Source organism: Carassius gibelio, chromosome A2 (assembly GCF_023724105.1).
Source record: "Carassius gibelio isolate Cgi1373 ecotype wild population from Czech Republic chromosome A2, carGib1.2-hapl.c, whole genome shotgun sequence".
Lineage (NCBI taxonomy): Eukaryota > Metazoa > Chordata > Actinopteri > Cypriniformes > Cyprinidae > Carassius > Carassius gibelio.
The window spans coordinates 5,066,396-5,310,188 of record NC_068372.1 but is presented as its reverse complement, the minus strand read 5'-3'; the positions used below and the strand labels follow the sequence as shown (position 1 = coordinate 5,310,188).

Sequence of the window (243,793 nt, the reverse complement as noted above, 5' to 3'; positions counted from 1 at the left end):
TACGACCTTACGTGAATTATTGAGACAAAAATGCATTATGAAGAAGAAAAGCACCTGCTATTAGTAGCATTGGTGCTAACGTTAGCATCAAGCTACATCTGACAATTTATGAAATTATTAGTACACTTTTACTCAAAACTCACTTTAAACCCCGATCGAGTGTTTATAATAACTTCCTTTAGCGATCAGGGGTGGAATTTGGTCGTTTACTGTTGTAAAAATATGTTATTTGTAGCCTTTTTCATCACTGCACAAGTTAGCATTTCCGATGTACATTTTCGATTTTTTTTATAAAAACGCCCCAGATCTCAAGAAATTCTAATACCAAGCTTTACTATCGTAATCGCGGGTTTATTATTCGGATATTTTGTGTGTACAGAGGTGTTTCAGTGTTGTTTTGGCCAGATAACTACCAGGAAGTGTGCAGGAAGCATGTGACACGATGGGGCGGTGTCCAGATATGAAACTCTAAGATTGATGTTTGAAAGACCCAATCAGAGTCTGAGTCACACACCGCACGAGCTGTGACTACTGCACGCACACAGAGATCGCTGGGAGAGGCTGTTTATCATCTGATCGCGTAAATCCGTGGAAAATGAATAGAAATGACGATTCTGTCTGAAGAAATATGAAGTAAACATCAGTAAATATATCCATATATCTCCGCAGATATGCATCTTTGGTCCGTAAATCCTTATTGACGCTGTTCAGTGAGTCTATGTGAACACAAATAAACCGCTCTTGACGTGACTGAATATGACTGAGAGGTGAATTTCTATTCAAAATGTGGCATAATACGGATTTATTATTTTGCACTCCTGACATAAATCACTAAATATCTGTCACTGCAACAATGTTTTATCAAAATATTGGTCAAATATCGAAGCTTGAGTCTTTAAACTTTCCATTGATGCACAGTTTGTCCAGATGAAGTAAGACAGTGATGTTTAATGTGCTGTGAAAGTGAAACAATAATAAACTGGGGCCGTCAGCGATGTTTGCACGCAAAGGGGATAAGTAACTTTGCAATTAATTCTAATTAGAGTATTAGTAGACTGTTAGTTAAAGGTTAATACAATAAGTTGAGATATACTTGTAAAGTTATAGTCTGTAAGATGTGTGTTGGGGGAGCAAGAAAAAATGGTGTTAACATTAAGCAGACAGTCTAATCATAGATTAGTATTGACCAAGTTCAGAGGCTGTCATATCTGGATCAAATTACCATGTTGTGCATTTTCATCAGTTTTAATATGAAAAATAACTTTCATATTTATTCAATGGATTTATTTCATTTTGACGACACATAGCCCGCGAAAAAACAATGGCAGCCCCTACGGATAATATCTTGTACTAATGTGGTGTTTATGCAAGTGGTACATGGTGAGAAATAAACTTTAGGACAATATAATGTTGCAATAAAATTAATAATCTATAGCTACAATTCCTTGCGCTCAGGTAGTTTGGCGTGACTTGCCTGGAACGCTACAAAGTCGTGATTTACGGGCTCCAAAACCTGCCTGGAACGCAGCGTTAGTTACTTTGTAGCTAGATTTAGCGACTTACCCACCCCTTCTAAATTTAGGGACAAATAGCAACTTCTTGGACGAACCTTTTCTAAGTTCTCATCTTTCCCACTGATTTATATAGATCAGTGAACTTGCCATTATGCTGTCATATAGTGACATTTAGCTTCCCATTTTAGCTGTTTTCATTTGAAAGCAGATGGCAACACTGATTTTGTGACAAAATGATTTTTGATTCAGCTTTTCACTTTGACCACATAATGTCACTATTGTGCACTGTTGAAAAGCTTTGAATAATCAATTGTACTACACAGTTAAGGGGAAAGCCTAGCTTCATTTCATTTTTATATATAACCATACAAGTAGTGTAGTTTCACTTCAGCTTGACTTCAGTGGACATTCATCACAAAAAAACATGACTGAAGACAGAAAAGTAAGGGCTTTAAATTATACACATTAACTAACTAGTTCACCAAGTAACACCTGAAGGAAATTACTACAGGAAACAGGAACATGAGCGGCAGGAAACCGTGAACAAGAGCGAGGCTATAAAGAAAAAAGAACTTAAAAATAAGAGGCATTACATAATTAAGGAGATGAATTGAAAAAAACAATTCTAGCAAACGGGGCAGCCCTTGGATTCAGGGCACAAAAGTGAGAGAAGAACATGCTTTTACACACTGCTACAGGACTCTAAAAATTCCCTCTGATCACTTGTAGATTTGCAAGTGTTTGATCCCCTAAATCATGCGACACTGATGTAACGTTCAATTTCTGCAGCTCATGAAACTACAGGCTGACTTCTGATGTGTAAAAATACCAGGAGGAAATTGATTGCATGCCCTGGAGCAAATGTAGTGGAATGAAAGCATCTCTGATCATCAACCCATTCTCCAAATCTGACAATCATGTGATTCAAAGAAAGGATTTTCTGTTCAGCAATGCATTTTAACTAACACTCCAAGACATCGCACACCCTTTTTAGTGAGAAGAGATTTCAATTACATAACTAGAACCTGCTCGAGTTCATTAGGCTATACTAAAGTAAATGTTATGCCATAAGGGCTTATAAAACACTCTAAAATAGTCTAGTTACACTAACTCCAGCCACCATTGTCTGGTGGGGCCAAAGGTTTGTTTATATATATATATATATATATCTAAACCTGGGGCCCCCAGGGGACAATGTAATGGTGTTACAAGACTAAATTAGTGTTAAAAACTGATCATTATTAATGATTTTAACTTTTTAAGCTTGAACATAGAAACAATTAGGAGAAAGGAGGGACCTCTGTAGCTAAGTGGTTAAACTTGAAAGTGATTTGTCAGTCTTTGAAAGAGCTAAATTATTTTTCTTTTTAGTTGCTTATAAGGTAAACTGCACTACATATAGGTCTGCTTAACAAAACCAGCCCAACCGGTGCTTAAAACTAGCATTTTGTGGAGACACTGCTATCAAAATCATGTTCCAGAGGGTTCCAGTGTGAAGGTAGCCCAATTCAAAAACGCAGATGTGTAATATATGAATTTCCCCTTACAATGTAAAACACGTTATCTGTAGCACAGCCACTATAATGTAACTATGATAATATATAACGTCATTGATAGATACAATTGTCTAGAATAGGCTAGTGTTGTGGCGAATACAGATTATTAATCCTTCTCCAACTACTTTTGATAACACGGGGTTCAATGTACTGTATACATGCTGATTTATCTTAACATTTCAAACATTTGAATCCAATTAATAACAAAATATCTTACTACGTTAACGGACAGCATAGAAAACGAGTCTTCAGAAGGTCATTTTTTAGAGCGTCCGCTTTGATCCTCGACATTTCATTATGACATCACCATCATCCCGTGAATGAACGCGCGCACAAAACCATCCCCAGGATTCCTTGAATCGCGCGGTCGGTCACACGCGCTCCGGGATCATTTGTCATCAGTGAAGACGAGACGAAACTGTCTCAAGTTGACAGGGAGGCAGACTCATCGCTTCTTCTACCCACTGAAGCCTTTACTTGCTTTTGATCATGGATGCATCGCTCTTTCAGTTCTTCCTAGAGGAATTCGGGGACACCAACTGTACTCTTATGGATGCTTTTCAGGACACTTTATACGAGAATTCGTCTTTCGCGTCGATGAGTGTCGACGGTGAGGATTACAGTTTTTGTTAGCAGCGCATGTCTTAGCGCTTATAATGCACATTAATCAACACCGGTTGTATTTTCCTCCAAGGTCTGTATTGTAACGCCACTACGGATGAAATCGGAACTTGCTGGCCAAGAAGCAACTCTGGACGAATAATTGAGCGACCGTGTCCGGAGTTCATTAACGGCATCAAATACAACACCAGTAGTAAGTGCCTCCTATTCGCTTTTTTATTAATTAAAAACGTCCGAGGATAAGATTTCTGTATTCATTGTGCATAGTTGTTAGCCTATTTTTCTGAGGGTCAGTCCTACATAAATACATAAAAAAGGGGCCCCACAAAGTGAGTCAGTGTATTTATAGATATATTTAATATCTGTTTTTAGAACATTTAAGACTTGTACGATTTCATGGACTTGTATAGCTGTTGTTTTTTCCTCTCAAAAGCTATTTATACAATTGTTGTTAATATAAATGACATGCTATTAATAATTTACACAATTGTTTCCTTACAAATTGTGCTTCTGCAGACAATATTATCTGCCCAGCCACATTTTTTTTCCCCATTCATTTTTAATGTGCTAAATTAAGCAGAATAGTGAAGTTCTCCTAGCACACATGGATCTGGTTTATCCTTGTGCATGGGGACTCTCCGCATAATGGATTTTATACTGTACAAATTGTATTTTCTATCTCCCTATAACTAAACCTGCCCCTCACAGAACATTTTCAGCTTTTTTACATTCTCAATTATTTCTGTGTGATTAAAAGCTTGTTTCAGTTTTCAGCTTTAAGTTTGAACACACACACACACACACACACACACACAAACACACACACACACACACACACACACTCACAGGATGTTCTATCTTGGTGCATGAAATTTTGTGAGAATCTCCATAAATGTGAGAAATATATTGTTATTACATATTTGTAATATGTAAGGGGTGATATTTGCCCCTAAAATGTGAGGGGTGAAAGCTTTCAAAAATTAAAAACTAAACACAAGGACACACTTAACTTTTTTGGGCCGATTCTGTCACACTCTTTTGGAAAGAAGGCGCATGAAGATGAAGGTAATCTAAATAACATTTAATAATAATCCAAGATGATGAAGATCCATACAAAACAAAGGGAAACAGAAGCAGCATACACAAGTAATAACCAGCAACTGAGAGAACTAAACAAGGAGTATTTATACAAACATAAGAGAGAAACTAATTACTTAATTAACAGGACACAGGTGAACAGAATTAACTAATCAAGGGAGCTAAGGAAAACTAGGTCAAGGAACAAAACTAGACAGGAGAACAGGAAATTAAAGAAACACAACAGAAGTCCATAATCGTGACACTGACATACAATCATGGCCAAAATTGTTGGCACCTCAGAAATTTTTCCAGAAAATTAAGTATTTCTCACAGAAAAGAATTGCAATTAAACGTTTTGCTATACACATTTTTATTCCCTTTGTGTGAATTGAAAAAAAAAAAAAGGCAAATTTGACACAACTTCACACAAAACTTCAAAAATAGGCTGGACAAAATTATTGGCACCCTTAACTTAATATTTGGTTGCACACCCTTTGGAAAGAATAACTGAAACCAATCACTTCCTATAACCATCAATAAGCTTTTTACACCTCTCACCCGGAATTTGGGACGACTCTTCCTTTGCAAACTGCTCCAGGTCTCTCATATTGGAAGGGCGCCTTTTCCCAACAGCATCTGCACAGGTGTTCAACTGAGATTTAGATCTGGACTCATTTCTGGCCACTTCAGAGCTCTCCAGCACTTTGTTGCCATCCATTTCTGGGTGCTTTTTGAAGTATGTTTGGGGTCATTGTCCTGCTGGAAGACCCACGATCTCGTACGCAAACCAAGCTTTCTGACACTGGGCCCTACATTGCGACCAAAAATCCTTTGGTAATCCTCAGATTTCATGATGCCTTGCATACAGTCAAGGCACCCAGTGCCAGATGCAGCAAAACGACCCCAAAACATCTTTAAACCTCTTCCATATTTGACTGTAGGTACTGTGTTCTTTTCTTTGTAGGCCTCATTCCATTTTTGGTAGACAGTAGAATGATGTGCTTTACCAAAAGCTCTGTCTTGGTCTCATCTGTCCACAAGACGTTTTCCCAGAAGGATTTTGACTTACTCAAGTACATTTTACTTGCTTTTTGTCTTGTACCTTTTGTCTTGCTTTTTTATGTCTCTGTGTTAGCAGTGGGGTCCTCCTGGGTCTCCTGCCATAGCGTTTCATTTCATTCAAATGTCAACGGATAGTTCGCGCTGACACTGATGCACCCTGAGCCTGCAGGACAGCTTGAATTTCTTTGGAACTTGTTTGGGGAGGTTTATCCACCATCCGGACTATCATGTGTTGCAACCTTTAATCAGTTTTTCTCTTCCGTCCACGTCCAGGGAGATTAGCTAAAGTGCCATGGGTTGCAAACTTCTAGATAATGTTGCGCACTGTGGACAAAGGAACATCTAGATCACTGGAGATGGACTTTCCTATTTTTCCACAATTTTGGTTCTCTAGTCCTCAGACAGTTCTCTTCTCCTCTTTCTGCTGTCCATGCTACGTGTGGCACACACAGATACACAATGCAAAGACTAAGTCAACTTCTCTCCTTTTTAGCTGCTTTCAGGTGTGATTTGTATATTGCCCACAACTGTTACTTGCCCCAGGTGAGTTTAAAGGAGCATCACATGCTTGAAACAAACTTATTCATCCACTATTTTGAAAGGGTGCCAATAATTATGTCCAGCCCATTTATGGAGTTTTGTGTGAAATTATGTGAAATTTGCTTTTTTTCCTCGGTTTTTTATCATTGCATATTATTATGACTTAAAATAAAATCACAGCATATATATAATGTGGATTTTCGAAATGTCTCTTATCTTCTGCAGTAACTGGCACTTATGATCACAAATCAATATTAAGTGGTTCCCTCCTGTGAGCTCGCACAGCATGTAACTTTGTTCAGTGTATTGATGTGACTTTCACACTGGAGGATATTACAGGGCTCCTGGGCAAATTTAAGCCTTTCACTTCTGAGCTTTGAATTTATATTTTAAATAGTAAAATGTCTCTCTGTTTGCTCGTATATGATTATATTGCAATCTTTAAGTCTTTCTTATCTTGGCTCTTTAAGTCTTTTTATTCACAAAACTGGTTATCTTATGCACTGGCATCACTAACCCAGTTTACCACCTTGACATAGCGCTGTGCCATTAGTACTCTTTTCTGCACAAACAGGCCTTCTTTCTGTGGTTTATAATTAAGTTTATTATGTGTTTTATTCACAAAGGTCTGCATGCCACAGTTAATGTTTCAGATGTTTATTTAAAAGGATCCTCATGCTAATTTTCTAGCAAACATGGCAACAGTATTTCATTAATTGATCAAATGATGGAGAAAAGCAACATAACTAGCAGATAATGTGTTTGTAGCATTACTTGATTTAAATTATTGCTTTAGTTTAGTGGGTGCTCAAAAAAAAAAACAAAAAAAAAAAAACATGAGAGCAAATGTAAACAATGCTATCACAGTGAGTACAAAGCATTACTAGAAAATTACCAGCAAAATGCTTTACCTAATTATGCTCAAATTATTTAGTTTGGTGAATGTAGAACTTTATCAATTAAATCATATTTGCTTTCACAGATGTAGCTCAAATAGATGAGTCAAACCTAACGTTAGTTTTATTTATAGTTTGCATCAAAGTAATTCTTAAAAGCATGGTGTCACTGAACCCTTCTGCTGTGCAGAGCCACTGCCTGAAGCACTTGGCGTAGCACTTGTGTCTAACCCTCCTGCTTGCAAGATCCATCCAGCTGTCTAGTGCTGTCTCTCAAAGTAATCCATTTGATCCTGACCACTGTACCTTAAGGCACAGATACTCAGTGCTGGATTTATCCCTCTGCATCACTTTCAGAACACCTTATAATTAAGTTCACTTAAAAATCATTAAAAATTGTTTTGTTATTGATGAACTAAACATTTACTAAACATTAATATAAATTTGTAGATAATCTTATTTTCATAAGTGATATGTTACCATGTCACAAATGTGTTGTAAGTAATCTAAAAATGTTTTTGTAAATTGTCACAATCATAAATCATTAGTAAATGTAAATGCAAAAAAAACATGCCATTTTTCAACGAATAGTAAATTATTTGTTTATTCCTGTAGCTTAACCATGTAGAGCAGGGGTTCCCAAACTTTCAGACCGCGACCCCCAATATTAGATTGCTGACGACCCACGACCCCCCCCCCTCTCTGTGTTTCCCTCTTGTGAGGATTTGCAATTTGGTTACATACTGACAGAGCTAAAACAAAAAGGAACACAATCTCTAAGCCAGGCTATTTTATTAACAAATTATGGACAAAAACAAATACATCCATAACTGTGAAATGCTTACAGACAGAATACGAACAAGCTGCCTATAACACGCATACAACAATAACTTACTTTGTATTCAGAAAAAACGCCTTACATACATGTATGGATTTCCCAATCAGGACCCAGATTTGGTCAATGGGTGGAGCAGATAATTTTATAATTTTAATTTCATTTTTAAGATTACAAGTAAACAGCATTCAAGACTGCAAGAGTTCCAATCTATATGGGCCTTAGTAGCCTACTCTTTTTGATGATTTTTTTTTGTGATTGCATTGTTTGTGTAATATGTGCTAAATTGTGAAAAAAAAATAAAAAAAATAACGCCTAATATGATGGATGGGCGCTGTGCGCGGAGCAAAGCAGGTCCACTCTAGGTTTAACTTTGGAGATCGCCACCCGCAGATCATCTTCCACCTTAAGCCGTAACCTGTGTTTATTCTTAATGTAAGTCAGCGCGCAGAATGTCTTTTCACATAAATACGTTGAGCCAAATTGCATGAGGACATCCAACGCGGCTTTCGACAACTGTGGATATTCCAGCACGACAGAAACCCAGAACTCATCCAGCATATTGCCGTCAAATGCCGTCCTCAGGGTTCGATCGGTTGAAAGTTCATCAAGCGCATCTAAAACCCTAACCGCATATCTGACGCCAGATGATTTGCCGTGGTTACATTAAATGGTGACCTTATCCAGTCATATTGGTCGGGAGCGTCTCCTTCAGGAAAATGCTTATGAAAGTGATCTGGATAAATCCAGATTAAAAATTATTTTTTCATTGTGCTCACATATTAGATGGGGAAAAATTACAGAGGGATTTATGGATATCTACTTTTGTTATCCTGTAAATCAGAATATACTATCAATAGCCTTAAAAAAAAAGATTTTCGCCATGTTTTTTGTAATAAAATTTTATATAAATCAGGCTAGGAATAATATATTTACAAATCCCTCTGTAAATGTCTTCATTATAACTAGGTACAAGACTGGACAGTTTGTTGTATATAGGTGCTACTAAAGTGGAGATTTCGTACTTGGGAGTATGAGAGAAAGGTAATTTTGAGAAAACGGGCTTTAAAGATTTATCATCAGCCAATGAGATTGCGCATTCAGCCCTTTTACTTTCGCGATTGGTTGCTGATAAAAAGGAAATGACCATATTTGGATCTGACAGCATTGTACAGTGAAGAGAGAGCTTTCCAGCCGTGCAGTCAGAGATCGCGGATCGGCAGGATGATTTACAACGCTAACTTTTGTTGAATTTACGCGAAATCTACAGACGCAAACAGACCAAGTGTAATAGAATAAAGACCTAAATGTGTATTTCAGACTTTTTTTTCACCATCTCGCATTAACATAAAAAAAAAATTAAAAAAATCTGTAAATCATCTCGCGACCCCCCGAGTGGGGAGCGGGGGGTCGCGAGATGATTTACAGATTTTTTTTTTTTTTTTATGTTAATGCAAGATGGTGAAAAAAAAGCCATCTCGCACCATGTTAATGCGAGATGGTGAATATCCACTTTGGGAACTACTGATGTAGAGTATGGCACCAGCAATGCCAAGATCATGAATACATTTTATTAATGTATGCAGGCAAATGTCAAATCTAAAATAAAAGCTTTTTTTTTCATCAAAATGTTCAGTTTAAAAATACAGAACAAAATATTTATTCTGAAGATTCTGAAAACTTTTAATGTTTGAATTACAGTAACATTTTATTTAATGATAAGATTTATATAATTTTTTTTATTATAATTTTTTTTATTATGTATAATGGTTTTCTTGAGTATAAATATGATTATCAGGTGCACACCAAACATAAAGGATATTAAGATATTATACACATATAAAAAATTAATCATGTCATGTAAACTGTCACACTGCGCTGTAGTAAGGAGCACGAGGGAAATGAGGAAACATTAACAGTCTTTAATTCAGGAACCACAGAAGAATAATGCACACAAGGAGCTTGGAAGAAACACGTAGACCCGACAAACATGAACTTTTTAACTCAGGATAATGAGGGAACTAAGGAGACACACCTGGGATCAGATCATCAATCAATGGGAGACAGAAACTGGGTCACAGGAGCAGAAACACAGATAGATAAATCCATAGTCCTAACATAACACCCCCTCCTGAAAGGTGGGTCCTCACACTAGTCGAGTCAAGTCAAGTCACCTTTATTTATATAGCGCTTCAAACAAAAAACATTGCATCAAAGCAACTGAACAACATTCATAAGAAAACAGTGTGTCAGTAATGAAAAATGATAGTTAAAGGCAGTTCATCATTGATTTCAGTGATGTCATCTCTGTTCAGTTAAATAGTGTCTGTGCATTTATTTGCAATCAAGTAAGAACAGAGGGAGGCATTGGTGGGAACTTGGGAGGAGGTTCCGTAGGAGGACGGATATCCGGGAGGAGGCCGGCAGACAGAGACCAGGAGGGTGATGAAGGAGGGAGGAGCCAGGGAGGAGATGATGGAGGGGCTTGGAGCAGGAGGAGTCCAGCTGGACCCAGGCCACAGCCATGATGTCGACCCGCAGTGGAGCTGACGTAGAGCGCAGCCATGGAGGAGGAATGGCCACCAATTCCAATGGCGGCGGAGCCGGTGGTGGAGGATACCGAGGCAGAGACGAAGAGCTAAAGAGCCAGGGTGACTGGGAAGATCCGGAGGTCCTAGGTAGAGGAGATGACCAACGCGGATATGTGGAGCCAGAGTGACAGAGGAAGAGGAAGAGCCGAGGGGATGAAGGAGGATCGGAGTTTCCTCTTGGAGTTTCCAGAAGGGCCTACCTGCTGATTGTAGTCATCAATAAGGGAGTGATCCAATATATATAATGCCGAATAAGTCTGTTCCCAATCTACGAGACGCGGCGGCGGGGGAACCGGAGTAGGCGGATTAATACGTGCATAAAACACGGGTTTAATTTTGAACACATGAAAGGCGGGGTGTATCCTCCTGTACGCTGGAGGTAGTTTGAGGCGGACTGTCACCAGACTAATGATCTTGGTGATAGTAAACGGGCCAATAAATTTGAGAGCTAATTTATTAGATATGGAACACAGAGGAATGTTACTGGTAGAAAGCCACTTTTTTTGACCCACGGCATAAATTGGAGGCTTTGACCGGTGGCAATCGGCCTTAGAGTCTCACGGGCTCTGGTCCAGGTGCGGTGGCACCTCTGGACAAACGTGTGAGCGGAGTGGACCGCGACTTCAGATTCCAGACTGGGAAAGACTGGTGGCTGGTAACCTAAACAGCACTGAAACGGAGAAAGACCCGTAGCTGACACTGGTAATGAATTGTGAGCGTACTTCACCATAGGGAGTTGTTGACTCCAGGAACAAGGATTCTTGGGGACCAAACATTGCGATGTCCTTTCTAAATCTTGGTTGGCTCACTCAGATTATCCGTTACTTTGGGGATGATAACCCGAAGACAAGCTAACTGACGCTCCTAGCAATTTACAAAACCTAGCAAACCTAACAAAATCTAGTGCGATATGGGACCAGGGTCTCGAAGGGACAGACAGCGGTTGAAGGAGCCCATCAGGAGGTCGGTTAGATGACTTACCACTGGCGCAAACTGAGCAAGCCAAAACAAAATCGCGGATGTCACGAGCCATACGTGGCCACCAGAATCGTTGTTTAACCAACCCAGTAGTTCGACTTATCCCTGGGTGACAAGCCACGTTAGAACAATGACCCCACTGGACGACTTCGGACCTTAACTCCTCCGGCATAAATAAACGGTTCGGTGGACAACTTTTTGGCATTTCTAATGTAATCTAAATTCTTATGATCGGTCCAAACAATGAAAGGTACCCCTGAGCCTTCCAGCCAGTGACGCCACTCCTCTAAAGCTAATTTGACAGCCTACAACTCTCTGTTACCAATGTCATAATTGCATTCAGCAGGAGATAATCTATGGGAAAAAAAATGCGCAAGGATGTACCTTATCATCCGAAACAGCAAATGATAAGCATTACGTAAATCCAATTTTGTGTATACGGATGCTCCCTGTAACCTCTCGAAAGCTGAAGACATGAGTGGTAATGGATAAGTGTTCTTTATCATAATGTTGTTCAGCTCTCGGTAATCAATACAAGGTCACAGCGAACCATCCTTCTTACCCACAAAAAAGAATCCCGCCGCCACTGGAGAAGAGGAAGGAAGGATGAACCCAGATGCTAAGGAATCAGAAATGTATTTCTCCGTGGCCTCCCTCTCAGGAATAGAAAGAGAGTATAACTTGCCTTTAGACGGAGACTTACCTGGCACTAAATCTATGGCAAAGTCGTAGGGAAGATGCGGAGGAAGAGAAGCAGCATGGGACCTACTGAACACCTCCTTCAGGTCCAGATACTCTGTGGGCACGTTTGGCAATACCATGTTCTTCTTCTGAAAGACAGAAACAGGGACAACAGGACAAGCAGACAAGACTCATGACAACTTTCACTCCACAATGTGACTGTGTTGGAACCCCACTCCACTCGTGGATTATGTTTAGTTAACCAGGGGTGACCTAACACAATGGGAGCTACAGGGGAGTCCATGAGGAAAAAGGATATGGTTTCATGATGATTGCCAGAGGTGAGCAGTGTGATGGGTTCAGTGTAGTGTGTGACGTAAGGCAGTTCCTGGCCGTTGAGTGCGGTGAGTGAGTGAGCAAGAAGTGAGTCGATGAAATTATCTTCGGCTCCGGAGTCCAGAAGGGCATGACAGTCGTGAGTGTGATTCTCCCACCGCAGTTTCACTGGAAGGAGAGTCGATGATGTTGTTAGGACTTCCCAGCGGAGATCCCACCCAATAGTAGCCTCAAGTTTACTACCGGGATGGCTCTTTTACCGGGCAGGAGAAGATGGTATGTCCTGAGCCTCCAAAGTATAGACATAGTCCCTGGGACCTCCGCCGTTTTCTCTCCCTCTGGGACAGCCGAGCTCTACCCACCTGCATGGGTTCGTGGTCATCGACAGGACCGACCGAGTTCTCTCGACTCGAGCGCCCCCTGACCAGAGAGATGGTATGGTGCGTTGGACTGGTCTGATGACCCAGGTGATTAATCCATGCATCAACTCGTAAGGCCAAGTCGATAAGACCATTAAGTGTGGGGGGCAGCTCAGGAGGTAGATCTCCTTTTGAACACGGTTGGACAGCCCATGCAGGAATCGATCCCACTGCGCTGACTCGTTCCACTGGCACGCGGCCGCCAGGGTACGGAACTGAATGGAGTAATCCGTGACTGAAGATGTTCCCTGATGAAGGTCTTAGAGCTGGTGAGCGGCCTCCCTGCCGGCCGCGGCTCAATTGAATACCCTCCTCATTTCCTCCGAGAGGGTGTGGAACGAGGCGCAACATGGATGTTGATTCTCCCACACCGCCGTCCCCCATAGGGCGGCCTTGCCCGACAGTAGAGTGAGCGTGAATGCCACCTTAGATTCCTTGGTGGCGAAGGTGCAGGGCTGCAAGGCTACGTGCATAGAACATTTATTTAGAAAAGTTCTGCAGAAAGCTGGCTCACCGGAGTAGTTTTCTGGTGCTGGAAGTCGCTGCTCTGGCCGGAAGTGATCCTGTGGGGTCTCCTGGGGGACGGGCGGCGCAGGCGGTGCGATGGATCTGCTGATCTATATGCACGCATTAGCATGACAGTGGTCTGAGGCACAGAGGTGGGGGAGGGGATGGGCTTTGTAAGCTACTTTCTGGGTGGTGTAAACAAAATCCATGTTTTTACCTCGTGTTGGAAATTTATTGTGTTGGTGTATTTTTTGGGAACACACTCTTTAAGTCTGCATGGTTGAAATCCCCAGCTATGATGATAAAAGCATTAGGATGGGCTGTCTGCTGCTCACTGATGTGCTGGTACAGTTCATTTAGTGCATCGTTCCTGTTGTTGGAGTTGGGAGGAATGTAAACAGCAAAAAGCAATATGGCTGAATATTTCCTCGGCAGATAGAAAGGCCGGTACTTAATAATCACGAACTCCAACAGGGATGAGGAGTGTTTGGAGACCACAACAGCATCGTGGCACCACACATCATTGATGTAAACACAAAGCCTGCAGTGACGTGATTTACCTCCTGCGACGAGGACACCGGCCACTCATATCAGGATCAGTAATTATTTCATTTACCACTAGTTATTTTGATAAAAGTGATATAGAAGCTCAAACTTTACTAAACGTTCATCTTCAGTTTCGTTTTCATTATTTACACTGAACATTTACATTTAATCATTTAGCAGACGCTTTTATCCAAAGCGACTTACAAATAAGAACAATAGAAGCAATCAGACCAACAAGAGAACAACAGCAGTATACAAGTGCCATGACAAGTCTCAGTTAGTCTATCACAGAACCCGTAGCTGTTTTTGTTTTGTTTTGTTTTTTAACAATAGGATAGACAAGAAAGGTAAGTGCTAGTATTAGTTGGTCACGTGCTGGTGAAAAAGATGAGTTTTTAGATGTTTTTTGAAAATGAGTGAAGACTCGGCTGTTCAAATTGAAATTGGGAGGTCATTCCACCAGCTGGGCACAGTCCAGTAAAAGGTCCTTGAGAGTGATTTTGAACCTCTTTGGGATGGCACCACAAGGCGTTGTTCACTTGCAGAACACAAGCTTCTGGAGGGAGAATAAGCTTGAACTAGTGAGATTAGGTATATTGGTGCCTCAACCTGAATTTGGCAGTAGATCCAACTGGCCTAACAACCGCAGACAACGTGTAACCACGACAACGTGTACCTCCAAAACCAGTATCATCACTCTCAAAGATCGAATGAGACCAGCTGCCCAGAACGCTGCTGCAACAATTGGTTGCATAACCAAAGAATTTCTGCACAAACTGTTAGAAACCGTCTCAGGGAAGCTCATCTGCATGCTCGCCATCCTCATCAGGTCACCGTTGTTACCGACTTGAGTGGGCAAGTGTTCACATTTGATAATGTCTTGCACTTTGGAGAGGTGTTCTCTTCATGGATGTATCCCGGTTTTCACTGTACAGCGCAGATGGCAGACTGCCTGTATTGCGTTGTGTGGGTGAGCGGTTTGCTGATGTCAATGTTGTGGATCGAGTGGCCCATGTAGGCGGTGGGGTTATGGTATGGGCAGGCGTATGTTATGGACAACGAACACAGGTGCATTTTATTGAGGGAATTTTGAATGCACAGAAATACCGTGATGAGATCCTGAGGCCCATTGTAGTGCCATTCCAGCATTTTCACTGGACATGCCACCCATTGATCATGTTCAGATGCTCTGGATCTGCATATACGACAGCGTGTTCCAGTTCCTGCCAATATCCAGCAACTTCGCACAGCCATGGAAGAGGAGTGGACCTACATTCCACAGGCCACATTCAACAACCCGATCAACTCTATCCGAAGGAGATGTGTTGCACTGCATGAGGAAAATGGTGATCACACCAGATACTGACTGGTTTTCGAGTTCAGCTCATGACAAATGGGGGCAAAAACAAAAGTGTTGCATTTATAATTTTAATTTTAATTTCGTTCAGTGTAAGTTGACAATTCAAGTCTATGAAATATTTCTCTCTTTCAGAAGCTTCCTTTAGACCCTTCTGCTTTGGTATGTTCTCTAGACAAAGTCCCTGGTTTCATCTCAACATAATTACACCCCTGCTGTGCTCACATCACCTCCATGGATGTCTAATTTCATTAGCACCTTCTTAGAAGTATAATGTTCTCCTTAGCAGCCCCAACAAATAAATTCAAGTAAGATTTTTTAATTAATTAAAAATTAATTAATTCTCACTCTCATGTTCCAAAACTGCATGTTGCAATTTTTATCCTAGGGACTACAAAATAAGAAATTTAAACAATCTGTTTACAGCTCTTTCCATATTATAGAGTTGCTTTACTTCAAATATTCTCTGTCACTGCAGCTGTCAGTTCCCATTATTTATCCACATGTTCAAACTTGCATAACAGGGAACAGCACAATATTATTATTTTTATTATTTTTTTCAGAAGCAGATAAGCCCAATATAATAAGGGATACTGTCTAGAAAGTATGTGGTGCAGCGTCACTAACACTGTGTCTACACCGGACAGAACTGCGCCGCAACAGGTATAGGCCATCCACACTGGATGCTAAAAAACAAATATCTTATTAGAGATTGCTAAACTCAGATTTAGATTAAAAAGATTTGCCTTTTTCCATAATGTAGACAGAGTGCATGCATCTGTTTAAAAGAAAAAGCTCTGGTTTTAAACTCTTGAATTCTTGTATCCGCAACCTTGTGGCAAATTTTTGGATGTTTGTAACTAATGTAAGACAGTGGAAATGCCAAATTAAAATAATGCATTTTCTGTATTAATAACCAGTTGGCAAATATTGCACATGATTCTGCTTAATTAATCGAGGGAAACAGAACCGATCCGATACATATCCAATACTAGCACAGTTTTTTTTAAGATCAATGTAGAATTTCTGTACCTCTGTGTGTTGACCTGATCATAACTATTTTTACAGTTAAACACAATATGACAAAAATACAGTTATAAACTAGGTCAGTGGTTCCCAACCTTTTTCAGCTCGCGGCCCAAACAATCACACACTTATGTTTGCGAGGCCCACTTCAAAAAAATTAACTGACCCCGCTATTGTTGGGTTAATAACTAAGTTATCAGAAGCTAGATTGTTAACTGTATTTACTGAATGAACCACAGGTTGAAAACCACTGAACTAGGTGAACAAATAAAAGTGAATAACTGTAGGACTATATCTGGTAAAATGTTACACATTGCTCTTTGTATTGTTGTAAAATGCATTCATTAAAAACTAAATTTTTGATAAGTTAAATGCATATCTAAGAACTTCACTTGGACAACTATAAAGGCGATTTTCTCAATATTGAGATTTTTTGCACCCTCAGATTCCAGATTTCAAATAGTTGTATCGCGGCCAAATATTGTCAGATCCTAATAAACCATACATCAATGTAAATATTATTAATTCAGCTTTCAGATGATGTATAAATCTCAAATTTGAAAAATAAATATTTTAAATGTATAGCACACTGATGATGCAGAAACATAATATATAGGACAGAAAAAAGGCTACTAACAGTCTTTCTTTGCAGAAATACTATCTACTATTAACTATTAAGCAGAGTGGCCAAATTGCTTCATGCACATCCCATGCACAGAATGACACACTTAAAGCAACATGTATTCATAGCACACAGAAAAGTTTAAAGCACAATGTGAAGAGGATATTGATGCAAAGTGAGAAAAGAGTTTACATCAACCTGAACTGAATAACTTTAATATTAATTTGTACCACACGACACAGATACCGATACTGAGTATTGGATCAGTACATCCCTAATTGTTATACAACTTATCTTGCAACACTGTTTGAACTGAAACATCACTGACTTGAGCTAATGTGACTCTGTTGTCTTTTAGATCTTCTTTACAGCATAATCTCCATAGATGAGTTTCATAACAGATGTTGCTGTTTTGCTGTGTGTCACTGTGGAGCTGCTTTGACACAGTCGGTATTGTATGAAGTGCTATACAAATAATGGTGACTTGATTTGAATTGACATGCTTAGTGTAGACAGCTCAAGCTGTTTCAGCATGATTTGGCATGGCAAGGGACGTCCACGTACACATTAGGGTGTAAGTGATTTATCTTTGACTCTTCCCCATTACCTAATGAGTGCTACAGCATATAATGGCACGTTTATGTTTGACTTTGACATGTCAGTTACTGAACTGTAAAACTGCATTTAAATCGCTGCACTAATCTGAGATTCTAAATCTGTTTAATGACTAACTCTGCATCAGACAAGGTGTATTTTCAGGTCTACAACACCATAATGCTCAGATGTGACAGAAGCTTGTACTACTAACCCACTAGTAAAAATAGATTTATAATCGTTCTTACTGTATGTTTTTTTTTCCTTCTTTTTTTTTAATACAAAATGTACACCTCATCCTTTTAACGGGTATACTTTTTTGTTTGAATGTGGATCAGGCACATTTTGAGGTTTCTTAGGCTCTCGGGCTTTGACAGAATTGCTATAGTCCCATGACAGAGCCGGTGGTGAGAAGAAAATGTAAAAATAGATTGAGCTGATAACGACGGCTATATTTAAACAGCCTTTTTCATCTCCTGGTTAGATTTTTCCTGCCATTAAGGTTCATTTCCAGCCCAGCAAAGCAGACAGCCTTCTAACCTTCTCAATTATTAGTCTTCGAAACCATCCTGCTGAAAGAATATAGACACCTAAGCCACTAAATAAAAACTTTGATTGTTAAATGTATGAAACATCTTCATGTGACCTGTGGTTATTTACTGGTCAGATGGATCAGATGCCAATTAGTGTAATAGTTTATTAAATATTATGATATTATACATTTGGGTCAAAGTCAAAAAATAAGTTAAACAATGAAAGTGTGATATAGCGTACATTAAATGGATCCTTTTAATTAATTAGCAAAAAATAATGACTCTCATACACTTTTACCAAGATTTACAGAAGATTAAAATGTCATTTGGTGTACCAGTAGTTTATACAGCAAAAGGTCTTGTCAAGCTTATTTAGAACAAGAATCATTAGATGACATTAAAAGACTCTGTTTAAAGATCACAGTTCAGCCCCAAAACTAATTCATTGTCATTTTAAATCTTTTCCAGTCTTTGCCACTGTTCTTTAAACCACTTGGTTTGATCTATTTGCCAAGAATTTAGTTTTAATTGCTTAAAAATAAAACAAAATTTAGTATGTAAACATTTTATATTTTATATTTTAATAAGTATAGTTCAGAATAAGTATGTGTTAATATTTATATAAATACATCTGACATTTACTTTGCAATTTTTTTTTTGAAACATTAAATATGCTTTTTATGTACATAAAATTACTTTTGTAAATTTTATTTGAAGCTGACACCAAAATCGGATGTCTTGTCTTTGACCCATTCACAAACGTATTAATTATTTTTCATTTTTGGTTAAATTATTTCTTTATTGTATCCCACAGTATGTAATATCCCATTACAGAGTTATTTGTATCTATATATTTTATTAAGTTTTTATTAAAATTTGTTTTGCAATTTCATTTTAGGTCCTTTTAAGTGTAACACATTACGAAACATTCTGATAATATGTTTCACACAAACATCTGAGTATGTTAAATGATTGACTTAAAAAATACCCTCTGTGGATCTTCCTCAACTTTGTGATTTTTTTTTCTTGCAATGGCCGATGTTGGATTAACTTTTACTGACACCTACGCAATAATCAATTTATTCTTTGAGAATTTTCCGAATGGGTTGTTAGAGTGAAAATTGGCCAGAGAAATAAAGTCCTGAAAAGTAATTTCTTTAAAATGATCCATAGTTAATCCATAGTAAGTTAAAGGTAAGTTTGTAGTTTCCTTGTCAGCTTTAAGTATATTTATACAGTTCAGACTTCCACCTTCAGCACACAAAGTTGATGCATTTAAATAAAGTAAGCTGTAGAGTCATTTGTCTTCTATTTTTTGATGCAGGTTTTGTTGAAAGAATGCCAGATTTTAAGTTGTAAGTACATTGGTAATGGGATTTATGGAAAGGAACATTCAATCAATGTGTCCATCACAAGTGTCCATAGGTTTAAATTCTCGCTGTGTGTGTGTGTGTGTGTGTGTGTGTGTGGTGTTACTGCAAGCTATCTGTGTTGAACCACTATTTCCCGGATGCTGGCAGCACTCAAAGTAATGAATAGATTGTCCTTAACTCCAGACTCAGGTAAACTGTTATGAACTGCCAATTTCCAGTTTGCTTAATAAATATTAATGGCATCTGAAGATGTTGTTAAAGAGGTTTATGCATCTTTTAAAAATGCCCTCCGCATTTGTGCTGGTTAATGGCACATTCGTTATTCCAAAATGTTCATTTATGGCTGTGGTCTTCAGTGAAGCGTGAGGTCCTTGATTTCCTGCAGGATACAACACCTGGTGTGTCATTATGAAACTGAGAAGCCTTCAAGATACTCAGCCCTTCCATTACAAACAAATAAATAACTCTCAAATCTAACATTGCTATTTTGGTTTTCATATTTGTCATGTTCCTGGGTGCTGCACTCCTTTTATCTTTCCCCTCGTTGCTAAAGAGGATCATTTTGTTTTGGGTGTCCTTGAGGATGGTTCTGAATTGGCCTGGGGTCTGGTACCCAAAAATGTTGCGATTCACTGCCCTAAAGGGGTGGGTTTGGTGGGGGTTATCAAGAATGAACGAGGGAGAGACAGGTGAGAGGCAATGCCTCCATTGTGCTTTCAGTACAAAGCAGGGATGAGGAAGGTATTTGAAATACAAGTGAAGACAATCCAAACAGATATGGCATGTGAAAATAATCCAAACGTGTAACATAAATCTAAATAGGGAAGATAATAATCCAACAATAATCCAAAAACGCAACAGAACAGACCTTTACCAAAACTAGTAAAGACAACGACCGACATCCAAAGACTCTAACACATGGCAATATACACAGGTAAAAAATATATGACAATAATGCACAGGTGAAACTGATTAAACACTAACGTAGGCCTTGTTTAGACTTCCAGCAAAAATCTTTCAAATTTTTAAATATTCAGATGTGATCCAGATGGGTTTTCGAAAAGTCTTGAAAAACCACATTTAGAGACAGTTTAAAATCCATGCTTGTAGCACAGCACATAAAGACTCATAACCAATGCAACACATGCATCTTTTTTATTTATTTATGTGTAGACACACAAATCTGTTTTGTTTTCTGTCATTATTGGCTCATGTGATCCTGCCTGTTGTTCACAAATCTATATGAATGAACAAAATGATGATGCTAATGGAAAGACTAATTAAAAAGTAAATGACTTAAAAAGGATGTTGGAATTTTTTACACACAAATGTTTTATAGTTACATGGTTTGTGTCATGTTTTATTTTTGATCCATTTGAACAAAAACCTGTATGCAATAAAACAAATTCACATGTAGTACAAGTATATACAGAATGTATTGAACCTGCAACATTCACATAAAAAGTCAAAATTCTAAACAATCAAAATATAGCAACAGTATCTTAAACATCTTAAGTCATTTTAATCAGCATACAAGTATTGGCGAGGGGCGGTTAGATGAAGTCTCGTTTATCACGTCAACAAATGCTTGCGTGCATATGTATAAAATGCCCATTGACTATCTACAAATGATGGAAAAAGTTTTTTGAAAGTTTCTAAAGCCAAATAAAAAAAATTATAAAAAATGAATTGCACATATGGAAAATATCCACAGATGATAAAAATGTGATGCATAGAATAATGGCTGATGAAGTGTTTTTTTACTTTTTGATAGTGATAACTGGGACATGAATTTACATATAATTTATAAAAAATAAACCAATAAAATCTGTTTCAGCACACCCTGTCACTACCCTGAAGATGTGCCTAGAGTCACATGGGTTAGATTCATGTGAGTCGACATGTTTGGATAAAAATGGTAATGAAAGTGGTTGCAACAGACTGTAACATGCGCTTCAGCTCTTCAAGAAAAGTCTGGCATAATATTTGCCATAAGCTTTTTTAACGCTATTGGAGTATAATAAAACAACATTTATGAGGCAGCTGTTGTCAGATCTCAAATATGAAATTTAATCATAAGCTTATGAACAGTTTGAGAGAATTTGATGTTTCCCCATTCAAAACTATAGGAGCTGGAGCATGCCCCGAGAGGCGTTTCACAGATGGCTGCTGAGTAAAATTACTTATCTTAAAATGACTTTGACCTAACAGGTTTAAAAACACATAAATTAACAGTTAAAATAATAAGCATTTGAACACTATAGAAAATAATCAACCTACTTTAAAATAATTACATTTTGTTGCTTAAACTTAATTCCTTAAATTAAGACTTGCTGTCTGATTGGTCTTAAAAGTTGATAATGCTAATTGCTTCAGATGGAAAAAATGGAGAATCAAGACCCCCCCCCCCCCCTTCTTTTATAAACCCTCTGATGTTCTTCTTGGGATTTTTATTTGACCACCAGTTTATATTAGTATTGTTCAGGCTCAAGTTAACTTTGAAGATATATTTTCACTTTGATTTGAATTAACAAAGTAATTATTTAACAAAGTAATTATTTTCCTTTATGTTGATAAAGGAATGATAGCGCTAAAAAAAAAATAAGGGGGTTTTGTTGATTCATTGATGAAAACATTAGATCTGTGGAACTGTTGTGACTGAGAAAATGATGATAATATTCTCCTGTCATTTCACCTCTTTTTCAGCATGCTATTTATACAGTAAAGCCACATTTTGCATGAGGGCATCGTACAGGGCAGGCCACTGTGCCAAAATCATTCCTTGAAAATCATCTTAAATATAAAATTTTAAGTAACCAAAAGCTTTTTCATTAAATGAGTAGCATTTTAAATTAGTTGAAAAATAAATATTTAATCACATGACTACATATCAATCAATCACATTAGCCACTCTAAAGTCTGTCACAGTCACATGACATGCATTAAAATTGACCTGTGTATGATAAAGAGAGTTGCTTAACCAATCATTTGGAACATTTAAGAATTTTTTTTTCAGCTTCTGTTTCTATTGAAATTAATTGTGCTGATAAAATCAATGTAGTGTTTAAAATGGTTGTATTGAAAAACGTCTTAAGACTTGATCTAGCATATCTTTTAGTTTTTAATAGTTTAATTGTTTTAAGCATGTATATAAATATATTTTTGGGGAGTTTATAACCACTGTTTCATAGTATACAGTATATTACACTATATTACACAGTATGAAACAATTTTAACACTGTAATAGTCAATTTACTAGGATAATGAAGTGATGATAGAAAATGACAAATCAGGTAAAGAGAACAGGTAGGAATGGGTCACAGATGACATTAGAGATTGCAGGTTAGAGTTTTGCAGATTGAATACATAGATTTTGTAATTATTGTATTTTGTTGTTTGTGAGTTCCTGTGGCTTCAGTGGTAGAGCATTGCATTAAAGGGGGGGTGAAATGCTCGTTTTCACTCAATATCCTGTTAATCTTGAGTACATATAGAGTAGTACTGCATCCTTCATAAATCCAAAAAGTCTTTAGTTTTATTATATTCATAAGAGAAAGATAGTCTGTACCGATTTTTGCCGGAAAAACACGACCGGCTGGAGGCGTGACGTGTGGGCGGAGCTAAAGAATCACGAGCGCCAGTAGGTTTTTGCGTTGAGAGCGTTTGGAAGCTGTGACATTACCGTGAGGAAAAACCCATCATCCAAAACAAACCATGGCTTAAAGTCAGATTCAGCATATATTTATGATCCAGAATCAGATCCCGAGGCTGAAACTGAACGAGAGCAGCAGCAGCAAGGACTCGCTCCGAGCGGGGCTCGAACCCGGGTCTCTGGCATGGGAGAGGACGCACTAACAAGGAGGCAGAGATATTTTAAGCAGTTTTACTCACCGCCTGCGGTTCCAACACACGATCGTGACCCTTTTTCGTTGGGACTGCATTATCCTTAAGAAATAAACGATGTGCAAATCCGGCGTCAAACTGGGCTTTGTTTGTAAAACAAGCATCTTCGAAATGCAGGGAACAAACACAAACACTTGCACAACTCCGTTGATGCTCTGTAAAAATAAACTCCATCCACTGGTCACTTAATGCTGTTTCTCTTTTGGTAATCTGTGCAGGGTTTTCTTGCCATGGCAACCAAAAACACACTTCTTTTGTGACATTTGGCGACGCTCTCGCTCTGATCAGTGAAGTCTGTTGTGCTCTCAGTGCTCTGCTATACGGGAGCGCGCGCTCTCCCGGCAGAAGTGCCTCAGGACCCATATAAGGAAATTCCGCTCCATCTAACGTCACACAGAACCATACTCGAAAAAAACTTTCCCAAACTTGTGACAAACCGGAAGGAGTATTTTGGGAACAAAAATACTCCTTCAAATGTACAACTTAATTTTTGAAACTTTGTCCATGTTTAGCATGGGAATCCAACTCTTTAACAGTGTAAAAAACTCAGTATGCATGAAATAGCATTTCACCCCCCCTTTAACAGCACAAAAGGTCATGGATACAATTCTCAGAAAACATACAAAAGCGTCTGCTAAATGCATAAATGTAAATGTATGGGCTTTCTCAGCTATTTTGATCCAGTGGATCAAATAAGCTTACACAAAGTTCATGCTCGCAAAATGAGGCAGCAGATAAAGACAAGGCAAGCAGCCACTATAATTTCTGCAATGATAAACTCAAAACTTCTGCAAAATGCTTTGGGTTTATGCTAGAAGTCAGGACAGGTGGAATAATATTGTGCCTGGTGTTTACTAATGACCAATGGCTGAAACGATTTTTTTTTTTCCCACAATGATTACATGTCCAGTCAGGTGGTCTTCAGTGGTGTCTGTTCTAATGCATTTGACCACATGAGCATCCACACTATGTGAGCAATCCATTCAAATGCATTTTCCACTACTCTGGAAGTGGTCAAAGTAGAAAAGCTCAAAACATTTTAGACACCGTTCACACCTGTATTTAGTGTCATCCACCTGTGATTGTAACACATCTTAATACCTTTTAATAGGCTTACATCAGATATCAGTGATGGAAGCAACCGCTTATATTTTTTCTGGAAATCCTTTCAATGCCAACTTGCTGTTCATTTTCTGGAGCTCAGCCATCCATCTGCATACACATTCTCAACAGGTACTTGAAATCCTTATTCAATTTTTTTTTAAATGTAAACTTTTTTATGTAAAGAAAATGTGTAATCAAGTGAGAGAAACACTGAATTTATGAAAAATATTGTTAGAGTTTTCAATAATTACTTGGATTTATACCCAGTTACGAAATCACTTTTTATCTCTTTTGCTTTTAAACTCTGTGAAGGGCTCAGATATTGCCTATTGTTGACTTTATAACCTTTATAGGGGCATGACTTTGTTATTGTTTGAGTAAGTTCTTTGAGGTTTACTAATAATGTTAAGAAACACATATATGTAGATTCTTTCTCATCCTTTGTCTGAAATATTTTCGCCCGTCAGGCTTGTCAGTAAATGTCCACTCTTTTTATTGGCTAACGTCATTGTATGGGACAGAAGTACTTTCAGGAGCAGCAACCAATAGGAGTGAAGACAGTGTCAGTGGTGCTCACAGCATGTTGCCTGTCTTGAGTGCAAACTAGACAAGACAGATAATTTATGCTGTAATTTCACTTTTCTGTATGATTTGTCTGTAAACAGACTTCAATATAATAAAATGATGCATGGAAATTAAACTGTCAGCAACCTCAGTGAGTTTGATTCATTCATTGATAGTTCTTGTTGAATTTATAATGCAATGAGCACTTTAGCACTGATTCATATTAGAAGTTTCCTCTGCATATTATTATTGTATGAATGAGCCATCTGTAATTGTATATTGACAGATTGTTTATCTGGTGAATGATTTAATTGACCAGCACAGCTGTAGTTTATAAAAGCACTCTCCAGCAGCAGAATGTTATCTCTTTAGCAACAAGCACTCATTCCTAGTCATATCAGAATGATACCTTAGCGATACCTTCCATATCATCTGTGATCTTATTTTCTAAAGATATGTCTAGACGTGCAGTCTACCAATAACATTACAGCGACAGCACTAGGAACAGCACATACAGTACAGCAAAAAATGTGCTGGCGGTGGGAATGAGGCTTCAGCCATTAAGCAACTAAATGCTGGTGAATGTTGGATAACATAACATCTAAACCAGCCATTTTTGGAGCTTGGTTGAGTAAATGCTTTTTTATTTTAATTTTTTATTACACAGCTCCCTGGAATATTTTTTTTAAATGTAAACTTTTTTATGTAAAGAAAATGTGTAATCAAGTGAGAGAAACACTGAATTTATGAAAAATATTGTTAGAGTTTTCAATAATTACTTGGATTTATACCCAGTTACGAAATCACTTTTTATCTCTTTTGCTTTTAAACTCTGTGAAGGGCTCAGATATTGCCTATTGTTGACTTTATAACCTTTATAGGGGCATGACTTTGTTATTGTTTGAGTAAGTTCTTTGAGGTTTACTAATAATGTTAAGAAACACATATATGTAGATTCTTTCTCATCCTTTGTCTGAAATATTTTCGCCCGTCAGGCTTGTCAGTAAATGTCCACTCTTTTTATTGGCTAACGTCATTGTATGGGACAGAAGTACTTTCAGGAGCAGCAACCAATAGGAGTGAAGACAGTGTCAGTGGTGCTCACAGCATGTTGCCTGTCTTGAGTGCAAACTAGACAAGACAGATAATTTATGCTGTAATTTCACTTTTCTGTATGATTTGTCTGTAAACAGACTTCAATATAATAAAATGATGCATGGAAATTAAACTGTCAGCAACCTCAGTGAGTTTGATTCATTCATTGATAGTTCTTGTTGAATTTATAATGCAATGAGCACTTTAGCACTGATTCATATTAGAAGTTTCCTCTGCATATTATTATTGTATGAATGAGCCATCTGTAATTGTATATTGACAGATTGTTTATCTGGTGAATGATTTAATTGACCAGCACAGCTGTAGTTTATAAAAGCACTCTCCAGCAGCAGAATGTTATCTCTTTAGCAACAAGCACTCATTCCTAGTCATATCAGAATGATACCTTAGCGATACCTTCCATATCATCTGTGATCTTATTTTCTAAAGATATGTCTAGACGTGCAGTCTACCAATAACATTACAGCGACAGCACTAGGAACAGCACATACAGTACAGCAAAAAATGTGCTGGCGGTGGGAATGAGGCTTCAGCCATTAAGCAACTAAATGCTGGTGAATGTTGGATAACATAACATCTAAACCAGCCATTTTTGGAGCTTGGTTGAGTAAATGCTTTTTTATTTTAATTTTTTATTACACAGCTCCCTGGAATATTTTATTCTTATTGGTCAATCACAACGTTCCGAGGTGTGGTTATTCCCTGATAGCAAACATTGCTCATTTCGGGGTCCTGATCACCCTGTCGGGGTTTATTCTGCAGTAACAGCCAGCTGGATGTACAGTACAGACCAAAAGTTTGGACACCCCTTGTCATTCAAAGAGTTTTCTTTATTTTCATGACTATGAAAATTGTAGAGTCACACTGAAGGCATCAAAACTATGAATTATCACATGTGGAATTATATATGGAATTATATACATAACAAAAAAGTGTGAAACAACTGAAAATATGTCATATTCTAGTTTCTTCAAAGTAGCCACCTTTTGCTTTGATTACTGCTTTGCACACTCTTGGCATTCTCTTGATGAGCTTCAAGAGGTAGTCACCTGAAATGGTCTTCCAACAGTCTTGAAGGAGTTCCCCGAGAGATGCTTAGCACTTGTTGGCCCTTTTGCCTTCTGTCTGCGGTCCAGCTCACCCCTAAACCATCTCGATTGGGTTCAGGTAAATAAATCAAAGTACCAAACTGACAAAACTTGCATTCATTGTTTTATTTTGTTTATTTTTTATTTTTTAAAGGAGACATCGGATGCAATTTACTTTTAACTTAACTTTGAACTTAAATATATGTTGGCAGTGTGTGTACTGTACACAACCACCCTACAATGATAAAAATCCACCCAGTGCTTTTATTTTTTTTATCCCTACAAATCATAAGCACTTTCTCAGATCAAGCCATTCACAGATTCGGGGCAAAGTGACTTCTGGGTGTTTGTTGCAGCTTAGGGGAAATTCCTCTGACACATGGTTTAGCTGATTGGTGACAGTTATTGTGGATTATTTATTAAATACAAGAAATGAATGTCTGTCTGATCTGTCTTTGGCACTATATCACCCAATGATTTTGCTAAAAATGTATTGCCTCGCCATGATGAAATCATTCGAGATGCTGACCAAGTTTGCTGACAATCTTATGAATCCTCCTAAGTTTTTAAAAGATTTTGCACGAGCCTAATGCCTGATGATTCTGGTGTGTACACACATTTAGAAGTTTTTGAGAAAGTTAAGGGTCGTAAAAGCCCCCAAAACTTAAAAATAAATTAATAAAATAACATTTATATTTCTTAGCAAAATAAAAGGGTCCTGTGTACTTTTAAGTGTTTGAGTATTAAAAAGTAACTGCATTCAGTATGGATAAAAACAGCTGAGTCCTTGTAAAAAAAAGCCCCTAATAACATTAACAGAACATATTAATAGGATTTTGAAAAATCTAATTTGTTACGTTCACAAGTGCAGCTTGGAAGAGAGATAAGAATTTGCCATGAAATTGGAAAAAAGAGTGAAAAGACCAGTGCAAGGCAAGACAATTTAAGCTGGCTGGATTTTCTGATATGCAAATGAACACCTTGGAATAAGAAAAAAGTAAATTCTTCTGTGCATTTGAATATTACATGTTCAAATACCCAAATGGAAAACAAAATATCAAATAGGTGAACTCTTAACTGGAAGGTTTACTCTAGATAGAGCCGGCAGCCCTTGAAATAGAGTAGAAATTTAAATGAGTCCGTGCAGAAAGCTGTTTTATATTATGCGTGTGCATTCAGCAAGTTCCTGAGTTAGGACATTTTTTTCAAGGAAGTTCTTGACTAACAATATATTTTAACCTTATTATGACCACTGAACAATGATATATTTCAGAAGTGCAACGACTAAAAGGAGCCTTGTGGGGCTTTAAGAACTACACGGACTTATGAACTTCTGCTTTCATTTTCTTCTCTGCAGGAATTGCTTACAGAGAGTGTTTGGATAATGGCACATGGGCACTGAAAAGTAACTACTCCAACTGTGAGCCCATTTTAGAGGAAAAGGTGGGTAAATGTGCTCTAAGCCTGAACTTTATATTCTTTCTTTCTTTCTTTCTTTGCTGGAGATAATTATTATTAAATACATATCAAGTCTAAATGAACATAGACGTCCTGTTTTGTTGCCTTGGGAGTGAGAAATGGTTTCTTATCAGTATGGACCTTTTCACTGCTTGAGATGTATTTCGATTTAAATTTTAGGCTTTAGTGATTTCCAAAGGATTATTGATAATATTTCATTAGTAAAAAAACTAAAACAACCAAGTATAGCTGCAAACAGAAGATATGAGACACTTTATATTTTCCTTTTTGCCATAAATGTATTGCCTTGCCACAACAAAAAACTTGAGATATCAAATATCTGTTCACAATTTAGCATACACAGTGTCTTGGCATGAAGCTGAGCCATTTAGCTAACAATCAAATTAATTTCTTATGGATTCAAAAGCAAACACTTCTCAAAATCCAAAATGGCTGACTTCCTGTCAGGCGAAGCAAATGCCTGTTTGCTTCCTATTGCGTCTCCAGCATCCTGACTCATGTGGTTGCCAGAGTGTCAAGGGATGACCTTCCTCTTTTTCTCGAAAAGAAAGTCTGTCTCAAGCGAAATACTTCAATTTACAATTATCACAGTTTGAAACACGTATAACACTTACAGTGAGAAGATAAACTCCACTTGAAGTGAGTTTCTGAAATAAGCTACAATAAGCTCTGTAGACGCCATGGACAGATAAACCGTCTTCCTGAAGAAGAGAAGTGCAAGGAATGATGGGACATGTCCTTTTAAGGCAGAGGTGATTCTAGTGCCATCAGGAAATAGATTGGCATGATGCTTTACGGGTTACAGACAATCATCACACTTCACTTCAACGGTTCCTACAACATCACCTACTGATGTAGCGTCCAATGAATCTATGAAAGGGAACTAAATCTTTTATCACTGATTTCTGTTCATTTTTGAGAGTTTGGTTATTTGTTTGTTTTTATTTGTTGGCTAGGTAGATTGCTGAATGAAAGACTCACTAGTCTCGTTTTAATGTCGTGTGAGAAATTGGCATTCACAATAAATGGTTGACAATAATTGCTTACATACCTTTTGGCAATACAAAATAGCTTTGAATAAAGCTTCAAATATTAATTTGCATTAAGTTTCAAATACTGCTGCCAAGTGAGTTACAGTAAATTCGACACCCTTTATTTGATCTGTTTTCCCACAGGGAATGCTGTAATTGCTCTGTTCTCCCTGTGTTTACTCTGCTGTTGTTTCATGTTTGAATATGGTCTGGAATATGAATATTTGAAACTTGAATATGGCTTTTCATAAGCCAATAATATATATATATATATATATATATATATATATATATATATATATATATATATATATATATATATATATATATATATATATATATATATAATAAGCTTGTGCATTATATAGAGATATAATGCTATAATGAAAGCAATCCAAAATGTTTGGTTGGTTTAAATCCGATACTGTAATGCTAATAATGTCTGTGATTTTACTTTGTGTTGTTTACAGAGTCCACAATGCCTCTGGCTTGTTCTGAATGACATGCAGCATATAATCAGTTTGGCCAATTATTTTGCTTTTGTCACATTGTATAAAGTAGCTAATATTTGACATAAGAATTTATTAAGCATATACATAGTACTGGATGCTGTGTAATGACATTAAATTCTGTTCGATCTATCTTACTTGCTCATGCATTAGTTAACGTCTTACTTCACATGACTTCTGCATGCAAACATTCTGCAAAAGGACAATTGGATTCCTTTAGTGTTGTGTCACAGTTTTGTGACCTCATTCAAGGACTCCTGAGAAATATATAAATTATACTGTTTCCATTCTCTTGGAAGCTTCCATAAAATACACATTGATTTGTGTCATAATTGCAATCATTTATTACCATATCATATGCTTGGACAATGAATTCCTTCTTTAATCATGACGGAAGGAATTAATAATGAACCAGGTGTAATTATTATTATTTTTTTTTTTAACAGAGGAAGTACCCCATGCACTACAAGATAGCCCTCATCATAAACTACTTTGGTCACTGTATATCTGTTGGAGCTCTCGTTATTGCCTTCATTCTCTTTCTGTGCTTGAGGTAAGTGTGTCTGTGTATTTTCAGCACTTTAGCGTGTGAGTAATACCTTGTGTTGATGCCTTGTTTAAAGTTAATAAATGTTCATTCATTGCAATATATATGCTACAGGATAGTTTCTGTCATTATTCACTCTGTTTGCATCAACTAAGGTTGCTGGTTGAGATGCTCAAACAAACAGCAATATTTTGATACATTGTTTCCACTTTTAAGGAAAAATAAAAATTTGAATCATTAAAAAAAAGAAGAAATAAAATAAACTGTTTTTAAATAGGCAAACTATATAGCAAGTGTTACTGAACATTTCTTTAAATACACGTTGAGAATGATTAATCTTTCAGAAATGACTGTGGTCTAAGTCTTGTTTCCATGCATATGTAATTCTTTAATCAGCTCATGCAATGATAAAACTGTGTCACAGTGTAATTGCTGAAATGATTGTTACATTGACTTATTATTTTAAATTCAAGGAGCATCCGATGCCTTCGCAACATAATCCACTGGAACTTAATTACGACTTTCATTCTGAGGAATGTAATGTGGTTTTTGCTTCAGCTGATTGACCAACACATTTATGAGACGAATGAGGTATGAAACACTTTTAAACTTACTTATCAGCCTATTAGTATGTAAACCCATCAGCAGGTTTCTATCATTTACATGTATAGTGTTGGCCAACGATTCCTCACCAATGCTGTTTTCTGTATTACAGTAATATTGAAGGAATTGCATGGGGTAGTATTTTTTTCTCTCTGAATGTGATATATTTGTCTGCTGCTATCTAGTGCCTCATTAGAGACTTCCAGCATTTGTATTTCAAACTTGACAAAGTAATTGATAGCGAAGAGAAGAGATCAAAAGTCAAAAATACTTCATTTTGCAATGTTTCAAACATACAATGCTAATTTAGACTCTCTGTAAAACTGACTTTGGTTAAAAACTTAAACTGAAGAACTAAGGAACAATGAGTTTATTGAGAGTGACATGAGAGAAGTGTTTTCCCATGCAAAAAAAACAGATGAATAGCCTTGACGAATACCATTTCAAATACCATTTTGTACACTTTAGGTACTAATCAAAAATCAAATCAAATCAAATAACTTTTATTGTCACATCATGACTGCACATGTGCCTTGGTGAGAGAAATTCTTGGGAGGCGTGCTCCATACAGTGCAGAAATAATTATAGACATACAGATATAGACAGATATACACATACAGACTTATACGGATGACAATGTTCAATATACACATACATATACTCCTAGTACACACATTATACACAGTTTGTACACATTCTGCATTATGTAGACACAGATTCACATATGTATGGAAAGGTGCAACAGATTATACATGAACTGGATGCACAAAATGTCATGGATGTGCATATAGTCCAGTATAGAACTGTGTTGAAGTTAAAGTGCAGTGTGTGGCATATCATATTGTAGGACTATGCTGTAGGGTTCTGTAGGGTGTACGTAATACGTACCACTTAGAGGTAAATAAGGTACAAAGATATACCTCTTAGTTACCTCTGCATCAGTGACAGTTTGTACCTTTTTCAGAGAGTGTACAGTCCAAAAAAAAAAAAAAAAACTAATTTAGTATATCTTCTTTTTTTTCAAGTTGCACCTTATAAATCACATTATAAAATGCTGTAGTTACCTGGCACATGAGGTTGTTTTAAGACCTATAATAGATTTCATTTTAGTATCAAATCTTTAAAAGGTTTGCAGTGTTTTAAACATCTAAATGTTCACCTCAATTAACACCCTGTCCCTTTCTCTCCATACAGCCCTGGTGTCGTCTTATAACAACAATCTATAATTACTTTGTGGTGACCAATTTTTTTTGGATGTTTGTGGAGGGCTGCTATCTTCACACAGCTATTGTGATGACATATTCCACAGACAAGCTTAGAAAATGGGTCTTCCTCTTCATTGGATGGTGTGAGTAGATTTTTTCTACACAAGTCTGCTTATGCGGGGAAGTCGTGGCCTAATGGTTAGAGGGTTGGACTCCCAATCGAAGGGTTGTGGGTTCTAGTCTCGGGCTGGACGGAATTGTGGGTGGGGGGAGTGCATGTACAGTTCTCTCTCCACCTTCAATACCACGACTTAGGTGCCCTTGAGCAAGGCATCGAACCCCCAACTGCTCCCCGGGCGCCGCAGCATAAATGGCTGCCCACTGCTCCGGGTGTGTGCTCACAGTGTGTGTGTGTGTGTTCACTGCTCTGTGTGTGTGCATTTCGGATGGGTTAAATGCAGAGCACAAATTCTGAGTATGGGTCACCATACTTGGCTGAATGTCACTTCACTTTCACTTTCACATTTTGAAAGGCCTAATCATCAGCAATTTGCATTGGCTGTGAATAAGAAAGCTGAAATGTAGTCTGCTACTCATTTTGGATTATTTGGAACATTACTGTCTTTCATGTGATTCCCATGAATTTCGTGTGTCAAAAACATTCCTAGGATATAGTCATCATGCCTATATATATACAAAAGCAACAAAAAGTAATATAACATTAAGTGACATACAGAGCTGAAATATAAATGGTTCAATCAGCAAGGCTGCAATTTCCAGAAAGAAGATGAAGATGGTAAGAAATAAACAACAAGTGTCATTTCAACCGCTGGCATCTTGATAGTTCAGCCAGAAATGAAATTTCCAATGAGTTGTCCCAAAACGGCATGAATTTCTTTCTTCTGATGAGCACAATCTTTTTAAGAAAATCTGCAACCAAACATTTGATGAAGTCATTGTCTTCTATAGTGTATAAATATTTTACATATCATAAAAATAACTGGAAAACAACATTTTTCAACAAAGCTTAATTGTGATGACATTTGCTGAACTGAGGTATTGATTGCATTGATCTGAAATGTCCATTTAGTGCTGTTATACAGGTCATGGTAATTATAAAATGTTTCCATTTTTGCTTACATACTGTATAATTTAATTATATGCAGTATGACATTTTAAACATCTAAGCTCTTTAAGCACAACATAACCCAATACAAATGCAAGGTGGAAACGTTACCATTTAAAAAAATATAGAATTTAATTGTCTTAAATAACAGATGGCATGAAATTGCAGTATCCTTATGATTTTTGTTTTATTCAAGTGTGCTATTAGTATACTTAGGAAAGCATGGAAAGCTATGCTTTTAGTTAACTTTTTATGTACTTCTCAGAAATGGGCTTTATGTACTCCTCAGAAATATACTTAAAATGACATTTAAGCATATTTATACTTACAAAAAGTCTAAATATATTTGTGCTATAATCCTAGAATCTGTGTTTTCATTATTATATGGTAGAGGGCGCTAGTACACATTTCTGTACAGAATTTCCAAAAAAAAAAAAAAAAAAAACACAAGTGAAGAAAAAAGAAACTAACACATATTATCTAACACGATCATCTGATATGAAACAGCATCAAAACTGTAACGTTATAAGATATTGACTGATGAAGAGGTAATAATTACAGTCAGGCTTTGGGGTGTTGATCACCTCCATCCATGTTTTGATTATCATTCTGAATCCAATTTATAGTCTTTTTTCAGCTTTTTGTTCAAAATTGTATTTCTTTATTTTCTATGAAACACATTAAAGTGTTTCAAAAATGAATACATGAAGCTGGAACAAAATGTTTTTGTTTACAAGCAGATACCCTGTTCTTTCTTTGGAAGTTTTGTATGTTCAGATATTCATACAACAAAATATATACACATTAAAACCTAAATAGGGACATAGTTCTATACTTAAAGTATGATGTAACGTTCACTTAAAGAAAACTTATGAGTATACTTGCAGTAGAAAACTACTAAACTAGTAGTTTACTGAGGCTATACTTCAAAGTGTAAAAAGTATTTAATTAGTAAACTATCAGTATACCTATAAGTTCACTATTAGTATAATTGCAGTATAGACTACAAACAGAGGTAAACTAGTTGTGTAATAAAGTTTGCTACTGTTATACTTAAAGTATACATAAAAGTATACTTTTAAATACTACAAAATGGGCCAATTTAGTCCCAAGGAGTACTGAAACAGTACTCAAGTATACTACTAAAACACTGATATTTGTGTACTTGCTTCTAAAAATATACTTGAACTTTACTTAAGTATACTTATACTAAAAAATAAACTTGAAGTATTCTACTTTTTGGTAATGGCATTCTTAGAGTAATTTAAAGATTCTGGCACTAATATAATTAAATGTTTATAATGTGTTTAAAGTACAGTACAGATCATTGTGAAGTGTACCACATGTAATACTGAGAAGGCTAAATGCATTTGAAGGCCTTAAGTAAACAGTTTGATATTTGTCATTCACAGTATTCTCAATCTTTGTGTGTAACTAGAGGATTCTGGGAGCTGTCTGTAGGCAGCAGTCCACCAATGCAGTTAAGCACATTCAGGCCATGTACACACTGTACATTTTCAGGACTGACAACAATATTTAAAATACAGTATAGTGTGAACAGAACTCACTCTCCAAACTGTGAAGATTGACCCTGTTGTAACTATAGCAGGTAGAGACATTGTGTTTTGATTATGTTTAGAGGATTGCTTCACATAGTATGCTCTTGAATGGTTGCCATGTCCATTGATTATAAATTACACTTATTAAGTGTCTTTGAACTTTTTTGTTTGGGCTCGGCTTGTATAGCGATCCTTTTAATGTGAAAAAGTTGGCAGGTGCAGGACACAATGTTTTGGTATGTGGCTCATTCCTAAGAAAACGTTTGGATTTTTACTGGAGTTTATTATAGGCTTGTTCTCATTTGCCTTTTTAATGTTAAGTTCTGTACCTCCTTCCCTGTGATTTCTTGCATCATAATTCTCATACATGATGTTTAAATACATCATTAACAGCAAGTTGTTCAGTTTTGTTCTGTACACATTACATATAATTTTTCAGGAGTCCATTTGAAAAAAGCAAAACAACAACAGACAACACAATAACAGTATTGCAGTAAAGCTCTTGTAGCATGGTTAGAATGTGAGGAAAGAGCTGATACATAAAGGCAAAAAGTCATGAGAGGAGGCAGTGTTTCCATTACGCTGTGATCGGCTCATTAACCTGTATGTGTCACAATGCTTGTCTATCATGTTTGTAAATTGCCATGAATCAGTCAACCAAATTAGTGGAAATGAAGGGACCAATTACAAAGCAAACAACTCACCCACTCAGATTATCATTTTTGGTCACAACCAAATTAAATTAAATATGAAATAACTTAAAACATGTGATTGTCTTTGAGTGAGCTGTTTTTTAAAAGCTCTCAGCTCAGGTCAATCAAAGCTGTGTTGATCATCATGTGTTTACTGAATACTTTATGACTAATGTTTAGAAGAGAAGGTGACAGTTAATAACAATACCCTGTTTAATATTAACAAACAACAGTTTGTAACGAGCAGCAACCTCCCGCTCTCTCGTGAAGCGAATAAGGATAGGGGTAAATCCCATAGACTCCTAATGTTAAAATGCCCAACTTTACAGCAGAAAAAAAAAACATGTTTACAGCCTGGTGAAAAAAATGTTTTGGTCTAAATAGCTTCTTTTTTTTTTTCTAGATTTTGACCTTCTTTGAATTTTTTTTATAACTCATCCATTTAAAATATATTAAGACTTAAAGTTCTGCATAATTAAGGGCGTGGCCACTTGACTGACAGGTGCTAAGTGGGCGTGGCCTCAGCAACTAGCTCCTGCCTTTTTGCCCATTTTCGATTATCCGGGAGAGTCGCGCGGTGACGCGCTGCCAAGATGGCAAAGGCCCGCTCTGCACATTTTAGGCTTCAAAAACACACTTCAGGTGTCTACGGGTGACGTCATGGACACTACGTCCATGTTTTTATACAGTCTATGGTTTGTCATAACAAAAAATATTTGTGGCTATTGTATTATTATGAAAATGTTTAAAAATGCATAAGCAATAATACTTTTCACACACCGATCGGTCTGAAGATGATGACCCGCATCAAGTCGAACAAGCCTAATGATTCAATGAACCATTCATAAAGAACCATTTACTTCACTCCTGAATGAATCAGCCATTTGAACGAATCAAACGAATGAATAAATTACTCGATGACTTAATCATTAAGACATTTACCACCACCTACTGCCAGTTTTTAGTTTATTATTTAGAGTATTATTTCATTAAAGAAATAATTTAATATTTTCATAGTAATAATAATAAAATTATGAAAATAAATTAAAGTTATAGTTCACCCAACCAAAAATGACAATTATGTCATCATTTACTCACTTTGTCCAAAAGAGTATAGCTATGTCATAAGTTTTATCAAACAAAATACTTCTTGTTGAACCTACTTTTTGTAATCTCAGTTTGATGCTTCGAAAAGATCATTTAAAGTGATTGTTGTGCAGAGTAATTTCTTCAAATCTGATGTGTGATTAATTAGATTAATTCATCACAACATTATGTAATTAATTAGATTAACATTTTTGGATGCACAAACTGTTTCCAAAGCTGATAATAAATTAGCATATTCTAATGATTTCTGAAGGATTATGTGAAACTGAAGACAGGAGTAATGATGCTGATGGAAATTTAGCTTTGCATCACAGGGATAAATTATATTGAAAAGAATATTAAAATAGAAAATATTAAATTGCAATAACATTTCACAGCATTACTTTTTTACTGTATTTTTTACCAAATAAACCTAGCCTTGATGGGCAAAAGACACTTCATTAAAAAACATAAAACATCTTACTGATCCCAAACTTTTGAGCAGTGATAATTACTGAATTACTGTGGTAAAAATGGACCAGCTGTGTGATACAAGTCAGAGCAATGAAAAAAATCAGTCCAGTTATTGAGATCTGAGTTATTGGCATCAGCTGCATAATACAGTATGAATATATTTGGTTAAGTACACTCAAGTAATTTGTGACAATATTTCTGCCTCAATATCTGATGTGTTCTTTCATTGTTGAACAAATTTAGCCATGTAGTTTGAAAATTCAGCTTTTCTTGCTGTCTTTCAGCAATCCCGGTAGACATGTTTAATGGCTTTTCCATGTGACTCCCTAAAAGATTCATGATTTCTTGCTCTCTGCTCATTTAGGTGGAGAAATCATTGGCCTCTAAAGCATTACACACAATACAACCCATTGTTTAGCATGGCTTTGTTAAAATAAGACTGACCTACAGAATGTGTGATCAGACACTTCAGAGAATGCTTTTGCTTAGTATGGTTGTGTCCTCTTTCCATATTGTTCATTAAAATACAGGAGGAATTGTGCACACTGATAGCATTGTTTATTTGCATGTGCTGTGCAAGTTTACTATATATTGGATATTGACCTAAATAAGCCCAAATATTAGTATTACATGAAATCAGCAGTGTGCAATTCTCAGTTTCCGAATGCAAAAATGTGCCCGATCTGAACACTCACTCTTCTGTCGTTTGATAATCTTTTGACGAATGCCATGATCAAAAGAAAATGCACATACATATCCTTTTCATTTCTGTTCCCCCATCTACCTGTGGGCAGTAATAGCTCAGTGTTATTTGTGGCAGGCAAATGGTGCTGACATTTGGGAATGAGGTGCATATTTGTAAAATCACACAAAATTCTGTTCAGGTTCAGGTTCAGTGCATTTAGTGCCTGATTGAGTTGTGGGAGGTTGATGTATAAAAAGCTTTTTGCACTGAAATATTGTACACAAAAATGGCACAGCTGTTTAGTACATTTCAATAGGGAAAACAATGTTTAATTCCCATGTTTTTGCAGTTGCTCTCTGTAAAGTGTGATTTGCCAACGCATGCAATCTTCCCTTTTTCAGGTATACCATGTCCGATAATTATAGCATGGGCCATTGGAAAACTTTACTATGAAAACGAACAGTAAGTAGCTGATTTGCAGAAAGAAATGCTTATGATTGGAGTAAAAGAGTGCTGAACATGATAATTGTAGAGTAAATCAGGCAAGAGATGTCAATTAATGAGCCTTTGATTGGAATTCTTGGAAATGTGTGTAATTTTCTCCAAATTAAATGTTTATAACACTGAAAGAGTAGTATGCAAGAAATAAGTGTACATTTTTATGTTTTAGCTAAGAATATGGGGGGGGGGGGGGGGTGTTAGAATAAAAACCTGTTCATAAAAATGTAGGATTTTTACTGGATTTTTACATTGTTAGTTAATTGCTAACAATATAGGAACATCTCCTGCAATATAGGACCTTTACAAAATAAATAAATAAACGTATACTTCTAATTATTTTTATTATTTAAATTTAGAGTATATTTTTTTAATTATCCAAAATAACTTTATGCTATAAGTATACGAATAGTTCTACAAGTATATACTTAAATGTGTAGTATATTTCAGACTAAATCAGCCCAATTTTAGTAATACATTTTGAGTAAATAAATAATTGGCAAAAGCAATGAACTGCATTTTGCAAGGTAAGTTAATGAACTATTGCTGAATTTACAACATGGCATTGAAAATGATACTGAATAAAAATGTTATGTAAAATATAAAATATATAAACATTAAACTATTAGTACTTCACTTGTATTATAGTTGCAACACTAAAGAAAAAGTTAGATGTATCTAGATGTAACACATAGATTTAAGGGATCCAACTTAGTCCCAAGTAGTATTGAAATACAATTCAACCCATTGTTATTCACAAAATAAAGTATATATTTAATTGTGGAAGTGTATATATGCTGTGAGAAGTGAGGACACACTGAAGAAAATCTCTGTGTTCCAGATGCTGGTTTGGGAAGGAACCTGGAAAGCACATAGACTACATTTATCAGGGGCCCGTGATTTTAGTTCTTCTTGTAAGTATTATTGTATTATTGCCTATCTCTGATTTGTGATTTGTGGTCCAACAAGTGGAGGAATAATATAAAGATATTGAAAGGATATGAACAAAAATGAACTCTTAAACCATTACAAAGACTGAGATGTCCAAAATGTAAATGTAATAACCATTGTGATTAAAAAAATTATTAACATCAGCAAATAGAAGCCAGACCTTGCCAGAATATCAGCTTTTAATATCAGAGCAATGTCTGCTGTTTTCAGATAGGGAACTGAAGTACTGAAGGGAATTACCGAACTGATGCTAGTTAAGTTGAATCTATTTCTTCATGTAAAAGCATTAAAACATTATTTAATGTACATAAGCTATTCTGCAGGGGCAAAACCCTAAATTGTCTTTATGAGCTCTCCACAGCTTGAAATATCTGCATATTATGTGCAGAAACATCAAACTGTTTCAAGAACATGCACAACCACTTACCTCTTATCTCTTTTCTTTCTCTCTGATATAGATCAATTTTGTGTTCCTTTTCAACATTGTGCGCATTTTAATGACAAAACTGAGGGCTTCAACCACATCTGAAACAATACAATACAGGTAAAGATCTTTAACTAACTACTGCTCACTATGACTGTACTGAGCAAGAGTAGTGAGATATGTTTGCTTAGGCTGAATGACAAAACGACAAAAATAAATGCTCTTTAATTATTTACTTAACCTCATGTAATTTTGAAACTCTCTCTTTCTTGTGACCATGAAGCTATACATAATGGCAAGCAAAAAAATGATGTGTATATATATATATATATATATATATATATATATATATATATATTAATTGTATGCTGTCAGATGTGGGTCTAAGAAGATCCCAAAATGTTGACAACCTGACACAATTTGCATTTTCTAATCATTATCTAAAATATCAGATTGAATACTTTTTAACTGTAAAAAAAACATGCATGCATGGATTTTTTGCACCCACATTTGAACCTGACTGTGTTAAACACACTGCATACTCAAGAACATCAAAGCAAATGCTCCGTTTACATTATTGTGTAATATCAGAACAGCTAATCAGCTGTCTTTAGGTCAGCGTACAAAGAAGGAAAAATAATATTCAGCTCATTTGAGTGACAGTATTAAGCCCCTTCCTCTCACACTGACATACACGCAAAGGCAGGATAATTTTTCCGTATTTTTTTTCTGTATATTTTCTGAAACGATGACGTCATCAGCCCACGTCTCGCCCCTAGTCAGACACCGCTACGTAACAGCAATAACAACATGAAAAAACATGTTGTCTTTTTATTAACTAACATTAACACAGATTAATAAATGTTCCATGTTCATTTGTGTACCATGCGCAAGGTTTCTGAGCATAGTCCATGTCTTCTCTGTTTTAAGTGTATCTCTGTGGCAGAATTACAGCGCCACATGCTGGTCTGGCATGTATACTACATCGTTTTGTGGTTTCGTGCAGACGCGGATATTTCTTAAGATGAGGAAAAAAAAAGATTGAATTGGGGTGAGCTCTTTCTCCGTGTGGACGGGGCCGATGAAGTAATGGGTACTTACGGTTATGGATAGAAATGTAGCGGAGTAAAGAGTACAATATTTGCCTCTCAAATGTACTTGAGTAAAGTCATGAGTACTCCCCAAAAATTATACTTGAGTAAAGTACAGATCCCTTGAAATTGTACTTAAGTACTGTACTCAAGTAAATGTACTCCGTTACTGTTCGGCTCTGATTTTATTGCATTAACTGTGAAATTAAAATATGATAACTAAGACATTAGTTTGTTGTGGTTTAGTGTGTCAGAAGCATTACATATATCAAGGAAAACAGAACCTACTTAAGTTAACTTTGTTCTATGATCAAGATTCCTCTGTATGCCACTATATAGACACTAAACCTGTTAGCTGTTCTAAACACAATCAAAAAAGCTCATCTTTATCCTTATGCAAATCTGTATTGTCATGTTATTTGAAGTTACTTGGTTTTGGAGATTGAGGATTTGAAGGTGCAGTTTTTTTTAAAGGCTTTTAGATTGCTTGAAACTCAGAAATATTTGACATAAAAGCATGACTTTCTAATGTGTGAATGTATCTCAGGGCAATACTTAGTTCAGTCAGAGCAGGGAATAAAAGGAGTCTTTTCATATGAGTTTGCTGAGAATGCATTTGCAAACTTAGTTGTGGCGCTTCACTTGATTTCCTAAGTATTAACAGAGTGAGTCTGAGTCTTGAGGACAAGCTTATGTATAATTAATCCTCTTTTCTCCAAAAGGTTAGGATTTCGATGTTGCTTGAATTTCAGAATTGACCAAAACTAGTGCTGTCAATCAATTGAAATAAAATAACTACTTAATCGCACCTTATATTAAAGCTTTTAAATATACTTTTATATTGCACTTATTTCACTTTCAGTCTTGAAGTGAAAGTAGAAACAAAACAGTATATTTTATTATTTGTTTAATGGCATCTTTTTTTATGACTGAAGGAGAGTATCATTGATATCAATGCTACTGATATCTCAATGATTTATTATTCTAATATTTAACCATTGACTTTAGCTATTTAACATTACATTATAACCGAATGTCATTAATTGTAACATTTATTAGACTTAAGAAACAACATTGGACAGTATTTCCTCACATCTCTTTACCTCTTAATGTCTCTACTGATGTGCTGACAAATTGAATCGTGTGTGTTAGATTAGGGGGACAGTGCTGGGCTGCACCAGGACAGTTTGGAAAACCACAGCATTTCAGAGACATGTTCTTAAATGTGGCTCATATATACTTACATACATGTATAGTTTAAAGGCAGATTTAATCATCTTTTTGGTATCTTTATGACTTTGGAATCCCTATCACTCTCTGTTGTTAAAACTTCTAAAATATAACTTAATTATCTAAAAAACTAAAAACTGAAATAATCTCTGTTCCTCTCCATGTTACCATTGTGATGAGATGCACAGCAGACTGTTGTCACTCAATGGCTGGATATCTTAACTAGTGCATGCAGAATACCATATGTTTTATAGACAACTGGACAAATTTTGGGGGCAGATGTGACCTGTTGAAAATAGGTGGTCTTCATTCCTGCAGGGGTGGTGCCGCTCTTCTCTTTAGAAATATAACACATAGTTTTAGAGTTTGTACTCTTAGAGTTTGTAGTCTTTGTACGCCTGCTAGCCGCCTCACATCACAGAATTCATTAAATTCTCAGCACATAGAGACTCCAACACCTAGATATCACACTATGGAGCAGGGATCCTCAAATCTGGCCCACAAGATCCACTTTCTTGGAGAGTTTAGCTCTAACCCTAATCAAACACACCTGACCATGCAAATCAATGTCTTCAGGATCATTAGAAAATCACAGGTAGATGAGTTTTAGCATAGTTGAAGCTAAACTACAGCACATTGGCCCTCCAGGGCAAGATTTGAGGAACCCTGCTATAGAGTCTGTGTTTGTTCCCTGAACTAGCAAATACAAAAAAAAAAAAATACAAAACACTTTTTGTAAATGACATGATCACAGATCAAAACCTAGATGTGCTCTGTTTGATAGAAACTTGGCTAAAGCCAGATTATAACACTACTTTAAATAAGGCTACCCCCCAAGATTACTTTTATAAACATGAGGTGCGTCCAAAAGGTAAATGGGGAGGTGTTGCTACAATTTCTCAGAGGTCTTATTTCAGGTATACTTCATTTGAATGAATGGTACCTGATATAACATTATTTAGTTTAATAAGTGTTAATGATAAATGCCTATTTACATTTGTACTGGCTACTGTATACAGGCCACCAAGGCACCATACAGATTTTATCAAATAATTTGCTGATTTTCTATCTGAGTTAATGCTGGCTGCAGATAAAATCTAAATTGATGGAGATCTTGATATCCATGTTGATGATGCAAAAGATGCATTGGGATCAGCATTTAAACGCATTCTAAACTATTGGGCACAGACAGCATGTTTCAGGACCAACTTAATGTCTTAATCATACTCCATATTTAATACTGTCACATGGAATTGATATAAATGGCATTGTAATACTGCAGCAGAGTGATGATATCTCAGATCATTATCTAGTCTCGTGTATAATCTATATAGCTAAAGCTGCAAATTCAACTCCTTGTTACAAATATGGTAGAACCATCACTTCGATCTTCATGACTTGTCTCAATTCCTCGGGAAATTCAATAACTCAGAAAAACTTGTTGTAACAGAAAGTATGGACTCTCTCTTTTCTAGCACTTTAGATTGGGTTGCTCCTTTACACTTAAAGGCAATTAAGGAAAGTCATAGATGGTCTTCTGAATACTATTCATTTGTCAAAGTCATAAGGATTATGTCCCAAAAAACTTTAGACTGATTGTTATTAAGAATCTCATAAAAAAAAAAAAACACAACACAAAATTATCCCAGAGAATTAATTACAGACCCAGATCAAATCTCCCTTTTCTGTCAAATATACTAGAAAAGACAGTATCCGATATGTTCCTTCTTAGAGTTCCTTGTAAATTTCCAGTCAGTATTTAGACCGTATTATAGTACTGAGACTGCTCTCATCAGAGTTGCAAATGACCTGCTCTTATTACTGATTGTGGATGAATCTTTCTATTAGTGCTACTGGATCTTAGCATTGCGTTCAACACTATCAACCAAAATTATTTTGACTAGACTAGAAAATAATGTTGGAATTAGTGAAATTGCATTGGTGTGGTTCAAATCATATTTATCTGACCATCATCAATTTATAGCAGTAAACAATGGGGAGTATGGAGTACCATAAGGCTTAGTACTAGGACTGTTGCTTTTCACACTTTACATGCCACCTTTGTGAGATATCGTCAAGAAACATGGTATTAGCTTTTACTGTTATGCTAATGATTAACTGTTAAGCTGCATTAATTAGTTCAACCAGAACCAGGAACACTTCCCATAACACCCAATGTACTTGTGACATCATAAGAAGATCTACACTACTAGACGGTTTCATTCTTATTCCAAGGTCACCTTAGCTACCTGATACAGTCTGTACCCAGATCAGATGGTCACTGCAGTTTTCCAGATCCAGTCTGTATCCAATCCTAATGGTCAATCTAGAGATGACCTCTAGAGCCCTGAATGTCAGTGGAGACCATGACAATTAAATGAGTCCTTGAAACAGATTCCTTGCAAAGACCACGTCACCTAGACAGCCATCGGCACAAGACCTCAGGATCCAGATGAGTCCTCTGCACGGTGTGTCTTGTGTTGCAGCCTGGAATTAAACCACACCATGCTGGTTTCATCTGGCCAGATGAGAACTGGTCCCCCGACTGAGTCTGGTTTCTCCCAATGTTTTGTCACCATTTTTGTCACAGATGGAGTTTTGGTTCCTTTCCACTGTCGCCTTTGGCTTTCTTAGTTGGGGATACTTAATTTCTTGCAAAATTGTCATACTTGATAACACAGATACTATTTGAACTAAACTGAGCTGAACGATGACATCACTGAATCATTTACTGTATGAACTGACTTCAACAAAAAAAAGTGTTTTCTATTGTCCTCTTACATTATCGACATGCTGGTTTCATTTTTAACACTGTAAAACTGCTTTGACACAATCTGTATTGTATAAAGTGCTGTATAAATAAAAGTGAGTTCACTTGATATAAGCTACAGAGCATGCCACTGCATTTGTTTGTGCAATTGAAGAGCATATGCTACAAGCACAGAAGAATGGCTCACAAGACAGGATTTCATTTTTTTACTGATATAGGGCCTTACAACATCTAATTTAACCACAGTTACTATCTTACCTGTACATTTTCCGTGCTCATTTGACTAGCACATGGCACTGCGGTGAGGTTGATATGCGCATCTGAAGGTCTCCTGTATAATGTGTTTGTAAAGACTTTCTGCATCTAAATAAATGCAAATCTTGTCAAGAAAAAAAGACAAAGCAGCAGTAGTTGTCAGTAGGGTGGCAACCCTAGCTCCGCCCCTGCGTTAATTGCATGAAATTTTTCATGAACCCATACTCATTAACTTTATATTTTAACATTTTCTTTAGAAAACGAGTTGTTTATGAGGTGGTTTATGAGATGGTTATGAGGTGTTTAACCCATGCCAAACCTGTGTTTTAAATTCTAAAGTATATTTAGTAGTATATTGAAATTTATGGACTGGAATCTACTAAGTAACCTTAACTAGATTTTCTGAATATTTTCTGAATATTTTTTGGAATATAATTAAAAAAAAAATTATATTCTACTTATATGATTTTCTCACACAACATATGTGGGTCTTTATACATATATTTATACATGTAAAAATATATTTGAGATTTTTGCAGGTGAAAAATTAGTTTTATACAAATACTGAATGCATTAAATACATACAAGAGCGCACTCCCTAAAAAGCTATTACTCATTCAATCGTCATCTCGCAAAGTTACGTTTTAATGAATCTCTCTATACCGCACAATCAATCTTTAATTTATATTGTTATAATAAGATGGTTTTGGGGGTTATATAACTGAGCACTGGACAAAAACTTTGGCGTTAAAGAAATCAACAGACTGGCTGCTTTGTTCGGTGCTGTACAAAAAAAAAAGAAAAAGAAAAAAAAAAACTCCATAATAAAAATTATTCACCTGAGGTTTTTCAGGCTTTTATAGCGCTTTTTACGATACAAATCATTGCAAAGCAACTTAACAGAAAATTAAGTTTCTACAATATTTAGTAGTAGCTTATAAGTGGTGATCAGTTTATGTGCAAATGACAGGCGTTTTCAGATTTTTTTTTATTTATAAAAGACACTATTAACAGCAATTATTATGTGATTGCATATATTATGTAATTGCACAAATATTTTAGTTCTGCATGTTGTTTCAGGGTTAGCATCATCTGAGGTCCTCATCATCTCTTCTCAGGTGTTCTGGATCCAGACTGGTGCTTGTGTAAATCCTAGTTACCCACAGGATGTAAATCCCATGGCAAAACAGAGAAACAAATAGGGACATCATTAGCGTAGCTGCTGTTTCAACAAAGTAAAATTAATTAGTTTAACCCAAGCTAAAGAATAAGAATGCGCATTTGATCAGATACAACTGCAGTCACAAATTATGAGATGCATTATTTGAATGCTTGGCGAAAGAGATGTGTTTTTAATCTAGATTTAAACAGAGAGAGTGTGTCTGAACCCCGAACATTATCAGGAAGGCTATTCCAGAGTTTGGGAGCCAAATGTGAGAAAGCTCTACCTCCTTTAGTGGACTTTGCTATCCTAGGAACTACCAAAAGTCCAGCGTTTTGTGACCTTAGGGAGCGTGATGGGTTGTAGCATGGTATAAGGCTAGTTAGGTACGCTGGAGCTAAACCATTTAGGGCCTTATAGGTAAGTAATGATCATTTGTAACTGATACGGAACTTAATAGATAGCCAGTGCCGAGACTGTAAAATTGGGGTAATATGATCATATTTTCTTGACCTGGTAAGGACTCTAGCTGCTGCATTTTGGACTATTTGAACCTGTAGCTTGTTTATTGAAGATGCTGGAAACAATGTGCATTACAATAGTCCAGTCTAGAGGTCATGAATGCATGAACTATCTTTTCTGCATCAGAAACAGATAACATGTTTAGTAGCTTGGCAATGTTTCTAAGATGGAAGAATGCTGTTTTTATAATATAGGAAATATGGTTTTCAAAAGACAAGTTGCTGTCTAATATGACACCCAGATTTCTGACTGTAGAGGAAGTAGCAGTGCATCTATCTAGTTGCAAACTGTAGTCTACTAGATTCTGTGTACTGTTTTTTGGTCCAATAAGTAATATCTCTGTCTTATCCGAATTTAATAGGAGTAAAATATTGGTCATCCAATCTTTTACATTTTTAACACACCCTGTTAGCTTAGATTATTTAGAAGTTTCATCTGGTCTTGTTGATATATATAGTTGAGTATCATCAGCATAGCAGTGGAAACTAATCCCGTATTTTCTAATGATATTACCAAGGGGCAACATGTATATTGAAAATAGAAGATGGACCTAGGACGGATCCTTGTGGCACTCCACATTTTAATGGTGATATATGAGATGCCTCCCCATTTAAATAAGCAAAATGGTAGCAATCGGACAGGTAGGATCTAAACCATCTTAGAGCCTGTCCTTGAATACCTGTATAGTTTTGTAATCGATCTATGAGTATGCCATGGTGTCGAACACAGCACAGAGATCAAGTAAACAAGCAATGAGACGTAGCCTTCTCTGTACCCCTGTAAAACCGGGCCTGAAGGGATTTTATTTGGGGATGCTTGACATCAAACTGTTGGACAGTGGGTTCTAGCTTTCTATCTCTTACGGACGCACAGACATTTAACGTTTATCCATAACATAGTTTCCGGAATGTCATAACCAAATAATTCACATTCACACGTCCTTCTGTTTGTGGTTCCACTGGAACCTTTCCATTGCACAGAAAGTTCCTAGTAGTGGACAAAGGTTCTTTAGATAATAAAAATGATCCTTACACTAAGAAAAAAAAAATTATTTTAGGAAATGACCACTGAAAGGTTCTTTGGGGAACCAAAAATGACTGTTCTTTTGCATCACAACAAAAAAAGGTTTGTAAAGCCACATTCACACCAAGAACGATAACTATAAAGATAACGATATTAGCGTCCACACCAGCGAACGATATCGTCTGTTTATTGAGCGCACGTGTGTCTGCCGCTTTAAACCCTTGAGCTCGTTATAGCAGGATGGATTCTGATTGGATGTCAATGTTTGTATTGTTCATCAGCTGTAAAAAAAATTGTTCTGAAAATGATTCCAAGGATACAGTCCTTTATGCTTTTATCGTTACAGTTGTGTGGACTCTGCTATTCTTTAATATTGAGAACGATTTTTAGAAATATATCTTTATCGTTATCTTTATAGTTATCGTGCTTGGTGTGAACGGGCCTTATCAGCTGCTATATTTAATATGAGGTCTGCAACCATGGGACCTTTTAAAAGTTTAAATACAGTGAACATAGCTAATAGATGTCACACAATTTCTCTATATTTTATAAAGTAATGAGAAGTTGAAATTAGGGAGTTTCAAATCAGTTATGTAGCAAAAAACAAATGATTTATTTTGTTGCTCTCTCTCCATTTTCTCTCTTTCTGTGATTGCAGGAAAGCGGTAAAGGCCACTCTAGTGCTACTGCCTTTACTCGGCATCACATACATGCTGTTTTTTGTGAACCCAGGCGAGGATGACATATCTCAGATTGTATTCATCTATTTCAACTCATTTCTCCAGTCCTTTCAGGTCAGTCATACATTACGTCTTTACAGAGATTTTCATGCCCATATTGATCACATTTATAAAACTACTGTTAGTTCAGAGAAAATTATGGTGAAAAATAAAGATAGTTATTGTAATATTTGCTTTGAATTTAAGTAAATCATAGTTGACCAAAATTAAAGCCACTTTGAAATAACCTGTAATTCAGGGCTGCAATAATAATTACTACTACTACAACAGTTAATTACAAAAATGTATAGTTGAGTCAATACTAATAATGAACAGCACTGTGAGGTTCCTTGTCCCTTTTTCTGCCACTCCTATTACCCAACCAACCTGTCTTCTTTGATCCATGTTTCCATTGAAAATAATTTATGAGACATCCCTGAAAGACACTGAAATATTGCAGCAAGGCTAAAAGAGGACACATGTGTAGGCTTTCATCTGTAATTGCAATTTTCTGTGTTTGGAAAGATTATTATTTGGCTTTATTGTAAATGTTCTGCTAAGATATATAGGCTAACATAATTACTGATTGCACATAATAATAATAATAATAATAATAATAATAATAATAATAATAAAACAATAGCAAATATACATTACCATTTAAATGTCTGGGAGATGGTAAGGTTTATGCATTGTGTTTTTTTTTAAAGTCTTTAAAAAAAGGAATATTGTGAAATGTTATTACTATTAAAAGTAATGTTTTTTCTAATTTATTTCAATATATATATTGTTTCTGTGATGGAAATTTTCAAGTTTTTTTTTTTTTACATCATTACAACAGTCTTCGGTGTCACATGGTATTTCAGAAATCATACTCATATGCTGATTTAGCGCTCAAAAAATAAAAAAAAATAAATGCTACACTTTTCCACAATTGTTTAAACAATAAAACTGAAACTTGAAATGCAATTACTAAAATCCAAAATTGAACAAAAAGTGTACTGTAGTTTAGTATACACAGTTATCACAATAGGTATTCCACTTATATTTTCCAACCAAAATGACAACAACAACAAATAACACTTCAAGGAAAAATATGTTAAAATGTTTTCACAACAACACCGTGGTTGCATTTTGAAACAAAATAAATTCACAGTAAACACTTTGTTAACATTAAAACTGTCTTCAACATTTGGCCATAGATTTTCAGCAACATCACATTCATGCATTGGGCCCTTCCACCTCCATGTAGATAAATATTACTCTATTTGATTGAGGACAGGGGATTAAGGTGTAAAATAGAGACTCATGAACTGAGGGTGAGCCTGAAACTATTTTGAAAAAAGATCTGCAGGGTGAAAACTGACACTGTCCCGTACTGTAATTATATAACTGATATATTCATCCTGACGGGCCTGCTCAAGTAACAACTGGTCCACAGCCTGCCACAGCATATTCACATATAGCCACAAACAAGGAGTTGTTTCCCTCACATTGTCCAGGCACTTGGATGGCTGCCTGTTGGCCAATTAGGTCATGCACACAGCATGGTTTTTGGCAGAGTGAAACTCTCTGCATACAATAGTTGACATTGGTAGTGTCTAGTACAGTACTGTAAAAATCATTCCTCACAAATGTAAAAAATGAAAGTATGATACACCAAAGCACTGTACCTTTGAAGGGATTGTTCACACACAAAAATATGTTAATTTACTCACTCTCATGCCATCCAAGATGTGGATGACTTCTTTTCCTCTTTAGTAGAACAGTAAAGAAGAGTTTTAGCTGAAACTGTGGTCCTCTGTGATTCATAAAATGCAAGTAAGCACCTCCATGTTTTTGAGAATAAAAATAAAACACATATCAAGGAGCTCAAAATTAATGCATGACCACACCCATATTTTTTTCCAAAGTGTATAATTCAATTACTGAAATAATTGCCTAATAGGAATTTTACTTTGGTGCTGTAAAAATATTGTGATATACAAGTGAGCAAACTTATAAAATCAGCAGGGGATCAAATAATTATTTTCCCCACTGTATATGGTATCTAACTGTGATCATCCGTAAACTATATTTATTCAGATTTATTGTAATTAGTCTCTCATGAGCACTAACAGCAATTGCTCTAGTTCAGTGGTTCCCAAACCTGGTCCTGGAGTAAACTATTCTGACCCAAGCATTTCAGGTCCTAGAGCCCATCCACACGGAGACGTGATTACATTTATATGTAAAAAATTTGTATCGTATCGGCATTTCGTCCAGATGGATCCAGCATTGGGGATCCAGAAACCTCTATTTTTTTAAACAAGGTCCCAGAGTGGATAAATCTGAAAATGACACTCTTGCGTCTTTGTATGGACAGCCAATCTGTTTATTTTGTGAAATGATGATGTTATCACCCCACATCTCGACCTTAGCCAGACACTGCTACATCACGTAAAAGCAATAACAACAACAACAATGGCGGACTACATACTTGTGTTCATGCTGCAGAAGTGTCTGAGCCTAGGGGCTCTGTACCATGACGACAACTCCTCACTCTCAATATATTGATATCACGGTATCTCGCGGGAACCTCACCCTCTCCGCCATGTTGGCAGGATTCCAGCGGCAAAACATGATTGTTTATGTGTGTTGTTAAGGTAGTAGAGGAGGTTCTCACAATTCCACACTGTTTTACCATGCCTGGAAGTCACTGCTTGGAATGGACTTGGAATACAATGGAATACAGTTTTTTAGGTTACTGAAATGGACAAAGCATCAGGGAGAGTAAGTCTCTGGCCTGGCGAGGAGACGCCGGATTGCTTTGTTGGCTGCAATAAGAAGAAAGGACCTTACTTTCGATCTCAACCATGAGGCAATGAGAGTGTGTTCTCTGCATTGTCACTTGGGTACGTTCTCTAAAAAAATGTCTTTATGTTGTTGTCTCTTAAAGCTACGAAGTGTAGGTTACTTAATGTTGTTGCAAACCCTGAAGTGAATCTGAAGTTGCTGCCTAGCTAACTATCTAATAAACTGTTGCCTGTTCGAAAATGCTCAATGGCCAACCATTAATTTTAACTAAAAAGTAGTTGAGATTCTGCTTATGACATTATGCTACACACTAAAATGCATGTGAAGAAACTTACCTTGACCAGTACAACACTGTTTTCACCACCTGGAGGCTTGTAGATGACCAAGTCCTGCACACAGCCACAGCAGAAAGCCTCGTAACTTTCCAAAGACTTCTGGCTTTTAAACTCCTGCATTGTGTAGTGACTTACACCAAAAACAAGATAATTCACAATGTCCATATATGAGCATGGAGGTAAATGGTCAAGGTCTCAGTGCCATTCCGCTGCAGGGAGCTCGTATGGGTCGATATTTTGGATGTCTGGGAGCTTCTCAAAATACCACAGTTTTGCACTTGGCGTGAGCTTGTTCCTGTAAGGTTCCTTTTCTTTTGGACGTGAGTGCTGCTTTCACCTGGGAGAAGGCTTCTTCCGCCGACGGGGTCCAGCATACTTTCTCCGGCTGCCCCTTCCTGGTCAGGTCTGTCAGGGGGGCAGCTAAAGAGGAGAAGTTGGGGATAAAACAATGGTAATAACCCACCGACCCCAAGAAGGCTCGTACCTGGGTCTTTGTCTCGGGTCTTGGGGTGGCGTGGATGGCCTCAATTTTCTTGTCTTGCGGCCGGATGAGTCCTCGGCCGACTTGGTAGCCCAGGTACTTGGCCTCAGAGAGGGCTGGGTGTCATTTTCGGGGGTTGGCGGCTTGGAGAGCGGTACCTGCCAATAGCCCTTGGTGAGGTCTAGGGTGCTGATATACCGGGCCCTTCCTAGCCGGTCCAGCAGTTTGTCCACCCGAGGCATGGGGTACCCATCGAATTCGGAGACTTCGTTCAGGCGGCGGAAGTCATTACAAAAGCGGAGGGTGCCATCCGGCTTTGGGACCATCACAATGGGGCTGGAACACGGACTCCGGGATGGTTCTATTACCCCCAACTTTAGCATCTGTTGGACCTCTTCCTCAATAGCCTGCCGACGAGCCTCCAGGACTCGGTAGGGCCGTTGCCTAAAGACGACTCCTGGGGGCATCCGGATATGGTGTTGAAGCACGTTGGTCTGCCCGGGCTGAGAGGAGAACACATCCTGGAACTGACTGACCAGGTGCTGCAGCTCCGTCTTCTGGGCATCCGAAAGGTGGGGGTTGACATCCACAACCACGGACTCAGTGAGGCTCAGGGCAGCTACTTGGTCCCGGGTCCCCACCCATTTCTTTAGGAGGTTGATGTGGTAGAGTTGCTCCGCCTGCCGTCATCCCGGCTGTCTCAGGTGGTAAGTGACCGGTCCAATCCATTCCACAACTGAGTAGGGTCCCTTCCAGGAGGCCAGAAATTTGCAGGCGGAGCTGGGGAGCAGGACCATGACGCGGTCTCAGGACCATGACGCGGTTCCCAAGCCTCCACCTACTCAGCAACGAGCCAAAGTAGCTCTTCTGATTGGCTGCAATTCTCTAATCTCTAAACAGTCCCGCCCACTACCTCTACAGATGCACAAATCACTTTTGAACCAAATATCTCGGTGCAAAAGGGAGAGTGCGAAACTTGTCACTTGAAGCGAAAGACGGTGTTTGAGATTCATCGCAGCTGATTCAAGCAGCTGTAGTTATGTACTTTGTGTTTGTGTTAGAAAAATATACAAGACATTTCTGAGAAAATATTCTACTAGTGTGCAACTCTCATTTGATGAATTCACGGATGAATTTGCGGATGTTCAACATTTCTCCACGACTTCACATTTCTTGATGCGGGTGTGTAAATGCGTTTTGCACCACATTCACTGCAGCAATTGCTTCAAAAATGTGATCGTACGGGTTTCTAAATATGTGATTTGTAGAATAGGATTTGTGCACCTGCAATGAAGAATTTGAGAAGGTGTAACTGTTGTGTTGTGCTTGTAGGAGAGAAAAAAAAGTCTACAGGTTTGCAACTCTTAAAACATTTCTCTCTGTGACTTCAAATTTACTGATACACATCTGTGGCTTTTCTCTACAACTACAAATCGCACTGCCACAGGTGTTCAGTTGTTTTGAATCAAAAATAACTTCATACAATAGCGCGTGTCATCTCTGAACCAGTGTCTGCGGTGCCGATACAGTCAGCTGAGTACAGCGCTAGTGACGTCACTCGCAGCGGAATGCTGAGAACCCCACAGCTGGAAATAGCGTTATTGAGCAAAGTAACTATAATGGTGAAGAATCTGATGAAATTAATCCGAGCGGGTAATTAACGTGTACAGGCAATGATAGCATTGATGCCATGTCTGATGATACAGATTCAGTTGACATTGAGGGCTCACAGGGAGATCTTCAAAAGGAAATCTCCTTATATCCCCTTGAGGAAATAAATCACTTTTTGGATGATACTTTTGGCAAACAGGTGAATGTTAAAGATTTTTTCCCAGATATTGACAAGTTTGTTAGATCTGTCACAGTCTTTCAAAAAACAGTTGGTTTTGATATTTTGAGTGAAAAGAAGCGTTTTCGACTAAAGAAGCATCTTACAGTGATAAGAAAATGTAGGAAAGGAAAAAAAAGTTCTTAAACTGATCAGGAATGCATCACATGGGTTTCTTTTCCTTTTCCTTTTCTGTTATGTCTGTCTTTTCTCCTTTCAAATACATGTATGGCTAGTTTGAGGGTAGGCTCCATTAATGTTAATGGTGGGAGGGATAGACATAAACGTGATTTGCTATTAGAAAGCATACAGCTAAAAAGGCTAAATGTTGTATTGCTTCAGGAAACTCATAGTGATGTAGATAATGAAGCTGATTGGAAAATGTGCTGGAAGGGGCAACAAATACTTAGTCATAGGACAAATCTTAGTGCAGGTGTGGCGATTCTTTTTTCTCCAGAAACTAGAGTTAATATTTTAAAAACACAAATACGAATGTTTTGTCAGCAATATACTGTTAATTCCACAAATATAATAAAGAAAGTTATTCAAACTCTTGAACGATCTATAGATTCAATAGAGAAAGACTTGTTGGATAGACATGATCCTGGTTTATCATACTGTTTACAACAGAAAAAGAGTGAGTTGGGGTCCTTTTTAAATGAAAGGGTGAAAGGAGCCTTGGTGAGGTCTCGGTTTATTGCAGTAAATGAGATGTATGCCCCAAGTGCGTATTTTTTTAACTTGAAACGTTCAGTAGCACAGCAGAAACAAATGGTCTGCCTCCGTCTGCCTGATGGAAGGGTCACCACTGACATTGCAGAAATGCGCCATCATGCAGTGGATTTTTACTCCTGTCTATATACTATGGACTCTGATTTTAAGACTGCCTTGGACTCTTTTTTAATGTTTGATGAACTTTTTTAATGTTTGATCTGCTGCTACACAGCTCAGCTCGGGACGTTCCCCTGGTGTTGATGGGTTGACATCAGAGTTTTATAAACATTTTTGGGACCTTCTTGGTGTTGATCTCTATGAGGTTTTCTGTGAATGTTTTAAAGATGGGTTTTTGCCTGTCACATGTCGCCGTGCTGTTCTTTCTTTGCTTCCTAAAAAGGGAGATCTGTCTTTGTTATAGAACTGGAGGCCTGTTGCCTTAATGACCACAGAATATAAGATTTTGTCAAAATGTCTTGCCAATAGGTTAAAGAAATACGTACACACAATAGTGCATAAAGATCAGACATATTGCATACCAAATAGGTCAATAATGGATAATTTGTTTTTAGTAAGAGACATTTTAGATATTTGTAAAACATTTAATTTAGGAGTTGGATTAGTTGCCCTAGATCAGGAAAAAGCTTTTAATAGGGTAGATCATGCTTATTTATTCAATTTACTTAAAGTTTTTGGTTTTGGGGAAAGCTTTTTAAATTGGATACAACTCCTTTATGCTGGTGCTTCATGTATGGTAAAAGTTGGGGGTGGTTTGAGTAAACCAATTTCTGTTCAAAGAGGAATACGACAAGGTTGCCCGCTGTCTGGTTTGTTGTACAGTATTGCTATTGAACCTCTACTTTTTAATCTAAGAAAGATTTTATGTGGGTTCTCAATACCAAATGTGATTCAGAACACAAATGTTTCTATTACTGCTTATGCTGATGATGTGACTGTGTTGGTTAGTGGTGGGCAAGATATTACTGCTCTGTCTGAAGTCCTTCATCTATATGAGAAGGCTTCATCAGCAAAGGTAAATTGGGCAAAAAGTAAGGCTTTTTGGGCAGGTCAAGATCCTCTACATTGTTTGCCATCACTGCCAGGAAAGCTTGATTGGGGTAAATCAGGGTTAAAAATCTTGGGAGTTCATTTTGATTCAAATGACTTTCAGAAGTTAAACTGGGAGGGTGTTATGGAGAAAGTATGCACCCGATTGTCTCGCTGGAATTGGCTGCTACCCAAACTATCCTACAGGGGGAGAGTCTTGATTGTAAATAATCTGGTTGCTTCCACATTGTGGCACAGATTTAATGTGTTACAACCACCGGCTGGACTAGTGCAAGAAGTACAAAGGAACTTAGTGAACTTTTTCTGGTCCGGACAACATTGGGTGCGTTCCTCTGTACTGTTTCTTCCAATACAAGAAGGAGGCCACAGTTTGGTGGATATCAGATCCAGGCTAATGACTTTTCGTTTACAAGCTGCCCAGAGACTATTATACAACAATGATAGTGCTTGGTCTGACACCGCAGTGGTACTTTTGAGAAGAGCTGGTGGAATGGGACTTGATAAGCATTTATTTCTGATGAAGCTAGAAGAGAATGAGCTTACAGATCTGACTCCTTTCTATAAATCTGTTCTGGAAGCCTGGAAAGTTTTTGCATTTTCAAGATCACCTGAAACACCTGCAGGGATGTGGCTGCTGGAGGAGCCATTGTTTCTTAACTCTTTCCTGCCTTCGAGACTTCTATCTTCAGCCTTTCTGCGTGCATGTCTACTGTCTGCCGGGTGCACAAAGCTTGGGCATTTACTACACACCAGTTTGGAAACCTTGGGTAGGAAAGCTGGAGGTAAGTCAACCAGAGGTTGACTCATCACAGAGGTGATTGGTGAACTGGATTTTAATTATCGTTCTTTCCTGGACAATCCGGCTATATTAGATGAATGGAGAAGTGGATGTGAGTACTGTCTCCCCTCTCTGACTGTAAGAGCTGCGGTGGGGGACTGGCAGGAACAGAGGAAAGGTCTACTGTCTTTCAAAACTCCACAAATGGATGGATTTGAGTCAGTGGGAAAGAAAGCCCTTTATGTTACCTGTGTAAAGGTGTCTAATTTACACTCTTTGACTGGGGTTCTTTCGACAAAATGGACAGAGGTCTTTGGTATTGACTCTTCCCCTAAAGGTAGTTGGCGTATCCTGTACAAACGTCCGATTGACCAGCGGACTGGTGACCTCCAGTGGAGGATTGTATATGGATGTATAGCTACTAACAGACATGTGGTGCATCTTGATCCTAGTGTTAGTGTGGGTTGTCCTTTTTGTGTAGAGACTGAATCTGTCTTTCATTTGTTCATGCAATGTACAAGGTTGATGGATTTGTTTTCTTTGTTAACAGAGTGGGTTACATCTTTGGGTGAAACCTTTTCTTTTCAGTTGTTTATTTTTGGTCCTAAGTACACCGTTGAGCAAAAGAATGTTCTGGTATTACTTAATTTCCTTTTTGCAAATGCAAAATTAGCCATCTGGAAAACTAGAAAAAATAAGATATTAGGACAAGGTGCAGTAAATCGAATCTTCATGTTTTTGGGCCTAGTGGGTTCTCGTCTCAGAGTGGAATATGCATAATACAAATTGGTTGGGCGTTTAGAGCATTTTATGGAAATTTGGGGGATAAACCATGTCTTATGTACAGTTTATGAAGATGAATTGGTGTTGAAATTTTAATGTTTATTTATTTATTTGTTGTGATGATGAATGATTGTCGTCATCATCATCATCATATTGTGTTGAACAAACATGTCTGTTTATAATTCTTGATAAAATAAAAGTGTCTTAATCCTCTCTCTCTCTCTCTCTCTCCCTCTCCCTCTCTCTCTCACTCTCTTGCTCTCTCTCTCTCTCTCTCTCTCTCTCTCTCTCTCTCTCGTGCTCTCACTCTCACGCTCTCTCTCTCTATGCCCTGTTAAACTGACAGGACTTAAAAACACATGCAAATTATAAACTTTCACTCTATGATGGTTAAGCTGTGCAATTAATCTGTGAATCACATTCGTCAAGGGCCGGGGAGCAGCTGGCCTGTACAGTTAATGAATAACGGATCAACTACGACAGCCTACATCGCACATCCTGCGATGTGACTATCGTGGATTCGTCATTTGTGGATTAAACCTTATTGGAGACGCAAACCGTTTCAAACGATTCAGTTCGATTCGGTGAATAAATTATTCAATGCTGAATAAAGTCATAGTTTTTGTTATTTTTGGACCAAAATGTATTTTCGATGCTTCAACAAATTCTAACTGACCCTCTGATGTCACATGGACTACTTTGAAGTTGTTTTTATCACCTTTCTAGACATGGACAGTATACCGTACATACGTTTTCAATGGAGGGACAGAAAGCTCTCGGACTAAATCTAAAATATCTTAAACTGTGTTCTGAAGATGAGGTCTCACGGGTTTGGAACGACATGAGGGTGAGTCATTAATGACAACATTTTTATATTTGGGTAAACTATCCCTTTAAGAATGCTGCGAGCTCAACATAGACAGTGCTTCCTCTTTATGTCCTCAATAGCGGGAAGTGGTGTCACTGTGATGCGTTGGGCAGTTTTCACCACCCTCTGCAGTGCTTTGCGGTCAGCAGCTGAGCAGTTCCCATACCAGACTGTGATGCAACTGGTCAGGATGGTCAGGATCACACACCGTTAAAAGTTCACCACTATGGCTGAAGACAACTGGTTCTTCTTCAGTGTCCTGAGGAAGAAGAGGCGCTGGTGAGCCTTCTTGACAAGGCTGGAGGTGTTTGTGGTCCAGGACAGTTCCTCCGAGATGGTGGTTCCCTGGAACTTGAAGCTGGAGACACGTTCAACAACCATCATACATCATGGGGTCAAGCGTGCTTCCTTTCTTCTTCCTGAAGTAAACAATGAGCTCCTTTGTCTTACTGGTGTTAAGGAGCAGGTTATTGTCCACGCGCCATGTGGCCAGGAGCTGTATCTCTTGTATCCCTGTAGGCAGTCTCATCGTTGTCACTGATGAGGCCAATCACCATGGTGTCGTCTGCAAACTTAATGATGGATTTGGATCCATGCACAGGCTTGCAATCGTGGGTGTAGAGCAGGGGTAAGCAAGTTCGGTCCTAGAGAGCCGCAGTCCTGCACAGTTCAGCTCCAACCCTGAAAAAATCTCACCTGCCTGTACCTTAGTAAACCTAAATGGATTGATGAGCTTCTTCGGGTGTGTTTGATTAGGGTTGAAGCTGAGATCTGCAGGTCTGTGGCTCTTTAGGACCTAACTTGCCTACCCCTGGTGTAGAGGGAGTAAAGGAATGGGCTCAGCACACAACCCTGTGGTACGCTGGTGTTAAGTGTGATGGTGGTGGAGTGGGTGTGGCCTGACCTAACATGCTGAGGTCTGTTGGTCAGAAACCACAATCTAGTTGCAGAGGGAGGTGTTAATGTCCAGGTTTCCAAGTTTTGTGGTCAGCTTGGAGGGAATGACGGTGTTAAATGCTGAACTGAAGTCAACAAACAACATCCTAACATACATGTTGTTATTGTCCAAGTGTGTGAGTGCAGAGTGCAGCACTGTGCATACTGCATCATCTGTGCTCCCATTTCTACGATAGGCAAATTGGTGTGGGTCCAGTGTGGGTGAGAGGCAGTCTTTGAGGTGTGCTAGAACCAGTCACACGAAGCACTTCATAATGATGGGTGTGAGTGCTACGGGGCGATAGTCATTCAGGCAGATTGGGGAGGAGTGTTTCGGTACTGGCACAATGGATGTGGACTTAACCATGTTGGCACAGTTGCTTGGGTGAGGGACAGGTTAAAAATGTTTGTGAAGACCCCTGCAAGCTACTCTGCACATGCACTGCACAAGCACACAACGCCTTGCGTGCGTTGGCTCAATGCAGTGTAAACATCTGTGGAGGTGAGTTTGAGGGGTTGGTGGTCTGCTGAGGCTGTGATACACCTAAAGTCTTGTCTGAAGCATATTGCTCTGTCAAACCCCTTTATTAAATCTGAGGAAGATTTGGGCCTGTTGTGGCCTGTGCAGGCTCTGCACATGTATGTGGAGCAGACGTGGGCTACGCGTTTTTCTGATCAGCTGTTTGTACGTTTTTTTTTTTTTCCGGGGAAAGCCACTGTCTAAGCAGCGCCTTGCTCACTGGATTGTGGAGGCAATCTCTACTGCATACAAAAGCAGAGGGTTGGCCCTGCCTGCAGGGGTGCATGTGCACTGAACAAGGGACATGGCGACATCATGGGCATTATCTAGGAGAACATTTGTGTGGCAGCTAGTTGGGCGAAACTGCACACATTTGTTCTGATTTATAGACTAGATGTCACTCTGGCAACGGTAGCTATGTCCGTGCTTACCGCAGAAGTTACAAGCCAGGGGCCGTCACTCCCTTGAAATGCATGGGGTATGTGGCAGTGCTGGTCCCTTATATTTACCTTGGCGACTTTGCAGGCCGTGAATATATGTCCCATGTGTTGTACCTAATGAACTGTCTGAATGGGAACGTTGAGTTATGCATATAGCTACTGTTCCCAGAAGGAGGTAAATGAGCTACAACACCTCCAGGTCTTGCACAGTCAGAGGCACAGGGAAGAGCTGGACTGAACAAAGGGGATAACGCATGCAACTTCATTTATATTCTGTGTGCTGGTAGCACCGCCCACATCGCATTGGGTCATTGAATATAGGTGTCTTCAGCAGATGGCGCAAGAGCTCAATATCCCATAGTTATGTGTTGTACATCATTTTCCTCCTTCTGGGAACTGTAGTTATATGTTTAACTCAGCGGTACCATTGTTGTAGGTGTTTGGTCCAGAGAAGAATACTGCTTAACAGCAAATCAAACAAACCAGCACCAGTTTCACTCTGGCTCAGCGATGTAATGCCGTTTTTGAAACTGGAGAAATTTTTTATTATTCTATTAAAATAGTTAAAAAAAAAAAAAAAAAAAAAAAAAAAAAAAAAAATATATATATATATATATATATATATATATATATATATATATATATATATATATATATATATAAAAAAAATATTCTATTCAGATGTAAATCATTGGGCCCTCTTGAAACGCAAACATAAAATGGAGGAAGTAGATGCAAAATCACAAAGCAGTTTTTAATTAGAGTCCTGATTCTGTCACAACCTATTCAGTTTAAACCACTGTTAGTAGCTTATTATTAATTAACTACATTTCTAAAGCAAATTATATCATAGCATACAGTATTTATATGATTTGCCAGTGTGGCCAGTGCTCTGCTATGTTGCATTTTGCTGTCAATAGTTAGAGTGGGCAAGAGTTTGCTATTTTAAAATGCAGCAAAAGTGTAGGCACACAGAGCATCTCAACATCAGCTGCCCATCACTGAATTAATGGCTATGTGGGAGTCAAGGCCCTTGTTATTAGAAATTTATTTATTTCCTTTACTGTGTGTGGTAAAATGATGCAGCAAGCCTCTATTTTGTATTTAAAAATAGACAGTGAAAGTAGGAAAAAAAAACCTTGTAATTTTAACTGGATTATAAGGGGACTCATAATTACAAAAAGCAAATAATAATTTACCATTGTTGAGTCAAGTCACCTTTATTAATGTAGGGCTTTATACAGTACAGATAGTTTCAAAGGAGCTTTACAGTAATAAACAGAAAAATAACAGATTCCATAATGCAATATTCCTCAAATATGAGACAAATTCATGATCTGTTGTAAAGCGGCTCTAATAGTAAAATTGGGCCCTATTTTAGCGAACTAAATGCAAAGTCTAAAACACACGGCGCAGGTGCTCTCAGGGCGTGTCCAAATCCACTTTTGCTATTTGAATATAATGAGTAATGGGTGTTTTTTTGGGCGTAACGTGTAATAAACCAATCAGAGTCTCAACTTCCATTCCCTTTACGAGCCAGTTGCGCTTGTGCTATGACGGATTTGCTATTTACTCGACGGAATTTGGAAAGCGCAAAGACAGAATGCATTTCAGAGATGAAACGGAGCTGCTCGTGTGTAAATAGCCTAATTCTGATACATGCGATGACTATACATTATGACATGTAGGCATTTATTTATATAACAAAAAATATTATGCACTGCAATCCTTTATTTTTTCATATTTGGCATGTTTGTGTGCTGCTGTGCGTCCCTTTGTTTAATAAGCAGCGTGTCCGCTCTTTAAATAACAAAGAAAAAACATTGCACCAGACTTTAGACCAGGTTTGAGTTGGTCTATATCGCAGTCTATTTTCAGCTCCTTAAAATAGCAATGCGTCTGAACACACCTTTTTTTAGACCAGCATGCCCATGTGAGCAAAAATGAGCGCAAATGCATTTGCTAATTAAACGAGGTGGCGCTGGACAGGATAATGGGAATGGCGCTGGACTGAAACTAGCAAACACTCTTGCGCTGACCCTTGCGTTGCATTGCACCAGGTGTATTATATATAGGCCCATTGTGTCATTAATCAGTTCCAGTCAGTTCACTGTTGGTTTAGTTCAGTAACTGTGTAAAGTTCATGATTTATGAAACAAGTTTAATTCAGCTAAGCAGCTCGACATGAACTTCAATGACATGTTGCAAAAATTCGTTATAAATTCAGCTATAAAGCACCTCAACAAAAGGCAAGAGCTATATCATCAAGCTCAGTTCTGCAATCCATCCAGTCCATCAATAATATTAGTTTAGTGTCTTTTAAAACCCAGCTGTAGCAAATAATGTTCTTGTAAAATATAATTCTCACTGTATATTGTCATTCATATATTTTACATTTACTGTAAACTGATTGTGAGGAAGTGCACCAAAATAAGCAATTCAAGCTCCACTGTGGGACCACAACACTTGCAGTTGCCATCTTAATCCTTTGTATTTTATTTTTTTCCTATTCACTCGTAAGCCATGCTCTTGGTTCATGACTGACTCAGCATACCAACTCCAATTCCAGCCCATTTCCCATTGCTCCTTTTTCTGACAAAATCCCGTTGCCCATTTAGATTTTTTCGAAAACTTTCAAACTTTTTAGTCTTCAATTCACTTACCTTAAAGGCGGGGGGGGGGGGGGGGGGGTGAAATGCTATTTCATGCATACTGAGTTTTTTACACTGTTAAAGAGTTGGATTCCCATGCTAAACATGGACAAAGTTTCAAAAATTAAGTTTTACGTTTGAAGGAGTTTGAAGGACTATCTTTCTCTTATAAATATAATAAAACAAAAGTTTTTTTCGAGTATGGGTCTGTGTGACGTTAGATGGAGCGTAATTTCCTTAAATGGTTCCTAAGGGCACTTATGCCGGAAGAGCGTATAGCAGAGCACTGAGAGCACAACAGACATTCACTGATCAGAGCGAGAGCGTCGCCTAATGTCACAGAAGGAGTGTATTTTTGGTTGCCAGGGCAAGACAACCCTGCACAGATTACCAAAAGAGAAACAGCATTAAGGGACCAGTGGATGGAGCTTATTTTTACAGAGCATCAACGGAGTTGTGCAAGTGTTTGTGTTTGTTCCCTGCATTTCGAAGATGCTTGTTTTACAAACAAGGCCCAGTTTGACGCCGGATTTGCACATCGTTTATTTCTTAAGGATAATGCAGTCCCAACGAAAAAGGGTCACGATCGTGTGTTGGAACCACAGGCAGTGAGTAAAACTGCTTCAAATATCTCTGTGTTGTTAACTTAGCTATCGGCGCGTAAGCACATCAAGTAAACAACATGTGATGTTGTCATCAAACTGCACTTTCCACATGTACAGCTTAAAAAAAAAAAAAAAGAAAAAAGAAAAGACGACATAAAGTGGAACTTAGTCATTTTCCAAAACCGCTAAGCAAATATATACAGTTTCAGTACATACCACATAGAGACGTCGTTGCTGCTGCTGCTCTTCTGGATAATAAATATACACTGAATCTGACTGTAAGCCATGGTTTGTTTTGGACGATGTTTTTTTCCTCACGGTAATGTCACAACTTCCAAACGCTCTCAACGCAAAAGCTTACTTGCGCTCGTGATTCTTTAGCTCCGCCCACGTCACGCCTCCAGCCACTCGTGTTTTTCCGGGAAAAAACATTACAGACTATCTTTCTCTTATAAATATAATAAAACTAAAGACTTTTTGGAGATATGAAGGATGAAGTACTACTCTATATGTACTCAAGATTAACAGGATATTGAGTGAAAACGAGCATTTCACACCCCCTTTAAGTATTTGATACAATGGTTACTCTGTGGATAAATGTTTTGCTTGTGCTCAAATGTGTGTGTGAGGTGTTAGAACAGACCTCACTGACTCTTGCACATCACACATGCACATTTGTGCATCTACTTGTTCTTTTAATGGCAGTTGGCAAACTCACTTAAAGGCACATACCCCCTCTTACTCCATGACACCGGCATGACAGCTGATGTAAAATAAGAATCGGGCTTAGGAGAGCCGATACCGACCAAAAAAACCAACAACCTTTAATGCCAAATCCCGATCCTTGAGATCTGCTCTAGAACTACAAAGTGATTTGTGTATATGGCAAGCTGCTTTAACATTTAATCAATAAACCATATTAGTATCTATTTTCATGCTACTAGGACTTAGGCTTCAGAGTGCCGTGAAAGTTGATGGGGCAAATGCTCTAGTTCAGTCAACTTACAAACTAGTTGAGGCAGTGAAAATGTAAAATGTTAAGTTGAATGAACAAATTGTATTTATTTACAATGTGGTATCTAATGAATAGGTGCTAGTAACTTTACAAAAGACACTAGAACCTAAATAATAAGCACTACAATCGAATGAATAAATACTAGTACTTAATGGAAAAGATATAAGTATCTAAAACATAACTTCTAGTACCATGAAAATACCAAATATGGTTTATAAATTAAATGTCACATTGTATTATTTTGATCAAATAACATCTGAAGAGAGAGAGAGAGAGAGAGAGAGAGAGAGAGAGAGAGAGTGTCACATGACCTCTCCCGTCTTTTACCTCAGGTACCAGTTAATGAATTTAACCTTAACAGTACAACAGCAATTCAAGAGAACTGCTTCATTAAAAAAGTGTAATTATGGAAATTGGTGGGGACTCGTCAGCTAGACTGACAGATTTGTGAGATCTGAAAGATATGTGAGATATTGGAAAATGTGTCTCTTATGAGTCTCTTACTGTTTTACAACACAAGAAAGACACAAATGTAGTAAGATATTGGACAGCTGTAAAAGACCGACAAGAGTAACTAAGACACCAAAAATAACTGAATGCAATGAATGGAAAGTGCATGAGGTAGATGTTATTGCAGAGTTACATCATCTTATGGGAAGTTAAAACTGTTTTTCTCTTCACATACTAAGAATGTAAAGAACAATTAAATAAAAGATGCCATTAAACATTTAAACTCGAACATGAAGCACTGCTCTCCTGGAGCACCCACAGGGTCATAGCGATCTGGGACATGCAGATGAGGCCCTGCGGTGGGTGCAGAAGGTCCTTAACAATCTGGAACATGCTGATGAAAGTACCCTGAAGTGAAGGTTTGCTAACTGGAGCTTGACTTTGTTGCAGATGTGTCTGTATTGTCTTCTTCTCTCAGGGCCAGAGGCTTGAGAACCTGAATAGTTTGCTTTCTTGATAGACAGAGAAAACGTCCTGTGCCTGTCTATAAACTGAAATCACAGAACTTTTTGTTAATGTCTCTCCTCAATGGACAGAGACTCGGAGATGAAGAGATTTTGGTTAAAACAGTGAATTTAAAGTTTTACCTATGCATCACACACTTCTCAAAATAACTCAAAATATTTTTTTTCAGTGTTCTGAATATCTATGTATGAAATGGATTTGTTGTAGTCATGTGTCCGCGCACACCAGCATCATAAGGCACATACAATGTCCCACATTTCATTAAGAAGCACTACTATTTACAACTCATAATAATAATAATAATAATAATCAGAAATGTTTCTTGAGCAGCAAATCAGCATATCAGAATGATTTCTAAATGATCATGTGAAACAATAAATAAGCTTTGCCATCACAATTCTTTTTTTGTTTACTTAATTTTTTTGTTGTATATTTAATAATATTTCACAATATCACAATATTATTTTTTACTGCAGTTTGATTAAATAAATGCAGCCATGGAGAGGAGAAGAGACTTCATTTTAAAATCTTACTGACTCAAAAATGTTAAAAGATGTTACTATATACAGTAATAATTAGGCTACTACTACTACTACTACTAGAATATATACTGTATATATATATATATATATATATATATACACACACACACACATGTTTGTTTTTGTGAAAAGTGGGGACATCTCATAGGTGTAATGGTTTTTATAATGTAGAAACTGTATTTTCTATCGCCCTTCACCAACCCTACCCCTAAACCTAACCCTCACAGGAAACTTTGTGCATTTTTACTTTCTCAAAAAAAACTAATTCTGTATGATTTATAAGCGTTTTGAAAAATGGGGACATGGGTTATGTCCTCATAAGTCACCCTCTCCTTGTAATACCTGTGTCATACCCATGTCATTATTGTGTCCTGATATGTCAAAAAACATGCCCCCCCCCATACACACATACATACATACATACATACGAGCAAGTACAAGAATAACAGCATTCTTGTTACAACAGAATGCTAGAAACTATAATGTGTTTTCATGGGAAGTGAAACGGTAAGCGTAGTGGCACTTGCTGCTTACACTCTGTCCATAACGGACAAGACTGACACAACACATTACATCAAAAGCACATAGAGTTTATTATAATCAGTCAATCTGTCTACACTGGACATGCCAAGTTGGCAACAGCAAACAGATGACTATTTCTATTTCTGACAACAAGAGAAATAAGGATAACTGCCATCTACTTTACAGCAATGTCTCTTAAGTCCTTGTACGTATTTCTACTCAAATTGATCTATGTAACATGCCAAACTTGTGGGAGGTCTCATCTACTGGGTAAAGCTCCAATTATTGGCTATAAAGGAAAGCCTAAAAACAGAAAGCTTGCTGTTTTGAGTCCTTCATGGGATGATGCATGAACCATTGCTTTTATGCAATCATTGTGATGTGCATGGTATTACGATTTCTGAGTGCAATTCTGTTTACTCTTCTTGTCTCTGTCATGTGCACCTGAAAGAATTGTTAAGATATCAAAATTGCACAAAATATTGTTCAAGAGATTTGAGGACCATTGTTGGTCTTAGGTTGTGTTTTAAGTCGGATCGCTTGCTCTCACTCTGTTTGAAGAGGTCTGGAGTCTTATCTCCTCTTCTGCTCTCATGAATATTTTAAGGGCTTCAGTGTGGAAAATAGGTTTGTTTCCCCGGAGAACATTATTTCCCAGTAACCTTTGATTGCTCTCTGCAGTCGGTCTTCAGAACTGGAGCTGACACCTTAGTAACAACATGTGCCAATTATTCTTGAATGGAGCTTTGTTCCAGGGAGTTCTTTTGTTGGTGGTTTTGTTTGTCTGTTTTTTTTTTTGTTTTTTTTGTTTTTTTTTGTGTATGAGAATATGCCTTTGGTATAAGACCCACTGTCAAACCACCATAATCACTTTACATCCAAAAAAGGTCAAACATATTAGATTTTGTGCTATGGACTATTCTAGTGTCCATCACAATGGCATATTTAATTGTAATATTCAAATTTGTAATGCATTTTTAATTATATTATTTACACTTAACAATGTTAATTAAGGTGACTTTATAACTAATTACTTTTCTTTTTTTTCTAACAGGGATTCTTTGTGTCAGTATTTTACTGCTTTCTTAATGGGGAGGTGAGTCAATCATCTGTTTAATTTCATGGTAGGACAGAATTGGAAGATGACTATCAATATACAAGCCCTTTCCACAGCCACATCACCCCGTCCCCTTATCTGTTCTCTGCCACCCAAGTCTATTATTACAGTATGTGGGAGTCTATTTACACTGACTCGCTTCACACCAACACCAAAAGGAGCAGAGCAATTTATCAGCACCCTGAAAACTGCTCAGGGCTGTTTTTATTACTTTCATTAAGTCACCTGTAACGGTATCTTAATATCATTATCACTCGACACATCTGTCATTTTCTACAAAGATTTTGTTCTTCCATGCCAAAACAGAATGGTAAAACTGATATTATTTGTGTGGGTAGAGCTATCATTTCTGCATTGTGGGAGAACATCTGTGGAATTAAAAAAATATTTTAAATTAAGTCATTATTGGTAGTTGACAGCATTATCAAATTAGCAAAAATATTTAGTAATTGAATACGCAGAGGGTTACATATGCATAAGTAGCTGTTGCTATGGAAACATGACTGTCTGAAGCCTGTAAAGAATAGTTGATTGGCTGATGATGATTAAGGAATGTGTCATCAGTGCCTCAAAATGACATGCTAATTATCGTTATTATATATATATATATATATATATATACACACACACACACACACACATACACACACAGTACCGCCTCTCTTTAATACGCAGAGTTTGCAGTTTGCGTAGGGCACCAGCTCCCAGGGCGGCGCCATCCCAGTTGCTCAAGAAAAAATAAAATAAAATAAAAACACGCCATCCATGCTCGCGACCGCTCGCTCCTCATGTTTGCATTGAATGCTCAAAACTGATGGATGGACATCTATGCCCGTGAAAAAGACATCAGCAGTCTGGCGCAGAGAGGAGAAAACATAATAAAGTAAAAAACTGGCATAAAGTTGGCTTAACGTTGGACGTTCGATATTCGCAAATAGGGGCCATCTCTAAAGTTACATGTGATATTTGTATACACTTTTTTTCTAACCTCAATAGCATTTGAGGAGAATGACTTAGTCATAAAAACAACTGTAAACAGTTCATCCACTGTAGGTGTCAAATATAATGCACACCTTTTTAATTTTTTGATATTTATTAAAATAAGCTGTAACTCATATGTAAAATCGCATGTTTTGGAATGTTAAAGCTAAGTATCCTTTGAGGAGGAAGGCAAACCTTATACATTTTTTATATCTATTAAAATAAATTGTAAATAATTAGTTAAAGGTAAAAACGAAGCAAGTGCAACACTTCCAGGCACATTCCTGTTAAACTTTTTTGGCTGTTGACGTTGATAACGTGTTTTAATGTTGGAAATAATTTCACCACCACCAACGCTAATCTAATATTCTGTCTGACTTTCCATGTTCCCTTACAAAAAGTAGCCATGGTTTTGTCAAGAATAACACAAAAATTAATAGTTCTTGCAGCCATGGTTTTGTTACTTCAAATAATAATTTACAAAGTAATAAGATAATAATTTCTTTTGGTTATAAAAACAAATCTAAGCCATCAATAGCCTTTAAAATTACTTAAAATGCATTATATAAAACCACTGAAGCAATAATGATTGGTAATTAAAAGAACAGAATACCATTAAGAATTGCTAAAACACTTGAACGAGCTGTGTTCAACCAAGTCTCTGCATTTGTCACACACAACAACCTCCTTGACAGCAACCAATCTGGTTTCAGAAGTGGACATTCAGCTGAGACTGTCTTGCTCTCAGTTGTTGAAGCTCTAAGACTGGCAAGAGCAGAATCCAAATCTTCAGTACTTATCTTGCTTGATCTGTCCACTGTTTTTGACACAGTTAACCCCCAGATCCTCCTATCAACCCTACTGGCAAAGGGCATCTCAAGAACCACACTTCAATGGTTTGAGTCTTACCTATCAGATAGGTCCTTCAAAGTATCTTAGAGAGGTGAGGTGTCCAAACCACAACATCTAACTACTGGGGTGCCTCAGGGCTCAGTTCTTGGACCACTTCTCTTCTCTGTCTACATGGCATCACTAGTTTCTGTCATTCAGAAACATGGCATTTCATATCACTGCTATGCTGATGACACTCAACTCTACCTCTCATTCCATCCTGATGATCCGACGGTAGCTATTCACATCTCAGCTTGTCTAACAGACATTTCTTCCTGGATGACGGACCATCACCTTCAACTCAACCTTGCCAAGACAGAACTGCTTGTGGTTCCAGTAAACCCATCGTTTCATCACAATTTCACCTTCAAGTTAGGCACATCAACCATAACTCCTTCAAAAACAGCCAGAAACCTTCGAGTTATGATTGATGATCAGCTGACTTTCTCAGATCACATTGCTAAAACTGACTTGTCCTGCAGATTTGCTTTATTCAACATCAAGAAGATCAAGCCTTTCTTTGGGAACATGCTGCACAACTCCTTGTTCAAGCTCTTGTTCTGTTCAGGCTGGACTATTGCAATGCTCTCTTGGCAGGTCTTCCAGCCAGTTCTATCAAACCTTTACCATTAATCCAGAACGCAGCAGCAAGATTAATTTTTAATGAATCAAAAAGAATACACGTCACACCTCTGTTTATCAGTTTGCACTGGCTACCAATAGCTGCTCGCATGAAATTCAAGGCATTGATGTTTGCCTACAAAACTACCACTGGCTCTGCACCCATTTACCTAAATTCTTTACTTCAGACTTATGTGCCTCTAGAAGCTTGCGTTCTGCAAGTGAACGTCTCTTGATTGTGCTATCCCAAAGAAGCACAAAGTCACTTTTACGGAATTTTAAATAAAAAGTTCCCTCCTGGTGGAATGACCTCCCCAACTCAATCCGACCAGTCCTTAGCCATCTTCAAGAATCGGCTTAAAACCCATCTCTTCCATCTTTATTTGACCCTCTAACTTTAGCACTCTGTATTCTAATTCTATTCTTAAAACAAAAACAACAACAACAACAACAAAAAATCTACAAAAAAAAAACTGCATTTCTAATCTTTTTGTATTCTATTTTCTTTTAATTTATTATGCAAATGCGTGCGTGTGTGTGTGTGTGTGTGTGTGTGTGTGTGTGTGTGTGTATATATATATATATATATATATATATATATATATATATATATATATGTATATATATACATCTAACACTAGCTTGCTCTATTATTTTTCTATTCTGTCTGTTTTCTTTTTATTTATTATATTATTTAAAAGCCCTTGCTACGTGTACTGTGTTAAGCTAACTGAGACTTGTTATAGCACTTATATATCATTGCTCTTTTTGTTGTTTTTGATTGCTTCCACTAACTTCATTTGTAAGTGGCTTTGGATAAAAGCGTCTGCTAAATGAATAAATGTAAATGTAAATATGTACATTTTAATTACACTGTTAAAATACATAATGTAGGCTAATAAAAAATAAACAATTTATGTACATAACATTTTATTATAGATGACACTGCCCCTATAATTCCTTCACCAAAAAACGTGGACATCACAACCCCTTACAGAAAAAAAAAAACATTGTTAGTAAAACTGCTTAATTTTGTTTAGTTTTTTTGCAATTTCTGAATGCTTGAGACTACAAAATAAATTAGACAACTGTATTAGTAAAGTCATAGCTATAGGTAACTGTCTAATTTATATGTATATGATTTTTAATATGGTTTCATAAGTTGCATAATTAAACTAATTAAAGCTACAGTATGCCATTTAGAGCTGAATCATTATCTGGGTTTACTGCCAGATAAACATTTATTTATTCTTTAATTTGTGTATTTTTAGACTGTTATTCTGCAGTCTAATGGCCTCTCTTCATATCTGATTATTATTTAGGGGAATAATTGGATTTTTGCTATGACCCCAGGCAAGATGGAGAATACTCTTCTTCAAGATTACTCTGTCAATTAAGCTTATTTTAACAAATATCTAGAACATCAAATCAAACCATGTCAAAACCAACTGTCTTTATGTCAGCTGTGTTTAGATGAAGGCAAAAGCATCCTCTCGAATTGACTGATTGATTAAATGAAGACAGGTTTCAAACGAAAAGCCTATACTATGATCATCCAGCTCTTTTTTTTCTGAGAGCTGCTTCTTTTTATTAAGCGTTCCCAGGGTCGGCAACCTATTGCACGTGGCCAGCATTGGGACACAGAGAGACAATCAATGGTACATGAGCAATAGGGAAAACTACATATCGGTGAACATTTTGATATAATCATACCTCATAGTCACACTACCTGTTAGGAGCTATAAATACTATTAATGTGTGAGAATTAAACTGCACAAGTCTACAGATGCACGTGGTTTCAGCAGACTATTCTTGTGACAGCTGAGCATACGAGGCACTGCAGATCAATGCTGCCGTGCTTATGCATAGGTTAGGTCTGTTTAGCTTCAGTCAAGCTATGCAAATGAGTGCATTACAGTTTATTCTGCATTTGTTGCTCGTAGCAATAAATAAAATACCTCTTTGCATGCTGGTTATTTTTAAGTTGGTACCAAACACAATGACACAGCAACATTCCCACACACATACAATGGGGTTCAGTAGGGACACACTGTAAATCTGTTACTCAAAGTCTAATTTAAACATTAAAATAAACAAAACTTTAGGGATTTAAAAGTTTACCAACACTTGAATGTGGGCAAGTTTCAAGTTTCAAGCCACATTTTAAACAAAAAGCTGACTAAAATGAAGTTTTGTCAAAGACTACATTTCGATCAGATTCAGAATGATGATCAATACATAGATCACTTCCATCAACATGGCCCTAAACCACTTCCTGGGTTGATATTTCCCTTATTAAAATTAGACAGATTTGACCAGGTTTGGGGTGACCAAAGGCCTCCTGTAGCGAATCAATGCGCCTTTGTAAGAAAAATATCCATATTCAAATGCAATAATCACTTTAATCTACTTGTTATAGCACTCATTTTTGGGTGAACTAACCCTTTAACTGATTCCCACCCATGTGCCTCAAGGAAGAGAAATCGCTTTCTTACTGTGACATTCTTCTTCACCCCTGTTGTGGCCATCAAAACGAGCAAACAACTTAACAGATTTATGCCACTGGCTCATGTGGTTAACATAAATCAATAACATTCTCACAAACCAAAGCCTGTGCAGTATCTCAGCCTTCACTGACGCAAAGGTCAAAGAAAATAATTCAACACCACAAGCACACAGTGAAATGGATTGGAGGCAACCTTAGATTGTTAAGATTTGGTTGAAACAAAACCTTCATCTGATCGGGAGAAAAATGTATACAGGATGGGCTCAGTGATAAGGGCTGTAAATCACCAATCCTCTTAAGGGATGTGTAGTCCAAAAACAAGATCCTCTGAAGATTCAGATTTCTCAAGTGACTTGAATGAAGGCCATGGTAGCTCTTCCAGCACAGCTGTTCCTAACACCGGGGTCGCAACCCCCACTAGGGACCACTAAAAATTTACAAGGAGTCGGAAATAGGATGGTTACAAGTAGGGATGAATCGGTAACAGTTTGACGACAAACATAAAAAAATCGCGATGGTCATTATTTCTGTTTAATATTTTATTTATCATTAAAACCTTTTTGTCATGATTTGAAAAACTCATGTATACTCAATATATTCAATAATAAAAGATAGTAACAGTCTGACACAGGTACAGCATGCAGCGTAGATTTCCCCAAAGGCTTGTCACTTTTCTCAAGTATAATCTGGCAGCAAATTAAAAAACTATATATATATAAATCAACATAAAAATGCAAAAAAATTAATCTGAATGTTAACTAAACTAATATATTTACTAAAGGTCTGGTATGGTATGGCATGTGTATACACTGATAAGTTACTGCCAGGTAAAATAAATAACACTGATTGTATCATTACAATGACATCTGATATATTAGGCAGCAAGTGGACAGTCAGTGCTTGAATTTAATGTGTTTGAAGAAAAAACTAAAGAAATAACATTTATAGTGCATGTCCTCTGTCATAATAAAGTCCACTGAGACATTTTCAAGAGGGTATTGCGTTCCACCATGAGGAAGGATAAAATGACTCAACTTGGGTTGCTAAAGCATGATAAACCATCTTCCTGAACAAGGGAAATCTGAGGAGTGATGTTGCAAGTGCGTGTTTTTGAGGCACTGGAGACGCAGGTGGGCGGAGCTTTCAAATTGTCATGATTCCAAATGAGTTTCAGACATTCATCACACCTGAAGGGTGTATTCATAGTTACTCATGTATGTTACTAATGTGTGGTACTAAGTTAAAGTATGAAAGGAACCCATCTAACTTTCTTTTTAATAATTATAAAATTATCTAGGTTGTCTTTAAAGCTCTGCTCTCTTTGGGTTATGCCACGACATCTGAATTGGCTTAAGGTCAGGACTCAGGAAAACATTTCTTTTTCTTTTTCTTTTTCAACCTTTAGTTGATTTTGCTTGTGTGCTTTGGATCACCTAACCTTTCTGTCCTGACATTCCTTTGTAAAATCCCTTGATAAATCATTTTTTCCCCCTGCTTGCACAGCAAAGCCCTTGACCAGCAAAGAAGCCCTAAACCATATTGCTCCTTCCAGCATACTTCATAACTTGGAAGAGGTTTTGGTGTTGTTGTCCAGTGCCCCTTTTTCTTAAAAAAAAAAAAAAAAAAATTAAAATGTGTGCATTCTCAATAATGTTCAGAAACGGCCTTTGCTTTTGGGTCCTTTGTTTATTTGCATGACACATGAACCAGTATTTCTTGAGAGCAGCCTTTATGTACCTTTATTTAAATGTCAGGACACCTGTGCATTTCACACATCCCAAGTCTTTAATTGAATACAATTAGCTTCTGAGAAGTTGTTAAAAGTTCAAGTACATTTTCCAGTCAGCCCTGCCAATGAAATATACAACTGTTTGTGTATAATTAATCATATTGTGTTTCTCTATGATTTGAAGATCAGAAGCTCCAGCATGGTTAGAAAGCTTTTTTAGTTATTAGCATTTCACAAACTTGACTTCTTGCTCTTTATATATATATGTATGAAATTCTATTCTAAACAATAGAATGAGCAAGAACATGGTGGAATTTAGTGTAACTGAATGCGTAGATTTTTTTATTTGTTTGAAATGAGTTTAAGCGCTCATGGAAGAAATGTTTTATGCAAAATTATTGTTTTTAACTGAAAATAAAAATAAAAAGGTAGCATGACTAAAATTAATTGTAAGATGCAATCGTAAGATGTAATATACTTCAGCTTAGGATGCTTTTTGGAAACAAGGTTCAGAATGTTCTTGCAACCATAAAGCAATGAGCTATGCATTTTAAAATGCATAAAAAAAGAGTGTAGGTAGTACTGTATGTTTTAAATTTTGTGGAATTCTGCAGATTGTCCTTCACAATCAGTGAAGAAAAGCAGCTGCAAGTAAAATACCATAGATTGAATGTTTTTTTTTTCTTTATAGGTACGTTCCGCAGCCAGAAAGCGATGGCACCGCTGGCAAGACAAACACTCGCTGCGAGTCAGAGTGGCGAGAGCCATGTCCATCCCCACCTCCCCGACCCGCATCAGCTTTCACAGCATCAAGCAGACCACAGCCGTCTGACCTTTACGCTATAGCATTTCCTCTTTTATAATTCAGCCACATAGTTGGACTGCAAGTGGCACGACAGACCAAGTGATTGTTTTTGGCTTTTTATGGTCAGGAGTGTGACATCTGACAAGCAGTGAATTTAATTTATATCTCTTGTTTAATTTTGATAATGGACCCTGAATGGAAGGGTTTAAACTGAACTGATTAAATGTTTCTTTTTACTCAATAGTTGCAACAATTCAGGACACCCCTATCTATCTATCTATCTATCTATCTATCTATCTATCTATCTATCTATCTATCTATCTATCTATCTATCTATCTATCTATCTATCTATCTATCTATCTATCTATCTATCTATCTATCTATCTATCTATCTATCTATCTATCTATCTATCTATCTATCTATCTATCTATCTATCTATCTATCTCCCAGTCAGCATTTTTTTTTAAAAGTTGCCAGCATTTTGATAATTTAACAGAAATGTCATGGTCCCTGGAATATTTTGTTATATGGATATCTGAACATGCAATATGTCAAAAGATATAACAGAGCCTTTTATTTCATGTTGAGCTTCATGCATTCTTGTTTTATCTACACCTGTACTGTATGTGGGCAAGTTTTATTTAAAAAAAAAAGAAAAAAAAAAAAAAAGCAACATTTGGACCAAAACGTTTTTGTTGTTGTTGTTGTTGTTAATTCCACGTCTGGATTGGATTCAGAACGATGATCAAGATGCTGTAGTCCATCAACAGCCATGAATCTTCACAGTCTTTAACCACTTCCTCATCATCATTTCATTTGCTAATGTTAGACAGTTTTGATTTATATGCTGCATTATTTCACCTGTGCAATCAATCGCTTGCTCTTTCTGGTACTTCTTCACTGTTTCGATCCAGACATTCAGTATTACTTTGGAAGATATTTAATAGCGTCCAGTAAAAACACAGAAGGCCAGAAAATTAAAGTTTTTCTCAGTCACTTTGGTGCATTTCTCAAATCAAAAATTAAATTCTCAAAACTACTTGTACAACCTCCACATCATCTAGTCATTTACACACATCACAAAACCAGTTTCTCATTCATCTGAACAAGTTGCGTTTGCTTTTGTACATTCATGCAATTGATTACACACATTTATCTGCGGTTTCCTACATTATCAGTTGTTAATGTCATGTTGCTCAAAATGTTTTATATAGTTTTCTGTGCAATAGTCTTACCCCTCAAAACATCTAGTCTTTAGTTCATCGTATAAGCCATTAAATGTAAAATGGTTCATCTAGTTGTCATAAACTGCCAAGCACACTTTTTTTTCACATTATTATTAGACTTTTTATCAATTTGGCATGAATTGTGCAAGTGAATCTGTACTAATGAAGAGAACGTAGATGATAAACCAGTGATGAACCATTTCTCTGAAATAGCTCAATGATTCATCTCATGAATCTTCAGTTGGAAAGGTTATACTGTATAGACAGAGGACAACACAAGAGTTACACATTCTTGCCCATATTTATTTTTCCATTTCTATATCACAGTATCTATATCCAGTCCAAATGTCATCCAGCAACTATAAACTACATCAGCATTCAGTCTGATATCTGCAGTAAGCTGCTGTATGGCTTACAGTTTTTCTCAGTCACTTTGGTGCATTTTTCAAAACAGAAATGAAATTCTCAAAACTACTTGTACAACCTCCACATCATCTAGCCATTTATACACATCATAAAACCAGTTTCTCATTCTTTTGAACAAGTGTGATTGCATTTGTACATTCATGCAATTGATTATGCATGTTTATCGGCAGTTTCCTACATTATCAGTTGCTCATGTCATGTTGCTCAAAATGTATTGCATAGTTTTCTGTGCAACAGTCTTACCCTTCAAAACATCTAGTCTTTAGTTCATCATATAAGTCATTAAATGCAAAATGGTTAATCTAGTTGTCAAAAACTGCCTAGCACACTTTTTATATTTATTTTTACACATTATTATTAGACTTTTTGTACATTTGGTATGAATTGTCCAAGTGAATCTTGACTTATGAAGAGAATGTATATGATAAACCAATGATAAACCCTTTCTCTGAAATAGCTCAAAGGTTCATCTCATGAATCTTCAGTTGAAAAGCTTATACTGTATAGACAGAGGACAACACAAGAGTTACACATTCTGAAAATGGACTTATTTTCATATTTGTGTCCATATTTGTTTTTCCTTTTCTATATCACAATGACATTGTAAAGGTTTTTTTTTTTTTGGTCAGACTTTGTAAAAGTGTAACTGGGAATTCTATCCAGTCTCTTTCAGTCAATATCCCACATACAGTAATGTGTAAATGTGTACGTTTGAAATGGATATGGCATACATAAGCATATGGCATATTGTTCAATACAGAGGTTTACATCAGAACATCCCTCCACTGTTAAATTGACAACATGACTAAGCAATTTGACTGTCTTATCCGTAAACTATGACACAAGGACTTGTCATTCTGATGGCACTGACATGTTCATTGACACAGATATTTATTTTTGAGAGATGAACTAAGGATTTTGAGCAAGATACTGGCTTTTGCAGTTCATCCATTGTGTTTTGATATTTGTACGAGTTGTTTTGAGAAATGCACTTACTGTTTTGCAAATCTCAAGAATGATTAGAGAAATGTACCAAAGCGACTGAGAAAAACTGTAATAACAGGTCATCAACCTGCCTCACATGCTGTTATTTCAGCAGTGCTCTGTTGCTCTCTCACTGCTCACAGTCAAACAACAAATGGAGCCTTCATACAGCATTCATCATCTAAAGTCAGTGCAAATAGCAGCTCACATCGTTCTTTCAACACTTGCAAGGGCCAGTGCTTTATAGTATGACTTCCATAAGTCCTCTCAGTTTGAAGCTAGACAAACCATTTGAGACCGACACTCTTGTATTAGAGTCAGACGTTGGTCAAGATTATTACAAATCTATTACAAAACTGATTGATTTGTTTTTCACTTTGCATTTAGAACACTTTAAATATATGTGGCACGAGTCAAATGGAAACATCCTGTGATACTTCTGCACCTTTAAAACTTAAATGTGGTGCTGTTCACTGCCATCATCTGGACAAGTGCAAGCAGGACATTTTTCTTGTCCAGCCTTGGACTTCTCTACAAAATCAAAACTAGCATACTGGGCCATCCAACATCGTCCTTTCCCAAGTTTGGCTATTTGCAAATAGGCCACCAGATTGTTATCCATAACCACATTAAACCCTGATCCAGTATGGCAAACTTTATGTATGTATGTATGTACAGTATGTATATATGTATGTATGTATCTATTTTTGTTTGTTTGTAACACTTCCCAAACTGATGTATATAATTCAAATTCTTTCTCAACATTTCTGTTGAGTTTCTTCCACCGTTTGCCTTAGTTTGTTACTGGGCGAGACCTTTAACCAGCTTCATGCTGTTGAAAAAGTTCATTAAACAGTAAGGCTCCATTAGTTAATGTTAGTTCATGTATTATCTAACTTGAACAAACAATGAACATTATATTTATTACAGGATTTATTCATATTTGTTAATGTTAATGAAATACAGTTTTTCACTTTTAGTTCTTGGTAATTCACAGTGCATTAACTATTGAATTTAATAATCCATTAGTGCGCAAAGGTGACCTCATATACATCATTCCCCCGAAACTGCTTTCAGTGTACAACAGTGAGTACAAGCTAAATTACAGTGATTATTATGTTTTGAATATGGATATTTTTCTTAAAAACTTTTTTTTTTTTTTAAACCCTGGAGCCGTGTGAGACACTTTTTTTTTTTTTTTTTAATGGATGTGCTTTTTACTTAACTTCTCTTGGACCAATGCAGTGCAACAGCTGCTGTGTGGCATCAAACAGCTTGAAAGATCAAAGACCATTTTTAATATAACTCTAATAATAATAATAAAGAAGAAAGTCATATACACCTATGACTACAGGTTGAGTAATTCATGGGCTAATTTAAACTTCTGGGTGAGCTAACCCTTTAACCATGGTAACCACAAATTAACCATTGTTTTGCTACACAAACCATAGTTTAACCATGGTATTTATAATAAAACTGTAGTTATACAAATAGCAATCAATCAGAAAAAAATGTTTACTACACTTTTATTGTAATAATTTCATTATTAATTAATTATAATAATACCATAACTAATTTTAGTTAGGGTTTTTATGCATTTTGGCATTTAATTTACACTACAACAAATTTTGGGGGCCCGAAAATGCTAACATTTGAAAACAGGTTTTAAAGTGCATGTTTTTGAAAATGATGCCATTATTTTCTGTGTATAAAAACTATAAAAATGTGAATGTGTGAAAACTGTGGTGTTGTGCGCATATGCATTATGTGTTCAGTCTATAGGAATGTGCATAGGAACATAGTGTTTCTTTAATAAACTAATAACTTTAAAAACTTAAAAAAATATATTCAATTCAATTAAAGATTATTTGTATAGCACTTTTTACGATGCAAATAATTGCAAAACAACTTTACAGAAAATAAAGATTCTACAATATTTAGTAGTAGCTTATCAGTGGTGACTGTCAGTTTATGTGCATACAGTATGGCAAAAAATATTTGGGCAAAAATTAAAGACTTAGACAAACAGACGATGAACACTATTAACAGCAATTATGATATGATGCAATCCCACTTACCGTATTTTCCGGACTATAAGTCGCACTTTTTTTCATAGTTTGACTGATCCTGCGACTTATAGTCAGGTGCGACTTATTTATCAAAATTAATTTGACATGAACCAAGAGAAATGAACCAAGAGAAAACATTACCGTCTCCAGCCACGAGAGGGCGCTCTATGCTGCTCAGTGCCCTCTCGCGGCTGGAGACGGTAATGTTTTCTCTTGGTTCTTGGTTCTAAATAAATGCGACTTATAGTCCAGTGCGACTTATATATGTTTTTTTCCTCATCATGACGTATTTTTGGACTGATGCGACTTATACTCAGGTGCGACTTATAGTCTGAAAAATACGGTTTAGCAAAATTTGGTAGTTCTGTATGTTGTTTCAGGGTTAGATCATCTGAGGTCCTCTGAGATGTTAAAAAAAAGCATCGCCATCTACTGACCTATCATGAATAATACAGTGTTTTTAGTCAATTTTGCCGATCCCTGAGAAAGATGATAATTTTGTAATCTGTCTGTCTGTCCGTCATCTCCAAATAAATTTAATTTGATTTAATTTTTTTTTACTTTAATTTGCATGAAACGTGGTACCTATCACCTGTGGACCCTCATGACAAACATCATCAATCAAATGGTCAGGCATCGCCAGTTTTTGTATATTGAATTATAACTGCAATTGACTTAACACAATGTTCAAACTTAAAAATACTGAATACAATGCTGACCCGTTATTCAGAAGACATACAGCAAATTGTGTCAAATTCCAGCCTTAGGGAGCTATAACTGAAAATGCTTGTAACAAATGGGAATGTTAGATAAAGGCCAGAATACTTATGTTCTCTCCCAGAGGGAGCCACAAGATAACAAATCCCTTTAGGCCTCTATGTTTAAAATCTGTTTAAATGGTTTAATACATTGACTTGCAGTAAATAAATGAATCTAGTTTTAGTTTATAAAGTGTAATCGTTTAAATAAATAAATAAATAAAAATAAAGAAATTAATCTGTTATCTATGAATTATGTAGATTATAGAAGGGTTTCTCTTATAGAAGAAACTTTCTCCTGTATATTTGCCAAAGACAATACATTTTGTATATAATTTCATTTTAAATTAATTTTGTATTTCAGAATGTTTTATTACCATATTTTATATTTGTTTGCTTATGTTTGCTTTTCAACATACTTTGTATATAATGCATTTTCTGTAATTTAATGAAAAAACCCAGATGCCTTAAATTGTGAAAGTATGAGGATGTAAACAATGTACATAACTGGGTTATTGTTTTAATATAAAACATTGCAGAAAAAAGTCTCTCGTCTCTTGACACTTAATTCATGTAGTGATTAGCCAACATGAGTTGCTGATTACATCAGACTGATGTCTGATTTTAAATATAAAAAAAGTAATTTTTTTAAGAAACATTTCTGAAAAGCGTATGTCTACAGTGTATATCTGACCTCAAGGAGGGTTAAATCCTGATTTAAATACTTGGTTTTGATTAAGTCAGGTTTATTATTATTGTCTTTACACGTTGTGGTCTTTGGGAATCTACACATAAAGAAAATCACACGTAATACTGCAAACTCAATTCGTCATAGCAGAAAATGATCTTAACTCATCCATCAAATCCCATTTTCCCAATGTCACATTTCATTTTTACACTTTTTTACTACAGAGTTTACCAATGCATATTACACCCCTTAATATAAAGTACTAGCAAAGGGGTGAGTATCAACAGGGATATTGATGTAGGTTTGTAAAAATATGTTAAATAAAGTGAATGAGAACATCACATCCAGATACTGATGTATCTTGGGAGGACGAGTGTCAAGTTAAATAATTTATACGCTGACTGAGTTTTTTTTTTTGGCAAGAAAGGAAATGGAGCATCAATTCATTGTTCAACCACCTTTTCTGTTCTGTAACAATATGTGCTTTAAGACGTATTTGGAAAGTCAAGAACCTAAGATTATTAGATATTTCTGGTTGGCAAAATTTTGAACTTAAGGGGAACTGACTTCATACTCTACAGCTACTATTGTCATTGCAAAAATTTTCAGATAATGTAAGTGCAGAGAAAAAAATATATAGGGACCACTTGGTTTGATATTTTGTTATCTAATGCAGTAGCAGGAGATCCATCCATGACTATAGACAGCATTTACTGACGGTGTGTAAGCAGTATAAGCTGGAGTTTGAAGCTATTTTAGTAGCAGAGGGACTGGAGAATGACTCATCCCCAGTGACCCAAACATACTGCAAAAGCCTAACCGGCATGGATTAAAAACTCTATAGGATTAAATGAGACAGTTCAGCCGAGACCAGACAGAAGAGCAGAGCATTAGCTCAATGACATTAATGACATCTGGGTACAGTTTTATCGATATGACAGACTTAGACTCATATATAATTAAAATGTGTTGGTCAAATCCCTAATGTCCGTCTAAGAACATGATAGCAATAAGATTGCATTAAAAAGGTCAAATTTACAGTAAAATACCGGCAGCTGCGGTTGCCAGAACCTCATCATAAAAAATAAAAAAACATGGCACAAAATTTTAGGTTTTACATACTTAACTTATTTCATTAAATTATGCAATGTTAATATACCAAACTACAAAATAACTAATATCTGTTTTGAACCATTGTTCAAAATAGGTGGTGATGAGAAAGTTGCATGAAGCAACAAAGCTCATAACAAACAGCTTTTCCACAAGCTGAGGATGAAAATAATTATAGCCTATATACAGTAAAAAGCGCACACAGTGTCTTTCACACTAATACTTAACACCATCGTGGCAGCACAAATGATACTGGAATAAAGCAATAAACATTCATTTAATATAATTAGATATAAGATAAAACTCGATTGAAAACAACTCAGAAGAAAAACTAAGAAAAAACATTAAAAAAATGTCATGCAGGGAATTCTGGGAATGTTAATTTACAATTTCTCACTGTAAGTTATATAATGACTTTTTCTTTTTCACTTCTAAAAAACTTTTTTTTTTTTACAAAACGTATTTCACGATGAAATGGCATTAAATTAATTACAGTTATTCACTGTATATAGTATGGAAACTTATCATTAAACTATTAACAGGTTTTTGCTGTAACATTTTTAAAGTCCTGTACCGTTAGAATCTCGATTATTTGTTTACAGTGAACCTCTGGATATGTCTTTTGGTATTTTTTACTCATTTATATGTCATTCTTTACACCAGCAAACAGACAGATAATGTCTCTAATCGAATCACCTGTGGCCCTTCAACTTATTCACATCCCGACAATTGGTTAGATTTAGTGTCAAAACTGTCATGATGCATCTTGGCGAATTACAGCAATGTGAACATGAAATACAGAAATATGACATTTTATGTGAAATAATCATTTAATTTTGAATAATTTTGTTCTAATTGCAGAATAGACAATGCAGTGTCAGGTCATTCTATAATTGAGTGTACATTTCATATCCATTTGTGATAATTATATTTTTTCTAACTTTTTTTCAGAATATATGCTATAACCATTGTTTGAAATTGTCTTTATGTCCATAAATATATATATATTTTTAATCAATGGCAGGATAGAGGACGGGAAGCAAAATGCAAGTAACGATTTATTATGAATGACAATCAATGAGAAAAGCTTCAGTTGACAGCAGGTGGAGCAGGGACCTCGCTGGCAGCACAGGATGGGTGAGATGGTGTATTGAGTGCGTTGGTGAGGGATGATGAAAGGTTTAGGTTATGACGACGTAATCCACAGAACACAGAACCGGAACGAACCCACGAGAAAGAAGTGGGGGGCAAGTGGATTAATCAGAGAATGAAACACGGTCTTTGATACATGAAAGGCGGGATGAATTCTCCTGTACGCTGGAGGAAGTTTAAGGCGGACTGCCACCAGACTAATGATCTTGGTGACAGTGAACGGGCCAATGAACTTGGGAGCAAGCTTATTGGAAACGGAAAGGAGAGGAATGTTCTTCGTAGAAAGCCACACTTTTTGACCAATGACATATACGGGAGGCTTAGACCGGTGGCGATCGGCTTTAGCCTTGGTGCGCGCCCCCACTTGGAGTAGAGTATCGCGGGCTCTAGTCCATGTGTGGTGACACCTCTGGACAAAAGGCATGAACGGAGTGGACTTCGGATTCCAGACTGAGAAAAATTGGTGGCTGGTATCCTAAACAACACTCGAATGGAGATAGGCCTGTCGCTGATACTGGTAACATATTGTGGGCGTACTACACTATTGATAGTTGTTGGCTCCATGAGGAATATGATAGTTGATAGTTGTTGGCTCCTGATGTTGCAACACCCATTTCAAATCTTGGTTGGCTCTCTCGGTTTGACCATTGCTCTGGGGATGAAACCCTGAGGACAGACTCACAGTCGCTCCCAGCTATCTACAAAATTCTCACAAAAAAGTTGACACAAACTGGGGTCACTTGTTTTTTTTTTATATAAATATAAAAGTTTGAGGTTAACCCGATCAAGAAAATAACATCTGCTTGGCCAGACAAGGGCTGCCATTGAAATTATGAGTCAAAACGGTAAATTGTCAACTGTGTTACCTGAAATGCCATTCAGTTTGCCCACAACAGTTGAAAAACTCACCGTCAGCAAAAACATATTTTTCTTTGTAGTGTCAAAATGATATTTAATGGTTAAGCTTGGGAACTAACAGATAAAATATATCAACTGAAACAAATAGTTGTTTTACTGAGAAAGCATTTTGTTTTTACACATTTTTCCTATTGTGAAAAATGTTCCATAAATTATAGAATGCTGCCATCTCTCATACATGTCAAATATGAAATGTCACTGATAAACACAATGTGGTTTGATATTCTCCACATCACTGACTTCTGTTTTTTACGTGTTGTTGTTTTTTTCTCATTCACCTCTTTCTCTGACAAAAGAGCATTTATTCTCTGCAATCCTGATATCCTTAAAATATCAAAAGCAGATAATTTAAAACTGTGGCATAAATCTGTGCTGCTAATAATCCCCATTTGCTATCCACACTGCAGGCCTCAAATACAAAGTCCACAAGCATCACCACATTGCATTATCTGCACGACAAGTTACAAATCCAGGCCTTTGTTCATTTAAAAGCATGTTTATATTCCATATTAAACTGGCTATCACACTAATGACCGAACCGTGTAGGACACTTTCATGCGCTTTGAACCTGACGTGATGACTTTAAGTGAAAATGCCAGGGCCCTTGATCACAGGAGACCCGCCTGAGGTCTGAGATAATGGAAACTAAGCTGTGAAATTGCAGGAATGAACCATAAGGACGGCACACTTTTGTTTGATGCAGCATGGCTTTCATTCAATTATCAAATGCATATTAAGTACATATACATTTTAATGTTTGTCACTGTTTGTGAAAACACATTAGTAGTCCTTTCCAGAGCATCTTGGCAGTGGATTATGTAAAATCTCAGGTGTTGAGAACGTCAGGCACTCATTACTTGAACCCAGACCCATTTCTGATGTAAACATGAATGCATGATAAGATATGAACATGGGGACATTTATTTGAAGGCCATTTAACATGATTGCTTTAATACTGGGAAAATATCATCATTTTGTAATATCTTGACCATACGTTTTACATTTGAAACAATTTGAAGTTCTGAATACTACAGAACCATACAATGATGTCTTGTAATGTGGTAAACTAAGGGTTACAATTTTAGAATTTTAATTAAATTTTAGTTTATTTTGTGTGTAATGCATGTCTGCCATCTAGTGGCTACATTTGAGAATAATAAAGTGTTCACCGTTCACTCACTATTGAGGGTGCAAGAGAGCACTGTTCATTCTTTGTTCTATGATAAAAGAGTATGCATTAAACTTACCCTATCAAACTGAATATCTGACAATAAACTTACAAAAAGTTTGACTATATCTTTTTCCATTTGTACATATAGAAATTTATCTAACGTGTATTCCATATGTTTTGTGATCATCACTTGGATCTCTTTTAGAGAATATTTTTAAGGGGTTTTGGCAGGATTTTTCAAAAACAGTATTGTAAACAATTTTTAAATTGGTGAGATAAAGCTGACTATTTAGAATCTGATGGAAGAGAGGTTGAGATGGAGCTTTGATGAAGTCGAGAGTTGAAATAGAATATGATTTGTGTCACTGTTTTGAACAATGTTTAGCTTCATAAACACAAATGTTATTTATTTGAGTGATGACGATTAATCTGGTCAAAGGTTATATTGTATTGAATTGAATTATTTCTCAATTATCAAATTTTCTGTACGATGTGATGGTAAAATAATAATGTTTTAAAAGTTAAAACTTAAAAGCTAAAAATCTCTCTCTCTAGTTAGGCCTTTATCAAACTCTTCCAATATATCCTTCTTGTTCTTCTTTTTCTAACCTCAATTTAAAGTGTATGACATCAGGGGCAGGATAATGGAACACCTCTTCACGCTTCACCACTTGTCAGATTGTGGGAGACAGGATTCCTCTTGTTAATACAAGTTAATACAAGGGTGCTAAATCAAGGGTTGATGTGAACTCCTCTGCTACAGAAAATGAGAACATCACCACTGGGCCCAGCACATGGGACGATCCTGATTGAAAACTCCATAGACTGAGGAGTGAGAAGAAGAAGAAGAAGAAAAAAAAAAAACAATTCAGAAGCTGGATTATGATTTGCCTTGTGCTGTTACTGAAACCTTGTACTGATTCTTTCCTGACCTTCTGTTAGAGAGTATAACATCTATCTATCTATCTATCTATCTATCTATCTATCTATCTATCTATCTATCTATCTATCTATCTATCTATCTATCTATCTATCTATCTATCTATCTATCTATCTATCTATCTATCTATCTATCTATCTATCTATCTATCCACCTTTTCTCCTATGCCCCATGACACAAATTAGGGGAGTATCTTCCTTTAAACTGTAAACAATCAGTGAAAGGTTTTATAATAAACATTTAGAAAATTGGGTACAGTAAGGTGCCATTTTTCACCCTTCAACAGTCAAAACCTTTTTTAATAGTTTTAACAGTTATTGTTGATGATTTATAATGTTTTGTAGTGGTATTTGTAATGGAAACCATTAGAGTTTCTCTTTTGAATTATTATTATTATTATAGTAAGGCAATTACGTTCAACAGCCATGAATAAAACATCTGATTATTTTCACAGAAATATTACAGACATGTTAAATATGACAAGTAATATATTATGTAACATGCATTGAAATTGAGAGAGCAGACCTCAGATGGGCAGTATACAGTATGTTGTCTTTTTCATACAGTTACATCTTAATACAAAGAAAGACTAATCGGAGGAAAAGAATGCAGCAGACTGAAAAGAGCTCTTCCATAAATAGTGTTGTTATACCATTTCACGTTAAAATCTAAAAACAGAACGTAGAACATTTCCAGCTCATTCTGTCAAACTGAGAGGTGAGGAATATTTGTAGCACAACTTTATGATTTGAAATGATTTGTTTCAGTCTTTTTCAGTGGATCTTCCGCAAACCGGAGGAGCCTTCCATAATTTAAAACTCAGTAGGCTCTGGTTAGCAAAAGAAAAGGTGGACACTCACATGCTATTTAAAGCAAGTTTCAGCTCCAGAGTCTAATTTATCCCCCTGTTTATTTTACTGTTTGTGTCAGTAACCACTCAACCGAAGGAGGGAATCATCATCTCATTAACAAACATGCTGTCATAGACTTTTATTTTAATGTAAACATGTCAAAACCACTCATTTTATTAGCTCCTCCACATCACACACCTCTAAATGCAGACATAGTGATAGTTTTCCAAGAATAGTGAAGTGAAAGGATTCAGAGAGACGAGGCTGTTAAAACCAAGCGTGACATTTATTAGACTTTTTTGTTGTTGTTGTTTTTGTATTGACAGACAGGTATGATGTAGGATGGAGTCATTTAGGCGTAACAGACTGAGGACAAACACAAAAAGCAACGTTTGAGAGATAGCTGGAGACAGTGGAGCAATGGCAGGAAACACCTGTGTGAGTTTTAATTAAAAAAGAACAACGATTAAATAAAATCAACATTATGTTGTATCCTCAACTGAAGTGTCTTGATCATCTGAAGAAGAGGAAAATAAAATCCATTAAAAAATATCAATCAACACTAATAATAATATTCAGTGCACATGCATTAAAATGATAATCAAAGTGCTTTATACAGTGAAATCATGTGAATTAAACACCTAGTTATGAATGCACACCAAAACAACATAACAAAACATAAATAAATTAATAGATCAGTCAATTAATAATGATGCATTGAAGACAAAGTGGAAAAGGTCTGGTTTGTCTCACCCATTCAGCCAGCCATGATGTGTTTTACAAAAGCTGTGGGAGGAAAATAAAAATTCTAAATCAATATTCTGTGCTAATGCATATTTAGTTTAAACCAATTTTCTGATTTGGAATAAGTCAACAGTTTTTATTTTGTAAGGGAAAAAGTTTTGACACATCCAAAGTCAAAATTGTACTTGATGAGACATTGTCTTCTAGAAGTTAAGAGATAATTGCTTTTTTATGAGAGATAAATTATTTGGTTCTCATTGTCACTTGTTTCTATGTTATCAGCTGTTGATGACAGATATAGATTTTTAAGGTAGCACATATTACTGGCCATGCTGACATTGAATAAAACAGCTGAACAGCAGGCGATGGAGTTGTAAAGTGTGTGCAAACCCACCTTCATAGTTTATACAGCCGTTTGCATCCTCCTGCCCAGCCATCAGCTGCTCAACCTCATCTTCCTTCATCTTCTCACCTACAGAGAAGACACGAGCACACATTCCCAACAGAGATTCACAGTGCTCCATGAAAGAATATTAAACTCATTTAGAATTGCTATTTTAGATGTTGAAGCTTACCCAGGGTAGCGAGGACGTGTCTGAGTTCAGCACCCATCACTGTCCCATTGCCCTCTTTGTCAAACACTCTCAGGCCCTCAACGAAGTCTTCAAAGGTGCCGCGGTCTTTGGCCTTGCAGATGTGTTGATGCAAGGGCAAGAACTGTTCAAAATCCAGCATCTTCACTTGCATTTCTGCCAACAACATAAGCAAGATGAATCTGTGTGGAATGATCGATCTACACGGTTTGAGAGTGGCCAGTTTGTGGATATCTGAGGGATGGATTCTCTCAGGTTCAGGGTCTCACCTTCAGCTTTGGGTTTGCCTAAGACGTGCATAACTTCAGCGTTGGTGGGGTTCTGACCCAAAGCCCGGATCAGATCACCACACTGAGCATAGGTGATTTTCATCTCGTTGGTCGGCGTCCTGTCAAACAGTTGGAACGCATCCTTGAAATCTGCAGAAAAGAAGACAGTCGGACTTGAGCTTCTCACACTCCAACAAACATAAACCCTCTACGCTGCCAATGGTTTAGATCTTGAAGTCTCTGTTAGATCTCTGTCCTGGAAATGTGTTGTTGAGTTTTTATTCTATCACTTTTTCACCATATGAATGATAACAGTCACCTCAGATAACAGATCACTTTTCGTTCTAATGATATATTTATTTATCATGAAAAGTGCCTTACAAATGAATGTACATTGAATTGAAAGAGAGAGACATTGTGGCTGTCAAAGTGAAATAGTTTGCATTGATTTGTTTGCATGAAAAATACCGGTTGCACTTTATTTTACAGTACGTTAATTTACATGTACTTACAGTGTACTTTCCTAAGAAAGTTCTGGTAATAGAAGGTAACTACATGGAGTAGGGTAAGGTTCAGTGTTAGTACCTAGTTATTACATAGTTATTGTAATTACTATAATAAGTACAAAGTGTGTACATGAGGAACAGGACTGTAAAATAAAGTGTTACCAAAATATCTATTGGGAAAAATCCATTTATCTAAAAACAAGTGGCAAAATCATAAGGTTCTGTTTTGAGAGAATACGTATTTCTCAATTTTTTTCCCCTGTGATCAAGCACAAACCTAAAATTGTCAAATAAATAAAATGCATCTTGTTTTAAGATTTTTTTAATTGTATTTTTTTATGTAAATTACATATAATAACAACACAAAAAATATCTGATTTGCGGGGAATGCAAGCAATGGCAGTTTAATTTAGGATTTAATTAAGGTTTTCTCTAAATGTACTTTTCAAGCATGAGTAATATTGAAATGCAAACAGAAAATCTGGCGTACCCTCAATCTGCTCAGCGGTGAATTCAATCTGCCAAGAGGAAAAAAAATAAAATATTACACAGAATTCTGAAGTCTAATAAATGACATACATGACTATAATGAGATTCCATGTGATTATGAATGTTTAGGTGCTATTTGTCCTTCAGGGCGTGACCCGTCCTCCGGACACACACGCAGCTGTCAATGTCTACACACTCACACTCACCAGGCTCTGGTTACTCAAATTCAATCCTGTTTGTCCTGTGACTCATTGTCCTAAAGAATTTATGAGCAACCTTGAGCCAGAGGGTGTGTGTGGCCCTGCGGGTGTACACCCGATACCCCTTTTGTCATTACAGCACAAACTATTACCATTCAGGGTTAGCAGGCTCAGACAGTGATTGAAGGATACAAATGCATGACACTGACAATTTTGTCCATATAAGTGAAGAGATACTGATTCGTAAATGCATATTGCCCAATGAAACATCACAGAAACAATGCCACTGGATGCAGCAAATTATAGTTACTGTAATTGATGATTCTCAGTAATCAGAGCTCATTAGAAATACTGCATCTCTTCTAGTTGAATGGCATGCTTGATTTATGCCTTCAACAAAATCTGTAGAAATTGAGAATCTGCGATGGTATCATAATTAACAATACCATAGCGTTTGGGTGGTCCATTCTGGAGCAGGGTAATCAAAATCACATTGTGTGTGGCCTAAACCTCAATGGTTGGAACATATATCATGGCTTCTCCTAACCCCAAACTTTCAGACTATGGAAATGGGGTGTAGAGTGGAAATGCCAACCACTAAAATGGCTTGTCTGAAATTTAAGCTTTACTGTCAATTTTCCACCCTTACACAAGGAAAGCCAAATATTTCTAGACCCGCACAAAAAACAAAACAAAAAAAGGTCCGGAAAGTGATAGGCCACTGGGTTTTACTGATGATATGCTGTATTTATATGTTTGGAGTTTAAATATGTGGAACTTTTATGAGTTGCTAAAACATTTTGATGTGGGAAAGACAGAATACCGAATTCTCAGACAATAACAAAACAAATACTGACAATTGTTTAGTTCAAGCAAATGGCTTTCTAAATCACTTCTGAGCTCTGCAGATTAAACAAATATGTATGCAGCACACTGCCAAAACAGCAGACTGTGGAAGATAAGAATTTGTAGATGCTCGGCCAATAAATCTGCAGGCTACACCTTCTACATACAGTGATGACTCTGATATAACTCATGGACATTAATGAAAGCAACAAGAGCATAGCAGTCATCTGTGAGAAGGTAATATTCGTCTTCAGGACATTCAGTAGAGGAACTGATGTCAAGATACTCTACATTCTTAAAAGCCGAGGTTCTGAAAGACTGTTTTCAATGTGATGCCATAGAACCATTTTTAGCTCCACAAAGAGCAGTGAGCAGTTTTTAGTCTGGAGAACACTTTAATATTCTAAAGAACCTTTTGCAATGAAAATAATCCAAAGATATTAAAGGTTCTTAAACCAATGATGCCAATAAATAACTCTTTGGTCAGAAGTCTTTGGTCAGAAGTGGCAGGAATATTAGCACAAATCCATTTTCATGGTCTTTACCATAACTCATAGGGAAACAGAACCCATTGCTCAGTGTAAACCAAACGGACGGTAGTTACATACGTACATACATACAGACTTTAGTCAAACAAGACAGCAAATTAATTTTGATAGAAATTAAACTGAACAGTTTTAAGTCTCAAATGTTCACAAAATTTCCTTCTGTTTTTTGGCATCTAAATGCTGCATATCAATCATAAAACAGTTTGCAGTCTTTTCTTCAGAGTTAGTACCTTGACTTCAGCCGGGTTAAACTCTGGCTCCTTGGGGGGCTCAGGCTCTGGGGGCTTGGGTGCAGCTACTGGTTTGGGCTCTTCCTTCTTCTTGGGGGCCATGGTGATGGTAACGATGCAACACGGAGGGACGGAGACAGCACGGGGTCAGACACGCTCTGGGTGCAGGACTCTGCTTCTGGAGGGCACTTTATCCTCAGTCTGACAGGTATGTCCTGCCCCCTTTTGTCCAAGAAAGGTGCCAAATACAAAGAGGAACGCTGTAAAAGGACATGGCCCATGGCTTCTATTTGAGACACATTGTCCTCTCAGCAGACAACAGACACTCTCGTCTATCTGTACTGGCCAATAGGGGCTAAAGAGTTAATTTAGCTAGAACCTTGGAATTATGGATTTTGGTCATCCCCATGAGAGATCCAGGAGGTCACTGCCTGTTGTTCAGAGTTGGGCTTGAGTTGTTCATAATGCATGCCACATCTGAATCACCCTGCTGTTCAGAGATAAATTGGAACACAAGGGTGGTATCCCAATTTGTACAATTCATTCATGTACTAAAATGTTAATGAGGGTCCTCATGTTATAGAATGCAAAGGTATGTTTTTTTTTCTTTTTCTCGTTTTTTTTCCTTTTCGTTTGATAGATTGAGAAAGTAAACGTCTGTAAACTTTTTATTTAACATTACTTTTTAATAACGTTGAGGCAAAAATATAATATTTTCATACCTGAATGTAAATAAACAATATATGGTGCTATAAGTGGCAAATTATCACTCATCAGTTTTCATCTAAAAGATGTGAAAGCTCTAAGGGATTTTCTGCCAATCATGAAGTAACAGAAAAAACTCATTTCTATAGCAAATGGAGCAGAACACTAATTAAAACCAATTTAAAGTGTGTGCCAATGAATACATGAATACATACATACAAAACCTTATTTATTTTCCTGGTTCTAGCCAAAAATAAATGTTATTAACTAGATATTTTTGACACAGTGTGAAACAATGTTTTCAACAGTAATCCATGACATCTATAACTGCTCTGTCTAAATCAGCTAAAGAAAGTAGTCGATTAAAAAAAACTGGTGTACCTGGACAAATCTTACAAAAAGATGTTCCATTAGCACTTGTTTTGAAGTGAGACTTAATTGTTTTTGATTATTAGAAAGATATAATTACTGTAAAATTTGATTAATTTTGATTGAATTTTGATTAAAAACTTAGACTTTTAAGCATTTTGAACATGATTACTTTTTTGCATTACAGTAAAGAAATTAATCTCTCATTGAAGAGAGCGATAATAATATTACAATATATTACATTTTATTGGTTCATATACACACACAAACACACGCACACACACACACACACACAAACACACACACACACACACACATATATATATATATATATATATATATATATATATATATATATATATATATATATATATATATATATATATATATATATATATATATACTTTTTTACTTGCTAATAATCAATTAGCTAACATTTTTGCCATTTGAATTCATAGGGATTATTAACAAGGTAGAAAACCATGCATGATGAAAACATTGCACATACTGTATTCTGTACAAAATGTTGCAATTTACAGTAAATGCATCTTCAATGTTGAAACAATACTCTGCAGAAAATATAGAAATAATGGTAACATTTTGCTTAAACCTTTTAGCAAATGCAACATAAAGGTATTTATAATGTATGTTGTGATGCACAACATTGATAAATGATCCTTGAGCTGTTAGGTGGAGTTAAGGTTTGCATATAAATGTAAACAATAAACATGCAAATATGTCATTTTCAACCAGCCGATAAAAGTACCTCAGCATATAAGCAAAATAATGTTGCTGTTTTTTTTTCTCTTTTTTTTTTTTTTTTAATGAATAATGGCCATTAACTGAACCGTACTATTATTATTATTATTACTATTATTTTTTATTTTATTTTATTTTTTACAGCCTTAAGTGCTTAGAATAGAAATTGATTTGATTGTACTGATTTTCCACTATGTTTGACACTTCTATTAACTAAATATGAAGTTCCCTTCCCAGCCAACCTGCCACAGATGGAAAGAACCGTGTGCTGGTCATGGGTATAAATGGCTCTAGCTTTGCATAACAACACAGGCTGTGTAAAGACTATATCAGGTGATCAGTGCTGAATGCATTTTAAACATGAGACCACAGAAGACAAGCTTGTAACCCATGCAAGATCTGTTTGGAAAGTTATTTTGGCAATGACCTGTTGTTCACTTGGTATGAACCCTGGGAGGAGTGCAGCTGAATTACAATGACAATTGTCATTTGACCCTCTATGAAGTGACCTTCACGTCTAAAAGCAGCTGCTTGGGATCAGCAAACAATTCACAAAGGCAGTTATGCAAAGATAGCGAAAAGGAGCATGCACAGGGCAACTCGGAAACAATTAGAGTAACCCAAAAAAGAAAAGCAATGCTATTTAGTTCTAATATGCAGTGATGGTTAAGCTGAAACATTCTTTATTAATCAAACTCCCATGAAATGAAGAGAGATCATTATATATAGTCACATACCACAGTATAAAAAGCACATACGAATCAGAGGTCTCAACGTATCTCATTGTTTAAACTAATGATTTTTCAGATGATCTTCAATGATCTTATCGCTCACATTTATAAAGGGTTGAAATGTTTCAAATGATTACATACAGTACCCCTCTTCAAAAGTTTAACAAAATACATAATAAAGAGAACCATTTTTTTTTTTTTTTACCATAGAATGACTATGCTGTTTTTAATTTTATACTGTAATTTTGTAATTTCTTCTTAGTGTGAAGAAAATGTCAACATTTGTGAGATTTAGCAAGTTTAAACAGTTTTGAGGTTAATCGATCTAAAATAGTATCTCTGGAAAATAGTGATCTGTGACATTGTGTTATGCTGAATATCTTTTCTTATAATAACATGTTGGCTGATGCCTCATCATCCTGCACATGCTAAACTTGTATCTACTATTGCAATTTAAAAGTAAATTCACATTGTTCTTAAAGGGGGCATCTTTCCCCCATTTTACCCTACAAAAATTGTACACTATACTATTGCAAATATATAATTAGAGAGACATTTTATGAATAAAACAGTTATATTTAATTAATATTTAAAACTTGGATTAAATACACTGTTTTGAGTATGTCTATTGATTTGTCAGTTTGTAACAAGATGTATTGCATTTTTAAATGAATCCATTTTGACAAATTGATTTTTCTCTCCTAGTCCTTCAGACCACACTGATTGTCATTGGTGCTGCTTGGAGAGGATCTGAAATTAACTTCAGCCAAATAGCACTGCCTCTTAGAACATGTCCTTCAGTGCAGCAATGATCTGCTTGTTCATTTCCCCTGTTAGCTCAAACGTGTGTGCAGGTGACAGAGCTTTGATTTCACTTCTTCTTGTCTAAATTTATGACCATCATGTCCATATGATGTGTCTATTTGTTTCTCTGTTTTGCCACAGGATTTACATGCCGTGGTAACTAGGATTTACACAAGCTCCAGTCTGGATCCAGAACACCTGAGAAGAGATGATGCTGACCCTCAGAGGACCTCAGATGATACTAACCCTGAAACAACAAACAGAACTAACAAATATTGCTACGTAATACAGTGTAAAAAATAAAACTGCTCATTTTCCAGTTTACGAAACATTTTGAGATTCAAATACTAAAAAATTCCATTATTTTGAAAGTACATAAAAATCCTTGTTAGACCAACAAAAGTACCCCAAATGTTGCCCCCAACTAGTCTAACACAGTTGTCTGAACAAAGAATTCATATTGTTAAAATGTTAAGCCTTTGTGAGTTCCCAGCATGCATTGCGGCATGACTAAATTATGCAGTTACTGTTAAAGGTACAATTTGTAAAATATTTGCAGTAAAATATCCCCAAACCACTAGGCTAGTGTTATATATTTTTTCCAGCTGATTACTAACAATAATTGAGCATCGCGTTAGTTCAGTCAGGCCACGTTAGTCACGATTGCATTATCCGACAGTCAGCTGTTCCTAACATGTACCAATCCAGTCTTGACACCTTTCACATGCGGCAGGCATGTGGAGTGTTGCCCAGAACATAACTATATCGCTACCACTAACTGTATGCAATTATAATTGTCATAAATAGACTTGATGGAAGTGGTCCTGATTGAATCTCTAAAGTTTTCAACTACTTGTAAATCATGAGAAATTCCCATTCTAAACAGTGACACGGGGCAGTGCAGTCGTCTGTCAATGACGTTAGTTCCCCTTTGTTACCGCCTTTACTGACGTAGAAACCACATGACAACAGTGTCGTGGAAAAATGCGGAAGTAGCTTGCGACAAACTTCAACTAGAAAGAGATGCCGATCTCACTTGTGTTTTACTTGACAGGTGAGTTGTTTTGATTCGTATCTTTACAGAAAATGTATGCTATTATAACGATCAACAAGATTAGTATTATGGGGCATACAGGCCAAACGCAGGGCATCGCATCTCTAGACCCATGTGAGGATGCGTCTGATCCATTGTCTGATAACGTCTTTGCGTTGACTTTGTATGTAATCTAATCACGCAAATCTTTGAACTCGCGTTAAATCCATGATTTATCTCTCGTCCGATTGATGGCCATCAAACCATGCGATAGTTATTGTTTTGATAGTGCGCCCTCTAGTGGCAGGTCCTACAACCTGTACCTTTAAAGAAATATTGTTTTGCTGTTTGCTGACTTCTTTTCAACTTTTTCGTCATTGTTTTATCTTCATTGTTAGTTGTACTGTGATGTAAAGAGCTCATCTTTTTAACATTTTTTTTGGGTTTTCACCGTTATTGAGGTTTGTGTGTCTGGTTTTGAGGCCTTATTAAATTAACTTAACCTTTCATGTTTGTCATTTTGACATTATTTTGATAATGTGGTGACCTTATAAAAAAAATTATTATTACATTTTTTGTTCCAAAAAAAAAAAAAAAATGTAAATAATATATATATATATATATATATATATATTGTTTAAGCTGCTGTGACAAAAAATTTATTTATAATATATTATTATATAAAACATAACAAATAATAATATAAAACAATTATAAAAAATAAAAAAAATTATAAAACATTTTTTGTTATATATGTCAACATTTGAACTGATTTTATGATTTTTATCAAACAATGATGAATACTTAAATACTTAATATCTATTGACCTGTTATTTATAGTATGTTGGCTTAGCTTAGCATCAAAACACAACAATTTATGAAATCAACTCACTGTAGCATCTGTGTTTGAAATAACTTCCTTCTGTGATCTGATGTGGCTTCTTATGACAGAATGAGGCAGAAAATACATTAGTATTCTATATTGTGAGAAGATCTATGTTAATTAGCATGGCATTTTAAATAAACCTTATTATAATGAAATTGTCTTCATATTTCATCAGTCAAAATATCTCAATCTGTTTTTTTTTTCAACTACAGCAGCGATAGCTCAGAGGCTGTATGGTATTACAAGGTGATCTCATGAGATCTCAATTATTTACTTTTTCACAGACACTGAAATGTACAACATTGACGTATTTACAGCATCTAAACCTACAATACTGACATATTAATGACACCTAAAGCATAAATTATTTACATAGGAACAACTTTACAGACTTACAAATGAATTCTTATAAATATAAAAATTGCTGCATTATCATTATATCATATTGTATTCAGTTCTTGTCATTATGTTTTCAGCTGCATTTATTAGATTAAGTTTACTCATTCACTTAATATGAAATGATGTTTCATTATGTTTAATGTGATTTCTGCTGACAACTTGTTTTGAAGAGTACATATGTGTTAAACAAGACTACAATTTAAACCCTAAAACATAAATAATAATTCTGCAATCTTTGAACCCTTATTCATCATAAAATATTTACTTTGATTGACATGGGACACAAAAGGCGTTTTCTAAGACATACAGTGACTGCTCTTTTTTCTCCAAATAAACGGCTTGAGGGAGCTTTGAGTGTGTGTGTGTGTGTGTGATGCCCTAAATGTTGTCACATGTGTGCTGGAGTTTCTGCTGCTGATTTGAGCTCTTCTCTGCTCAGGATGGTGGGGGCTGATGTTTGGGGTGAAGCCACTGATCCTGACACAGCAGGTGATGGGACGTTTTCCAGAGATGTTGTTATGTTACAGAGATTAGCAGTTTCAGAAGGGAAGAGCGTCACCTACTGGTCCATTTGTGCTATATCTTAGCTTTAAGAGCCATGTGGGGTCTCACAGAAATGTTTGTTTTTGTCAGACATGTAAAACATATAATAATAAATATTATTTGTTAAACCCTAGTGTGAAATCCCTCAAGTCTGCAGTAACTACCAGTGATCCTGACCATTATTTTACAGATTTCTTTTTTTTTTTACAATCACTAGGACACATTTCTCAATCCTTAGGTCACTTTTTCCAAACCTCTTCTCACAGCGAGCACAACAGCAGTCTATGTGGGCTGAACTGTGGATCATTTATCATTGCTTTGGCACAAAATGCATTCAGTGATTACAGCTTTCAAATTACATGAATTATTTTCTCACTCAGACACAACCACTACCAAAACTCTATGTACTATGCAAGTTAACATGCTATTTATAAAACTGTTAAACTTACTTTTTTTTTTGTGCTCACACACATTTTTTAAAAGTTGCCTCTTTTCTTTACAAAACTTTACTCACAAATCCAAGAATTGCACACACAAAATACAAAATGAAATTAAAAACTGAGTCAAAGACCAATAATTAATTAGTGTATGGTTTTGCAGATTTGGTGTGGGCTTCTGATGTTTGAGTGTCAGCTTCCAGAAATTGTGTTACAAGTCAGGATTTTGTGCATGAGCAAAAACTTCAAAACCCAATTTTGGTACATTTCGAAAGAAATAGCATATTGAAGTATATTCTGAATTTTTAAAAACAAATACTATCAAAAGAAATTTGATATAGCTGGACACTAACAGAAGTCTACATTAGCATATGCAGTAGATAGTGTTGTTCTTGTTTTTTAAATACATTTCATGAAAGCAATCATTGTATAATGCTCTGTGTTTTAGGTCATTGTTTTATGATTGATAAAGTGTCTTTGCTGGTTGAAAACCTGGTAAAACTTTAGTATAGGGTCCAATTCACACTAATAACTAGTTGCTTATTAGCATGTGTATTATTAACATATTGGCTGTTTATTAGTGCTTATAAAGTACATATAATGCATGACATAATCCTACCCAATACCCTAAACTAAACAACCACCTTATAAACTATTAATAAGCAGCAAATAAGGATTTAATTGAGGCAAAAGTCATAGTTAATGGTTAGTTAATAATGAAAATTGGACCCTAAAATAAAGTGTGACCGAAAACCTTTATGGAAGAATGAGTTGGTTTCAAACATGTGTTTTGTATAAGTTTTAGTGCATTTTCAAATCTAACAACTAATAAAATACACCTTGCATATTAGCTAATTTTCAGTTACCAAAGTGAATGACAATGTGTGATTAGATATTAGTTGGTAATTCTTTATAATTGGTCATAATATAATTCATAGTTAGTGTTCACCCTGATAGCACACATACATCACAGAGACATCTATTTGACGTCTGCATTACATCTGCAAGACATATTTTTTGAGTGTTTGCTCATCTGAAATACTTCTATAGGATGTTTCCTATCAGATGTCAATTAAACATTTAGAAGATATCTTTAAGATGTTTATGATATAGAATGTATTTAAAACTGATATCTTTAAGACGTCTATCAGATGTTTGTACACAGCAGATCCTTTCCTGGTGAAGTGATCTAGAACAGACTCCTTGGATATGTACGTGTGCTATCTGGGGATGATTCGCTCACTAAAACAAATTAATCAAGAAAGTCTTTTTATTAACTCCCATCTTGCATCTGAATCACAAGGCATCATTCCAGATCATTTCAGTTTACACTAACGCTCTAATCATATATGAGGTGGAACTGTTGATTCATCTGTTGAGTGACTCAAGTCTTTTGAATCCATTTACCCAATATTATTTTAGATCTGTTCACGGATTAGTTCAGTGATATTACATGTTAACTCTAGTAGGTGGTAACAAACAAGCATTTTTATGTGAGTGAGCTACACTATCACATTGATTTGGACCAAATTGCATCAAGCTTTGTTATACTTTATTAAAATTGATTTAAGCATCATCCTTATAAGTTATAACATATAATTTGTTTATTTAATTCATTACAAGCAGAAAAAGACACCAAAGAAGTCACACTCTTCAAAATAGAGATTCAAAGGTGAGGGATTTCAGAGAAGTCATGAAAGGGAACAAGAGTGACTCGTTCCCTTAGAAGATTCATTCAGAAGTGCTGAACGACACATCACTAATCAGACACATCTCAGATTTGTCAAGCTCTCCTCCCATCTAATCAATACTAGTCCGCACATCTGTTTTTTGATACTCCGCCTACACATTTTGTGCAGTTTTGTCCAAAATCAGGTCAGATGATCTTTGCACTAATTCGCACAGAAATAAACATCGATTATGTGAAATAGCTTATTCAAGACAGTAATAAATTAAAAAAATAGCATTCGTTTTTCATAATCCGTCTTATTTTGTAAAAATTATTAACATTTTGCATATTTTTCAAGGGGTATGTAAACGTATGTGCACAGTTGTATATGCAAGACTTGTGATATATACAAATAAGCTGATTTTCTGCATTCATGGGAGCACTACATGCCCAAGCTCCATCTTTTGGCCCGAGCCTAATGGCTGATGACTCTTGTGAATTTTTTATTTATTTATTTTATTTTATTTATTTATTTTTATTTTTTATTTTTTAAAGGCCATGAAAGCCTGTAAATACTGTTAAAATAATAAAAGATAATAATGCATAGGAGAACAGTAGGGCCCTGTATACTTTCAGTGTTTGGACCCTAAAAAAATCATCATTAGGAAAAGGAGTGCAGTAAATAAGCAAATTAATTCTTATGAAAGCAATAGGGCCCTGTGCCTTTCAGTGCTTGAGATAATGCCATTTAAGGAAAAGGAAAAGGAAACTGAAAGGGAAAAGGTAAAGGAAAAGGAAATGTGGCCAAGTATGTAGATCCATGCTCAGAATTTGTGCTCTGCACAACCCTTGGTTACAAGTCCGACTCTATAACTATTAGGCCACAACTGTGTGATGTACTGGAATCCAGCATCCCACAAACCAAAAGGTTAAGATAAACTACAAACATGATGTCACAAGCTACCTCGTAAGCGTTCTGACATGGAAACATTTCTCCATTGCATTAGGTCAAAGCAAACAATGGTAAATGACATTTTCAGAGCACACAATCTCTCTCTCTCTCTCTCTATTATATATAACTAACCCTCTTAGATGTCAGGAGCATACACTAAGGCTGGATGTCTTGTAGGAGACTCAGGTGAGCCCTTCTGCATCAGTGCCAGGGGCAGAAACCTCAGCCCATTGTTTTCATCTTCCAGCTCAGAGATTACAGATGCTCTTTAGCAGAGGGCAAAACTCAGGTCTTTAACCAGGCTGAAATACATGATAAATTAAGCAAAGTATTAATGATTTGATATCTGGATTTGATCAGAAAGATTGCTGATTTTAATTGGTAATGTGCAGGATGAGCTCCATGGCTGGTTTAATAAAGCTACTTACACAAAACTCAGTTTTAGATTTATTCCATTTCATTTAATTAGATGATTGAGGATGATAAAACACACATTTTAGCTCTAACCTATTGGTCCTTGCTTCTTTGAAGAGGCAGAAGAACTGTAAAATGAAGCTACTTTTTTACATTTTGGGCCAGTGACATTTTGTTGTCTGCATATATTTATTTAAAAATACATTTAAAATGCAATTTATATATACTGTACAATGACTTGAATACACTTTTTAAATGTCACTTTATTGTAATGTCTGATTCGTACTATTGACTAACTATTAACTACAAATTTTGCCTCAATAAACTCCTAATTTGCTGCTTATTAATAATTTTTTAATTAGATGTTAAGTCTAGGTATGGGGTAGAGATGAAGGGATCTAGAATAGAGTCATGTAGAATCAGGAATTAATATGTGCTTTATAGTACTAATAAAAAGCCAATATGCAAGTAATATGAATGCTAGTTAATAGTGAGAATTTGTCCTTACTCTAATAAACTCTAACTTTTTTCCCCCAATGATTTAATTATGAATATGTATTTAATTTCTGATTTTAATTCATTTGTAGATTTTGGGGGGGCATAAAGGCAAAAATGTGGTACAACTTAACTGATATCTTAATGAAAAAAGTATACTGTAGTTTGACATAGTATTGTATTGATATTTCTATAATGTTTATTAGAATATTACAAACAATGAAAAAGACCAACAAAGTCACCAGTCAATTAAAGTATAATATAACTTGATCATGATTAAATAAAAAAAAAATGATTTAATAATTAATTACATTTTAGACAAAAACAGTTCCTCTTCAGGAACTCGAGCTGTGTCGAAACGCTATGGGGAACCCCCTTTCGTGAGCGACTCTGAATAGCGTGTGCAATCTGTCCCATGGAAGGGCGTGACATAACGGGCAGGGTAATGTAGCAACCAGAAAGCTATTAGAGCACGTGCTGCGCAGCTGGCATCAGCTTCACGTCTTTCAGCAAGCGCTCTGTGTGTGCATTTAATTTTGTCTTGTCAGTCTTATTTATTGTCGTTTGTCACTGTTAGCTCCTCACATCAAGCAATAGTATGTCAAAAAGCAAGGCTAAGATGATACATATGAAGGGCGAATCCAGATTGCATTTCAGATTGTGTGTTCCTCCCTGCCCAAGCTACATTATGAGCGGGGATACACACAGTCTGTTCGTGGTCTGCCTGGGGTCGGAGTACGCTCAGTTGGCTCTCGAGGGGGGCGACTGCCCGCATTGTGAGAGATTGCCAATGCGGACGCTGCGATCCCAGAGGGCTCTCTTCGAGGAGTGAGCCTTTACCAGCGTTCCCCACGGTGCTGGCCCCGCTTCTGGCAAGGCAGAATGGCAGCTGCACTCAGGTGGATCTGTTAGAGGGAATAGAGATGGGCGAGTCACTATCTCCTTCCTCATCTGCCAGATCCAGTGCCCAATCCCTGGGTCCGGAAGCTTGCTCTGCGGTTTCATTCCCCCGGAGTGAGGGATTGACACTTCACATCTGTTCCTCAAAGGAGGTTGATGTGGAGAGCGTCATTGGGGATTCACCTAGGAGCTATTAGAGGTGGTTACTTGTCGCTCTCGTGGGGCATCTGGGTGCATAGTAGCTCATTGTACCATGAGGCACAAAAGCAGAGCGTCATCTTTTGTGTTCCCCCATGTCGCGACCGAGAGACTTACAAGCCCAAATCAGATCTTAGGGCAGTCATTGAAGCCAGGAAGTCTCGAGAGACTGGCTCCCTTAGTAGATTATTTAGCAGCGTGGATACTTCTGCCAAATATATCTCAATGGGTCCTGCACACAGTAGAATTCAATGGGGTTACCCTGACGCTAGCCGGCCCCGAGCAGGCTTTGGTTATGGAACAAGAAGTGAATACCCTATTAAGGAAGGAGTCCATGAAGGTGGTCCCTCTTCAACACAGGGAATCCGGGTTTTACAGACGGTATTTCATAGTTTCAAAGAAGGATGGGGGGTTGCGTCCGATCATAGATCTACCGTACATCAGTTGAATCGCTCAGTTATTAGGCTGAAGTTCAAAATGTTCACCATCAAGCATTTTGTATCTGAAATCAGGTCAGAGTACTCGTTTGTCATGATAGAGCTCAAAGACGCATACCTCCATGTTTCCATCCTTCCACAACACAGGAAGTTTCTGAGGTTCACATTCGGGGCGAAGCATACCAATATTGAGTACTTCCGTTCTGCCTTGCACTCTCACCCCACACATTTACGAAATGTGTAGATGTAGCTCTGGCTCCTCTGCACCCCCAGCTCCACATGAGACTAAGGGGGTGAAGCAGATATGGAGAGTTTTTGGCAAAGCTCAAGTGGACCTATTTGTGTCTCAGGAGATATTGCAATGTCCCATCTGGTTTTCTCTAGTTCATACAGCTACTCTGGGACTGGACGCTATGGTACAGACTTGGACGAGGCTTCTTCTGTATGCTTTCCCCCCTATTGCTCTGCTCCTTGGAGTTCTGGCAAGAGTACGCCAGGACGGGGTCGATCTTCTATCAGTAGCCCCATTCTGGCCAGGTTGAGTATGGTTCGCAGATCTAATCTCTCTCCTGGATGGCTCTCCATTGGCGATTCCAATCAGGACAGATCTACTCTCTTGTGGAGACTGTGGGTTTGGCCCCTGATGGGGCAAAGCTCAAAGATTCTGGTGTTTCAAATCAGGTTGTTGAGACCATTCTCCAGTCCAGAGCTCCTTCAAGGAGGAAACTGTATGTCCTGAGGTGAAACTCTTCACCTCATGGAGCAGAGACTGCCAGCTTGATCCTGTTAACTGCCCAGTCGGTACAGTTCAGGAGTTTCTACAAGCCAGGTTCTCTCCAGGGTTAACCCACTCCACCTTAAACGTTTACATGGCGGCCATTGCGGTCTACCATGTCCCCTTCGGTGGCCAATCAGTGGGTAGAAACCCCCTAGTGACACGTTTCCTCTGTGGTGCACTGAGGCTGAAGCCTCCAGTACGATCCTGTGTTCCCCCTGGGACTTGGTTGTGGTTTTAGAGGCCCTTTGTAAAGCTCCATTCAATATATTTCAGATAGACATCTGACCCTTAAGACTGCCTTGCTACTGGCTATTACTTCTCTAAAGAGAGTTTGAGATCTTCAGTTTGAGATCTTCAGTGGCCCCTACCTACCTCGACTTTGCACCTAGCACGGCCAAAGCGTTCGTTCTTATACCCTCGAGCGTGTTATGTTCCTAAAGTTCCCTCTGTCACGCCACAACCTATAGTGCTGCAGGCCTTCTGCCCACCTCCCTTTCGGGAGCCCGACCGGGAAAAGCTTAATTGTGTGTGTCCAGTTCGAGCGCTGGACACATACGTCAATTGCTCTGTCATTTCTTCGTCATCAGTTTGGAACCTAGGTGTGCTGTTTGATCGCAATCTTTCCTTAAAAAGCCACATTTCTACAAATTTGTAAAACTGCATTTTTCCAACTCAAAAATATATCTAAATTACGGCCTATGCTCTCAATGTCAAATGCAGAAATGTTAATCCATGCATTTATGACCTCAATGTTAGATTATTGTAATGCTTTATTGGGTAGTTCTGCACACTTAGTAAACAAACTACAGCTAGTCCAAAATGCAGCAGCAAGAGTTCTTACTAGAACCAGGAAGTATGACCATATTAGCCGGTTCTGTCAACACTGCACTGGCTCCCTATCAAACATCATATAGATTTTAAAATATTGCTCATTACTTATAAAGCCCTGAATGGTTTAGCACCTCAGTATTTGAATGAGCTCCTTTTACATTATAAAAATCTACATCCACTACATTCTCAAAACTCAATTTGATAATACCTAGAATATCAAAACCAACTGCGGGCGGCAGATCCTTTTCCTATTTAGCGCCTAAACTACCTAACATTGTTCGGGAGGAAGACACACTCTTGCAGTTTAAATCTAGATTAAAGACCGAACTCTTTAACCTGGCTTACACATAACATACTAATATGCTTTTAATATCCAAATCCATTAAAAGATTTTTAGGCTGCATTAATTACAGATACAGATCAAGTCTGTATCAGATCAGAGGGTCACTGCAGTCACCCGGATCCAGTATTCATCCAAACCAGATGGTGGATCAGCACCTTCAAAGGACCTCTATAGCCCTGAAAAACAGCAGAGACCAGGACAACTAGATCCCCAGATACAGATCCCCTGTAAAGACCTTGTCTAAGACGACCACAGAAAACAGATGATTCTTCTGCACAATCTGACTTTGCTGCAGCCTGGAATTGAACTACTGGTTTCGTCTGGTCAGAAGAGAACTCGCCCCCTGACTGAGCCTGGTTTCTCCCAAGGTTTTTTCTCCATTCTGTCACCGATGGAGTATTGGTTCCTTGCCGCTGTCACGTCTGGCTTGCTTAGTTGGGGACACTTCATTTACAGTGATATCGTTGACTTGTTTGCATAGATACTAATTAAACTGAACTGAGCAGCATGATAATATCATTGCATTCAATGATGAACTGACTTTAAATGTCATTTTACATTATTGACACACTGTTTTTCTAATTAATGTTGTTTAGTTGCTTTGACTCAATCTGTTTTATTCAAAGAGCTATATAAATAAAGGTGACTTGACTTGACGTCCACAGAGCTGCCCTGTGGAGAAAATCGGACCAATTGCTTGTGTGCTATGGTCCCCCCAAGAGGGGCTTTCCTGCATCTAAGCAGAACCTTAGTCACTGGATAGTTGAGGCTATCAACGTTACCTATGAGTCCTTTGGTCTTCACCCGCCTTTAGGAGTCAAGGCTCACTCTACACGGGGTATTGGGCCTCTAAGGCCTTCTTAGCAGCTGTGTCCATGCTGGACATCTGCAATACTGTGGGATGGCCCAAGCCCTCCAACTTTGTCAGATTTTACGATCTAGATATGTGAGCCACTCCTGGCTCTTCTGTTCTCTCACCTTAGCTGTGATCTTCGGATGCACAGTAGGGAGGGATTTGTCTGACGGTGTGGGCATATCATTCCCCATAGCGTTTCGACGCAGCGCGGTTTCCTGAAGAGGAACATCTCAAGGTTATGCATGTAACCATGGTTCCTCGACGGGAATGAGACGCTGCGTCTCGATGCCATACTCCCGTCACCCCTGCCAGTGTTTGCTTCTCTACCCGAAGCTGATGTCAGCTGCGCGGCACATGCATTTATAGCTTCCTGGTCGCTAAATCTCCCCGCCCGTGACGTCATGGCCCCTCCATTGGACAGATAGCACATGATATTCAGAGTTGCTCATGAAAAAGGTGTTCTCCATTGGATTTCAGCACAGCGTCTTGTTCCCTCAAGGAACCATAGTTACATGCGTAACATTGATACGTTTATTTTTTACTTACTTTAAAATGTATTAACATTTTAAATAAATATATATTTTTTATTCTACTTTCCTGTGTGACTGCAAAGAATTTAAATAAAAAAAACTAAATAATCATGACTGTGAACTTCAGAGTGACATAAACCTCAATCTTTCAAACCTCAACAATCTCAACAACAATCAATGAAACATTATTACAGGGATTACCTAAAATGCATTCCTCTCAAAAATACAGAATAATTTCAAAAATGAATAGCTCTCTCTACCTTAAAGAGGCTTAACACTACCATCATATAATACTCATCTGCTCCGCTCTGCAGCAGCATGCCATTGTTTGTTTTGCGCTTAGCAGGACTTGTGCTGTAGGTGGGTTTTAATGTTGCCAGATGGCAGGCAGAGATCAGAGGCTATCTGTTTCAATGAAAATATAGTGACTAATGGAGACTGTAATATCAACTACATTGATACAGGCTTTGAAATCTGTACTGTGTGTGTGTGGTGTGTATGACAGGAAAATGAAATTGCTGCCTGTCTTTAGATCATCACCACAGGGGTTTAGTCTCGCTGTGGAGGATTACAAGGAGGTGTTTCAGTAACATGTGGTGGAATGATGCCCATTCTTCTTGCACTGGACCTGCAAGGATACCATTTTTGAAAACGATAATGGCTAATTTGGTATGAAAACGTCCCAGTTTAAAACCACATTTAAGCATTGCTTCAAACATGACACCAATCCTCAGCAGAGGCAGATTAAGAGTGCAAAATACACTTTTAGAGGTTTTCAATCAGTTCTATGTAAATGCAACTCCCAAATTTAAGTACCAGTTGGTTATCATTTTGAAGGTGGGGGGGGACAGGATGAAGGAAAGAATGAAGGTAGGATTAAGCACCAAGTAATTTATTTTGAACAATCTATTCTAATATATTTTGGTTATACTTTATTTTAAGGTGTCACTGTTGCAATGTAATCATACATATAAGTACTGAATTATATTAATGAACTGCATGTAGCTACCCACTATGGTTAGAATTTGCACTTGGCTTGCATGTAATTTTGCATAATTAATTGTTATTATAATAGTAAGTACATGTAACGTGCAACAAAGACACCTTAAAATGAAGTGCTACTTATATATTTGTGTTTCTAAATATATATGTGAATGATAATGTCATAATTTGTAAAGAAAAAAGTGAAAAATGAAATGGTACAATTATGTTAAAAAGTGTATTGTCATGTAATATGCTTGGCACTTACTATTAGAAGTTTAATGTGTTTGACATAATATTGAGTTTTGAAACCACAAGCCCTTCCATATGTGTTCTGACAGATAACAGATTAATCTATTGATATCATAATATATACAAGTAATAGCCTACTTGTAGGTCTAGCTCATTTCCAGTAGGGCCAACGAACGTTACCTTAAGTTAAGAAAAAGAAGAAATATGCTAATATATTATTTTAGCCTTTAGCACTCATCTCGAAATGCAACTTATTCTCTTCATTCCAAGAAAAGGTGTTTGTCAAATAAAAGTATAAATAATAATAAAAATGCTTTTAAGCAAGGTGAGTAAATCAATATGTTATTGGCTAATAAGTGACTGTCTGTAAAGGAATGGATATAATGAAAAAGCAAATCTTAAAACCCTTGCTAAAAAACGGATTTCAGAAGCCAGCGCAAATTAAAATCCAAATTTTACCCAGCGTTGTATTTGCGGACCGCTAAGAAACACTCTCCTGCCAACATAAAGCACAGTACTGAAAGCGCAGTTTGTGCAAAAGAGGCGGGAAGCGCGAGTCGGGGTGTAATAAAACCCCAGAGAGCGCTAGCCAATCAAATCCCACGCTTTTTCCCCCTAAGCCAATCAAACTCCTTCACGCCTGTCAGCGATACCTTTGCTACTACACTCAGAGGCTCAGTGAGGGTTACCGACGGGTGCTGTCTGGAGCCTTTTTGTCAATGAGGACAACTCTAAACTTGCGTAAAAATGATCTTAAAAGCAACACTGGTTTTCTTCAGCGGCGACCTGACGTTAGTTGTGAAGTAAACGTAGGAATCTTTTTTTTTTTTTTTTTTTTTTTTAACAAATCCCATTAATTTGTCACAGTTACTTCGTCGCCTTAATGCAGCTGTCAGATTCACATCTGCTTCACAACTAAAGCGAACATTAGTGTAGTAATAGATAGAAACTTTACGTTTTATTATTATTATTTTTAAGTGCCCAACGAAACATGATGCATGCTTTCAGTTTACTACGAAGTGACATATTTCACTGAAGACAATATTTGCGCTTGAACTCTGTGCAGACGGTGTTGAACTGAATCGAAAAAGCCGAATATTTTCTTTAGTGTCTTCACTGTGTATCTCGGTCAGATTTACCACGTAGCTCCATCTTCGTCAAAACTGTTTAGCCGATACTTCTGCCGTTTTTGATGTCCTGAGAGAAAAAGGAGAGTTGAGCCTGATGAGGGACACCGCTTTATTGTGAAAACGAAATTTAAAGATCTAAAAATAAAGCGTCGGTTTCTACTCCACAAAGAATCATTTGAACTTCCTACCGCAGAAGGAGCAGGACATAAATAGTTCTGACATGTGGATTTAATTTCAGAAAAAAAGGCAGACAGATGCAGAGAAATAAAACGCGAGCGGGAGAGAGAGACTGGGAACAGTTTGAATCGAGCTGCAGATCTGTGACAAGGTAAAGCCGTGAGGAAATATTCATAATTTTACAAGCAAACGATGTAATGGGAGGGAAGCGGACAGCAGAGAAATGACTGGCTCTTTGACTGCGCTTTAACAGACGCAAACATCACAGAAATCCCATTCAAGCTCACATCAATTTGCGTGAAATTGTCGGGATGGGAGCCACGCTGATCGTGATCACTTTGGGTTTTGTCTTTTGCGGCACCTTGCTGAGTTTCGTCTATGGTTTGGTAAGTTTCTTTCTTTCTTTCTTTCTTTCTTTCTTTCTTTCTTTCTTTCTTTCTTTCTTTCTTTCTTTCTTTCTTTCTTTGTAATTAAATTAATGCCAATTTATTCGGTCTTCTTTTAAAGCGCTTACTGATACCTGACTTACCTTCTAACTCTTATTACTGAAGAGAGACGAACACAATGGTGATTTTTATTTTTTATATAGGCCTATATATATATATATTGGTTATGCTTAATGATTCATATAAACAACCTCAAACCAAAGACAGAGTCAATACAATATAAACCCAATTTACTGTTGAAAACTTGAGTGCAAGACCTCATGACACATCAACAAAACCTTATGATACTCACCCTCAGAATTCATCAGAGTGTGATGCAGAGCTAAATATATTAGGCTAGTTGTAGTATTAAGGCTTTATACATATTGTATGTGTATATATTCACAGCAGTGACTCTTTATGACTTGGTAGAGTGCCCTTATTAAATAAAAAAGGAACTCCTGATACAATGGTGATGGATGTTCACTCACAGTGAAGTGGCAGGTAAAGTATGTTGCTTTTTAAGAACTTCACATAGTCAGATGTGCACTGTATAATTAAAGCCACTCCGTGGTGAAAGCTGCAATTTGTCACAGCATGAACAGAAGGCTCTGCTTTGTTTCATTCTACAAGCAAGATCAATTACATGTCTACGCATCATCACTGTAAAGGCTATTTCATATTAACTAACACACAAGGCATCGACAGCAGAAGCATGGTCCAGTGCCTTGTGCGTCGCTATTCAAATATCTCTAGGAACTCCATTGCTTTTAGGTGCTTGCCTTATGCATCAGATGAAGGCCCTTGGGTTTGTGGGCCCCCAGCAAGATCCTAAAAAATGGGAACCACCAATAGTGACAGTATTAAAACTACATAACCACTATAAACATCACAAAATAAATTTACAAGAAATATGAATTAATAAGCATCAACATTAAGTCAAAATCTGTGTTAATGCATAAAGAATAATGTATATTTAATAAGTGTCTAACTGTTTTTAACCACCTTTTATCTCTAATTACCTAAAGTTCAGCTAAATGTGACAAAGAAATCACTCAAAGTACAAATACATCACATTAATATGAGGTCATAGTGTAATGTTGTAAAATAATTTTACTGTACGAATGATGGTTAAATTAGATTTTTGTCAATAGAGTGCTTGAAATTCCATGTCAGCCGCTCACATAAAAACACTTATTAATTTATTAATACATTGCCCAGATTATTCTTGAGAAAACAGTACAAGACTTTGCCAACTGAAGCACTGTTTCTGTCATCCAAAGAGTACTTTATACACAGAAAACATCTCAGATAGGCACAACGTAATGATTTTGTGCTTATTTTGTGCATTTACAACAACTTCAGTACGCTTTAGGAAAGTAAAAAAATCTGTGGATAGTAATATGGTATTATTCCATAAACCAGCGATGCTATGTGATATGAATGCAATTTAGCAGATTACGATGCATTTTACATTTCACTGTTTACTGCGCCTGTTTACGCTGTGTTTGTTGTCACTTGCAATTTAACCCATCTATCTTTTTTTTTTCTTTTGGTGACTGAAATATTATCTTGTAAGCTTTTTCTTCAAATTGTTTTTGGTTGTCACCATCATTGTGCTTTGCATTTTAAAAATACGAGGTCCTTGTCCAACTGCATGTTTTTTTGGTATGCTGGTGTGATGATCACAATTTGTCAATGGATGTCAAAGAATGTTTCCCCACAGGCCCCCCCAGGGAACCGACCTTCTGTATTGCCTGTAAAATTGAAAATCATACCCTAAATATTTATACAATTTTACACTCCATCTACTGCAAATACTGTACTGTATCAGTATATTGACACCAAAAGTTGAAAGTTACTAGTTTGTCAATATATTGATACCTAGGGGTAACTTTAGCATGTTAATAATAACACTACATGTGATTGACCGTGCTTCAGTTTTTGAGGCTTTGGGAGTGAGAACAGGTTGTGTGCAATCGTATGGATTGTGCATTTGATATTTCCAAACACATTTTCCAAAATTGCTGTAGCAGGTTTTTTAATCTTCAGAGGAGGCGTACATACAGTAATCTGGTCAACCATCAGATTTGCCATTTAAGGAAGCCACAGCTTAATTATGTTGGACTATGTTAGAATAAAAAAAAAAATGCTAGTTCAGATACTTTGGAATTGCTCCAAATTGCATTAGATGCTGTATGTGATAAGTAGAGCTTATTTGAAAAGTGCCTAGAAGTACTGTAAACAAACTGGATTTTTTCATTTACTGTAGATAATGTAAGTGGAGCTTGTTTTAGGGGGATTGTCAGGGTGTTTCTTTTTTGTTGCTAAGGTGCTACGAGTCCTTTTTAGGACATTGCTTTGCTAGGTGGTTGCTATTGGTGTTTTAAATGGTTGCTTAGTAGACCAAGTCTCTGTGTGTTTGCTATATATGGCTTTTTCTTTTTTTTTTTTCAAGAACCAGTGTGATTTTCTTCAGACCCAACTTTGCACTGGCTGCTTTACACGGATCTAACTTGTTGCTAAAATGTGATTTTGTAAAATATTAAGATATTTATACTACACTAACTCATTTATATTACACTGATTTTCCAGCAGGAACTTTCACTGATACTGTATTTTGTTGATCTTATAGTTATTTGCATGTATTGATATATTTTGGATATATTTTTAAGTACTGGTTTTGCAAAGCGAATCCATGTCTTTTCAACAGAATGATGTGTTATCTTAGATGCAACACACTGTTGTTAAATTAATTGCATTTCATTTCATTTCATTCACTGACTGATTAAATTAGTGATTGTAGACACCACTCTAGCACAACCAGTTCCAGCATGTATTCAGTGCATAACTGAAATCAAACAGTACTGTTCAGTATCATGATCAGTTGTCTCAGTGGAACGGTAACAGTGATCAAATGGCCAGAACTTCTGATATTTGACGATAAACTTCACAATTTCCTCCTTTGTGTGGAATCTACAATCGTCCAAGTGCATCATTCTGAATGCTCATGCAGCCCAGTTTTAAAGGGCAAACATCTAGTTGTGGATGCTCTTAAGGTGAACCACTCAGTTACAGTCACATTCAAACACAATTCTCAGTGGGTCACCCAGCATGCCTTGTTATACAAAATGTTGTCTGGATGGAGTGACTCACTATGTTCCTCCATTTATTAAAAAGGAAATTCAACTTTTCAGAAATCATGGCATGCAACTAATGCCTGGCGTATGACTGAGTTGTCATTCAGCTGCATGCATATTTGTTCACAGAACAACAGTCAGGACACTATACTCTGTTGTCATTGAGACAAATATTGTGACCTAACACCCAGGATTCTTATTTAGCCAAAATGTCAGTAATAAAGGATCATGATGCATTTTTACTCAATGCATGAGGTGAGATGAATGTAATTATGAATGTAATTAATTATTATAATTAAATGTAATTATAGTCGATCAGTGAACATGCAGGTGTAGGAGCAAATCTCAGAATTCATAACTCACTAAGTGAATCTAACTGTAGCTGTGTAATGGTAAAGCTATTTAGAGTTAAAATATGGCTACTTTTGGTGCACAAGAAAATAATAATAAAAATCAAATTTTTTATATTAAATATAGGCAAGAACGATACAGTATTTATATATGATTCCACCATTTCAGCTTATCTTTGAACTGTACAACTGTTCTTTTAAAGAATAATAAACCAAAAAATGAGAATTCAGTCATCATTTATCCACCTTCAAGTTGTTTGAAACCTGTATGACTTTCTTTCTTCTGTTGAACACAGAAGGAGATATTTTAAAGAATGGTGGAAACCAAAAAGTTGCTGGTAGCCATTGACTCCTATAGAAAACTATACTATTGAAGTCAGAGGATGCCAGCAACTGATTGAGCCGCTATCTCAAACACTGCTGAGGGAAATATAGCATTTCATTTATCCAACGGCTAACGATAGACATTATTTAGTCACATAACATGAAAATTAAGTTGAGTGACTATGTCCAAAAATATCATTTGAATTAGTTGTTACATATAATGGTAAATAATTTAAACCTATGCCTTGTAAAATTCTATATTTGGTAAGACCAGACAGAGGTTTTCATTTTCCAGCATTTCTCTGATTCTCTGTCAAGTTAAAAGGAGTTTATCTTTGAAAAACACATCTTGAGATTGCTGCATTGTTTCATTCTATTGCTTTTCATCTCATATCCTGTCTGGATGGTCTTATTCCAATACTGTGCATAAATAATAAAGGTCAATGCCTGAGCTGCAAGTCGCGATGAAACGGAAGTAGCAACAGATTGTGAAGTGCATCGGAGTGTAACAAATTAAAAGAAAATAAAAATAAATGTAAGGCGGGTTTTTTTCTTTTCTCCCTATCACCAGAGAGAATGAATGAATGAGTAAATAAATTAATAAATCACCATTTGCATGGATTAATTGTTTTAAATAAGAGCAATAACATGCACTTAAAAAATTGATAGAGTAAATTTTAATTTCATGCCAAATTTAATAAACTACGATACTGAAAATACCGTGGCACTTCATGTGCACATAATAATCATAATATTGGGATAACATCCAGCTCTTGTATGATTTATGTATCAATATATATATATATATTATATATATATATATTTCATATAATTCCATACTCATTCTAGTATAATCAACTTTAGATTCGATTCTGTGTTAGGTTAATTTGATCTAACCGAACTTAATTATTTATTAATTATTAATTACTGACAGCTTAAAATGAGTGCTTCATGCTGGCAGATAAATCTATCCTAGGAATTTGACTGAAGCTGAATGCCTTATTTGGAACAGCACGGATAATGACTTCAAAATGAACTGCAAAATCAAAAGAATAATAGAAAAAATATTCTGTAGATGCAGTCACTCCTTGTTCATGCTGAATAACAGAAAAGCCTGATAAAGAGCTAAAATTACTATGGCATGAGCGTATAAAGTGAATTGAGTGTAAACTCAATTAAAATATCAAACAGCCATGTTGCAGTTTCTAATTTGCAGCAAGTATGTGAAGTTGCTAAATAATCAGATATGTTGCATGCTGATTTCCTACAATGGCTTTCTTGAAGAAGTCCTGTAGCTAATGTGCAGGCAAAGCCTCGTTCATTAAAGTGAACACATTAGGACATCCTCCGCATCAGCTTTTCAGTCATTTGTCAGCGTTTGCACCATAGTGTGTCATCAAATCTGATAATCTGATGATAAACTGGTCAACTATTTGAGTGCTGGCACAAATGTATTTTCTGTTATATGTTATATGAATTAAACTTAGAACAACAGAGGATTGGAAATGTTTTCAGTGTGTTTTACATCACTTTCAAAAGCTAAATTTTTCAGTGGTATTCAAAGAGCGGTGGGCACAACTTTTAATTTTCTTATTGTATTAGTAAATGTTGAACTTAACGTTAACTATAGAATAAAAGCTGTTCATGTTAACTAATATTACTAATAAACTAATGTTAACAAATGAAACCGTACTGTAAAGTGTTACCCAGAATTGAATTTTAAAATGGACTTTTCATTTAGTTTGTACAGAATGTGACATTGTAACAGATACAGATACCAGCTTCACTACACACATTAAACTGCCCTGTTATTTTGTTTTTAAAACTGAAGCACATGTGCTGAGAATGTGTTGTACCCGAAGAAGTATGCCTTTATTTTTAATTAAGTTAAATGATTAATTGATTTGTACTTTCTTCTTCAAAAGAGGGTTTTGAGATAAATGCAAGAAGGAAAAATTTAAAACATCAGCATATTATTGGACACACCAGCAGTCGCAATAAAAAAAAAAAAAAATCTAACATTTGCATTTGTTAAATGAAAAGAATAAGTCATGCTGTGGTATTGTTTTTTTTTAAACCACCATTTGAATGAATGCATTAGCTTTGAAGCCACTGTGCCGTTTCAAAACCTTTTTACACAACAGAAGTCAATGCACTTTTTATGTTTCATCTTTAGTCTTTTCACTCATAAGTGTCTTATACAGTATGCAGAACAGATTCAAAAAATGTTACCTCCCATACATTTGACCTTCAGGAAGATTTCCCACTGATTGACCCTTCCATTTGTGCATCTATTACTAGGTACAAATTATCATGATTGTAATCAGACTTTTTCCCCCTCCTGAATGCATGCCTTGTAACCGAGTAAGCACTTGATGGGAGAAAACTGTGTGTCTGTTGTAAAGTAATGGTGTTTGTCATGATGCATAGCTTCAATTGCATTTAGCAGGACACTTTTAGGACACTGTGCCATTGTAGGCAGTTGAATCTTGGCATATCTGTGTAGTGATGAACTAACTGTTATTAAACAGGTCTCCTGTACACTCCCACCATCCTCCATTGGTCAGACAAACAGAAACTCCTGCCTCAAACTCTCACCATTGGTTGAGCCAATGTTCAGTGTTGGACTGGTCGGATGGTCAAACAAACTGAGCAATGTTTTGAAAGCACCGCAGTCAGGAAATCAGCCTACCAATGGCTCATTTATAACTGATGCTACATATTAAACTGGGATAGGACAGAGTATTTCTTGATATAGCAGCTTCATGACATTCTATAATTTCTCCTCTTAACTCTTTCCCTGCAAACATTTTTTTTTTATTTATTAAAGTTGGCAGCCATACAATACAATATTTTGAATTTCTGAATATTCAATATGTTACAAAAGAAAGAACAGAGGCTCTGCTTTTTGAGATTACTCTCGGCATCATAGAGTCATGGAGTCCAAACTCGATTCGGAAATGCTGAACTTTCAACCAAGCATTCATGTATACCTTAATACATGTTAGTATACATTGTTGTGTCACAAACAGCATTCAATACGTGTATACAGTACAATACATCAGGCCTAAGAAACACTGCCTGTGATTGGGGATCACTGCATGGTAATGCTTCCATTGGGTTTAAAGGGAGTTTTGAAGGTTGCTATCCTCTCTGCCTTCAACACATTATAACCAAGAACACAACAAGAAGACTAATATCTGTGAGCACTAAGCTTACACCCACTAAGGAGTCAACATTCCTAAAAATGTCTTGCTATGGATAAAAGTAACTGGAAAGAAATATAGCTCAATTGAAAGTGCTATATTTCTTTCTGGATGATAGAGACAATTAGAGAAATATTCCAAATTTGCACAGCGCTTATTGGCAGCAGTTCATGACTCAGATCTCATAACTCTCGTGTTAATAGTTAAGGCCTCAGTTTCACTAGCGTGGCAAGGCAATACGATGGCAGTATTTGACTCAGGAAAATGTTGTTTACTTGACTTCCCTTGACCTTTGCAAGGATTTTCCCCCCACGTTTTCCACTCAAAGAATGTTGGAGTGTAAGTAACTCAATGCCAGTTTTACAGCAAACTAAATAGGTGACACAGCTAGCACAAATATTTCAACGAGAAGCATTTTGCCTGTCAGAGTTTTGGATGGAGTCCATGATGTGCTGAGCCATGAGTAAAGGGACTCATGCATTTCGTTTATGCATTATATACTGATGTCTCCATGCTGGCTACTGATACTGATTTTTTTTGGGCATCCAGTTTATAGCCAGTTTATAGTGAATAATGAAAATCTATCAAAAATATTTGAGGAAATTATAGTAGACTGAAAACTTACAGACAGAATGTTTTCTCAGGCAGTTAGTAAAAGTCAAATCCATTCTGACATACAGAAGTGAAGTGCAATGTTGTGTTTCATTTTAGACACAATATTGTCAATTGCAATTGTTGACATTTTTCTGTATTTTCTGTGTTTTCTTTTTTATTGGAAAGCTGTTTGGTTCACCTTGAGTGTTGGGCTGTATAAACAAATTTTGACTGATTGAGTGATTGTCTGTTTTTGATAAATTTTGCCATTGAAAGTAGCTCTAAACAAAGCCACAGCAGAATGTGTATATTTAGAGTATCACATCATAAAAAAAATCACACACAAACAATTCTAATTGCAGTGTAAATGCATTCATGCCACCTCTGAAGAGTCTTTGTAAATATACCTGAACGCCACTTAAAAGCCCAAGTATACTTTTTTATGCATATGCAACCATAAACGCACAATCATAGTCCATTTGAGGTGTCCGCAAATGCTGGAGGTCTATACATGCTCTAAAAAGTTTAATCTTTGTGTATGCGCCATTTTTTCTCACAAGTTATGACTGATAAAAATGTCTTTGTACTCTTTAAACTAAATCATAACTCATAACTATTTCACACAAGCACTTGTCAATACAGCTATGTGTTGTTGTTGCAGTCTGCACTATTTTGTTGTTGTTCCGTTTTTTAGTGTTGCCACCTTGTGGAACAACTAATTAATGCAAAACTGAGTCAATGCGCGTGTGCAACCTGCATGTACAAAGTACAAAAATCAGATTATGCATGTACTATTCTAGTGAAGAAATTTGCATACTGTATGCGGACCCTCACATATGCGTAAAAACCGTAACATACTTTGGCCTTAAGATGCAGCTTCTGAAAACAATAGCCACATTGTAGCCTCAATCTCTGCCGTAACAAAAGTGAAAGAAAGTGAAGTGAAATTCAGCCAAGTATAGTGACCCATACTCAGAATTCATGCTCTGCATTTAACCCATCCAAAGTGAACACACACACACCGTGAACACACACCCGGAGCAGTGGGCAGTTTTTTTTGTAATGTCTATTCAAAGTTTTTCTCATTTTACACTATAATGACGATTAATTTTTAAGCCCAAATTGATGTGGGTTAATTTGTGATTAATTCGATTAATTAATCAGCACATCATGTAATTAATTAGATTAAAAGTTTGAATCGTTTGACAGCCCTAGTACGAAACAGCTGCCACTAGTTTTCACAGTGCTGCTCATGATGATGATGCAAACATACGATGGCTCTTACCCAGAACTACAATGTGAAAAGAGATCTGTAGGGGCAGGAGGAGGATGGTGCAATTGAGCTCAGGTTCAGCCCATGCAATTGAACCTAGTGTGAAAATGAAAGCATGAAAACACAAAATCCACACAGCCAAGACAGTGGGACCATTATCTCAGAAAGTAAGAGGCGGTTGACTTTTTGCTATGCTTTTGCATAGACCTGATATTGAAAGGAATCTAGCATTTTTTCCTTCTGTGCCTGGTTGGGATGATTTGTGCCATATGTGGGCAGATGACAGGATTCAAAGGGATATGTAGAGAAGGATTGTGTGAAGAGGATAGTCTTTTTAGATACTAGGGAAATATGTCATGATTCGTTGACAATCCTTAGAGAATTCTAGCCGTCTCTTTGCTGGCTATCATTTGGTGTATTACAAACTAAATCTAATTCTCAAAGGTTTTTATTAGAGGTCGACTGGTTTTACCGATATGACACAGGACCACATAAGTCGAAACCAATGAATCAATGGATAAAATGGATACTGAACGAAAACTAAACTATTGCTTTATTATATATAAAGAAGTACTGAACCATACTTTGTAAATGAATAAACAGATTTATTAAAGCCACAGAAAGACAAATGTTTCACTGAAAAATGCACAATGCACAATTTTACATCCTAGGGTGAAGTCATTATGTTTTAAATCTGCAATTTCACTTGCTAACAAGTGCATTAATGTGGCCAGCTGGAGATGTAAATGTACTGATGTAAATATATGGTAACAAGCATGACATTAAACATTTGGATTAGACTTGTGTGTGTTTTTATTATGTTGTTTCAACCACTAGTGGTAATACTAGTGTTCGCATCCTCTCAGCTTTGACTTTCAGCAGCATGTACTTTAAATGAGACACTGGAAGCACTGTTATCATGTGTAGCTCATGTGAAAAGATCACTGCACAGCACATCAGATTACTTAATTTTACTCACATTTGGCACTTTGTGAGTGTTCATTTTACTGCATAGTGCAATTCAAAACCAGCAATTTAAAAAGCATAAAAAACACTTGACAGAGATATACTTTAGAAAGCTTTCTTAAGTTAGTTCCAGTAATATATGTCACTAAGTGGAATAATCTGTTGGTACCCATGTTTCTTGTTAATAGCCAGAGCTGCCAAAACACTGATGTAGTTATCTCTGCACCGAGCGTTCAGTAGATCACGCTCATGATATTTCAGACAGAATGGCATAATTTGACTGTCAGTCTGACTCAATCCCCTGTGAATGTTGTCTTCTTTCCTGCATTCACCTCTCAATGTCCCAGCCCCTGAATTCCAGGCATCTCTGCATTCCACAACTCCCAGGATGACAGAGTAGTGTTACCATGTGAAAATTCACAGCCATTAACCGTTGCTTCTCCACCTTTATTTCCTACTCTAGTAGCAAGAAGAATTCATCAAATGATATCTATCAGGCACCGTGGATCTGAGGTGCGGGAGGTATACAGCCTTTTCACCAGGCGGCACCAAACTCTTGGCAAAGATTTCTGTGAAGAGGGGCTTGGGCGGGGGATTCCTAAAAGGACCTTTATTAGTTTCATTGCAAACCTCAGGGGCTTATGGGAGTTTGTAAGTATGCAGTTCACAGCTCTAGATTTTCAGCCTGGAGACGCAATACCGCTCGGGAGAAATACTAAGTGATTCAATATTCAGATAGCAGAAATGCCTTGAATGCAAAAACCGGGCAGCATAATGCTCTTGGCATGACACTAGCACAGATTACCTCTTGAGTTATTTATGCTTGCTTCTTTCTAGCTTTTGCGTTTGACAAAACTGACAAGTTTTGTACTGTAGTATGCCTATCTTTTCTGAGGAAGGCAGACTCGTGCGGTGGGTTTTGTAATGCAGGGTGATAGGGCAACTATTGTTTCTCAGTGAGACCATGAATAATTTTTGTAGGGTTGTGCTGCTGTCTGCTCTCCAGGTCTGTGAGTGAAGGTTTGTGATTTAAGTATGTTGAGTCACTGAGTGTGAGCGTGATGTAGTGAAACACTGGGGTTCATTTATCCAGTGCCCCGCGCCCTTGTGACTGCTGGCTAATATATGCAGAGACCATGTGCTGTAAATGCTGCACAATCTGGATTCCTCCACACAGATTCTCACTGACACACACAAAGATAAACAAAGTAAGAGATCCCTCTTATTTTTAAAGCTTCCAACCATGTAGCTCCATCCTAGATTGCAGCGAACAATTTTTCATAATCTGTTCATTTCCTGATCGACAAAATAGAGTCCCACCCTAGATCATGCCATGGATATATTGTGGGAGTAAAAAAAGGAATGCATTTTACTTTGACGTCAGATCAGCTTTCTTTAGAAAATTTTCAAGACACACAAGCTACTATAAAAGCTTTAATATGTTTCTAGACTACTAATTAATATTTAGGTGAAATATTTGGTGAAAGATATATTGTGAAATGTTATTACAATGTAAAATTATGGTTTACTATTTTAATATTTAAAAAAAAAGAATATTACTGTGATCAAAGCTGAATTTTAAGCATCCTTACTCCAGTCTTCAGCGTCAAATAATTCTAATAAGCTGATTTATTATCAGTTCTGGAAACAGTGCTGTTTATTTTATTTATTTTTTCTTCCAGGATTCTTTGATGAATAAAAAAAATAACAGTATTTATTTTAAACAGAAATATTTTCAAACAATATAAAACACCATTTAAATGTTATTTGTTATATATATATATATATATATATATATATATATATATATATATATATATATATATATATATATATATATATATATATATTCATTTCTTATTCAATTTAATTAATTATTAATTTAATATATTAATAACATATTAATTCAGATATTCAGCAAGGATGTGTTAAATTGGTTAAGAGTAAAACAAAATGCTGTTCTTTTTAACCTTTCATTCAGAAAATAATCCTTAAAAAGTATCACAGGTACCAGAAATATAATAACTTTATTTCAGTTAACTTTTTTTAGTTTATTTTTTTATTGGTTTTAGTTTTATGAAATAAGTAATAATGGAATACAAAAATAAGGTGTGATTTCTCAGAACGTAACAGAATGTTACTCAGAGCAACAAATGATCTTTTCTGGTTTTAATTAACAGTTTGTATAAAAATCAAATTGTAGTGTTGATTTAGAATTCAACACTGCGTGACTTGCTTGAGGTAAATGACTGAGGATTTTCAAAGCGGCTTGACACACATTTTCGTTGTTTACTGTTGAAAAGGCCTGTAATGTTTTGACACCGCCCCCCATTAGCAAGGTCTGTCAAACAATGAGCATCTAAATGAGATACTGAAATACTGAAAACAAAACAATTATTTTAATTTTTTTTTTTTTTGCATTGGACCGAAACCAACATTTATCATTTGAATGTGACACTTAAAATCCCCCTACATCACTGTCCTTGAAACACCCTTTTTAGTAAATTTAGCCAAGAGATATGACCAGACTTAAAAGTAAAATTGGAGTAATAACATTAAGCAAACATTAATTATGCAAATCAGTAATTCTGCTTAAATAAGAAGCTAGCAAGCAGACGTCAAAGAAGTGGAGCTAATCTTTACTGAAAAGCAGAATCAAAAGTCGCATGAGGGTGTATTTTTCTATTTGTATATTTTTAGAATTGTTTAATACTTTCCTTCATAAATAAGAAATAGTGCAACCATGAAACATGGTACAGAATCAAACTCTCAAATGACTGGGTGCCTGGTGTCCACACAGAAATACATTTGACCTTGCCATCAAGTTTCACTTACAATAGGCCATTTAACTAGCTAATCAAAGAGCTGGGATGTTTTAAAAAAAAGATGAGAAACACCTCCTGATAATTAAGCAATCTCTTGATTAACTTCCATAGAGATATTTACCCCGAGTACTCCTTCTGTCCTTCCGCTCATGGTTCCTTGGCTCCATTTAGCCACTTCCGCAGAACATCTCCTTGTTTCTTCTGACCTCTGCCAGATCACAGCAGGCTGCAGCTTTGGACGGTGTGTTGCAGCACTTATAAAAAGACCCGCATGTCAGCTTGTTCTATGCTTAAAGCGATAGTTCACCCAAAAATTCTGTTCATTTACTTTCCCTCCATTAGTTCCAAACTTGTAAGAGTTTCTTCTGTGTTGTTGTTTTTTTCAATGTACAGTGGGTCTCATTCGCTAATTTTTGCGTACAATTTTCTTATTTATACGCACATTTGAACTTCTCACGAGAACTTTCCGCCTAATTCACAACACGTGCGTACGCACATGAGCTTGTTCTTAAACTCCTTCTTCTGTTAGTGAATTTGGAGTCTTCTAAATGAGCGCCCGCGTGCACGAGGTCAGTAATTAGCATAATTCACGCCCAAACCAGCTCCATATAAGGGCTTTCCACAACAAGGCACTTGTACAGAGAAAGACAATTATGGCACCGAAACAAAAGACAAAGAAAAATAACTTTCACGATAATGAACATTTGCTGTCGGTGGTGGAAGCCAGGAAAAATAATTTATTATTTAAAAGTGTATCCACTGGCATAATGGGCACAGGTAAAAAGGAAGCATGGTTTATAACACAGGCTTGGAGATAAGGTGCTGAGACTGAGAGTGGTTGGTGATGTGGCTTAGATGTGGTTCCAGTGAGTTGCATAAATCAATGAGGACTTCTCTGGGCAACCTAAAGCGACTGAACAGCCATTCATCACTCTCCACGAACATATCTGTGCGCTCTCTAAAGACGCGCTCTCTCTTTAGAGCACGCGCCGCGATGTCTTCAAGCAGTACCAAGTGTGCCATGCCTCTAAACACAAGATGAGACATATTAATCACCGTTTATATAAGGATAGATCAGGTGATTGTTGTTTGGGCCTCTTACATATATATATATATATAATTGGAACTGTAATTGTAATTTATCAATAACATCTAATTATATAGGGTTCTTAACACATGCTTATAAGGCCCCCGTTTGTACATGATTATTGCGTACGTGTGGTATAAGTTGTTCTTGAATCTTTTCGTACATTTAGAATAAATTTTAGTACGAAAGTTTTTGATGAACCATGATTTATTCGTGAAAACGTCCGTACGCACATTTCACGCAAAAATCTGTGCCTACGCATGTTTAGTGAATGAGACCCAATGTTTTCTGTGACTAATCTGGTCAGACTTCATTCATTTTCATAATTTACAACTTTACATCAGTTTATTTGTTTTCACTTTTAGCATCATCACAGACTTGACCTTTGAGACTGAAGTCTTTTCGAATGACACTATATAAATTAAACATGGATTTTCTTATATCATAGTTCCTGTAACATAATAAGTATTAGTTTGATATGATATTGATGTGATATTATAAAGTTAGTTAAAATGTTATGATGATTATGCCAGAGTAGGGTGTTATGCTTATTGGCCAGTTAAGCAGCATCACCAGAATACTTTGCTTTAAATATAAATTTAATTGAAAGAACTATCTTATTTATGCATTTCTCATGATGTGCACACAGTGCTATCCATCCCCTATCTACCTTTTGTATCTGGCTATAGACAAGATGTGGCAAAGGTTCTCTCCTCAGAACACATCTTATCACATTTTACAGTGAAAAGCTTTTAATGAGCACGGTGTTAGGAAGCAGCTACATTTAGTTCTGACACTCATGAGTAGGCAGCAGTCTGACAACAGCCATAGAGCGACAAAGGGCAGTGGAGATCCCTTGATAACAACATATATTGGGTTGACACTTGCTCGACATTCTCCTGCTGCATAATGATATCAGGAGGTGTTTCCTACTCTTTGCTGCGTGGCAGTTTCAGCCTTCATGATATTTGGCTCTGGCTATTTGTTACAATGCCAGAGGTGCAACTAAAAGGATGTGACACCAAAGCCTTGGTGTAATTTCACAGTCCATTTTATATACTGTATGTTTGCAGTTAGGGACATTCAAATGACATTAAATCCTACAGTAGTGTACCGAAGTGTGATTTATTTGAGAACATGTTTTATTCTTGGGCTATGTTTATATTATGGCTAATTACATTAGCACTCATTTTCGAAAGGAGAAGCACTGTTTAACATGAATTCTGGACTTAGTTGTCTTAGTTGTCAGGGCATGAATGTACAGTGGGCTGTTGCAAGACCTAGTAACATATTTTCTAAACAACGTAATTTTTAAGAAGTTAACTTATGCTAACAATGCTAGTGTGTATGCTGATACAGTATTAAATGATAATCCAAAACTTGACTCACATGAGCTTTAATGCTCATGTGAGTAGTGCACATTACTCAGTGTATCAAATAATTTTTTATCTTTGCAAAATTTTGTCGTAACTTGCTAATACATAAAAATATTTTATCTTTCCCCTACTGTGCACATATAACTATTTATTTGTCACATTGCATAGACTTAGACTTTGGCTGAAGCTACAGATCTTTCGGTGTCTCTCTTTGTTTTCTCCAGACATCATTCATTTATGCTATTTATTGCAGGATATCTCTCTTTAGAGGGCTTTCACTTATTCTTAGTCGTATTTACTTTCCTGAAATCCTTTAATTTGTCCTTTCACTCCGCTGCCTCAGGCCTTAGAAAATGCAATGAATCCATTACAATGCACCTGGAATGTTTCTAATAATATACATATAATTGAAGCTGGAGGGAAAGCTGTTGTTGTTGAGAGAAAAAAAATCATAATTTGGACTACAGAAAATTGGAGCAATTTTAGAGTATGTGTGTTATAATTATCAGAACATCCAGGTACGAAATTGCCTCAAATGTTAATAGTACAAAAAAAAGCAATGAAATTATTTCATAAGTCAGATATGTTTATACTGATATGCTGGGCAGACATACATGGAGGCAATGTAACATGCAAAGAGATGATTACAGTAAAACAGTATGACACATTAAAACCATCTGTGCAAATAAAGTATGTAAACTTTGTAACCATTTCAACATTTGTGTGTTTGTGCGGAAGGGGGGGGGGGGGTGCGAGGCCCTGTGCAAAGCTGACTTGCAAGGCCCACTACAATTTTGTGCATGTGGAGGGGGGAGTTGCTATAGTAACGAATGCAATTTTAACAAGCATCTGATAACTGATATGCTTGCACACGAATCAAGGTCACGCATACGCTCATAAGGATATACTGCATAATAATAATAATAATAATAAAGCAATTAAATAAGTAAATGATAATACTTAAGTTCTAAGTTTGTAGTTATTTGAAGTAGTAATCAATTTACACTATTTGAAAATAACATTTTATTTTAAAATGTGCACATTCACTCTTGTCTATAGTCGAAAATGCAAACATGCAAACTTGCCACATTAATTTATGATTTAGGCTACATAAATCATGCTCACATATTTTCAATTAAAAAAAGCAAAATTTCATTAAAAAAAGTTGATTTGTTTGCATCACTGGATAGTGTAGTTTTCTAATACAGTACTACTTCCATCTTTCCATGATCTGTAGTTGCATTGTGACAGTGACTGTAAAACCTGCATTCTTTGATTTGACTGGTCATCTCAATCATTTTGACATTGACTAGTGCTGATGGACCACTGAGGCAGACCAGCCTAGAGCCCCGCATAAGCCTCAAATTTAAGCCCTAGCCCAAGACGCTCAGGCCCTGGACCGGCCCATGACCAACAGCTTATCAGAATTACTGGACCAAGTCCCTCGTTTTTTCCCTTGCTCCCAAAACAGTGTATACTACTGTTCCAGCTATAAAAAAAGTTAAGTTTTGTATGTAATAGCAAAGTGATTATATTTTGTTTCATTTTTTTTATTTTTATTAAGTTAATTTAGAAAAACATTTGGAGCATTTTTTGTTCATTAAATATACGTTTTTTGTTTTCTAAAGTAACAACCAAGCAGCCATTGAGCCTATGTTTATATGAGCTGTCTCAAATCATCACGATTTGCCTAAAATAAAATGTATAGATATAAAACAGTTCATTTAAACGTTAAACCTAGAATGTGCGCTATATCCAATAGTTTTTGCGGAGAAAAAGCTAAAGCACGCTTTGCAAAAAATGGAGGCACCAGTCCAAGCTCTTGCATTTTTTTTTTCAGTGGATAGGCCTTTATTTATGCTCATAAAAAAGCTAATCAGGTAAGAGCAATGCATCAATCGTAACTGTAAAGGGTCTACTTTTATTTGTGTGCACTCACAATATCAACAAAACTTTGTGCTTTTATAAATTAAAGAAAACAAACATAATGCACTTTTTACCCTCTCGTCTTGCACAGGAGCTCTTCACAAAAATTAACTGAATCTCAGCGAATTCATGCCTCACAAACATGATAAATATACTGTATATATAGAAAGCTTTAAATTACTACTTAATGAAATAAATTATTTGAACACATAACTCTCGCTGCTGTGGGACAATAAACACCATCTAGCTGCTCTTGACAGTCACGGTAGCATGGTCTCGTGTTGTTTCCACCAGCGTGGCAATTTTTTTATCACTAATTGATGGATGACTAAAATTACAAAAATAAGGAGAAGCCTGAAACAGGCCTGAGGCCGGGCCCGCATCTGAAATATTACATGAAAATTAGGCCTAAAAAAGTCAGGGTGAAATGCAGGGCTCTTGACCAGCCTAAACATCCTAACAACAAACAGCTTTACTGATTCTTATACACAGAGTCTTATACTGTTTATCATCTATGACTATTTTTTGAAAAAAAGTAATAAAAACATAAATGACATAAAATGCATGCCAGGAGCGAGGCCCTATAGAGGTGCACAGCCCTTGCAACGGTACTGCCTGCACATCCATTAAAGTCCCTCAAACATTGTTAGCATTCTAGATAAGAGCATAACATTTGTAGTGTCCAAAAATAGTCAGCATTTTAGAGAATTAAAAACATATCTTCTTGATCATAGTCTAAATGGGGTTATTCTGTCACTGCATTAAGATTGTTATAATGAGCCCATATACAGGTTAACAGATGTGTGCAAAAGATTGTACTGGTGGACAACCACTCTACCTCCATTAGATACAAACATACACCCCCTCTCTGGGCAGTTACAAATTAATGTCATGTTGTAAATATCCATAAAACTTGCAAAACTCCCAGTGTCCACTCTGCACTTTATGTAACCAGTTTTTAAGCTTTAGATGAAAATTAAAATGCTGTGCTGGCAGTGTTTAACAACAAAAAAATATACGGTGTATTAAAAGATCTTATATAACAGATAAAAACAGTAAGAGGGAGGGACAAAAACAGAGGGAGAGGGCACTACTGGCCCATGAATGCACAACTCACAATGTTTCCACAATGTTTCAGTCGTATCTGGCCAAGGCAAGACTGTAATTAGGGAACTAAATGTTGCACTAAGTCAGAATGTGGTTTTGCAAGCATTTCCAAGGGACAACCAGTTTTGTGGTCTGTGGTTTTTATCATCAAATGCAAATTGCACAGTTGAGGAGGAGTGGCAGTGACTCACAGTCTTCAAAAGGTCCAGGAAGCCACTCGGCTCGAACATTCATGTGGTGCAGTATGTCAGAAGTAACATATTCATGTCTTTTCCAGATTGTGGATGTGCCATTAAAAACACCATGGCAAGGCTATAATTTACAAGATTACTGCCCGCTCTCTTTCTCCTCCTCCTTTTTTTTTTTTTTTTTTTTTTTGAAAGCATGCCAACAACGAGGAAGGAAATGTTAGGCCATGATGTAAAGAAGGACAGAATACCAAAACAAATATGTATTAGAGAAAACAAATATACACTAGCATTTCCATAATGAGCTCCCTTTATAATAAGATGGTTCTTTTTTATATAGTTCCTTTACTTTAGTTTAACATGCATTCACCCAAAATTGTATCAAATATTATTTGTCTTTGTGTATCCCAAAAGACTTTTAAATTGAAGCTTTGCATTTTGTTTCCATTGTTTCTTGCACATTTCAATTGCACATTTTAAGAGTCTCAATTTGTTTTTGTAGTTACCAATTGTGCACACCTGATTCTTATTTGGCTTTCATTGTTCTGTATATTTATTGCCCTATTTATTTCAACTGATTTTTGTCTGATATGTTCTTGATGTTTTTTGAGTTGCTGTTGCACTGTGGTATTTGCTGTGGATTCCTATTTTCCAGAGTTTTGTCAATAAAGAACTGCTTGTGGTTAGGTCATTGCCTCACTGTGCTCCCTGCGCTGCTTTGTGACTGAATATCAGACACAACAATGGATCCACTAGCAGTTCTACTCCTCCTCCTCACCCAGGATGATTGATCCCTCCTCACCACACCATACAGTTTTTCCACCTGACAAACTATGTGCACATATCAGAAATTCCTCCTGATTTCTTTTTAGTTGGCTGGTTTAAGCAAAAAAGTAAAACCACACCTATTCGTGGATGCTCTTTGAGGGACATTTTGTGACTTGGCACATCAATTCAGTGTATCCTAATTCTCCCCCTGCCGGGGCTGCCCAAGACTCCTGTCAAGAGCATATAAATTACCTACTCCCATGTAGTGAGAGCTTACACTGCTTCTGGACAAGCTGCATCCACTCAGCATACAATGACTTTCCTGCAGGTGTTCAGGACAGGATCTTCACAAAGGTGGTCCCAACCCGGACCATGCAGGAACTGGTTTCAGTGTCTGACTATGTGCCTCAACTGTGACTCAACCTGGCAGAGACCCCATTTCTTAGGTTGATCTCTTTGTGACACCGTTGACACTGCCAGCCTGTCTTGAGGATACTAAAAACCCATGAAGGTTTTCATAGCAAACCTGAAATGGGCGACCCAGGGAGGAGGGACCAGCTGACCAGCCTAGGTCTACTTCCACAGTAGCTTTCCAGCTCTCTGCCACAATGGCTGAGCATTCACCAGATGGTCATCAAAATAACTTTTTCCTCCTTCCCTGTTCACATTCTCAGCATTTCTGGACCTCCCATGTATGATGGCTAGGTGCTAAGAGTGTGCGTCAGAGCCTCTTTGGACAAAGATTCTCTGCCTCCTCATGTTCTTATACAACAGGTTAGTCATTGATTCAGAATGACGCATGTCGGTGAGCTCCAATTCTGGCATTTGTCAGTGACTTCTTTGACAGACTTCTGTTTCTTAAAACTTTCTGTTTCTTAAAACCTTTCTGAAATAGAGTTTCTGTTTCACAAAGCCACGGAAACGCTGTCCCAGGCACGTTGAATGTAGTTCCAATTAGACTGTTGACAAGGTGCCTGGATGCTTGGTTTATTTCTGCAGAACTTTCTGATGGCTCCTCAGGACCATTTGGCTCTGCTGTATGATTCAGTTTACCAGGCATCCTTCATAGTTAAGTTGCATTGTAACCTTAGTTTGAGGCAGGAGTGCTACTGTTCTTCAAGCGAAAGTTGCATCCATTCTGGCAAAGGGTGCGCCCCTGCAATAGACTTTGCAATGCAATGATCCTTCCAAGACTTTCTTTGGTCTGCCTTTGAAGGACAGAATATTAAGTTCTTCCCTTTGGGCTGTCCCTGTCTTCTCCTGTTTTCTCAAACGTTGCAGAGGCTGCCGTTGCCCCTCTTCGGGAAGTGGACATTCACATTCACATTAAACTCGGTCACTATGACAGCACGCCTCTCTGAGGATTGTGCTCGGTCTTTGCTGAACAGCTTGAGAATGTTCATGTACAAGACAGCAGTCCCTTTCAAATGCTTTTAGAGGCTCCTGGGACATATGACTAATGCATATGGAACCACTTCTGCAAATCTTAATACTCAAGTCCTGAGATGAGCATGGCACTGAGGATCACACCTCACCCACCATCAAGTCTCAAGTCTCTACGTACCACTCGCATTCTGAGTAACTTCAATTGTGTAGCAATCTCCCTCTCTGGCTCACAGCTGGCCCAGACCTATGCGAATATGCATTTCCCCAGTGTGCCTCATTGCAGGGACACTATGCAAAGTCAGGGAGGACATGGAACAACTCTTGTTTGTGCCACATTACTGGCCCAACAAGACATGATTCTCAGAGCCCGTGCCTGTTGGCATTAGACTCTCCCAGGTGGTTTCCCCTTAGGAGGGATCTTCTGGAGCTAATTGTTGTCCAAATCAAGAAAGCCAACCTGAAGCCAATTTATAGTGCTCAGGCTCTGATTTCTGAGTGAACAAATGAGCATTTTTGCACATTAGCACTGGTGTATAATGAGTGTGAGTGTGGCATTTTCAAATGAAACACAAGAACTGTAAGTTTTGAGTGATGTGTCTGATGTAGAGAACTGAGTTTTGCAACTAATTTGCTTAACTAATTCAAACTGAATTTAAAAGCAGATAATAAATTAGCATTTTTGCAGACTTGGTCTGAAGGTTAGGTACATGAGCAAATGGTTTCACTGAGTGGACTTCAAGTACTACTTTTAAAATGATTTTTTTTTACTATATTTTTCAGTTTTAGAACATAAAATAATGCGTCTCATGACTCTCTGGCTTGTTGTTTTCTTTCCATTGTTCTGGGAAAGCTTGAACAAAAATTTCAGATGACCACAGTAAAGTCAACTGAGCATCAAATAGCTGCTTCATTACTGCCAAAAACTGAAGGCCTTAATATTGTGTACAAAGGTGGCCTCCAGAAATGATGGCAAACAAAACATCTTGGAACCTAACTGTGTTTGCCAATAGTGATGCAAAAGCTTGATCACTGCTTGGTTGGTATGGCTAACGTGAACAGTGCTGCCACGTTATTTTGCTAAGACTGAGCTATATCCAAAAACACTCTCAGTCTGCCATACAGAATTGGTTACTGACGCTGGGAAATGCTTTGAAATGGGTGCAGTGTGATTCCCTGATCCTGCACTTACAATTAAAATGTGATGCTTGCATTAAACATTCACACTAAATCTGGTTTGCCGCCCCAGGTGCCCCCCTACCAGATATCTTGAGATTGGCTTGTTTTTATACAATTTCTCACTGCGTCTGGCATGGGGTATTTAGGTGGCTACCTAGGGCAGCTTTCCTCTCTTGTAAATTGTTATTTTTAGGTGATTTATATAGCATTATCTCAATGACAAATGTTAAGACCACAGTAATGTAACTCGATAGCACAAATATTTCCGCTCACAATCTGATTAATAAAGTTTATTAAGTTTATTAATAAAGATTAATAAGTTATTTATTTTATTATTTAATACTTATTTGAATTAAGTGCACATTGTAAAAATGCATCTTTTAGATTATTATATTTAGTGCATTTGTATATTGTTGTTTTTGTATATACTTATACAACTGTGGTTATCATGGTATTTTTTTATTTTTTTATTTATTTATTAATTTTTCTTTTTTTGTGAAGGTAATCCAATATTAATCAGTATGTGGGTAGTTAACACAAAGTGTCCATTGGCTTTTTAACATTTTTTTTATCAGTATCTCTTTTAGCCTAATATGGGGTATTGGTATATACGGTAATATACTGTAAATGATAACACTTTAGATTAGTAAAACTGATTCACCATTAAAGTTGAAATATGTGACATGAATTACCAGACTCGTTAGAAGTGAGCTCCGTGAAAATGAATCGATATGATCGATATGATCCCTAAACTGTGTTCATTGCTCCCTACTTCCTGAGCAGAGGTTTACTTCACTTTGAAGCATGGACTGGAATTGGGAACTGCTGATGAATCCCATTGTAGTAATGTTGACTCTGGTATTCTGGTCCGTGAGCATAAATGCGTTCAGGGGGCGTGGCTTTGGACAGCAATTGCAGGGAGGGTGGGACGTTCAGTGCTATCAGGCTAATGTTAGCATTTTCCAAGATCTCCTATTGCACCTTTAACTAAAGTAGCTGCTTATGAGCATGCATATTGCTAGCATAATGGCTGTTTATTAGTACTTATAAAGCACATAATACATGACCATATTCTAGATAATTTAATCCTACCCCATACCTAAACATACCTACTACAACAACTTAACTTGTTATCAATAAGCAGGAAATTTGAAGTTTAATGAGAGAAAAATAAATAGTAACCGTTTTGCAGTATTTTCATCATTTTGTGCCCTCTCACTAGTTCATGTCTGTGGTCCTGTGGTGTGACAAATACATTTTTAAAAATATACAGTAAATAATCCATATGTCATTTAAATGATCATTTTGAAAAATTGCATGAATAGTAATTAATAAAGAATTGTTACATGATGCTTAAAATAGTGTGTAGGATGTTTCCCACTAAAAATTAGTAAAATAAAAATATTTAGAAAGATAGATAGATATACTGTAGATATATCTATGTTCACCTGTGTCTTGCCTAGTTCCTTCTTTAGATCCACGATCGAAAAAAAAAAAAACTGCCGAAACTTGTACCAACCCAGAAGTAAGATTTTCAGTACAGAATCATTCGTCCAAATAATTTTTTAAAACTCTGGCCATGTTTAGCACGAGAATTCATCTCTTTAGCACTGTGAACAACTCTGAATCCACAAAACACCATTGTAGCCCCCCTTTAATAAACAAGCTGCATTTAGATTCATGCCTCAACTATTCCCCTACAACACGTTACTATCACATTATTACTTTTATGATTCCACTTTATTACCACATTATTACTTTTAATGATTCCAAGTAAATACTGCTATAAATAATAACTTAATGAGGTATGACTCAAAATATGACAGCATGCAGATGTGTAGAAACTATATTGGCGTTAGTATTAATGGGTCAAGCCGAGTCAGCAGCGTATTCATAAAATCATAAAGCGACTCCGTGCCAAGCTGGATCCTGTGCTCTTTTAAGCCTAAATACAGCAAACTCAATATTGGTTGAAGTATTTGCTTAAAAGAGATATTAGTTTTTGAGACAGAAATGCAACGTGTCATTCCAACACAGGGTGTGCAAAAACGGTGTGTATTTATACCCTGTGTACTTTTCTTGTTTTCTTCCTGGACTGGCTCCAGCGCTGTTTAACAAAAAGAAGACTGTTTTGAATGAAATGCTGTAAATGAGAATATCTTAGCTTCCCCTTTGACTCTCATGTTTACTTTGGTGGCTGGGAGTCAAGCCAGTGGAGAAGGAACAGTTTTCAGAAATAATTGTGAGGGGTAGTCTAATTACTTATGATCCGCCTCTGGGGAAAGCTTAATCCCAAATTATGCTCAGTATCTTGATAGAGCGGTAAAGACGATCAGTATCCTGCCAGTTATTGTGCGTTGTTGCCAGCCTCATTGGCCTCACAATTGGACGTCTGTTTAGTGTAATTGTGGAACACCTCGCAGCCAATGGCTTATTTCTGTATCTCTGCAGTGCCTACATTGTGTTCCACCTCAATTTAATATTATATGAGTATCGTAAGCCAGCTATGAATGGCACCAGGATGATATACATCCGATTGAATTAGACCCTGGAATGCCGTTGACGAGAAGAGCTGCTGACTGCTTGTTACTCTCCTGAGGAAGCAGCAGTCAACATGTAGAAAATGAGGCCGGACTTGTGTGACCCTGTAACATAAAGCCACTTGCAGAAACCGTGCATCTCGACAAAGCGTCTTGTTTTCATTAGCTCTGGCCTTAAACATATTTTGTTCTGACAGGCCAACCCAGATGAGCAGTCACACCCAGATACACCAAATGATATGTTATGACTCCTTCAAAATATAAAATCTAGTAGACAGACAAGGGATGAATTCACAAATCGTGAGTTTGATGTTTAGTAATTGGGAAACGAGAGCAGAACATTAGAAAAATGGGCCTGTGGTGACATTTCTGTGAATTGGTATATTTATTCTGCCAGTGTTTTATCATCATACCCTAAACCTAAGGAACAATTCTCACAATTATCCAACTGCTTATTAGCATGCATATTACTAGCATATTGGTTGTTTTTTAGTACTTATAAAGCATATATTAATGCCTTATTCTGCATTACCATATTTTAGATCTAAATACAGTATTGTTCAAAATAATAGCAGTACAATGTGACTAACCAGAATAATCAAGGTTTTTCGTATATTTTTTTTATTGCTACGTGGCAAACAAGTTACCAGTAGGTTCAGTAGATTCTCAGAAAACAAATGAGACCCAGCATTCATGATATGCACGCTCTTAAGGCTGTGCAATTGGGCAATTAGTTGAATTAGTTGAAAGGGGTGTGTTCAAAAAAATAGCAGTGTGGCATTCAATCACTGAGGTCATCAATTTTGTGAAGAAACAGGTGTGAATCAGGTGGCCCCTATTTAAGGATGAAGCCAACACTTGTTGAACATGCATTTGAAAGCTGAGGAAAATGGGTCGTTCAAGACATTGTTCAGAAGAACAGCGTACTTTGATTAAAAAGTTGATTAGAGAGGGGAAAACCTATAAAGAGGTGCAAAAAATTATAGGCTGTTCAGCTAAAATGATCTCCAATGCCTTAAAATGGAGAGCAAAACCAGAGAGACGTGGAAGAAAACGGAAGACAACCATCAAAATGGATAGAAGAATAACCAGAATGGCAAAGCCTCAGCCAATGATCACCTCCAGGATGATCAAAGACAGTCTGGAGTTACCTGTAAGTACTGTGACAGTTAGAAGACGTCTGTGTGAAGCTAATCTATTTTCAAGAATCCCCCGCAAAGTCCCTCTGTTAAAAAAAGGCATGTGCAGAAGAGGTTACAATTTGCCAAAGAACACATCAACTGGCCTAAAGAGAAATGGAGGAACATTTTGTGGACTGATGAGAGTAAAATTGTTCTTTTTGGGTCCAAGGGCCACAGGCAGTTTGTGAGACGACCCCCAAACTCTGAATTCAAGCCACAGTACACAGTGAAGACAGTGAAGCATGGAGGTGCAAGCATCATGATATGGGCATGTTTCTCCTACTATGGTGTTGGGCCTATTTATCGCATACCAGGGATCATGGATCAGTTTGCATATGTTAAAATGCTTGAAGAGGTCATGTTGCCCTATGCTGAAGAGGACATGCCCTTGAAATGGTTGTTTCAACAAGACAATGACCCAAAACACACTAGTAAACGGGCAAAGTCTTGGTTCCAAACCAACAAAATTAATGTTATGGAGTGGCCAGCCCAATCTCCAGACCTTAATCCAATTGAGAACTTGTGGGGTGATATCAAAAATGCTGTTTCTGAAGCAAAACCAAGAAATGTGAATGAATTGTGGAATGTTGTTAAAGAATCATGGAGTGGAATAACAGCTGAGAGGTGCCACAAGTTGGTTGACTCCATGCCACCCAGATGTCAAGCAGTTTTAAAAAACTGTGGTCATACAACTAAATATTAGTTTAGTGATTCACAGGATTGCTAAATCCCAGAAAAAAAAAATGTTTGTACAAAATAGTTTTGAGTTTGTACAGTCAAAGGTAGACACTGCTATTTTTTTGAACACACCCCTTTCAACTAATTGCCCAATTGCACAGCCTTAAGAGCGTGCATATCATGAATGCTGGGTCTTGTTTGTTTTCTGACAATCTACTGAACCTACTGGTAACTTGTTTGCCACGTAGCAATAAAAAATATACTAAAAACCTTGATTATTCTGGTTAGTCACATTGTACTGCTATTATTTTGAACAATACTGTATTAATTATTAATTAGGAGTTTTTTTAGGCACATTTTTATTTAGTAAATAATTAGTTAAAAGTGAGAATTTGACCCCAGACTAAAGTGTGACTGTGCATTATAAACAAATGTACAGGAAACTTTCTATGTTTAATGATGTTTGTTGATGTTATGCGTATCGCATTTAAAAAAGATGTACTATGCAACAGTGGCATTTTAGGTTGCTTCTACAAGTGTTCAAACTCAGTTATTGTGACTTAAGTCAAACTAAAAATTATGTCAATGATTGGGTTAAGATTGGCGGGGGTATTATTTTCTTGATCTTAGATGACACAAAATATATCAACAACTCCTTTGTGAGATTTAGAGTAGGTTCACACAACAACAATGTCCTAAAAATACTTAGTTTCTTTAAGTTTCATCTACAGAAAACAGTGTTGTAAAAATGATCCTCATTCCCATGTATCTATGAAAACGACTACAAACTCTGTTTTATTAATGCCAGGCCAGTAGTTGGTGATGTCACATTGTGAAGAAATACTACTGTACGTGCCTGCACACGTCTATAGACTGCACACATAATACACATCTGCATTATGCCACCGTTTTCACAAATTCACATTCTAGCTTACATGGAGTGATAATGGTATCGATTTCACAAACTTGCACTTTCAAACCTGTTTTCAAAGGTTTGCTTTTACAGTCCCCCAAAACACTGATGCCATGTAAATTAATGGCCAAAACGCCAGTTACATTTATTTTTCTAAATGTAGATTTGATTAAATTTGTCCTGTTTTTCTCTAGCCTCTGCATAATGTTATGTCAATACTGAGCAAATTAATATCGTGGTCTTCTATCCTCAGCTGTTTGGATTGGTTTCTGGAATATTCTATATTGCCCCATCTAGAACACTAAACAAGTTGTGTCTATCCCATGTTTGCTGTGGCAAAATGTTGTTCCATTTGTGGTTGTTTACTGTGAGTAGCCATAAATGTCTTTCCTCTGTACACCCTTTCAGTGCCCAAAATATGACTTCCCTTTACCTCCATACTTGAGAAAAGAGAAAATATTGATGGATAGAATATTATGGTTACAGATGCTGCCATTGGGGTCAGATATTTAGGTGTCAGAAATCCCCAGTCTGGAAAAACAGGCCTGGAAAGGATGCTGTGAAGGAGACTATGATTGCCACTGTGAAGCAGACAATTTTGGTATTTTGGTTTGCTGACTACTATTTATTCTGGATGATTCACATGCACGTCTAGTCTGTCTGTACTATTTAGAGAGAAAGGAGGAAGTTGGTGGAGCTGGTTGGAGGATGGTTTTCTTTACTGATACCATACTGTCTACAGTCTAATGTCTGCTAATGGTGTAGTTGCAGCATCCACCAGCAGGGGAGAATGGCCCACTTTTAGCATTTACAATGAAAGCCCTTCCTCTAAACATCTGGCTCCCTTCTGATACATGATGCCCACTTTTTACAATCCAGTCAATTCCTTGATGAATATATTATCAAGTCCTGCCACCCATTTGTTTTTCATGAAATTAAATGCCCCATTTCAAATTAGAAATAGATCACCTTATGGGATATATATATAAAAAATGGATGGATGTCAAATTAGGACAATATATAGACATTTTTCTGTAATTAATTAATTGCACAATAATATATTGTCGTAATTTTACATAAAATCTCAAAGTTAATGTAGAAACAAAGATATTATGTGTTTTAAATATGTCTTTTAAGTACCCTCTTAGAAATTAAGGCCAGTATCATTAATACCAATACTGCTACTGATAAATAATAAATGCATTTAACCTCAATTTTAGTCATTAATTATAGCAAGTCAACATTACAGTTTAATTGAAAGTCATTATTTTTATTGGTCTTACATTTTTGTCTAAACTATAATTTGTTTGTGAATAAACTATAAATTGAATATAGATTAATATTTAACTCTCTGGAGTCTAAGGGTATTTTTGGGGCCTGGAGAAGTTTTGTCATGCCCTGATATTTGTGCTTTTTTCAATCTCTTATAAATATCTAAATGGTTAAAGTCTAATCTCACTGTAATCAGCACAAACTGGGCTATAATAATACGTGAGTAGCATGTATGTACATAACATGAATAATGCATTAAAACACACACAGAACATTGGTTCTCGGGACTTTTGAGAACTGGAGCTTGTAGCCTCGAATTTTTCTTTCTAAATTATGTTAAAATAATTTGTTTACTCACTCATAGAAAAAAATATATTGATTTACATTTTCTAAGACACTTTTTGTTGGTAAAAGTCATATGCGAGTAGGCGTCAACTATCATGAATATCATTGTGATTTACACCTGAGTAGACACCTGAGTAGCCTGCATAATGAGCTGCATAATGAGCCTCTCATTCAGCTGTGCCACTGAGAGGGAGGTGTTACAAGAAAGAATGTGAGGACAAAATAAATGTATATAATTTTATGTTTGTAGTTTATTTAAAATATATTTATCTGACAACATAATTTAATATCCACCTTGGGGAGCAGTTAAAGAGTTTATTAGGAACAATCAAAGCTGACTTTCAAAGCTGAATTCTTTGCATCATTACTCCAGTCACACAATCCTTCAGAAATCCTTTTAACAATCAGATTTTCTCCAAAAAAAAATAAAAATAAAAAACATTTATTGTTATAATAATAATAATAATAATAATAATAACAATAATAATAATCATTATTATTATTAATGTTGAAAAGAGCTAAGAATATTTTTTCAGGTTTTTTTTTTGGGGGGGGGGTGGTAAATTGAAAGAACAGCATTGTTTGTTACATTTGTTACAGTTACATTTATTTGTTACATTTATATTATTTACATCAAGCTTTTGAATGGTAGTGTATATTGTTATTGAAACTTCATAATGTTTCACTTGATTATACATTTAGTCAGGAACTATATTTCAGAAAAAGTCTAACTAGTATATATATATATAATGTGTGTGTGTATATATATATATATATATATATATATATATATATATATATATATATATATAGAAAGAGAGAGAGAGAGAGAGAGAGAGAGAGAGAGAGAGGTTTACTCATGTTCATGATCTCTGCTGAATAAAGCACTTCATTCTTTTTTTCTGAGGAAATCCAAATCTCAAATCACATCTTTTTGGGGTGAATTATGTCTTATTCCTCTCATCACAAATCAAATAGTAAAATACAAAAACTCAAAGAACAGTGCCACTGCATTGTCTTCTGTTGTGTGGGCCTATTCAAGACGCATGCTTTAGTCAAACATTAGAATCTGAATAGAGCGTTCAGCGCGGGGACGTGGTCACTTTAGAAGATAATGAAGGGAGACGTGAAAAACGGACATTTAATATGGATTACTTTATCACAGAATATTTGTTTTTCGGCAGCACTTATTTAGTTTAAAAGTAGACATGTCAAGCTTTCTATAGAAATCTCGCTCATGTCTCTTTGTTAAGTTACAGTTAAGTTTGATGACGCGTCTCTAAATGAAGATCAGTGCAGACAAGGCTGCAGACAGCACACGGTCTTTGATCCTCAGATTGAGACGGGCTCGGACCTGTACCTTTGTGGAATGAAGGATTTGAAGGCAGCCTTCGCCTCCCTGACCTTCTCGACTACCATCTCAATGGAGTTACCATAAAGTTTGGAAGCCTTTTCTTTCTTCCCAATGTCTGCCAGGTTCACCCACAGATGTCTCTCTGTTACCATCATGGCCGCCATAGACCTTCCCATGGTGGAGGTGGCCTGCTTGGTAGCACAGAGAGAGAGATGTGTGGTGTGGTGGAGAGATCTCGGCTACCTGATCAGGAGAAAGGCCCTCGCCTTTATCCAGGTCCTTCAGCAGATCAGCCTGATAAGTCTGAAGCACCACCATCCTGTGCAACGAAGCCACAGCCTGACCTGCTGCTGCATATGCCTTGCCATTTAAGTGGGGTGTATCCTGGACGGGCTTAGATGGCAAGGAGGGAGATTTAAGAGAGGACGTCTTCCCCACAGAGAGATAGCTATCCAGTGTCTCTTCTACAGGGGGCATCCTCTCATAGCCGCTTTCGCGCATCGCCTCGATGACTTCTGCATGTAGATTAGGCAAAAATGGAAGACTCACCTGAGCTGGCAGGCTATGATTAGACAGATAACGCTCGCCAAGTCAAACTCACAGCGACACCTTGCTGGCACTGCACGCAGATTTCCCGCCTCAAGGACATCGCATGCGTGCTCTTCACCCAAAAAAACGACGCAAAGACTGTGTGTGTCACCGGGTGTCAAATAACGCAGACACGGATGTGCACACTTTCTAAATGCCTCGCTAGTGGATGCCATGATAAACAGAGAAAGAGCGCTCTTACAGTGCTAGTTCAGATGCACGCTTCAAACAAAACAGTCAATGAAGACGAAGAAGAGAATGACTTGTTCTACTATCCATAGTCGTGCCGGTAATGACGTCAGGGGCTGTCGCCGGCCAACTCGTTGGTGTTTTTTCAATGTATGCAAAAACAAATATTCATTGATGGAGTAATCCGTATGAAACCAATGCCAGGGAAAGTTCTGACATTTCCTTTTAACTCTAAAATATTTTTCTAAAATGCTTCAAATATATAAAAAAAACCCCACTAAATTAATGTTATCTTTCCTCATATAAGGAAATGGATTTAGGATTTGTGTTCGTTCATCAAAAAAAAATAAAAAAAATAAAAACGCTATGAAATGGTGGTTTCATTATAATATCCAAACAAGGCAGTCCAGAGTCAGTCAGCCATTCAGTCATAAGATAAAAGACATGCTATACATGTATTTCATTTCGGATTTTGGCCTGGCCATCGGGAAAATAATTTGATTTAATTTAATGAAACTATGTCTGGCTACTGTGCTTATATAAAATGTTGACTCTCAGGTACTGTGAAAGGTAAATGTTTTGAGACAAAAAATGTAATGTTGATTTAATGCTTAAATTAGTGCTTCTGCATGTATGTCACACTAAACGACCTTCAGATTTTTATATTTATCTGCCTTGATGATTGTCTAATTGTCACTCATTTAACCTCCAACTACTGTATATACTTCTTCATGAATGTCAAATAAGAGGTGCAAATGAAAAAAAAAAAGAAATAACAACATTTGTATTGCATTAAACTGCAATCACAATATTGACCAATATACAAACAGTAATTTTGAGCGGACTTTACTGATTAAAAATGAATGGTGTCATTTATGTATTTTTGGAATTTAAAAAATATCTACATAGTCTAATGCAATGAAATAACAGTTACAATTCAGTTAATTGACTGAATAAATACTGGTTGAGGCAGTTGTGCTGCGTGTTTTGATAACTCCATAAAGCCACAGTGTGTAGACTTTTCAGCCTACGAATGACTTGCTTCTTGACTCTGAATGTTATGCTTAGATGAAAACAAAGTAGTGTAACATCCAAAAAATATATATTATACCTTTGAAGAACGAAAACAAGCCTGCCTTATAATAAAATATTCACCTTTGTGAATCTGTATGTGGCCTTAAGTACTTTTTCTGTCCAGGGACCTGTTCTTCGTACGTGGCTAACTCATTAAGCTTGATTTGATTGTTGATGATTTGGCATGATCTTGGATTGGTTGGTTCTTCGAAACTCATCCTGGAGTTGCTGTCATAGCTACAGGTCCGTAAGCTTAAACCTGCTTGGGAGCAGGGTTATTTCATATAAACAGGATTCGATTGCATCTTTTTAAGCAGATTTGATGCTTAAAATCTGTCTCAGCCACCCTTGATCCAGAGGCAATAATTTAAAAATAATAACCATTTATTTAAATATAATATAGGCTTATCATATTGCATAGCCTATAATACTATAGACACAGCCAGTTTTACTCACTGAAAGATTTATTCATCATAAAATAATAACTTCAGAATTGTATTGGTTTTACACACATGCTAATCAGATTATGTAAAGTCATGCATTAGTTTAAGTGATCACAACTGTTATGCCAGTGGCTTGATGGAGCGCAGGAAAAGCAGATAACGTGATCTTGACCCTTAAGAAAATGTAATTAATGCTGTCACGTAAAACATCCGTCAAAGATAAAAAGCAATGAATTGCTACATTGAAATTGAAGAATGTATGACCTATACAAATATTAGAAATCGTGAATATAAATAATTGGGAATTTTGTAAAAAAAGAAAGAAAAGAAAAACAGTGCACATTTAATTTACCTACTATAACATTTATGTAATTTTGTTCACTTACCTTATAAAAGTCTAGAAATGTATCAAGTCTTTCATCAGGTGTCTTTTTTTTATTATGATGTCCTTAAATTGCTGTCTTGCTGCAAGCCAGTTACTGCATTGCTGATCGTGTTTTGAGTATCGATTCATAGCCCCTTTTAAACCAACCCATGAATGCACAATTATTTCAGATAACTCAATCAAGCCATACTAATCATCAACAACAGATGCGTTCAAAGAACCGAATTAGCCAGATCCTGATTAACGCTATGATATCATCAGATGTGACAAAACTATAATATGGGATGCCCTTGGTTAACTCAGCATTTTCCAAACGTGAAGTGGAACACTAGTTAGATCTTACAATGGAATGATTTATCCTCCGTTCAGAAGTGATCTGCACCTCCAGCAGATCAGCCATCATTACCAACAACAAAGGAAGTGGCCATCTGTTCCACTACCTTTGAGGTCCAGAGATTCCACCTGATTAAAGGGCATTTCAGGATGTTTTCAGCAAGCAGGCAGCCGTGAAATTACCACCTCATCGGCCATGGGACTACAGTATTGATCTGCTGCCTGTGGGCTACACTGCTCTGGGTTAAAGATTACCCGCTGTCCATCTCAGAACAGAAGGCCATGGAGGAGTACATTGATGAGGCTCTCAAACAGGAATTTATTCGCCCTTCTACTTCACCAGCCGCAATCAGATTCTTTTTTGTCAGTAAGATGGATAGAGAATTAAGGCTTGAGGCTTGAGGCTTGAGGCCATGCATTGATCAACATCTCCTGAACTCCCAGATGGTCAAGTACCGCTATCTATTTTACTTCATCTGGTCCCTGCCACCCTGGAACAGCTTTGTGGGGTTTGCATCTTCTCCTAGGTGGACCTGCATAGCGCGTACAACCTCATTCGGATCCATGAAGGTGATAAATTGAAGACCGCCTTTGTAACACCATCAGGCCATTATGAATATCAGGTGATGCCCTATGGCCTCTCCAGCTCACCATTTGTCTTTCAGGGATTCATGAATGCAGTGTTCTGGAATTACCTCCACTGCTTCTTGATTGTGTACATCAACATCATAATTAACTCCCGGAACCTGACTGAACATCGCCACCAAGTAAATCAGGTCCTCCAGAAGTTGAAAAGAGAGCACCATCTGTACATCTTTACTGGAGAAGCGTGAGTTCCACCATGACACCATCAAGTTCCTTGGTTACATCTTCGACCATCATGGCATTCACATGGATCAGAGGAAGGTGCAAGCAGTGAGAGATTGACCCCAACCTACCACAATCAAGGTTTGGGTTTTGCCAATTTCTATTGCTGTTTCAGCGCCAACTTCAGCCATATCTGTACGCCCCTCACCTCACCCCTCAGAAATAATCTGATGGAGCCTGATGCCATCAACGTATTACATTTGCTCAAGGAAGGCATTTGCATTGCTTCTAAGCTATAACATCAAGGGAGACACCAACAATGTCAGTGATGCAGCTAGTCAGGATGCTTTCTATTGTGCCTCTGTAAAAGGTGTACATGATGGGGGCCGGGGCTCTGGCTCTTCTAAGTTTGCAGAGGAAGTAGAGACGCTGCTGTGCTTTTTTGGTGAACACTGCAGTGTTGTCAGTCCAGGAGAGGTCCTCTGTGATGTGCACACCCAGGAACTTGGTCGCAGCATTGATGGCCAAAGTCAACAACAATCTCCTTCTTCTCCACATTCAGAGAAAGATTGTCACTGCACCACTTGGCCGGGCGGCTCACCTCGCTCCTGTAGTTTTTTCTCATCTCTATTGCTAATGAGACCAACCACAGCTGTGTCATCTGCAAACTTAATAAAAAGGTTAGAGTTGTGTGACTGTGTGCAGTCGTCGCTCAGCAGATTGAATTTGAGACTTTAGTCTCTGCAACTTTACAAATCTTATTCATGCACCAAGAGCTTGAAGCAATTTTTATTTTTATCGCAACTAATTGCATTACTGTCTGTGATTAATTACAATGTAATACACAAAACTAATAATCCAAGTAGTAGTGTATTTTGCACTTTTTTCATTTTAAAGTAGGCCAACTGCTATGTGAGGCTCAACTGCCCATGTGACTCAAAATAATAAACCACAGAGTTAACAAAAGGATTCACTCTAATGTGTTGAGTGAGAGTGCTTCTCTGCTGTCTTCACGTGCTAACGGAAACTTCCTATTTCTTATAAAGTCATGATTAAAAATAACAGTGGACAGTGGTTTGTGAATGTTGAGGCTTAGGCTAAATTTGATTGGGAGCATCCCCTCTTGTGACCCATGATTTGTTTTTATGTGTATTCAGAGCCAGTGAGCAACAGACTTTCATAATAATAAAAAAACTGCATTAATAATTATTAATAGTTGTTGGCATTAATCAATTGATGTGATAACGCATTTACTTGCACAGCCCTAATATATATATATGAACCTGTATATGAACTTGAAGCTTTATAATGTAGTCTTCCTGTGTCTCTAGTAGTAAGTAGTCATTAGTAGAGGTCAGTAGTCGCATGCGTGCATGATTCATATGGTTAAGGTAACATCCTTGCAGCTAATAAGCAGGAGTCACCATGAACAAAAAATGACAGATTTCAAAGCAACAGCCAAATGAGTGCCTTTAATAAGATTGTGAATGCTAATGTGTGGTTTTGGTCCAGTTATTATATTGACCTCCTTACTGGAAATGGATTGTCAGGTATAGCACATTGCACTGTGGTATACAGTATCCAGTTCAGCATGCTCTTCTAATTGCACATTTAAGCAATGAAGTAAGTCATCCATGCAGCAAATGAGTATACTGCACAGTTCATGTATACTATGAAGTATGCTATGTTAAACTTAACCAGTGCATACATACAAAGAAAGAAACTCCAGCCAAACAGTTCTATCGAGGCACTGCAGGCACTGACATCTGCCCTCAAAAGGAAATCAATATACTACAATCTAAACAGTGACTAGAAATCAGCCAGACACAATCAATGTTGACAATCAAATGCAGGGTTCATTTTCTCTGTGTGTCAACATAAGAAATATTTTTTTGATCTTATAATTGGTGACAAATAGATTACTAACAAGCTTTGCAAGCTAAATACTAATCTCTGAGGACCTGGCATTGCCATTTTTCATCTATAAAAAGCACATTTTTGATTTTGGTAAATTATGATGATTTTAACAAGGTGGTTCTCTCATAATTGTAGCTTATTCAAGAAAAGAGATTGCCTAATTATGGCTTTCAGCTCAGACCTTGATTGGATATGTTCAGAGGCGTCATTCAAACAGAAGTGCCCCTTCAGATTAATGAGCAAAAATGATTTGAATGCAGCTTTAAAAATACAAAAATAATACTGCTGACACCTTAGATTAGGGAATACACTATGCATTATTAAGTTGCTTATTAACATGCATGCTACTAGCATATTGGCTGTTTATTAATACTTATAAAGCACATATTAATGTCTTATTCTGTATGAGCATATTCTAAACCATTTAACCCTACCCAGTTATCTCAACATAACTACTACAAGCCAAAATCTGTTTCTTTGAAGGACTGCAGTGAATAGCCTCTTATTTGCAAAACACACTGTCAAACACAGAGATGAGGTGCAGGTTTAACCTTGTGGTGTTCAGTGCTTATTTTATAAATTGATTTGTTTCTGAAGGTGAAGACTACATCAATGCATGGCTTGATACAGGGCCTAATATCCTTAATATTCTGGAATAGCGACAGTAAATGTGTTAATAATATATGTTTTTGATTTGAATCACAAGTTAAAAAGTATATACATGTAATGTGGTCTGAACATATTGCAGCAGATATTACAGTGAAAGCTTAAATAAAGATTAAAAAATACTAAATATTTTAATTTTGGGCTGTTATTTCTTTCTTTATTATTATTTTTGTCAACAGTTCTGCTGTTTTCCATATATAAATATAAATAAAACTGTGGAGTCATTAGCTAAACATTTAACATTTTACAACAGTTTACTATAAGCACTGTTGGATCTACTCTAAATAAAATGAACATTTAAAATCATTAAATTTTAACTATCACTTTTCAACTATTGGGTTATCACTGATAATTCCAGGTTTCCCTGTTGTTCCTGTGTGTGACTAGAAATTATGGCATTTCTGGCATACTTTAACAGTAGAAGACGATATTTTAGAGAAGATAAGCCAAATTCAAGTTACACCTGCTTTGGCATCACATCTCAATGTGGATGAATCATGTCTGCTATTCAACTGAAACCCCACAGCAAAGCTTTTTTAACTCTTATCTAGCCACAGTTAAAAATACAATGTAGTTTTAATAATCACCATATCTTTTATACATTTTTAAATGCAAAAAAAACTTTTGTAACAGAATGGATATAAGAATACATAATCTCACTTTCAGTTACCAAAAGCCCAACTGGGATACAAAGTGTATAAATTATAGATATATTGTGCATTGTTCTTTTTGTTTACTTGGCAAAGTCTTTGTTAGCGAGTACTGTGCAGTGATATTATACAGATAAAAATAACTGGATTTATTAGAAAGCCTAGAGTTGGTTTTGTGTTTGTCTCCCTGATTTACAAGACTGCTGTTGGATTTGCTTATCACTAGAGGAACAAAATATCTTTTCACATCTCTCCGGAAATGTACACTACAAATAATAAATGCATAGAGTGACCTAAGAGAGGATCTGGTATTACTGTAAAGTAGACTTAATAATCCATCCGTCCATCCATTTACCAAACTTGCGTAGGGTTGTGGAGATACTCAGAATTCTATACACTTTTCATTAATTTATTTATGTTGTTTTTGGTGAAATGTGGAGTCAATTGCTCTCAAGTTCACTCAAGTTTGGTTTGGTCACACATCGTTAAAATTGAGAAATTCCTTAAACCAAATAGTTAAATGGTCAAGTGAAATAGTCATTGAGTCGCAGTTGTATCCACAGATGTATATCTATCTCTTTAATGGAATATTTTAATGAATGTAAAAAAAAAAAAATGCTTTAAATGTGCGTTTTATGTGCAAGAGAAAAAAACGATTGTGAATGTAGTGTGTATCTGGATTGGCACTGTTTTTCAAAACAGACATTTAGAAATTGCAGGTAAATAATAAAAAAAAAAATCCAAGTTGTGAATAAAACATATTACCAGAATCCATTGTAGAAGAAAATAATATTTCTATTTCAGTCTTTCTACTTTAAAATGTCATATTTAATTCAAGGTGACTTCCTGTTTCATTGTCATTTTTAGTGAAATCTACATGTAATTTCTGATATTGGAAAAATATCCCTGTAACAATGTAAAGTATCCCTGATGTGTATTTTTTATTTATATATATTTTTATTATATATATATATATATATATATATATATATATATATATATATATATATATATATATATGTATTATTGTATTTAATGCAATATAAAAGTGTAGTCTTGTAACACACCTTATAATGCATTATATGTAATTGTAGCCAAGTTATAATACTTTGTAATGCTTATCCCTTCATTTAAACTTATAATGCATAAGTATAATGCATTAAAAAACCACAAACAGATCTTCAAATGTTATAAAGAATTTTAACAGGTTACAATTGCAATATAAAGATATAATGCATTACAATACACATTATGAATATATTTATAATGCATTATACATAAAGGCTTTAAGTGTTACCAGATATTCTAGTTAATCCATACAATCTCAAATTAATCTACAAAATCTCACATAAAATATGAGTTACTGTAGAAAATGTGTTCATAAAGTGTAATTATTCAGAGCATTTGTCAATGACTTTTTACATCAAGCTTGACGTGTTATGGTTTATGGTTAAAACACTATGCCCTCATAAGGATGCATAATACAGATAATAATAAACTCTGAATTATATTATATATTTTGTGTGTGTGTTTACAGGTTGATGCTGATGATGTCCTCACTAAAGAAGAACAAATCTCTCTTCTGTTAATCGCAAGACGGAAATGTGAGCAAGGCATCAAGTCCAAACTTAAAATTACTGGTAAGTTATAAATGTGTTTCTAAATAAACAAAACAAACTAACTAAATTTAAGTCACGGAGCACTAGAGCGCAGTTATCCTCACTCTCAGGTCAGTTAAGCATTGCAGAAATGACATGTATGACAGACGAAGCAGGTGTCTGTACATGTGTGCTGGGGTCAGGACTCAGACGCCGAGGTGCTTGACTTCGTCACATCCAATCAAGATGATGCTAATAAGAACTGACATTGATTAAGTTGCATCTCTCAGAAACACTCCATCAGACAGAGCCAAAGCCAACACAATTCATTAGCTTCTATTACACTGCCCTGACATGTCGTTATTTAAGATATTTAAAAAGCTGTCTGTCAGACACACACACAGGAAAAATACACAAATATTCAGAATCAAAGCCTGTCAAAACAGGTTTTCGGTTTCAGATCAGTATCTTTGTGGTCATTGTATGAATGAACAATAAGATAGGTTTGTTAAGGAATATGCCTCCATCAAGGAAGTTACTTCTTACAAACCTGACTTATATGCTGTGATGTGCTTTAAAGCGATTTTATGTTAAAAAAATAAATGCTTGGGTTTGTGCAGTTTCATAATTCTTTCTTGCTTAATCACTTCTCGAAAGTAAAAAGGCTTATTTAGTGGTAATAGAACAACATATAATAATAAACACAAGCATTTATGTATATTCTCACTAAAATACTGAATCGTGTGAAATTTTTTTAGCATTTACTTCACAAATTATTCATGATGACATAATGTATGATTAATTAATTCATAATCACAGTCTGTAAATGCAATTTTATATATTATATATATATATATATATATATATATATATATATATATATATATATATATATATATATATATATATATATATATATATATATATGTATTTATTATATATATTTATTAGGGGTGTAACGATACGCGTATTCGTATTGAACCGTTCAGTACGAGGCTTTCGGTTCGGTACGCGGTACGCATTATGTACCGAACGGTTCGTTGGACTAATTAATTATATTTGAAAAAAATATATAAAATTAAAAATATAATGATATGTGTTCAACAAGGTAGTCCAATAACCCAAACGACGTAACAGGCAACGCCCCTGACACTCCCTAAGAAGAAAAAAACACCATCTTATATGTTTATGTTAGGCTACTCAGCAGGCGCTCGCTCACTCAGTACGCGCTGAAGGCTCGTTGCAAAATAGCCAATGCGTTTAACAGACTAGAAATGAGAAGATCCTCCAATAACCAACAGGTCTGGTGTTTGGGTGCACTTTGGATTCACTGTAAGCTATAATGGTGATGGCAAGAGAGTGGTGGATAAAAAAAAAAACGGTATGTCGCATCTGCTACATGACAGGGTACACCAGCGGGAATACAAAAAAAAACAAAAAAAACAGCGGGAATCTTGAAACATCAACTCATTTACGCCGACATCACCTTAGTGTGTCAGTATCTGGGAAAAGACGAAAAAAAGGAGAAACATACACGCAACAAACAATCCCCGCAGCATTTAGACAGACATTTCCAACGGATTCAAACAGGGCAAAAGACATCACCACGGCGATTGGTAGGCTACATTTACATTATAGCCGCGGATATGAGACCTTGCTATTTACCATTCATTCTGTCACCACCATTATAGCTTACAGGGAATCCAAAGTGCACCCAAACACCAGACCTGTTGGTTGTTGGAGGATCTTTTTTTTCTGGTCTGTTAAATGCATTCGACATTTTGCAACGAGCCTTCAGCGCGTGCTGAGTGAGCCAGCGCCGTAGGGGCCATTCACATTTCGCATCTAAAAACGCGTGGAAAACGCTAAGCGCGTCTTTCTCCTCCTTTCCAAAGCGCTCGGGCAGAAGCGCTCATGAGGCGTCTGTCTTTGCTAAGCAACAATTACGTGCTGCTCTCTCCATGAAGACCTGGAAATTTCAGCGAAGGATAAATGGATTTGCAGCTCTAAAAATCGTTTGCAGTAGCTCTGCTACTAAATTTATTTCAAAATTGCAATCCATATACAACTATGATCAGCTGTTCCTTCATCTTGGCTGAGCTCTCAACGTTGTTACGGGAAAGGATGAAGCTGATTGGTTAGTTCTTGTCACATGACCCGCGGTGCACTTGCGGCATTCTGAAAAGTTGAGATGTTTTTACATTTTGCTGTATCTAAAACGTACTGAACCGAACCGAACCGTGAATTTTGTGAACGTTACACCCCTAATATATATATATATATATATATATATATATATATATATATATATATATATACATATATTACTACTTACACATTTGTAATTGTTCGTACTTTCTCTTCAATTTAACTCTTTGGCTACTGTAACAATTTTGTAAAAATGTTGTTATTGTAAAGTAAAATTCTTAATATTAATATTCTTGCTTCATTATGTAGTGTTCAATAAGTTCATTAGTAAACATTTACAAGCACATTATCTCATAAGTGTAGCTATTTGAATATATATTCATTTATGATCTGTTAAGCATTGTATTATGTTTAATGATTTATTCATGAAAATGATTGTTCTGTTACCAGTATACGTAGATGACATATAATTGAATCACAGTTTTCTGTGTCTTATCCTTGCTTAGTGACCTAATGACGTGGTGTCTGAACGATACACTGACATTACAACATCAGAAAAGAGCTGCTAAACATACCCACAAGTTTCCTTGGAAAATAGCATAGCGCAGTTGTGTGTAATCCCTTTTGGGTGATTTGCCACGTTAAATAGAGATCTGGGAATCGAGTGTGTGAAAGGCATTATTTTTTTTATGGTAACCTCAGTTTCCTTTCACTGTGGTCACCTCATTCCCTGGTGGACTGTCTCAAATGCATTGTAAATAACCATTTTGGCCGCCTATTGTTATAACCAGACTGCAGTATTTTTTTTTTCTTCTCATCACAGGCTTATTTTACTTGTGTTAAGTCACTTTTGTCTCACAGCATGAAACGGTTAAGGATGTTTATGTCCGAACTGGAGCGAATGCCAAGGAATCTCAATAGCTGGTTCTCACACAATGGGAATATGTGTGAGACTTTTAGTTTTTAGATTTAGATTCAAACCGTAATGAAACATGACATAAGCTGCAGTACCTATATTATTCACACAGGAAAAGTACTTTTCCAAGACATTTGCAAGACATCCTGTGCTTAAAATAATTATGTGTTGTTAAGGATTTCAAATTCAAATTAGAGTATTGCCTTCTGCATTTCATATTTTTCATACTTATATAAAATGTATGACTATGATGTTTTTTTTTTTTTTGTGTTTGTTTCCAGAAGTAGTAATGGTTTTCGCCAGACAACACTAGTAGTCGTTATTTTATTTTTAGGCTTTTGTGTTTGTACTGGACAGATTCAATTATTGTGAGCAGATGGCATTAGGACTTTCTGCAGACTGCAGGTCTTCTCCTTTTACCATCATATATCAGCTTGAAGAGGCGTTAGATATATATAAAAAATATAAACATATGAAAACACTTGAAAATAAAAAAATTAAAAAATTATTGTTCTTTACCAAATAAAAACCAATAAAACCCATTACAAACGAGGCATTTGTTGCATCCAGTGGGGACATAATTACTGATTATAATGACTTACACTTTCTTTTTATGAATTGCATTGCATAACATCATCATCAGTGGCATATTCTTTAAATATGAAAATGTACTTACAGACTGTGAGTCAGAAGTGCCAAACTGTCCCTGCAAAGTTTTAAATGCCCCACTTTATAGGAACAGACTTTGTGCACAGCCAAGTTCAGGAAACAGTCCTCCGTAAAATCCGCTGCACTTATCTGAATATTTGGGTTGAACTGTTCTGGAACAGTGTTGTAAATGCAACTTAACCACTGATTTCTAGTCGTGTCCTCTTTTTGAAGACCAAACAATATATTTTCGCTTTCACAATGAAATTCACAGCGTCTCCACGACATTGTGGCAGCTGCAACAGCAAGAATAAAAGTTACGCCTTCTTTATTTGCATGGAAATTTGGGTGGTTTCATGCTAATTTTCCCACACAGTGACACGGACATGTGGGGGCGTGTTTAAACAGGGTGTTTTAGGAGGGCGTGGACGAGTCTTAAATTTTATAAAGAATATCTCTTTGGGTTTGAGACTTTAGTCTTTGCAACTTTCATCAACATCTTGCTTATTTTTGTGCGTAAACTCTCTTTCTCAAACTCCTTGTCAGTGTTGGGTGAGTTGCTCAATAAATAAATAAACTGTGTAATTAGATTGCTTTACTAATTACTCTCTCTAAAAAGTAACGCATTACTTAACACGTTCTAAATTCCATATCAACCTCGCAAATACAAGAATAAAGACATGAAACTGCTCTTTTAATTCTTTCAAATAAATAATATAAAATTGGATGAACTAATCTTGACCTGACCAAAGTATTTAAAGTGAGAAGGTTTTAAAACATACATTTTAACATTGAATGTTACATTTTGATGTTAAATCCACTTTTATATACTATAATGGTTATGGATTTTTTTCCCTTTCTTCCGGTTCACCTGCCCTGAAGTGCATTTCCCAAATGCACTATTAATTTGGTTGTTAGTTCCACTGAGCTCTATTGGTGTCACGCCCCTGGACTCATTATGTTGTGTTTTCCCTCCACATGTGTTCCGTGTCCTTGTTAATTAGTTATTCCATGCACCTGTGTTTCCCCAATTATCCTGTGTTTAAAAGCCCTAGTCCTTTCAGTACCGTATGTGTTTGGCTGTCCTTAAACGTCATTCCTTGTGTTTCAGTGTCTCCTATGGTCCCCGTGTGATCTTGAAAGGCTGTGAATATCACTGGGTTTCCTCGTTTCTTGCCTCTAGTGAAGCGTGACAGCTGGTAACGACGGAACTTGTGACCATAGTTGCTTTTGGGAAACACAACGCTTTGTTGTGTGCTTTAAAAAAAACACAACACGTTACAGAACATTACTTATACAAAATGTTCTATACAGTATTTAATGCAATTTACATAAGAAGTAATTTTAATTAAATTACAGAAAGATTAAGAGTATTCGCTTACTTTTCCAAGGTAAAAGAAATGAATTACTTGGTAATGCATTACACTCAGCACTGCTACCTATCCGGTATTCACGATTAACTGGAAGACAAAGGCAATTCATTAGTCAAAAATGTGACAACCCATTTTAAATTCTTTAGTCGCTATGGTTTATTTCATTAAAAAAGAAATGGAAGTTAAGGTTGATTTGGCCATGACTGTGTTAATGCAGTAACAGGAGCCCAGCTCAGTGTTGAGTTGTTCTCATACATGTGAAGTCTTGAGTTCATTCATCAGCAGAGAGTTATGTTGTGATGAGCGGTTTATGAGGCAGGAGATGCTCCTAGATCTCTTATGAGAGGCTGATGTTGAACAGAAGTCTGGTATTCAAATGAGATCTCATTCAGAGGCAGTCGGTGTTTGTTCGTCTGAGCTCTGTCACACCTAATTCCTCTCGACATCTCTTTCCTGTCACTGCCAAGATGGACAGCTGGGCTCTTTCCACTCTTTCAAAGTTATTTCCAATGTCTCATTTACTTAGGTTTGAAGATTTCTTTGTTAATATGAAATGATGAATAACAGAGAGGAATAATTATATTATACAGCGGGGTCCATAAGACTGAGAACACTAATATTCAAGATGGGGTTTGGTGTAGAGATAGCAATTTTGCTCATTGTCAAATATTTAATATCTTAAATATTTCTAATTTATCATGTCATACCTATTCTTCATTATACGTTCTTCAAAAAGCCTAAAATATTCTGTTTATTGGCTTTTTCCATCTCTAAACATGGCACCCGGGTACTGCATATAATTAATTGAAGTTCATATATATATATATATATATACAAAAAAATCCAGAATCTGAAATTTTGGATTAATTTGGATTGGCAAGATTAGTGAGTGTAAACACACATATTGTATTCAGTCAAAAAAGAAAAAAAAATGATCAAATCTGTTCAAAGTATCCCAATAATGTGAAGTGATGTTATTTGTGCTGGATCTTGGGTGAGATTTCCTGCGATCTGGCCTGTGCTCTCGGCCCTGTGTTGTGTGTGTGTGAGTCAGATCTACCTGATGCTCTGCGTCTTTCTGGTGGCTGTTTTCTGACCCCTTTTGGAAGGGTGCACATGTCTTTCTGATCATAGAATAGCTAAAGAAATTAGGCTAAGAACATAACCTCTGAGATAGACTGTGCAGGATGTCTTTTTGCTGTTTCTGAAGTGCTGAGACCACATGTGACCAGTAATTGTTGCAATGCATTTTGTATTTGGGTCAGTTAGGTTTTTGTTTGATTGTTTTTTTGTTTTGCATCCAGATCTATTAGTTTATAAAAATAAAAATAATGAAAGAAAGAAGCAGCAAGCAGCAACTGTAGTGGTTCATGCATTGTTTAACAAGAATTATAGAGTTTTGGGTAAACTTGGTCACATCAGTATTTTTTAAAGACACTGTTATAGCCATCCAACTAATAAAATTACAAACTTTAAAATATTTTGACCTAAGGAGTCTAGAGGTGCACTTGAGTTTGAGTAAAATAAAACCTAGAGCTGGATGGTAAAAGCATGTTTTTGTTATTTTAATTTTATTATATTTTTTATTATTATTTTTTTCATTGCAAATATTAAATAATTTGACTTAATCTTGTGGTTCTTGAATCTGAATATGGAGCTCTATCAAATGTACAATTTACGTGCATTAAAAACATGTTAGCTTTGGCATGTTTGGGCACGATGTCACAGAGATTAATCAAAATAATTATTGATATTAAGAATTATTGATATTCTGCAAACAAAAATGTTTGACTATTTATTATATATAGATTTTTATTAAAAACTCTACACGGTTAAGATGTTTTCATGATGGAAATGAAATATCAATCTATATTCAAATTGATCATTATTAAATGATTCAGGGGTTATGGCCAAAAATGTGTGGAGGTGTTTTTTTTTTATTATTATTATTATTATTATTATGTATTTATTTTTGTGGTGTAATTACAAATAATAATAATAATAATAATGTGTTTGAAAGCTAATTTGAAAATAATTAAGATTTGTTTATTTGTAAATACAAGGTTTAAGGACAATTGTTTTGCCATTTGAATATTTTCAAGTGTTGGGACAGATTTTAATAAACAAATGAAGCCAAATTAGTTTTAAAGGGACACTAAGTAGGAATTACTCCCATCTAGTGGTGAAATTGTATTTTGCATTCAAACTAATTTTGCTCTCCAGCGCCTCGCTTTTTCAAATGCGCGTTGCATCTACGGTAGGTGATATGTACCAAAAAGCTTTGACAGGATGTATTCTAATAGCACTTCGTCGAGTTTTCCTTCAGGTGAACAGGTGTGTTATTTCAAACAAACTGCAACATGACAACTAACAAACGAATATTACAGTATGAATTACTGACTGTGGAAAACATGAAATATTGTAATTAGTAGTTATGTCTAATTTATTCGTTATATTTTCTGAATAATGTGCATTGTTAGATATAAAAAAAAATATTGTAATATAGATTGTAACACTGACTTACCTGTCGAGAAGAAAACTGGCCACTTCAGCGTCTCTTTTGAAATCTTTATCAAGCATTAGCTCTTTCCACCTAGAAAAAGCTTCCCCGACATTAACTCTTGTTTTCTGTAATCTACGGTCACGTTCCCTTTTACGTTCTATTTTTGACTGTTTTGGCGACGATGTTTTCTTCTCCTGTGGCGCGGCATATGTATGGTCCATAATAAGAATGCAATCCAGACTTTTAAACTTGCCGGTGCAGTTTCAAGCGCCTCTCACTGCTCTGCACCTGCGTTTCTGGCTCTGACCGAAAACGCGTTGTGGAAACGCGTTGGCTTAGTACTTTTTGTCCCTCTCTGCTATTATAGTTTTGCAAGATGGCGGAACTACATGGAAGCCTCCGTCGACCTACCCGTCCCATGTATATAAAGATAATAAATTCTTCATTTACGAGGATTAGTTTAAACATTGGCATAGGTATTTGTACACCATTGAGGGCATATTTATGAATAAAAATATTGATTTTAGATAATAAAATACCTAAAAAGTTACTTATTGTCCCTTTAAACCTAGATTTTTAAAAGATTTTTCAGTCACTTTATTTTAAGGTCCAATTCTCGTTATTAACAAATCATTAACTACAACTCTTGCCTCCGTAAACTCATAATTTGCTGCTTACTAATAGTTTGTAGATAGTTGTTAAGTTTAGGATTAGAGATGTAGAATATGTCCAGGTAGAATAAATGCTTTATCAGTAATAATAAACAGCCAAATTGTAAATAATATGCATGATTATGAGCAACTAGTTAACAGTGAGAACTGGTGCCTATACTAAAGTGTTACCGATTTTTCCTTTTCATCATCATCATAGACATCCTTGTTAGTCCTATGGTAATTTTTATGTGCATTTTTATGTTTTATTCTGTAATTACTGCAATACATTTTCTTAAGGTCTTTTAAAGCATGTCATATCATCCTGTAAGTGTTATGATCTCAGTATTATAAATTATTGTAGCATCTGGGATTTTAACAGCATTTACCATGGAGAACACGATGAATTGCATGGACGAATTTCCTTTCACTTTTATCTCAAATTATGCACTAACCGCTCAGCGCTGTATTTCTCTTTGCCACCATAGAGGCAATGTTCAATGTTCTCTTGCTTTTTAGAGGAATTGCCAAAGACATTTCTGGCCCAAGTACAATAAATGAATGTCATAGCACATTAAGGAGATTTCCTACAGTAGGAGCTGTAAAAACAAGTCTATTTTCGAGATTTGTCATCCAAAGGAAACGGCTGCCCGCTACATCCCTCAATCTTGCTGAGCGAGGAAAGACACGAGGATTGATTCAGCAATGCTTTTGCCTCGTCCCTGACCAAGTCTTTGTGAGACCACCCTTGATGTTTTATGTGCAATTTATGTGGCATTCTCCACTAACTGTTGAGCTAACTATTATTAGACCATTGCATCGTCGTGTGTATCTCAGATTATTTGCTCAGCAAATAGTTAGCCGAGTCGGTTTATCTATTCTAGTCCAGGCTGGAGGTTGCTGAGCTTAACCTCAAGTCAAGGCCAGGCCTCAGAGCTCGCTGTACTGCACAGCTCTTATTTGTTATTATTGCACATTTGTGCTTCGGTTAAGACCAAGTCTCCATGGCGGGGCATGAACAAGGTTCTCATTCAGAGAGATACTGAGATACTGTTTCAGCATGGGTCGCACAGTGCAGGGATGTGGCTTCCACAAGCCCTGAGACTCTCTGGCTTGTGTGTGAAAATAGCCTAACGCTCAAACTTTGTGGTTGGGTGTAAAATAACACCACCGGATTGCTATAAAAGCTTTCATATATCAAAACACCAGCAAATTCAGGCCAGGAGCTTGGAATCTCATGCAAGAAGGAGCAAGAAGATAAATATTATTCAGAAACCCCAAATGACATCATCAATAGCATCATATATGATGATAGCTTCCTCGTAACCTTGGATTTGGGGAAATTATACATGTTATGTTTCTTAGTGGAGTTACATCTGAAACCACTGAGCTATTGGAGACGGTCTGCGGCTTAATCCTCTGTATATAAGACAAAAGCCTCTGCATTTGGCTATTGTTATTGTGAAAATGTGAAACACACATGGCACACTCCCTCCAGGACAAGTGTCCTGCAAAACAGGCCTGTTGTCTGAAACTCTACTTTAATTGCATTCACAAAAAAATGACAAGCTGGACTCCAGGCATATAAAATGTGCTCCATCATATGCTTTGATTTTTCCCTCTGAAAATCTTTAATTACAGGCATAGGAAAATAATGACTCTGCAGTAAAGCCATACGCCGAGATTTATCCTTAACTAGTTATTTGTGGCAAGTTGGGGGCAGCTGGTTTCAATAACGGCGACTGAAAGCGAAGCCAGAAATACTAGCGTTGCCAAGAAAATGTGGGGAAAAAAACAAAAAGGCATTTCTGTGGGGAGAGAAGACCCAAGAATGAGATAATTCTCAACCAAAGCTTTAAATATCTAGTTCTGTCATGAAACTCTAGATGGCGCAGACTGCAAGGTTCTTAAAGGGATAGTTCACCCAAAAAAGAGTTTAGCATTAATCCATGTTGCAAAGCACACGTAAGCTAACATTTATGTAGTTCTCCATGCTTGTCCGGACGGGGGGGGGGGGGGGTATGTCCAGTTAACTGCCGCGGATATATGCTTGTCTATTGATGCAGCAGCTTGTTTTATATTCTCAGAGCAGCATGTATGTATATTGGCTTGTATTTTCTATTTTGTTTTGTCTCCTGCTTTGTTGGGGTAATATTATGTATGCATTGGCAATCTCTCATAATAACTGCATTAACATAAGCAGATCTATTCTTCCACAACCTAATACATTCAAATTCTCACATCCATTCCCATACTAAACTATTCAGAGAGCTGTCATGACAGAATTATCTAGTTCATTCTTTCAACTCTAGGTGGGTGCAGGGTGGTAGAGTGATCCTTTGCAACTTCTACAATCTCCTAGATTTCATTTACTACATGGCACGAGCTAATTGGTCTCTGTTGCTTCTTGGGTTGCAAAAGGAAAGAATATTTCTGTTACATTTATGGAAACTTGACAGCATTTTTTTTGAAACTTTAGGAAACATTTGGAAATTTTCAGTAACCTTTGGAAAGTTTCCTGAAATTTACTGGAAATTGTCTGTGTGTTTGCAATCCTAGTTGCATCTGCAGCCAATGAACTTGGTGTGCAAAAGTTAAATGGTTTGGTTCGATGTTTGTTGTAAGCAAGTATTGCAGCATGCTATCAGAAACCAGCTCCACTTGTCTAGATGTGCTACAGTTAATTTTGTAAGATGTCATTTCTGGTCTATAATGTCACAGAATTTACTAGTATTTTGAAACTGATGTGTGAATGGTATTTTACCGGTAATAAGACGGCACGTCTTTGTCTGTTTTAACAGCAGTTATTACTTTGCTGATATGACTGTGTGAAAGGGGCAGTATGCAGGGTATTGAAATAATTTTTTAATGTTTGCTCACTTTTAATTTTCAACTTTATATGCACAATCATGCATACTCTGTGGGCCCTCTCAGTCCACACTTTGATGATGTAATTCGTCTACAGTATGGCTGGACACCATGTAACAGACTACCACAGCAAGCCTAACCATGTCTGTTTAGGGGCTGCGTTGAATGCATTATTCATTTTTTTGTGCCTTTCCAAATAAGGTATTCAGCTTCTGGCACATCCATAATGTATGTATAATGTAACATTATATATGTATTGGTATACTGTAGGACTTGAGAACTTTTCATTTTTGAAGGAAAATAGGAATAGATGGTTGTGTGCAATGCATTTCACTCTTGAATGCCTTGAATGCTCTGTTAACAACTGGTAAACAGGGCCTGCTAAAAAGATGCATTATTGTTGATCCATTTACAACTGGCCAGTGCTAATTACAGGTGTAAATGGTGTCTAAAGCATTTTGCTTTAGTCCATTGTCGGAAACTCAACGACAATGTTCAACAAGTATTGAACATCTGGATCAAAACGCAGTGAAGTAGAAGTAAACCCATGTGATCGCGAATATAAGCAGATGCATATGTAAAATAAAACATTCATCAAACATTAAACAGCATATAAATCAAAACTGCCTAACATTACCAAATAAACATGATTTTCTCAGCTTTTTGTACAAAGCATTTTTTTTCTTTTCTTTTTTTTTTCATGAAGCTTGCCAACATTGAAATGCTGATAAATGAAGATCGCATGAAGCTAGAGTTTTTTTTTTTTTTTTTTTTTTTTGTTGTTTTTTTTTTAAGTTGAGGCTCTGTTCTTTGCATGTTGCATATTGCATGTTCAGAATTTCATACAACAATATATTCTGGGGGCCATTAAACTTTTGTGGATATTATCAAAATTGCTGGTGGTAGCTGGCAACTTAAAATAATAAAATAAATGTTGGCGATGAAAGAGTTAGCACTACGACTAATTTCACTGATGTTTAAAAGGAAAAATGTCAACAAAATCTTACTGAAGAAAGTAATTTTGGTTTCATCAGTGTTTCCCCCTCTAAACCGATAAATATGCTCCCACAGTTTGTTCATCTTCCTGCTGGACATATCTCTGAGCCCGCAGCAGGTGACGGGAAAGAAAGAAAATAAAAATAAAATAAATTAAATGTAAATTAAATACTTGTGATGAGATCAGTGCATCTTAATACCAGGTGAAAATAAGATAATAAAATTTGAAACTACACAAATAGGGCTTTTGTGCAGTATAAAAAATTTAATAAAAACATGTCCTTATAATATTTAATCAAAATGAAACCATTTTAAAAAGAAAATGTAAAAACTGCAACAACTTTCCTAAAAAAAAATACATCTTATTGTTTTTAAGGGTTCTCATGACATTGGTAAAAATGTCTCTGAAGGAGGGGACGGAGACACCAGGTCGGTGACCAACGCAAAATGGGATATCGCTTCGATAGACCAATCTACTTTGAGTATTAACTAAACGAGCAAATGCACATTGGCATGCAATTAATGCATCTAGCTGCCGCTGCTCACAGCGTCAGTATAAGAAGGCAGCAGGTGCAATGCATAACAGGTTTTCGCTGAGGAGCCGAGCCGGAGAACCGGCAGCTCAGGGGCGGTACAGCAACCATGGCGACGGGACGTGGTGTCTCTGTTCCTTCGGGGAACGAGGGTTACCATATATAACCAAGACGTTCCCTTTTAGTTGGTCACTCTTGATGCCACGTCGGTGACTGATGCAAAAGGGGGTCCCTACCAAAGCGCCATGGGTGCTGCCCCTTCCAGTGCCCTGTGCAAGCCGTCTGTGCCCCTATTAGGGGTAGGCCGGGGCTCAGAACAAGTAGTTCCACTCACCATTGTCAAAGCACTACTTCACTGGGTGAGATTGGATAACACTGGGAAAATTTACCCATTCCACTTTGAACAGGGACGATGCGGAAGCCCCATCCTTTCCAAAGGAGGTATTGGGAGCAAATACACATATTGCATCCATTTAGGTGTATATGGAGAAATTTGAGGTGATTAAAACCCACTTGGGAAGGCAGAAGTCTGCATGGTAAACACGGGCTCTAAGGCTATACCGTGGACTATACACATATGAGTACCGCTTAGGTCTCAATATGGAACCCAGCCTTACATGGTTCTCACAGATTCATCATGAAGGCCTGGCGCCGGACATTCCACCACGTCCAGCTGCCTAGGGTGATGGAGGATCTCAACAGGGTCTACAGTACAGACACTCTGGAGCAGTTTAAGCAAGCTGACACTAACGGGGCCTCTCAGTGTCACTACCCATTTGAGGTGAGAACACAGGAGGATACCAGCTCTACACGAAGGCTATAGAACTTAGCAGATGTGTTAGGGATCGCCCAGACCACAGCTCTACAAATATCTGTCATCAAGGTGCCATGAGTCAGTGCCCAGGAGGATGCAACACTTCTAGTTGAGTGAGCTCACAACCTGAATGGGCAGGGCACACCCTGTGCCTGCTAAGCTAGTGTTATGGCATCCACAGTCCAGTGGGCCATCCTCTGCTTAGAGACAGCACTCCCCTTCTGCTGGCCTCTGAAATAGACAAAGAGCTGGTCTGAGGTCCTGAAGCTTTGTGTCCGGTCTACATAGCATCTCAATGCTCAGACAGGAAAGAGCAAAGCCAGCGGTGGGTCTATCTCCTCCAGGGGCAGCGCTTGCAGGTTCACCACTTGGTCTTTGACAGATGTAGTGGGAACCTTGGGCACGTAGCCAGGCCGGGGTCTCAGGATTACCTGGGAGTCAGCCGGCCCAAACTCTAGGCACGAATCATTGACCGAAATGCATGCAGGTCCCCTACCCTCTTGATGGAGGCTAGTGCTAGCAGGAGCAGAGTTTTCAATGAAAGAAACTTTAGCTCAACTGAATGCAAAGGTTCGAATGGGCCCTGCGGTAGTGAGAGGGTATAGAGGGGGGCCAGGAAAAATAAAACCTCCTGGCCGCTCTAAGGAACCTGACGATGAGGTCATGCTTACCTAAAGACTTCCCATTCATGGGGTCATGGTACACAGCAATAGTGGCAACCTGGACTTTGAGGGTGGAGGGAGACAGGCTTCGCTCCAGCCCTTGCTGCAGAAAGGAAAGCAAGACCGCAATTGGGCATCTACGGGGTTCCTCTAGGTAAGAAGAACACCATTCGACAAACAGGTTCCACTTCAAGGCATAAGTGTGTCTCATAGACGGTGCTCTTGCCGAAGTGATGGTGTCCACTACCTCCTGAGGTAGGTCACCTACAACCTCTGCGTCCTGTCCAGGGACCAGAAATGGAGATTCCAAAGGTCTGGGCGAGGGTGCCAAACAGTGCCCCGTCTCTGAGTCAGTAGACCCTTCCTCAGAGGAATTGGCCAAGGAGGGGCTGTCGCGAGAAGCACTAGTTCAGGAAACCAAGTCCGAGTGGGCCAATACGGCGCCACTAGCAAGACTTGCTCCTCGTCCTCACGGACCATGCACATTGTCTGTGTGAGAAGGCTCAGTGGGGGAAACGCATACTTGCGTAGGCCCCGGGGACAGCTGTGTGCCAGTGAGTCCGTCCTGAGAGTTTTCTTGGTCAGGGAGTAGAACAACTTGCAGTGAAAGCTCTCTGGAGAAGCAAACAGGCCTGCCTGAGTGGCTCCAACCATCTCCAAATCAGCTGGACCGTCAGGGGATGGAGTCCCCATCAAACCCCTGAGACTGCATGCCCGTTGTACATGGGCCCCCCAGCCGGTGTTGGAGGCATCCGTGTAAAACCACAACATGCCTGGAGATCTGCTCTAGGGGCACCCCTGCCTGGAAAAATGCGAGATCTGACCACGTGGTAAGGGTTTGGCGACAGGCCGGAGTAACTTGGACCCGGTGAGTGCCGCGCTTCCACGCCCACCTCGGGCAATAAAGGGACCACTGTTCTGTCCTTGAACATATTCAAGCAGGCTAGCACCAACCGCTCACGTTCCTATGTGAAGCATGCTGTCTGTTCGACAAATCCAACTCCATGCCAAGAAGAGATCAGTTGACCCGAACGCCCAACAGACTCAGGTGCCGGAGCACCAAATCCCTGTGCGCGCACAACTGATCCCTAGATTGTGCTAGTATAAGCCAATCGTCTAGATAATTGAGAATGCAATAATTGAGAACACCCTGCCCTCTGAGGGGAACAAGAGCCCTCTCCGCAATTTTAGTGAAGACACGGAGAGACAGGGATAGTCTGCAGGGCAGGACCTTATACTGGTATGCCCGTCCTTCGAACGCGAACCGCAGAAAAGGTCTGTGGCGTGGAAGGAATTATACATGAAAGTACTCGTCCTTCAGGTCGAACGCTGCAAACTAATCTTGGGGATGGATGCACCCAAAGATGTCTGTCGTTTTTGTAAAGACGTACCCGTGAAGCTCTTTTAGAGAAATTTGCTCTTTAGGAAATGCTCTTTTAGTGCTGAGGTGCACAGGGGAATCGGCCACTTGCAACACAACAGGGGTAGTGCCCCCAAAAGTGTGCAATCCACTCAACACAGGAACGACCGCCACTGAAGCGCCGTCTCCCCAATACACAAAGCTTACAAGAGCGTGCTGAACTCGTAGTTCACAGCAGACACGGTTGAGCAGAACGATAAAAAAGCTGGTATGCATTGCACCTGCTTCCTTCTTATACTCACGCTGTGAGCAGCGGCAGCTGGATGCAATAATTGCATGCCAATGTGAATTGGCTAATTTAGTTTACACTCTAAGTAGATTGGTCTATCGAAGCAATATCCCATTTTGCGTCGGTCACCGACGTGGCATCGAGAATGACCAACTGAAAGGGAACTAACATTATTTGGTGTAAAGCAATGTGTTTATGATATAAGGTAATATTTTTAGGTTTATAGGTTTAAGGTTAAAAAACCCACATTATTTTCCACATTATGTACAGTATTGTTGCTCCTCTATGCCCCGCATAGAGGAGCATTCTAAAAAGCGAGGTGGATGTATATTGGGCAGCTATCCAGTGTGTTACAGAAATGTATTGTGCCTTATCATACTGTGATGCTGTGTCCTGGTCAGAACTCTGGCTTGACAATACAAAAACAATTAAAGCCATTATAAATTAGGCAGTTGTTGCATCCAGTAGAGACATAATTACTAGGGCCGGGACTCGATTAAAAAAATTAATCTAATTAATTAGAGGCTTTGTAATTAATTAATCGAAATTAATCGCATTTTAATCGCATATAAATATTTGACCTGAGAACAGTGAGAAGTAATTTTTTTCACATGGATTTATAGTATACCACTGAATAATGACTGAATACATAAGCTTAAGCAACAAAATATTGTTTATCTTTGTTCAACCAAGTCTAGCAGACCAGTGCAATTTTTGCCATTAAGTGTAGCAATAGCATATTTAGAAACAATTTAGAAATAGTACATTTCAGAAATTCAGGAAGCTTATAGGGGCTGGAACCTTCTGTAAAGTGTTTTTTTTTTTTTTTTTAAAGTAAAACACAATACTGTCAATTACATTCGGAACACTGGAAACCCTGACTATTAGAAAACATCTCTCTGTTGCTTCAGAGGCCATAACATACTAAGTCCAACTCTCAATAACCTTGGCCAAAACAATAAAGAGTTCAACATAAACTGCCAGTTGCACCAACAAAATAATACATAGTTCAACATTAAGTGTAAAGTCCACGCTAGCTGCTATATGTTTTGCGTTGAGGTGATACTTGAGACTCGGATGTGCTGCGGTGATATGCGAACGCTAGTTGGTGCTTCAGTATATTCGGTCCGCCGAAACTCATCCAGTGAGAAACGTTCCGCGGTGCAAAAATAAGTTCTTAAAAATGCGGGAATTTTTTTTTCTGTAATTAATTAATCTTAGTTAACGCGTTATTTTTTGTGTAATTAATTAATCTCAATTAACGCGGTAAAGTCCCGGCCCTAATAATTACTGATTACAATGACTTATATTGTCTTTTTACGCGTTGCATTGTGTATCGCGCCACATAAACATATAACCATGTGATCAGAGAAACGACAAACAACAAGTGCTACAGTCTACAGTAGTCTACACTGGCATTGTAGACTACTCTGCCAGGAAACCATCCTCGTCCTCCATAATATTTGGATTGAACTGTTCCGGAAGAGTGTTGTAAATACAACTTAACCACTGATTTCTAGTTGTGTCCTCTTTTTGAAGCCCAAACAAAATTGTTTTGCTTTCACAATGAAACACACAGCATCTCCACAACATTGCAGTGGCGGCAACAGAGAGAAAAGGTTATGCCTTCTTTCTTTGTGTGAACATTTGAGCGGCGTTATAAAAAAATCTTCCTACATTGTTGCATAGAGATGTGGGTGCTTGTTAGAATGAGCTGTTTTAGAAGGGTGTTGTTAATTCTCCATTTTTACAAAGAATGTCTTTTTGGGTTTGAGACTTTAGTCTTTGCAGCTTTACAGATTTTCTGTATGCACCAAGAGATTGTAGGACTCCAAAGAGAATGGAAAAATTTAAATCACATCATACGACCCCTTTATCCCAGGGTTCATTCTGGTATTGGACTGCTTTTTATGATCCACTTAATACTCAATGAATTATTTTATTTTTTAGATTACTTAAGTAAAATAAGTTATTAATGCTGTTTCACATTGGCTTTAAATTACAATAGAAACATGCACGTAAAGGGCAAACCTGATAAAAATGCATTGAAAGCTATACATTGTTGCAGTGATTGACATTTTATGTTCTGAGTATATCGAGCATATAGAATAATAGTGATTGTAGCACTGTCACTCAGCTAAATGTGTCCAAGTGCCAAAATAATCCTTCTGTCAGCTATACTAGATCTTCTCTGACTCTGTCCACAGATTGTGGAGAAAGGTTATTCATGTATTGCTGGAGTGGGTGGGTGGTGCAAGTTCTGGAAGAGTGGAGTTCGCTTTATCTAAATGTCAATCCTGCTTTGTGTTATAGAGGGTTACTGCATACCGGAGTGGGATGGCATCGTTTGCTGGCCCGAGGGACTTCCTGGAAGGATGGTGTCCACTGCCTGCCCGGATTACATGCATGACTTCGACCACAAAGGTGAGCTTGCAGCCCCTGACCTGTGGCTAACTGATACATGTCTAAGGCACATGGAAACCCCTTGACAATAATGGACAACCTCCAGCTTTCACAAATTTGGAAGCCGCCACCTCCACATTCTGTGCTTTTCTCCTCAGTTCATCATTGTTGACGCTCCAAATTCTTGTCTTGTCTTTCAGACAAACATTTTGGAATATATCCATACATTTTTACGTGCTTGATTTGTATTCATAACAAAAACAGAGTGTGTTTTCATAAAGCAGATATATTGTGTACCTGGACAGTGAACTGAGACCTAGCAGTGCTGTTCCTAACTTCATTACATTTAGATTTATTCATTAAGCCCATGCCAAAGTGACAAGTAACCATGAGCAAACAATCCAATGGAGAAAACAATACAAAGCAGCCAAGGCTCTTTGGAAATATGTGCTTGTGGCGACTATTCTGCAACACAGATATTACGTACCTTGAAAACTGGGCTTTCTTTATCAAAACTGGTCACGTCCTCATAATTGTTTTGGAAAATAAATTATAGTTGTCATATTACTACATTTTCATCCACCCCATTCCTAAAAATAACAACTACCTTACTGACAATTAATAAGCAGAAAATTAGGAGTTTTTTGAAGCAGTCATAGTTAGTGAGAACTGGTCCCCAAACTAGTGTGACCGAAATATTTACAAAACTTAATTAAATTCAATATTCTATAATTGCTGTTTCAATATTCCTCAAAAAAAAAAAATAACACACACACAAAAAAAAACACACCTTTATAAACCACTTTGAAGGAAATACATAAATACTGAATGGAATATCCTAGAAAGGCTGAAAAATCTCTAAAAATCACATACTTTTGAGGGACAAAACACAACCAACCCATTACTTTCCATAAAAGTATTTGTCAAAAGTATGAATCATGATTCAGTCTGCTTTCCAAACAAGCTTTCTTGCAAAGCTGTACATACGGGAGCACTAATTGGTCATCTTACTCAAATCTGTCCACAGTTGCATTTTCTTATTTATTATTATTCCTTTTATCAATAATTTAGTCCACATTTGTAGCACTTTTTGATTATAATAGCAGCAACCACTGAAACACCATAGCTCTATCCTGTCAGTTTGAATGAGCAATCAATGCATGAATGTCCCAAGTGAAGAAACGATTGCTTTGTTAGAGTATGTTTGTGTTGTATCCACAGGACATGCTTACCGCCGCTGTGACATCAATGGGACCTGGGAGCTGGCGTCAAATAACAACAAAACCTGGGCCAATTACACTGAGTGCGCCAAATTCCTCCCTCATTATAACTACAGCCAAGAGAGGGTAAGGCCTTCGATCTTACAGTTGCTGTTATCAACTATAGTCAAATTTGCATCCACAAGCAATTTGAATATGTAAATTTGATTTAATGTACCATTACGCAAACCTGGACATTCTGATCATTTGCTGATTAATTCAGAATGTATTTGTGTATGGTGCCTGCTAAAAGTTGCTTTTTGTAGATCAGGCAGCTTACAGCACTAAAAGAGTAGATCAGGCAGCTTACATTGGGCAATTAAATAACATTGAAGCAAACAAACATATGTACCTGGACAATGACTGAAATTATATACTTTTGAAATATCATTCCTCACAAAAAACTTGGCTACAATTATTTCTGTGTCTTCACTCAATAAACAATAGCTGTGCTGATATTAGTGAACTGACAAATAACATAACTTCAATGCATTATGTTAACTACAGAGACTCTTTTAAATGTATAACTAACTAACCATGAAATACTTCACATAAGCAAGTTTTTCCCCCTTGTTTACTCACAATTACAGACTTGAATAAGCTGAAATCTAGTAAATTAACTTGAGCTGATATAATAATAATAAAAAAAGAAACATTGACTATTTAAATTAAAAATTAAGATAAATTAATTTTGTGTAACCACAGAAATATTTTTTTTTTCAGTGTAATGTTTAATTAATCATTTTGATTTTTCAATCAGTAGAAGTACTTTTTATAATTAGTTCATAAGTAATGTATTAAGAAATGTTATTTAGGCCTAATTTAGTTTGTTAACAGCTGTCAAAGTTACCCTTTACTCAAAATGGGATAAAACCAAAAATCAAACCTAACAAACTGGGTGCAAATTGTTCCTTTTAGGAGATTCCGTGTGTTTGTGTCAGTAAACTTTTAGCTGAACTTATGCAATGTTTTCTTTTTTTTTTCTTTAGTTATATCAGCTCAGTTATATTTCTATTTACTAGTTTCCAGTTTATTCAAGTATATATTTTTGAATAAACTGAAAACCCTGTTAGTGTTTGATGTTCATTTATGTTAAGTAGATAACGCACATAACAAAGAATTCAAATTCAACAAATACATAAGTTACTTGTCACTGTACTAACATTAAATGCTCCTTGAGAGCTTCAACACACAATAATGTCTTTAATTACGGAGCTGCCCACAAACTAAACACAGACTTTGCTTTTCAACACAACGATAACCACAAAAACTTACAGAAACTCCTTTTAATGTCAAGTGCAAATGAACATTCAACTCCAAAATGTCTTAATTTTTTCCTTGAGAAAAACAAATAAAAAGGACTTAATTTTAACTTAATTAGTGTTCCAGTAACTCAATTGGTTGCGCATTGCTTTATCAAGTGCAAGGTTGGGTGTTCGATTCCCCGGGAACACATGATAGGTAAAAAAGTGATAGCCTAGTAAGTCGCTTTGGATAAAAGCGTCTGCTAAAAGCATACATTTAATTTACTTAATTTAAACTTCTCCTGCCCTGATCCAGCCCTGTGTAAAGAATACTGTGAACTAAACATCTGATGCCCAGTTTCAGTTAATGCAACAAAATGAGTCATAAAGTCCCAACATAAAGGGCTGAGGTATACTTCAGTTAATGAGCATAATTTACATAGAAAAGGCATGTGTGTGTAGAGAGGAATGTCAGTGACTACATTTAAAAACCGAAGACGCAGCACATTTTCAACATTGTGCATGCTGAACTGGATTGCAGGTGTTTTGCGAATACAATGCAGGTATTTGTGTTGACGCACATGTGCAAAAAGTGCAACTGATCAATAAATTCCTCCCCTAGTTGTTTTAATTTTGGTTTGGTCGTTACTCAAAGCTATCGTGGCTTTAGAAGACATGCAGACTTGGAACAACATGAGAAGACTTTCTTTCATACTTCTTTAAAAGTCATTCTGTGAACAGTTCATTAGTCATCAGTGTTATCACTGTTATTAGATGAGGAATTCACAACAGCTGAACCCCTTAGTGAAAAACCATTCCACTTCACAAGTCTGAACTGAATTTAATCAATGGAATCAGAATAATCAATGTAGTTCACCAAAAAGAAAAAGAAAATATTTGGTCTGTGTACCAACAGAGAGCGTATAAGTGTGCTGTGATGTGTGTGCTATTGTGGGCAACGTTCTGAATGAGAAAAGCATTGAATAGACATTACATTAAACAAACCTTCCTTCAGAAGCTGCATCTGAAGTGGAATTTGTATATTAACAAAGACTGTTCAGACTCAGAGGTGGCATGAGTGCATTTACACTGCTAAATGTAAGTGAAACTCTAAATATAAAACTAAAAACACCAGTAAGTTGGTGGTCACTGTCTTAATGTGTGAGTCATTCATTCAAATGGCTGATTCAATCAGAAACAAATCAAGTTACTGTCTTTATGAACACCTCGTTGTGACCCGTCTCTGAAGCATTCATTGAAAAAACACCAACTTGTTGGCCAGCGATAGCCCCTTTCTATAGCCATTTTCATGCATCGCCTCAATGTCGGCACATCTCTAATGCCGAAACCGATTGATACAAGAAGAAAATCTCTGTATGGAGATCAGGCAGAAACGGAAGGCTCACCTGAGCTGGAGGGCTATGGTCAGAAAGATAACGCTCATCGAGGCGGCCTCACGGCGTCACCTTGTTAGCACACTTTCATGGCAAGTCCAACTTTGCCGTGGCGCGATCCATAACCTCCAACAGCTCTACATACGCAGGGCAGGAGAACTGAGACGGCTCAGCCTCAGCTTCTTCACCATCCTCAAATATCTCCTGCTTTTCCTGGGTAAAAACCCAGCAGAGCACTAACCTCAGTATCAGAAAGTGTTAAAAATATAACATCATCCTCCCGAGGCTATCTCTCGTCCACAGATTGCCTCCTCAAAGACATTGCGTGCATAATCTTTACCCAAACAAATGACGCAAAGATTGTGTGTGTCATCAGGTGTCAAATAACGCAGACACGTATGCACACATTGTCTAAACGCTTGCTAGAAGTCACCATGATATACAGAGAAAGATCGCTCTTACCGGTTCTTTCAGATGCATGCTTCAGACAGAACAGTCAGTGAAGACAAAGAAGAGAATGACGTGTTCTCCCGGTGCCTGTTTATAGTTTTGTGTAATTGGTGTTTTTTCAATGTATGCTTCAGACACGGGTCACGACGAGGTGTTCCCCATAGCGGCCCCTATAAGACGCAGTTCAAAGTTCCCTTGAAAGTGAACTATTTAATAGCAAGCTCTTCATAGTGTCTTGTCTGGGTCAAATCTGGCTTTGCATTTTAAATTTCATTTTGCTCTCATAATTAATTTTAGCTTATTAACTTAATAGCTTAATAATCATATATCTGCCACAAGATAATAAAATCTCTAAAAGTTCACACATTTTATGGTCATACCATTCATCTTCTTTTGCAATGCATTTAGATTTTTTAGTTGACACAAACTGACACGAATAGATCAAAATTATACATTTTCCTGTATTATGTGGATGTTCTGATGAAGTGGATTATTAAGGTGATTTGCTCAAATTCAGTTCAGAGATTTTCTGTTTTGCGTATTGCTCATCTGATTTGTTCATTCATTAAGAGATGTGAGGAGATGATGAGTTCTGGATCATTTTATTCATTTTCATAGCAATGTCACAAAGGCTTTTTAGATTAGCTTTTCAGATCCTTGGTTGCTTACTGCACAAACATAATTTCTTCAAATAGTCAATTATGGTTTCCATTTTTTATTTGCCACTTTTTTGGAATATATTTTCCTTTGATCTGTAACGAAGTCTAGAGATCTGTATTTTGAGGTCATGCCTTTCTGCTTCCCAACTCTCAAGAGCCAATTTTGAAGTTAATGACAAATTCATCCATGCGAATGAAATGCTCTGGAGTGCAGCGACTCAACGACACAAACACAACGCTGGTTTGGCCATCGCTTCTCATGGTAAATGTTAACAGCTGGCAAATCTGTTGCTGTATGAGCGCCAGAGTCTCCTCTAATGCACACCACTGATCGCTCAGTCAGTGCGGTCGCGATGTGAAGTTACTCGGCTGCCTACAGCCTGAAGTAATCGCAGTTGAAAGTGTGGCCGCTCACTGCTCAACTTTTGTCAGTTTTCTGAACTTCAAGACAAACTGTTTTTGCAAGAGAACGTGAGCAGACACCTCAGTCACCGAGTGTCAGCTTGCTCTCCAAATAAACAGTTGTGATCCTGGCAGAAAAACTGCAGAAGGCAGAGATTCGATATATATCGGTAATTCCTTTAGCAGCTCTGCTTTCATTTACACACCAAAAGATGCAAATGCTTGAGCTTTGAGTTTAAGCCCAAACAGAAATTAGACACTGATGACATGTGCTTTCAAGTGGTAGAAATAGCAGTAAACATAAAGAAACTGGGATTGTTTCAGACATGGTCATAATATACTTCATTGAGATGAATAAAAAAAAAAGTTTCCAGATTCTGAACTCGTAAGAAGATAATGTGTCTTTTAAAAGCATGTTAGGGCTGCCAATGTTATGAATGTGATAAAATGCATACATTGCTTAAAAAAAAAAAAAAAGAAATACTTCCTGTGCTGCACTTATAATGTTAGTAGGACTTTTTTAAACAACAAAAACAGTCATAATAAACAAAAAAATACATTTTCTACCCCAATTTTAGTTTAAAGGAACATGTCTTACAGCATTACATGCAGATGCCATGTTTCATAAAAGGTTGCAGCGCTGAACAAAGCGGATCAGTTATGTCTCTTTACAACTCAATTTCTGCATTCATGAATGCTTTCATCATAAATAACATAATATAATATAATATAATATAATATAATATAATATAATATAATATAATATAATATAATAGGAGATTCATTGAACAGTTTAAACATGATCATATATTATAATGGGAATCTGGGTGAGAGTTTCTTTTCTCCCTTTATTTGAATAATCAAATCACAATATAAAGCCATGTAAACCAAAAAAAAATATTATTATTATTTTTTGAAACATGACATTTATATATTTACTTACAAATGTTTAAAAATATATATTTAGTAAATATACAATCTACCAATCTTTTGTCACCATTTTTTTAAGATCATTTTAAAAATATAAATATATGTTTAAAAGCCTAAAAGCACACCCCAGTAAGCTATCTCATCCAAATTGAACTTTAATGTATGCTACTGTAATAAAATAATCACATTTTGTTGCTCTGCAGCCTGGAGACGGACACAGTGGTGTTATATCTTTCACTTGGATGTTATAAGATGCCCTGAGTAAATACAGCTAGATAAAACTAAAAAAATGTGTCCATCTTCATTTCAAGCTTCAAAGCAACTAAATGTAATTATTTTAAAGGGGGTGTTTTTTTTATACCCACTGTAGGTTGGTTGAAGCTTAATATATTTTCACTTTCAAACATATATTTATTTAAGCTTCAATGTTTATAGCTTATATTTAGCATTTATGTAAAATGTTTTTGCTTTTTTTCTCTTTGTAAAATATAAAAAATATAAAATAAATAAAGAAATAATAAAAAAAAGTTGCTTATGTTACACCATTACTGCTAAATTATGACTAATTTACCAAATATTGCACATTAACATATACCAGAGTATGTATACACATACACTGTTAAAAATCGCTGTAAAAAAAACGGCCAAATTTCGACAGTAAAATACTGTTTTTCATCAAAACAGTGCATTCTGGGTAATATTCATCGTTTTCGAGAAGTAGCCTGCTGCTATATATCGTAAATTAACAACGTTCAAAGTCGACATCAGCGTCTGTGTTTCAAATCACACCCTACACATTCACTATTCCCTACATGAGTTTACTATTATAGTCCACCTGACAGAGAGAATGAACACTAATGAGTGAATTCAGACACTGATCAACAGCTGCTGTTAATGAGTAGAATCACTGAAGAAAAAAAAACATAACAAGACAAACACATGAAATACAACTGACTTCAGCCACAGCCTTAGATGAAATCAACTGAAGATTTAAACGATCAACAAACAGCTTCACCAACTTCACACATTACTAACCAGACTGACTTTATTTCTGTCAGATCAGAGAACAGAGATCAAAAGATCTTACTGAGAATTACAGAGATTTAGATGATAATGTTACTGTTTCGTTTAGCGTCACCATTGTGGAGATCAGTGTTTGCTTTAGTTGGGCTCCTGACCATTGACTTTTGCACTTTAAATTTTGTTTATTGCTGTATTTGTATCTTTATGATGCATCTGTTACAGCAGTATTAATTTTGATAGTCAAGTGATTATGGTTGTTTCTAACAGGCATGATCTACTAGACTTAAAGTGTTGCTATAATAATCAAATATTAATTTGGTGTTGAAATATTTGAGTGAATGACACTTCAGTTTTGTAAGATTGAAAAGTAGTGAGATAACCAGTATTTATGGATTTAACGACTAGTTTTAGTTAAAAAGTATTTCGGGCAGCAGTCCCCACAACACTCAAAGAGAGAAATCAACAATCAGCATATGAATCTCAACAATGGTGACAATCAAAAGGTTCATGATGCAATGCATGCTGGGTACCAGCACAGGATAAAACTCATCCATGATTCCCAGCATGCATTGCGGCATGAATAAATTATGCCCCTGAATTGTTCACTTATTTTCTTGAATTCTTATGTGCTTATAATTTTGCATTTGTTTTAAGTTTTAGTAGCATGTGTTGTGATGTTCAGAACTGATCTGTTCATTTATTTTGTGGATTGTCACCATTGTTGTGATTCATACGCTGAATCTTGATATTTCTGTCTAAATTTCAGCAAAGGTTTTTTTTTTTTATTTATTATGAGTGACATTTTCTTAACAGTCTTTCATAACTTATGGCTCAGCAGTGTTCCTTCTCATGCTGTAGTATCAATATTCAATAAGAGAAGAGATACAGGATTAGATCAGAAATAATAGTATTTGTTCTTGTCAATCTATAAACAACAATATCAGATTTTTTTTCTTCTGTGTACTTTTGTTTTGCTATAACAGGTTCCAAAGGCGCATTGTTACAGCATGAAAAAAAAAAAAAAAAAAAAACCTTAGTTGTTGAACAGTCACGTTCAAGAGCCCAACTAAAGTAAACACTGATCTCCATCATGGTAGTGAAAAAAACACCTAAACCTATTTAACTCTCCATAAGTTCTTCTGTAGACATCTGACAGAAATAAAGTCAGTCTGGTTAGTAATGTGAATCTGGTGAAGCTGTTTTAGTAGTTGTTTAATCAGATCTTGAGAGATTTGATGTATTCTTTTATTCAGTTGATTTCATCTAAGGCTGTGGCTGAAGTCATTTGTAGTTCTTGTGTTTCTCTTTCCTTCAGTGATTCTGCAGGTGTTTATCACTAATGCTCAATCATCAATTAATCACCGAATTATCTCATTAACTTCACTGATTCAGTGTTACTCTAACACTCTGTAGTGTGCACACATTATAAGTGTTCATTTAAAACTGAGGATTTTCTTGTGGGGTTTAAAGGGTTAAAGATTTAAGATGAAGAAAAAACAGAATGAAACATAATTTAACAGTAATAAACTGTAATTAATTTACAGGAAACAAACTGTAGAAAAACAGTTATTTACTGGCACCCCTGCTGCCAGTAAATAACTGTTTTTCTACTGTTTCTTGCCGTAAATTAATGGTTGCCAGCAAAAAAAGTGTTTTTCTACAGTTTTTTGCCGTCAAGTCAAGGAAAAACAGTAATATACTGTAAAATGTAAACGTCAGATTTACCAAATGAAAAAAAAGTTAATTTAACTAAAATATTTGTGAACATCCATAGAAAAAAAATTAGGCAAAGTCATACACTGATAATGAGAGTAAATACTGAACTTGACTGTATTAATGTGTGTTTGCACAAGAGAGATCTGTTAGTTGTGTAGTTTTGTTGTTCACCATTGTGCTGGAGAGTAGAGCCTGTGCTTCAGTCAATGATGAGCCACAAATTCTGATTTTCTGCTGCTTTATATAAAGGCAGTAAATGTGGAGTCGCTGATACAGTGATGATCTCTGTGTTAAGTACTTCAGCACATACATGTGTGCTATAGCTGACAATGAGCTGCAGTGATTTGAGTAAAAGTCATGTATTTAGTTACTTTATTACTGCACATTAAGTGTAAGAAATATTCCTTCTCAGTGGACTCAAATGAAATAAGTTCATAGTACTAACATTGTAGGAATGCTAGTTTAAAAACTCGAACTGTTTGAAGCAGTGGGAGTGGAGTTAATTTCCATGGTAGAATTTACGGTAAAATACTGTTAAAAAATAAGAGTGGTAAATTAATGGTTAAGAGCTGTAAATTAACAGTACTTTACTGGCACCCCTGCTGCCAGAAAATTACTGTTATTTAACGGCAAAATTTTTTACAGTGTAGTTAAAAATAAATAATGATAAAGATGATGAAAAACAAAATCTGCTGGCATCACTGCTAATTGCAGCTACATTATATAATTTATTATAATCATTTTTATTTTATTATTATTATTATTGTTGTTGTTGTAATAATGTGATTAGATTAATTGTCTGTTTTATACAACCATTGTAATCTGCTTAAACAGCAGGACCTACAGCCTGTTCTGTTTCTAGTGTTGTTATGTGTTAAAGCTCTTGTTCTCACTTTATTCTTGTCTTTATTCTCAGGAGGTCTTTGACAGACTTTACCTGATCTACACGGTGGGCTACTCCATCTCTCTGGGATCACTTATGGTGGCGACAGTCATCCTAGGATACTTTCGGTGAGAAAAAACCCTCTTGTATTCACAGAAAGGATTGACGAAACCTTTAGCAATGAAGAATCTATAAAACTATTTTAGGAGCTTTTTCCTCAGCCTGAAGGCAGTGCAGAAATGATATTGCCTGGACAGAAATATCATATCAAACAAGACGTGTATGCATAAACTATTCCAACAATGTTTTATCAACTTTATTATTATTATTATTATTTTATTTTATCCATAGAGTTCTTTAATAAAACTTGCCAACTGTATGTAACATTTATACATTTTTCAAACAAAGGCTGATTCGTACTTTTTTTTTTGTTGATTTGTAAAACTGTTAGCTATGGAAGAAGTCAAAATTGCAAGATATAAACTCACAGCTGTGATATTTGGTAAGAATTGTGTATTTTTATCTTGCAATTCTGACTTTTTCTTGTAATTGCTAGTTTTTATCATGCAGTTCTGAGAAAGAAAAAATTCAGAATTGTTAGGTAAAATTACACAATTGTCTTTTTTTTAGTAATTATTCAGTGACGGAAACAGTCTTAGTGATAAATAGAGTTAGAGTTCATAGAGTTTAGCATGTGACACGGAGCGGAGGTTCAGTGCCATAACTCTTCTTGCAGTGTTGATTTTCCTTCACAGCATTTGCTGCTTAAATATTGCAACCTGTCAATATGAGCAAAGAAATGAACATTGCTTAAACACCACAAATGTGTGAAACTGGTCTTAATCAGGACTCTTCTACAATCTAAATATCACATACATGCTCTGTTTTGCTGACATCTAGATTTGTTTACTTGATGCATGTTTTATGATATCCACATGTAGACTTTGTTCATTTAGATGCATTTATTAAGGAGTCCAGCTGACTGTCTGCTAGCTGCCATTGTTTAGATATAGCTTTGAAGTAGAAATGATTTACAATAAGCTAAATGACTTTGGTTTTTCAAGTTGAATTGATGTGTGCTTTTATGGCCATGAAAAATTACTACAACAGTTTTTCGTGTAAATCATTTGTAAAACCCTTTTTGGTAACACTTTCTATTAATAGTACAGTATCAAAGCACTTATAACCATATGCAAACTATTATCTAGTAGTTAATTAATTGTTGTCTCAATACATTAATATGTAATGTACAAATAGTGAATTCTTAATTCTTTGCCACGGTAATAAATAGCTCATATGTGTAGAGTTAGATCATTTTTATTATTCTTTAAGTTGTTAACCATACCTAACTCGTGTACAGTATTTTATACCAGAAGTAAAGAAGTTTCGGTAAAACTTTCTATAAAGCCCATTTTATAACTCATTATAAGGGTATTCTTAAGGCATTATAATGAATGCATAATTAATAATAATAATAAAAACATATATATATATATATATATATATATATATATATGTGTGTGTATATATATATATATATATATATATATATATATATATATATATATACACACATATATATATATATATATATATATTATTTGTATTATTGTTGTCGTATTTATAAGTAGTCTTTGTCTGCTTTAAGTAAATTAATATGTTAACAATGGCAAGATATGAGACTTATAATACATTATAACTATAATCCATTGTGTATTATAAATCATCATCATATTAAAAGCTATAACCACAAATAAGTGAATATTATAATTCATTAAACTGTTGTTATGATTAGTCATGAGATGGTTAAACTTAATAAAATATATTTTATAATACATTATGCATTAATTATAATGCCTTAAGAATACTCTTAGAATGTATTATAAATATGGGGTTCATAAGAAGTGTTACCAGAGTTTTTAATGGTTATCCAGAGTAAATAATTCTCACTTTAGATTAGGCCATGGAAAATACAAATTTAAAAACTGTAACATTTTTTAGAAGCTAATTTCATTGATACTGAGTACTATACAGTATATAATATTACAAATGTTAAAAAAATTGAATCAGCAGAAAATTGTATTTGAATACATCAACTGGAGTAAGTTAATTAAAAAAGAATTGATTAGTAAGCTTAGCTTTAATAATTTGTAAATTACAGTGACAGTGAATGAAGAACTATGAATGTTTTCCAAATGAACTGCATCAAATGAATGTTTCTCTAATAGTAATAATGGCCCTTTTTCAGTATGAAGACATGTGAGTGCATTTACTACTTTTGTGTTCAGTCGTTCCATTTTCATTGCTAATTAATGCAAAGAGGTTCCCTTCGTTATTTATCCAGTGGGCTTATTTAAATAAAGGGTCGTGTCGTGTGACAGGTACCAGATTCGCTTGACTCGGCTCCAGTGCTCCGTGTTCTTAAGAGCCAGTCCATTGACTGGGCACTAGGAAATGCAGGTCAGGAAAATGACTTTAATAAGGGCTCGTTTGGGCTGCTGCTGATCGGCTGCCAGTGTTTCCATGCTCTGCGCTCACAGTGTCAGTAGTATGGTCTCAGGTGCATGGCTCCAGGACATCAGCCATGCTGCACGCTGACTCTCAAACATTAGCTCCAGTGTTTGAGGCACGCTTCGAGAAGCCAGGCTCTATATGGATCACCTCTCCTGAGCTCCCTGATCAATAGTTCCCAATGGGACGGTGGTTAAACAGCAGTTAGTCTAATGACGAGGAGGCGAGCGATTCCCACACAGCTGCTCTAAACCTCTCCAGAGGAGACAGCGGAATAACCAAAATAAACCCAAACGGTTTCATATTTTAACATGCCTGGCTGCAGAAGAGAGCTGAACACCTGAACTGTGCATTTTCAGAGTATTAGTAAGAAAAAACAGATTTCGGCAATTATTATTCATTTTTTTTCTGTTTTTTGGTAGGATGACAAAAAGGTTTAAAAGATTTAAATACATTTTTAGCCTCAAAGTGTTTCTTTGGCAAAATAAATAAATAAGTTCTGAGCATGATAAAAAATATTTTTTACCAATCCATGTGAAATCATCAAAGGCTTTTTTGATGTAAGATTCCACTGCATAATTACCATGGCTAAAATAATTTATAATAAATATTAAAAAAAATTATTAAAATAAAAAACTGACCAGCAATCAAATAACTTTGTCTTATTGGAAGAGTATTTTTGGCGCTATTACTTTTTTTTTTTTTTTGTGCTTTCTGTTGATCTGCACTTCCTGATTACAATATTGATTGTTTACAATATTGTCATATATGTAGTATTAGCATGATAACAATATGTATATACCATGGTTATCATCAATACAGGTATATTTTGGCAACTAGCAACCACTCAGAGCACTCACTAAATCATATCAACAATCACAATCATAAGGACAATTACGTTTGATTTCATTTTAACTTTAAAATATCACGAAGTTTGTGGTGATTGCCTGGTGTTGGACCAAAGCAAACACTCACAATTATTATTGACCAGTGGAGATACAGAAACCATTTTTTGAAAGTGTACTCTTATAGCAAACATTGATCGTTTGCCATTGATTGCTATCTGTGTTGAATAAAGGGGGCATTTTAGTGCAGACATTTAGGTGCCTGTAGTCTTTCAGGTGACATCAATATAGTATCCTTTTGAGACAAAATGACATTAGCTCCGATGTCTAATGTGATTTCATGAATAAGCAGACAGAATGCATTTGGTTCTAGCACACAGATGGTTATATACGTTAGCATAAACACTGAAACATAGAGGATGGATACAGTTTTTTTGGCAGTATCATAATGCAATCTTTTTCACAAATACTGGAAGAAATGTCCAAATGTTTATTAGTCATTTTAGGTTAACTGAATATTGAATTGAGTTTGAGTTGGAACTACAAATTATACATACAATAGTATATTACAACTAAAACATAAGTATGTATTATTGGTACGTGGTTATCATTAGGTAGAGGTGTGTAGATTTATACATATTGGCAGCTGTTATGTAAATATTACATTGATGTGATCAGTCTGCTATATCATTTCTTTCAGAGGACTGCAACAAATCTGGAGGATATTTTACTTAATAGACTTGCTCCGGTCAAACTAGTTTGAGAGAGTTTAGACAAACCAAAGGGAATTTGGGAACACATGCTTACAATTTTGTTTTTATAGCTTACTTTTTGAGCCCTACATTTTCAACATTCGCGTTTTCTGAACCTTTTAAATCCAAAAATTGTGTTACAGTCATCTGAAGACTCATCTGGCTCTAATTAAGATGAGCATTGTTGTTCTAGACTCTGTGAAAGGGCATTGGATAGCAGCTAAACACACACACGTTTGTTTTTGTGAAAAGTGGGTTCATCCCATAGGTGTAATGTTTTTTATACTGTACAAACTGTATTTTCTATGGCCCTACACCTAACTCTAACCCTCACAGGAAACTTTGTGCATTTTTACTTTCTCAAAAAAAAACTAATTCTGTATGATTTATAAGTGTTTTGAAAAATGGGGACATGGGTTATGTCCTCATAAGTCACCCTCTCCTTGTAATACCTGTGTCATACCCATGTCATTATACAGATACTAATCACCCTTGTTTTACCTCATTTCTCTTTTGAATCTGTTATTTTCCAGACGGCTTCACTGCACCAGAAACTACATCCACATGCACTTGTTTGTATCGTTCATGTTGAGGGCCATTAGTATATTTGTGAAAGATGTGGTGTTGTACTCGGGTGCCGCGCTGCAGGAAATGGAGAACATCACTGTGGAAGATCTCAAATCCATCACAGAAGCCCCTCCTGCCAACAAAACCAAGTTTGTAAGTGCAGCACACATACAGTCATATCTAACAGTGAAGTCCATAACAGAGAAATCTCACACGGTATTGATGCCATAGTAGTAGTTTGGGAGCATCGCTATCCTCTGAAGCCTTTTGTTGTTGATTTGCCACTAAGATGCTCCTATAATTTCCACATATGTGCGTAACCAGGAAACAGGGTTTTCAATCAAGCTTAATGAAGATTAAATTAATTTCCTTTTTAATTAAACATAATTGAGACTATAACAGTAACTATGGTAGTTACTAATACCCAGTAACAGGAAGGATTATGGATATTCTAATTGGGCATGAATATAGGTCCCAAGTAGGGGTGCACGATAAATATCGGCCGATAATTAATGCGCATAGAGCAGCTATTACTACACAGAGCCGTTGTTAACTGAGAAGATGCACAATTCCACACTGATAATGAACGTGAATGTGCACAGCTTGTTAGTAAAACAATGGCTCTGTGTAGTAACAGCTGCTCTATGCGCATTAATTATCGGCCGATATTTATCGTGCACTTCTAGTCCCAAGCCATTTTCAGAGACCAGGATATAATAAATATTTGGGGTTATGCCCTTTTTGACTTTTTTCCCCCCCAAAATACTGATGCCTTATTGAATCACACCAGTGTCTCACAGTGGCCAATGGCATTGGAGTGTGCCAAATATTTGAATAAATGCCGTCTTGCACATCACTGATTAAAAGTCATAGTTAGTAGGAATAGTGAGAACTGGCCCCAAACTAAAGAGCCACTTTGTATAGGCTGAGAGTAGCCTCTGTTTGGCGTGCTTGAATGTCATTTGCAAGTGTGAGACATTGACGTGATTCAACAAGACTTTTTTGGAGAAAGGTAGTTTCCAATAGCTCTAGCTACTGACGCCACATCTCGTTTCCTCATCTCAAGAGGTAACCACTCACATTATCTTTCAAAGCTTGTTATAAATGGTCCTTCTCTATAAACTACAAATGTCGATTTTTTTTTTTAGGGTGAGTCAAGTTTCATATAGCTTGTACCTCAAAAGGTGAAATAAGAACGCATGCTTCCAATCAATATGTGCTGAATCGATTTTACTTTACCCTTTAAGATTGGCTGCAAGATGGCTGTGACTCTCTTCTTGTACTTCTTGGCAACTAATTATTACTGGATTCTGGTGGAAGGCCTGTACCTGCACAGCCTTATCTTCATGACCTTCTTCTCAGACAGGAAGTACCTTTGGGGCTTTACTCTGATTGGCTGGGGTGAGTTAACAATCTTCTTCATATAGACTCGTGCCCAATACACAACACTAGGGCATAATTATTCGGCTTCTGGCTACAGAAAATCACCACCAAATCTTCTGGCTCCACCAAATCATCCAAAATATTTAATCAGTGCTTCCAATGGACATCTTCTCCAGTTATTAGATGATATTAGATGTCAATCGGTACATCAAACTGATTTTTAATTTGACTTTTTCTACGATGGCAAGAGTTGCATTGAGGTAATGCCAACTGTTACATGTGCAATATCTTTTAGAGACCACAGCAAATGTGTCTGCATTTGTGGATATAATTTGGACTCCACGGCTCCTGCATTGTACACACTGTGCGGAAAAGTTGTACATGCACAGCGCATACAATGTGGATGCTGTGGAGCTAAGCCACTTCTATGTTGCTTAAACCAGTGCTGCAGAGCCGGGGATCAACTATAGGATGTTCCTGTTGTTTGTTTCGTTTTTTTATTTTTATTTTTCTGCTGGGCCAGTACTTCTAATAAAATGATGTATTAGTTTATTCATTTAAAAAGCACTGAGGTTCTTCTGCATGTAGCCATTTGAGAGTGAAGGTCACTAAAGGTTTCATTAAACAGGTGTTCCTGCGATGTTTGTAACCATCTGGGCCAGTGTGAGAGCCACTCTTGCTGACACTGAGTGAGTGTTTGTGCTTCAGTCTGTTTGCCAATACTGCCATGTGTGCATTTATACAGGAATGCAATATTAATTCAGCCTGTGGAACAAATAAAATATTCTCTACATGGTAAATAATGTATGCACATGCAGGATGTTTTGCAAAAGAAAACAGTATCTTTGTATACTATATATTAAATATTAATAGCATGTCTGGATTGAGCTTCTCTTGTCTGGTTTATGATCTACAGGTGCTGGGATTTAAGTGCAGGAAATCTTAAATGGATTGTGCAGATCCCTATTTTGACAGCAATTGTTGTAAGTTTCCATAAATAAAAATGACAAAGAAATTCATAAGTAGGCACTTATTTAGACAGAATTCTTTAGAATTCTTTAGAATTAAGTGTGTACAATTTTAGTTATGTTGAGCTTCATTTGATTCATTCATGTGTTTTAAATTGCAAATATTATATTTATTCCATGAATGTGAATACATTGTGAAAACATTGTTAATGCAGTTATTTCATGTGTCTATTAGATACAGTATGTCTTTATTTTGATGCATTAATAAGCGCATATACTTTTTCCCCAAAGGTCAATTTTTTGTTGTTCCTGAATATAATCAGAGTCTTGGCAACCAAACTTAGAGAAACAAATGCAGGAAGATGTGACACCAGACAACAGTATAGGTAAGATTGTGTAAGATTGATGTTCATCATGGCTGCATTTATTTGATCGAAACTACAGTAAAAATATATATATATATTTGCTGAAATTGAAACCACACTTTTTTTTGCACCTTCCTAATAATTCCTATAATGTTATTTCTGATTAATTTAATGAATCCTTACTGAATAAAAGTGTAAATTACTTAAAAAAGAAAAAAATATATATGAAAAATTGACTTTTTGAACTTTTGAACAGTATTGAATATTTAAATATAGTTGGGTTCTTTATCTTTTTGTCCCACAGAAAGCTGTTAAAATCGACGCTGGTCCTCATGCCGTTGTTTGGGGTTCACTACATTGTGTTCATGGCAATGCCCTATACAGAAGTGTCTGGGGTGCCGTGGCAAATCCAGATGCATTATGAAATGCTCTTTAACTCATTCCAGGTAATATTTCAAAACACATGAAGACATTGCACCAAAGTGTTGCTTTAACTAGTATCTTTATATTGATGCTCTGTTTTCCAGGGATTCTTTGTCGCAATTATATATTGCTTCTGCAATGGAGAGGTAAGAATGAATACTTTTAAATACTCTAGTTTCTGTGTCCTAAAACGCTGGCAGATAATTGGTTTCATCACTCTGCTTGTGTCTGGACAGTCTGCTAGCTCAGTCTGTGTTTTATTTAAACAGCATGAACCTGTAATACCAGAGCTGCAGCTTCAGGACCCTAGTCTTATGTTAGTAATAGCACTTTATACAATTTTATTGCACTTACTATTAAATTCTGAATTTGCATTATTAATTTTCAGAAATGATTTACTGCTTTAATTGTTTCATTTATTTTATATATTCTCTTAACCAACCCCCAACCCATAACATAACGTTTGTAACGCCCTTGAATATTTTATATATATATATATATATATATATATATATATATATCTCCATTGTTAGATTATAGTATTTCATTATTAATGATCCAACATCATTTTAATATTACAATTAATTGCTATGTGTATACATTTCATAACTAAAGTAGTAAAAATATATACAATTATTCTTAGTTTATGTTAAATAATGTGTTAATGTAAATATTGCAGTGTTACTGATGCAATAAATAAAGTAATCATACAAATCTTGACCTTACAATATCATGCACTTTCCCAGCTAATTCTAAACTAACTTTTCTTCACTGAATATTACATTTGACCTTTTTTGTTCTCTTTCTCTGGCTCATGGTGTACTGTATTCACTGGTGATTTAAGTGCATTGTTGTTAATAGCTATATTTATTTAATGGGAGCATTTGTTTGATCAATGGCACACAGGAGGGCTTTTGATGCACTCATTTTTTGGCCTTATTTATGTACATACTTTTGCGGTTGCTGTTTTCAAGAACATTAATGAGAATGAATGGGCTGATTTAAAGGACTGTGAAGAAGCAGTTATGCGTAGCTTAAAAATGGCAAGATTGTGTATCTCCTATTTCCAGAAGAAAACTCGCAAGTCTTGACCAGAATATGAACCTTAGAGAAAACACTTTTTTTGCATTACATTTCATTTAATATCATTATAATAATATAATTAATATAATAAGACTATACTTTTGACCTATCTCACTTGTCAAATTGATTTCATTAGGATAATGTTGTACCATTTTAATTTTATTCAGTCATAAAAATGTAATATTTTGATGTAAACATTAAAAAAAAAAAAGAACAATGAGTCAAATAAAACTTACTAAAAGCGATTAAATATTTTATTTGTTTACCTGGATGTGATGTGACCATTAAACAACATCAGCAAACCTGAACATGCAAATGTCTTACTTTTCAGATGCAAGTCAAGAAAATAGATTAGGTGAAAGAGGTTTATATGAAAAAATAAAAATATATGAAATCAAATTGAAAATACATGCATTACATGTAAATTATGTGAATTTGTGCATTTTAATGTATCTGAAAGCCAAAAGCCTACGAAAGGCATAATAATACATGTTTAAATAACCCACTGAATAATAATTCAAATAACCATTAATATGCTCATCAGTAGTTGATGCAATGTTGAAATGTTGAGAAAACACCTTAGAATCTGAATGAATTAGACAGTGACTTGTCTTTAGGGCGAATCGATAAATTATGAATCATTTATCTCAGTCGTGTGAATATTTAATCATGCAATCAATAAAAAAACATAAGTAATTTGATTAGGAGTATTTTAAAATGTAATTAATTACAAGTGCTTTAGTTTTTAGAATCATGTAAAAGCATGTAATCAGTTACTGCCCAGCACTGCTTGTTTTACTCACATATATTCTCATTTGATCACTCGGTAGGTCCAAGCAGAGATCAAGAAGTCATGGAGTCGGAGGACGCTCGCTCTGGACTTCAAGAGAAAAGCCCGGAGTGGCAGTAACACGTACAGCTATGGACCCATGGTGTCTCACACCAGCGTCACTAATGTGACCGCACGGGGCCCTCTGGCCCTGCACCTCACCAGCCGTCTGGGGCCCGTCTCCCTCAACGGCCACCGAAACCTCCCGGGATACGTGAAGAACGGCTCGGTCTCTGAGAACTCAATCCCGTCCTCGGGTCACGAGCTCCATACACAAGAGGAAGAACCTTCGAAGAGCTTCCAGGTGGAAAAAACCATCCCGGTGGTGGAGGAGGAAAGAGAAACGGTCATGTGACTTCACAAACCTTAATAAAGACCATGTTTCTCAGGATTTCCTCACAATCTGCGTTGTGGGACCTTCTCAGATGTACAGTTGGAGACACGGTGTCTGACCTAATGGACCAGATCCGTGTCTTTTAAATGAGCCACAAGTTCTTTCAAGACTTTCAAGCCATCTTCATCAGCAGCATTCGGAGGAGGACAACACATTTTGGTTTTAAACTGTGAACATACAACGCGGGTGCTTTCAGGTTGTCACATCACCTCCTTAAATGAAGAACGGTGAGCTTGCTTCAGGATCAAGTTACATGAAATATATGGCACTGTGGGCCGTGAATTGTAAATAAGATACTCATGATATATATATATAAAATGTTTTTAATATAATGTTATTTACAGATGCAACTGCCAGTAGGGACACTCTTTGTGTTATGATAGCAGGTCTTTGTTAGTAGAATGTGATATTTCTATGTCTCTAAGACTTTGAGCGACTGTCTCGTTTATCTACGCGTTTATTCAGTAGATTTGCCAAATTTTGCCAGACTGTCTTTTTTTTTCATGAGTCTGACAGTGAAAAACAAAAGTGAACTCCCTCTGAATCAGTGTAGATTTATACAGTACAAGCTTGTATTATTGCCAGTGGTGAAACATCAAAGCATGTTGTTATGAGGGCAGACGCATACTATTATTATTCATCTTTTTTCCCCTGTAAGTCCGGAGGTGGACATTTTAAATTGAATTTGTCTGACTTCCTGCTATTTTTGGTTGTACAGAACATCTGGTTCTGCTGCTTGATATTGCAGATTGGTGTGTTTTATCATATTTTTGAATGTATTATCTTAATTATGAACACACTGGTTCCCTACAGTAACCAGAAGTTTCGCACATTCACAGAAAACAGCTTACTTTCGTGTTTAAAAATAAGTTGCATACTAAGCATAAAAGATCATATTTTCTGTATTTTATTTTTTGGTGTCATTTTTGGCTGACTTAACCATTGCATTGACCGTTTATTACAGCAAACATATCCTAGTACTTTATAATAGTATTTATATAAAAAAATAACAGTCCACCACAAAATCTCTGTAATGCAAACCATTAATTTGTGTGGGAAGCTATTCAATGGCCATTTTTTTTTTCATCCAAAGAGGAAAATCATCATATAGTCTGGTCATATTTAAGCAGTGTTGGGGAAAGATACTTTTAAAAGTAATGCATTGCAATCTTGCATTACTACCTAAAAAAGTTACCGATTATATTGGTTTTACTAATAAATAGCCAATATGCTCATTACATTCATGCTAAGAAGCTACTAGTTAATAGTGACAGTCTGATTCATAATTCACTTTACTTGTAATGCATTACCCCCAACACTGTATAAAAGCAAAACAATAAATATTAATAACAAGCCACATATGAATATAAGGCATCATTCATATACAAAGCACAAACAGTGCAGGATGAGTTATACTAAAGCAGATATTTAATACTAAAGGTAAGGTGTGCATTCACATCTTTAACTCTACAGTAAATACTTAACAGATCATTACAGTTTGCATTCAGTAGGAATGACTCAAATATTACCATAGATATACTAAGTATATTATGTTTTTGATAATGCATTTATGAAGAAATAATTATATTGCCTAATAATATATCCTTTGGCAGCCCCTGTATACCTTGTTTGGTGTTTTCTGTTATTGGTTTCATTTTTAGACTATATATTTCAAGTGTCAGGCCATGGATGAACAAAATATATATATCATTCTGAGTAAATCAATCAGCAGCAGCACTATGATCTGATCAGGGAATTATTCTCTATTCTTCACCATTCTTCACCAGTACATTATTAGACATTAACTTCATTATTGGTTAATGAATGAGCATCATATTTTACTCATCTAGATTTGATCCTGAAAAGCCTTTTATTATACCTTCATGCTCCACTCCACTGCCTCACATTCCATTCAATCATTTCAGCATAAATGCATCATACATTACTGTATATGAGAAGCTGAAAATCTTTATATATATGTTTATTTATATATATATAGCCATAAGTAAGAACAAATGTGTAAATGGGTAATTAACCCTTAATTTGTTGGTATTTAACTGAAGTCAGTATTAGAGGTTTAGAGGCTCATGGTCTGTTATGGATATTAAAATGCTGCTTTTTATAACTCTATGTATAAACGTTAATGTTGTGTTTACACAATACATAAAAATGCCCATCCAGTTATGAGCTAAATGTTCATTTGCATACATTTTGGAATGTGGTTTGACTATGAAAGGACTGTAATCATCAGGTCATGATGTCATATGCTAGCAGTTCAGTATACAGTAGTGCATATGCTCAAATACTTAATAACAATATGCCTAAATATGTTTTATCAGATCTTTTCTTTTTTATATTTCCAGCTATTTTTTTATTTATATTTTTTGACTTCAATCCTTTGCTCACCAAAATAAACTTAAACAAAAAAAAAAAAACATACATATGCATTCTGCTTTTTCTTTGTATGACACGTTTGAACATTAATTTGAGGACAGACAGATCAAAACAGCAACTTTTCAATCAGTTTTTTTTTTATCATTAAATGTAATCACTTCTTTTCAGCTATATTATTTATAACATTTCATCTGTTTTTGCACTTTTTATGCTTTGGTACTCAATAACACTTCAGACTTTGTTTTAGCTATTAACAGTGAATGATTTGGAAACTGCTTGAATGATGGATGTGCAGTTCTGTTAAATATTGAGGTTTCATGACAGATCAATCAGAGAAGAAACTGATCTTGCTTTACTGCTTTCAATAACTGTTTATCTCTGCTTTGCTCATGTGCTTTTTATTACATAGTTTTATTACATCCCATCATTCACGTCCCCAGTAGAAATGTTCTGACTCATTGCAACAAAGAATATTTTACCCAAAAATGAAAATTGTCACCATTTGCTTTCCTTCACCAGTGGACCCAAATGTTTCAAATATGTTGTTGTTGTTGTTGTTTTGTTGTTGTTGTTTAAATGTTCTTTTACATAAATGCAAGCTTTCTTTTCTGTGTGCACCAGTGTTGTATTATTTAGTGCTGTATTGTGCAAAATAAATGAAAATGTTTAATTAACTGAAAATCATTTATTGTCGATGTTTACAATTTACAATAAATGTGCTGTAAATGTACATTTATACATTTTCTTAAAAAAATATATATAAAAAAATGGCTAGTGAAAGTTTAGCACACACCATTAAGGTCACTAAATGTTCATTTTTTTGCAGGCTTCTTTGCACTGCCCTTGGCTCCACCTCCTTTTTCTTCTCCTTTCTCTCCACCTCCCTTTTTACCTTTTCCTCCATCCAACGCATCTTTTTTGGATGCTCCTTTCTCTCCTTTTTCTCCCTTTTCCCCTTTCTTCTTTGTGGTTTCATCCTTCTCCTCTCCCTTCCCTTCTTTTCCTTCTTTTGCACCCTTGCCTTCCTTTTTGCCTTCTTTTTCTTTCTTCTTTCCCTTTTCTGCGTCAACCTTTCCTGCTACGGTTGGCACCTCCTCCTTTTCCTCAGGCTTAGCTGCTAAATCAAAGAAAGAAAGAAAGAAAGAGCAGGATTGGGGCAGCAGTACTGATATATCTGATCCAAGAAAAAAAAAGTAAAAAATAAAAAAAAGAAAAAGAAAAATAATACAGTACAGAATTGCCCTCCGTTGTCCTGTGATGGAAAACTCTTACATTACATGTGTACAATTACTTTTCACTTGTGCTTGGTTTTCAGAGATGTTATGTGTAAAATATAAAAAAAATGCATTTTAAATGTTGGACTGCATTTTTCGACCATGTGTTCACTGGGATCAGATTGATCGAAACAGTACACTCCTGGATGCCAGTCACATATTTTTTATGTCCATTTTGCTATAAAACTATGGATTTTTAACCAGAGGTTTACCATTTTTATTGTGCATATAAATAAGCTCATTATTTTCCAAGTTTATTTTTTACAGGTGGTTTACTTATATTTTGAATTTTGCACTCCATTGCTTTGTGCTTTAGGGTTAACGTAAATGTCTGGATAATGACCTGAAATTACAGATGCATTTCTATTTTAAATATATATATATATATATATATATATATATATATATATATATATATATGAAAAAGTTAATTTATTATACCAACAAAAGGTCAAATTAACCCCCTGCTCCAGCAATGAGAATTACACATCATGATTCAAACTACAACAATAAATACTACTATTACTACTAATACTATTTAAAAAATGTTATTTCTGTCTAAAAAGACCTTTAGCAACATGCTCCCTTCTTTTAACATGCTCTCTACAACATATTGGGCAGACAGGAGAAACACTGATAGAGATGTTAGGAAAGATGTCCAAATGGAGCAGACAGCATTGTTATGTCAGTTAATTGGTTTCAGATTGATCAGGCGGCTGAGAGCAGCACTGAAGACAAATATATTGTGTCTCTGACCTTAATACACAGGGAAAGCCCAGGGCAACAGAAAGACAGTTTAATAGCACTTACAGCATTTTCAAAACATACAATCAGCTTTCTTCATCCTTTTATACTATCGATATAATGATATTGATTTATTAAATATAAAAGCATGAAGTTTCAGCAAGTGTATTTTTAGATTTTAACAAAGCCCAAACGTGCTTACAGAGGCTTGAGATTGTCTGAATTGTTCCGTGGCTGCTCTGAATTCCATCTCAAACGTTTTCATGGGAAAATGTTCCAGCTGTAATATTTTCCTTGTGGCATGTTGCACACAATCATAGCACATTCCTGCTCTGAGGGGCCATTATCAGCAGATGAATGATACTAGGACATGTACAAGCTCTGTGAGACACAAATGCTGTTTGAAAGAATAACATTTTTATAATGTTTAATGACATGCATTTATAATCGGACCAAGCATGATAGAATTCGCATGTTAGACAGTAAACTGACGTGCGACCCAAAATTTGAGCTAAAGTAATTAACTCAAATAAATGAAATACTGTACATTTCAATAAGCAATTCGTATGCAGTAGTTTTCACATTGAAATTCCTCACTCCCCTGGACGCGCTTGGCTGGCAGCCTGCACCGTCTACGTAGAAACTCCGAAGTGGGCCCCACGGGCGGAATTGAAGATAAATGGCCGGCCGGACCTCGCCCTCCTCGATTCAGGCAGCGAGGTCACCCCTGTCCAGCCAACTGTCCTCCCTCCACGGCCGGAACCCAAAGCCAGACTGCCCATCATCTGTGTATACGGCGATACTAGAGAGGTACCAGCATGGAACGTCGTGAAGCGTTTCTGTCAGGCCTATCCCACCTGCCAGCAGATGTCTCCACGGACCCCTCCCCCCCATCATTGAGGTGCCCTTTGAGCGGATCAGAATGGACCTAGTGGGGTCGCTGCCAAAGTCCGCCGGGGACACGAACACATCGTGGTCATCCTGGACTATGCCACCCGCTACCCTGAGGCCATCCCACTCCGCAAAGCCACGGCGAAAGCCATTGCCCAGGATCTTTTCCTATTGAGTAGCCGGGTCGGCCTACCATCCCAGATACCATCCCTGACTGACCAGGGCACCCCCTTCATGTCCCGGGTGATGGCTGACCTCTGCAAACTCCTCCAAATCAGACAGCTCCAGACTACTGTATACAACCCGCAAACGGACGGCCTGGTCGAACGCTTCAACCAGACCCTGAAGCAAATGCTGTGGTGGGTGGCTGCTGAGGACACGGCGACTGGGACAAGATGCTGCCCTATGTCCTCTTCGGCATCTGGGAGGTGCCCCAGGTGTCCACCTGGTTCACCCCTTTTGAGCTCCTTTAGGGCTGACAGCCCCGTGGCTTGCTTGATGTCGCCCGAGAAGCCTGGGAACAGCAACCGGCCGTCCACCGCTCCACCATTGAGCACGTCCAGGAGATGCGAGAGAGAATTGTTAGGGTCATGCCCGTCCGGGAGCACCTTGCCAAAGCCCAACAAGCCCAGCAGCAACATTACAACAGGGAGTTTCAGCCTGGAGACCACGTTATGGTCCTAGTCCCCACTGCCGCCTGTAAATTCTTGGCTAACTGGCAGGGACCCTATACCATGACGGAAAGGGTCGACCCGGTCACCTACCGGGTCCGGCAGCCCGGACGACGCAGAGAGGACCAACTGTACCACGTGAACCTTCTGAAGCACTGGGTCAGGATGGGGCCCCTGCTTGCAGCCCCTGCTCAGCGACCTCCCATGGCTGTGGACATGGACCCCCACCTCTCGGCCGCCCAAAAGTCAGAGCTGCAACACCTGGTCAGTCAGTTCAACGATGTGTTCTCTCCCCAGCCAGGGCGGACCCACGTACTCAAACACAATATCCGCACAGCACGCGGAGTGATCGTCCGGCAGCTGCCCTATCATGTTCCAGAGGCTCGGCGCCTTTCTTGGGGTTGGCGGGTTACTACCACTGTTTTATTCCTAACTTCTCCTCCTTAGCCTCTCCCCTGACAGACCTGACCAGGAAGGGGCAGCCGGAGAAGGTTTCATGGAACCCAGAAACGGAGAGCGCATTCCAGCGTGTGAAGGCCACCCTCACATCCGAGCCGTGCTCCGGGCCCCGACTTCAATCGCCCCTTCCTGTTGCAAACGGATGCATCCGATACCGGGTTGGGAGCTGTCCTCTCCCAGGTCCTCGATGGTGAAGAACACCCGGTCATCTGTATCAGCCGGAAGCTGACCTCAGCGGAGCGACGGTATGCGACCGTCAAAAAGGAGGCACTGGCCGTCAAGTGGGTAGTCCTGGAGCTCTGCTACTACCTCCTTGGCCACCAGTTCACCCTGATTACGGACCACGAACTTCTACAGTGGATGGCCAGAGCGAAGGACACCAATGCCAGGGTGACTCGGTGGTTCCTCACGCTCCAGGACTTTCACTTCACCGTACAACACCGAGCGGGGACGGCCAACGTGAACGCTGAAGGTCTCTCAAGGATAAGGTCAGCTTTCGCAGGTCTGTCAGGTTCCACTCCCCACCCTCCCCCAGTTTCCCCGCTTCTCCACCTCAAAAAACACCATCCTTCGGGGGGATCTTACCTTGATCCTCGTGTCGTCTGCTTCTTCACCCCTTCTTGTGCAAGGTGTCAATGGTTGTCTTTTGGTCTGTCGAGTCAGCAGTCTTCCCCATGATGGTCATTCCCCATGACCATACAGAACTAGACTGAGAGACCATTTAAAGGCTCTGCAGGTGTTTTGAGTTAATTAGCTGATTATAGTGTGTCACCAGGTGTCTTCAATATTGAACCTTTTCACAATATTCAAATTTTCTGAGATACTGAATTTGGGATTTTCCTTAGTTGTCAGTTATAAACATCATAATTAAAAGAAATAAACATTTGAAATATATCAGCCTGTGTCTAATGAAAGAATATAACATACAAGTTTCACTTCTGAATGATTTTGAATGAATCAACTTTATGATTAATTATATTGTGTGAAAAGCACCTGATTTTCCAAACAGCAAGCAGCAGCCATTTGAAAGATCTCATAGGCTTTAAATGTGTCCGTTCTGTCTGTCACGGTGTAGAAAGGCGATGTGATGTGTCATCGGGTATGAAAACTCTGTAATTTGCATAGATTTTCCCTTCATTCAGCGGCTATTAGAACAACAGTCCCCCAGAACAAAACAATAAATGCCACAGTTCATGTCTTAAAAATAAAACATATCTGAGCATGAAAGAGCAGTGAAAAGGCATGGAAAATATTACAATGTAGACAGTGTTATTTGGATATTTTTGACGATTCTTGATTTTTTGCATCTTGTTTTGGAGAGAAAATTATGCCTGACTCATATGTCATATACATGAATGCGTATTTTAAGACCAGTGTTTTTTGTTTAGGTTTTTTTTTTTTCGATTATGATATCATTGTTATTTTCATGAACGTTAAACACAATTTTCCCTAAATTCTTACAACTGTAACACTGTGTTTTGACTGAATTATTAAAATCCTAACTAAACTGTCTACCATTAAATGGCAGTATTGAAAAAGTACCGTATTATTTGTTACGAAACAACAGAGGTCGTAGTCCTGAGGAGTCTTTTCAGTCCTAAAGGAGAACAGAAGGGTTTTCTTTGAGCTTTACAGCTGCTGTATGTCCGTGTGGATGATGTTGTCTGTGTATGTCAGCATTAAAACACTTCAATCATCTAACAACTCAGTAATGAGCGGAAATCGCCTTCCCCTACCCTGTAATTACTGACCAGAGCTTCATCTTCTCAAAAATGCCTGTTGTATAAATACTGACAAATGAAATATACCCTATTACTGAGACCCAATGCTTTTCTCTCTTTTTTTTCCATTTGTTTATTTCAACTTTGAAGTGCAATTTTACAAATACAGGACATGTGATGAGGAACTTCATTGGAAAAATAGATCTTTTGGTCTAACACAAGGCTGTAAAAACAACCTTTAACAGTAACCAAAGTGGGTGTTTGGCTTACATTAATATTAAGTAAAGTCTGAAATGTGTTAAATCATGAGAGTACCCAGATAGAACATTTACATCTGTAAGATGTCTTTTAAAGATCGCTTCATCTGGAAATAATCTCCTGTCCTATCCATGTCCTATAGATGTATTGCAGATGAGCAAAGACTAAAAAATATGTCTTTCAGATGTAAATGCAGATGTCAGATGTTAGCAATATGCTAAAACAATATTAATCACATCATTTTGCGCTGTTATGCGCAATAGAAAGAGAAAGTGTAATGCAGGGGTCTTCAACTGAAATTGATGGAGGTCCAGTAATGAACCCTCCTCACCAGCCAGACAATTATAAACCTAAATACTTAAACTGATGGTTTTTGCCAGACCAGGGTATCTGCTGGATATTTAAGCTCATATTGAAGACATTTTATGACCTGCACAAGTGAAATTAAAAATGAATGTAAAACACATTATTCACAATTTAGATACAGGCAGGGCTGTTTCTAGATATTTGTGGTCACCCACCCCCAATAAAAAGCACTTAAAACTAATATGATTCCTCTACAGCATTTCATTATAAATGTTGCATATTTTTACTTACACATACCGGTCAAAACTTTGGGCACATGACTATTTTTAATGTTTTTGAAATAAGTATCTTATGCTCATCTATATATATATTATTGCAAAAACTTTTTTTTTTCTATTTTATTGTACTTTAAAATATAAAATTAATTGCTGTGATGCAAAGCTGAATTTTCATTGAATCTTCAGTGTCACATGATCCTTCAGAAATCATTCTAATATATTGATTTATTAACAGATTTAGAAACAGTTGTGCTGCTTAATATTTATTTTATAACCTGTGATACTTTTTTTCAGGATTTTTTGATTATTAAAAAGTTATTTAAAAAATATAATTATTTATGATATAAATATTTTAAAACAATATATTAATTTAACACATTCTAACAATGTAATCATGGTTACTACACCCTTACTATAAATACATTTTCAGCACATACATTAAAACATTTTAACATTTTTCACAGCCTAAATGGATTCCATGGCTTCTGTTTCTTCAATTTACTATGAAATAACGTCTAACCTGCGTGGGGCAGATAGCCGTGAGGTTAATGATTTGGCCTGCGAGCTCAAAGGTCAGAGATTGAATCTCAAGGTCAGTAAGGAGTGTGAGTGAGACCCGTCTTGGACAATTACTGAGATGACTCCTTGTCTCAGCTCTTCAGTTGTTCCAGCAGTTCTGGGCCTGAAACCAGTCATGCTCTGGGTAATCCATTAAAAGCATGGAAGGTAAACACGGATAATGAAATACTTCTGCAAGTTTGGAAGTTTTCAACCTGATATTAATGCACAGTTTTGTGACAACAATCTACTGCTTAGAATCCAAGAACAAGCTTGACAAAAGAGACACGTAAAACCATCATTTTATACAACTGAACTATTTTCATTTTTTATTCTAAATTCACAAACCCAAACTTACAGTGTTGCCTTTCAGAAACTCCACAGTTATAAAGTAGTCTCGGGTGATCTTTTTTTTTTTTTTTTGAGATGATGTAATGATGTTACTTTCTAGTAGCCTATAAAAAGAAACATCAACATAATCCACTCACGGCCATCAATCACTTCACTGAATACTTGCCAGCTATTAAATAAATAATTATTACCTTATGATCCATCTGCTTTCAAATCCACATCAATTGAATATCTCAACATCAATGTCTGTCAAAAATAACATGCACAACACATGGTAGCATTTACAGGAAGCAGAGGTTTAGCGAGAGCACGCATTACCTGGAAAACCCACACTACCAGATGTTTTGACATCTCCTCACTTCTTTCCAATAGAGAAAATAGTGGCATCAGCATGCTGTCTGTCAAAGACAGTAACATACATAATACATAACGCATACAAGTGTAAATTTGGTCTTCATTTGTGGATGTAATTTACATAATTATCAAGCAACAGAGGAAAATAATTCACACGATGCTAAAGAGAATAAAAACCAATGCAATTAAATGACGTCAGCGTGATAGTTTAAATAGTTCAACATGTGTTAGTTCCTGATGGAAACACCATGGTACGTTATGTGTATACGTCTTATTTTATGCACAAACTACGTAGTCTGATTCTGACATTCTGAAAGGCAAACTAAGGCAGACTAAGTTTCAAACTAAGAAAACACCTTCATGATTGAAGTGATACCTTTGTCAAGTCAAAATGTCTCGATAATATTCCAATAAGTTTACTCGAGTGCAAACCAGTCATATTTCAGATCATTTCTGAGTTTCTCTCAGGGATCCTAGAAGTCTCGGGAGGACATGTATGCTTTTCTAGGTGTAAGAGCCACTTTTAACATTAAAATGCTTTGTGGATTAGTCTTAAATTTATGAGCCATAAAATTATAAGTGACACACCCCTAATTTTTAAGAGCTGCTTAAGAGTTTTTAAGATGAGCAACTTTTAGCCTTAAGATTTTTTGCGAATATAGCCCCTGAAATGTTTGGTATAATAGCTTTACATTTATTTGTGGATCATAATCTATTTATTTGGAATAATGAAACAATTCTAACCCCATAGGAAACCCACTGACATTATTTGCATAGCTCCCTATAAAAATGTGTGTGTCCACAAATTGAAACCACAAGTGTGTGATGCATCCCATCTATGAACATAAGGAATAGGCAATTGTGTGGCGCCTGACAAGGGGCTTTTCCTGTGCTAAATGGTCTCTGTGGCATTTGGGAGAATCCCATTAGAATTAGCTCTAATGAAGAATATAATTAAGTCAGGGTTTGTGTGGGTAATTGTGAGCCTCAGTGGGTTTGTTTGTTTCAAGCATACTGCATTATCTTTGTCACTAAGTGTGCGTACAGTTCTCCACACTTCATTCATGTGCGCAGATGGAACGTCAGTGTTGAGTTCAATCTCATGCATATTGCAGTTTTCTGGGCTGTAAAACTAAATTCTCGTCTATTTACAGTCTGTCAAAGAATTGCTTTATCAACCATGATCCTCTTGAAATAATGAGGCTACAAATATGTTTCTTTTTGACAGACGATCCACAGCGGAGCAAAGTATAATTTGCATGCAATGCTTAAGGAGGGTTTTTATTTGCATCTTCATGTGTTGAAAACCCCATTTGAAGTTTTATTGCTTTCCATGTATGTAGTAAAGTATTAAAAAAAACTGAAAAAAAAATACTCTAACTCAATCATTTCTAGCAATACAAATTTGTAAAGTGACTGCTTTCCATGTTTCCACTGTTTTATATGTTAGGAAGCGCTATTACAAATCTTCTGAAAGAGTACCAAATCTCCGGATCAAAACAAAGCAGAAGCAGCAAAAATAAGAGATTGCATATGTAAAATGATGCGACCATCAAATATTAAACATCATATAAATGAAAACTGCCTAAAGCTAATGAAAGAAATTTCAAACCTAGGAAGTGGTTTAGGACTGTGAAGCTTTGGAGGTGTTGAAGGTAGCGATTTACTTCATCTATGCTTTAATCAGAGTTCAGAGTTCAATTGTTTTGCAAACCTTTTTGGCCAATTCACTGGAAAGAAAGAACCGACTTACAAGAATGCTTGATTCACGAATGACTGGCATTATTACTGATTCAGTCGACAGAAATACAGAACATGCATAATACTGTATACAAGGAAATAATATGGATAATATAAGGAAAAAAAATTCTCACAAGTCGGTCAGAGCGCTCATGGTATGCACATCATTCAGCACACAGCTGCAGACATCACTAATCACATCAATATTCAGAATTATGTGACTGTTTTAAATAGGAGACATTAACATGCAAGATATTCAGTCCAGGTCAGAACGATAGTTAGGGGTTACATTTTTATTCAGGTTTAAAAGGGACAGAGACAGAAACACAGTATTAAGTCAATATCAATATGTCAATATGAATCAGAATTCACAAACCGTTTTTGTGATTGGAAAACAATGTGGACCTGTTTTATAGAAGATGCAAAAGCCATTTAAAGAAAAAAGATATTAATATTGACTTGTGTTGAGACAAGAGAGTCTTTGCAAAGCATATCACAACTTACAACTGTGATTAATAATTAAAAAAAGTCTATCACATATTAATATTATTTACTCAGAAATATGTGCTATTATAAAGCTGCCACGTGATAAAAGCAAGACTAACTTTTATATTCTTACAAGATTTCACTCTGCAAAAGTCTACATCTATAATACCTCAACCTTTCTGAAGGTCAAGAGAATTCATGAGTTTATTTGTCAAAGAAACCTTATTGTTTCAATAAGTGATTTATGCTTGAAACTCAGTAACGTTCTTATGCTGCCCTTTATTGGACTCTATAGAGAATGTCAAGGACTGCTTCACTTATACATAAAGACGTCACACTGCCAACGTTGCTCAATATGATCTGCTGTATAATTCAGGTTTTATATGGTTATATTTGTAGATTTAAGCAAATGCAGTGACAACAAAATAAAATATGTGCCACCAGAAAACAGCCAGCAAGTTCTGTGTGTGCAACAGTGACAGTGTTTTCTTCTGCAGAGCTGCCACAGTCAGTTCATAATAGATCAACTTTGCAACACTGAAATTCATCTTCCTGTTTTCTACAGCGAATCTGCTATGAAACTATCTCTATTAAGTTAAAAGCTGTATAAATAAATGTGTATTGAATGGTGGTAGCTTTCCAAAAACCTGCATACAAAACTGGCATATGAGCAGAAATGGGAGTTAGGAAAGTATGAGGTCAATTCTGATTCAAGGTTGACTTTAAAAGACAGAGAAGGAAAAAGTAAAGATACTGTATGTGCTTTTTACTCATTACCTACTTTATATTTTCTAAGATGCACCTAAGGATTCACTTGCATATACACTTGCATCATTCACTTATACTGTATATATATACTGTACTGACAGCAGATTCTAATCGCAGGCTAAACTGAACCTCAAAGACATATGTCACCAGTTACATTATAGACAGTCTTTTCTACTCTAAGGCATCCAGGACTGCAGACTGAGGACAGGCAGGAAGAAGAAAAACAGGAGAGCTCGAGCGCATCGGTCTAAGGGACTGGATTGGCGGGTTCATCTTCTTCCCTGACCACAGGAAGCTGTCCACTACCATGAGCCTGTACCTGCTCAGAGACTGTCTGAAGAGCTGACGCTTCCGCAAGAGCTGAGTAAACACACAAGAGATGTGAAAAGAGGGAAGAGAATAGAGATAAGCAGAGGGAAAGATCAATAGCACTGGAAAAAAGACAGAAGACATTAGACACATCAGCTGAAAGAAAATATTTGAAATGAACTGCAGGAAATATAGAACAAAAATGTGTCGTGATGTGTGGCTTTTCTAGATTTCTATCAGGATGGAAATCTGCACAAATCTGGAAGGATGAAAAACAGTGCAGTGATCCAATGGCATGCTTAGTGTGAGAACTTTAAAGTACATCAACAAGACGTCTTTATTCTACTAAAGGGTAAATACCAGCTGACAGTACGTGACAATAAGTGTTAACGTTCTTTGCTGACCCCGAATGTTATAATAACCATGATCCGAGTGTACCTGCAGCGTCTCAGCACAGTACCACCTAGTGGTCGATTTACTTTTTTGCTTATCATTTCTGAACGGTTTGACCAAAAATCACATGGCTGCTCCCTTTAGATTCAAAGTAACATACCAAGTCAAATGATACCCAATATTCCCATGCTGGTCATTTTGGGCATCAGCAATTTAGAAATTTGTCATAAAATGCTATATTTTATGAATGCATTAGTGTATCGTTACAAAACTTGGTATGTGTCTTTCGCACTATACCATTAAGGTACACTAAAGGTTTAGGGGCAGTGCCACCTTGTGGTAAAAAATGATAAAGAAATGTTTACAAATGCTAATAGCTTTTGACTAGTATTGTCGTGATCTTGATAGATTTCTTGGATCACGCCGAAAACATACCAATTGTGCCATAATCAACCAAACTTCCTGTCTGCTATTTTGAGTTTCTCTGAAAAACTACTTTTTAAAATCCTCCAAGACAATTGCTCCAATTTTCGCAAAAATCAAACCAGATCATCCCCAGACCATGCTACGAAAAAGTTACAGATTTCATGTCGATAGACAAAACGGTTTCCATATATTACATCATCAAATTTGATGGTCATATTGACACCAAACATTATGGGCCCTATCATACACACGGCTCAATGCGGCGCAAAGTGTTTTAGCTAGTTTCAGCCCGATGCAGTTCTCATTTTCCCATCCTGCGCCTCATTGCTTAAATAGCAAATGCATTTGCACCCATCTGTGTGCCCATGGGCGTGCTGGTGCGTTTTGTCTTTGCGCTTGCAAATTCCACCGTGTAAATAGCAAATGCACCATGGTAAGAGCACAACTGGCTTTAAAAGGGAATGTAAGATGACACTCTGATTGGTGTATTGTATGTTAAGCCCCAAAACACCCATTATTGATTAAGAGAATAAGGACAACCCATTTAGACCATGCAACCGGGAGTGCCGACCATTTTCCTGTTGTTAAACTATCAAAATTGGATTCGGACATGCCCTGAGTGCACCTGCGGGTGTGCTTTAGATCATGCGCTTAGATCTTTAAAATAGGGCCCTATATGTCATTATCACTAATAATTTTTTTTTTTCAATATTCATAGGTCTGCATAGGTTGATAAACTATTCACAGCAGTGTATGTATTCATTTAATGTAAGTTATACTGGGAATATTACACAATGGGTTAATGGAAATTTACAGGACCAAAATAACCGACAAAGATAATGGTCACAGATCAGACAATGACATGGTCAGATTTCTTTACCCTTAAAGAGCCAATAGCCTTTGTGGCACTTACCTCCCGGCACCTCTGTGAGCTCATTTAGGGGGGGCACTGTCTCCAGTGTGTTGGCATAGGTTTTTGCGGCTAGTCTTTGTGCATGCCGAGCCTCTATCTCTTTTTTTGTTCGTGGAATTCGGCATTTGAAGATGCAGCACAGTGTTATTACTGAGAAATGAGAAAGAAAGCTTTGAAATATTTGAAAGAGTTTTCCCTTCACAACAGGCACCATATCTTATCTCTTTGTTATGTAATTGATATTTTCATCTTGGGAATTTCATTAAATCACTTAATGTGATTCACTCTAAATAATTTAGTTTAGTTTTTTTTACATCTATTAATGTGAATTCTGAACGCAAATATATGCAAACTTGCCATTTTAAAGAGGTCACCTACAAATTAAAATTCTGTCATCATTTATTCAACCTCATTCCAATAATAACGATACTTAAAAATAACATAAACCCTATTTCTTCTGTAGAACACAGAAGGAGGGATTTTGAATAATACATTTTCTTTTCCATACAGTAACAATGAACAGAGACTGGGGTTTTTGAGCTTCAAAACGACAATGCATAGGTTTCATTAAAGTTTTAAAACAAAGTCTAAAAAAATAATGTGCTATAATCCAAGTCTTCTGAAGATAAAGTGCTGTTTTTCACTTAGGGCCTTGACAGCCACAGTGCTCACTCTCATTATATTGAAAAGAGTGGCTAAAATATACCTTTTGTGTTCCAAGCACGAGACAAAGAATGTCACATGGGAACAGGATAGTGAACAAACAGTTATAGTAAATGATGGATTTTTTCCATTTTCCTGTTTTTTTTAAACACTTTTAGACACTTACCAATTGCTAGGATGAACATGGAGAAAATACCTACAACCTGCCATAATCGAAGACCCCAAAACACCACTGTTTCTGAAGTGACTGGATCTGGCTTTTTTGGAGGGTCTGTTGGCAAAAGCTGCAGGGATAAAATTTAAAAAATAAATAATTTTCCTACATCTCTTAGAAAAACAAAGAGTCATTGCACCACTGAAATGGAAACAGAAGCAGTGATTAAGAACCAAAGTATGATTTTAAAGTACCACTTTCACATGGTAATCACAATAGAAAGAAGAGAGGCAGAAACATTTGAAGCTGTAAATTGCTTACAGTGGATTTTCAGACAAAAGAGTTTTCATACATTAAACATTTATTTATTGCATTTGAAATGTTGGTAACACGTTAGAATAGGTAACACCTATTAGTTGCTTATTAGCATGCACATTACTATAATATTAGCCATGTATTAGTGCTAATTAAGAACATATTCTACTTGACCTTATTTTACAGTACATCCCTAATCTTACCCAATACCTAAACCTAACAACTACCATCCTAACTATTAATAAGCAGCAAATTAAGAATTTATTGAGATAAATGTCATAGTTAATAGTTAACATGTGTTACCTATTCTAAAGTGTTACCGGAATGTTTTATTGATTGATTTAATGTGTCCTGTGATCATAATCAATATCAGGTCCTTCCAGAAGCATATTACTTAATGATTCCAAACTTTTGAATAGTTAACTCCAGCTTTGACAGTCTCAAGAGGCCAGGCACCATGTGTGACAGTAGCTTTAATATGAAAATGTGTTGCTTTTGTTTAAATAATTCAGTATATATGTCATACAGTACAAATCATTGGCGGTCAGTGTTGACATGTTGTCCAAGTTCCTCCACACAGATTATCACTACATATCTCGTTTAAAATATGCACTTTTCAACTTTTATACCTGCAGACAGACTTTACTTGTCCCCAGTCCCCAGGCCTTGAGGTCATATTGCACTGGTAATAAAGCTATGAGGTCCTTACTGATACAAAGCAGTGTTCATGGGAACTGTACTGTCCACATAAAGATGAGTCAGTCATGCAGTGACTATGTCTTTGTCTTCACAAAGTGACTCGAAATATATCTTCCAGTCTGTCACCTCAGGACATTTTGGAGACCAGATTCTACGAGTTCTGATGGTGACAAGAAGAATGATGGTCAGATGATGGTCTAATATGTAGAGATGTCAAGTACCAACATGGCTGTGTAATCTGCCAAGGAGTGACATGTCCTTTTGACACATGAATATAAAGAGTACTTTATAGTGCAAATTTAAATTTGTGAAGGTAGAGAGTAAAACATGAATACGATACACATGGTGAAGCATCTGATACCTGTTTTGCCTTCATTGTTTGCACACAAACCTACAGAGAGACGTGCCTCACCATGTAGGTTAGTCATTTTTTCTATTCATTTTTTCTATTTGAAAAAGTCTTTGTTAAAGCACTATAACCAGCTACGAGGAGAATCACAACATTGCTCTCTGATGGTTGACATTTCTGTACAGCAGCATGGGTTATGTAATTTTTCACCAGATATTCTGCTGCTAAACACAATTATTTCAAGCATAAGTAAGTTGCAATAATGCAAACTGCTGGCTTCAGCGAAAGCATATACAATCTATTAACAACCTCTGAGCACAAAGTAGGTCTGTCTTTAAAGTTTCAAATCAGTTTGACAGAAAATCAAGGTGTTAATGTTCATAATATCTTATTCATGTCTTATAGTCGTATTTAGCAAATTAGAGCTGGCCAATGATTTAGTTTACATTTTGAGACAGTATAAATCACCCTACATGTGTATAATGTATGCACGTTTTTTTTTTTATTTAAATTTTTCTCCTCAACAAGCAGCACAATTTTATCATTAAATTAAAAGATGCACAATACATTTTAAAATGTAGAGTTAAGGGTTTGTTCGAATCTCCAACACTAAGTGACACCAAATAGTGATGCTTGCCTTAGCGAAAAGCACTAATAATTAGAAATGACTTATTGGTATTTAGTACTGACTGATTAGCTTGATATTTTTGCTGGATAAAGAGTAACATTTCCATCAGCGGGGCTAAAGATAGCAGATGTCCCTTCAGCTAAAATAAATTACTATTGATGTTTCAGTCTTATTCAATAAACCCTGAGATTTTCACATGGTCGCATGCTGACTTTCTCTTTACTGCACAAGCATCATGACAAGAAACTCTTGTTGGATTAAAAGTGTATATACAAAGAATAAGCTTCAGATCATATATCTCATATCTCAACTAAAGAATGAGGGGGAATCCTTTTTATTTCACTCAATGTGTAATATCAGCAAAGCGGTGTGCCTCAGGGATTTGTACTGAGCCTATTCCTGCTGTGAAATAATATGGTCACACTTTATTTTAGGGTCCAATTCTCACTATTAACTAACCATTAACTATGACTTTTGCCTCAGTTAACTCCTTATTTGCTGCTTATTAATAGTTTATAAGGTAGTTGTTAAGTTTAGGGTATTGGGTAGGATTATGGATGTCATGCATTATATGTACTTTATAAGCACTAATAAACAGCCAATATGTTAATAATAGGCGTGCTAATAAGCAACTAGTTAAAAAATATTATTGAAAATTAAAAGAAATGTCTCATACTACTCCTTCTATAATGACTAACCAAATATTTTGTTTTCTTCAGAGCTGCATGGCCACTGGCCAATACATAGACATCAGTCAGACAGTTTGTGTCTCAGTAATCCTTATTTTCATTCGGTATTACATGCTTTCAGCTGAAACCAAATAGGAGAGTTTCAGTTAAGGAGAAACATCTAAAATGTATTTTACAATAACATATTATATACTGTATGTATATGTATGTATACGTCTACAAATATTATAATAATCCAGTGATATTTTTGTTTATGTCACTGTATTAGTAGACTATAGGAGAATAAATATATTTACAACCCTTCTGTTTTCAGTTTTGAAGGAAAGATTAGTATTTAAAAAGCTAAATATAGAAATAAATATTGTAAAATTTCAGCATTGAGGATGAAAAAGCATGACCTGTTAGATATAAAAATGTATTGGGTCATTCAGTATTCCTGACAGACAATCAATCATGAGATGCAATCGCTATAGTGTGTTACAGACCATTCAGAGTTCAGCTGGCAGTAGGTCACTTATTGATATTTTTTCTTTTCAGTGCCCTTCATTGTGTCTCTTCTATCCTCTATATTTGATGTACTATCCTTACCAACTATATAGACAAACAGAAACCAAAGACATCAGAACTTTAAACATTAAACATCAGAACTTTTTGAATTTCCTGTTGAGATGAATAAAGTATCCATCAAATTCTTATATAGTGTATTGCATTGCATGAAGACAATAAAAACGGAGAATTCATAGTTATTTTCTCAAGTTTAGAGCTTGTTCTTCCGGCATGACCTAACATGACACAACTTACAATACACAGACTCTCTGCAGCTGAACACAAATCAATTTGATCATGGTGTTTTATATGGGTGTCTATAAATATGAACAAATGTCCTGTTTTCCAATTCAATATTGCCTACTGATTCCACTGGAGCACAAAATGTACCCAAACTATATTTGTGTCCCTTAAGTGGTTTCATGTTGGTGTTAAACAGTGTCCCAACAGAGAAAATTGGAGGCACCTGGATAATTGACCCTTTAATGAGTGTTTAATTAGCAGTGGGTGTAGAGAAACGGTACATCTGACACCTGCTGTCAAAGTCGACTAGGAAGAAAGCTGTTATTACATCAGTTATGAATGTAAACGTCTCCCAGATTATTCTACTAACCCTAACCTAGCAGTCTCGTAATACTCTAAACATGTGTAGTTGACATGCACAGAAGTTGCAAAGTTACTTACAGTTAATAGAATGTCTAAAGTTGACAATCAATATAAAATAAAAAAAATAATAATAATAAAAATAAAAGAATGGGAAATCAACAGTCATACAGTTTATACATTCAAATGAAGTTGCTTTTTAACTCGTTCTCTAAATTGAATCTGTTATTCAAAGAACATTGTTGAATAAACATTGAATAATTTAAATTTAAGGCTAAATTTGACCAGTTATTTCATTTATTTTTTCTTTCGCCAATGAAAATACACCCACTATGGCCAAAGCCTCAGGAGTGCAGCCAAGAATCACACAAACTGAAAGCTTAAAGTAAACACTGAAAATCAGGAGCAAACAATGTACTGTAGTGAATCCACAGGAATAAAGCAATTTTAAACACTCAACTCAAGAGCCATTCCTGCTTTTCCAGTTCACGCTCATTGTTCACTTCTTTCCATCGATTAGTTTCTTCTATTTTCTATTTCTTCTAGACATTATTTCATCACGTGACAGCCCCATAAGCTTTAACCATAGACTGTACAAAAGGCTTTTTCCAATCAATCGTTCTTTTGTCACGTGACGTGACAGCATTGAATAGAGAAATTAATTTACAAACGGGTGCATAGTTGTTATTATTATTATTATCATTATTATTATAACTTATTATCAGTTATTATTTACTCTTTACAGTTACTGCGTTTCTGGTCTCAAATTGAAGTTTCTTACAGTTTATAAATATGTGAATTTCGGTCATGATAGTTATTCTGTATTTTATAGTAGTTCCATACACTGAATGTAGTAACAAAGGTAATAAAGAGTTGGATATTATTATTATTAAGTCACTTGATGACTCAGACTGCATAGGTTGAAGCTTATGGGTCTGTCACATGATGAATGAACGAAGTCTCGAGAGATGAACTAATCAATTCTCTTTCCGGCTCATGTTGCATTGACTGAAACAGGTGAACTACTAGACTAATTCCAGTACATAACCTATTGAATTTTGCGACTGCGCGACTGAACGAATCACTCCCCAAGACGACTTGTTCTTCCTGAGTCACATTGGAAATTTGTTCAAAATGAACAATCTATTCAAGAACGACCCTTTGCTAGATGTGATGAACAGGATTTCCTTAAGCAGTCAATGGAATTGACAGTAATTGTTACATTATAGATGATCAATGGTGCAAATATTCCTCAGTGCGACTGACAATATCACATTATCAGTGAACAGTGTAGACAAGTTTACTTTGCAAGGTCAGTGCTGTACTAATACTGGGAATGTGAGAGTCCAAAATCGTTTACATAATCTGAGATCACCTTAACTTGATTTCACATTTTCAAGACAATGTAAGTGGATCTCTCCCATGCAGCTCTCACTGTCACAATTCTAGGTTTTCTCTGTGTCTTCTAGCAAGATCTAGGTTGCTGTTACATGTAGGTTGTTACTGGCTGGCTAAAGTCAAAATTAAATATTTTGGTCCCTACAAAGGCTTTAGTTCTTTCTTCAGTGACCGTCTAGTTTAACTTGTTGTTTGCTGTTTCATTTGTTGTTGATTTTTTCCATGTTTTCAGGCAAAGTATGGTCTCTTTGTCTGATCTATGCAACAGAGTGTCCTTGCATTACTGCACTTTATGTAAATAGCTTTTTAAAAGCCATATAACTGTACAACAGCGTTTGACTGTCAATAAATATTTCTAAAACACCATTAGCACTAACTTTGCGGTGTAGTTAGAAAAATATATGGCAGGACTAGATGTGTTTTTACCGCTGCCATTGTGTCAATGCGTTCAGTGCCATAAAATTATAAGCGGTTCACGCTAGCCTGTTCAATACAAAGAGAGTCACAACAACAATGCCGTTTAGGGGCCATAAAATCTATCCAGGTCTTACCTCGGGGTCTGGTATCTGGGCAGCGGCGTTGAAGATGTGGTGTGAGATCAACACAGCCGTTGCGCTCATCAGCAATGGGACGAGGGTTGGCGGTTGATGCCTAGGCCCCTCCATCGCCATTTTCCCTCTTCTTCTCCCGCGTCTCATCCCTCCCCCTGCTGCTTCTTTCTGCCCGGAAAACTGCGCAGGACCACAATATTGCAGGTGATTGATAGACGTTCAGTGCGAAACGGTCACCACCTCCCCTACATGAATGCTGCTCTGGTCTCTTGCAGTCCAAACAGAGATACTGCGCTCTCCGCCGCAGAGCCCCAGCCAGAAAGCCAGCCACTCGGCTAAAGGCCATTAATTAATTAATAGCCCGGTGTCATTTACAGCCCAGCCGCCCGGTGCACAGAGAGGTTACGAGAGTCTCGGGGGGAAGGGAGCTACACGGAAAGTCACAAGTGGATCAGGGGAATTGTGTAACACTCTGAAGACGCTTCTGTATTTTGATCACACACTCGTGTTGATATGTGATGCCTGCTATGCGATCTGCAGTTCTGCTGCAACAGGTTTTCCAGTAATTTCCAGTAATAACTCTAACATAAGGACAATTTACTCAAAGTAAATGTTTACGATAAAATAGTGACATTTTTTGCTTTTTCCAACATAAGCTCATTGATAAAAACATGCGCTATATTTTTGCAAAACATGCCTATACATACCATTACCACCCAATGAAAGGTTTGTGCCACAGATGCCCTAAACTAACAGCATTGGTGATTACCAAAATCATTTTTTATGTTTCTGTAATGGTTAATCCAGCAGTAAGCAGTTTAGTCACGGTAGTGTTTCTAACGCTAAAATATAAGTAATGTTATCCATGAAATCTCAAATTTACTGCACTTTATTATTGTTGTTTTATTCAGATGCCCAATAACAATTTAATAAAACATTATAATATTTTTTTATATTATAATATTGCTAATATTTTAGTAAAAAAAAATGTGTTTTGAAATATATTAAAAAATATGTTTATTTAAAAAAAAATAAACCTTACAAAAATAAATAGACATTAAAAAACTTTTACCATAGTGCACGATTGGTAGACTATAATGCAATTTGTTGTTTGCATCGTATAAATGTCTTCATAAAATGGGATTTTTATATTACATTTGCTTTTGTTTACTGTATCAGTTATGTTTAGGGTTGGGTTTAGATTGTATTTTATTTCTAAATCTGATACAGCATAAACCTTTGACATTTAATTTCCGAACAATGATACAGACAACAAAAACAATAAACTGTTTGTTTTATTCACATCTAAGCACGTTTAGCATGTAACAAAAGAAAAGCTCAGATGAAACCTGATGATGGCAATGAGCATTCGTGTAACTATTTCTGCAAGCCTGCTGTCTCAGAATAAAGGCTCTGAATCACCAAGCTGATATTAAAGAAATCACTGCAATTAGCACATACATACTGCACCTGCATGAGAGGAAATAACTTTCACAGCAGGTTACACTAGTATGTATTCATCCTTTAAAAAGAGTAGCCAGAACTAGGATTGCAGATATACAAACTGAGCAGTGCTTGAATATGAATCATGGTATTTACTTTCTACATTATGAAAATATGTGCGTACCGGATAAGATGAAGAAGTAAAATTAACCAGAGATGGGACTAGGTTGGAATTGTGTTCTGTGCATTTAACAAAAAATAAATATATATACACATGGATGAAAGGCTTAAAACCAAGACTGTTTGACATTGAGACATGCAGTCACAAATCAGGATGGGAATTTTATTTTTTTGAAATTTCACCCTTTTAATCAAAACTATATGCATCAGAATATGATTTAAAATCAGACTTTATTACCGTAACTCAGAAATCATTAATGTCTGACAGAAAGTAAAAGGCACTGGTCTGTAACTGCCAGTAACAACTGCTCACATGGAACTGAACATGATCTTTTTTTTTACACAGAACTCATAACCCACACAGAAACAGATAAACATTCAGCTGATTTCATTTACAATTCTTCAAAACTGTGAGCGTAGTGTGACAAACCTGATACATACTTCATACTTCTATTATAAGCCTCATATCTTTATGAAATGCACATAATTCGGTACAACACTAGACTTTCACATGTTATTTAAATGAAGCATTTTTGTGTAAATCTGGCCTCAAAACTAATGCTAAATAATAATAATAATAATAATATCCTTTATTTATTTATTAGCACCTTTCAAGACACTCAAGAACACCTTACAAGTAATAAAATACATAAGCAATATATATATAAAAAAAAGCTTTATCAAACAGAATAAGCTATTCTTAAAAGATGGGTTTTAAGATGTGATCTTTTACGTATGTCTTTGTGAAATGTAAACTCACAACTGCAAGAAAAAAATGTCAGAATTGCGAGTTATAAAGTCAATTTCTGAGGTAAAAAGAAAAAAGTATATTTTCTTACAATTGCAAGTTCCACAATTCTGACTTTGTAACTTGCAGTTGCAAGCTTTCTATCACTTTAAAACTCATATGTCCAAGTTTATATAATGCAACTGTGAGAAAAAAAACAGTCAAAATTGTGACAAAAAGTTGCAATTACCTTCCCTAATTTGGTAACACTTTAGAATAGGGAACATGTATTCACTATTAAAAATTTTTTTAAAGAGTTGTCCCTGAACAAACTCCTACTTTGCTGCTTACCTTAATAGTAAGGTAGTTCGTAAGTTTAGGTATGGTGCAGGATTAAGGGATATAAAATATGCTCATGCAGAATAAGGCATTATTAAGTACTAATAAACAGCCAATATGCTAGTAATATGCATGTTAATAAGAAACGGTATCATAATAATAATAATAATAATAATACTTGGGGGAAAAAAGTGTATTTCATCCTACCAGATAAAAACAACATGTCTTATAAAAGATCCCTTATCTGTTCATTCATAAGTACTGATGTGTTAGAGAATCTGCTAATCAAATCTGTTCTTTACTTTTGGGTTTTCCATCCTTTCTTCAAGGGACCTGATATTTCTGGGCCGTGATCCTCTTAGACCGTGATCATGCTGCTGAGAGGATGTGGCAGGAATACATCAGCGGCTCATTGGTTACAGCCTATGCATCTCCACAGCTTGACAGACAAGGTTTTCTCCACGCCCTTTGAGAGCTGTAAGAGAAGATAATGAATAAACACAGCCAAATGTCATGCTAATGTTAAGATCTGGGGATTACGTGATTGGTGTTAATAACCAAACCTACACCGCTGTTATGAAAAGAAGGGTTCAGGAGGGATGGAATTAGATATGAATGTCGTAGCTCTTCTGAATTACTGATTCTATCTCAGTCGGATAATACATCAGAGCATGTGATTCTGCTCCAGATAATTCAGCTGCTAGAAGACTGCCTTAACTGTGACTGAGTAACACTGTGTCCCAAATTATAGTATGGTGAAAAAGAACATGACAAAATCCCCGGTTTCTAAAGTGTGGATTTGTGCTCTCTCTCAAACAGCTGGTATTGCTAATATCTAACTACAGATTTACTTACAGTTTGCGCAGACACAAACCCTCTTTTGGCATACGGTTAGGATTTATTAAAGTCAAGGGTGTCCCTAAAGTGAAGGCCAGTGTATTGGTGCTCTATTAACAGTTTTTTTCTCTGATAGATCCAGTCCAGTTTTCATGTGCTTTCATTTTACAATCATTGTCTCAAGGACGATTTCAGATTCATAGTCACTGGAACCACAGAGAGCAATCTTGAGATAAGTGTATCATGGTAAAATCACATGAGAGTGATGGGGAACAAGCTTTGAGTGGACAGACTCATACAGACCTTCGTTCATCCAAAAATAGGGGCTCTCCACGGTTCTTTTAAATTGCCTAGTAATAGGAACTGACCCTTTTCTTTCAATGGTTTCATTAAAAGTAATTTAGCTCAAAGAAAGAGCTACAACCGTGGGATTGTGGGAAAACGGCATATCTGCGTTAAAGTCGTGCATGAGCTACCACCCAGAAGGCCCCTAATAAAATGCTCTGCCAAACCCTAATGCTGAGAGCCGTGCTGTGGTGCCACTGAGAGCCCAATCACAGCCTGCGGTGCCCGTCTGAACACCAAGCTTCTTAAACGCTGTGCCGCCAGTTTATTGTGCTACTTTCGCATGATTCTGGGTCAGGGAAATAACATTTCTGCTATTATGGGGCATTACAGTTTATCGTTAAATTGTTTGGCTGTAACACTGTGTATTTTGTGTTTAATAATCTCATGCAAATTCACTTCTGATTTAATGAGTAATGGCAGCCAAGGAATGCATTCATGGAGGGATATAATTTATGCAAGTTCTTTCCCATAATCTCGGCTAATGCAGAGCATCATTTATTTTGATCCTAATTAAGGGATCTGTTGAGGGGCAGAAAAGACACTCCAGTCAGTTTCTCCACCTCCCGTTTGATATACACTGCCATCTTGTGATTAAAACAATGACTACAGCACCAATTCGAATGAGAAGTGACTGCAAATCTTTTGTAAAATGAACACAGGAATAAATCAGAAAAGAAAAATGGCAATTGATCTGCATGCTGATTTACCATTTAAGACGACAAAAACGGTTATGACCAACCCTATAAAGTCTACTGTATCTTGTTTTATGTGCAAATTTCTAAGGCCTCTAAATGATCAATAAGATGAAAACTTGGTTGAAAAACATGTTGCACACAATCTGCTGCATTGCTAACCAGCATGCTAGAGTTTCACTTCTCTCATAATCACGGTGCAAAATGAATGTATGCATTCACACGGCTGTGATTTGCTCTCACCTCTTTCACAACTCTGTAAAAACTGGCACAGTCCACTTTAACCTCTGCCTGCACAGCGGGGACTTATTTACCTAAGTTCCTGGATGTAGTCAATGGTGTGGAGGAAGCACTGGTCCAGAACGAGGGAATACCTTGGAGGAGCGGCGCAGAGAAAGGGCCCATTCAAAGATGGAATGACAAGTAGGTGAGTCTGTTTACATACACGCTGTTGACACAAGTATGCATTTGGCTCAGTGGGTTATTGCTGGGTATTTGGGAAATAAATCTGAACCTTTCAAGGCTACTGGTGTCCTACAAGACAATGCCAATCTGTTTGGTTTAAAGTCACATATTTTCAAAGTGGTGGGTTTCCTTATGCCTCTTCACTGCTTCTTGTGTTTTGTACTGTACCAAGTGTTTTGAAATAAGCACAGAAATAATGTTGCACCTAAAATGTGTCTGAGCATTTTCGTAAGTTCTATTTTTATTATTTATTTATTCATAGAAAATTATAGCTTAAAATATATTAGTAGTAGTAAACAGAGAGGTCCATATAATTGTATTGGCCCAGAATGAAAATGTCTTGGTTATGTATGGTAACTCTCGATCCATGATGAAGGAAAGGAAACGTGTGTCGGAACGACAGTATGAGTGTCATCCTTGAGTATCAGAAAAGCCCATTGAAACTGGCATGCAGAATTACCATGTGAGGCCATGTCTGTATACTGATATATAAGGCCGGCTGCATGCAAGCTGCACTTCAGTTTTGTTCTGAGGAGCCGAGGTAGTGTTTCCGCCACAACAGCGGTCAGCACAGAGATTTGGCCAGTGGGACACATGTCTCCATTTTCTCCATCAGGGAACAAAGGCTACCATACCAAACCAAGACTTTCCCTTTCTGTCATTCATTCTGATATGTGCTAGCGCATGCCAACAGCAAGTGCAACAATGCTCACTCATAACTGTCAGGACTTGGGTATTATCTGTCTTTTTTCTCTTGTTTTTTTCCTTTTTTGTTCTTTTTGTTTATTTATTTCTTGTTTTTCTACTCTTTTATTAATTTTGTTTCCTTTTCTCTCGCTCATTAATTTTCATCTATTTTCTCTGGGGGTTTTTTTCCTCTGCTCTAGAGCCATCTGATCCCTTTTAGCAATCTAAGCTATGGTTTGTCTTACGCACCTGTTCCCTCTATCTCATTACTCACCCTATTTATTCTGCTTGGTTTCTGCACTCTTTGTCAGTGTGTTTTGTGAACTGGCATTTTCAGCTTCTGTTGCGTCCTGTCTCTCCTTTTTGGTCTAAACGCTAGATTTCAACCTAGCCTGTTATTGACCCTGTTGCTGCCCACCATTTTCAGCCCTGACTGCACCTCGTAGTATTCTCCTGTCTCCCATTTCAGATTCGTTGCCCCTTTATGTTTTCTGTTAATAAAACTCTATTTTTTCAGCCTCATCCGCTCTTGGGACGTTATCCATCCTGACAGTAACCTTCCACTGTCCAGGGTAGATAATCTCAGGTCTCCAAACATGGAGCACTTCTCACCGCAATGGGTCATTGTAAAAGGCAGTAAGCCTAAGTTTGGAAAATGTGAGGTTGCAAAACACTTGGTTGTAAATGTTGGGATGCATTCTCCTTCCGAAAAGGACAAGAATGCTATATAGACCACATTCTACCCGAAGGGGAGGTAACATATGGAAATAGACCTCAGCCCTTCCTAAAGGGGGAAGGGTCATAGGGAGGTCTCTGTGATGGGCTCCACCGAAGTGAGGAGACTACCTAACCCACAGTGACTGGAGACAGAGCTAGCCCTGTCAAGGTATAGACACTGGGTTCACTGACCGGGGAACTGAACAGTAGAATACATCAAATGGGGTGACCAAAAGGGCAACCATTATATTCAGAGAACCAGCCGCAATAAGGCTTGGCTGACCTGGAAGGGGCAACTCCAGAAGTAATGGGCCTTGTGATGAGTTCCTCTGCCAAACTCATCTACAACAAAGGTACTAAAGTGACAGAAAGAGGTTTTCTAAGGTTCACCATACTTGAGGAACTGGAGAAGACCTAAGAGTGCATGTTATCACCTCAGAGAGAGGATAGGCACTAGCACAAGTACTACACCCACCCAGTTCAGCAAGATCTTAACCAATATTCCCAAAAACTCAAGACAAAACTTCTTATATTCAGCGATTGTAGAATCTCACAGACATTCCCAGCAGACATGATGCACCTTCGGCCTGATATTTCTGAGAAATTACATTCACAGTCCACTGGGCTATTATTTGTTTGGAAACAGCTTTCCCCTTCTGCAAACCCCCAAAGCAGACAAAGAGTTGTTCAGATTGTCTGAAATTCTCAGTATAGTCCAAAGCACATACTGGACACATCAAAGACCTGGCTGGGTTTTCCAGCTCCAGAGGAAATGCTTGCAGGTTGCACACAGATCTTTATGCAGACCATGGAAAGATCCCAAGAGGGGATGGGGTGTGGTCTTGGAGGATTTACTGTCTAGGCACCTCTCAGGAACCTAACTATCAGGTTGTGCTTTCCCAAAGACCTGCCATCCACAAGGTCGTGGTTTCTGCTATAACAGCCACACAGACCTTCGCAGTGGAGGCAGGCAGGAATAAACATAGTGGCCAGCTGTGCGTCATTGCATCCATGCCGAGAGGAGCCTTGGTCAGGGATTACCACAGGGCGCAATGGTAGGATTCCTTGGAGGCAAACAGGTCCACCTGAGCCTTGCAAATCTAATCCATTTCAGCTGGACAACCTGAGGATAGAGTTGCCATTCTCCACAGTGCGTTTCCTGTCATGAAAGTGTGTCGGCTGCGCGATTGAGGTCTTCTGGGATGTGAAAAGCATGCAGTGACTTTAGTTGGTACTGACTCCAAAGGAGGAGATGATGGGAGAGTTGTGACATGAGACGACAGCGGATCCTTCCCTAGCTATTTGTGTTGTCTGTCTGGACTAACATGTACTTGCCCTGAATCAACCGGCCGTAGCGTCCTCAGGGCCAGAAGCATGGCCAGAAACTCCAGGCAGTGGATGAGCCAATTCAGGCAAGGTCCTGTCAAGGAGCCCAAAACTGCATGGCCATTGCAAATTGTAACTGTAAGGATAGATAAGTTTACACAGCATGTGTACATAGCATTGAGACTGTGTTTAAATATGAGTTAAGTTCATAGGTTCACCACAAGGTCTTATTATAATTATTTTATTATTATAATTTCTGCGTCATCCACGTAGTATTGTATTTAAGGTTTTGTATGGGATTAAGGATGTCTCTTATTTAGATATTCAACCGCAGCATGCCCACATCTGCTACTTAACATTGAGCAAAACCCAAAGCATCTGTAGAGCTACAATATTAGCCTAATATCAGTACATATACAGGCTTATCGCCGTGTTAGTTGTAGTGGGTGACTTTCTTTCCAACAAGCTAACTGCCCCGGCCACTGAGAAGACAAGAGCCACAAACACAGAGAGAAAGAATGAAATCCAGGGAAAGAGGAAACTGCTCTTTTTTTTCTTTTTTTGAAAATGTTAAATTCAACCCCCAGGAAAAAGAGGCTCACCAGTAATCCTGGCACAAGTAGATGTGTCTGGTCTCAGGAACTCCTTGAATCCTTATGTGGGTTCCTGGTAGCCTGATGTTGGGCAAGAGGTGCCACCTGTTTGAGAGAGGCAGGTGCAGTGCTCGCAGAGGGCTTGCTGCCTGGGTTACTCTCTCTCTCTCTCTCTCTCTCTCTCTCTCTCCCTCTCTCTCTCTCTGTATATATATATATATAAACAATACCAAAATAAATATAGTACATTCATTTAATTGAAAGGGGTTCATCTGATAAAACTAAACTCATGTTTGAAAACAAATTCATGTTTTTTTTTTGGGGGGGGGGGGGGGGGGGGTTCTACAACCATGACAATGTAAATAGAAAGTCGCTTGAATGTGATAATCAGGGGTGCGTTTCACAAAAGCAACTATGGTTGCAAGTTCCATCATTACCAATAGAGTTCAATGGGACTTGCAACCATAGTTATCTAACCTGGAGCAGTGGGTCTATGAAAACTGCTTTCTTGGATTGGTGAGACCAAGTTGTTGAAGCCTTTTCTCCATTCCAGGATGCAGGGAAACCTGAAACTACTGATAGTCTTTTATACCATGTCAGTCTGTTATTGTAGCGACACCCTATGGTGTTGATGAGTTCATCAATATGTTCAAGTAAGACAGGAAGTACACCATTTGAGCAAATTGTTGGCCTAAAAATGTTGTCTCAACAGCTCACTCAGTTTTTGAACAGATATTTTATGTTTAAAACATTGTAATTGTAAATAAAATCCATGCAGGCCTACAGAAATGTTACTGTTTGAAGACATTTTTGTGGCTCTACCACAAAACGCTTGGGCAGTGTCACGTGTATGTTCCAAGTTTTGAGTTCCTGTATGTCCTTATTTGGTCCTTCCTGTTCCTTAGTTAGATTGTTCCATGATTTGGTTTAAGGTGTTCCCTGTTTGTGTTTAATTAGGCCCAGGTGTTCCTCGTCCTCCCCTTATCTAGTCATGCCTTTAAATAGTGTTCTCAGTTTCTAGTTCTCCGTCTAGGAGGAGTTGAACATGTGGCAACATTGAAAGCTTGAGTTCTGATAAGTCTGGCTAAAGGGAACTCAAGTCTCTGATCAATTGCTTCAGTAGATGGCGGTAATTTGGCTCAATTTGAGAAGAAGTTCTCAGTCTGGTATTGTTTATGTCATCCCCATGTACTACCCTACCAAATGTTGATTAAACTTCTTGGATCTGAACTCCTGGTCTGCTCACTCCTTACTCCGTGTTCCTGTGCTGTAGAAGCTCCATGACAAGTTTTTTTTTTTTTGTTTTTTTTTTGGTTTACGGTGTGTTTTTTTTATTGTTACGGTGCGGGACGCACCATCGGGAGGGGAACAATCGGTCACATGTGTGTTTATATTTTACATTTACAAAATTGCAACTTAATCATTGTAAATGTGATCAGTTACAGATATACAGTACTTGAATACAAGACATACAAGTTTCAATAGAAATTACATTAAATGTATTTTTGTTTACCATAAATGATTGTCAGTAAATTTAACAACACAATTTAACCATATTTCAAATACAACAAAAGTAATAATGCAATGACATACATTATAAAGATCATACATGAGTGGGTAAAAAAAAAAAGCACACTTAAGTTCAACTAACTGCATTTATTGTAAATTTAAATTATAATATATATTTTATTTATTGCGATTAACATGCAATAAGCATTTGAAACCTTTACATTCAGTGTGCACTCAAGTACTTTCTTTTAAAGTATTTTTTCCATAATGTGTCCTTTTTTGTCTTTCACAAGGGAATTTTTTTTTTTTTTTTTTTTTGGTGAACTATCCATTTAAGTCACAATACCAGCCTTTTCAATTCAATTGCAACTATGTTTGTGTTGAATATCTCTTAAAGCATATGTTATCTACAATCTTATTTCTAACACAAGTTCCTTTTATTTCTCCAGTGTAAACTAAGTTTTTTTTTTTTTTTTCAATCATTTCCAATCCTGGATGATATTTTGGTCTTGTGGTGCTTGCACTCGTAACAGCCTGGGGCTTGCCAGTGTCCCTCAGGCTTCTGGGAAGATGAAATAGTGCGCTGTTTCAAGAGGAGCACACTGCTTCAGCCACAGGTTTAAATTAAGCGTGGTGGAGCAGCGTTGGGAGGGGAGGCCTCAAACCCCCTCCGGCCACATAGGAAAGAGAATAACTCATGTATGGCAGCATGAATGCGATGGCTGATACGCTAAATGTAAACAAGAGGAGAGACACGAGGGGTCAAGTCATCACACACATACTGCTTGAGCGTGGTGGGGGTCACATTCTGCAGAGCTTATTTTGATTTCACACCACGACACACAAATCAAATATTAATGAGCAATGTGCGTCAGAAAAGTTTTTTCCACTTTAGAGTGCCAAAAGAGAAGAAGAAAACAACTTGGTTTACCTTGACAATTTATTAAAATGTTTCAACCATTATTAAATTAACAGTATCTCATTACTATTGTATTCTATTCATTATTCATTTATAATATTATATTCAACAAAAAGCATTCTCATTCATGTTCTCGTGACCTCACAGTGCCGGCTGGACTGATGTACCTATAGAAAGTTTGAGTGCCATGAAACAAGTCATGTATGCAAGTGTCGATTGAAGACATTGCACCATACAAACTGATGTTGTCCTTTAGCAATCTTTGTTTGCTAGCAAAGACTCTTCATCACTCCAGTCTGTGTCCCCTGCTCATGCTTTCTGCGGCCTGCTGGAATTCCTGTTTTGCTTGGACCAGCATGTCCTTGTAGAATTGCAAGCCTTATTTCTTTTCCTTCAAGGCATGAAGGCATGATACTTTTTCAGAGCAGCTCTCAAGGTTTAATTTTCTTCTAGTTGCTGTATATACTGTATATATGCATTTAGTTACTGGTCTGGAGCAAGCAGTCTGCATAAGGGAGCATCACTATTTCAGTTGCTCTTATTATGTAGAAGGGATTGAACTTGGCACTTGGCTTATTCAGCTTAGTTCTGTCACGACAACTCTTGGACAGTGTTGCATGGTAATGGTCATGTGTACTGTATGTGACAGAGAGCTGTTTAGATATTTTAGTAATAAAATGAGTTAGCATGTAAATTCTACATTTAGGAAGGAAAGACGTACCGTGCTTTGAGTTCACTAAGTTGAGCATCACAGGTGACATCAGAGGGGTTTCTGGGAGATGAACCATGTGTTTGTCAGGGAGACTCAAAGTGCTGCCCGAGCATCCTACATCAGGCCAAGAAAACCCAGCAGATTTCAGTTTGTTTTTGAATCAGACATTCAATTAAGATTATTTATAATCATGGACATAACCGTCCATGAAAGCAATATTATGCCACAAGCTTGGTGCAATTGTGTGTGTGTGTGTGTGTGTGTGTGTGTGTTCTCATATTGAAGCTAATATTTATATTTGTGATAGCAGATCTGTGAACTCATGTTTCATGTGTCACCTTGCACTGAATAGATTCATCATGTCATCATCCTCTTCTGTGAGTGTAATAATGTCCCGACTGCTGAGAGGAGGAGCATCTTATCTCTATCCATTTTCTTCATCTCCAGTCCTCTCTGGATGCGCTGCACTTGTTGATCTTGAAGAGACTGAAACCGAAGCCTAAGCTGCTCCTTTATTTCATCACTGTCACCATCCATCACTGACCATCCAGAGACAATATAACACATCTGACAAATAGCACGAGAGCTTGTTTATGCAATCTAATGCAGTTATAGATGAGAGCTTTCCAAACAAGCTTCAAAGAAGCGTTCTTATTAACATCTGGGTAAAGAGAGTCCACTATAGTGCTGGATGTCTGCTGGGGGATTGTTTTTAAAGCACTTTTTTTGTCCTTTTATATAATAAAATTTTTAGTACTATGTTTTCTCTGTGTTACAGTTCAAATATAAATTCTAATCTGTAAACCACTGTAAGATGTACTGTGACATGCAAACTATACAATACAATAATACAATATGTATTAATATTATTTTACTACATTGCTTACTATTAGCTTCCATGAAGCATAAATGTTTGATATTAAAGCAAAGTTGCTTTAATAAGCAGAAGATGATGGATGGATGGATGGATGGATAGATGGATGGATGGATGGATATATAAGTAATTGGAATTACAAGTAGGTTTTTTTTTCATATAAATTCGTTTTGGCTTATATATTGTTCTTTCACTTTTTGAGTGGATATGAATCTTTTTTCTTTTCTTCTTTTTCTTTATTTAGGAAAATGTACATTTGTGAATATGAAATACATGAACTGGAACAGGCGAACACAACTTCAGGGGTGGGAAAAGGCCAAAAAAGAAAAACGAACTAACTAAATGTTTCATCCTTATTAGAGAGAGAGATATAGCCTAATATATAACGTCTCATGATATAACAGCAAAGACTGATATTGTCAAAGCAGATGTCTTTTAATTCAGTAGCCACAGGAATCTGACTTTCATTGTCAGTGAAGAGTGTAGTGTGTTATCAGCAAACTGAGTTGTGTCTTATATGGCCATTTTAATGAATCTTGATTGGGATTCATCAGTTACAGTACTGTTTTTCTGTCTTCTGACTATAACATGAAACATTAAACTCTCCATCTAAAATCTGTAGTTTTTCTAATGTTAACACTGAGTTTGAATCTGTGTTGAAGTGGCCTGAGAAAACACCTTGCTCAGATTTATGATTGATCAGTTGATTCTGGGTTAAACGGTTACCAGAGAAGTGTGATCCATCGCTGACATAATTTACCATAAATTGTCCACTGAAAGTACCTTTGATACTCACAATATCTTTTATGATTGAGTTACTAGAATCTTCTCATTTCCTCCATTTTCACCATCATCCAGCTCGGCCTATCTGTGTCAAACTACAATTAACAAACTATTACTGTCCAATTTGTGACATGGATGTAGTGCTACACTCTTAAATAATAAAAGTTCTTTATTGGCATCTATGTTTCCATTCCACAGAAGGTTCTTTGTAGTGCAAAAAGATTCTTAAGATTTGTAAAAACTCTAAAAAAAAAAATTATTTTAAGAACTGTTCCCTGAAATGTTCTTTATGGATCCAAAACTTCTTATTCTATGACATTGTGGCTTTAAAAATATAGGCTAAAAAGGAGAGCATTACAATAGTTCAGTCTGGAGAGAACAAGAGCTTGGACAAGAAGTTGGGTGGCTTGCTCTGACAGGAAGGGTCTAATCTTCCTAATGTTGTATAAGGAAAATCTGCAAGACCGGGTCGTTGTAGCAATATGGTCTGTGAAGCTTAACTGATGGTCCATCACAACTCCTAGGTTTCTGGCTGTCCTCGAAGGAGTTATGGTTGATGAACCCAGCTGTAAAGAGAAGTTGTGATGAATCGATGGGTTAGCTGAAATCACCAGGAGTTCTGTCTAGGTAAGGTAGAGCTGAAGGTGATGCTCATTCATCCAGCTAGAAATGTCACTCAGACAGGTTTTGGTTTGGTTTGGTTTTTTATTGTTTGTTTTTAAGATTTTAAATGGGCTGGAGCCTGCGTAATTATCAGAGCTTTAACATGTCCATGTTCCCGTTAAAGCACTGAGGTCATCCAATCAGGTGCTCCTTAATGTTCCAAGAACCAGGTTAAAAAATAAAGGTGACCGAGCTTTTTCAGTGGTGTTTACCTGTACACATAAGAACTGCTCAGACTGTTGGAATTTTTGTTCATTATTAAAGACACACCCTTATTCCTTTGGTTTTATCTCGAGCTGAGCTGTGACATTGTGATGTTTTTACTGTATTTGTCTTATTTGTCTGTGTGACTCTTTATTTATATTTTCTGGACATTGTTAAGCACTTTGGTCAACCATGGTTGTTTTTAAATGTGCTATATAAATGAACTGAACTGGTTCCCAAAGAACATTTCAGTGATCAGCTCTTGAAAGAACCCAACATTTTATTGATCCAAAGAACCCTTTATCTGCTCAGGGTTTATATAGTGTAATTGTACATGTTACATGTATTTCACATTGTTTTGTTCGTCCCGTGTGCTTTGGTCTTATTTTTGTCGTTGCTAAATCAGTCTCAGATCCTGGAAAAGTGTTTGTTCGTCTTTGTTCTGATTCTCAGTGATCCAAAATATCTCCAGCAGCAGCATCTGTTGTGTGCCAGCAGGGGGTGCTACCAGGCACTGTCCTGTCTCTCTGAGGGTCAAATGTTCAGCTGGTAATGATTCTCTGAGGTCATTACACATCACTGGGGACTGGCCTTTCTGCCAAGTGTCACGTGTTGTCTTGTGAAATGATTAACTGCAGTAAATAGAGACTGGTTGGTCATTATCTCACAGTTACTGGGTGTGACGGGCTGTTTCAATAGTTCATATAAACTGATGAAATCTAAAAGATATAATTAGGTAATGTCTGTGGGAACATTGTGTACACAGCTCAAACTTACAAAGCTCTCTCATTCATTCTTACTCTACTGAATATACTGAAAATACCAGTCTTTCTGTTTCCATAAGAATGTTAATATATTATCGAATAGGAACTGAATTCATGCAATTACGTTTAATATTTCCCTTATAATAATAAAATACAATCACATATACCATACCCCTATAATATTAAGACAATATATTAGACAATAAATCAATTGCATGCATCAGATTAATAACAGTTATTATTATAACACACATATTACATTAATCCATGAGTAGGAAACAACCAGAAGTGTTTACTGGAATTACAACAGTTTTTATTGGCAAAGATAAACAGTGGTAGAAGAGATCCTCAACTCTAGAAGTATAATTTTCAGATTTTGTTTTGAAATATGAAAAAAGGTGCAATAGTTATTTCACGCAGCAACACACTCAATCAATAAATCTACAAAAGTTCCTCTCAATCCTCATGACACTCACACACACTTGAAAATGATGGAGACAAAAAGAAAAGATTTGCAGAAGATCCAGTTTGTAACAACAGCACTTCATCTGCTAAGAACCATTAATAGTGCAGTCCTCATACTGCTTTCAGTGCACTGTGAAGTTTCAGATTCAGGGCTGTTGTCCTGGAATTATTTTGTCTGTTGACTTAAATGATACAAGAAGATCTTGAATTACAAGAAACAAAAGGTCTTAAAGCCACACCTCTGTGATGAAACACAGGCACAACATCGACATAAGAGCATACATTATACCAATCCAAATATCTTCAGTAAAAAATAATAATAAAATTGATTGCTCTCGTCAGTTTGTTACTCATATGATAAATAAATAGTAGTCCGCGGTTGCAGAATAGCTACAAATCCGTCACATACTTTACAATGTTTCTTAAACATGCCTGGCAACGTAATGACAACGCAAACCTCTTTAAAAAGCAAACAGTTTAAAGAAATTATTTTGAGAAAGTTTCTATGTCAGCAATAAATACAAAGGGACACCCTAACACTTGGTATTAAGCACACTTTTCTTCACTTGTTTTCCAATGCCTTCTGCTCTAACGCTTTCTGTGCTTCAGCGGGTTTGAGCATGTACTCTCTGTACATGGAATAGACCACCCCTGCAAACAACAAGACCAAATATCACATTAAACAACACATTTCTCTGTAACTCAGAGGATGCACGTGTGAATCTAGGAAGGTCTCTCACCTAAAGTCATGGCTCCGACCACGAAGCCCTGCGCTGCCACACGCATGTGAATCAGGTGCACGGACATCTTCGTGTCTCCTCGGCTCTTCAGTTTGTACAGTCTGTACGCCACGATGCCAAAGAACCCAGCCAACCCTGAAAAGACATCACAGTGAGACATGAAATATGATATACGACACTCTTACTGTCTGACGTCATCATAACAAGCAATAATGTTTAGCATTTTTGTACTTTAATTATACACTTAATCGTTTTATAGAACACTTATCACACACATCTGAGCAAGTAAAGAGTTAATAACGCTCGAGTGCTTTACCTGCAGGGACAAATGGATTCTCTTTGGCTTTTCTGATGAACTTGGATTCATTGTCTTCGTATTCCATGACAGTCATCCTGGCTAAAGGCAAAATAAAAATAAAAAAGATTAGATGTCATATATTAATCACCACTGTGCCATTCTCTGAAACTGTGTTTTTTTGTTTTTTTTTTTACACTAGATACATGTAACTAATACATTCTCTGTTATGTTTACATTATGAGTTGTTACAGGTTTATAAGCTGTAAAATAAAAAACAATCTGACAAATATCAGCAAGGTGGTCAAACTGGACAATAAATTAGCAAAGCATTAGGTTTATGAATTATGAACCATGTTGTTCTGTAAAACGAAATATATTTTTTCTTTCTTTATTTTTTTAAAGGTTAGAATCATGACTTTAAGTCATTTGTGAGTTGGGAATACATAGGAATAAATCAAGGAAAAGATAAGAAATCGAGTTGAGCAAAAGAGAAACTAATGTCATGTTATATGAAGGTCAAACGATGCGCACAGGTCACTTAAACTAAATATTTCACCTTTTTTACTTGAATAATTGATGTACGAATGTAAAAACATATAAACAGCGACGACAGTCTTTTGATAGACTTCTATCTATCAGCTTTCATTTAAAAGAAGATGTGACATTTCCTCAAGGTTTAGCAGTTAACGTTACATTAGTCTTTGAGAGCACACAAACCCACCGTCGTTCTCGGTTATAAAAATATAACATTAAGATATTAAATTAAATTCATAACAGACCTATTTATGAAACTTTCTCCTTCACGCTGAACTGAAGTAAAGCTTGTTTTCTGCCGGTCAATTCGAGAGCTGGTCTGCGTGCACGTGAAGAGTGATGTAACACGACGTACGTCAAACTGACGTACATAAAGTATGGGGATGTTACAAAATAAAAGGCTTTTTTTTTCTTTTTCTTTTTTTTTTTTTTCTTTTGATGAAGAACAACATCGTTTTCGGATTATAAATCTTCTCTTTTATCCTACAAGCAAATTTAACAATTGAGTAAATTGAAAAAACAACAACATGTAATTATTTATATGTATGTATGAAATCATACATTTTCATCTCGAATTTTATTTTGAAGAAACAGTCATTTCAAACGACTTCCTTTTCAGTGAAGGGGCGTAACCCTTACGTGCCATGCCTGAGTTCAGGTCAGGAGAGTACATTGCGTCATTATAGACAGCTGTGTACAGAGTGTGCTTTACATTTTATTTTCACAGACAGATTACCTTATTCATCCACGCCTCCGTGTTGTTTTACATTTATATCAGGTTGTGCAGTATTTTAATGATACGGCATTTAAATGTACCTTTTGAGCCACCTTACTAGCTATTTGCCTGTTGAACAAATACAAATAAGAGAGATTCTGAAGTTCTGCCACAACAGCAGATGATCACTGTTTGTACTGCTGCATCATTACTGTGTTTAATATTAACTTTCACTGTCAATTAAGAATGATTCAGAATACATGAAGTTTACTCAGGCACTTGGCACAATGTCACTGTTGAAACTCTTCCTTAAATTATAACATAACTGAGGTTGAATATACATAATAATGTATGTATGTGTGCTGTCTGAACACAAATATGAGCAAATATTCGGTGTCATTAACAACATGAACTCAGCATCTAAACTGTAATACTAAAACGTGTCCTCAGATGGCTTTTAGATAAATGCTGAGTCACTATGAGTAACAAAAAGCAGCACTGGGCTATAATAGCCTACATAACGTGTAAAGTGAAAGTGGATATATTATATATTACTGTAAATTACATACAGGTGTTGGCCTTTCCTGTTACTTATGCATGCTAACATATCTTGTACCTATATGTTGAGGATAATTCAGACAAACTAAAGGTGCAAACTCATGATGAAAGGTGCAAAAACACCATGAAATGTTTATTTTTATTTTTTTCTTATTTATTTCTCTTATTAAAATAATTGCTATTTTTTGGATGCACACACATTTAAATTGATTCTTAATAGTTTCATAGGCTTTATAACCCAGTGCTGTTTTTTGTCCAATAATAATAAGGTTGGCTTTCAACCCCACTTCTCTTTATTTTCTGGTTACTTGCATGATAGCTGCAACAGATGTAATTGATTGGGTGCTTTCATTGGTGTATGTTTCATTGGTTTCTGTTGGTTGTATTGGTCTATACAGTATATATAGCTCCCTGTGTGGTCCATTTCAACTCATGGCGTTTAAATCGCCACACATTAACCCATTTCCTTTTGTCTGGAAATGTCTAATCTCGCCTAGCAGAATGGAAAAGATATATTAATCCTAATAGGATGATTTTGCAGAATATGTGATGATCTGTGGAGACAGTATCTCTGTTTTTGTGTGTACTTAGCTGGTTTAGGCCTGTCACAGACAGGTGACTCCCAATGCTTTGCATATTCTGTGTGGTGCTTAGCTTATAGCAATTAGCTTTTCCATTAAGGAGCGATATTTGCCTTTAAATTGATTTCCTGGTTTATTTTTACCTTTATGCATCAACTTTTATGTCATATTCTTTCATGTCTTACAAATGTTTCCATAACGATGGATTGGAGATACTCTGTTTTTGCTTTGTAAGCTTTCTGTATGGTATTTTCCAGTGTTTTAAGAGGTGTGGTGGACATAATTAACTTAAATGGTACGGGCCTGTCACACCTGTAAATTACGCCTATGAAAAATGTGTTAAAGAGTAATGGGGAAATTTCTAATGTGGTGTCATAAAAAAGAATATGGACTATTATAGCAATAAGTAACAGAGTAATGGTAGTTTATAATTTGATAGTTTTTATTGTTGAAATTTCTCCATATAAACACAGTCAGATCAAATATTCATATTCAAAGCATATATATGTATATATATAAAAAAGTCAGTAGATGTTTCAAATAAAAAAGTACTTGTTTCCTAATCTAGCTTTCAAAGCTATGGATAATGTTGGTGATTAATTGCTTGTACATTTCTTATTTGTAAGTTGTTTTGGACAGAAGTGTCTGCTTAATGAATAAATGCAATGTAAAATGTCAATAAAACATGCAAAGGAAAATGTTATAAAACAATTTCATATACCGGATAAAACCAAATAAGCACGAATGAAAACACTGTTAAATGCCATGATAAATCTAAGATTCCCCCTGTGTAAATAATCAAACATCCAACACATTAATAATCTAAAAGACATCTTAATCACCCAAGAAAATTGACCAGCATTAGTAAAAGTTAATCTCCATTCTGTATCCCAAACCCATACTTATATCCTCGTGAATAGAAAACCATTCTTAAATGTAAATTGTACATACTAAGCATAGTCATTAAAATTAAATGTATTATTAATATGAGATGTAAGTGTTATACACCGAGGAGGTGTAGTCAACGCTGCCTCTGCGTGATCCACTTCTTGACCCTGCTCTGGATCCTGTACGAGAGTTTGGTCCCGAGGACACGTTGTAGGGGCTGCTTATGCCTTTGGAAGACATCGAAGTAGCTTGGAGCATCTTCATGCCATTGTTCTCCTCCACCATGCAGTTATCCATGGCCTCTTTGTAAGAGATTTTAAGTTTGGTTTTAGGACAGGTAAGGTTCTTGATGTAGTTCCTAGTATCTTGTAGCTTCTGTGCCCCTTTGCCATCAAGCCATCCTCTTCGGATGGCCTCCTCAATGGTCACCCGGTGGCCAGTTTCTGGCTCTACGAGACCACCCGTCAGGTACTGGAACTCCAGAAACCTCTGCCCTGCCTCGTAAGGCAGCCATTTCTCCTTTATGGCCTCGGCAGCAGAAAGTTTCCTCTTGGTCTTCACATCTTCAAAACCGGCATAAGCCTTCTGTGCTGGTTTTAGCTTGATGGACATGTCTTCATCAATAAGGCTTTGCTGTACAGCATCCTTCAGAGAGAGTCTCTGGCCAGTAGCAGGATTGACAATCCCTCCTGTGCAAACCTGGGCTTCCAAGAGCCGCTGAGCAGTGATGTTGTCCACTATTCCACGTCGCTGTGCCTCAGGGATGGTTATCTTCTCAAGGGTCTCAGTATCAAAAATGGCTCCCACTGGGCTCTGGTCATCAAAAATATCAGATGCAGGTGAGAGTGTAATGGATACGTTAGAAAAACGTTTGCGGACAGTTGGAGATAATGGAGCCATCGGTGTTGGGCTACTGCAAGAAGCAACATCCTCAGGACTGCTGGTGCAGATGGAAAGCTCAGAACCAGTGCTTTTACTTGTGATCAGACCTGCAAACTCATGGATTGTCATAGTCCCGGCACGGTACTTGTCCAGGGTTTTCTTATCAATAACACCCCTATCTAGGGACTCTTGAATGTCATACTGGGTTCCAGTTTTGCGATCGACAAGAAGTAAACGCTTGTTGCCATCAGATGATTCGATAGTGATCTCCTCCCACTCACACTCTTGTTCCGAAAGCTCCAGGAATGTGTCATAATCAATTAACTCTCGATGGTACGCTTCTCGTACGGTCATCTCTTTGCCGGTGTCAGGGTCAACAATCACCACTCTCCTCTTGCGCAATGTGTTCTTTTGAGACGTCGTTGGCTTTGGCTTCTTCTTGTCCGTCAAAGGCAAAAGGATAAGCCCAGTCTTGGGATCTTTGATGCACCTCTTTTTCAGCTGCAGATATGTGAGGTTTTCATGGGTGTTAGGATCAAAGAAACCTTTGGTGTCATCACCCTCGTAAGCCAAAATCTCGTTCATTTCACGGTCAAAGTAACCTTTCCTGTAAGCCACTTCCACATCAATTCGATGACTTCCTTTAGGATCAATGATGCCACCACTGGCGATCTGAGATTCCAGCAGTCTAATCCCATGACCTTTCTCTATGATCTCTTTCTCAATAGCTTGAAAGAGTGAGATGATCTTTCCTGTTGCAGGATCTTTGTATCCTGTCACAGCCTTCTCAGCAGACAGTAGTTTGTCTTTAAACTCCTTTCCCACAAGGGCTCTCCTCCATGCCTCGTCCACTGTCATGCAGACATTGTTGACTGGATCGATTATGAAACCGGAGGCAGCCTGGGCTTCCAGGAGCTCCAGGGTGGTTCCTCGCCGAAGTAGACCTTCTTTCATGGCCTGGTAAAAGGGCAGGACCCTACCATTGGCCTCATCGTAGATACCAGCGATGCAATCGGAGCCGCCTAGGTACGATCTGAGTCTGTCCTCAATTTCTTTGCCTGTTAGTTGTCCTCGGTTTACTTTATCCAAATCTGCCTGATCAAGCAAGTTGGAGTCTACAAGTTCTGTGAGTGAGACCTCACCACGGAGACCTTTCACTGTAAAACTCTTGCAGCCACCATCAGACACAGTGGTCTGTGCACACCGACAAGTTAAAACTGGACGTTGTTGCAAAATCTTCAATTCCCTTTCCAAAGACTCCTTCTTCATAGTGAGCTCCGAGATCTCCTTGTCTGAATTCTGAAGACGACTCTTGTAGCGTTCTTCCTGACTTCTCAGTTCAGCCGTCAATCTTTGGATCTCACTCTGCAAAGAGGCCCTGTCTCTCTGTACTTTGTCTCTATCTGCCTCACTCTGTCTGATCTGCCCCTCCTTTAACTCATATTGACTTTTCCAGTACTTGAAATCCTTGGTAATTTTATCAATTTCATCCTGGAGACGTTGCTTCTGTTTGATCTCAGATTCCAAGGAAAGTTTGATGCGCCGGAGCTCATCCTCGGAGCGCTGCTGCTTGTCTTTGTCTTGTTGCAACATCTTAAGTTTGACTAGAAGACTGTCTCTCTCTTGGACAATATCTTTGTAGTTGGCATCAGATCGCTGGATAATCATGGATGTCTGTTAACATAAAAGAGAAATGGCGATTTAGTGATGAACTATTTCAGATTATAATTCATTTAGACGATTTAACAAATGAGAGAATTATAGCACCAACACCATATTGATTTGAACGTGGTTAGAATAAAACAAATCAAAATTCTTTTACCAAAGCAAGTATTAAAAAAGCTTTTTGTGATAAGAGTGTAACCATGCAGTGTTATGCAGAAAGTGTGCTTTCAAAGGTATAGCATTATGCAGCAGTTTTATCCAGCAAAGCCATTGTGAAATAACTTAAATTGGTGATGTATTTTTTTTATTCAACTGATGTCGCTCAGAATAAAATACCTCCGTGAACTGCTTTTGGATTTGAGCAATTTCCACCCTTAAATTTTCTCTCTCTTTAGTCAGATCATTGATTAGTTCCTGCAGTTCCAGTGCTCTGTTATTGCTGGTTTGTAACTGGAATTGAATGGCAGACAATCTGGAAGCACTTTCACTCTCGATGGTGCTCAGGCTTCTCTTCACATCATCTCGCTCTAGTTTCATAGTCCTCAGTTCCTCCTCTAGCCGCAGACGCTCTTTGGTGAGATTCTGGGTGAGGCTCTGTAACTTTTCGATCTCGCTGGTGTTCTCATTTAGGATTCGACTCTTGTCTTCTAAAGTCTTGTAAAGTGAATCATTGCGTTGATTGGCTTCACGGACAAGGGCTTGTTCCCGCAGAAGCTGCTGTTGCAAAGCTTTCAATTCGGCATTCACTTTGTTCAGATTCTCTACTGTGATTTTATAGTCCTTCTGGATTCTCTCCAACTCATCTTTCAAACTGCGTAGCTCCTGCTCATTCCTTCGTCCAGAAGAACTTTCCTTTTCTTGATGGACCCGCAGAGTGTTGATGGTAGTGGTGTATTCACGGCAGGTCTGATTAACCTTCTCCAGCTCGGTTTCCATCCTTTTCCTTCTTATGATTTCATCCTGATTACTCCTTTTCTCCTTTTCCAGTTCAGCCTGCAGCTCATTCATCTTTGTCTGCAGTTCACTGATGCGACTCTGCAGCCTGATGGCATTCTGTTCCAACGTGCTCTTTTCGCTTTTCTGTGTCTCCATCTGCCTCTTTATGATGAGTAGTTCTTGCTCAGAGATCTTTAACTTGTTAATGGTCTCGCTGGTTGAAGTGTGCTTGGAGAGTAGTTCAGCCTGGGATTGTCTGAGACTTTGATTCTCAACCTCCAAGGCTTTCCTCCGCCTGGTCTCGTCTTGGAGATTCTGGGTCAACAAGGTAAACTCACGGACCTTTTCCTGAGCAGCCCTGTTGGCCTCAGCCAGGTCCACCCTGTGTCTCGTTTCAGTCTCTTCCTTTTGACGTAATAGGACCTGAATCTGTGACTCCAGTTCCTTCTTGAACCTGCTCCCCTCGGTTGCCGAAGACCTCTGCTGAAGAGCGTCCTCTTCTGCTTTCCTTCGTGCCGTCTCAGCATGGGAGAACGAAAGCTGCAGCTTTCTGAGTTCCTCTTCCAGATCTCTTTTCTCAGAGTTTAACCTATCTAGCTGAAGCCTTACAGTTGTTGATTCCTCCTCCTTCTGCTGTGTTGCCTTGAGCACACTGGTCTTGGTGATGTGGATCTCAGATTCATAAGTTTGTTTTAGGCTATTAATCTCCTGGTTTAACTGTGTTCTTACCTTTGAGGTCTCTAATTCTGCTGCATTGCGCCGGGAGGCCTCATCCTTCAGCTGTAATTGCAGCCGTTCAATCTCCCGCTCTTTTTCTTTGATGGTCCTTTCAAACTGACTTTTGGACAAACTGAGCTCCTCGAGTTCTTTCTGTCTCTTGCGGACAGTGAGCTCATACTCCTCCTGCTGGGTGGTGTATCGGTCCTCAGCCAGCCTCCGTTTGCGTTTCTCTTCCTCGATAAGGAAGGTGAGGCGGGACAGCTCATCTTGTAAGTTCTTCAGCTTACTCTGGGTGCTTTCCAAGCTTTCCTGAGTAGTATTGCATTGTCTAGCCTGGGTTCTCTTGATCTCCTCCAAAGACATAAGCTCTTCTTTGGATTGGGTCAGCTCCAGACGATAGCGGGTAAGACTATCCTCCATTGACTTGTTTTTCTGACTTTGATCTTTGAGGTCATCCTTAAGACGTTTTAATTCTTCCTCCAAAAGGTCAATTTTAGTGTTCCGCATCTAAAAAAAACATATTGAATAGTGTAAGTTAGTGTAACTTACGAGCATAGCAAATCATTGTGCTTACTTTTTGTATTGCACTTGGTATCAGCACTACTAATACTGGCAACACTTTATTTTGATTGTCCCCTTTAGAAATTCTGCTGACTATACAGTAAGTAACTTTGCAACTACAAGTCAACAAGCATTCATTACATTAATAGTGACTGTCTGTTTAATATCTACTTGCACTTTATTTTGATGGTGTCTTGCTTTTGAAAGTGAAAGTGACGTGACATTCAGCCAAGTATGGTGACCCATACTCAGAATTCGTGCTCTGCATTTAACCCATCCGAAGTGAACACACACAGAGCAGTGAACACACACGGAGCAGTGGGCAGCCATTTATGCTGCGGCGCTCGGGGAGCAGTTGGGGGTTCGATGCCTTGCTCAAGGGCACCTAAGTCGTGGTATTGAAGGTGGAGAGAGAACTGTACATGCACTCCCCCCACCCACAATTCCCGCCGGCCCGGGACTCGAACTCACAACCTTTTGATTGGGAGTCCGACTCTCTAACCATTAGGCCACGACTTTGGCATTCTAGTCTTTCTATAGTCTTGAAACAAATTTACTTGAAAATGTAAAGTTAACATTCTACATTATATATTTCAGGCAATCCCAGACAACCATATTGCCTTTTATATTTTTGTGTCATTACAGATACTAATATTATTTTTTTTAATTATTATTCATATTTTACCGAGCGGCAACCTCTAGCTCTCTCTCGTGAAGCCAATAAGGAAGTGACTAAAACTGCAATTCATCGACTGGCCACTTGAGGCTGGCTGCAAAAGGGAGTCATTCCCATAGACTCCCCATGTTAAAATGCCCAAATTTACAGCAGAAAAAAAACATGTTTACAGCCTGGCTCAAAAAATGATTTTGGTCTATTTTGCTAATTTTGCCCTTCATGACAACTGTGAGGGGTTGAATTTTTTTATAACTCATCCGTTTAAATTATATTAAGACTTAAAGTTCTGCATAATTAAGGGCGTGGCCACTTGAGTGACAGGTGGATTGCTGCTGTTGACAATGCCATCACGCTAGGTGGGCGTGGCTTCAGCAATCAGCTTCCGCCTTTTTGCCCATTTTCGATTATCCGGGAGAGTCGTGCGGTGACGCGCTGCCAAGATGGCAACGGCCCGCTCTGCACACTTTAGGCTTCAAAACCGCTATTGAGGAGTCTGTGGGTGACGTCACGGACACTACGTCCATATTTTTTTTACAGTCTATGTATTTTACATTTAAAAAAATTATGTTTTCCTTCTCATGAACCCTGATTTAGAAGTTCGAAAGATATATTCACAACACATCAGACACAACTTTTACCTTTAACTCCTCCATGTTTTTCATCATTTCCCCAAGGAATTTGTAGTAGTCGCTTGAACGTGTCAAGAGCTCTATGTAGCGTGACTGCAGATCTGCCGCCTTTAGAGAAACAGTTATTAGTCAGTGAAGATTGAAAATGTACTCATACACTAAAAATAATATACAGTAAATCATGTCAGCTGTGATGTAAATTAATTTTTCCCCTCTTGGATCTAATATGATTACCTCCTGCCTCAGTTCAGTGGATGGAGACTGCAGCATAGTCCTCTTGATGGGAATGTTGAGCAGTGTCTCCAGTCCTGCGCTGTAGGATGCCAGCTGGAGCTCATAGTCCTGTGAAAAGAGTTATCTGGGAACTGAGCCTTTTGCATCATTTGTATAAACCTGAAATGATCAAATAAAGAAATATGAGACTGACCTTTATGGAGGCAGCACATGTGTCTGCATCTTTGACCACATCCTCTACTTTTTCTTTCTTTCCTTTTATCTCGGAATACAGCGCCTGTTTATTGACAACATATTTTTCTTAATTACATATTTTAACTAAGCTTTACCCAAATCCAAAATCAACTTTCTTAATCAGAATGTATCAGTAAAATTGTACTACTGACGGTTCCATTATTGTATTTCATTACTGAGCGAAGAAGAGCAACAAGAAGCAGAGCTCCCTTAAATTCAGACGAGAAAAGTACTATAGTACAAAAACAATGCATATTACAAAATATGAGATCAAATAGTGGTGTAAAGCATTACATGTCGTTTTGAGAACCTGAGCTTAACTGAGACTTTGAGCATTTAAATGGCTACCGTCAACCTTAATTGAATGCGATATAAAGGTGTTCAGTTTTATTTCTATTTAGGAAAATAAACATGCGATTACTCCCCTCACAAATCAACTGTTTCTTGTTTTTCACTGGCATTTCTCTATTACATCTTTGAGCCTATGTCCAGTAAAAGTCAAATACTGCAGTACTCAAGTACTGAAGTTAAAATCAGATACTTGAAGACTTTTACTGAAGTTGCATTAGAATTGGTGACTGTAATGGAGTCTGTTTAACTGTACAGTATATTTTGAGGTACTCTTAATACCTCTAGCAAAAGATCACAAAAAAACTATCACTGAGGTGAAACTGTTGAAAAAGCTACACCTTTGTACTTTATATAGGCCTTAAGGGTGCATATTAACTCCTTTAAAGTACATGAAATACCTTCTGAAAGGTGATCTTGTCAATGTAATAATTTCATCTGTCTAGGCAAGCACCTCACTAGACTTTATACCAGATTTAATATCATTTGATTAGATGCGAGTATTTTATTGTGAGTGTATTAGACTGACTTTTTGCTGGTTCAGGTGGTCCATCAAACTGTCCAGATTGTTGAATTTAGTAATCTGGAGGGCATCTTGGCGCTGACGTGTTTCCTGAATCCATTTGTTTATCATGGAGTTTGTCTGCTTGTAGTGATTCAGCTGCTTCTCCTGTTTCTCCAGGTCCCATACCCTAAAAACACCAAAGAAAAACTGAATATAACTAATCATGGTGGGGATACTTTCTACATTTTTACAGCACTTGTCATTTTGCATCCTGGAAGTGCAGGAGGAAATACAGTACAAGACCATGTCAGAACATCATATTTTTCCATACCGGCTATCAATCTGCGTCACAATTCTGCGCCAGCGGTCAGTCATCTGTCCAACTTGCTCGGTGTATCTGGACAGGTCAACATCACACTGGTGGAAAGATTTGTCTATTTGACTGTTCCAGTGCACAGCTTTGGAAAGCTCAGACTCCATAGCCTTCAAAACACCTTTCTTCTGCTCCAGCTCTGCTTTCATGGTCTGCATGGCACAAGACATCACAATCAAACAGAATAAATATCAGACACGCTCAATCATTCTGAGTTGGAAATCACAATGAGCCAGTTCTGGACAAATCAATTCAGATTTTTTTGTGGCAACTGTGCTTAAACAGGCTTCATTCACCCCTAGGGAAACATATTTACACTGACTGAATAACAGTGAGACACTTCTTCAAGTCTTGGTCTTGACTAAGACTTAAATGAGCTGGTCTCGACTATAACACTGACTGTCCCTTTAAGGCTGCAACTTGATAAAACGTGAAAAAAATGAAGGGGTCTGAATATTTTCTTATTGTACTGTATTATAAATATTTGTTTTAGCTTATTATTTAATGTATGCTTGAATAATCTCCTAATTCAGTCAGAAATGACTGAAAACAGTTTAGAATCTTAAGAGGCATTTTACAAAAACATTTTTTTATATACAAAACCCGCCATTTATTGTATATTGGAAACAATAATCTTAAGTAAAATCTGAATAATAAAACTCAAAATATTCAAAATTATCTCAACTACACACACTAGTGCTATTTTAGTATCACTGAGATATTATTGTAGTTTCTATTATTATTTTGAATCAGTTTTCTTTTTATGTTTTCATTTTAGTTTTAATAATTGTGTGTGTTTTCGTCATTTGTCATTAGTAGTTATTTAGTAATTTATTTACAGAGAAATAAAAAAAATATTATTATTTTTTTTCTTTTTTCTAGTTATTTTAGTACATTAAGTTAAACTAAATTAAAGATAGAAATTTTGCAACTGGTTAAAATTAATTAATTCACTCAACTCAAACGAGATGCATTAAGACCTGGGGGGTGAAAACTTTTGAACATGATGAAGATGGCCAAATTTGTCTTATTTTGTTGAAATATAATTTTTTCCATTTAGTTCTGCCCTTCGTAAGCAACAGAAGATACTTGTATGTTTCCCGGTACACAAATTAAGTACAATTTACCTTGATCTTCAAATTCCAAAAGTTTTCACCCCCCAGCTCTTAATGCATCTCGTTTCCTTCTGGAGCATCAGTGAATGTTTCAATCTTTTTTAATAGTTGTGTTTGAGTCCCTCAAATGTCCTCAGTGTGAAAAGATGTGTCTCAAAATCATAAAGTCACTGCTGGAAAGGGTTCAAATATGCAAAGATGCTGGAAAACTGAAGAATCTGCAGGAGCTTAAAGATTTTTCTGAAGAACGCTGCTCAGTTTAACTGTTCAGAACAAACAAGGGACTCATGCACAACCATCACAAAACAGAAAGACAGTCGAGGATCATCAGGTAACAGAACACAGTACTAAGAACCAAGGGTTCCCAACTTTTGAGTGGGGTTATTTTAATAATTTCAGCAATTCTTTTGTCTTGTGGACTAAATGTTAATATCTTTTATGTACATTATCTTACTCAGGACAGTACTAAATAAAAAATAACATGCATTTAGTATGATCTCTCTTATTTTTTGAAAATTACTCATATTTTCACAGATTCTGCAAGGGGTGCCCAAACTTTCGATCGCCACTGTATATATATATATATTTAGTTTTTTTTTTTTTTTGTTAACGTTATTTTAAAGCATTTCAAGTCATTTTTTAATGGTTTTAATTTTAGTTGAGTTTTAGTTTCACACACACACACACACAAAAACACACACATTATGTACCTGGTTCGAAAAAAAGAAGAGGATAAATGTTTATATTAAAAGTTTAGATATTTAAACTCATAAATATGAAGTTTACCTTAAGAGTCATGTGGTACTTTTCCACTTCGTTCAGATCGAGAGAAGTCGTCTCTTTTTCTGTCAGACGAGCCTCATGGACTTTAACGACGTCCTCAGCCTGCAGGAGATGCTGGAGCAGAGCCTGAAGAGCAGAGAGCCTGGAAACACACACACACACACATCCCCATGAACACACTGTCAGAAGATCACTGCCAATTCATTCTCATACTAATACCCTCTTCTGTTTATTCACACAGCAGGGGCAAAAAACATTTGACTCTTTTACCAATGCTAATCCTAACCCTAACCAATGCTATACTCACCATAGACCTAACAGTGTCTACACCTTCTAATGAAGCCTCTGGAGATGAATCCAAATTATGATAAGGTGCTTTATATTTCCAACACGCTCTGATTGGTTGACCAATCATAATAGACTGGGCCGGCTGACCAATCAGAGCAGACGTTTTCAGAAAGGCGGGCTTATGTCCAATATGAGAAAAATAATGTTTTCTGATCTTTAAAGAATGCAAAAGTATTCCTACAGACCCCAGAAATAAGCGTATGAACTTGTTAATGAGCATATTATGTGCACTATAACCAAAATCCAACCCCTGGACCTAATCCATTCCAACATGCATTTTGGGAACAGCAATATGGGAGTATAATGGAACTCTGTGTGACTCATGTGTCTCATTTCAGACACTTCAGCAGGTTTAGGAAGAGAGACCGAATTCATAACAATCAACACAAATAATAAATGCAGTTTAAAGAGTTCTTGCCTCTGGATATATGCGGTGGAGATGCCTTTCAGGCTGCCCAGCTTCTGGTTGATGAGGTCCAGTTCAGAGCGCAGGTAGCGGGTCTGTTCTGCGTTCGTGCTTCCTTCCAGCTCTCTCAAGATCTTCTCTCTCAGACGCAGATACTCGTCCTGGATCGAGTCCAGATCCCGATGTACACCCTGAAAACACCACACATTTACAGAACTCATCTGTATCGAGAGATTGTCAAGATGAGGTGAAAACACAAACTGTATTTAATCACAGTCCCTTTGATTCAAAAACACCAGCGCTATGAACAGATTGCGGTTTAATCTAATACACAATCCATCAAAGCTGCCATAATATATATGAGTAAGCAATGCAGCAATCTGATATATGATCAATGCATCACAGCGTAGACAGTGATGTACCTGCAGCAGCACGAGTCTTTGGGAGCACTCCTGTACGCCGTTCTCCGTCAGGGGCACGTGGAGGTGCTGGCTCAAGCCCGTCTCCGCCACCTCCACCCTGCGTCTGAGAGCGCTCAGATCCGTCATGAAGCTCATGTTCATCCCTGAGTTCACCTGCTTCCCATTGATTACCACCTGCTTCCCATCGATTACCACCTGCTTCCCATCGATCTCCTCCTTCTTCACCTCTGTTTTTTTTCCACCCTCCCCTAGAAGACAAAGAAAGCAAAAACACAAAAGTTAGGTTGGTTCTTCTGTAAAACAGTAAATGAAGAACGCTGTCCTAAAGCAGGACTTGGACAGCTTTAAACCTTAATCTCTAATCAAACATTTCTGTAATCGTTTATCAAGTGTTTCTAAATGGAGCTGAAAGCAGAATAGAGGCTCTTTATGCTGAGATATGTCCGGTCTCTATTTTAATTCTTGTTTAAAAGAACATCAATAGTTTTAGTACCTAATATTATTGACTTTTAGGTGCCAATTTGCCTGTACCACTGTTATACTATTAGAGTCTGTATTAATATTTAGAATCTATATTATATTTTATAATTATATTATTATAATTTTATATTTACATTCTAATAATTTTTTATATATTTATAATTTATTATCATTTTTCTAAATATATATTTTGCATTTCATTTTAATTTTAATTCATTTTGTTGTGTTTTTGTCATTTTTAGTAGTTTTTATGTCTATGTGTGTGTGTGTGTGTGTGTGTGTATTATTTATTTCAATAAATTAATGTTTTTTTTATGGTTTTAATTTTACTTTCAATTTTTGTTAATTATAATAACCCAGGTCTGAACTAAGAAAACGTCTCAGGTTACAAATGTAACCTTGGTTCCCTGAGAACAGGGAACGAGACAATACATCATCGACGCTATGGGGAACGAAATACCAACGCCGCCATGCTAAAGGGAGTGCATGCCCAATGGCAGTGACAACTGTCAGAACCAGCAATTCAATGAACGCTAGAACCACCCACCCTCAGGTCACACAGGGCTGTCAGTGACAGCACACCCTACGGTCATAGCCCAAGCTATATGATACCACAGAAAACCTCCATAAACATAGTTTAGTGAAAGGTCTACCTGGGCCTGCTCAAGGGCCTAGGACCACAACTTCAACTTCTTAGAAGGGGTCCCTTCTAGGGAATGTGGCTAGGGAACCCGAGGGAACCCCAGCCAGTCACTATTCAGGGGAATGTACCACCTGAAATGCCACCAGGCAGGCCTGACCTGGTGTCACTACATAAGACACTACAGACTGGCCACTTCCTGTCTGTCCGAAGACAGACCCTCTGGACACTTGCCTTTAGGAAGGCATCCAGCCCGAGGAACTGCGGAGCAGGCAGTGAACCACTCGGCCAGGATCTCAGAGACGGGATATCCTGGAGAGTATGACTCAGCATAGTGCTTTACAACCCTTGCCAGCGAGGGGAGTTTCTCTACTCGATCCACGGATCTACCCAGTGTTTGTTTTTCAAAAACACTGAGGAGGCCTGTGAGGGCCTAAGGACTGATCTAACTGGGAGGCCTAATGAGAGGCCTACAACCGACTGACCAGACTCAGGAGACCACATACTCACATTGACCCTCAGTGAGGGGAGCATAAGATCTAGCTGGTAGGCAACCAGGCTGTAGCAGGATAAAGAGGTTCCAGGAGGGAACCCGTTGCAGAGAATAAAAACTTGAGCCGAGCCAGGGCGCAAGCTCACCTTCGGTAGCTGCCTGATAAGGACTGCTAAACTGAAAGTAAGCGGCCACTAGCTTACAAAACGCAGCATCACCGTGAAACTACTCCCAGGGAGAACTGGAGAGGCCTACTACCTGACAACCGCAGTATGTGGGAGCTCACCTTCGGAGAGGCCTGGTGAAGCCTACTACCTGATAACAACAATATGTGGGAGTTCACCTACAGAGAGGCCTAAAGAGGCCTACTACCTGTTACCAGATAACCACCTTAAGTGGAAACTGAAAGTCATTTGGAACTCAACTCCAGGGAGGCCTAGTGAGGCCTACTACCTGACAACCACAGTATGTGGGAGCTCAACTTCAGGGAGGCCTAGTGAGGCCTACTACCTGATAAACACAGTGCAGGAAAGCATACTTTCAGGGAGGCCTGGAGAGGCCTACTACCTGAAAACCATAGCTGATAGTGAGCCAGACTGGCAGTCCAGTTGACTGTCTTTGGGGCTTTGCCTTCAGGGAGGCCTTATGAGGCCTACTACCTGACAGTTCAAAGAAGCGGAAATTCAACTTCAGGGAGGCCTGTGGGGCCTGCCACCTAGTAACCACAGTATGTGGGATTAAACCCTCAGGGAGGCCTAGTAAAGCCTACTAACTGATCACCACAAAATGTGGGAGCCCACCTTCAGGGAGGCCTGAAGAGGCCTACTACCTGAAACAGTCTAATCAGCTGGATGTAACTGCTGCTGGGGAGTCGCCTAACAGGGAGGCCTGGTCGAGCCTACTAGCTGATAACAAGTCTATTCTGCTACTTTAATGTACACTGCTGGAACCATACTATTAAAAAACTTTTCCTATATTTTTATCCTAGTGTATGTTCCACAATGTTGTGACCCACCTCCGAGGAGGCCTGTTAAGGCTAATTGGCAATGAGCCTTCTGCCCGAACTACCAGGGCCAACCACCGAAGGTGAGCTGGCCTAGGAGCCCTATTGGGGGCTATTCAGTCAAGGAGGCCTGCTGGGGACTACTACCAAACCGTGCAGCCTTCGCGGCAGAAAGCTGTTGCTACAGCATCCTGGTACCTAATCACATTGCCAGAGGCAGTGTACTCAGCAAATAGCAATACCCTTATAGCACGGGACTACAACATACGCCATTCTGCCTAGTGGAGGCCCCATTAGGGGCCTACCTACTAAATGCATAGGCGTCAGCCCATGGCAATGTTCTGGCTTCAAAGGGAGCGGAGTTTAAAAACCGGAATGAAATGTAGTTTAGAACTCAACCGGAGCCATCGTGGTGTGAGGAAGATAAATACAGAGGCGAGAATGGACTACTCAAAACTACCCTGAGTTAGCGGGGGAGTAACAACCATATGCCCCTGCAATGTTAGACAGGGAACGGGCCTGCAAGTGGCTCCAAGGGTTACAGGGATTTGTCCTGCACCCAGCCTAGGTGAGCTGGGGGGCTAAATTGCAAGCCAACCCACTTCTACCCATCGGTTGAGCGACTGGCTCAACGGGCTGAGTGGAGCCAGCTCTAGAGGCCCAAACATCTCTGTTCGGCAGGGTCTGACAAACTGTCGTTTCGCAGAGCGAAAGATGGCTTAACCCTGCCAGACTGATCCTACCTCAGCTACCACCCTGCATTACTCTATCACCCCTGAATGCAGAGAAAGGGGCGGGCCTTGGCCAACAACTCCCATTTAAGGGAGGAGGCTGAAATCTAGGGGAGGAAGCCTAAAACATAATGAATGTGGCAGCTATACTTAGCAACACACCTCCAACACCCCTAGCATAGCCTAGGCCAGCTACAGAGGCGGCCCGGATGAGGGCCGACCTACAAGCATAGATCTACCTGAGGGCTCGGAGGAGCTACAGCCTACTTGATTGAGAGGCTGTGAAACACTCAACCTACTGAAACCCTACAGAGCTCAGGGGAGCGAGTACTCAGGATACCAATGTCACAAACCGATAGGCAGGACATCTATCTGAAGATCTATCTGAAGCACCAGCGTCAGTCTAAACCTAAAGCAAAAAAGGTTTTTTTTTTTTTTTTTTTTAGGAAGACCAACTGCTCTACCCCTGGGTAGCTAATAGCCCTGAGGCTAAACAGAAATGAGCGGTGGCCCACCACGCATAAAAATGTTATGACAGGAAGGCCATCACATACTCAGCACAGAAGCCAAATCTTCTTTGAGCTTCTTCCTAATTCGTTCTAGCCACCAACACCATACTTTAATTGCTCCTCTAAGAATGACCCCCCCTAGGTCTATACAGGGAACAAGGTCTGTAGAGAAATACAATCAGTGTTAGTTATACACACATAATTTTACAAACCAAAAAGTTCACCTGCGGCGTGCGGAGTGAAGACTCGCCAGAGACTTCTCAATAAATCTGGGGTCCACCACTTTTACATGCCTAAAAGAGGCGCTCACATCAACCAGTTGCTACGGCGGGCCATCAGAACATAGTTCTCATCATAAGGCCCATCCCCAGGGCTGGTGTAACGTAAACGCCTGGGGAGTCAAGAAGAGGGAGAGGGCTGGTAGAAAAGGCCCTCTAG

At 37.1% G+C, this 243,793-nt stretch overlaps 6 protein-coding genes across 10 annotated transcripts in view; 2 read left to right on the top strand and 4 right to left on the bottom strand.

Moving 5' to 3' along the window:
* The first annotated feature begins 3,487 nt into the window (after positions 1–3,487).
* LOC128024706 (corticotropin-releasing factor receptor 2) lies at positions 3,488–77,000 on the top strand. The gene is made up of 12 exons (XM_052610738.1): positions 3,488–3,680; positions 3,765–3,884; positions 28,800–28,885; positions 30,908–31,014; positions 31,482–31,599; positions 32,806–32,959; positions 38,840–38,900; positions 39,778–39,850; positions 40,346–40,431; positions 49,023–49,158; positions 67,995–68,036; positions 75,477–77,000. The coding sequence occupies exons 1-12, from the start codon at positions 3,560–3,562 to the stop codon at positions 75,615–75,617; spliced, it is 1,245 nt and encodes a 414-aa protein (XP_052466698.1). The 5' UTR covers positions 3,488–3,559; the 3' UTR covers positions 75,618–77,000.
* An 11,152-nt stretch (positions 77,001–88,152) lies between these two features.
* Positions 88,153–92,492, bottom strand: LOC128024680 (myosin light chain 1, cardiac muscle-like). 2 transcript variants are annotated; one of them, XM_052610736.1, is made up of 7 exons: positions 92,311–92,492; positions 90,488–90,515; positions 89,492–89,641; positions 89,205–89,378; positions 89,024–89,101; positions 88,639–88,671; positions 88,153–88,402 (listed from the first exon to the last, which is right to left on the bottom strand). In XM_052610736.1, exons 1-6 carry the CDS (start codon positions 92,410–92,412, stop codon positions 88,643–88,645), a joined length of 561 nt encoding a protein of 186 aa, XP_052466696.1. In that variant the 5' UTR covers positions 92,413–92,492; the 3' UTR covers positions 88,153–88,402; positions 88,639–88,642. The 2 variants fall into 2 exon arrangements, with proteins under 2 accessions (XP_052466696.1, XP_052466697.1); XM_052610737.1 differs by having other exon boundaries at positions 88,153–88,319.
* A 16,835-nt stretch (positions 92,493–109,327) lies between these two features.
* Positions 109,328–190,249, top strand: LOC128024664 (parathyroid hormone/parathyroid hormone-related peptide receptor-like). Its single transcript, XM_052610734.1, has 13 exons — positions 109,328–110,305; positions 148,909–149,011; positions 167,043–167,153; positions 168,354–168,478; positions 177,126–177,220; positions 181,734–181,920; positions 183,015–183,168; positions 183,779–183,839; positions 184,067–184,133; positions 184,410–184,504; positions 184,788–184,929; positions 185,011–185,052; positions 186,820–190,249. The coding sequence occupies exons 1-13, from the start codon at positions 110,231–110,233 to the stop codon at positions 187,171–187,173; spliced, it is 1,611 nt and encodes a 536-aa protein (XP_052466694.1). The 5' UTR covers positions 109,328–110,230; the 3' UTR covers positions 187,174–190,249.
* A 63-nt stretch (positions 190,250–190,312) lies between these two features.
* Positions 190,313–209,510, bottom strand: LOC128023137 (transmembrane inner ear expressed protein-like). 2 transcript variants are annotated; one of them, XM_052610643.1, is made up of 4 exons: positions 209,102–209,510; positions 203,336–203,453; positions 202,507–202,656; positions 190,313–190,723 (listed from the first exon to the last, which is right to left on the bottom strand). In XM_052610643.1, exons 1-4 carry the CDS (start codon positions 209,246–209,248, stop codon positions 190,419–190,421), a joined length of 720 nt encoding a protein of 239 aa, XP_052466603.1. In that variant the 5' UTR covers positions 209,249–209,510; the 3' UTR covers positions 190,313–190,418. The 2 variants fall into 2 exon arrangements, with proteins under 2 accessions (XP_052466603.1, XP_052466604.1); XM_052610644.1 differs by lacking the exon at positions 190,313–190,723 and adding an exon at positions 199,502–200,825.
* A 14,664-nt stretch (positions 209,511–224,174) lies between these two features.
* Positions 224,175–226,296, bottom strand: LOC128024638 (HIG1 domain family member 1A, mitochondrial). 2 transcript variants are annotated; one of them, XM_052610732.1, is made up of 4 exons: positions 226,166–226,296; positions 225,405–225,485; positions 225,089–225,223; positions 224,175–224,999 (listed from the first exon to the last, which is right to left on the bottom strand). In XM_052610732.1, exons 2-4 carry the CDS (start codon positions 225,478–225,480, stop codon positions 224,911–224,913), a joined length of 300 nt encoding a protein of 99 aa, XP_052466692.1. In that variant the 5' UTR covers positions 225,481–225,485; positions 226,166–226,296; the 3' UTR covers positions 224,175–224,910. The 2 variants fall into 2 exon arrangements, with proteins under 2 accessions (XP_052466692.1, XP_052466693.1); XM_052610733.1 differs by having other exon boundaries at positions 225,405–225,481; positions 226,166–226,248.
* Positions 226,297–228,198: 1,902 nt separating this feature from the next.
* Positions 228,199–243,793, bottom strand: part of LOC128024612 (desmoplakin) — a 27,657-nt gene continuing 12,062 nt past the window's right edge. The window contains exons 15-24 of one of the 2 annotated variants that reach the window (XM_052610730.1): positions 239,500–239,747; positions 239,090–239,268; positions 238,327–238,465; positions 236,384–236,577; positions 236,077–236,239; positions 235,159–235,242; positions 234,966–235,073; positions 234,741–234,839; positions 231,546–233,372; positions 228,199–231,218 (exon numbers count right to left, since the gene is read on the bottom strand). In XM_052610730.1, the coding sequence (XP_052466690.1) occupies positions 228,756–231,218; positions 231,546–233,372; positions 234,741–234,839; positions 234,966–235,073; positions 235,159–235,242; positions 236,077–236,239; positions 236,384–236,577; positions 238,327–238,465; positions 239,090–239,268; positions 239,500–239,747 (5,504 nt within the window). In that variant the 3' untranslated portion in view covers positions 228,199–228,755. The remainder of the gene's footprint in view (positions 231,219–231,545; positions 233,373–234,740; positions 234,840–234,965; positions 235,074–235,158; positions 235,243–236,076; positions 236,240–236,383; positions 236,578–238,326; positions 238,466–239,089; positions 239,269–239,499; positions 239,748–243,793) is intronic. The other variant, XM_052610731.1, reaches the window with a different exon arrangement.

Coding starts and splice junctions, on each gene's coding strand:
- LOC128024638 (XM_052610732.1), bottom strand. CDS start 225,480: ATGACTGTCATGGAATACGAAGACAATGAATCCAAGTTCATCAGAAAA. Junction 225,224..225,404: donor GAATCCATTTGTCCCTGCAG/GTAAAGCACTCG, acceptor ATGTCTTTTCAG/GGTTGGCTGGGTTCTTTGGC. Junction 225,000..225,088: donor GGTCGGAGCCATGACTTTAG/GTGAGAGACCTT, acceptor TGTTGTTTGCAG/GGGTGGTCTATTCCATGTAC.
- LOC128023137 (XM_052610643.1), bottom strand. CDS start 209,248: ATGAGACGCGGGAGAAGAAGAGGGAAAATGGCGATGGAGGGGCCTAGG. Junction 203,454..209,101: donor CCCAGATACCAGACCCCGAG/GTAAGACCTGGA, acceptor TTATCCCTGCAG/CTTTTGCCAACAGACCCTCC. Junction 202,657..203,335: donor CATGTTCATCCTAGCAATTG/GTAAGTGTCTAA, acceptor CTCATTTCTCAG/TAATAACACTGTGCTGCATC.
- LOC128024664 (XM_052610734.1), top strand. CDS start 110,231: ATGGGAGCCACGCTGATCGTGATCACTTTGGGTTTTGTCTTTTGCGGC. Junction 149,012..167,042: donor GTCCAAACTTAAAATTACTG/GTAAGTTATAAA, acceptor TTTGTGTTATAG/AGGGTTACTGCATACCGGAG. Junction 183,840..184,066: donor GCCACTCTTGCTGACACTGA/GTGAGTGTTTGT, acceptor TATGATCTACAG/GTGCTGGGATTTAAGTGCAG.
- LOC128024706 (XM_052610738.1), top strand. CDS start 3,560: ATGGATGCATCGCTCTTTCAGTTCTTCCTAGAGGAATTCGGGGACACC. Junction 31,600..32,805: donor ACATTTATGAGACGAATGAG/GTATGAAACACT, acceptor CTCTCCATACAG/CCCTGGTGTCGTCTTATAAC. Junction 39,851..40,345: donor CCGTGATTTTAGTTCTTCTT/GTAAGTATTATT, acceptor TCTCTGATATAG/ATCAATTTTGTGTTCCTTTT.
- LOC128024680 (XM_052610736.1), bottom strand. CDS start 92,412: ATGGCCCCCAAGAAGAAGGAAGAGCCCAAACCAGTAGCTGCACCCAAG. Junction 89,642..90,487: donor CACCGCTGAGCAGATTGAGG/GTACGCCAGATT, acceptor TCTTTTCTGCAG/ATTTCAAGGATGCGTTCCAA. Junction 89,379..89,491: donor AGGCAAACCCAAAGCTGAAG/GTGAGACCCTGA, acceptor TGTTGTTGGCAG/AAATGCAAGTGAAGATGCTG.